The sequence below is a fragment of the Lissotriton helveticus genome, chromosome 5_1 (genome assembly GCF_964261635.1).
Source record: "Lissotriton helveticus chromosome 5_1, aLisHel1.1, whole genome shotgun sequence".
Classification (NCBI taxonomy): domain Eukaryota; kingdom Metazoa; phylum Chordata; class Amphibia; order Caudata; family Salamandridae; genus Lissotriton; species Lissotriton helveticus.
This window is the reverse complement of record NC_136065.1, coordinates 1,639,792,662-1,640,044,127: the sequence shown is the minus strand read 5'-3', so window position 1 is coordinate 1,640,044,127 and position 251,466 is coordinate 1,639,792,662. Positions and strand designations below refer to the sequence as shown.

The 251,466-nt window shown below is 46.6% G+C and overlaps 1 pseudogene across 1 annotated transcript; it reads right to left on the bottom strand.

The window, feature by feature from the left end:
- Positions 1-8,284: 8,284 nt before the first annotated feature.
- LOC144755677 (alanine--tRNA ligase, mitochondrial-like) lies at positions 8,285-199,981 on the bottom strand (annotated as a pseudogene). Its single transcript, XR_013594951.1, has 22 exons — positions 199,786-199,981; positions 193,191-193,379; positions 190,642-190,787; positions 158,280-158,471; positions 152,973-153,117; positions 152,651-152,796; positions 134,272-134,380; positions 133,574-133,612; positions 128,950-129,061; positions 124,131-124,258; positions 120,693-120,840; positions 119,030-119,199; positions 118,247-118,360; positions 115,520-115,660; positions 96,476-96,613; positions 91,060-91,169; positions 62,657-62,765; positions 52,112-52,234; positions 48,772-48,882; positions 43,018-43,101; positions 18,202-18,312; positions 8,285-9,071 (listed from the first exon to the last, which is right to left on the bottom strand). The product of XR_013594951.1 is annotated as an alanine--tRNA ligase, mitochondrial-like (transcript).
- Positions 199,982-251,466: the final 51,485 nt, after the last annotated feature.

Below are 251,466 nucleotides of genomic sequence, written 5' to 3'. Positions count from 1 at the left end.
GGGTGAGGGTGAGGGTTGAAGTGTGGTGAGGTGCGTGCGGGCTGAGTGAGGGTGAGTGAGGTGAGGGGTGAGGGTGAGTGAGGGGGTGAGTGAGGGGTGAGGGGGTGAGGGTGAGGGGAGGGGTTGAGGGTGAGTGAGGGTGAGGGTTGAGGGTGAGTGGGGTGAGGGGTTGAGGGTGAGTGAGGAGTGAGGGTGAGGTGTTGAGGGTGAGTGAGGGTGAGTGAGGGAGGTGAGGGGTTGAGGGTGAGTGAGGGTGAGGTGAGGGTGGAGAGTGAGTGAGGGTGAGGGGTGAGGGTGAGTGAGGGTGAGGGTGAGGGGTTGAGGGTGAGTGAGGGTGAGGGTGAGGGGTTGAGGGTGAGTGAGGTGAGGGGTTGAGGGTGAGTGAGGGTGAGGGGTTGAGGGTGAGTGAGGGTTGAGGGGTTGAGGGTGGGTGGGTGAGGGGGGAGGGTGAGTGAGGTGGGGGAGGGTGAGGTGAGTGAGGGTGAGGTGGGGTGAGGGGTGGGGGAGTGAGGGAGGGGTGAGTGAGGGTGAGGGTTGAGGGTGAGTGAGGGTGAGTGAGGGTGTGATGAGGGTGAGTGAGTGAGGGTGAGGGTGCTGGGTTGAGGGTGAGGGGTTGAGGGTGAGTGAGAGTGAGGGTGAGTCAGGGGTTGAGGGTGAGGGGTTGAGGGTGAGTGAGGGTGAGGGTGAGGGGTTGAGGGGTGAGTGAGGGTGAGGGGATGAGGGTGGGTGAGGGGAGTGAGGGTGAGGGGGATGAGGGTGAGTGAGGGTGAGGGTGAGGGTGAGTGAGGGTGAGTGAGGGTGAGGGGATGAGGGTGAGGGGTTGAGGGTGAGTGAGGGTGAGGGTGAGTGAGGGTGAGTGAGGGTGAGTGAGGGTGAGGGTGAGTGAGGGTGAGGGGTTGAGGGTGAGTGAGGGTGAGGGGTTGAGGGGAGTGAGGGTGAGGGTGAGTGAGGGTGAGGGGTTGAGGGTGAGTGAGGGTGAGGGTGAGAGCTGAGACGGTCTTTGAGGCGCCTCTGCTGTATTTGCATTTGGATAAACAGCCTTAATGATGTGTTGAGAGGCGCCCCCTGCCATTGTTGCAGGCCGCCGTGTGGGGGCCTGCTAAGTGTACGGGAGGGGGCAGCAAGCACAATTTATGGTGTCTAAAGCGACCCTTTCCTGAGAGACAGCCCTGGAGACAGAGGATGTTTATTTCAAGGAAGTCCAGCGGCCTTCGCGTCTGGGCAGCATTTAGTAAAAAAACAAAAAAAAAAGTACAAATATTTAGAAGCATTTACATATGCATTTAATCCATCGTGCAAGTCTCTCATTGCACGCGGGTGGAATGTTTGTCTACTTGCTGTTTATTTTTGGCATCAACAGATGCAGGGAGGGTGACGCTCTGTGAAGGAGTGCAGCGTGGGACCCGTGGTGTACGTGGCTGTTAAGTAATGTTTCGGCTGAGATAACATTGCAAAGGCTGACGCATGGATGGTTCAAAACAGGCGCAATCACAAAACGTGAATAGTGCGCATATAGTAGTTACTCCAACAAAACCTACAAAACCGCATAAAACCTAATTAAAAAAAAAGAAAAAGAGACATGCTGTTATAAACAATGGAATTTACACACGTGCTTGTTGGTGATGTATTCGCCTACGCCTACATCACTTATAAAACAAGACGGATTGAAGGCAGAGAAGGGGGGGAGGAGAAATGCGACATGGCGGGCAGGGGAGGGGGCGGAGTGGGGAGAGGGTGTTAAGCAGCAGGGGCCTTTGAAGTGAAGCTAAGCTTCACTTCAAAGGTGTGGGAGGAGTGCGGCTGAGGGAACAGACGGCGATTTGGTGATGTGCACGCGCATTTTAGGTCAATGCGCAAGCGCATTGACCTAAAAGCCACTGGCACAGCACCAAATCGCCGCAGTTAGGTAAACTTTGTTTAAAGCCCTATAGTCTCGCTCTGCTCAATGCGAATGCGCATTGACAGGCGAGACCTAAAAAACCTTTATGTGTCTGTGCAGTGCAGGAACAATGGCCTAATGCATTCTTTATAATGAAACTTTCACAACGCGGTACCATTAACACGCAGGTTTTACACGCAAGTCGTTACAACGACTTGCGCTGGAGGGCGCTGTAGGATAGGGAATAGTTTAATTTACTATCCAACCCCTTCCCTACTATCCACGGGGAATGGAGTTGGAATAGTAAATTAAACTATTCACTATCCAGCGCCCCCCAACGCAAGTCGTTGTAACGACTTGCGATGTAAAACCTGCGTGGTAACGGTACGTGTTGTGAAAGAACGCGTTGTACCGTCATACATCCGTTCAATGTCCTGTAATTCTCGGCAATCTACCCCTGCCTAAAAATGTATTGGTCCTTGTATAATGTAAAGCGCTCGAGTATCTTCGGGCCGAGTACGTACTATATAAAAATGAGTTTTAAGTTACTTAGACAATGATTACGTCTTGCGCATGCTGTTTCAAATTTATATTTATAGGTGGCAAAATAAACGCATTGCAACAATTCTATTTTTCATCTCGTGGTTACTAATTTTATTGATTTGGCTCCGTATATTGAAGGCAAATCTGCATAATAACCGCAAAACGAACCGTAAATAAATGGTGCATGGGTGTTACTTCACGTTTCAATCCACTTCTGGTTCCGCTACACTGCACTTCTCATCCAGGGGCAGTGGTCAGGAGGACTCAAGAGCTCCTTGCAGGGCTTGGCTTTAGCAATTGTGGCGCCCGGCGTGCAATCACTTTTGGCGCGCCCCACACCCCATGGCCGCCTTCCCGGATTCTCTCACTACCACTGGGAAAAAGTGCCCCTCATCTCTCCAATCATAAGTTATTACTAAACCCAGCGCCACCCTGAGGTCAGCGCACCCTCCACAAGTCAGCGCACAGTGCGCCCGCACCAGTTCCACCACGGGTGGCCTTAGGCATGTGCAAGCTGTGCACCTGCACAGGGCCACCAAACCCCAGGGGCCACCACGCCAATATAGATCCTTAATATAATAATACTCTGAGGATGGATACATATTTGAGGAGCGGCCCCTGGCAGGGATTTGGCGCCCTCCGGTTCTGTTCCACTTCCAAACACCCTGACCACCCCCCCTCTTCACTGGCCTTCGCGCTCCACCCTGCCCCCCCCTTCCGGGGCCCCCTACCTACGCTCCCTGCCCAGGGCCGCCAGGAGCCTGGTCGCACTGCCCTAAAGCCGACCCTGACACCATGCATTTGAAAACCTTCAAGAAAGACTATTCCATTACGGCCTTCTTCTATGTCTGTGCCCCCTAAGTCTCTTTCCCGTATCCTTCACAAGGGTGTGTGATTCTTTGTGGTTTTTCTTTGGTGTGTTTATGTGTTACTGCAGGTATTCGGGATGTGATGTTGTCCAGTGGCCAGACCTGCCAGCCTCAAAGCTGGGAACGAACGTGGTTCGAGTCCCGACAATGGCTCAGCATTGATTGATTCTAGGCGAATTACCTAATTTCCGTCCTTCACCAAACATTGGCAAATTTAATAGTTTTCGCCTTTTTGACTTTCCCATAGACGACCTCCTGGATGTGCATTATATTTTGTGAATGCTGCAAAAAAAAAAATGTATTACCAATGCTGGGCATCTATAGTCGGTACTGAAAGTCCGTCCAAGAGAACACAGCATCTTCAGTAAACCTAAAGTAAACAATAAAAAATAATGATGGACGCCATTGGAGATTTGCTTTTCAGAACTTTAACCAATATATATAACCATAGACTTTTTGTAAATTACAGACGACGAGTCACATTAATGTCCATGTGTCATGTTAAATATAATCAAATACATGATATGGCTATTTATAAGGACGAGATGGTGCACATAATTCTTGTTTACGTCGTATTAAATATATATATATCCCAAAACAACAACCTTTTGTCTCTCGTGATAGTCCCATCCACCATAGCTACTGCCCAGAACATTTTAGAAGGCTCATAATCTTGTCATATAATTAATTAGGCTTGCGGTGATAACTGTACGCATGCACTGCACAGCGCTCCAAAGTCACTTCATTGTGCTACATGGGATATCATTGTAAGAAATCCTAATAGGCAGCCTATAACTTGACACAAGTCAAAAAATGTCCCACAATGAAGGCACAAAGTTACCCAAACTATAGACCAAAGCTAATCAATCAAGACCTTTTGGCAACTCAAAATATTATAAGGTAAAGTACGTCAGCAAAACACAATGAAAAACAGAAAAAACAATTATGTAAACAAGTTGTTACATATATTTATTAAAATCAAAAGTTTAAAAACAATTAGTACATAAAAACATTTCATAATGAAATTTTTAGAAAATGTTGACGCAGCGTTTCGGTGAGTTAGTAGATGTTCACCTTCTTCAGGACAGTTATCTCTAATCTGAGGAGGGCTATGATTCCTCCTTATAAGGATTCGAGCCAATGAAATGAAGGCACGGGATCTTAGTGGTGTCCCACAAGGTAAAACCGCTGAGTCAATGCTCAGAACAATAAGACATTCGTTGGAACCACCATCTTGTTTAGATACAAACATAAGCTCCAGAGACTGAGTCTCAGAAGGGAAGCCTGTCAAGGAGCCTGTGTAGGTCAACTTGGAAGTCGCGGCTGGATACCGACTTGGCTTGAAAAGACACCTTAGGGTTTTCTCCTCTAAAAATGATGTCTGAATCTATCACTGAGCAGGTATTGATAACATTTCTCTTGACAGGCCTTGGGGATAAAATACGGCCTCCCTGCGTCCAACAAACCAATGTGCACACTAACCGACCCGCATACATGTGCTTGAGTTGGGTGGAATGACAGAACGACTTCCCTTCGGTAACACTCTTTCTGGTGGATACTCATCCTACCTGCAGTTTCCTCACCTTTGAATATCCCAGGTGCTTGTCTGGATCTCGAAATGTCTGGCATAGCTCTGCTGTGCCGGCTCTGCCTCGATGCCAGACACGGAGTCGTGGTGACAGGTGCCTTTGACATAGGTCCAGAGCTTCTCTCTCTCAATACTTACATTTCAATAATTACCAAAATCTAGAAAAATCAATAGTTTATTTTTTTACGGTAAAGTGTAGTTTGGGCAGCACGAACGTCCACAAGCGCTGCCTTTTCCTGTGGACGATCGTGCTGCTCGATCTACACTTTACCTTACTAATTGGTTAAAATACGTTGGCAATAATCATATGACAGCGCAACAAATACATACTGTGAGCCCTGAAGAAGTCTGTTTGTGGACGAAACGCGTTGGCGGTTACAAAAAGCTTTAAAACAGAAAAATAAAGGATGAAGTTTAATACGACTACATAACATCGACTCTTCTTTGGAAAACATTTGCATTTTAAAACTGTTTATTGCTTATTACTTGACCTTTGAAGTGTGCTGGGCTAACTTCATTAACAATAAAGATGTTGAGATAACTCTGGTGAATAATGTTCCTGCTGCAGAGAGAATGGAGTTTTGTCTAGTGGCAGCTTTGACTCGTCATAAAGAAATTCAGAGGGTTAATGTGCTTGCTGCAAAGAACATGTATCATGGAGATCACAGAATTGCATTGTATGTGGATAGCTCAGTGGGTTACTGCTTTTGTCACAGAGATCCTTTTGTTACCTGTAGTTCACAAGTTGCAATCATTCTAATACAGCACAGTGACCTATGAACTGTCATCAAAGAGCTGCATGTAAACTGCAAGGTATAATTAGAACATTATGTTTTTTCCCTAAGTCTTTTATTATCCTAATGCTGCTAATAATGGTTCTTTGGGTAGAAATCCATTCTTATTAGTACAGTCAACCCCAACCACTGTGGTGTGTTTAAAATGCTGAGTCTGTGCTTCTCCAGACCAAACACTCTTAAAATATAATGCCTACTAGTATGGATGACATGTGACTCCTGCGCCTTGTAGTCCTCACTGACTTATGTACCCTTTCCAATCGACTGATGTGCACAGATTCATTGTCTCTGTATAGTGTGTGTGATGTAAAGTGCTCTGACACCTTAGACTGGTGTGAGTAGCGCTATGAAACAAACTAAATACATGTGAGAGAGAGGCTGTGGGGAGATGAGGGGCACTGGGAGAGGGTGGTAGTGAGGGAATCTGTCGACTATGAGATTGCACCACCAGGCGCTACCAGCGGATATCAGAGAGAAATACTCAATGCCTCACCAAGGTGCCACTACTCATGGTACCAGTGGAGTAGCAATATTTACAAAATACCAGTCCCTGCCAGTGGTGGCGTACAGCGACCTCCACACCGCTTCAAGGATAGCTGTAAAGATGGCGGCGGCGTGTGCGGGGTTCTCCACTGGACATGATAATGACACTTAATACTAGGATTAATGTATATTAATCTTCTATATGATAAGTGTACACTGTGTATTTTGATAGGGCACCTATTTTGACCTTCATGCTCTCACTGTTTCTAGAATACTCATACGACTCAGAAGAGGAGAGGAACGATGCGGACACCTAGTGGATTCAGGTGATCTCTGTATCGGTTTTATTGTTGGTTTTGAGCACTTTTCTTTGTTTCATTATCACTTTGTTGCAGTAGCCACTAGTATACTTGGTCCTGAAGAAAGCAATGACACAAAACGTCGACAATTGCTGAAACATGTTGACCACATAGTACATCCAGGCAGTCCCATCTATTTGACTGTTACTGACTACTTTTTAATGTTGGATAAGTGGGTAGCATCAGAATAAATTCATTATTAGTACCCCCTCATCCAATTTTATCACACTTGTTTATGTATATATATATTTTTTTTCACAATTTTTTCATGCACTGCACCATCAGTCCCCCTTTTTCTTGTGTTAATATCCTCATAATTGAGTAGCAAGATCATAGAAAGACCTGGCTGACCGGATGAGGTTTCCTTTACCATCTGGGCCCTCTTCCGTGAAAAGCATAGCGGCACTCCTACTGTTGGTCTTGAAGGAATCCTAAATGATGAAGGGCGGTTCCGTGTGGTGACTGATGGGCATCCTTACCTGACCACTGTATGGGTCTGCCTAAGGGATGACCTTGGATAGCTACATACATGGTAGGGACATTTGGTTATCCTTGATAGTTTACACTTAGTTTACACTTTTTTCTTCTCAGACCCTCTGATATTTTTTGTGTTGTTTAAGTATTGGGTTCTCCACTGGGCCAGTGTGAGTAGTCATGGCAGAGGCCAACATAATGTTTGAGGAGGAGGCTCAAAAACTCCTCGGATCCCAAATCATAGCTAGGCCTGGGCGGTAAATTCCGTTCCGTTCGCGGAATTTGGGTAATTTTGCGTTCCGCGGAGAACGCGAAATTTCCCAAAATTCTGCATTCCGCGACTTCGTGAAATGTTTTGCTTGTTCGCGTTCACAAAATGCGTGTTAGCAAGATATTTCCCCCGAGCACACAAACATCGATTGCGAACAGTAAAAAAGCTTCGCGAACAAGCAATTCCACGTGTTCGCGGAATTTCTGCGTGTTCGCAGATATTTTACTATTTTGCGGAGATTTGCGTAACGCGATTACGCAAATTCCACCCACCCCTAATCATAGCGCAGCACAGTAACATGGGGAAGGCAACCATGTCTGACCACCAGAGGCGCAACTCAGAAAGAACTATTCACAGCTACGGTCAACTTAGTTAAATAAAATGCAAACTTTGTAGATGGAAATTTCTAATCATAATTCACAGAATCAGGATTTGCTAGTTTTTTTGTAGACAAAGTGCATTATGAGAATTTCGTCTGATTTTTGAAACCTCCACATTCACACATGTGGTTGTAAGACGTGTGGATGTCCCCGCGTGGCCCCACCTCTAAAATGTAGTCAACACTCATAGTTCATAAGGTAGTGGGCCTTCGAAAAAAAAATGAGTTGATAGTTTCCAACCCTGGAAATACTTGCAAAATTACTCCTTTCCAGGGCAGGAGTAAGTGTGATTTCAAGCTGGGGCTTGGGGCAAATGTTTTCCCCACTCAGAAGAAACAAAATAAAGTTGCACGAGTTAGTAAACATTTGCAACAAATTTCAAAATAGTGTATTTTCCAACTAGTGGAAAAACAGCAATTACAAATGTTATGTATGAGGGTGCCCAGGAGAAGCTACACCTGACACAGTTTTTCACAAGGACTCCTCTTGAACCTTTACTCCAGTCCTAGGAATAAACCCACAGAAGCAAACTGCAACCCTTTTAACTTACCTATTATCTTTAGGAAATCAGGGCGTTACATTGCAGGTCCTCAAATCTTTTTTTGCTCTGGAGACATTGAAGAACAGACACTGAGCGTTCAAAATTAAAGGTGATGGGAAACATTTTATTGCATTAATTAATACAAGACTTGGGAACACTCCTCCACCTTGAGGAGACACAGGGCTTGACATACCTGCAGTGTCCTCATGGGTGTGACCCTTCGCGTACCTTTGATTTCAGGAGAACAAGATGTTATAATCAGGTTCAGACATTCAGTGTAACAAAGTGCAGTGCGACGATTGGAGAGCAGGGCTGAATCTACATTTCAGAAGTTGCTTCCAAAACATGCTACAGTGCTGTTCTTTATTTATTTGTTTTTCTTACTGTGAACAGACTTTCTTGCCCGGAGGCAGGGCCAACGATGACGTAGGCCAAAGAACGCAGAGCTCAAGAGTAAGTCCATCGATCCTTCCCTTTGCAGTTGAAACCTGTCAATGAACCGGTTTCCCAGTCGCGAAACCGGTTTCTCAGTCGCGGTCAGTGTTATGGCACAGCCTGGCAAAGGATGTGTGTCCCTTGATCTCCAAATGACAGGGGTTAGAAGCGGTGTCCTTTCTAGATACCAGAATGACCTCACAGTGTGCGTGAGTGCTGCTTCTTCAGGAGGACGTTTCGACTTCCATTTGTTTTTTTCCAGGCTTCTTCAGGGCTCATGAGCCTGATTCCTGGAGCTTGGCCTTTGCGCACGCCAGTGCAGCACACAGAATAGCGTCCACGTTGCTGGCGCTACCTGTCCCCTTGGCCACAACGTCAGAGCCACCAGCGCTTCCTTCCATCTGCCCGCAGACCTCCAGGGCCCAATCAGCTGCTGATAACCTGTGCACTGAGGCCTAGAACAGATATGAAGAGAAGAGATACTGCTTTGAAAATTGTGGATACCATGTGAACACACCTACTACTGCTATCCTAAAGTGTGCCTCTGATGCACTTTGCACTTGAGCACCCTGGGATCCCTGCATGGTTACATCAGCAGCACTAGCCTCGTGTATACTGCTTGTTTATTACCTGTAAATAGGAGGTTAATCAGTGGGTTATTGGTCCTATGCAGAGGTGTGAGTTTGTTACCTGTTTTTATTTGTCAATCATGGTCCAAGATAAAATAGTAAGTTAGTGCACCTATTTTTTTCAGAGAGTTACTTGACGTACAGCACAGGGGTGTGTTGAATACATTACAGTTGTCAGGTTTCCTCAGTGTGAGATAAGGCAGTGGGTTAGTGCACCTGCTGCAGAGAAGTTAGTATAACTGGAGGCAATTATTTAGGTATCTGCTGGAAAACATCAAACTAGGGACGAAAAGATGCACAAAAAAACAAGCAAGGCAACAAGCCTTCTCCATATCTGCACCCATAATTAAGGATGACCACCCCAAAGCTGCTCCACATAAGTAAAGAGTGGAAGACACCTCTTTGAATTACACTACATCACAGTGCGGTAGTAGTAGATAGACCATTGCTTTCAGAGACCATCTACTCCTCCAATCATACATTGAATGTATCATTTACCTTTGACCTTGTGCAGTGCTCAGCTGCCTTTACGCTAGGTTCACGCAAACACCACATACATCTATGATAAAATAACTGCTACCATGCCCATCTGACCCTACAGGTCATATTTTGTTTGTGTGATGAACAAGAGCTCAGGGTGTAAAGTGCCTGCCACACAATTACAGAAGATCTTCAGGTTACACACAGACCAAGTGCATCATTCCATCGCCTGCAGAGATATCTTTGTAAGTTGCAGCCACTCATCATGGGTGTAGTAGGTAAGATATTCTGGAGAGGTAAGGCGCCAACGGCCAGATGTACAAAGGTTTTTTTGTTCACAAATGGCCAGATTTGCAAAATCGGTTCGTTTGCGAATGAAAAAAGGCCTTTTCCAATGTACAGAGGCCCAATGTGCGATTTATTAACCTATTACTGAGTCGCAAAGTGGGTTTGCGATTTTTTTATCAGGAAAGGGTGTGTTTAGGGCATCTCTTCCAAATACCGAATCGCAGTGGTATGTGTGAATGTTTTGCAAACGAAATGCGGTCACAAAACATTCGCATTTTTTATATTTTATTTATAATTTTCAAATAACAAACATAATGCAGTAGTAGTTGTCAATTGTCATACAAGATATGATAATGTGGTCCATATCATAAACTTACATCAACCACGCAGTTTACAATAAAGTTGATCCTGGAAGCTACTTCAAGTAGGTGGTAACCCATTCGTAAACAGGAAGGGGTCCACAGGGGACCAGTTCTCATTTGTGAACGGTAGCGAATTTTTTTTTTAAAAGAGCTTCAAGAACACGCCGGGCCATGCAAAACAATTGTTTACACATGCTATTGTTGATAAATGCCTACACACGCTAATGTTTTTTTAATTGAAATGCTGCTGGAAACATGAAGCGGGTGTCCCTGAAGAGACCTTGGGAGCGAGAGAGGAAGGCGATAGGGCAGAGCAGCAAATGGCTGCAAAAGGAGAAATGAGGAAGTGTCGCCGCCTGTTTAAGGGAAAGGCCGTGTTTGTGTGCTCATAATGCGTAGCGGGATGGGAGAAGCAAAAACAGCTTTAACCCGTTCCGTGCTTCTGTCGGCCATTGGCCGACGGCAGCACTACCTCCCCAGTGCTGCCGTCGGCCAATGGCCGACGCGGCCCCGCCCGTTTTGCGGAAGTGCCGCACTTCCGCAAAATCGCAGCCGCAGTTAATGCGTTAAGGAATACTTGAGTAGACCAAAAGAGAGGCGGCTCCGCTTCAAAAAAGTTGGTTTACACATGCGACTGTTCAAAAATAGAAATGCCTACACCCGCTACTGTTTTTAAAATACAAATGCTGTTGGAAACATGAAGAGCGGCAATGCCGTGTGGGGCAATGAAGGAGGGGGAAGTGCACGGAACAGGCACCCTCGTGAGCATCTGTTCAGTCAAGGTTGGGAGGAAGTGTGTAACTGTGCTTGCAGCGTAACAAACAGTACTGCTGACTTTGGCCCTGGGGAACTAGGTTCTAGTCTTGCCGTGGACTGTAGAAAACATGTCTGTGATAAAAAATGTAATTAAACTTATAATAATTATTGTTAAACAATATTAAACAATACCACCAAAAGAAAACAAGTGGGAAGTGCACCGTGCCCTGTGATGCAAAAGTGTGTGTGCTAATGCAGGAGGGGGAAGTGCACGGAACAGGCACCCTCAGAAGCATCTGATGAGTTAGAGTTGGGAGAAGTGCGTAGCTGTGCCTGCAACGCCAGCTACCACGAAAAAGGGATTAACAAAAGAGTGCTTCGAAACAGTAAGTACAATGTACAGAGTAATGTTACATGTGAAAGGGGCTGTCCGATTGGGAGGTAACAACAGAAGCGAGGGAGGTATTAAACAGGAAGAATGAGGGACTACCAAAAAAATAAACCAACAAACTTACAAGAATTCTGAAAGACACGCAAGGAGACAATAAAATGTATGGACGGAACATGGACGGAGCTTAATACAGCAGGTCTCGAAGAGATAGCGCAAGTGCTGCCTAGGCGAGACCAAAAAATTAAAAGAACATTTTTCGATTTTCTTTTTTAAATGCATCTCGTTCTCCTTTAAGGAAAACAGGCTGCATTACAAAAAGTGCTTTATTGAAAAGCAATCACAGTCTGCTGACCCCAGTAGGACACAATCCCTGTGATTTTTGCGATTTCCAATGTGTCGCAAACCGAGACCTACCTCATGAATATTAATAGGATAGGTCTATTTCCGACCTACTGGGAATTGCAAAATGTGTTAAAAACACAATGGTACATGGGTGTTTGCGATTACCAAATAGCGAATCGCAAACATTCACAATCTGATAATCGCAAACCATACACTACATCAGTAGTTAATTTGTAAAACACAAATGAGAGCTGGGGCTCTCGACAGGAGGCAGCTTGCACCAGCCCATTTCTCTTGGTAACACAGCCTAAAACAGAACCATGAAAGGGGAGACAAGATGTGGCGTAATGGCCAGAGCTGCCAACTTCAGAGCAGGAGAATCAAGTTCGAGTAAATATCTACAAAGCTCACCCACCGACCCATTGCCGACTTGCTGCGGACCGAGAATTTTTATTGATCGTGGATGTCTCACCTCCCTATTGATTCTCTTCTCTGACATTTAGACTCTTAATCAGGTCACGCGATTTGAGATATCTTCTGTTGAGAAGGCTTTCGGCCTCTCTTCATATTTTGAGCTCTCCATTGAGATCGAGCAGTATCCTGAAAACTCTCTCTTATTCCCTTCAACAACTTGTGAGGACCTGTATTTCAGCTATGCAAAATTGTTTTTGATCATTCTGGACTCGGTCCCAATATGAGATGCTACGGCTTTACTGCAAATAGCTATGGCTTGAATACATGTACCTTCATTGAAGTGGTTAGATGTAACTAGATCAGTTCCTCAATTTACTTGCGAGCTTCATAGAGATTTAATTTGTTGTCTATCTTCTCAAATCAGATGGCTGATGCCGTTGTATTCTGAATACAGATAGTGCCCTGGAGAAGGTTGTGTTCTCCTATACTTTCGGAGTGACTTTACCGAAACACGCGTCAGCACATTTTCTGGCTCTGTTATTTTCATTGAACAAATACCTGTGTACATTAAATTACATAATTATATAATCAATTGCAACTGTAACCCCTGTCAAACACTCAGTGAAGTGTCAATTTATGTTAAATGTGATATATGTTGTAATGTACTGTATAATCACAATAAAAACAATTAAAAAAAGAAAAAAAGAAAAATGTTAATATGTAAAAAAAAAGTGAAAAAATATTTTGTTCATACAATTGTGTGTTTTAACTTCCAATCTGGATATGTACTCTTGGTGTCAAGTATGTTTGGGTATGAGTGTGTTATATTTCCATTTTGTGTAGTTTTTCATGTGCTTCATGTTTATTTACTTCACGGTGGAGCTCGCGTATATATGAAAACTGTTGTATAATAATGGAAATATAAATATTATTAGATGATCATGTACACTATTAGAAATACTTTTGTTACTGATGATGAATAAAATGCAAAATGATTTGATCTGACTTATGATTTATTAGTGTTGGAGATGTACTGTCCTCTTTTTAAGGAGAAGTTGTGTGTTTCAGTTCTGTTACTCAAATCACTAAATCTACCTGTGCCTACCAGGTGTCCTTAAATGGTGCTCATGAAAAGCAACGGAGTTGATGATTAAGTCCCAGTGCTGAGCACCGGAAACCACAGGCTCAAATTAAACACTGCACAACGTACATCTTGCCCCTAGTGTGTAGATTTAGAGAGCATCATAGGTTAAAGTTTAGCTCTCTGTGCATCCATAGGAGCAGGTAAATAGGTTCATTCTGAAAAACTGCAACAGGAAGGGGAGTGTGCTTCCTGCAGCCTTTATCTGATGCCAATCATTACAGCTAAGGTGTACGATAACCTGTGAGTTCCGTGTACCACAGGAGGATAGAAATAACCTTTCTACTGCATAATAAGAGTCAACAGGTTAATGCACCTGCTGTGCGTGGGACACAGAAAGAGACCTGGTGTCTCGTGGTGAACCTATGTTTTGGCATTAATGGCGGTCGCACATAGCCTCATTAACCCTACACCTTGGCACACACCATTCCTTTTTTGCACTCCTTTTTACTCACAATGGCATTACTGAGGGGGATTGTGCACTTGGTGTGTCCCACAGGCGGGTTGAGGTCAACTCTCATGCAGCTTCACTTCTGCCCAAGCCCAAGGGAAGGCAGTCTTGCTTGACAAAGGTACGCGGCCATGGTGTCGGAAGGGCAGATTCACTGAATTTGGGGCTCCCAGGTGTAGCATTAAGTAGCACACGAGGCCAAATCTCTTGTGGCTCAAACAGATGTAGGGTATTAACCCCCCATCCCCACCAGAAGGGTCTCACTGCTTACAAATGACCAGATCAGCATTTTAAATATTATTTAACTAAGAAAGGTCAGATGTCATCCCCAAGTCCACTAATACCTAAACAATTACTATATATGTATGGGGGTCTGCAAACTGAAAGATTCTAGAAGTTCAGTAAGAAGAATCAGCCAGGACCATCCAAGACCACACCCCGTCAACCACCACCAGACCCACCCACATCACTGTGGTGGCACCAGACCCACCCACTTGACTGTGGAGGCACCAGACCCACCCACATTACTGTGGTGGCATCAGACCCACCCACAATACGGTGGTAGCACCAGACCCACCCACATTACTGTGGAGGCATCAGACACACCCACATTACTGTGATAACACCAGACACATCCACATTACCATGGTGGCACCAGACCCACCCACATTACTGTGGTGGCACCAGACCCACCCACATTACTGTGATAACACCAGACACACCCACATTACCATGGTGGCACCAGACCCACCCACATTACTGTGGAGGCACCAGACCCACTCACATTACTGTGGAGGCACCAGACACACCCACATTACTGTGGTGGCACCAGAACCACCCACATTACTGTGGAGGCACCAGATCCACCCACATTACTGTGGTAGCACCAGACCCTTACTACATCCCCGTGAACATCAGACGCGCCCCGACCCTGAAAACGTTCAGGAAGGACCTCAAGACCTGGAACGAGCTCCCTGTAAACATCAGACGCTCCCCGGCCCTGCAAACGTTCAGGAAGGACCTCACGACCTAGAACGAGCTCCCTGTGAACATCAGACGCTCCCCGACCCTGCACACGTTCAGGATGGACCCCAAGACCTGGAACGAGCTCCCTGTGAACATTAGACGCTCCCCGACCCTCAACACGTTCAGGAAGGACCTCAAGACCTGGAACGAGCTCCCTGTGAACATCAGACGCTCCCCGACCCTGCACACGTTCAGGAAGGACCTCAAGACCTGGAGCGAGCTCCCCGTGAACATTAGACGCTCCCCGACCCTGTACACGTTCAGGAAGGACCTCAAGACCTGGAACGAGCTCCCTGTGAACATCAGACACTCCCTGACCCTGCACACCTTCAGGAAGGACCTCAAGACCTGGAACGAGCTCCCTGTGAACATCAGACGCTCCCCGACCCTGCACACGTTCAGGAAGGACCTCAAGACCTGGAACAAGCTGCCCGTGAACATCAGACGCTCCCCGACCCTGTACACGTTCAGGAAGGACCTCAAGACCTGGAACAAGCTCCCTGTAAACATCAGACGCTCCCAGACCCTGCAGATGTTCAGGAAGGACCTCAAGACCTGGAACGAGCTCCCTGTGAACATCAGACGCTCCCCGACCCTGTACACATTCAGGAAGGACCTCAAGACCTGGAACGAGCTCCCTGTGAACATCAGACGCTCCCCAACCCTGCACACGTTCAGGAAGGACCTCAAGACCTGGAACGAGCTCCCCGTGAACACCAGACCCTCCCCGACCCTGCACACCTTCAGGAAGGACCCCAAGACCTGGAACGAGCTCCCTGTGAACATTAGACGCTCCCCGACCCTCAACACGTTCAGGAAGGACCTCAAGACCTGGAACGAGCTCCCTGTGAACATCAGACGCTCCCCGACCCTGCACACGTTCGTTCAGGAAGGACCTCAAGACCTGGAGCGAGCTCCCCGTGAACATCAGACGCTCCCCGACCCTGTACACGTTCAGGAAGGACCTCAAGACCTGGAACGAGCTCCCTGTGAACATCAGACACTCCCTGACCCTGCACACGTTCAGGAAGGACCTCAAGACCTGGAACGAGCTCCCTGTGAACATCAGACGCTCCCCGACCCTGCACACGTTCAGGAAGGACCTCAAGACCTGGAACAAGCTCCCCGTGAACATCAGACGCTCCCCGACCCTGTACACGTTCAGGAAGGACCTCAAGACCTGGAACAAGCTCCCTGTAAACATCAGACGCTCCCAGACCCTGCAGATGTTCAGGAAGGACCTCAAGACCTGGAACGAGCTCCCTGTGAACATCAGACGCTCCCCGACCCTGTACACATTCAGGAAGGACCTCAAGACCTGGAACGAGCTCCCTGTGAACATCAGACGCTCCCCAACCCTGCACACGTTCAGGAAGGACCTCAAGACCTGGAACGAGCTCCCCGTGAACACCAGACCCTCCCCGACCCTGCACACCTTCAGGAAGGACCTCAAGACCTGGAACGAGCTCCCCGTGAACATCAGATGCTCCCCGACCCTGCACACGTTCAGGAAGAACCTCAAGACCTGGAACGAGCTCCCTGTGAACATCAGATGCTCCCCGACCCTGCACACGTTCAGGAAGGACCTCAAGACCTGGAACGAGCTCCCCGTGAACATCAGACGCTCGCCGAGCCTGAACAGGGTCAGGAAGGACCTCAAGACCTGGAACGAGGTCCCCGTGAACCTCAGGCGCTCCCCGACCCTCCACACGTTCAGGAAGGACCTCAAGACCTGGAACGAGCTCCCGTGAACATCAGACGCTCCCCGACCCTGCACACGTTCAGGAAGGACCTCAAGACCTGGAACGAGCTCCCTGTGAACATCAGACGCTCCCCGACCCGGCACACGTTCAGGAAGAACCCCAAGACCTGGAACGAGCTCCCGTGAACATCAGATGCTCACCGACCCTGCACAGGGTCAGGAAGGACCTCAAGACCTGGAACGAGCTCCCGTGAACATCAGACGCTCCCCAACCCTGCACACGTACAGGAAGGACCTCAAGACCTGGAACGAGCTCCCTGTGAACATCAGACGCTCCCCGACCCTGCACACGTTCAGGAAGAACCCCAAGACCTGGAATGAGCTCCCGTGAACATCAGACGCTCCCCGACCCTGCACAGGGTCAGGAAGGACCTCAAGACCTGGAACGAGCTCCCTGTGAACATCAGACGCACCCCGACCCTGCACACGTTCAGGAAGAACACCAAGACTTGGAACAAGCTCCCTGTGAACATCAGACGCGCCCCGACCCTGCACACGTTCAGGAAGGATCTCAAGACCTGGAACGAGCTCCCTGTGAACATCAGACGCTCCCCGACCCTGCACACGTTCAGGAAGGACATCAAGACCTGGAACGAGCTCCCTGTGAACATCAGACGCTCCCCGACCCTGCACACGTTCAGGAAGGACCTCAAGACCTGGAACGAGCTCCCCGTGAACATCAGACGCTCCCCGACCCTGTACACGTTCAGGAAGGACCTCAAGACCTGGCTCTTCGACTGATGCGGAGCGATTGATTGATTGATTGATGACTCACGAGAATCAGGTTTACATTTAAATGAGTTTTAATGAATGTAGTTTTATATGTTAAATTGTATGATTTTATCTTTTGTACAAGCATGGGCACAGCTGGCAGAAATATTACTTTTTACCTTAATGGCAGTGTCGCCTGTAATAAGAATGTGGTACCCAGTCAACCCCCAACCCCACTCCGTGCTCCCCCGCCCACACACACACCACGTCATATCTGTGGATCCAATGTATAGGTTGGTCATCTGTGGGCCAGGTGCAGAAACTCAGCTAGAAACGTAGTAATATTAGAGGCACTGATTGGCTCTCTCTGGTGGGCCTGATCCATAACACCACAGTAGGGGGGAAATCCAGACGCGAGCCATTGTGGGGACAGTTTCTGGGAGCACTGTCTCTTTAAAGCTCTCTTGGACAGAGCCCAAGCCCTGCACATGTTCACTCCTTCTTCAACATTAATCTATAGATTTTAAAATGAGTCTGTGCTACCTGTTTTTGTTCTTATCCTGCTTCAAATGTCTAAAAAATGCCACCCATTTGTTGATCTCATCCAGTGGAACTGCGAATGTCAATAGTTGATAAAACCCTATAAAAAGTGTTGAATCATTAATAAGTGTTATTTAACTTAACACGTCCTTAGCATCTGATGGTGCCAGAGCTCGGTGCTGCCGTGCTGGTCCGACAGGCTTGTGTGATTGGCTCCTCGACACTACGTCATGCATGGGCTTACAAAGCATGAAGAGGGCTGTAGGGTTCCACTGCATGAACAACGCCTTACCTTGGATACCTGGCATGCACAAAAGACCTTCCCAGAATCCTGCTGGCTGAGGAGCAGGACTGAGGCTGCTGGGAGCTGCTCACACACCTGGTTCACCACCTTCATCAGCGCCTAGAAGTGGAGAAAGAGGTGGACAGGCGCTTGGTTACTAGAACTTGGAAACAACATTCATAAAACTCTATTTATTTATTTTATTTATTTGGTGTTTTATATAGCATGAACATGACCCTATGAAAAGGTAGTAGTGCGCTTTACATTTACATATCTTTAAACTTAGAACTACACTTGCGACATGTGAATTTAGTAAAAATAATCAGTGTACAGCGAGTTGCTAGAAACAGTTATAGATAATGGTTAGGGGACAATGTGAGTAAGCATATGTGTGAGCAAAAAGAGTCCTCTGATCAGAAAAAGTCTGCTGAAATTATGGAAGGAATTTGCTCATAAGAAAGGATTTGGCTTTATTTTTGAAAGCAGAAATGGATTATATATTTTGAATGTTCCGGAGAAGTGTGTTCCGAATTCTTGGTGCTGCACCAGAGAAGGCTCGGTCGTAAGTTCTTTTCTTTCGGAAAAAAAGGCCGGTTTCAGTAATAACTCTCCTTGACTCCGGGATACTCGGCATCCTCCCGATAGTGTGATTTTCTGGGCTAGGTACACTGGTGTTTTGTAGTGTATCGCTTTGTGGGTGATACAGGCCATCTTTATTCATATTCTTGCTTCGTAAGGCAGCCAGTTGAACGCTTTCAGATGAGGGGTGATGTGGTTGAATTTTCTGGAGCCCGTTATGAGTCTTGTTGCCACATTAAGACAGGCTTTTAGTGGGGCTGTTGAGATCTTGTGAAGCCCGGCTAGAGTTGTGCAACCATACTCGATCCTTGATATGACTAATGCCTGGACAGCTATATTAAGGTCTGAGTTATTTATGAAAGGTTTCAGTTTTCTGAGGTAGCTTAAATGGACACAGGCGTTTTTTGCCGTGTTAATGTGTGTTAGCATGTTCAGGTTTTGTCTAGCATAATTCCAAGGGACCTGGTTGAGTCTACAAGCCTCGGAGTATAGTTTAGCGCCGTGATCAGCATGGTCCACTCAAGATATTTGTAGCGCTTTTCTGGGGGGAGATCAGAAGGAATTCCGTTTTATGCGGGTTAAGCTTGAGGTGATTACTAGTTAGCCAATGGACGGTTCTCCTAAGTTCCTGGTTCATGGTTCATGATAACGATCTCTTCTAGCGACGTGATCTTGATATAAAGCTGTGTATCGTCTGCATACATGTAGAAGGAGATGTTTGCCTGTTGTAAGATTTATGTTAGTGGTTCTACGTAAAGATTGAATAGAGCAGGGGATAGTGTTGAGCCCTGTGGTATTCCAATAAGATTTTTAGATGAAGCAGATAATGATTGGTTCACTATGAATTTTTGCGATCTGTTCTCTAGGAACGAACAAACCACTTTAGGACTGTACCCTTAAGCCCCATCCTTTTTTTCAGGTGTTCCAGTATTTTGACATGGTTTACAGTGTTGAATGCCGATGAGAGTTCGAGCAGGATTAGGGGACGGGTTTCGTTGCGGTCAAGGGCAAGAAGAGCATTGTCCACGATGTGCAGAATTGCTGTTTCGGTGCTGTGGTTTAGTCTAAATTCAGCAGTTTGAATTCAGAGATATGTTGGCTCAGCTGTTGATGTGCACATTTTTCCAAGACCTTGGCTAGCATGGGAATGTTTGTTACTGGTCTACAGTTGTTGAGGTCTTGTTGAGGGATTATCTGTTGTCTCTTTTTAGGATTGAAGTAACTTTCCCTGTGTTTAGGCAGTCCGGTAATGAGCCTTGCGATAGCAAAGCATTGATAATCTTTGTCCATGAAGGGATGAGCAGATGGTTTATTGTAGACCAACAATTTGCAGGTAGAGGAAATGATTGTTTGGTTTTATTGTTGATATAATCTTTGCAATGTCTGTGTTAACGTAAGGCTTGAATTCTGACCATAAAGCATTATTTTTTAGGCATGTCCGGAGCTGGTTGATATTGTGGTTTAGTTGGGGTGCTCTTTTTGATCAAGGGGCACTCCGCTACCTTTTTGAGCTCCACCTCCATGGATTTGGCTTTGGCTGTAAAGAGGCCTTTCTGGCTTGTCTTAATTGGATTAAATGGGCTGAAGCAGGGTGTTGTTGCCATTTCTGCTCTGTTAATCTGAGTGATCGTCTTTCTTCATTGAGGGATCCATTAAACCAGGGTTTTTTATCTTTGTCAGGGATCCTTTTGAGTTTTAAAGGGGCTACAACCTCTATTATGCTCTTCATAGTATTATTGTAGTGTTCCGTTAGGTCAGTGACGTCTACCAGGTGATTAGGAGGTTGCAGATCTTTCTTTCATATAGTGCTGACAAGATCCAGACAATCAGAAACAAACTTTAGAAAGAACTAAAATGGATACATAAGAATGCAACAAGCTGAAAACTGTTCTGAAACCAACAATAAAAAGAGCACAAATCATGCCTGTTTATCAAGTATGTTTTTCAACACTTTGGTAATTAACTAAATGGAGATTCAACAACGTGAAACAGTCAGACTTGTGGTCTGTTTTGTTTCCATTTTCATCAAAATTTGACACATACTGTTAGATGGTCCTCTAATTGGCACATGTGCACTCGAAGAGCACCTGTCACCCAGCAGGGACCTCACCACAAGTTTACCTCTGTGACCTTAGGATGCCACTGTTTACCTCTGAGACGTCACTTGGGTACTCCGGTGATCTTACGGCACCCCTGTCACCCAGCAGGGGCCTCACTACAAGTGTACTCCTGTGATCTTATGACACCCCTGTCGCCCGGCAGGTAGGCCGCTGATCAAAGCATCTGTGCCCCCTACACAACTGGGTGCTTGTTCAATGTTCAGACCCAGTCAAGGATGCTCGACCCTAAGCGTCGCTTTCTGGTCTAGATGCTTGAGTGTCTAAAGATAGGAGGGGCTTTCAAAACTGTGCCCTCAATTTATTACACGAGCCCACCTGGAATCAGGGAAATTAAAACACACAAAGAACAAAGGTTCTGAGTAAAGAGACCAACTGGGCGTGAAAAAATGATCAATCTCTGGGAAAAAGTAATGTTAACTATGAGATTATCAATAATCACAGTAGATTTCCTTATAAACGTAAATAAACAAACACTTTCACTGCCTCATAATAGTGCTCAGGTGATCACACAGTGGATGAAGGTCCGAGGAGTGCACAGTGTGTGTGGTACAAGTAGTAATGGGACAGCAATAGTTTTACTAAAAGTCCAAAATTTAGGCCATAAGGGCTCACAACTCATATCAGTTCATTAACTGTTTTTTCCAACCGCATTAGTATTAGGTCTGAGCGGAACTCGCGGAGTTTCTAAAAAACTCTGCGTGATTCCGCGCACTGGCAGAAATGGATACGTTGTGCTGCTCGCGCTGTAATGTAGCTCCGGGAGTTTGATCCGTGCTGAAAATTCAGCGTGAACTGCACCACGCGGCATCCCGAAGGGAACAGCTTCTCGAGTTGATTATGCTGCCGCTCTACTCGAATGGCACCGTGCGGCGTACCCAAGGGAACAGCTTCTCGAGTTGATTTTGCTGCCGCTCTACTCGAGCTGCCGTTTTCTGACCGCGAATGGTTGCGACCTCCCACGACTGCATGTGTTGGAGGAATCTCGCCGGATGCCCTCAGAGGGCCGAAAGATCACACTAGGGGACGCCAAATCGCACTCGCCAACTTATCGTTGGCAAGCTGCACGCGAGAAAAAACTCCGTCACATGAAGGTTGGCGGAATTTGACTGGAACTCTGCCGGCCGTGCGTAATATATCGCCCACCCCTACATAGTATTTCCATTTTCAAAGGTGCTCATGGCCATGAAAGGGTGTCTGGAAGAAGAACCAAGACATACAATGAATATAGTAACGCATCACACGAATGAAAAAGCCTGGTGGAGCTGGTGGAGCTGCATAAAACAAAATAAAACAAAAAAAACACAGAAAGATCACCCGTCTAATTACTATGTAAAACAGAACTGATGGAAAAACTCTAGTATGGACAAACAGAACTACCTAATCTGTATGGTAAGTTTTGATATAACGCATGAACTCTGAAAGGATTCATTTTCCCATAAAGTGTAATTGTGCAAAAATAGATCAAGTTTGCAATCAAAGGGCCTTTTAAGGGGTGGTTTACTCAATCTAAGTTACAATCAATCAAGCGTTTTATTTAAGATATTAACATCCATAAAAAATCAACAAAAAGACCATAAAAATACATAAAATGCCATGAAAGATTAAAAATACATGGTAAAGTAAAGTATTAATTATAAGAACATATTACTTTGGCGGACTGCAGCGGATAAAAAATGGCTTACAGAATTATAAACAAATATTGAACCCAATAACTAAGTACAACAAAGCTGATTTACGTTTTGGAACAAGCATCACTATTAAAAACACACACAAAAAGAGGAGCAGTAGATTACGAGTGGGTAAGAGCCACCTGTCCCACCTGGAGGAGACTCTTGTTAGAAAGGACTCCATGCCTAGAGAAGCTTCAGCAGGATTAGATTTCTGACCTAGGCTTTCTTAACTTACTCTTTGTTCCTGTTCACACTAATGGATGGCAATGTTGTGAGTGTCCCGAGTGGGAACGAGACACCCGCAATTTTGTTTTTATGATTTACCAGCTCCCGAGTGCTGCACCAGATGTGGGTGAGCGGGGTGCTGGTTAGGGCACCCAGGAGTGGATCGCCTGCGCTGCCCCTGCCCCAGGCAGTTCGGCTGGACTGTTCCCATGAGGCACAGGGTCAGACTGATTTGCATATGGCCATGTCTGAACTGGGGTGGCAGAGTGGGCTAAAGAACGGTGATGGATTAAACCTAGATCTGTTGACTGGATGTGAGTGATTGATTGGTTCAGATGCTCCGTCCATCACCACCCCCTTTTGTACCGCCCTGTCTTACACGGCACCTGGGTGTCCAGTGTGTATGGCACCCAGGATTTAATAATAAATAAAAAAACATGCAGTGCTAAGCCGCAGAGAGAGAACAGAGGGCTTCTCCCGCTGCTCCAATATTCACTGCTCTGGGCCAGGGAGTACCCCATAATGCCTTGCAAGAGCATATTTGGATATTCTGTAGCTTCCGTGGTGCCCCAATGTGCAGAATTGCTGTTTCCACCACCAATGAAGCAAAAGAGTATTGCGGAGGGCATGCGGGAGTTGCAGCTTCCCCCAGAGGTGTTTTCAAATACTTCCTGTTGGAAAGTAGATAATTAGTAGTGGTAAATGTGCATATATGTGCCGTAAATTGTATAAAAGAAAGACTCTTACAAATGTATTGTTGTTTGACTTTAAAAAGCTTTATTGATAACTTTGTTGATTAATAGTGCAATTAATATATTTTAATGAGTGCTTTTAAATGTAATTATGAGTGATGTAATATATGAGGTCATAAGCAATAGGAATGGCGGGAATGCAAGTTATAGATAACCAGGTAACTGTAACTGGTTAATTTCAGTGTTTTTGTGTGTTTAAATGGTATTTCTAACTAACATTTCCAGCTAACTATAACATCACTTTAACTTTTGTTCTTTTCAGTGAATTTCTGAGGTAAACTAAGATATTAATACCATACTTATTTTGACTTCTCCGATCCCGTAACCTTAGTCTGCGCTTTTTGGCATATGTTCAGTTACGGGTGGCTGGGTTTAGGTCTGTTCCCTTTCCTATATGCCGTGGTACAAGGCAGGGTTGCCCCCTGTCTCCAATGTTATTCATGCTTGCCATAGAGCCCCTAGCCACGAGTGCAGCGGAACTTATTGATCCGGGGGTTTGAATGGTTGCAGGCGCGATCAGACAGAATTGCGTTATACGCGGACGATGTTTTGTTCTTCTTGACAGATCCTTGGTTTTCTGGGCCCCAAGTACTACAGATACTCCGGGTGCTCGGTTAGACCTCGGGCCTCGGATCCAACCCGTCAGAAACTGTGTTATTTCCCATGTGCAGTGATCAGCGGCGGGGCAGGGAACTGGGCCGAACAATTATCTCACGCTACGGGCGGCTTCAAATATTTGGGTGTCTTTACCTCGCCGTGTCCCACGACGTGGTCACATAATATCAATTTGCTGCTTTCATGTATCCGTGAGGAAACTAAGTTATGGTCCTACCTACTGCTGTCCCTGTGTGGACGGTCTGCAATTTTTAAGATGGCCTCCCTGCCTCGGCTGCTCTATCGGTTGCAAAACTTCCCGTACAATATTCCTCGCACATGGTTCGCCCAAGTAAATGCAATCCTGAACAAGTTCATGTTGGGTGGAAGGGCCATTCGCGTTGCATTGCGTACCTGCACGCAGTCAACATGTCGTGGTGGGATTGCAGGGGCTGATGTATACGTTTATTATGCAGCATCACACCTGCTGACCATCAATGAGTGATGGTACAACTGCACTGATCGAAGTTTTATAAATATTTGAAGTTGAGACTTGCGAGGACTCCTTTGTTCCGCTCACTGAGTGACTGTTATATAACTCCTACACCGCCTCGGCTGTCCCGGCTGAGTATACACCGTACAGGGCATTGGAAATACCTATTGATCATTGGCAGCATCGAGTTTGGTTTGATGGCGCCCTCCCCCACTCTTTGTCCGCTGCGAGGTTAGGTCCACTCTCAATTCCAGGTACAAATTGGCCTGCGTTGGGTGGCTTTACCCCGCACCCGAATCACGGCGCTTGTACCCTGCAGGAAATTCGTAGGCTGCATGTTGTTTCCATTTCCGTGATTCGTGCATTAGTGCAATACATCGGTCGCCACTTGCCTGGTGGTCCCCAGGGGGGTGCGGCCGTTCCCGTGGATCGAGGCGGAATGCGTCTCAATCCAGTGATGGTTAATTCGGTTTTTGGTGCTCGTCCGGTTGACAACGATGACTTCCCATTCTGGCTAGCTGAGAAGTTTGATCAACTGGAGGCAGTGTTTCCGAATTCTACTCCTGCTGATAAACATAGAATGTTAACGATTACTCTACCGAAGGATTTAACTCCTGAACTTGTTGACTGTGAAAGCTGGGGAAAAACATTTGCGGCAGTTTATACAAGGTGCTTCGGCACCCCGTCTATGACTGCCCTGCCTGACATCATTAGACGTGTTTAGAATGATCACGGTCCAGAGGCAGCGGTTGAATTGGGTATGCGCCTGTGTGGTTCTTTTGAGATTGTATGTGATCTCATTCTCTCCAATGTTAAAGGAGATGCGGTTAACTTTCAGGTGTCGAATGCTTTGGCTGCTCTGCCCGATGCCGACAAACCCCGCCAGTTAGCAAAGATTGTGGTGGCCGCTTATAAGACAATTGGCCGCACAAGTAGAGGTCTGAAATATTTCCCAGTAAAGGAGAAAAAACAACCTCAGGGACAATCTGCAGTGACAGATGTCCAGCCCAAGTCCAAGAAACAAAATTGGCCTAAGAAACAGACACAGGGGAAGCAGAATACACAGACTCAGGATTCTTTTCCTGCAGTACAAGCACCTGCGCCAACAGAAAAAGTTTATGATTTGCGCGATCGCGCGATGATTAAATCACCTGATCGATTTCAGGGTTCTGATCAACGCTCTCCTCGTTCCTTTCAGGAAACATCGGTCCCGAAGACCACTGGAGGAGGGGGTGGACGTGGACGTGGTGGCCAACAAGGACGTGGTCAGTCCCGCCAGACGGACGGCGCAGTGAAGCAGGAAGATTCTACGCCTAAGCGTCCGCAGTTTGTGAAAAAGAAAGTCGCAGCCTTAACAGCGCATAGATATGCCACAGATAGTGAGAACGCGGCTTCGGAATCTGACGTGGGCTCTGACCTTGCTGGACAGCGCGGCGGAGATTACCATAGTCAGAGAGGCGCTCCGTCCACTACTGAAGGTGACAGCGACTGATGTGTTTGTTGTCATAGAAACAGCCGATACGAGATTAGCTCCCCCTGAAAGACTTTTTGAAATTGTCCTGTTAATTGAAGGTGACATACAGCGTACGGTCAGAGGGGTATTTTGGGAGAACCTGTCGTCTACGTACGACATTTTGCTTTCTGAGGCTGACTGGCCCCCACCTTTTGTGCTCGCAGCGCCGCGAGGGGAGGAGGTAATCCTTCCCAGTTTCGCGCACACTGTCTCCACTGAGCATGCGCAGCATTTTGCAGAAGAGTGGGCTCGGGCTCTTGCACCGGCTCTCTACCGCAACCAATGTGGTTGGGACAAATTGTCCCCTTGCCACGAAATTCCTTTGCGGTCTGAGCCGCAGCCTCAGCCTCAATATCCCATACGACGTGAAGCTAAAGCAGCCGTTGCGGAAATCCTTGAACAATTGGAATATCAGGGAGTTATTGATACGTGTGTGTCACCAATGAATAATCCCCTTTTTACTGTGACCAAACCTGACGGATCATATCGTTTGGTATTGGATTACCGGCATTTGAACTCGCATTGCCGTAACTGTGCAGTACAGAATACTCACGGCTCTGCGTTAGTGGATAGTCTAGTGCGTAAGCGTTTCAAGACAACGCTTGACATTTCCAATGGTTTTTATGCCCACAGACTGGAAGGCTTTAGCTCCCAATGGACAAGTTTTACGTCCGCTGGTGTGCAAAAATGCTTCCGGCGACTCCCTATGGGCTACAAAAATAGTCCTGGAGTGTTCACCTCCAGAATAGTAACTCTATTGGAGGGTATCGATCCCGATGCATGTTCTTATGTGGATGACATTTATCTCACAGACGACGAAATTTGGATGCATCTGTGTCGAGTGAATTCCATCATTTGTACCTTTGCAGATATGGGTTACAAATTTAATTTTGCAAAATCGCACATTGCAGAACACACGGTGTTGTTCCTCGGCTATGAGCTGAACAATGAAGGTAGAGGTTTGGCTCCTCACTTCTTGGAGAAATGCGCACAATTGCGCGCTCCTACAACACTGAAAAAATTACAGTCTTTGCTGGGCTTTTTGAATTTCGGCAGAACTTACATTCCGGAATATGCCCAGCGTATCAAGCCTTTATATGCTTTGATACAACCAACTTTCTCAAAATCATGCTGGCTGCCTGAGCATTCAGCCATTTTGCAATCCTTGCAGGCTGATCTGCTCGCTTCTAAATATTTACTGACTCGTGATAACCACACCAACCTGGTAATAAGAATAATTCCTGGGATGGTGGGTTTCACATACCTCACTTTTAATGAAGGTGACACAGTACCTATTGCTTACAAGTCACACTTGTACACTTCGGCTGAGTTGCGGTTTCCCACAGTGGAAAAGGTTTTAACTGCTGTACAGATGGCAATTCTTAAGGAACGAGCACTGTCTCAGGGGAAACGCATGCTAGTGGTAACACCCTGTCCTCACTTGGAGGCAGTCACGAAAGCCAGTGTACCAAATTCAAAAGCTTTGCACCCTCGGTGGATTCAGTGGGCTGCGTCATTGTCATCCACGGATGTCATGTTTATTTTTGACGCCTCCTTACGGTCGCAAGAGTACTTGCAGTATGAATTCGTTCATCCTGCTCCTCTGGCTATGCGACCTTTGGAGGACTTCCATTGCATCATTTACACTGATGGGTCGGCGCAGGTTGCGCATGGCTCTAAACATGCCTACGTTTCCGCATGCACCATTGTGGTCGGTGCTATGTTGAATGATGAGTTCATTTCCAGGGAAGTGCACACGATGCCCCTGGGCGATTGCACCGCGCAATTGGCAGAGCTTCGTGCTCTATTACTAGCGTTAGAGTACGCAGATCCAAGTGTTACTACTCTAATTGTAAGTGATTCTTACTACTGTGTCCAGTCTTACAATGAAAACTTGTTCTTTTGGATTCAAAATGATTTTCATGATTCGAAGGGTAGCACAATAAAACATAAAATGATCTGGGTTCGAGTGGCAGAGCTTAAGGCTAAGTTGCCACTCGTTTTTGTTATTCATACTCTCGGTCATCAGCGCGTAGGAGTTCACGCTGTTGGCAACTCGCTTGCTGATGAAGCAGCGAAATCTGCAGTATCTACATACTTAGTTGCAGCGGTTACTAGGTCTAAAACCAAGATTGATAGCGACATCGTAGCAGCGATTGCTGCCTCTGAGAAGGGAAGTAAACATCCTGTGGGATTCCCTTCGAAGTATAAATACCACTTAAGTCCCGAAAAGGTTCCTTTTGTGACAATTCCTGATGTTGGGAAACGGCTGATTCCCAACTCGGATCGCAGAGCAGACTTGATTACAGCGGCTCATGAAGGTGTGGCGTCTGCGCATGCGGGCGTCTCAGCCACTGTAACGCAACTACAACAACGTTTCTGGTGGCGGGGACTGTACAAACAGACGCGTGATTATGTCCTTCTTTGTGACATATGCCAGCAGATTAAACCTTCAACTGCTACGCGTCCGCCACAGACTCAGTTGTACATTTCTAATAAACCACTAGGCTGTGTTTATTTAGATCACTGCGGTCCTTTTTCATCTGATACTGCGTATAAGTACATCTTAGTAGCAGTTGACTCATGCACACGCTTTGTGTGGGTATGGCCACATCGCAGCGCTGATTCACGGACTGTCATTAGAGATTTGCGTATCTTTATAGGGATTTTTGCCTGTGGTACCTTCCATTCGGATCAGGGTCCGGCTTTCGCCTCTAAGGCGTATAAGGATGCCATGACTTCAATGGGGGTCCAAGTCAAGTTTTCGTCACCCTACAGACCTGAGGGTAATAGTGTAGTAGAACGAATGAACCGTGATTTAAAGCAATCTTTGACAGCCCGAGTTATAGGCACTGGCAGAAACTGGCTGGCTCATCTCTATGGCGTGCAGCGTGCTCTTAATAATCTCCCTAGAAGGTCTCTGGGAGGGCGGACCCCATACGAAATGCTCTTTGGCATCAAAATGTACGTCCCTGACCTTGACGGTCTAGACTCAGTGGTTCGCGCCACTTCCTTTGACGCAGATGAACATTGCAATGTTTTACAGAATCTACAAAAGACCAGAGACAGTCTTGCAAAGGAACATTTGCCCTCCACATCGGATGATGCGTTGCAGATCCCGGTAGTTGGCTGGCTACCCCAGGTTGGAGAACTGGTTCGAGAGAAGATCGACAACAAGAAAGAGTTTGGTCCCTCCTATCGAGCTCCAGTCCCAGTGCTTGGAGTGAAGGGCACAAGAACAGTCATATTACCACCACTTCCAGGTCGTAAAGAAAACAGGTTTATTTCTATTGACAATGTCAAGATACACAGAGTGGCCGATTCTTCTTAGCATGACGCCAGCTGTTTCCTGTCCTTCCATTGTGAGAAATTCAATTATGCCCACTGCTTCTAATATTGAACCTGAAGTGGCCATCGAATTACCTGCTGTTTCCAGTCCTTTATTAAATAATTTACCGGGAACTAACATTGATGACACAGACTATGCCTATCCGGCTGATTTGTCCATACCTGACCTGCAAACACGTTTAGCCACAGATTCCAGATTTTCTTTTGACTCTGTTTCTCTTACCTCAAAGGAACCCTCTCGAGTTGCAGTTTATGCAAGCCTGTTTAAAAAACATTTTTTAATACCACCTTGGACTTACATTTGGCTAGTCCTTGCTTCGATTTACATTTTTATGTCAGTTGGTTTTGTGTTTTATTTTTTTCGAATCATCAATGGACATTATGTCGAGGAAAGAACATGCATTACTCATTTGAATGGAACTTTGGCCCCACTTTCCTCTTCACATTCTACACACAGATTAAAAAGAGACTTGACTTTGGTTAACATCACAGCATGGCCTGTTCTGGATGGAATCGCGTGGGATGCAGTTCGGTTTCAAATTCATGGCCCAACGGAAGTCGTTAATGTTCCTAATGTACTTAGAGTGAATATGGGGGATGTGGTGAAACAAAATATTCGTTCTGATGATTGGGATGTTAATGCTGTGGAAAGTTTGTTTTCTGATTTGAAATACTATGCTGCTTTTGATGCTGAGGATTTATATTTAGAATCTGCTAATTTTGGTGAATTGTTCTGTTACCAACATTATGGCAATCACTTCTTACACAAGACATCTTCCCGAAGGGATGCTGTTAATTTTACTCAGTGGGAACATTGCCCAGCACCTACACAAGGGAGTTCAGAAACATTTCTTAAAAAGTATACTTATTTCACTGACTTTAATCAGTCCAATCACGAGTCCTTTTATTTTAAATTTCACAAACAACCACTGTCCAAGGTTAGACTTACAAATACAAAATTGTTGTATTCGAAGGCCTTCCTAGATCAATTAGTTACTGGGGGGTAAGAGTTATGGAAGGATACCATAGACCTTAAATCGGTTTGGGGTTCAAGGGCCTGGCAGGTACGAGGCACTGAGGCTTTGCACCGTGCATGTCTCATCCCGAATCATATGTTGTTTTTAAATGAAACCATTTCCCAGACGACATGCTTTGGATTGGCTACATCTAAAAGGTTAAACACCCCGTCTTTCCCAGAGTTGGAGGAATATGAGGATTGGAGTAATTTTACTCAATTGTCCATTAAAGATATACAGGCTCTGCTTCTTAATTCCTCCTTTAATATTTCCAGTATGAATCCTAAGGGTTGGCTGCTTTGGCACCGTAGTGCTGATTCTTGCCAAAAAAGATTTTTGAATATAACTGACGGTTTTAAGACTGTTGGATCTGATCCCCGGTTTGATTTGAGTCATACTGTCACCTCTTACTCTGTGGGCAAGTTGTGTCAAGCTTGGCTGAAACATTCAACTTTACCTGCGGTTAAGTATCACCTTTCCAAACTGAATGCAGACGTGGATTTGAATGATTTCATTAGAGGCCCAGCTAGTGGCAGGTCGAAAAGGTGGTTATATGGGGTTTACAATGAAATTTGGAAATTGTCACAGATTGAGGCTGCTACACGCCTTAGGGCTATTGATCAGGCAAATCTTGAGAAAGTGCTTGCAGTTGTTGACAATAGCATTAACGTGCTTTCCTCTAGAATTTACACATTGGATAATATTGTGTCGTCTGTTGTTGATATTGTGCATGATGAAGTGTCAGTATTATACCATGGTCAAAATCAATTACGGTCAATCATGCAGTTTGCATGGACACTTCAGACTCTGAAAATGGGTAAAGTTCCCTGGGGATACATGAACGTTTCCTCTTTATTTGCACCATTTAATTTGACTGACAAACAACGCTTGCTTTCAATGCGTGATGCTTCCTTTTCTATGTTACATATTGAAAGGTTGGAATCTTTACCTTTTTCTGTGGCAGAAGCCACTGCTGCTACGAGGCTTATCCACGGTTTAATAACACTGCCTTTTGCTTTATATAGGTTTTCAAATTGTATGAAATATGTGCCAATAGGTCGTTTTGAACCCTTAGGTAGCGGTTTTCTTCATGAGGTCTGGTCGCTCCCATACACATACAGATGTTTCAAGGATGAACAGGAGGTTTATCTAACAGGGGAGGAGTGTACTGAGACGCCAGACCATTCTTTAATGTGCAGACACATACAGTTACACGGTTCATGTAACAAGGACCGACCGAATATGGCTTGCGTTTTACAGGGCACGCCAGTTCCGGCTATCATCCCCACGTTTAAATTGTTAGAAAATGGTAGTTATTTGATGCTCAATAATGAAAACTGTTGTGGGTTAATTAAAGGTATAGCTTTCATCAGTGATGTCATCAGTGATGTCACTGACCATGTCATGAATGATGTAATATGTGACATGATCAGCAGTGGATTGCGGGTGCGCGATATATAGTTAGTGCAGCTAACTACATATGCGAATTTCAATGGTTTTGTGTGAGTAAAATAAGGTTTTGTAAATGCTAATTCCTAACTATATATGGTCTATAACCTATGGTTTTTTCAGTGAATTTTCAAGGTTTTGTAAATGCTAATTCCTAACTATATATGGTCTATAACCTATGGTTTTTTCAGTGAATTTCAATGGTTTTTTAATAGCAAATATCAAAAGCTGTAAAATGTATTCTTCTTTTAAAGGAACAATATATTTTATATGTATTTAATATAATTTTTTTATGTATATAAATTTTTTGAGGGAACAAATTTATCAACTATCATGCTGAAGAAGAGTGTGGGGAAAAAAAAACAAAGAGGAGGACTAAGAGGAAAGAACAATCAGTTCAAAAATACAATTGCTTTAAAGCATGAAGTGCTTTTCCACACATTTACATTTAAATAACCCATATTAGAACATACAAAATATCTACAGAGGAGACGGTGTACATTGAATTTTAGACTCTTTATTGGTACCTACATGTTGGTACTTACATCACCCACACAACACAACAGCTCTATTCAGAGCTACCCTACCTCAAAGCACTCTAAAAAATTATTTTAATATTTCCCTTGGTTTTCCCCTTGTTACGCTTTCCGGAACGCTACCCGTGTTTTTTTTTAAATATATGGGCCTCCTCAGCTACCCTCAGAAAACCTAGGGGGTCAGGATATGTCTCCCGTGCCCCCTTATACCCATTCCCAACATTGTTTATCCTCCATATTGTGACTAAATTCGTCCGAAACACAAGATGGCGGACTCCCGTTACGCTACCGGTGAGCTACCCGGTTCGCGTACCGGGTAGCGCTTCCACCGCAAAAAATCGAAAAAAAAATTCCTTTATTATTTTGACCCGCGGGGCCCTTTAATAGCCCCCACATCAATCCTAGGGGGTCAGGAGGGGTCTACCTTGCCCCCTTTCATTCATTTCCCCCTTCGTTTATTTCCACCTCTTGTCTCTCGATCCTACCGAGAGACAAGATGGCGGCCGCTCCGGACTGTTTAGAATGTTGACAGTCACCGGAGAGCCAATCCGCTTCTCCTCGCGAAGTTCCGTTACGCGTCTGGTACGCGAACCGGGGCGCTAACCGGGACGCTGTCACAGATATATATATTTTTTTGAACGTTAATTTCTCAAAATCCACTGGAGCACATATCTTGAGACCTAGCAAAGGCACATCGGGCAAACAGTCTCTACAATTTTGCCAAGTTTCATAGAAATCCATTCAGCCGTTCACGCTAAAAGTGAGTCCAACCGCCCTATGGAAAACTCAATGTTAAAAACACGTTTTGGGACCCCCCTTTTTTCTCGGCCCCCGCTTGACGAAACCCCCCCAAACTTTTAGGGGACGCTCAGAAACAAAATGTGCCATTTTCCTGAAAATTTCAGCCAATTCCGTCCATCAACACCAACGTTATTCAACATAGAATTTTCAGAAATCCCTATTCAAAAAAATCCTAACTATATATACCTACTGGCGACTGCCAGTAGGTAATATTGAATATGCTACTTACCAGTATGCATCTGTTCTTGGCATGTAGGGCTGCTAACATTCATATCTTAGCATTAGATCGCCGCCTAGTGTTGGGTCCGGATGATCGCACATTGTTGTCCTGGAAGAGTCTTCGAAGTATCCTGAGATAGGTGGCTCCTCCCCTGGACTACAGTGCGCATGGGCATCGGCTCCATCCTCAGATTGTTTTTCGCCATTGTGGCAGAAGATGGAGTGAAAAGTGTAAAGGATGTCCATGCTAATGATTGAATACAATAGTATATCTGCAGCTGCGACAGGCACCGGGGAGGAGGGTGGGCGATATGAATGTTAGCAGCCCTACATGCCAAGAACAGATGCATACTGGTAAGTAGCATATTCAGTTCGAGGCATGTGGGCTGCTAAATTCATATCTTAGCATAGAATACATAGCAGTCCCTCCATCAGCGGCGGTTGCCCGTGCCAGCTGCAGAAACTTGAAAAAGTGTCTTGAGAACAGCCTGTCCTACAGCAGCTTGCTGCTTGGAATGTACATCAACACAGTAGTGTTTTGTAAAGGTATGTGGTGTAATCCACGTGGCTGCTCTGCAAATATCCTCTAAAGGAATGTTTCCTAGGAAAGCCATGGATGCCCCCAATTTGCGTGTGGAGTGCGCCCTTGGGGGTATTGTTAAAGTGCGCTTGGCCTTTTGATAACATATTTGGATGCACTTAACAATCCACCTGGCTATTCCTGCTTTGGAAATAGGGTTGCCTTTGTGTTGTGGTGAGAAGGCAACAAAAAGTTGTTTTGTTTTCCTAAAGTGTTGTGTTCTGTCAATGTAGTACATCAACGCCCTCCGTACGTCTAACGTATGGAGCATTCTTTCCGCCACCGTTTGTGGGTTTTGGAAGAATGCCGGTAAGTCAATAGTTTGGTTGAGATGAAACTGTGACACCACCTTCGGAAGGAATTTGGGGTTAGTACGTAGTACTACCCTATTTGGATGTATCTGAATGAATGGCTCTTGGATTGTGAGCGCTTGCAGCTCACTAACACGCCTCAGTGACGTAATAGCAATTAGGAAAGCCACTTTCCACGTTAGGAACTGGAGTTCACACGAGTGCAGTGGTTCAAATGGTGGTCCCATCAGTCTGGTGAGGACCACATTGAGGTTCCACACCGGAGCTGGCGGTGTTCTTGGGGGAATGACTCGTTTCAGACCTTCAAGGAAAGCTTTGATGGCCGACACTTTGAAGACAGAGAGGTGCTGCCTATTCTGAAGATATGCTGCGATGGCGGATAGATGTATCCGAATGGAAGTGTACGCTAGATTGCACTTGTACAGATGTAGCAGATAACAAATGATGTTAGGGATAGATGCATCTAGCGGGGTGATGTCATTAGCCGTACAGTAAATGACAAAACGCTTCCATTTTGCAGCATAGCATGCTCTGGTAGTCGGCTTCCTTGCCTCCTTGATGATGTTCATGCATTCTGGAGGTAAGTTAAGGTATCCGAACTCTAGGACTTCAGGAGCCAGATCGCCAGGTTGAGCTGTTGCGGATCTGGATGCTGAATTTCTCCATGGTTCTGCGTCAAAAGTCTGGGCGTGAGGCGCAGTCTTTGATGCGGCACCACTGAGAGTTCGAGGAAGGTGGTGTACCATGCTTGGCGCGCCCACGTTGGAGCAACTAGGATGAGAGTCATCGCGTGCTGCCTTAGCTTTCTTGCCACCAGCGGTATCAGAGGGGCTGGCGGAAAAGCGTACGCAAATTTGCCTGACCAGTTCATCCATATCGCATTCCCCTGCGACTGTGGGTGAGGGAACCTGGCGGCAAAGTGTTGGCATTTTGCTTTTTCTTTTGTTGCAAACAGGTCTATCTCCGGATGACCCCACTGCTGGAAGTACGGGTGGAGTACAGATGGGTGTAACTCCCACTCGTGCATTTGATGGCTGTGTCTGCTGAGCAGATCCGCCATTAGATTGTCCTTGCCCGGGAGGTGTTCTGCCATGAGGAAGATGTTCCTCTGAATGGCCCACTTCCACATGCCCTGAGCCAGATGAGACAGCTGTGGCGAGTGGGTGCCCCCCTGCTTTTGAATGTAGTACATCGCGGTCATGTTGTCCGTCCGGACCAACACTACCTTGTTGCACAGATGTACAATGAAGGACTTGAGTGCCATGAAGATTGCCATCAGTTCCAGATAGTTGATGTGCATCTTCTGTTGCTGCGTCGTCCATAGTCCCTGCACAGTGTAATTGAGCAGATGAGCTCCCCATCCCTGGAGAGATGCGTCCGTTGTCAGGGTAATCTGTGGCACTGGCTCCTGGAACAGTCGGCCCTTGCAAAGGTTGTGTGGAGTCCACCAATGCAGAGAGTCGTATGCCCGACTGGTAACCAACACTAGGTCTGTTAATTGTCCCTGAGCCTGTGTCCACTGATTTGCTAAGCACTCCTGGAGCGGGCGCATATGTAGCCGTGCGTGAGGGACTATGAAGATGCAGGAGGCCATCATGCCTATCAACTGCATGAACACTCTCGCTGGAAGTGAGTGTTGTGATCTGAACTTCTGGATCAGAGACTGCATGCTGTCTATCCTGACTTGGTTTGGTTGAGCCACGGCTGTCAGGGTATTGATCGTCGCGCCTAGAAACTGCCGGACATGCGCCGGTTGAAGGTGCGACTTTGGGTAGTTCAACGAGAAACCTAGATCGTGAAGGAGGTGAATGGTAGTCGACATGTCCGCGGCACACTGTTGTTCTGACTTGGCTTGAACGTGCCAGTCGTCCAGGTAGGGGTAGACATGGATGCCCTGCCTCCTGAGGTGCGCCGCTACTGTCGCCAGACACTTTGTAAACACCCTTGGGGCTGTGGTGACTCCGAAGGGTAGGACTTTGAACTGATAATGTTTGCCTTGGATAGTGAACCTGAGGTATTTTCTGTGGGACGGGTGTAGTGGTATGTGGAAATAAGCATCCTTGAGGTCTAAGGTTGCTAAGAAGTCCCCCTGGTTTAATAAGGGAAGAATCTGTTGCAGTGTGAGCATATGGAAATGTTCTGACAGTATATACAGGTTTAGGGGACGTAGATCCAGAATGGGTCTGAGAGATCCGTCCTTCTTTGGGATAAGGAAGTACAGGGAATACACCCCTGTGCCTTCCTCCTCCACTGGCACGAGCTCGATTGCGCCTTTTTGCAGCATCACCACTACCTCCTGCTGCAATAAGTGCAAGTGCTCTGCGGACATAGGCCTTTGCCTTGGCGGGATGTTGGGTGGAGTGGATTTCAACTCTAGGCAATAACCATACTGGACTAGTTGACGCACCCACCTGTCTGTGGTGATGTTTCTCCAGACGGGCAGGAACTGCTGCAGTCTCCCCCCGACAGGTGTTAAGTGGTCGGGGGGCAGTGACAGAGAGTCACTGTTTGCTTGGGGTAGAGGAGCGGGAGCTGTTGTTTCCTCTGCCGCGACCTCTGTTGCTGTTATTTCTGTAACCTCCCTTGTTCTGTTTTGTGAACGAAGATTGTGCTCCACCTTTTGAGAACTGAGATTGTTGACCCATTTGTCCTCTGGTGACTCCACGTGCACCTGAGCGACGAAAATTGTTGCCACGAAACTGTTGTGACTGTAGGGCCCCCATGGACTTAGCAGTTTCTGTGTCCTTTTTAGGTCTCGCCTGTCGATGCGCAGGCGCATCGAGCAAGCGAGACTATGGGGGCTTATCCACTCTTTGTCCAACTTGCAAGGAATCGTGGCGATTCCTTGCAGTGCCCGTGACTTTTAAGCTCAATGCGCATGCGCATTGAGCTTAAAAGCGCGTGCACATGCCCCCAGCCGCCTGCCTTGCCTACTCTCCCAGCTGGTGCCGCTCCACCCCCTGCGGCATCAAAGGCTTTCACGGCCGGCCGGCCATGCTTTCAGTTTCACGACCGGCCGGCCGTGTGAAGTGCATTTCAAAGCCCGCTCTCCCTGCTCCGCCCCCTGCTCCGGCCGAGACGCATTTCTCCTCCCTCCTCCCCCCTCCTGGGTCAGGTTACCCTGCTTTCTCTTTCGCTTTTTTTTCACTAGTGATTAACTTTTCCTTCGCCTTGACGCCGGTGGATGCAGCGTTTCCTCGCTCCTAGGTAGGTGTCTGGCTTTTGTGCAGTTGGAAGAGCTTCTCTGCAGCAGTTTTCTTTCGTTTCCTGTGTTTCTGTTGGCTCCTTTGAAGTTGGAATGTCATTGGAGTTGGGTGTTTGTGACTTTCTTCTCGGCTGGGCGGTGTTTTAATGCGGGAAAGGAATTGCGTGTTGTTTATTTTTATTTGTATAGCCCCATACTCTTTTCATGTTCGGTATGGTTACTTCTTGTTGGTCTCAAACTTAAACTTTCGCACAGAAGTGTCTGTAAAGTGAAGTAGTTGTTCTAATGTAGCTGTTTGGATGGCATCGCGGTGCTAGGCGCAGGTGAATTCAAATCAAACCAAGTAATTAACCCAGTCGAAAAACATTTAGGGTACTTTGTATTTAAATGATTTATCAATGCGTTTTCTTTCAGATAACTGAAAGGTGCAACACAGCATTTTAATGATGTTTACATAATCAGAACTGCATGTATTACGAACAGTAAATGCTGTGTGTTGAAATTCAAGTTCCGCTAACAAAGGTGTGCTATATGCTTTAACAAGTACCGCGCTACATGAAAAGCTAACACAGCATGTGAAAATAACTTTACTTTTCAGGAGCACGTGAACAATAACAACGTGCTGATATCGAATTAGACATGCCTGTTGTTTGTCAAGAGAGTGGAAGTGAGAACTTGTTGTGAACACTGTTTTTAAGTTGTGGTGTTGTGTCTCACTGAGCAGCGCCACACATCACGCATTTGGCATGTGCCCGTTTCACAAAATATCAGCACATTTAGGGAATGTTCCTCAGAGCTCAGCGCGCGTGGTCGGTGCGATAAAAACTTCACTTGTTCATGCACACTAATTGCCTGCCAGCGCCGAGTTATTTGCAGACAGACTGTACACCGCACCGCAGCCGGGTGCTTCATGCCAAAGTGTGCTCTGCAGAGTTTAACATGCTCATTCTCGCGTGGTAGCATGTAGAGAAGGTGCTTCTTGTGTATGTTGTCATGTATTAACATTAATAATAAATCTTATTTCGGAGACTCCAGCATACCTGGTACACAGGTGATTTGCAAGACACGTTTTATTTCTCTCCCAAACACAAACGCATGCAGACAGACATGCTGTTGCTGCAGAGGTCGATGAAATCTCCATAAAATTATCGAAATTAAATATAATTCACTGTTCCTTTGGTTTATCAACTCCTTTACACTTTTGAGTTGCGAATGTGTACCATTAAAGAAAAGAAAATACATTTAAAAAAAGTTCAGAGTGCCTACTTTCTGAGAGGTGTGAGGGCTCCAACAAATAACTTGAAGTAGAAGCTGGTTTTCTGTGTGATCTTGTTTTTTCAAGTCGTTTTTAGGTCTCCCCCTCACTCACCCTCACCCTCACTCACCCTTAACCCCTCACACTCACTCACCCTCACCCACCCTCAACCCCTCACCCTCACTTACCCTCACTCTCACTCACACTCACCCTCACTCACCCTCAACCACTCACCCTCACTCACCCTCACTCTCACTCATCCTCACTCACCCTCAACCCCTCACCCTCACACTCACTCACCCTCAACACCTCACCCTAACTCACCCTCACCCTCACTCACCCTCACTCACCCTCAACTCCTCACCCTCACTCACCCTCAACACCTCACCCTCACTCACCCTCGCCCTCACCACCCTCAACCCCTCACCCTCACCCTCACCCTCACTCACCCTCACCCTCACTCACCCTCACTCACCCTCACTCACCCTCACTCAACCTCAACACCTCACTCACCCTCACCCTCACTCACCCTCAACCCCTCACCCTCACTCACCCTCAACCCCTCACCCTCACTCACCCTCACCCACCCTCACCCTCACTCACCCTCAACCCCTCACCCTCACACAGTGCAATAGGTCTCAGACCATTTCAGTTAGAGCTTTTAGAAAGGTTTATGGCTTTTTTTATTTGTAATTCTTTAGCATAGGCTACAGGAAACAAAAATGCTAAACATTTACAAAAAAACCCCATAAACAATTCTAAAAGCACTAACTCTAATGGTGCGAGACCTATTGCATTTCCAATGCTTGTTTATCTTTTCGAGGGTGGTGTCAACATCTGGACCAAACAGTCGATCAGGATTGACTGGCTGATTAAGGATGGTTGTCTGAATATCAGGTTTAAACCCAGATATGCGGAGCCAAGCCTGTCGTCTTAGCATGACGCTAGTGTTGATCGCCCTAGCTGCTGTGTCTGCGGCGTCAAGTGCACACTTGATGGCTGCGTTGGAGATCAATTTTCCTTCTTCTATAAGCAGTTTTGTGCCCTCTTGAAACTTTGGAGGCAGGTGTTGTACAATCTGTTCTAGGGTGTCATAATGCGCCCTATCGTAACGTGCTAAGAGTGCTTGTGTATTAGAAATACGCCAAAAGTTGGCAGCCTGTGCAGCTACTCTTTTGCCCCCTGCCTCTAGCACTTTGGACTCCTTATCCGGGGGAGGAGCTTCACCCGTTGTTTGGGAGTTGGCCCGTTTGCGGGCATTGGCGACCACCAGGGAGTCTAGCGGCAACTGTCCCCGAATGTATGCAGGGTCTGCAGGTGCTGGTCTGTACTTTTTTTCAATACGTGGATTGACCACTCTTGCCCTAGTGGGTTCCTTAAAGATGTCCGCAGCATGTTTGAGGACTCCCTTGAGCATAGGCAGTGTCTTTACAGTCCTCTCAGAGACTGAAAACGTGTCAAAGAGAAAGTCTTCTTCAACCGGGTCAGCATGCATGTCCACATCATGATTAGCAGCTGCCCTCTCAATTAGTGCATGAAAACCTGCAGAATCCTCTGTTGGGGATGCACGTGCACTGAATGGTTGTGGATCTTGCCCCACACTCTGGGTGCCTTGGTCACCAATGTCATCATATGCATCTGGATGTGCATCTGGTTCATTGATGGGGAAGGTGTATTGGTCCTGTTCATCATATCCCTCACCCTCAGATTGGTCTGGTGAGGGAGTAGGGCTACTTCTAGGAGGAGGCTGGATAGGCTCTATCAGGTTAGAAGCGTCCAGAGGCACCCTTTTCTTCTTTAGTGGGATGACATAGGAGTCCAGAGGCTCCGAAGTGATCCTCCTCTTGTATAGGGTTAATTTGCCTGTGTTGGCGTCGATGAAGTGCTCCGAATCGTCCTCTGATTCGAGTTCTCGACCTGAAGGTGCACCTGCCGTAGAAGAATCCGACTTCTTTGGCGTCGATTTCGTGGAAAAAGCCTTCGGAGCCTCTTTCGGCGGCAGAAGGAAGAGAAGCTTACTCTTAGGCTTTGCCGGAGCGTCCGTCGGCGTCTGAGGCGACGGCAACGGAGCCGACATAGCAGCGGCCTTGTCCCTGATTCTCTGTAGCGAAGCGGCGATGGGGGACGCTTCACTCACAGTGTCTTTTGGCGCTGACGAGGGTGTCTTGACCTTCCCCTCGGATCCGACGTCATGGTGGCCTTTCTTAGGTTTGGACGCTGATGCAGTTGTCGCCGACCCAGAGTCCTTGGATCGATGCGCAGATGTGCCAGCTGTCGATCCGTGCGCCTTCGTTGGTTCCGCGTCCACTACGCGACCGACCAACGGAGTCCCAGGCGTAACCGGAGCCGTGCCGCTGGCCTTGGCGTGCTTAGACGGTGTCGCCGCGGTCGATCCGTGCCGACCACCTTTTGTAGAGGATCCCTCCTCTTGCGCAGATTTTGACCCTTTGGAATCGACCGGCTTCTTCGACTTCTGCGGACCGGAGGTCGACGGAGCCGATGCGGCGGCGGGTACAGTAGTTTTCTGTGTGCCGGCCGCCATTTTAGGGACGCTCGAGTCCATAAGTTTCGGTTTCGGGTCGGCCATTTTAGGTGTAGTCGACACTGTAGGTTTCGGTTTCGGTTTCGATGTGGCCTGCTCAGCAAGTATGTCCGTGGCCGGGCCTGATGGCGGGGCCGTGGCTTGCGGCACGGGGTCTTGGGTAAGGCCGACTGGCGATCCCGTGACCCGATCGTGATCTTCGAAACCTTCGGGGCATAGCTCGTCCCCTGAGCTATCTTCCGCGGCCCCATAAATTTCTTCGACGTCCCCTACCTCGTCGACGTATTCAAGGCCTTGACCCGCGACTCCGTCGTCGTCCGCCGGATCCGCCTCGACCTCCGTTTCGGGTGGGGATATCTGGAGATGATGACCCTGTTCATCTTCTTCTTGGTCGCCGAAGATGTTTTCTGGATCCGGGGCCGCTTGTCTGGCCTCCAGGCGCACCGCGCGCCGGAGCTTAAGAGTTTTCTTCGACTGGAACTGAGCGCAAGCCTTGCACTTGCCGTCGTCATGGTCCGGTGAAAGGCATTTGTTACAGACCGGGTGCAGGTCTATATGTGGGTACTTAGACCCACAGAGCGGACAGTACTTAAACGGACTCCGCTCCATGCTTGAAAGTAGCGGTCGTGTCGCGATGAGAAGGCCTCGACGTCCGAAGAGTGAAAAACTCCGCTGAATCCGACTCCAAGAGTTGGAAGAACTCGAGACCGTGCGTAAACAATACCGACGCTATAAAATATAAGACCTTTTGGTCTTAAAAAGTAAGTTTTACTCGGTTCCGACAGAGAGAAGTCGAGACCGCATCCGAACCCAATGGCGGAAAAAAACAATCTGAGGATGGAGCCGATGCCCATGCGCACTGTAGTCCAGGGGAGGAGCCACCTATCTCAGGATACTTCGAAGACTCTTCCAGGACAACAATGTGCGATCATCCGGACCCAACACTAGGCGGCGATCTAATGCTAAGATATGAATTTAGCAGCCCACATGCCTCGAACATATATATATATATATCTCGCTCTCTCTCTCTCTCTCTATATATATATATATATATATATATATATATATATATATATATATAGAGAGAGAGAGAGAGAGAGAGAGAGAGAGAGAGAGAGAGAGAGAGAGAGAGAGAGAGAGAGAGAGAGAGAGAGAGAGAGAGAGGGAGAGAGAGGGAGAGTGATAGATAGATAGATAGATAGATAGATAGATAGATAGATAGATAGATAGATAGATAGATAGATAGTTAGATAGATAGAGAGTGAGTCAGAAAGAGCGCACATTTCATGGCTGAGTAAACAAGTAAACAAACTGGTGTTTCCCACATGAGGAACAGGCCCTGGGGATGGATCCCTCTCCAAGCAGCAGGCCCTGGCAGCTCACTTTCAAAATGAAAATATTTTAAATATGTTTTTCTGTAATTGTCAATGCTACCTTAAACCCAGAAATCACTGACGGCAATACTGAGAATGTGAACTTATATAATTACAGGACAGCTTCAAAGTTTCCCTCTGTGATCTTAGGTTTTACCAGAAGCCTGTCACCAGATGTGGCCCAGGCAGCCAGCCAGCTCTGTCCAGATGTTAGTGTGAGTGAATAACTACAGGAAGGACTTACAAACACTGAGTCAGCGGGAACCGTGTCGACGATCACGAGCTGGTCAGGATGGTTCTCCAGAAGAACGCGGGCCTTCTCAGCAGCCTGGAGATAAAATACAAAGCACAGCGAGCATCAGCATAGAGCAGAGCTCCAGGAAAAGCAAGGAAAAACCACATTTAATAAGACTAATGCAACTAAATATGGACAGTGTGAACATCCCTCTGTATGGCGGCATCAACACCCCTGAAGCCATTTGCAAAACAGGAACAAACATTTGATTTGTTACAACAGGATACCAGGGAAGGAGGTTGAACCCACCCAACCCCAGAGTTAACATAACAGCAGTGTGTTGAGTCTCAGTGCGTTGAGTCTCAGTGTGTTGAGTCTCAGTGTGCTGAGTCTCAGTGTGTTGAGCCTCAGTGTGTTGAGCCTCAGTGTGTTGAGTCTCAGTGTGTTGATCCTCAGTGTGTTGAGTCTCAGTGTGTTGAGTCTCAGTGTGTTGAGTCTCAGTGTGTTGAGTCTCAGAGTGTTGAGTCTCAGAGTGTTGAGTCTCAGTGTGTTGAGTCTCAGTGTGTTGAGTCTCAGTGTGTTGATTCTCAGTGTGTTGAGTCTCAGTGTGTTGAGTCTCAGTGTGTTGAGTCTCAGTGCGTTGAGTCTCAGTGCGTTGAGTCTCAGTGTGTTGAGCCTCAGTGTGTTGAGCCTCAGTGTGTTGAGTCTCAGTGTGTTGAGTCTCAGAGTGTTGAGTCTCAGAGTGTTGAGTCTAAGTGTGTTGAGTCTCAGTGTGTTGAGTCTCAGTGTGTTGAGTCTCAGTGTGTTGAGTCTCAGAGTGTTGAGTCTCAGAGTGTTGAGTCTCAGAGTGTTGAGTCTTAGTGTGTTGAGTCTCAGCGTGTTGAGTCTCAGCGTGTTGAGTCTCAGCGTGTTGAGTCTCAGCGTGTTGAGTCTCAGCGTGTTGAGTCTCAGCGTGTTGAGTCTCAGTGTGTTGAGTCTCAGTGTGTTGAGTCTCAGTGTGTTGAGTCTCAGTGTTTTGAGTCTCAGTGTGTTGAGTCTCAGCGTGTTGAGTCTCAGTGTGTTGAGTCTCAGTGTGTTGAGTCTCAGTGTGTTGAGTCTCAGTGTGTTGATTCTCAGTGTGTTGAGTCTCAGTGTGTTGAGTCTCAGTGTGTTGAGTCTCAGTGTGTTGAGTCTCAGTGTGTTGAGTCTCAGTGCGTTGAGTCTCAGTGCGTTGAGTCTCAGTGTGTTGAGTCTCAGTGTGTTGAGCCTCAGTGTGTTGAGTCTCAGTGTGTTGAGTCTCAGAGTGTTGAGTCTCAGAGTGTTGAGTCTTAGTGTGTTGAGTCTCAGTGTGTTGAGTCTCAGTGTGTTGAGTCTCAGTGTGTTGAGTCTCAGAGTGTTGAGTCTCAGAGTGTTGAGTCTTAGTGTGTTGAGTCTCAGCGTGTTGAGTCTCAGCGTGTTGAGTCTCAGCGTGTTGAGTCTCAGCGTGTTGAGTCTCAGTGCTTTGAGTCTCAGTGTGTTGAGTCTCAGTGTGTTGAGTCTCAGTGTGTTGAGTCTCAGTGTTTTGAGTCTCAGTGTGTTGAGTCTCAGCGTGTTGAGTCTCAGAGTGTTGAGTCTCACAGTGTTGAGTCTCAGTGCGTTGAGTCTCAGTGTGTCTCAGTGTGTTGAGTCTCAGTGTGTTGAGTCTCAGTGCGTTGAGTCTCAGTGTGTTGAGTCTCAGTGTGTTGAGTCTCAGTGTGTTATGTCTCAGTGTGTTGAGTCTCAGTGTGTTGAGTCTCAGTGTGTTGAGTCTCAGTGTGTTGAGTCTCAGTGTGTTGAGTCTCAGTGTGTTGAGTCTCAGTGCGTTGAGTCTTCAAGGAGCGATACCAGAGAGTATGTGAAAGTCATTGGCCAAAGGTTCACAAAGCAGATCAAGCAGGGGATCAGGTATTTTAGCCTCAGCCCTTGATTATGCCGAGGCAGGAGGGTGAATTCTGATTTTGTTCCCAATAAATCTTGCAAACTTGTGTGCTGAGAGAGAATTGTTTCTGTGTCATTTTATTATCCTTTATTATTTCAGCTTCGACAGCAGCATCACGGAGGACATCAGGGATTGGTCAGAATCCTTGGTGACGTCCACTGTACCAAGTGGTTGGGGCAGGATTTGGCATATGTTAGCCGAGTGACGTGCTGTATAATTTAGAACATTGAGGGGTTGAACTTTTTAACCGCATGCGCACTAGCGGGTTTTCCCGCTGTGCGCTGAAATTTAAAAATCGCGCGGTTTGTGACAAAGCCAGCTCGTCATCCGCGTAGCGCAGGTAACGCCCATGACGAGCTGGCTTTGTCATCAGCGCGGAAGGGGTTAACGAATGGACGATTGAAAAGTTGGAGAGGAGATCTGAAAATGTATCAATGAAGTCTTCTTCTGCCCAGAAGGCCTCTGGTGGAGATGGAAGGTGGTGGTGAGGGTTGTGGGGTGTGCCGTGTTAGTAGCTCCAGGGAGTTCAGCGTCACTTGCTTTTTTGGGGGACAGGGCCAAGAGGACGCATTTATGACAGCGAGGTCTCCTCCCTGCGTGTGTGCGTGGTCCATACGATGGATGATGTAGCCTACGAAAAGATGGACATCTGGGCGGTGTGAGGATGTGGAGTGAGTCATGCTTCTGGGATGAAGAGGCCCTCAAGCTTTGGGTAGGTGATGAGGTCTGCAAAAACTAGTGCGAATCGCAATTAAGGAATGAGTGTCCCATTCATTCCTATGGGTCAAGAGGCCCATAGGAATGAATGGGGATACATTCTCAAATTGTGATTTTCTGTGAGAAAATCGCAATTTGAGAATCGCAATTCCAAGGGTGCCAGGGTGTCCAAAGGACACCTGTTGCACCCCTGGAATGTGCCTGTAAGTACATGTGGCGCACAGACATGCCCTTGGCACTTTGAATTTTTAAACAAAAATGCATTTCGACAGGAAATCGCAAAATACCATCTACTTGAAGTAGGTGGTATTTTGCGATTCCAAAATCGCAATTTTAAAGGCACCCCTACATAGCATTTAAGGAATCGCAAAATTGCGAATCCTTAAATGCTTGAGCAAAATAAGGAGTCGCAATTTTTTTTGCAATTCCTTATTTTGCTAAGTGGCACCTACATACCAAAACGCCGTTTGTGATTCGCAAATGCCGGAATTCTGCGAATTCCGGTGTTTGCGAATCGCAAACGCCTTCCTACATATGCCCCTATATGTCTTATTGTTCCCCTCCTGGTAAGTATCATCGCCATTAACTGACCTGTTTTTACTGTTCATCTTGTAGGCATTGGGATATGGTTCTGATTTCAAATAAATATTGAACATATTTTTCTGGATTCCTAGTGTGCTTGAGTGGCCTTTACATGATAAAAGAAGGTACGGGTTCCACTAACTAACCCTGTGATCTCCCACAGGATTCATTGTTACCTAAAACTCATCTCACTCAAGTGATGCTCAGTAGGTTGCCCGATGGCTGCAGTCCACCTGGCTTTCTGTCTCAGGTTCTTACATTTACAAAGTCCTTACTGGCTGAGTTTTGAAAAGAAATCCTGAAAAAATATCACGAGTGGAATGCGTGTTCTGTAGTTTAAGGGTGTGTGATACTGAGTAGGAAATGTGTCGGATCGGGTCTATGTGTTATGAGGATACTATGTGTCCGTTTGTGTCGTATTGACCCTGGTATGATTGGGAGGATTAGCAGTACGGGGTGCTAGGCGATATAAATCTTACTGTGTTGGTTTCAGTGGAGCAGGTTCTGGCCCAAAGCCCTTCCTGGCCCTAACTGGGGAATGCACTAGTCCGCGGTCTGCCACGGGAGACGCCCAGACAGTGTGACACCCCAAGGAGGTGACTGAATTAAGGGGAAGGCAGGAAGAAATGACACTTTCTGTACAGATGGAAGATGGAAAATGCAGTGATATCACTTCCTGTGAAGATGGGCGATGGGGAATAAAGTAGTCTTGCCTGGCTTCTTCTTTTGAAGATGTTTTGGTGGTAAACCAAAGCAAATGGTTGATCTGAAACTAAGAATACTACTGTGTTTACTTGCAGCTATGCAGACCGAGCCTCCATCCATGGTCTTCTCACAGTTCTCTCTAGAAAAGGCTCACGCTCTAACCACTCTTTTGGGGCCCTTCGATGGCTCTGAAATGTGCTTCAGAAGAACATAGAGTTTCAGGGCCTGAGCTGTCCGTCACCCGACTCCATCACATATACTCTCTCATATATGTAGTCAGTCTGCACTAGCAACCTCTCTGCTGCAGCTAGCAAAGACCTAAGTCATCCTGACCGCTCTTACCCTCAACGCACGCAACGGGGACTACTCCAGTGACTAAATGCTTCTCAATATCAGGTCCTTGCCTGTTCCCCTATTTCTGAACAGATCTATCTGAACTACTTTTAACGGAGATTGAAAGACTTCGCACAGGAAGCCCCAGAAACAATCATCGTAAGAGCCCATCAGTATAAGACGCCACCCATCTCAAGGGTGGATCAGTCGATCCCCGCTCAAATCGCAGATACCTGCGGCATTGCTGGATTCCGCGTTCCCGATGGAGCCTCTATTAATGTACAGCAGATCGTAGGGAGCAGAAGACAAATATTTTACTTTTCTGGTCATCATGCAATACTTTGTGTGAATAGTTGAAGCTAGTTTTTCATTGCTTGAAATCTGTCTGTTGACAAAGATTGGAACCAGATCACATGGGATATCCCAAACCATCCCAACCGTTAGCTTCGCTCCCTGACCCTGAGCAGGCGGCTCACGCCTCTGTGATATTTATGCATAAATGTCGGTGAACGGGTCCAGGAGTAAAAAGTGTTTAAGCCCTGAACATTTCCAAAGACCTTGATATACTTGACCATCATGGATTTAGACTTGATGTCAACTGTTGACATAATGGGAGTCTTCCTGCACATCAGAGGTTTCCTTGCAAACTGATGCAAGAGAGTGGTCCTCCCTGGAGGACAACTCAGCTCAAAGTTCAGTATCCCTCAAAGGGAGACACGAGCCAGGGCTCAAGGGAGAGGAGTGAACCCCATCAGAGCACCCTTGAAAACAGCTCAAGGAGGACGATGCATGTTCCTGGCACTCCCTGGGGCAGAATAACTTGAAGCAGTCATGGGAAATGAAATGAAATTAATTTGTACTTGTAAGGCGCACTTATACCCCAACCGGGGTTTCCTGGCGCTGTACGCATACCGCTGTGGAACCCTTCCTGGCTTTTCCCTGTGAAATGTCCACTCCTGGGCACCCCCAAGGTGAAGCCAGGCATCCAAGCACTGCTGGGGCCGGTGTAGAGGTTAAGCAAGCTATTGCCCAGAGTCACAGAGTGGGACCCATGATTAGAGTAGGCACCAAGGCGAGAATTATCAGGTCCGGGGAGATTGAATCCAAGAGCCGCCGAGGCGGGAATTGAACCCTGGTCCCGGGCCAGACCTCTGCATCAGGGTCTGCCACTCTAACCATTGAGCCACGCTTCTCCACTCTTACTTTGATAAAACTTTAGCTGAACATCTCCAAAAGGCAGTCATCTCAAACAGAGGAAAGAGTCAGGCAGGAGAACAGAGAGAAGGAACAAAGCGAGGGGAACCATGGAAAAGCAGGCAGCAGGAGCTGAAGAGGTGAAGTGCGGAGAGCAAGAAAAGCAGGCAGGAGACAGCCGGATACTGCTGATGAGTGATATAGTGTCTGAGCTTCTCACAGAGGGCGATCACAGAGAACACAGATGCTTTGAAGAGGGCATCGGGCATGTACGCTCACATCCTACCTCGCCTTACCTGGCGGGTCTCCAGCTTCCGGATGGCTGTGTTGGCGGCCTTCTGAAGAGACTTCAGTTCCATCTGCAGCTCCTTCCTCTGCCACTGCGGCATTGCGGCACTATCCACACTCTGATATCAGACCCATGCAATGGGAGAAGCACAAACACGTCAAATGTGGCAAACAATGGATGCGATCAAAACTCCTGCCTTCCTGAAATACAACTCTTACATCCTTTCATTGTAGCTAGCTATTTCTCATACCACAGCTCTATAACACAACCATCTCTTTATCATGGCCTCCATTGTAACTTATTCTCCAGTTGGCTTGGAGACATTTTTTTTTTACGGAGTTTTATATAGAGCGAACTTGACCCGGTATCGGGTATCAGAGCGCTTTACATGAGCACCAGTTGAGTTACATGAGGACACATTCATTTTTTTTGGGCACGGGGAGATTAAGTGATTTGCCCAGAATCACATGATGTTCAGCGTCATTGCCGACACTCGAACGCGGTTCCCCAGATTCAAGGTCGACCGCCCTAGCCGTAAGGCCAACTCCTCTCCCCCATTGATCTGGTCACGGAGACAAAGTTTCATGCATCCTCTCACCTAGTTAACACCTTGGCTGCGGCCGGAATTCTGCGCCGGTGCTGGTCATTCCGATCGCGGGCGTGGTCATGACGGTTCCCGGCCATCATCAGCACACGCCCACCGTGACGCATGACGACCGGGAGCCGTCATCAGCACCGAAGGGGTTAATCAAGTAAACCCAAGACATAGGTGACTGACGGGACATTGTGGTCTGGATTTCAGGTAAAAGCATGAAGGAGAGCAGATCTTAAAGCCATCTCGTTAGAGTGATGCCTCAAGAAAGTTCAAGTGTTGCAAGGCTGATATCACTTTATAAGTTTCAAATGTGATAATGCACTGGTGGTTAGTTATGTTGCGTCTCACTCACGTTTAGCCTCCCACAGTCAAGAACTCCAAAGGTCAGAGTACTGGTAGCTGAGACAGGCACATGGGATCAAGCCCCCCCCCACATTGTTAATGGCGGCCACTGTTAACTGTGCCCGGACCATGGTTCATCACGCATGTAAACTGACTGCATGTGGGGAAAGCTGCTTTAAACCCACCAGCCTCCTTCACATGTACAGTGTGTATAAAGGAGCAGGGGAGACAGCAGAGACAGCACCTTTAGCTGAATCAAGGCTGCTACTTGTGCACACCCTCAGCACAGGTAAAACCTTTCCCAGGGCTCCACCCCCTCAGTGGATCGCTGAAGTCTAACAGACAGCAACATTCATCTAACAAATAGAAGGGCGGGCTCAACCCCTTCCCCTGATTGGATACCGGCTACAATTTGTAAGGCATCTGCCGTCCAATAAAGGGAGGTGGAGACGGAGACCTGAGAGTGGTGGCGCAGAACCTGACGACGCCTGTTTTTGCGCTATGACTTCCCTGCACCCAGAGCTCCACCACCAGCCTCTTGTACCTTCCTCGTGCATGTTGGTCCATCACCACTCCCTTTTGTACTGCTTTTGGCCGCCATACGTTTGGCAGGGTATGCTCAGACGTGAGTCCCTTGCTCACTTTGCCACTGGATTCAAGCAAGCCCGGCTGAAGACGGCTGAAATGCCAGAAACCGGTCCTCGGAAGCTTGTTTCCGGTCCAGGGAAGGCATGACTTGGCAGTTCGGGCTGGACTGTTCCCATGAGGCACAGGGTCAGACTGATTTGCATATGGCCATGTCTGAACTGGGGTGGCAGAGTGGGCTAAAGAACGGGGATGGATTAAACCCAGATCTGTTGACTGGGTGTGAGTGTTTGATTGGTTCAGATGCTCCGTCCATCACCACCCCCTTTTGTACCGGGCTGCCATGAAGGGCTAGAGACTAGTGTGTGCCTGTAAGAAGGACCCTGAACAATAACAGGGAGACTCTAAGGCAAACAGGCATTGCGCAATGTATCTCAGATACCAACGAAGGACACACAGTTCAACGATGATGAACTGCACGTGATGAGAGACGACCAGCATACCTTGAAGGAAGACAGGCAGATCACGTAAAGCAGGCAGGTCTTAATAGATTTTATTAGACAGAAACAGGAAGGGGGGAGGGTACGGAACTCACCTACACTGAACCCTCTGTCAAATACTTATACACACCAAAAGGAGTAGGGAGTGAAGATCGCGGTGTAGTGATCCAGTGGTGGCACGTGATGTATGTCCTAATACTGCCCTCACTCACACAGCTGAAACCCTAATCCTCACATAAAGGAACTTCCTCTAGAAAATTTGCGGATTTACGAGTTTACCCCTAAGACGTGTTAGAAAATGGGGGTCGGCGAGGCGAGACCCCCTGTTGTCACACTTACTCCAAGGGTGATGCTCCTCCTAATCGGTGCTCGCCTGCTCCCGCCGTGTAGGTATGCCTACAAGTTCCTTTATGTGAGGATTAGGGTTTCTGACGCCAACGAAAATCAAACGGAGGTCAGAGAACAACATAATACCCTGGGACCGGTAGAGTCCTGAAGAAGGCAGGCGTGACCCTGAGTACTGGGAACATACACACGGCCGAAACATGTCGACCACCTGCCAGTAAGGAGGGGTGTAAGGAGCACATTATATCTCTCTATCACCACCATCCTTCACGTTTTTAATCCTGGCCTGAGGGTCTAGGAATAAAGTATAGGTATAGAGATATCACCGAGCTAGTTTTAAACTCACACCACACTGCACTTTCACTTCCGGCGTTCCCAGTCTCTATTGAAAGCACTGTTTTCTCTCTTTTATGTTGTGTTTGTCTTCCCCCACCCTATTGCTCCACCCCAGGCGCTGGCTGCGCTGGGGTGTATTGTAAGCAGCCCTATGAGGAAGCATGTCACACACATGTGTGAGTGATGGTAGTATTAGGACACACAGCACGTGCCACCACTGGATCACTACACCGCGATCTTCACTCCCTACACCTTTTGGTGCGTATAGGACCTTATATGATGTCAGACAGAATCTCTTATGCACAATGGATGACAGGGACTGATAGAGGAGATGATATAGATCATTGTGTTTGCGAGAAAAGGCTGGTACCACTTTCAAACCAAAACTGCTAACCTCTGAACCATGCCTTGTGTGCATTGCACACTCACAATCTTAGCTTGGCTGTGGCTGAGTTTGCCACTAAATTATGAAATTAAAAAAAATATATCCACTAGATGATGACCTAAATAGTGTTTAACAAAACTGATGACAAACAAGCTATGCTGATCACCTTCTTCTATTATGAGCAGAAAAATATGGCAGTGAGCAGACAGCCAGTGATTGCCCTGTATCCCCCGTATCCTGTCCCCCCAGTCTTACTCACATCTGTCAGCACGCCCACTTCCTTCGAGAGCCGGTGTGCCTCCAGCAGGGAGGGGCTTCTGGTCTTCAGTCGCTGTGAGAGGGACTCCACTTCCGCGGCCAACATTTGGCCATCTTCTCGAGCCTAGAGAAGGTGAAAGAAACACTCAACAAGAAATCATGCCTTATGCACAACAAGAAATGCAATATTTACATTATTTAGGAATTTTCCAATTGAAATTTATCATCTGTAAAACTGCATGACATCGGACATGGGTTGTTGTGGTGACTATTCTTCTTGGAGGCACAGCGGGAACATACTGGAATTAAGTGCAGGAAAAGAGACGATAGACAACTGAGACAGTGACGGTATCTTACTGTGAAGATGAGACATAGGTCAAGTTGGTGGAGCCGAAGGGGAATTAATTTCATTGTGCATCATTTTAGAGAAAGTTTTGAGATACATTTTTGATAGAGAGGGGACATAGGAGGTGAATACTGTCTGGGGGCGAGGATATCCCAAAATTGGAGAAAGGAGAGTGGATTGTAGAAGGTGAGACTTACCAAAAAAGAATGCTTAGGTATAGGGGAAATTACAACAAGGACACCCTAAGGACACCCCAAGAGCTGATTCAGGCGCCAGCAGACCATGATTGAAGGTGAAAACCAAAGTGCTGGAAAATGGCAGAGAGGCAGGTAACAACATGACTAAAAAAGGCTACAGAGCTAGAGGGGTAACATAAGTAGGCCTGGGCAAAGCACTACTCTACGCTTGTGTAGTTTGCGAAGTTTGTGCAACTTCGCACTACGCGAACTGCACGTGGCACAGAGCGAACACGCGTAGTGTAGTGCAGGGGTAATTTTTTGCTTGCTCGCGGTCCTCAACGTCATGTTGGCGACCGCGAGCAAGCAAAATGACATCCCGGCGAGAATTTTTCCTCGTTCGCGATCAGCAACATCAAGTTGCCGATCGCGAGCGTGGAAAACAAACCTCCCTGCGAGATTCTCAATGCGGGGAGGTCTGGTTTCTGATTGCGAGTGGTTGCATATGCTCGCGAACGCTCGCGATGAGAAACTACCAGTCCGCTTTGAGAAAGCTGCCGCTCGAGGAAAAATCTCCTTGAGCGGCAGAAAACTACAGCTCGCACTGTGCAAGATGCCGTTTTCAATGATTGCACAGTGCCGGATGCTTGTCTGCACTGTGCAATCATTGAAAACGGCATCTTGCACAGTGCGAACATGCTACTACGCAGCTCGTGTAGCTCACGTAGTGCGAAGTGCACTTTGCGTAGCTTCGCGAAGCACTACTACGCAAACTACGCCCAGACCTAAACATAAGTCAGACAAGTATCTGGAGTAGCCGATGAGGTTGGTTTCTGATGTCTTATTGAGGCAAGTTCAACACATACATGCTACACAGCTACAGTAAGCAGGATTCCCATGTGTAGCTTGTGAAATATAGATCTGGACAGAGTGGGTCTAGTGGAAATTTGTGATATGAGGAAAGATACACTTGAGAGGTGGAGGGTAATGGTTCTACATGGATCGAAGTGGAATTTATGGCGTCGATTACTGAAGCTGGGGTAGGATTTTTCAAGAAATGGTTTTGCAGAGTGGGAGCGTGAAATTAACTGGCACCGGTAATGGAGTTTAACTAATGTCTTCCACGATACACATGGGAACGAAGGTAAAAAAATTATTAGTGGGGTCCCAGATCACATGACCTAACTCTGAATATATACTGGGAAGAACGTCAGGTAAGAGCAGAGTACAGCAGGCTTTTTCCCTTCTGATATGTAAAGAATGTATCTATTTAAGGATTGGCCAAAGCTTTTAATTTCTTGGCCAAATCTCAGCTGATGCCCTCTCTGCACAAACATCTTCCCCCTGCTCAGACGCTGCCCTCTGTGCTCCCTGACACTACTTCTCACCAGTGGCGGCTGGTGGTCTGGGAAAGTGGTGAGCAAGAACAATTGCGCCTATTACCAGAGAGTGAAATGAGCCAGCCATGACATCATCTAGAAAAGTTCAGGGGGTTGAAATCTGCCTCCTTATCCCCGACATTTTTTAAAAAGATGGAGTTAAAAGTGCATTTTAAAGGCAACATGTTCACATAAGTTGGCCAAAGTCATGCTCAGAAAGGGCAGTCATGAAATATTCCAGTTCTTTCCTAGTGTGTCAAGGAAGTCTGACCCTCCCAGGCTGTTTCCCCATTTTTCAAAATCTGACATGGATCCCTCCATATGTTAGAAATAACCTGCAGGATTCCAGGATCAGATGTTTTCCAGGGGTGCCGACACATCTCAAGAATTACCTCCTGCATAGCAGGGTCAGCGTTCTGGCATTTATATCCCTCGATGTGTCGTGAGTGACGCGAACAGTCCAGCGCCAAGAAGCCTCACTGCTGACGCCTCGGTTCCCAAGCAGAGCCCAGGCTGTGGTATGCCTCGCTGAAATATTGATGGCTTGTGATGTTAAGAGTTTTATGGGATGTCAAAGGGAATGTTTTAGCAGAAAGAGCCAACAGAGCAATAGGAACTCAATTGGCGGCTGAAAAGGTTTTTTTCCCAGACGATGTAGACTATAACGGAGAACACTGCTGATGAGCGGAGTCCTTTGTGGTCATGAAGCGAAGGACTGCAGGACGCGAGCCTATTCGTAGCTGAAAGGAGAAGGGATGGAAGGCAGAAGCGGACGAGAAAGTTTATTTATAGGAAGCGAGTTCAATGTCATGGAGTAGGATACACAATGAAGAATTTGGAATTGATGAATAGAGTGAAGGAAGGTGGGTCGTTGCCTGTTTATCAAACAAAATTCCAAGGAATGGAACAATGCACCAAATGGGCACAAGGCACATCATTCTCACAGACGTCAAAAAGTGGAAGGAGTGAAGTTTGAAGAATATTTAATTGGAAGGAGAGTACTGGTGTGTCTGTGAGAGAGAGAGATACAAAGAGTGTGTTGTGTTGGTGTGTGTGATACTGTGTATGTGTGTGTTAGAAATGGGGTTACCAATTCTACGGGGTTAGCATGGAGCAGAGCGGGCAGGCCAAACTTCAGAGGACACGTGTGAAGCATCCACGCAGTACCCACAGACGACACACCAGGCGCACCACAAAAGAGACACAACACCGCTTCTGGTTGGAAAAAGAATACATTTTGTATTGTCTCCAAACTGCAAAGGTAAAACACCACAATAGCAGTAATCACAGGGGGCGCCAACTTGTGCCAGACCAAAGTATACCAGGGGGATTATTTATAAGGAAAAATGGTAGAAGTAAGAAAAAGGGTTAAGGAAGTCCATTAGTGTCCAGCTGAAATAAAAATGTTATCATTGGCATGAAACCTTAGCACAATACGTGAGGGAAAGAAATACTAATGTTGAAACCCAAGGTCAATATCGCAGGGCAAACTCAGGCCTTAATCCTTGGCCTCACGTAGAAGTAAGCTGTAAGCGTAAACTCAAGCATTAACATAAAGTACACATTAGGTAGGACGGCATAGCATAACTTGCATCAGCCTAACATTGAACATTGGAGGCAACAGCCCAATATGCCTGGCCTTAGCATGAATCCTCATTAGAATTAGCAACAGGAGGTAAATCTGAAATATCAGGCCTAAAACACCTTTAACAAGGGACCTCCGTAACTCTTGGGAGCACACATCCACATTGGGCTCAACTAATCATGAGCCGGGGCGCAGTAACATAAGCAAACCCACGACAGGGAGCCTCACTATGAGCTCCACATCACCCTGTTAGCGTGGAACCCTCAACAGCAGTTACTGAGGGCCTCAGCAGGGTTCTGGCCCAGTTCAGGGGTCTCTCAGCCTCCACCTTACGCTATCTGTGGCCCAACGTCGCAGGTGCCCGCTGCCAGACGGGGCCCCTGTAAATGCAGCAGTGTCACCGGGGGGGAATGGGCACCGACCCTGTGCCACGACACCCCCCCTCTCCCGCACAATTTAACGAAGCCCACACTCACCGGGCTCCAGGGCATGGCTGCACTTCCGGTACTTTCAGGCGGAGGAGGGTAGGCTCCTGGTGTCCTGTCGGGCAGGGAGGGCACCGGCAATGTGCCCCGGCTGTCCCTGCCCGCTCCTCTCCTCACACGGGGGCTCGGCAGGGCGCACAACAACGTCCTCCCTCTTCACCTGGGCCCCTCCTCCCTCTCACGGAGACCCATGCTTCGTCGGTTTGCTTGTGTGAGGCACAGACCGGCGGGGTGGGCTCCCGCTCCGGTCGCTTCCCACGGGGCTCCCTCGGAACTACGGGGGCCCCGCAACGTCGCCGCACACTCCCGGCTTCACCCGGGCTCCCTCCTGGGACCCGGGGCTTTCCTCGGCTTTTACCAGCTGCCCAGGCGGCAGCCAATCACTGCCCGGCGGCTGGGGGCGCGGCTGGTGACGTCACCCGTGCCCCATCCACTTGACAGTGGCACTTTCGGCTTCGAGGCCTGGCGTGGCCCACTCCTCACTCCGGCGGCCCTCTCCTGGTACCGGGGGCCGCCGCAACGGCGATGGCCACAGTAGGGGGCTCCTCCCTGTAGCCCCGGGCCGCGGCGGTGATTTTTGGTCCCAGGCGCAATCAACAGGCAGCGCCACAGGCTTCACGGCACCCGGGCCGCGACAGTGATGACAGCAGAAATGAGGGGTAGGCTCCCTCTCAGGAATTATCCCAAACACAGCACAAGCGCACCAAAACGAGGGGTAGGCTCCCACAGCGCTTCCACTGCGCTCAGCTCCTTTCTCGGGCCACACAGCTTCTAGGGCCCTGGGGCTCAAATGGGCACAGTGCTTTCAGTACACCCAGTGCTTGAAGGGCCAGCAGCGCTTCGGGGGCCAGGCAACCAGTTCTCTTGTGGGTCACACGTCGCTCAGCACCCACAGCAGCAGTTCCCAGGGCAATACAGCACTTAACAGGTATAGCGCTCCCAGAGTATAGCGCTTAGCAGGCAATCAGTTCCTTCAGGCCAGGCAGCACTTCTACAGCACAGTGCAGGGGGGCGGTCAGTCCCAGCAGCAAGCCCAGGGGTCCCAGGGTAACTCTTCTCACCTCCTGGGGGGGCCAGTCCACGACACTCCTTCCCTTTTAGGCGCTTCTTTGCGCAGCGCTTGCGTGGTGCAAGGTCCCAGCAGCTGCAGGGACCTAGGGGGGGCCCTCCTTCTTCAGGGGCCCCGGGGACAGAGCAGTAGGCACTTCTGGGTCAGGTCAGCAGTTAGTGGGGGCATCATCAAAACAGGGTGGTAGGCTTTCACCATCCCCACTGCAGAGTGGCCCTCCTCCTACACGGCAGCCTGAACTCCTGAAGTGGGGCTCCACTAGCCCTGGGGACAGTAGGGGGGCTCTGGATGGGTGCAGGGTCCAGCTCACAGGCCCAAGTGGCGATATCCCCTGGCAGCAGGTCCCCTCACATTCCTGTCCCAGCTCTGTCTCTGCACATGGTGGCACATCCCCCTTACTTATACCCTCCTCCCAGACAGTGCCAGAGCCTTCTAGAATTCTGTGGCAAACTGGTCTAAACTGGCTCAGGGGGAGGAGTAGAGCACCCTGGGTGCCAGGCTTCCCTCCAAAAGCAGGAGGTGGCTGGGTACCTAACAACTAGACTGCTAACCTCCTGCAGTCAGGTGGCACAACGTACAGTCATGGCATCCATTTTAAAAATAGCAGTTCAACAGGGTACAATTACACACTGGGGGGAATTGACAAGTGCTCACACCATTGCATGACATTACACATTAACATGGCGTCTCACACCACACATGGCCTATACAGTAACCTTTACCATGGGGAAGACATCTCAAATTAGGGGGGCGAAAAGCGAAAAATTTGGGGGGAAAAGGGCCAAGTCCAACAGTGTGTGTGTATGTTCCGTCAATATGTTCCACGTGAGATGTGTTGCAATGTTATGTGTGTGTTGTCATCACTACTGCAAATGTTGAACCCTCTGACAGTATTCAATGTTGTAGAATATTTAAATTTAAAGTAGGAGACACTGTGATTTTGTCGTGGTTTCAGGATGCCAGATAAGTAAGGGAGCTACCATAGACAAAACACACACAACACCTTCCTCTGTTTTGAATGTTACCTCCATTACACGCAGGCCAGCCTATGGAACAACAATTCCCAGGAGGCCTTGGGGCACCGTGACAGGAAGAAGGAACCAGGTGACTCCCAAGGGTCTGTTCCGATATAAGCCCCGCCTCTTTTTGTAAACAGTGCTTGACAATTTTTCCTTGTAGCCGAGATTCGGAGGGAGCTTCCCCGCTAAGGATTTCCCGGTACAGCGCCTCTGGGACGCTGTCTCTCTTCACCAAAGGCTGTGTTTCCCTTCCGAGCACTCGGGTGCTCGTTTTCCCGGACTTCGGAAGCCGACGCCTCAGAGCTGCTTCCTTGCCGATAACGCAGGTATTTCTTCTGGAGAAGTGTGGCTCAATGGTTAGAGCGGCAGACCCTGATGCAGAGGTCTGGCCCGGGACCAGGGTTCAATTCCCCGCCTCGGTGGGTCTTGGGCTCAAAATTCCACGGACCTGATAATTCTCGCCTCGGTGCCTATTCCAATCATGGAGTCCCACTCTGCAACTCTGGGCAATAGCTTGCTTAATCTCCACAACGGCCCCCACAACGCTAGGATGCCTGGCTTCACCTTGGGGGTGCCCAGGAGTGGGCGCCTCACAGGGAAAGCCAGGATGGGTTTCACAGCGGTATTCGTACAAGCGCCTTGAGACCCTTGCGGGTGAGTAGTGCGCTATACAAGTATCAATTTACATTTCCGCATTCTCGAGAGTCGGAGACTGCGCAGAAAGGCGCTCTCCTCTCGAGATTATTATTTGATTACCGCAACATTACTCTGCAGCGTCGCGGAGTTGCCTGTGTTCTGAGGGCTCTCCGCATACTTTTGCCATCATCAGATTCTACCTCTGCAGTTTCCAAGTGGTGAATACAGCAGGCTGTTCGAGATCTAGGCTGCTCACGAATATTCTGACTTACGTCCCGGCTGGGACGCGTTTCTCTTATCGTGTTCTGCAAACCTCATGGGGGATAATTATTCTAGAAGTTTCTTTTTGGCAGAACATGTTTGAAGAGTGCTGGAAGACTATTCAGCCATATATTTTGGAAGTATCCTTTTGTACAAAACTATTCAGTGACAATTGGGGATCTTGCCCTTCATGTATTGAAGTTCTGATGACTATAGGAGTTCTCTGGGTTCCTTTTGGTTGATACTATGATGTCTCAGGCGCAGAAACTTCTGAGAGTGTAACATATCTCTGAGTATAGTGGTATTACGTATGTATGCATGTTGTGTCTCTTACTTTCTTCTTGCTTTCTATTACATACAGTGTTACCAGAGGAAGGCAAGCGACCTAGACCAGACCTGTGAAGAAACAGGAATTCTTTATTATTTTATCCCCTTCCCTTTTCCCCTGGGTACTCCTTTTCCCGCAGTGTTGTCCTTGCATTGTGGTGGGGGTAGTGTTCAGGGTAAGAGGGAGGCTACTCTTCACGGCATCGTCCCTGCTGGCTGTTACAGAAAGTTTAGTGGCGTGGATACTACCTGGTGCTGCTGACAACCCTGACAGATCTTTGCTTCCAGCAGGTTTCATCAAGCGTTAGCTCCTGTGTTTCCTTCCTTATTTTTAAACCTCTCAATCTTTAAATGGGCTCTTTTTTATATGTATCTGTTAAAATGCGTGCAGTGTAGCCCATGAGGTTGCCTTGCAAATCTCTATCCTCGAGGCAGCGTGATTTTGAAAGGGACGGCTGCTGCCTGTTTCTTACTCTGTGTACAAGAACACCCTACTTGAAGGCTGACATCTGTTTAACAATCAACGAACCGGGGACCACACAACAGGCATTCAAAGTGTTGGAGGCTCATCTGTCAAAGAAAAAACACTTATATGAAAGGCTGGACCTGTTCATATGTGTTTATTCTTCTTCTTTATGTTGTGAATGTGTTATTTCTGGTATTTCATCCACCCAACAAATGCTGGCTCCTCTCCACATCAAATGGAGGATTCATAAAAAAGACAGTAAGAAACGTCTCCTGGTTAATGTGAGGCTGTGAAAGGCCTTTAGAAAACTTAGCGGAGTGTTTGAGACAACAAAAATAGGTAAGATTCCACACCAGAAGCTAAACTATAATATATATCTGAAAAAGCCAGAAGTAATGACATAAAGAAACAAATCCAGGGAGGGCCCAACTTCAGAATGTTGCATGATAGTCGCAACGGACATCTATCAAGTCTTTGCAAAGTATTGTCAATCATGATATAATGTGGTTCTAGGCTAGAAAGAGCCATTGGCTGGTAGTAACTGAGTCAAAGCCCTTACATTCAAGCTGGCTGATGGCAAGGAGAACGGACCATCAATGGCCGGACCAACCCATGAGACAACCACAGCACTGTGCAGTTGCGTCAGGTCAGATCTACCCGAAGAATGAATGTCCCTTGAACACCAGGGTTTACAAAAATATACAAAAACAACCTGCAAACATCTTTCCCACCAGTAACCTAGGGCCACATGCACAAACCTTTTTGGTGGTCGCAAATAGGTCGATTAGCAGAGTCAGCCTGTTTGTGTACGCAAAAAGGCTTTTGGGGATGTAGAAAGGCCCATTTACGATTCGGTAACCCATTACCCAATTGCAAATTGGGTTGCTGATTCTGTATTAGGAAGAGGCGTGTTTATGGCGTCTCTTCCGAATACCGAATTGCAGTAGTATGTGTGAATATTTTGCAGCCAAAATGAGGTCGCAAAACATTAGCAATATACCGCCAATTTCAAACTGGTGGTCACCCACTCACAGATGACTTGCGATTCACTAAGAATTGCAATTAGGAAATTGAAATTAGGAAGTTTTGCACATGTGGCCTGTAGAATCTAGAATAGTTTTACAAGCAGACCTTACCAGTGTGAAAGAAGACAGCTTACTGAGGCTGATCTCAATGAAAATCACTGGCATCAAGGCAAAGGCAGACGCCCTGGACACAAGTAATACTCTAACACGCTTTCCAATCACTGCAAACAGGCTATTTGGATCAACATTCTACGGGCGATCAAGGAATTCATTATAATGGATGCCAAGAAAGGCAAGCGAAGAAGCAGGGACCCGAAGTGGCGTACAAGGTAGCAGCGAGACCAAAAGGGAAGGTGTGTCCCAGATCGCACCGGCTTCATCCCATGCACAGAGTGGCCAAAATTACGGGGAAAACTTACATCAGAACAATGCACGTGTATCACAGAAGAAAGTTCAATATCCCAAAATGTGTACATAAATATCAAACTCATTCAGAAAGAAAACCAAGCAGGCAAAGTGATGCCCTGTGGTGATTTTAGTACACAGATGGGTGACTGGGCAGGAGCAGAGCTAGAGTGACAGCAGGTCTGGAATGCAGTCACTGAGCTCCGCTCCTTAGTCCTCACCAGGCACACTACGTGTTCTTATCGTACCGTCACCCACATGCTAATAATCTGGCATGTATCATGATCGGATACTCACAACCAGGTGGACTCAACCTCGCACTGGGAGGGAGCACTTTGATATTCTCTATATTCTTAGTAAGATCTTAGGACAGGAAAGGTTAAAAATATCTCCAGGGAACCCTAACCCAATTCTTTAATTAAAGAGGCCCTGTGATATGGTTAATAACATGACACAAAGAGGCATTTACTGAGCCAGTGTGTCTATTCTAGGTCGTAAAAAAATAAAATCAGTGTAATCAAACAAATGATTATCCCTTTTGGAATTTCCTCTTAATTCCCCAGGAGAGAATTTGACAAATTGAACACCCTGACGAAGGGCGATAGGCCAGAAATGCATTGGGGATGGGCATGTTATTGATTTGTAAATAATTGTGGAAACATCAAAACCAAAAAAAGGAATAGAAATTGGCATGAAGTTCTAATTCAAATGTGCACAGATTGGATTTATTTGATTAACAGCAATGAACATATGAAGATCTTGGAGTAACAGCGAGCACATCAATAAAAGTATTCAATTAAAAAGTAGAGGTATCATTACACAAATCAGAGGAGTGTGACAAGGGATGGACACTACCCTGATCTGGGGATATGCAGTTTGTTTTGAGTCAAGGGAATTTTGTACGTTCCAACTCAGCGGTAGGGAGTTCTTAGGAGATCATCGATGCTGAAAAGATCAAAGCTCCGAAAGACTGCAGGGGGCAGGAGAACAAATCAATGGTGGGACGATCAATGCTCTGAAGGTCATTAAGGGGCAGGAGGAAAAGATTATTATGGGAGTTAACGAAGCAGTTTTATTGAACCTGCTTCGGATATCTGTGTAATCTATAGGTAACTGTAATGTGTTTACGACGTAAGTGGGTCGATGTGCTTGCCCCGGAGACACATGTGTATGCTGAGGTTTTATTCAATTGTCTGACAAAGATCTGTGGGTGAATAAACCTTCTTCACAGACATGTGTATATTCTGGACGCCACAGGTTACCGTGTTGCTTTCCGGCCACACTTCCCCTAAATCTGTCTTCTCAGTGCTTAGCTCTGTCTAAAATCAAATGGGACGTAGGGTGCCGTGTGTGCCCCCTCAACTCACCTGCGTGGCCTGCTCTCCTGTAACAGCGATGAGGCGGCTCACTCCCTTCACCAACTGGCGCTCGGAAACGATGACCACGTCCCCCACGGTGCCCATCCGCAGCAGGTGCCTGTTAGAGAGACGAAGTATAAAATGCAGGGAGTCAGGCGCAAAAAAACTGTGTATAGCAACAGCGCAAGAGGTCGTATTCAAGCGCCCCGCCTTGAACACATTGGCTGGGTTTGTTAGTGGGGTCAGGTGAGGGTATGTGCGGTACCTCCTTGCACGACTTAAGTCATCAAGGACATCCTCTGTATGATAGCTCCCTCGTGTGATGGAGAACGTGAGGCAATATTTATGCACATGACAAGGTTCAAATGTAAAAAGACTTCAGGATAAAGATGTTTAAGCATATATATATATATATTCACTGAAAAAACCTTAGGTTATAGACCATATATAGTTAGGAATTAGCATTTACAAAACCTTATTTTACTCACACAAAACCATTGAAATTCGCATATATAGTTAGTTGCACTAACTATATATCGCGCACCCGCAATCCACTGCTGATCATGTCACATATTACATCATTCATGACATGGTCAGTGACATCTCAAATGACATCACTGATTACATCACTGATGACATCACTGATGACATCTCAAATGACATCACTGATGACATCACTGATGACATCTCAAATGACATCACTGAAGACATCACTGATGACATCTCATTTGACATTACTGATCACATCACTGATGACATCATTCATGTGATAATATGATGAACCTCTTCAGACTCTAATATAACCTTAGATACACTCAGTGTAAACAGACACTCACAGACTGTCACTCATCCATGGAGTTACTCACACACCTAGTCAGTCATGCAAAGAATCAATCACACCTCCATTTCCTCAACTATACAGTTATACACACCTTACTTATTCAAACATATACTAACACATATTTACTCTCTTATACAATCCCTGATACAAGTTCACAATGATCCATACAGCCACTCACACATTCACTGGCTCTTATGCACAGTTATTTATATATGTCAACTCTCACATGTACTGTGTTTTACATATGTACTTACTTTGACATGTAGCACTGAGATATCCATTCACTCACCAATACACTCATGCACACAGTCAACCGCCCACACAGCTGTTTCCACATGCACTTTTGAACCCATACATCTAGTGAATCAACTGCTCACACATCTATGCACAGAGTCATACACCTCCCAGCCACCCACACACACACTCAGTCTCCCATACAAATACTTGGGCAACCAATCAATAACCCATATAGTTACTCATATAGCTACTGATCAACACATGCAGCAGTTTACAGAACAACAGACATAATGATGCACAAATTAAGACAGTTTAGTCACTAACCCATGCACTCAGTGAGACACATTTAATCACTCACTCATACAGTCAGTCATGCACCTACTAAATCCTTCATCCAGACACTTATACATCCACTCATTCTTCAATATGTAAGACATATTTTAACTTTACAGAAACATACAGTCACTGGATGTTGTCATCAGTTATGTCATTTGAGATGTCATCAGTGATGTCATCAGTGATGTCACTGACCATGTCATGAATGATGTAATATGTGACATGATCAGCAGTGGATTGCGGGTGCGCGATATATAGTTAGTGCAACTAACTATATATGCGAATTTCAATGGTTTTGTGTGAGTAAAATAAGGTTTTGTAAATGCTAATTCCTAACTATATATGGTCTATAACCTATGGTTTTTTCAGTGAATTTTCAAGGTTTTGTAAATGCTAATTCCTAACTATATATGGTCTATAACCTATGTTTTTTTCAGTGAATTTCAATGGTTTTTTAATAGCAAATATCAAAAGCTGTAAAATGTATTCTTCTTTTAAAGGAAAAATATATTTTATATGTATTTAATATAATTTTTTTATGTATATAAATTTTTTGAGGGAACGAATTTATCAACTATCATGCTGAAGAAGAGTGTGGGGAAAAAAAACAAAGAGGAGGACTAAGAGGAAAGAACAATCAGTTCAAAAATACAATTGCTTTAAAGCATGAAGTGCTTTTCCACACATTTACATTTAAATAACCCATATTAGAACATACAAAATATCTACAGAGGAGACGGTGTACATTGAATTTCAGACTCTTCATTGGTACCTACATGTTGGTACTTACATCACCCACACAACACAACAGCTCTATTCAGAGCTACCCTACCTCAAAGCACTCTAAAAAATTATTTTAATATTTCCCTTGGTTTTCCCCTTGTTACGCTTTCCGGAACGCTACCCGTGTTTTTTTTTACATATATGGGCCTCCTCAGCCACCCTCAGAAAACCTAGGGGGTCAGGATATGTCTCCCGTGCCCCCTTATACCCATTCCCAACATTGTTTATCCTCCATATTGTGACTAAATTCGTCCGAAACACAAGATGGCGGACTCCCGTTACGCTACCGGTGAGCTACTTGGTTCGCGTACCGGGTAGCGCTTCCACCGCGAAAAATCGAAAAAAAATTATTTTATTTTTTTGCCCCGTGGGGCCCTTTAATAGCCCCCACATCAATCCTAGGGGGTCAGGAGGGGTCTACCTTGCCCCCTTTCATTCATTTCCCCCTTCGTTTATTTCCGCCTCTTGTCTCTCGATCCTACCGAGAGACAAGATGGCGGCCGCTCCGGACTGTTTAGAATGTTGACAGTCACCGGAGAGCCAATCCGCTTCTCCTCGCGAAGTTCCGTTACGCGTACCGGGGCGCTAACCGGGACGCTGTCACAGATATATATATTTTTTTGAACGTTAATTTCTCAAAATACACTGGAGCACATATCTTGAGACCTAGCAAAGGCACATCGGGCAAACAGTCTCTACAATTTTGCCAAGTTTCATAGAAATCCATTCAGCCGTTCGAGCTAAAAGTGAGTCCAACCGACCTATGGAAAACTCAATGTTAAAAACACGTTTTGGGACCCCCTTTTTTCTCGGCCCCCACTTGACGAAACCCCCCCAAACTTTCAGGGGACGCTCAGAAACAAAATGTGCCATTTTCCTGAAAGTTTTAGCCAATTCCGTCCATCAACGCCAAAGTTATTCAACATAGAATTTTCAGAAATCCCTATTCAAAAAAATCCTAACTATATATACCTACTGGCGACCTCCAGTAGGTAATATATATATATATATATATATATATAACATTTCTATGGCAATATGAAACCCCTCATTTTGTTCCTTTTCAAATTAAATGTATTAAGTGTTACCACTTTATTCCAATCAAGATGACTTTAGGTGTGCCATACTTTTGTCATAAGTAAGACTGTTAGCGTTCTAGTTGTTCTTTAGAACACTCTGGGACATTCTGTCATAGGGCTATAGTTGGGCTACATCTGGCTGATATTTGGGCTACATTTGGGCTCTTTTGTCTCTGGTGGCCATCTTGGGAGACTGCATATCAGAATTTTTTTTAATGAAATATAAGAGGATTTGAGAAGTCACTCAAAATGTGCCCTAATTTTTCTTTCTTCAGCACTAATCATAATTTCTATGGCAAAATGAACACCCTCATTTTGTTCCTTTGCAAATTAAATGTTTTAAGTGTTAACACTTTATTCCAATCAAGATGACTTCAGGTGCGCCATACTTTTGTCATAAGTAAGACTGTTAGCGCTCTAGTTGTTCTTTAGAACACTCTGGGACATTCTGTCACTGGGCTATAGTTGGGCTACATCTGGCTGATATGTGGGCTACATTTGTTTTTTTTTGTCTCTGGTGGCCATCTTTGGGCTACATTGGGCTACATTGGGCTACATTTGGGCTCTAACATATATATAGCCCAATGTAGCCCAATATATATTTTTCAAAGTTAATTTTCGTAAAAACCACTGGAGCATATATCTTGAGACATAGCAAAGGCACATCGGGCTACCAGTCCCTACAATTTTGCCAAGTTTTGTGGAAATCCATTCAGCCGTTCGAGCTAAAAGTGAGTCCAACGGCCCTATGGAAAACTCAATGTTAAAAACACGTTTTGGGACCCCCCTTTTTTCTCGGCCCCTGCTTGACGAAACCCCCCAAACTTTCAGGGGACGCTCAGAAACAAAATGTGCCATTTTCCTGAAAATTTCAGCCAATTCCGTCCATCAACGCCAAAGTTATTCAACATAGAATTTTCAGAAATCCCTATTCAAAAAAATCCTAACTATATATACCTACTGGCAAATGCCAGTAGATAATATATATATATATATATATTACCTACTGGCGGTCGCCAGTAGGTATATATAGTTAGGATTTTTTCTCTATGGGATTTTTGAAAATTCTATGTCTAATAACTTTGGCGTTTGTGGACGGAATTGGCTGAAATTTTCAGGAAAATGGCACATTTTGTTTCTGAGCAGCCCTTGAAAATTTGGGGGGGGTTCGTCAAGGGGGGGCCGAGAAAAAAGGGGGGTCCCAAAACGTGTTTTTAACATTGAGTTTTCCATAGGGCGGTTGGCCTCACTTTTAGCCCGAATGGCTGAATGGATTTGCACGAAACTTGGCAAAATTGTAGGGACTGGTAGCCCGATGTGCCTTTTGTAGGTCTCAATATATGTGCTCCAGTGGATTTTGAGAAATTAACGTTTAAAAAAAGATATATATCTGTAACAGCGGACCTGGCAGCGTCCCAGGACGCGTACTTTACGCGCAACGGAGCTTTGTGAAGCGAAGCTGATTGGTTCTCCGGCGTCTGTCAACATTCCAAACAGTCCGTAGCGGCCGCCATCTTGTCTCTCGGTAGGATCGAGAGACAAGAGGAGGCCAAAGCGAAGGGGCAAATGACCATAAGGGGGCATAGTACATTGTCGCTCACCCCCTAGGTTTGATGTGGAGGTTTTAAAAGGGCCCCGCAGGGCAAAAAAAAATAAAAATAATAATAATCGAACAGCTGAATGGATTTGCACGAAACTTGGCAAAATTGTAGGGACTGGTAGCCCGATGTGCCTTTGCTAGATCTCAATATATGTGCTCCAGTGGATTTTGAGAAATTAACGTTCAAAAAAAGATATATATCTGTAACAGCGCACCGCTTCGCGTACTTTTCGCGTTACGGAGCTTTGCGAAGCAAAGCTGATTGGCTCTCCGGTGTCTGTAAACATTCCAAACAGTCCGTAGCGGCCGCCATCTTGTCTCTCGGTAGGATCGAACAGCTGAATGGATTTGCACGAAACTTGGCAAAATTGTAGGGACTGGTAGCCCGATGTGCCTTTGCTAGGTCTCAATATATGTGCTTCAGTGCATTTTGAGAAATTAACGTTCAGAAACAAGATATATATCTGTAACAGCGCTCCGCTTCGCGGAGATAAAATTATATGTGTATTACCTAGCTGTTGCTAACACCAGTTAGCGACGGCTAGTAGAATATAGCGACCATCTTGGGCCCCACTTTGCATGTGAGTGATATTTATCACTAATGACATGCAAAGTGGGCATGCCAAGATGTTAGCGACTGGAAACAGTCGCTAACATCGCTATCTCCTATTATCAACTTTTGGAAATATTCGAGATAAGCGCGAATATCTCCAAAAGCTACCACCTGCCCTGAGCAGTTCTTAGCCATGTTATCCAATGGGAGGTGGATAACATGGCTAAGAGCATTAGCTCGGTAATGCATGAATATCGCTGAGTTTTCAGCGATATTAATGCATTGCGGTCGTTTTTTATCGTATTTCCGATAAACCTTGATAATAGCAAGGTTTATCTGCGATAATTTCTGACGGTAAAAAAATCGTTGCTAAGCATCGTTAGGGATAAATATCGCTTAACTTTGGTAATATGCCCCAACGTCTGTTAACGTTCGATTCGAAGGAAATCAGGAAGTGTTGAAAAACATTGTCTGCGCCATCTTGTCTTTTTTCAAATGCCACACTTTTGTCGTGCACGGCAGCCATTTTAGATGCCTTGACCAGACCCACTCTGTGCACGCTGTCGATTCTTAGCATGGCTCCCCACCCTCGCAAGCATCTCCCCCAGGCAGTGGTCACCCCCGCTCTCTGTCTTATGCATGGGTAATAAACCTCCCCCCATGTGCGCTGCTCTTCCCTGAGAATCACACCCTGTGCCCGCCCGACACCTCCCTTTCGCCCTATTCACTACCGCACCCTCTGACACTCCTTTTCCTCTGTGTCCGATTGTCCAGGCTGGTCCTAGGGTATCAGCTAGCCCTGCAGATGTAGTTTATGGCCACAGCTGTAAAGAATCACCCCTCTTCAAAGGAGTTATAGTAGATCAAGGCCCACACTCGATGAGATCCGTCACAGCAGAAGCGTTGCTATTATCTGAAAACCATCCTGTATTGTGATTGGGGAGGGGACCGAGCCTGAAGCGGAAGATTCCAGGGATGACTCTTTGTACATCAAAGTTTTTACAAATATGTGTCACATTAAAAATATATAGCACTCCGACAAAGTAGTAAGATTATAAAACTTTAATAATTTATAAATATATACAAGAAAACAAAAATAGTAATAACATATAAACATTTTTAGGGAAAAACAACGAAGTAGCGGTCGGCTGTGCGAATAGTCCCAACGCAGCACAACGTCCAGATTTCCGGCGTGGGGCGTCGCGGGGGGTGGGTCATCAGTAGCAAACTGTTGTGCGAATAGTTCCAAGGCAGCAGAACGCGCCGAAATCTAGATGACACGAAAGTGATGTCTAGTAAGTTGCCACCCAGCAAATAACGGCGTGGGGCGTCGCGGGGGGTGGGTCATCAGTAGCAAACTGTTGTGCGAATAGTTCCAAGGCAGCAGAACGATGGCACCAAGGTGATGTCCAGTAAGTTGCCGCACTGGTTTTGGTATCCTACAATGCTGCTCCGAATAACGGCGTGGGGCGCCCCGGGGGAGGCGGCGTGAACGGGCCTCTCCAGGTGGAGTGTCATCTGTTGTAGTGGGGCGCCCCTTTACGTTTCAGTTGCCATTCCGTCCGTTTTTGGTCCACTGTGTCAAAAGCCGCAATTCAGCTGAGTTGCGCCCACTCTTGCGGTGCAGCGATAGGCGGCTGTCACAGGACTCTCAAAATGGCGGCAGGCTGTTTCCTTTTTGGGCCTGGTCCACTGAAATGGCCCTGGGACACCTTGGAAATCGGACGCTTGTCTGCTAGGTCTTGGACCCCATTCTCGAAAGCGTCCCCTCCGCCTTGAGAATTCATCAAAAGTTTTGGGGGCTCCGACTCCTGCAGGCTTCTGGTGGGGAGCGGCTGCCATGATTGCTCGCGGAATGACCACGACTGAGCTACGAGATGGTGGTGCTCTCATGCTGACGCCAGCTTCAGTCTGAAACATCCAGAAACAAGGTGGGGCTTTCATCGTTTGGGGAAAAAAAAAAGTTTTCATCCAATGAAAAGTGTTGTTTTTAGGTCACATGATCAAGCCTTCCATCATTAGGAAACCAAAAGTAAAATGAACCAATGAAAAGTTTTATAAACAAGTCACATGACCTGTTATGCGGCATAGGGTGTAAAATGCGGAGAAAATACGTTGGCACGTGAGGCGGCGTCAGTAGCGGACCGATGTGCGAATAGGCCGAAGGCAACACAACGCGCCAAGATCCGGATGGCACCGAGGTGGTGTCCAGCAAGTTGCAGCACTGGTGTGGCCATCCTACAATGCTGAAAGTCGGCGTGGGGCGCCCCGTTGGCCTGTGAGTTTGCGTCAGTAGCGGACCGATGTGCGAATAGGCCGAAGGCAGCACAACGCGCCAAGATCCGGATGGCACCGAGGTGGTGTCTAGTAAGTTGCCGCACTGGTGTGGCCATCCAACAATGCTGAAAGTCGGCGTGGGGCGCCCCGTTGGCCTGTGAGTTTGCGTCAGTAGCGGACCGATGTGCGAATAGGCCGAAGGCAGCACAACGCGCCAAGATCCGGATGGCACCGAGGTGGTGTCTAGTAAGTTGCCGCACTGGTGTGGCCATCCTACAATGCTGAAAGTCGGCGTGGGGCGCCCCGTTGGACTGTGAGATGGCGTCAGTAGCGGACCGATGTGTGAATGGGGCCGAAGGCAGCGCAACAATATTTTCGGAATAGAAGACACCACTAGGCGCTGAGATTCCAAGATCCGGATGGCACCGAGGTGGTGTGTAGCAAGTTGCCGCACTGGTGTGGCCATCCTACAATGCTGAAAGTCGGCGTGGGGCGCCCCGTTGGCCTGTGAGTTTGCGTCAGTAGCGGACCGATGTGCGAATAGGCCGAAGGCAGCACAACGCGCCAAGATCCGGATGGCACCGAGGTGGTGTCTAGTAAGTTGTCGCACTTCTGTGGCCATCCTACAATGTTGAAAGTCGGCGTGGGGCGCCCCGTTGGCCTGTGAGATGGCGTCAGTAGCGGACCGATGTGCGAATGGGGCCAAAGGCAGCGCAACAATATTTTCTGATTTGAAGACACCAAAAGGCGCTGAGATGCCAAGATCTGGATGGCACCGAGGTGGTGTCTAGCAAGTTGTGGCACTGGTGTGGCCATCGTACAATGGTAAAAGTCGGCGTGGGGCGCCCTGTTGGCCTGTGAGATGGTGTCAGTAGCGGACTGATGTGTGAATGGGGCCAAAGGCAGCGCAACAATATTTTCTACAATATTTTCGGAGTAGAAGACACCACAAGGCGCTGAGATGCCAAGATCCGGATGGCACCGAGGTGATGTCTAAGTTGCGGACCGATGTGCGAATGGGGCCAAAGGCAGCTCAACAATATTTTCTGAAGAGAATACACCACAAGGCGCTGAGATGCCAAGATCCGGATGGCACCGAGGTGATGTCTAAGTTGCGGACCGATGTGCGAATGGGGCCAAAGGTAGCGTAACAAGATTTTCTGTATGGAAGATACCACTAGGCGTTGAGATGCCAAGATTCGGATGGCACCGAGGTGATGTCTAGCAAGTTGTGCCACTGGTGTGGCCATCGTACAATGGTAAAAGTCGGCGTGGGGCGCCCTATTGGCCTGTGAGATGGTGTCAGTAGCGGACTGATGTGCGAATGGGGCCAAAGGCAGCGCAACAATATTTTCTGACTGACACCACAAGGCGCTGAGATGCCAAGATCCGGATGGCACCGAGGTGATGTCTAAGTTGCGGACTGATGTGCGAATGGGGCCAAAGGCAGCGTAACAATATTTTCTGTATGGAAGATACCACTAGGCGTTGAGATGCCAAGATTCGGATGGCACCGAGGTGATGTCTAGCAAGTTGGTGTGGTCATCCTACAATGCTGAAACTCGGCGTGGGTCACCCCATTAGCCTGTGAGATGGCGTCAGTAGCGGACCGATGTGCGAATAGGCCGAAGGCAGCACAACGCGCCAAGATCCGGATGTCACCGTGGTGGTTTCATAGTTGAGAGGCACTTCATCTGCAGTGGGGCGCCGAGATCCGGATGGCACCGAGGTGATGTCTAGCAAGTTGCTGTACTGGTGTGGTCATCCTACAATGCTGAAATGTAGTGGGGCGCCCATTTACCGTTTCAGTTGCCATTCAGCTGAGTTTCGGCTGCTCTTGATGCTACAGCGACAGGCGGCTGCAAGAGGACTCTCAAAATGGCGGCCTGTTCTTTGGATTTGGGCCTGGTCCACTAAAATGGCCCTGGGACACCTTAGAACTTGGACGCTCGATTTTTTTTTCCTTTCCTGTACATGCAAAAAAAGGTAAATGCCCGGTACGTTACACGCTTCATCTGCCACGATGAACTCTCCAGAGGAACCGAAAAAAAATATAGTTGTGGTAACTATACCATGCATCGTCATATGGAGAGGTGGCACCAATTAATTATAGTGCTGCATAAAAGAGAGATTTGGAGGAGAACCCCTGACCTGCTAGTACATTCATCAAAGAAGTGGCACTGAGAGCTTCAGAGGCAAGGGAAACGGTCCCAAATATTTAGAAGAACTTTGGAAAGATTAAAATGACATGTTTAGATTGTGGTAAATTAATTTCATGTGGACAGATGAGTGTTACTCTAATAAATACAGCATATGAACATCATCATAGTCGATGGTTGGTAGAGACATTTTGACTATATCCTGGACCTGCCCGTCCTCGCCCAAAATGGCGCCGGAATAAATGGGACTCGTAACTCCTTGTTGTGTACTGGTTGCAGAACCTTGAAATCACGAGATACGTATGCAGTTTTGAAGCACATGGCGGGCGGGGACGAGAATTGATTGAATATTTCGACATCCCTATTGATATTAAGTTCTGATGTGTTATTGATTACTGTACTGTTGAAAGTTCGAATTAACGTCACCCATGGTACTTGCCCGCAAATGTATATCTAGATAATTTTATTGTAACTGGCCCTGTCGTATTTTAATTATAAAATGTACGTCCACCGATTCCGTAACTGTTAGACACCTTAGTTCTTGCAACCTAATGGCCCGCCCGTTACGTTCCTCTACAGTGTAAATGTCTATTCATCATATACGATTACAGTTTGCTCCGTGGCAGGCCCACGTGGTTATAGGCTCGTATTTGTATAATGAAATTTTCACAATAAAGGTTTTTAAAAGAAAACATGGTAGTAGTATAAACATTGGTAAAGTTTTTAATAATAGTCACTGTTTTAGAATCATTAAAAGGCAAGTGAAATAAAGCAGACCAATTACATGAAGGGTAAAAGGTATAATACGAAGGAACGCAGTAAAGATAAATGGTCAAGGGCTGTTGTGTTTTCTATTCCTGCAACATAAAGTGATCGATAAGAATCTCATATTCAGGCGTATCGGCGACTAAGACAGCAGGTCGACCCTCTTTTGCTCAACGGCTCCGTCATGGGACGAAGAAACGCTCTTTTTCTCGAAAAAAGAATATATTTTACTTGCAGGACAGTTGTAAAATTTCCGGGAAAGTACATTAGCCTGGAATATTATAACATATATTTAAGAAAAAATAATGTTCGGAAGTAATTAAAAGCGTAATTTTTAGGTGATATGACCAAGGCTTTCATCATTAGAATAAGAAAAGTAAAATGAACCAATGAAAAGTTTTATTAACAAGTCACATGACTTGTTATGCTTACGTTACGCGCTGCGCGCCCCGGATGACTTCCGGATGCGCTAACGCGGCGCGTCATATGACGCATTACGCGACAACGCAGGTCCAGAATATAGTCAAAATGTCTCCACCAACCAGCGGTCGAAACACAACCCCTTTCAGCAGGCTAAATAGTTCTGTTAAATGACAACAGAAGGGACAGGCAACAAGAACCATCAGTCAAAGAGGGGAGGGCTAGTTCTTCTCTACCGGGTTACATTGGGGCGCTACCGGAACTGATCGAATTGGTAGTCTACAGTGTTTCTGGATGTTTCAGACTGAAGCTGGGGTTAGCATGAGAGCACCACCATTTCGTAGCTCCGTTGTGGCCATTCCGCAACCAATCATGGCAGCCGCTCTTTATCGTTATTTTGGGCGGGGTGGGTGGCGGAGCCGAGCTGTTTTGCAGCCATCATTGTGTGGAGTTCAGTTCATCTCACTAGTTTTGTATTTGTCATGAGGGGTTGTTCCTAATGTTTCTATTTTAGCGAGGTCAAAAAGAGATCCCATTAGTGGCCTACTGATTTTGCTCGATTCCTTTTCTTTTTTTTTACACGATTTTTCGTTATCTGCAAAGACTAAACAGAGTATTGCGACTCTGTGTTTGTTTGTAAATAGAGAATGAACCAAAGAGAACTAATTCTAAAACAGTAAATACTTGGATAACAATCAATCAAATGGAGAGAGAAGCAGGCACGACGGATTACAACGGGGGCAAAGGCCTGCGTTAACTACCTTTCACTATCTGCAAAGAGAGAGTACTCCTAATAGAAATGAGGGGGGGGGCACCATTCAAAGCAGATCAGTGTGCATAAACACGAAAATGTTTTCACTTACCACGTACTTGACATTCGACAGCTTATGATATTTGCTATTAAAAAAACATTGAAATTCACTGAAAAAACCATAGGTTATAGACCATATATAGTTAGGAATTAGCATTTACAAAACCTTGAAAATTCACTGAAAAAACCATAGGTTATAGACCATATATAGTTAGGAATTAGCATTTAACCACTTGGCTGCTAAGGGTGTTGGTTGAGCTCCATTGACTTTCCATTGAAATCAATGGAAAGTCCATGACGAGTTACCCTTGTCATTAGCGCTGAAGGGGTTAAAAAACCTTATTTTACTCACACAAAACCATTGAAATTCCATATATAGTTAGTTGCACTAACTATATATCGCGCACCCGCAATCCACTGCTGATCATGTCACATATTACATCATTCATGACATGGTCAGTGACATCACTGATGACATCACTGATGACATCTCAAATGACATCACTGATGACATCACTGATGACATCTCATTTGACATCATTCTTGTGCTAATACGATAAACCTCTTCAGACTCTAATATAACCTTAGATACACTCAGTGTATACAGACACTCACACACTGCCACTCATCCATGGAGTTACTCACACACCCAGTCAGTCATGCAAAGAAACAATCTCACCTCCATTTCTTCAACTATACAGTTAAACACACCTTACTTATTGAAACATATACTAACACATATTTACTCTCTTATACAATCCCTGATACAAGTTCACAATGATCGATACAACCACTCACTCATTCAGTGGCTCTCATGCACAGTTATTTATATATGCCAACTCTCACATGTACTGTGTTTTACATATGTACTTACTATGACATGTAGCATTGAGATATCCATTCACTCATCAATACACTCATGCACACAGTCAACTGCCCATGTAGCTGTTTCCACATGCACTCTTGAACTCATACACCTAGTGAATAAACTGCTCACACATCTATGCATAGAGTCACACACCTTCCAGCCACCCCCACACAAACTCAATCTGCCATAGAAATACTTGGGCAACCAATTAATAACACATATAGCCTCTCGTATAGCTAATGATCAACACATGCAGCAGTTTACAGAACAACAGACATAATGATGCACAAATTAAGACAGTTTAGTCACTAACCCATGCACTCAGTGAGACACATTTAATCACTCACTCATACATTCAGTCATGCACCTACTAAATCCTTCGTCCAGACACTTATACATCTACTCATTCTTCAATATGTAAAACATATTTAAACTTTACAGAAACACACAGTCACTGGATGACGTCATCAGTGATCTCATCAGTGATGTCATTTGAGATGTCATCAGTGATGTCATCAGTGATGTCACTGACCATGTCATGAATGATGTAATATGTGACATGATCAGCAGTGGATTGCGGGTGCGCGATATATAGTTAGTGCAACTAACTATATATGGAATTTCAATGGTTTTGTGTGAGTAAAATAAGGTTTTTTAAATGCTAATTCCTAACTATATATGGTCTATAACCTATGGTTTTTTCAGTGAATATATATATATATATATATATGAATATATATATATCTATATAAATATATATATCTATATAAATATATATATCTATATAAATATATATATAAATATATATATATATATATATATATATATATATATATATATATATATATATATATATATATATATATATATATATATATATTCACTGAAAAAAACCATAGGTTTATGTAGGAAGGTGGCTACCTGACTATGGTTACCCCGGATTTTTTGCCTGTGTTTAGCTGGTTTTTTGACTTAGTTGACCTTCGATGAGGGAAGGCGTTTTGAACATTCATATCGGCTTGGTTCTGCCGAAGAGTAAACGCACCGCCACAAGAGCACCAACGCTCTCCCAACGGAACCAAAGTGTTGAACCGACAAAACGGACCGGGAGAGAGGTGCCGCCGAGGACTGGACCTCGGTATTGGTCCCCAGTCAGCTTGAAAAGTGGGCTGACACGGGGCAACTTCAAGCCAGCAAAATTGGTTATTTGGACAGCAAGATCAATTCACCGCCCACTGGAGGGTTTTAAAACATTAAACAGCCGTCGGAACCACAGGCTCCATAATGCAACATCAAAGGGGAATGTTTTCCGTATTGAAATTCCATCGAAGGAAATGTAGCAAAAACATCAATTGAACTGTGGAACCCACGGACTGGAGCTTAGGTGCAGGACACAACTTTGAAAAAGTTTCCAGGTGAAACGAAACGCGTCAGTAAAGTCCCGAATCATGCTGTTCCTTTAATTAAAATGGTTATATAATGAAGTCACGTGTGCGACTCAGCTTCTTTCGATGAGGGAAGGCGTTTTGAACATTCATTGACTTAGTTGACCTGGTTCCCTGCTAATCAGGGCCCCAGCCCATCTGCTCTCTCTGTAGAATGGATTCCATGTACCCTAGGTACCTACCACAATTGGAAATGGACTCCTTGTCAGCCCCTGTATAATGCACTATAGGTGCCCAGGGCATAGGGGCCACCAAGGCCTACCAGGGGCTGCAGCATATCTTTTGCCACCCCTGGCTGGTTCTTAAATTGACACAACTGGCTGATCACTCAGCTGGGGTAAGGTGGTGTAAGCACCCCTTGCTTAGATATAGTATACCTATATCTAAACCTATATCTGGACACATGTAAACCTGTGAGCCACTCCTATGGAAGGTCTCATCAATCCTGGAGGCAGAGTGCGTGGTTTTATGTGAGATGGAGCTCTAGCATGAGCTGAGCCTGTCTGCAGCTGTCGGGAACAACTCCCTAAGCTGTTTCAGGATAATGCCATACCATATACTCTTAAGTGCCTTATAATCCTCGCGGTTAAATAGCAACTTTGGTTTGGCTTTATCAAAACATGTCGTGTAAGGTGTCATACAATTTGGAATACTATCCCCTCGCCAGTTCTGGCGACGGGGATAGCATTCCACCCCTCTAGAGGGGTAAGACATGTTCCTTTACTGTAATGCGGTTAATTTCTCCAAAGACCTTAGATCCACAAAATGGATGCCTCTGCCACAGACAAATGTCTGGACCCCTGCAGCTGACCGAAACTCGGCCAAATGGGTCCTGGACAAAGGGTTTCCTGTCACAGGAGGGTGTCACCGCCCTCCAGACAGGAGATAGTGGATTGTAGCAGGGAGGTCTGAAAGAAACCAGACACTGCCTGGGGCGCACAAGGCTGCCCCTTGCATAATCCGGCCAAACCGGTTCTGGGGCACTCCAGCCCTCGTGCCAGGGCGGCCTGGATCAAAGGAAAGGGGTGTATCCACCCCCTTCCTGGGTCCCACCCATAGGGGGGACCTAGCAGGTAATCACGCCCCCCAGATTGGAATAAGAGTGGGAGCAGTGCCAATGCACATCAGATTTCCTGGAAGAAACATTAGAAACGAAACTCTGGACCCTTGGACCTCCATCTCAACGTGGAAGCCCGAAGAATCTCCCTTGTGGTCAAGGAGTGACCACCCTGCAGCAGCAGGCACCATCCAGCCCTCGACGTCTACTTAGTTGCAGTTCCCGCCGGAACTCGAGCGACTGAGATCGACGAGATCAAGCTTGCCTGCCTTCCAACAGCCCGATCCACAGTCCCTGCAGAGCTGAGACCCGTGGAGGCGACCGGAAGCGTGGGGCACGCCATCTTGAATTGACCACGAGACGCTGACCGTGCAGCCCACGAGTGACCCTCGAAGCTGTGCACCGGGGTTTGAGAAGCCCCCACCCTGAGCTACTCCTGAGCCGAAGTTCAGCCCTCCACACTCGACGAGTGCTGCGTGGGGCCCTTCTGCTCCATTTGGCTCAACGCGTTGGCCCGGTCACTTGCCAGCCGGCTAGTGGTCCCTGTGCCGACGAAACTACAAAGAAGACTCGTGAATCTGGTTGCTCCAGATCCACACCAGCTCCCCTGAAAAGGAGCCCTGACTCTGACCTTCCTGGTCCGAGTGAGAAGCAATCTTCCGATCCCGCGTGGATTGTTCTTGCCAAGTGTTGTTTGCTCCAAACTTGAAGCCGACTGCACCGACGGTGAGAGCCTGCGTGGGACAGATCGTGACCTGCTCCTGGACGTCGCAGATGCCCCAGAGCCCACGTGACAGCGGAGAGAAGCTCCTCGACGACCACCTGATTGCGCCCGACATTGCCTGGTTCCGTCCTGGTTTCACCCTGGTCACTGCTGAGTGACCCAGACTCTGTCCCCTCTGCTTTCAGGTACCCTTCGACTTGAGTCCACCCTTGGACTCCACCGGACACTTCATCTTCAACCCGCCTGCAGCCCTTTCAGCTTCAAGCACCAAGAGCCTGCGTGTCAAAACCCGACGCCACTTCGACCCTGTGCACCCACTTCCTGTGGGTGAGGTAACTTTGCTCCGCCGGTGTTCCCACACTGGTGCACATCTCTAGGGTCTGTGTGTTAAGTTTTGTTCCTCTAGGTCCAGTGGAAGTGTCCTTAAACTTTAACTTTATGACTTTTACGCACCATTGGTTAACATTGGTGCATGCGTGCGCTTTCCGCACATCTCCCGAATCCCGAGGGCCATTCCCGACTTCAGCATTGCTTGTCCTGACTGCTCCCAGCGATTCCCTAGGCCCTAGGCCTAACCACTGCTCGAGTGGCGTCTCTTATACCACTTGTTTAGTATATGGTTTGAGTGGCCACCCGCCCTCATCCATAATTGTGCAACTTGTATGTTTAAACAGTGCTTTTGATTTAACGCTTGTGCCCCTTTATTCATAAAGAATACTGGGGATTGTTTTTAGTAATAAACACATATATTTTTATAATATATACTTGTGTGGTGTCCTTTCATTTGATATTACAGGATTGTATGTGGTAAAACAGCTCGCTTAACACGACCTCTTAAGTTAAGCCTTTAGGCTGCTTAGTCCATGCTACCCCTAGGATAGCTTGTCTAATAAGGTTGACTTACAACCAGACACCATACGGGATTGTTTGGTCTGATAATAGGTGGTTCCAGAATTGGAAACATCACCTATCAGGCCAACTTCTCACAGTTTCACACCAGTTATAGTTAGGAATTAGCATTTAAAAAACCTATTAAATTCACTGAAAAAACCATAGGTTTTACACCAGTTATAGTTAGCTGGATATTTTACTCGCATAAAACCATTGAAATTCCCACGTTATAGTTAGTTGGACTCACTATAACTTGCGCGTGCAATGCACTGCTGATGACGTCACATATTACATCACTCATGACATAGTCAGTGACATCACTCATGACATCACTGATGACACCATCCAGTGAATGTGTGTCTTTTTAAAAAATAAATATGTGTTATATATGTATATGTAAAAGTTGATGGAAGACTAAATGTTTAAATAAGGGTTTAAAAAAATTGATTGGTTCACTGGCTTATTAAGTGTATTTTAGTGTATACATATATTAGTGAGTAATGTTTAAATATTTAAATATAAGGATTAGTGTTTCACTTTGTGTATAAGTGGCTGCATGGGTTGGTGAGTAGCTACATGTGTATGTATATGGGTTATTAGATGTTTTTTTAATATCAATATGAGTGTCTATATGTTTGGTGGGGGTATCACTTAGAACATAGATGCATGAGTGACTGACTCTCTGTTGGTATGTGTTTTGAAAACAGCATATATGCAGGACTGTATGGGTGGATGACTGTGTATATGTGTGTGTTACTGACTGAATGACTGTCTCACTAGTGTCTTTATCAGTAACTACATATGTTTTAATGTAGTATATGTGAGTATTGATGTATATAAGTGAGTATATGTGAGAGTAAGGGATTGTAAGAGTTCCTGTTTAAATAAATATGTGTTTCTATAAGTGATTGTTTAAGAGAGTAAGTATGTGTATGTTTTCTTAAAAGTAAGGTGGTAGTGTGTGTATAGCTGTATATGCAAATAAATGGATGTTCAATAGTTTATTTGCATTTGTGAGTATGTGTGAGAGTATCTTTTGGATGACTGTCAGTGTGTAACAGGATATATAGGTGTATCACTACATATGATGCGTCAGTATATGTATGAGTGACTATATTGAACTGTTGGTGAATGAGTGCATGTGTATATAGATGGTGGAATTATTGAATTGGTTGTTGTAAGTGATATGGCTATCCCCATTTTTTTGTAAATTTTAGTTTCTATTTTTGAATATTTGTTTCAAGGGTTACATTACAGTGAAAGGAGGTCTGTCACTCTGTCACAAGGATGGTGTCCTCAGTGATGTCATGAGTGATGTCACTGACCATGTCATGAGTGATGTAATATGTGACGTCATCAGCAGTGCATTGCACGCGCAAGTTATAGTGAGTCCAACTAACTATAACGTGGGAATTTCAAGGGTTTTATGCGAGTAAAATTTCCAGCTAACTATAACTGATGTAAAACCTATGGTTTTTTCAGTGAATTTAATAGGTTTTTTAAATGCTAATTCCTAACTATAACTGGTGTGAAACCTATGGTTTTTTCAGTGAATTTCAATGGTTTTTTAATAGCTAATCTGTATAGGTATGAAAAGTAATATTTTTTATAACGAATTTTATGTTGTATAAATATGTAAAAAAAAAAAAATATTATTATTTTTTTTAAATATTTTTTGCCTGAGCGCTCCCTGGGCGCGTACCGGTGAACGCACGGGTAAGCGCAATGTTACGGCGCGCCCCGGGGCGCGTACCGGGGAGCGTCCCGTTAGCGCTATTCTCGCGAACGAAAACAACATCGTGACGTTTCGCGTAAACGCGTGATGCGTCATATGACGCACTGCGTAAGTGCACCCGGAAGCACACGAGCGCATACGATCGCGCAACGTCCTGACGCGCTTACGCGACGCGACCTCGGGCGCGCCCCGTGGCGCGTAGCGTAAGCGCGTCGGGTCATGTGACCTCAAAATAACACTTTTGATTGGTTCACAAGAGTTTTGTTTTCCAAATAATGAAAGACCCTTCCTTTTTCCTTATTCTCACTTTGTTGTTTGAGTGAAGAAGACCTGCATTAATTCTGTGAGAAATGGCTTCATTAATAGCAGCTGCAGGTGCATCTGCACCACCACCACCTCCACCACCACCACAAGGATCACCACAAGACTACATTGTTGGTCAAGAAGAAGAGGAGGACGAAGAGGAGGAGGAGGAGAGGCACTTTCTGCGTGAGGACAATCCCCCATACAGACCCAAGGAACATTTTATTTGGCAGTTTTACAAGATGCCAAGGGGTGCAAAAAAAGTGAATGCAGCTAAGGTGACTTGCCTCATCTGTGGCGCAGAACTGTCAAGAGGGAACCCAAAGAAGAAGTACTCTTTTGGGAACCACATATGATCCGACATATGCAGAGGAAGCACCCGATCAATTATTCGGCAGCAGAGGTCAGGGAACTGACCAGGAACCCTCCCCATCCTTCTTCTTCTAGCGCCTCCAATCAACCTACTCCATCGGGTGAAGAGGCTAGGGAGATGGTCCCTAATGTACAAATCAAGTTTGCAAAATTTTAATTTGTTTGCATATATTGCAACAAAACAATTTCATATGGTGAGCAAAGCATCACTTTACTCAATCGAGCTGCAGACAACCATCACTGCAGCAAGCAACTTTAATTTTTTTTTTTTTTTTTTGCTCCAGTTGAGCTGTTTGCAATTCCCTGTGTTTTGTTTGACCCCAGAAAAACTACAAAAAAAATATAAAATTGTTCAGAAAAGCCAAAAAAATAAAAAATGTTCAAAAAAACAATAAAAAAATATAAAACAACAAAAATAAAAAAACAGTTCTTTTTAGAATATATATATTACCTACTGGCGGTCGCCAGTAGGTATATATAGTTAGGATTTTTTCTCTATGGGTTTTTTGAAAATTCTATGTCTAATAACTTTGGCGTTTGGGGACGGAATTGGCTGAAATTTTCAGGAAAATGGCACATTTTGTTTCTGAGCAGCCCCTGAAAATTTTGGGGGGGTTCGTCAAGGGGGGGCCGAGAAAAAAGGGGGGTCCCAAAACGCGTTTTTCCCATGTTAATTTCCATAGGGCGGTTGGCCTCACTTTTAGCCCGAACGGCTGAATGGATTTGCACGAAACTTGGCAAAATTGTAGGGACTGGTAGCCCGATGTGCCTTTTGTAGGTCTCAATATATGTGCTCCAGTGGATTTTGAGAAATTAACGTTTAAAAAAAGATATATATCTGTAACAGCGGACCGGGCAGCGCTCTGGTTCGCGGACTTTTCGCGCAACGGAGCTTTGTGAAGCGAAGCTGATTGGTTCTCCGGCGTCTGTCAACATTCCAAACAGTCCGTAGCGGCCGCCATCTTGTCTCTCGGTAGGATCGAGAGACAAGAGGAGGTCAAAACAAAGGGGGAAATAACTATAAGGGGGCATAGTAGATCCTCGCTGACCCCCTAGGTTTGATGTGGAGGTTTTAAAAGGGCCCCGCGGGGCAAAAAAAAAAAATAATAATAATAATCGAACGGCTGAATGGATTTGCACGAAACTTGGCAAAATATTAGGGACTGGTAGCCCGATGTGCCTTTGCTAGGTCTCAATATATGTGCTCCAGTGGATTTTGAGAAATTAACGTTCAAAAAAAGATATATATCTGTAACAGCGCTCCGCTTCGCGTAACGGAGGTTTGCGAAGCTGATTGGTCATTCTGTCACTGGGCTATAGTTGGGCTACATCTGGCTGATATTTGGGCTACATTTGTTTTTTTGTGTGTCTGGCGGCCATCTTTGGGCTACATTGGGCTACATTGGGCTTCATTGGGCTACATTCGGCTAATTAGCAAATAGCTCATCGCAAACTAGGAATGGTAAAGAATCGCTATTTATTCCTTAAAGTTCGCTATTTAGGAAATGCAAAAAACTTTGATGATACATATGGCGGTTCATCTCTAACAAGATAAGAAGCATAGGGATACATTTATGATGACTGGCGCATCACCAGGGATGTGTTAGTCATTCTGTGCCGCTGTTCCGTCACCTATGGTGTGCTGCATTTACAATGCGGCGCATCATGGGGCAAAAACAGCACAGATGCGTGATGTATCTGTGCCGTAAAGGTGGCGCATTGCTGGAGTTGTATCGCAAGTGTGATGAAGCTCCAGCAAGGGTCGGGGTGCCCCTGTCGCAGGGTTTCTGTTCTCACACAGAACTGTGGACAGAGGATTGGAACCTCGGCGAATGCATTGCTGGAGTTGTATCGCAAGTGTGATGAAGCTCCAGCAAGGGTCGGGGGTGCCCCTGTCGCAGGGTTTCTGTTCTCACACAGAACTGTGGACAGAGGATTGGAACCTCGGCGAATTAGGGTGTCCCAAAACTCACGTTAGTAATCAAAAACTCCTTAGCAAGCTAGGTACAGTGTCACATTGGATATAACAAACTCTCAAGGTTTAGACAATCCAGAATATGAACTTATAGTACCTCAGGATACGTGGAACTCATGAACAGTCGGTCGTTATAGATTTCTTAGAAACCAGAACATGGAGTTAAGAAGAACAGATGTGTATTTGAAATGTTTATTTACTAATGCCGTCTTCTCAGGCGTAGTACCTTAGATAATAAAAGTACACATATTATCAGTAGCAAAATTACCAGCATAGTTACTAGTACATAAAAAGTGAATGGTGATAGTATGTTAACATGCTGTAAATGAATAAGAGTTAGCAACACTTATAAGCAGCCGCGGGCCGTGGAGGGAGTTACGGTGAGGCAGGGAGGCGGGGAGGGGGAGAAGCAGGGTGGAGAATACAAGTACACATATTATCAGTAGCAAAATTACCAGCATAGTTACTAGTACATAAAAAGCGAATGGTGACAGTATGTTAACATGCTGTAAATGAATAAGAGTTAGCAACACTTATAAGCAGCCGCGGGCCGTGGAGGGAGTTACGGTGGGGCAGGGAGGCGGGGAGGGGGAGGGGCAAGGTAGAGAGGGCTCCACCCTGCTTCTCCCCCTCCCCGCCTCCCTGCCCCATCGTAACTCCCTCCACGGCCCGCGGCTGCTTATATCTCACCCTCCCTAATACACATATTATATTATTTGCTAAGAAGGTCTCTTTGTGTTGGTTTAGGGCGTGCCCATACTTTAGTGTCTTAGATTTGAAGGAATCACATCAGCATACACCAGCTCTCTCTTCATGTGAACCGCATCAACTGTTGTGTATGTGTGTTCGGCAAAGCAATATAAAACCCGCCTCATGCCCAGAATTGGCAGAAGTTGCACTTATGTTATGAGTATGAAGTCGTGGAGATCAGACCTCATAACAATTCTGTATCGTGTTGTTCTTGAAACTTTAGCACTCGCTGTACAGATATAGTTTAACAAGTAAAGCAGATAGTAGACCAATAACATATTATTCTCATGTAAACCACGATGAACTACTAGGTGGAAAGCTAAAGCAACAACTAAGTGTCGTGTGCAGAAGTTGCAAAAAAGGAAAAATGGCGTTTAAACCGGTAATGAGCCCATGCTAACTTAACACGGTGTAAAGATATCCAGGACCTAGATGACACCTCCTCATGATCCGGAAACGAACTGAATAAGATAATAGAAGTGCCATCTCATGAGAGCAGATTGCAAGTTTATATGTGGACGGTCCGCAAGGTAAAGCATTAAAAACTAGGAAAATGTAATGCTAAAGAAAAATAAAACAGCCAAGTACTTTATCGAGTCTTAAGCCAATAGGCAAGGTAAATAATAAAAACTTGACAAATAAGTCAATGAATTGTCAATGAAATGCTAGTACTCAGCATATCAAACATGAAAAAGGTCTATGACATAACTGTGTATGCAAAATAAGCTGCAACAGCCTCCAATAGGAAGTCACCGTCTTCATCCGAAAACAGTTCAGCCATCCAATTTAAAAGCGGAAAAGAACATACGTGCTCTCCCAGCACCGGATCCTCTATCACCATCAGAGGACAGCTCGGTGGGTTTTCAAGAAAGCTCTGTTCCAAGAAAGACTGTGCTGCCGCCAGTAAATTCCAGGGACCAAGTAGTCCATGCATCAATGCCACAGCCATAATCCTTTCGCCAGGACAAACCAACTCGTGAGTAATGATAGGAGTCATCAGCTGATTAAAGTCGACGTCAGGAGAAACCGGTCCGCAGAGACACAAATCAATGGCCCAATCGAAATCACAGGTCAGGCAGTGAAATACAGGCTGGACACAGGTGAAGTAGGAGAATCGAAAAGATAATCCATATGCCGTGCTTAATATCGCCAACGGCATTGTGCCATAATATTCTAGCATGCGATTGCGGAACAGTGTCAGCAGCTGCAGGGTGGGAGGTTGCATAGGAGGGACATCCATATTTAAAAATGTAAAAAAGCACAAGAGCGTCCGCTGGTAATGCAAGTAAAAATGCCAATCCACGAACCAGAGTGCAGAAAATAGAATGAAAGGAAGCAGGGATGACTCCAAAGATTTTCTCAAATGAAGTCACGAGACCACTGGTAACAACTTTAAAAAAGTGCGCCAGGGACTTTGTGGAGGATGCGTTAAAGATAGTCGGAAACATGTTGCTGAAATTGAAAGGCAAATCTTAATTGAAAAGGGTGTGCACCTCTGTACGGGTGTTCGCTATGTGAAGTACGAAAGTTTCACGGGCCGAACTCAAGGCCACCTCTCTCTGAGACAAAAGAGCTCTTATTCTTGTCATGCCGTTGAAACGTGTCCCAAGGTTGGTATTTGTGGCCAGATTGAAAACTCCCTATGTTCATGTGTGGGAGGAAATAGAACATTTCTGCAGCAAATAACCCGTTCACTTACTGTTACGATAAAAGGAATACTTTTAATTAACTCAGAACAATCTTCATTATTGAGCATCAAATAACTACCATTTTCCAACAACTTGAACGTGGGGATGATAGCAGGAACTGGCGTGCCTTGCAACACGCAAGCCATATTTGGTCGGTGTTTGTTGCATGAACCGTGTAACTGTATGTGCCTACACATTAGTGAATGATCTGGCGTCTCAGTGCATTCCTCTCCATTCAGATAAACTTCTTGATCATCTTTGCAACATCTGTATGTGTATGGAAGCGACCAGACCTCATGAAGAAAAGCACTACCTAAAGGTTAATAACGACCTATTGGTATATATTTCATACAATTTGAAAACTTATATAAAGCAAAAGGCAGCGTTATTAAACCGTGGATAAGGCATGTTGCCAAAAAACCCGCAATCCTCTGCTGATGATGTCACTGAGCATGTCATGAATGATGTAATATGTGACATCATCAGCAGTGGATTACGGGTAATAGTATCTCTAGTTTACTCCCCTATAGCTGTCTTTCTTTTAACATAAGTGTCTGTTTCCTTCCCTTATACTTACTGTTTTTGGTTCGCTTCCGGTTCGCGTACCGGCGAGCGAACTGGGAAGCGAACTAAGAGAAATAGAGGTTGGCACAGTTCCAAATATTGTACCAATTTTTTAATAACGGGGAGGTAGTTCTGAAAAGAACTTTTTTTTTTATTTTTCTGAACGTTTTTTTACTGTTTTTGAATTTTTCGGTACAGTTTTATATTTTTTTGGGTTTTTCTTGGAGGGGGCAATGAAAACGATTCATTGTAAAGGGCTCAACAGGAGCAACAAAACAAAAAAAAGAAGTATTTATTATTTTGGGCGTTTCGGACAAACTTGCATATGATAGTCAATAGCTCTGTTGATCAGAGTGATGCTTTTTTCTCCGTAGGAAATGAATCCATCGCAAAATGCGCAGATGTGTTTTACATCACCAAATCTCATTTGTATATTTGGCACCATCTCCCTGCCCTCTGGTCCCGTTACTTCCGGTACAACAGATCTTCTGGCCATAATAGGGAGATTATCTAGGTCGTTCCGAAACTGTGCAGCACTGTAGTTGTTAGGATGCCACCTAGTCATATGGCGATGCATTGTGTAGTTTCCGAAACTGTATTTTTTGTCGGTCCCTCTGGACAGTCTATCTTGACATATAAGGCAAGTTACGTATCTTGCATTTACTTTTTTCTGACCTTTGGGAATTTTAAAAAATTGCCAAATGAAGTTTTCTTTCCGGTGAGACGTCCTGGGCTGCTCAGGCAAAAACTGCCTCTCTTCGTGCTCGTCCTCCTGTTCCTCTTCTTCTTCTTCTTGTTGAATTATAACTTGAGCAGGTGGTCCACTCTTCCTTGGATGTGGTGGAGGTGGTGGGGAAGCACCAGCTGAAGCTACTAAAGAAGCCATTGCTCAGTGATCACAAAGGGTCTTTCTCTCACAATGATGAAAGTCAGAGTGAGGAAAGAAGGAGGGATTTTCATCATTTGGGAAAAACAAGAGTTCTCAACCAATCAAAAGTGTTCATTTTAGATTATATGACCTAGTCTTACATCATTAGGAAACCAAAAGTGAAATGAACCAATGAAAAGTGTTATTACCAAGTCACATGACTTGCTGTGTTTACGTTAAGCGCTTTGCAGGGCCTCCCGGTTTGCTTCCAGAAACCTGCGCTTTGCGACTCGCTTCGCGTACCAGTTCGCTAACGTAGTACGTCATATGACGTATCACGCGACAACGTGAAACGTCATGCGGACGGGAGGTGTCACGATGTTGTTTTGTAACGTGGCACTTGCGGTAAAGAAACGTTTACCGGCTCGCGGTCTATTTCGCGGCATCAAGGTCAGCTAACGGGAAGCTTCCCGATTTGCGAAGCGGGAACGAAGAAAAAAAAATATTTAAAAAAAAAATTATTCATAAACATATAAAATATATTTTTGGATTTAAAGAAGAATACATTTTACAGCTACAGATATTAGCTGTTAAAAAACCAATGAAATTCACAGAAAAAACCATAGGTTATGGACCATATATAGTTAGGAATTAGCATTTACAAAACCTTGAAAATTCACTGAAAAAACCATAGGTTATAGACCATATATAGTTAGGAATTAGCATTTACAAAACCTTGAAAATTCACTGAAAAAACCATAGGTTATAGACCATATATAGTTAGGAATTAGCATTTAAAAAACCTTATTTTACTCACACAAAACCATTGAAATTCCATATATAGTTAGTTGCACTAACTATATATCGCGCACCCGCAATCCACTGCTGATCATGTCACATATTACATCATTCATGACATGGTCAGTGACATCACTGATGACATCACTGATGACATCTCAAATGACATCACTGATGACATCACTGATGACATCTCATTTGACATCATTCTTGTGCTAATACGATAAACCTCTTCAGACTCTAATATAACCTTAGATACACTCAGTGTATACAGACACTCACACACTGCCACTCATCCATGGAGTTACTCACACACCCAGTCAGTCATGCAAAGAAACAATCTCACCTCCATTTCTTCAACTATACAGTTAAACACACCTTACTTATTGAAACATATACTAACACATATTTACTCTCTTATACAATCCCTGATACAAGTTCACAATGATCGATACAACCACTCACTCATTCAGTGGCTCTCATGCACAGTTATTTATATATGCCAACTCTCACATGTACTGTGTTTTACATATGTACTTACTATGACATGTAGCATTGAGATATCCATTCACTCATCAATACACTCATGCACACAGTCAACTGCCCATGTAGCTGTTTCCACATGCACTCTTGAACTCATACACCTAGTGAATAAACTGCTCACACATCTATGCATAGAGTCACACACCTTCCAGCCACCCCCACACAAACTCAATCTCCCATAGAAATACTTGGGCAACCAATTAATAACACATATAGCCTCTCGTATAGCTAATGATCAACACATGCAGCAGTTTACAGAACAACAGACATAATGATGCACAAATTAAGACAGTTTAGTCACTAACCCATGCATTCAGTGAGACACATTTAATCACTCACTCATACAGTCAGTCATGCACCTACTAAATCCTTCATCCAGACACTTATACATCCACTCAAGACATATTTTAACTTTACAGAAAAATACAGTCACTGGATGTTGTCATCAGTGATGTCATCAGTGATGTCATTTGAGATGTCATCAGTGATGTCATCAGTGATGTCACTGACCATGTCATGAATGATGTAATATGTGACATGATCAGCAGTGGATTGCGGGTGCGCGATATATAGTTAGTGCAACTAACTATATATGGAATTTCAATGGTTTTGTGTGAGTAAAATAAGGTTTTTTAAATGCTAATTCCTAACTATATATGGTCTATAACCTATGGTTTTTTCAGTGAATATATATATACATATATATATATATATGGATATATATATATATATATATATATATAGATATATATATTTAGATGGAAATTTAGTTTGGGGATAACGTGCTAAAAACCAGGGTAGACGCTGTTCGAGCCTATTCCGAGAGGAGCATAATGAGTGCTTACTCATCCCAGCTTGTCATAGTTGGCGGTAACTGCTTGCACAACACAGGAGACTAGCAATAATGCCTGGCACACAGTGAGAACAAAACCAGCGCCCCAATTGTAATAACTGATGCAAAATAAAACCAGTGATTGCATACATTAATCCCCATACATGTGAGCGAATATAAAACTAGGTGCAAAGTCAAAGTCTGGCCATACATATTACTGAAATTGGGTGTTTTTGCTTTCAGTTGTTTATTTATTTGAAAAGTTTTATAAAGCGCGAACAAGACCCAGACGGGTATCAGAGCGCTGTACAAAGTGGAAGACTAACGCTGACGTGAAGAAACAGTATAAGTACAGTATAATAAGGCAAAATAAGAGGAACCTGACACATAAAAGTAAATGTGGGTGCTAGGAGAAGACAAGGTAGCATGTGAACAAACAGGTAAAAGCCCTACTAGACGGGGCGTACCATTTAAGCATCACACTACGTCCAAAGAATGACAAAATATATTTCAAACCCCCAGTAAAAATGATTGTCATGCTCAAATTCCAAAACACAAAGTGAAAATGACTGTCAAGCACGAGAGAGGAGTGTCCAGCAAATGACATAGAGGCTATTGCTGATGAGGTTCATCCAAGAGTAGCCATTTGACCTGTTTTTCGCATGAGGCAGTCGAGGGGTTGGCTCTGATCTCCGTCAGAAGGACATTGCAAATTCTTGGGGCCAGCCCTGAGAAGGTGCGATTGTAAGTTCTTTTTTTGTTGAATTTAGGTGGTTTCAGTAGTAGGGTATTGGAGCTTCTTAAGTTTCGTCTGTAACCGTAGAGCTCAAGTTTTTTTGCCAGGTAAACGGGGATATTGAAGTGTACACCTTTATGTGTCAGACAGGCTATCTTGAAGCAGATCCTTGCTTCAATGGGAAGCCGGTTACGTTGAATTAAGTCAGGTGTAATATGATCATGCTTTCTGTTAAGTTGAGTGTGAGTATTTGTGCTAAAAGCACCAGAGAACATGCAAGAGCAGAAAGACAAAACAACAGGCTTTGTTTAGAGCTTCGCAAACAAACCAGCAAACCTCGCACACTTCATATCATGCAGCAGAATTTATTTGCAAAGGAGTGGGGGACTGAACGGAACTTACGTGCCACAGCAGAGCTCCACAGATGTCCATGTCCCAGCCTGGGAATTTTCCTCTAGTAGTCGGTCCACGGAGAGACCAACTGACACCACCCTGACGGGATCGGGGTACACCTGAGCAGGTGAAGGGGAGCAGAAATAGAGACAGAAAGTTGCTAATGCACAGATTTTATTAAAAATCAACAAGCAGTATTCATGTGTACTACCCAAAAACCCTGATAACGACACAACCAGCTAAACCGTTATGAGACACAAACTGCAGAGAGCGTGAAGGGTCGTGGAATAAACTAGGGTTCTACTCTTGAGGGAGCCAGTGACTTGAACATTTTTTGCAAGGCAATCACATTACATTTTATCGCCAAAGGGTAGAGTCAATTACTTCATCAGGCTTGTTGCACCCTTGGTGCCACCCTGGAGCTTACAATCCCTCCTGACACTTGAACGTCATCTAGCAAGTCAGGAAGGTGACTTAGGTAGCTCGAAGGAGGCGAAAACAGTCTTTTTGTGTAATTGACATCCGTTTGACCTAGAAAACATGGCTCATTTTGATGGCTACAAACTAGGAATGGGCAGAATTTGCATAACTGCGTTACGCAAATCTCCGCGAAACGGTAAAAAATCTCCGCGAACACGCAGAAATTCTGCAAGCATGCAGGATTGCTTGTTCGCAATGCTTTTTTCCTGTTCGCAATTGCTGTTTGCGTGCTCGGGGGGAAATATCTCGCGAACTTGCATTTTGAGACCGCTAACAAGCAAAAAAATTCCCGAAGTTGTGGAACACAGAATTTTGGGCAATTTCGTGTTCTCCGCGGAACGCGAAATTACCCTAATTCCGCAAGCGAAACGGAATTTACCGCCCAGGCCTACTACAAACCAAACTTTTTCAGAATGTATACTGTTATTCCCAACTTTGGCTAACATGAGTGAAGAGGGTAAACTTAGAGGGCAGGATTGAAGGGGCAAAAAAGTGACTTAAGATTCAAAATTTAATAAAACTGGAATGTCGTCTTCTGAAAGACAGATAGGACCGTGGCCACATTTGGCCTCTCTTCAGAGCTTTCTATACTGTGGCACCCTCAATAGTATTTGTGATAAACAACTTCATTGGCTACTCCCTGGCCCTAAACACCCAGCCCAATCAAATGCACACTTGCCACATCTTGTCACTTTTCCATGGGTTACATAAAATAGGGCAACCCAGTAATCCCCTCAGGACTGGTTATAATCAATAACGAAATACTAATGTCCCTGGAGGAATCATTTATCTTATAATTTCAAGTTTCAAAAAACGTCACAGATGTGAACGAAATTTTTAAAAAGATCAGGGAATTTCTCATAAACCAATTTTTTATAAACATTTGTTTTAATCCAATTTTTTTAGAAAACCATTCAATTTATCATGTACGGCAACTAATATACTACTGATTTCATTCGTATAGTTCACAGTAGTAGCAGTACACCTTTTGCTTTTTATACATATGAGTACAAATCAACCATATATCAAAATCAATCAGATATTTTTACATTACTTTCATTATGCACCGAAGAACATAAATGAAAACAAAAAGGTGTAATAGCGTCGACGTTTCGGTCTTTCTAACAGTCTAAAATATCCATGAGACCATCTTCAGGACGATGTTGCATCATGAATCTTAAACTCAATCGTCTCCAAATGAGTAAGCCGCACGTATGAATCAACAATTTAGGCTTCGTCCAGAACCGGCGTCGCTCAGTTCTCCACCCGCAATAAAAGAGCGAGTCGGTCTTGATTCATACGTATGGCTTACTCATTTGGAGACTTTTGAGTTTAAGTTTAGTGCAACTTTTCCATGGGTGGACATGACTGCAGGGGCCGAGTGTTTATTGATCATGTGGATGCTGTGGTTCTGCGCCCGAAGGTCAGAGCTCCTCACGGTCTGGACACACAAGGGGAGGAAAGCATGCACTTGCTGGTGTAACACAATTTTTACTTTGCAACTAGACACCAGATCATAGCTTTTAATCCTAATGTTGAATCTCTCAAGACTTGCTTTTCTGTCCCAGGAGTCCTACTTCAGAGATCCTTATCCAGTTGGTACAAGCTGAGGAAACACTCGACAGAACACGCCTCGAAATGGAAAAACGACAAATTAATGTAGTTTAATAAGGCACCAGCAGCGGTGTTGTTTAACCCCTTGCGTGCTGCTGTCGGCTGTTGGACGTCGCGAGCACTACCTCGCTGGTGCTGCGAACATCCAACGGCCGACGCCCCCCCCCCCCCGTTTTTCAGAAGCGCCGCACTGCCGTGAAATCGTGGCCGCGGCAAAGGGGTTAAAGAGTAGGGTGTTATGTTTATAAATAAGGAGACCCTAGCAAGCATGACACAGAGTTTACTGTGAGCTTTAAAATCACAATTCATACAGGACAGCGTACACTCCTTAGGCCAAACCTAAAGAGTTTGTTAAAGATGATATTCACACACAACCCATGTAGGGATGTCGTCACACTAACTGGCCACCCACCACCCTCTGCTGCATCACACTCCCTAGGAAAGCGCCAACATCCCGCAGCACTGTGTCAACACCAGCAGATAAAGGGTCACTTTCCTAACATTTACCATCTTCATGTGGTTTCTGCTCTCTAGGGGCAAAACAGGACAGTCGCATTGACTACAGAGTTAAATCCGCTCCCATTGGGAATGCACTAGCTACCCTCCTTACTTGGCTCTTCATCAGTAGAGGCTCTATGCCCTAGGGACTTTGGACTGCAAATTCCCAGTTTAGCGCTTGTTCCAGAGCTAGTCGGTTTTTAAACACTCCGATGTTTCAGGTACGAGTAATAGATGTAAAAAGAGAAACATCTTTCCAAGACGTCCTTCGTTTTGGTAGCGAAGGAAAGACAATTAAATGAAATGAAATTACATGAAAAGGGGATTTATAAAGCTCTTTTAACCTACAGGTATCAAGGAGCTACAAGACCGGTTTTCTTATAGTTGCATATTCTGCGTTCAATCACAGCTCCTGCCCTTAAAACAGCGCCTGGTTAGAAACCTCTGGCGCTACACATGGAAAACAGACACACTTGGTTGTAGGTGAATCTGCTACTTACTAGTACTAGGCTCCGGTTGGTTGGAAAGCAGCCTGGCCATGTCTAGAGTTTGGCCTGTTTAGAGTTTGGCGGAGTGGAATGTCGATGGAATAGAACTCCCCCCTCTATCTCAACTTCATCGACTATGAGAAAGCATTCGACAATGTGGACAGAGAGACCCTTTGGAAACTCCTCTGTAACTATTGTTGTGCCAGATAAACTTGCAAGAGTCATCAGGAACTCTTACGAGGGAATGACCTGCAAGATAGTCCATGGAGGAACACTCATGGAAGCCTTCCTAGTGAAGACCGGAGTCCGCCAGGGTTGTTTGCTCTCACCTTTCCTCTTCCTGCTGGCCATCGACTGGATCATGGAGACATCCACAGCAAAGAGAGGACATGGGATCCAGTGGACACCTTGGGCTCGGCTCAAGGACCTGGACTTTGCAGACAACCTGGCCCTACTCTCCCATATCCACCTGCAGATGCAAGAGAAAATCGACAACGTGGCAGCCATATCAGCACTCGAAGCCCCGACATCCACAGGGGAGAATCAAGATCCTGAAGGCTAGCACGGCCAGCACAACCGCTGTCACTCTTGCAGGCGATGCACTGGAAGAGGTTGTGGTCTACACCTACCTGGGCAGTGCACAGGTGGCACAGACGCCAACGTCAAGGCAAGAATCGGCAAAGCAAAGGCTGCCTTCATTCAGATGTGGAAGATCTGGAGCTCCGAGGACCTAACGCTGCAAACCAAGATCAGGCTTTTTAACACCAACGTAAAAGCGGTCCTTCGATATGGAGCAGAAACATGGAGGAGAAAAGTGACCAGTCCAGACCTTCGACACCTTTCTAAGGAAAATCCTCTAAATCTGCTGTCAAAACACCATCAGCAGCAGCAACTCCCTACGGCAGCAGACTGTCCAACTCCCTGCTCAAGAAGAAATCCTAAAAAGACACTGGGGCTTGATAGGTCGCACCCTCCATAAGCCCGTATTAAACACCACAAGGCAAGCCCTGACCTGGAACACTCAAAGGAAGAGGGAAAGAGGAAGGCCGAGGAACACCAGGCACTCAGGTCTCGAGGCGAACCGCAAGGAGTAGGGTGACACTGGGAGATAGATTGAAAACAAAACCAAGACAGAGATGGCTGGAGAGTTCTGGTGGATGACCAATGCCCCAGAGGGGGGTAGAAGGCATAAGTAAGGAGTGGAATGTCTGCCAAGAATTGCGTAGATATACACTCTAAATAGAGCAGATGGGACATAGGTCAATTGTATGTCAAGAATTTGTAACTTTGGTCTACAGAAGCCGAACCCATGCCACAGTTTCCTAATACTGAGCAGGGAAACATTTACATATGATGAGTTTGAAGTGGAATCATTTACACAGTCATTGGTTATCCTGAACATTAATCCAGTATTTGTAAAGCGCACAATTACCCAAGGGTGTCAAGGCGCTGGGGGCCGTCGGGAAGATTAAGCGAGCTATTTCCCAGAGTCACATGGTGCTGGACTAACCTGCAGCCGGTCCCGGGGATCAAACCGTGAACCCCGTGGTCCGGAGTCAGAAGCCCTGGCCGCTGCGCCACACCTCTTCCACATCTTTCATGTATGTCAACAGGAGCAGACCAATATTGGCCCTCTCTTGACTACCCCTACTCTATTGATCCCAGGTTTCCGCTTTACTGGAATGTACACCGGCTAGAGGGCACGTCATCCAGTGCCCCATGAAACCTTTCTGCACCCCAAAAAAGAGAGAGTGACGTCTTGTGCAGTGTAGAGGAGACTCTTAAAGATTCAAATGGCGTGACTCAGCGTTCCATGTGTGTCGGACACATTTATAACCACACCTCCAAAGGCACGCAATACAGTCCCACCAGAAAACCTTCCCGCTGACTCTAAAAGGGGACAGGACTTTAACAGGTGCAGATATGAACAATCATGCTGCAATCTGTGTCTCGAAGCACAGTATCTTAAAGAAAACATTTATGAACACAAGTCACTTCACTCCAGTGCATGTCTTTAGATTGCATATTATGAATAGAAGAGACTGGTATGTTTCCAGCCTGGCCTACACTTCAAATCCTACACTTAGTTATCTGTCAGGCCCCAAGAAGGCCCTAGAAATACATCTGTTCCAGTTAAATAAGCAGTATCTCTCTGGTGGCATTAGCTTCTCCTCAGCACTTAGGACTTACTCCACAACTCAAATGAATTCCTGTTACCACCCAATTGTTGATAAGCCTCACGTGGTTTCGATTGGTTCTCTTACTAATGCACAGTGAGCATCTCTGTGCACTGTAGAATAAACTAAACATCAATAAATGTGTGGGTGCCAGGCCACTTTCCTTACCTCATCCACCTTCCGGAGTCCCGCAATGCTGTCCACCACCTTCACCGGCACCTCTGCGGTGTGGACGACCTCGTTCCTCTGAATCACTTCCTGAATTGCACGTTCTACTTCCTGAAGCTGCTGAGGGGTAACTGGTACCTACAGGAGAGATAAGGGTTTTACAGATCAAGCCTTTGGAACACATGCACTCCCTTGGCATTCAGGAGGTTCGACTGATGCACAGGAGCACGCAAACACAGAAATGATGGCAGCCAATAAAGCAACAACACGACTAAAAGAAAGTGATCGGTCTGCAGAGAAGACCAGCTCTCCTACGTTGCACGGGCAGTGCACTTCAACCCGGCGTTGGCAGTCTCAGCCTCTGGCACTGTAGGCAGAGTGCAGCAAACACATGAGAGTAATAAAATAAATAAAATAAATAAATAATGATGGTCTATAACCTAAGACAAAGTCTAGTCGAAGTGGCAGGTCAGGAAATAAATGTACTTTGAAGATTCTGCGATCAATATCCAAGCACAAATGTCGCCAACGGAGGGAGCCTCTCTTGGAGATGTGTACTACGACTATCTTAGAGGTGAAGGCCTTCTTTCTAGTGTTTCCTGCTCTAAAGTAGGCCTGGGCGGTGAACTTCGCTCCGTTTGCGGAGTTTGCAGAGTTTTCTGCACTTCACAGAACTTGTGGCGTGCAGAAAACTACGCTTTGCGATGTGCAGCTGAGTTTTTCCCCCGCTCGCAATCGTAAATGGTAAGTTCGCGATCGGGAACGTTATGTTCGTGAGCGTGAGCTGACGCTTGGGTAGAATTTCGACCCGAGCGGCAGGAATGCCAGCACAAACTACAGTTCCCACTGCACTCCGCCTCTTGTGGAACTTCGCAGAGTTTATTTTTTTAACTTTGCGGAGTTCTGTGCAGCAAAACTCTGCGAACTACGCCTGCTCTAATGCCTGTCATATACATCAACATGCACATGAGCTGATGCAGAATACTACTAACTACTGCCCTCAAAATACAGCGCATTCTGCAGAGCCTGACCAGGGTCGACCAGCACTCTAACCGGACACGAGAAGAAACAACTACAATAAAAACAATCATAATAATAATAATATTTATGCCATCACCAATATTCACACCATTAACAATACTGAAACATATTAGCAGTATTAATAGTTACAAATTAAATACTAGACATTGTCAAAATAACTGAAATAATAATAGTAACAGTAGTAAGTGCAGTGATAATAATAAAAATAATCGCAATAATACAGGCATTAATAATAGTTTCTTGTTTATAACCAATGTGCTTTACATAAGACAGGCTAATAGACACACATTATGTGACCGAAATTGGTTCGCATGCAAGTACTTTAAAAAAAAAATGTTTTTAAATGATAAATCGAACGAAATATAGACCCACTGACTGATTCAGGGGATAATTCTGGACACTGTACTCATGGACTTTGTCGAATTTACGGCGTTCGGACCCCATTGAGACACTATGTGGAGAGAGGCAAAGATCATAATGAAGCGCTGAGAAAAACATACAGAGGCCCACATAGAAATAATTATTACCCAATACTGTCGCATGACCGTCATTATTAAGAGGAGTGAGTGCAAAACTGAACATTGCTATAAAAGCTACGGAAAATATATGCTGCCCAAAACTGATGCGCCACATGTACAATTAAGAGGAGTAAGCGCATAATCCAATTTTGTTTTTAAAAAAAAGAACAGCAGGTCCTAATACTGGAGCATTTTTCATTAGAAGTTGTCACGCATTGCCCTAAATGTGGTTGAGAAGGCAGAAACTTAAAAAAAAAAAAAAAAAACACTTGACATAGCGAAGTCTACCAACTAAGTGTCAGTGGAGAAGAATCAGTAGTTTTTCGCCCTGGGTTGAGCGGCCTTTTTTGATCTGATATCTGGCAGGTCCTGAGGAAGGTGGCGTCCCATTCCATTACAAGCCACCGAAACGCGTTGACCAATGCTTTTCAGATCCTGCTACATGCAGTTATTGTATTTGGTCACTAAGACTACTATACAATCTTTTGTCGTTTACTTCCCAGATGTATGAAAGGACGAGTGTTGTGATTCTCCATTGATATGTGATTATATAATTTTTGGGATAATAATAATGTGTAGAGTTGCTTATGTATAGTATTTAAAAAAGAAAAAAATTATTAAAACAATTTTGATAAAAGAAATAAATGAAAAAATAAATATATATTTTGTAAATTGTTGTACCATGTTGTTGTTAATTGATAGTTAGCCCATGTTAGAACTGGCTATTTCTGGTAGGCTAAGGCTGATGCCAAAGCCAGGCAGAAACCACCATTCTAGTCAGGGCAAGGAGTCACACGCCAATATAACCCCTGCTCACCCCCTTGGTAGCTTGGCACGAGCAGCAAGGCTAAACTCGGAGGCAATGTGTAAAGCATTTGCGTCAGCACACAACAGCAACAACATCCTAGGCACACCACAAAAGGAAATCCACACAAGGTTATATTAAAATAACTTTTGTATTGTCAAAACATATCAGATAGAATCACACATATACATTGTGCCAACTGGCACAGGCAATATTCACATGGGATTATGTGGTAAATAAATAAATAATACCCTATTTTTGACTAGACATATATCATAACAGATAGCTCAATAAATAAGAGTCAAGATTCGAGGTAGTAGGAGTTTTGCAGGTTTAATACAGCATAAGGACAGGAACAGGACAACCTGCATAGGAATAGGATGACAGGGCCCAGCAGCTGCTGGGGCTGGGTCTGGGATGAGCGCGCTAACTTTTAATAACAATACACGAGCATATATACATAGCGCGAACACATAACATTACATTGCAGTAGGCGTAGCAGTGGGTGGAGCAGAAGGCGTGACGCGTAGCAGTCGAGAAAGATAAGAGTAAAAATAGGTGTAACTGGGCGTATACATAGACATGTGGTGCAGACGTAACAGGATATGTCATGAATGGGGCGGTAACATAGGAGGGGGCTACCTAAGGAGCCGGGACCTCTAACCTGGTGGTGCGCGAAAACTGGCAATGACGTGTTACTAGGAGAAGCTGGGGGCTATGAACTCTGTGCTAGGAGCAGAGACTAAAGTCTGGAGGGTCGGAGCGACATGTACCTAAACCCTATCTGGTATCTAATGTTTAGGGAACATGTTGATATAAACTAGAAGTCATGAGGGGAAAAGCTAATTGACTCTAAGACCAGAGCATGCATTTATTCTACATGTAGTGCGTGATGAGGAATATTAAATGACCATTAAATACAGTATTTCTCTTAACATAGAGACGTGAAGGCTAGACAATGACGGAAACTATTGATGCAGTTCAGTAGCTTAGGAATGCAGAGAAGGAGGACTAAACTGATAGCTGGAATCATAACATAGTCTTGGCAGACTCAGAGGCAGAGCCAAGTTGCACCGGGCACTGCGAGGCAGGAAGTAAGTGAAGGGTCGAGGATACAGGTGGGGGCTGGATCGCTCCTCAGCGAGGCTTCAGGAGACAGGAGCTGAATCTGATGTCCGGGCCCTGTTGAGGCCTAGAAACGGGGACTTTATAATGAAATAACGTGCACACTGAGAAACGTGGCAACGTAACTTTACATAAGCCTGATATTCGTAGTATTCACGAGGACTGGAAACTAGCATACTAGAGGTGGACACAACTATAATTGCGTCTTGAATCGGACATGGGGAATAACATATGCATATTGGTCATGCACACATAACATATGATGGATGACACGTAGGGACACAGAACATGACAAAATTTACTTTTCCACATTCCCTCCTTGTCACTACGTTCCCATCAGGAAACATCAATATTCATGATACCATCTATCATTTAATACAGTACCATTTGTTCATCTCGAATTGTCTTGGAACGGGATTTAGAACGGGGCTTGGGACTAGGAATACAAGAGGTAGCACACATGCTGCAAATCGCAGGGCCACATTGTATACAGAGGCAGCAGCTGAATATGATTGCTACTGCGATACCTAGAAGGGACAGGACTTTCCATCCCCAGGCGGAAATTATATTCCAGAACCAACCGGACCATGTCCAGGTGCCTGGATCTTGGTGTAACAGATGGGCAATTTTATGGAGTCTGGTTATAGCTGAATAAACAGACGGCGCGTTATTTGGAATGAAAATGCAACAACTGGATCCGATGACTCTACAGGCCCCGCCCCTATCGGCCAGTATGACGTCAAGGACGAGACGATTCTGGAGCACAACAATTCTCATAAAGGATTGCTCTTCGGTTAAGTTACCTAGAGCGGAGGCAGTCTCATCTACTACTGCTTCAAGGGTTCTTGTTAACCTACGAATTAGCTTACTGTTTACAACTGTACCTAAATAAGGGAACACACCTTTATCAATATCAATGAATTGTTCTGCAGCAGTTTCAGTATAATCGACAATCGGGAGGTTTCTTTTGTGTCTGGTATGTACTAGGAAGGAATTCCTATGGTAGTCAGGTGGGGCTAGAAAAACAGGTGGCAGTAGGAAAGCAATGTAACAGGTTCCCTCCCAATCGAGGGGCAGACGAACATATGCAGTTTGACCACAAACAAAATAAGAATGACGTGAAGCTTTGAAAATAGATTTCCCACTGTCACTATACTTGATAATAGTGGTACAATCACTATGTCCTACATGTACAGAACCATAATTACGGACACATAATTCGCCTTTGACTGGTAATACTGAAATAGCAGGTGAGTCTGGAGTAGTATCAGACTGAACATTCAGGACCATGAAATTCGACGAATAGTTACCTAAATTATACACTTCATTTTCTAGATCTAAACCTGTTCTGTGGGGAAGACCTTTCTTGTCTGGGAAACATGTGCTGTTAAGAAAAGACATATCTGTCGAGGATGACGTTAACGTGGACCATGCTCCACACGAACCATTATGGGAAAAAGGATAAGGAAAGAGTGGCAGAACTCCCTTCGACGTCTGGAAAGGGGGGAGTCGACCACACACCCAACAATTAGTGGCATTGCTGGTCTGGTGTGAGTAATGTAACATGCGGATAAATGAGTTATTACGCATAGCAAGGCGGTATGAATATTCGTGAGGAGGCAGATCACTAAACGTGTGCTCTACTGTAACATTAGAATGCTTATTTACATGAGGAACTGGGAAACACAGGGAAAATGCGTAACTAGTACAGGAAATCAAAAGGCTGAGAAATGATATGAAACTTAGAAAAACGATACATCGGTTTGAGTTTGAAATAACTCTCTCACTATGGGAATCTATTTTATACATGTCAGAAACAGTCTAACCGTTTCACCTAGGGGAGGACTTATACAATCAAACTGACTGACTTATTTTACTAGACCGGAGTTTTTGCTTATACTCCTGCTGCGGAGTTTTCTCTAACAGGGGAGGGGTTGTGTCAATGTCATTTGCGGGACAGTCCTTAGGAACAATGTTTTGACAAGTCTTGATATCCTGGAAAATGTTTTTAGAGACCGGTTTCAATCCGTAGAATTTTTTGACGTGCGAAAGGTGTACCCAGCCGCGGCGTCCTTCCAACTTCACGGCTGTACGGGTGGTGAGGAGGACCTGACGGGGCTCCTTCCATCGAGGCTCCAGCGGACTTGATCTGTCAAAGTTACGGACCATCACCATGGAACCTGGAACGATTTCATGCGGTGCCACCTCGGTATTGTCTGGAAATGCGGCGGCAACCTGTGAACGACATGAGTTGAGGGCAGACATCAAGGAAGCTAGGTAATCTGTCAGCATATTACATGAAACATCAGTAATACTTCGGGGTCTAGGAGTACCCCACATGTTAGGGGGGCGGCCGAATACGACCTCATACGGGGACAGACCTGATCTGGAATGTGCGACCATGCGCATATAAAACAAAGCGACTGGCAGAGCTACTAGCCAGTCCACACCCTTATCTTTACATATTTTTGCAATTCGAATTTTCAGAGTCTGATTATGTCTCTCGACTAGACCGGCTGCTTCGGGATGGCGTACACAATGGAACTTCCACTGGTACCCTAACAACAGGGAAACGTGCTTCATCAATTCAGATGAGAATGGCTGACCGTTATCAGAATATACGACTCTAGGGAGTCCATATCGAGGGAAGAATTCACGAACCAACTGCTTGGCAGTGGTCGCGGCTGTGTAATCTGGGACTGGATATGCTTCTGTCCATCTGGACAAAGCGCATACAACTACAAGGACATACTTGAAACCTCGACATCGCTCCATCTGAATATAATCCATCTGGAGGACCTCAAAAGGGTGGTCAGGAGGCTGGAAACCACCTTGTTCCACCGGGACACTTTTACCTGGATTAAACTGACAACATATCATACAGGTACGGACTTTCTGCTTGGCTGCAGCTCGTAAATGCTTGTTAAACCAAATGTTCTGGATACTGTCTAACATTGCTTTTTCTCCTAAATGTGCTGGACTATGTGCGGTATTAATAATGACTTGAACCATAGAGTCGGGGAGAAACCATGCGGCTCTACCCTTCGTTAACCATCCTTGATCTGTCTGGACCCCTCCTTGTTCGGACCATTTCTTGATTTCATCGGGAGTAGCATGTAACTGGATATCTATGACATCTTGAGTAGGGTCCTTAACTGTCATACATGTAGTCGGATCTGGAGTGTGTGTCATGTTAACTGGACTGTCTAGAGCCTGTGCTGTAAGCTTGGCTGTGCGATCTGCTAGATCATTACCTTGGGAAATAATGTCAGTGACTTTCGTATGTGCTTTGCATTTCATGATAGCAATGGATGTCGGTAAATGTATGGCATCTAACAGAGCTTGAATAAGGAGACCATGCTGAATCTTGGTTCCATGAGAAGTCATGAAACCTCTCTCCTGCCAGAGCACTCCAAAGTCGTGTACAACTCCAAATGCGTAACGTGAATCTGTGTAAACATTAATTTTCAAGTTTTTGGCGTGTATACAGGCTTGTGTCAGAGCAACTAGCTCTGCTGCTTGAGCGGACAGAGTATCAATACGGTGTGTTTCAATAACTTCGGTGTCAGTAGTCACTGCATACGCGGCTACTAGTTCTCCTGTACTAGTTCTCATACATGAACCATCCACATAAAGTGTCAGGTCAGGATCTGGTAACGGAATGTCTGTCAGGTCTTGTCTTGGCTTTGTCGTAATGTTAACTACTTCCACACAATCATGTGTGGCAGGATTTGAACTAACTGATGGTAACAGTGTAGCAGGGTTCAGGATGTTGCAGCGTCTAATATCTATGTGTGGCTGAAACAGTGTCAATTCATAACCTGTTAAACGTGCAATTGTCAAGTGCTGTGTTTGTGTTCGGTTTAAAAGAACTTCCACGGAGTGTGGGACTTGTACTGTCAAGGAGTGTCCTAAAACTATGGAATCACTTTGTCTGATAGCTAGTGCTGTGGCTGCAACTGACTTGAGGCACGCAGGCAACGCCTGGGCGACTGGATCTAGTGTGCTAGAAAAATAAGCACAGGGCTTGTATTGTCCTGCTTGATCTTGTGTAAGAACAGATAATGCTGTACCTTCACGTTCTGTGACGAAAAGTGTAAAAGGCTTACTGTAGTTCGGTGTAGCTAGAACTGGAGCTTGACATAGGGCTTTCTTTAACTCGTTGAAACTAAGTGTATGTTCAGATGTCCAAGGGAGAACAGTCGATACGGCTGCCTCCTGTGTCGTTAACTGTATCAGTGGCTTGGCTAGAAATGCATACTGAGGAATCCATTGTCTGCAATAAGAAGTAAGGCCGATAAAGGCACGTACCTCCTTCTGGGTTCTGGGCTGAGGAAGACTCGCTATTAACTGGATACGGTCTGGTGTCAACTGCCTACCCCTCTTGGACAGTAAGTGTCCTAAGTAGACCACTTGCTGGACACAGAATTGAAGCTTCGAAGGGGACACCTTGTGTCCCATCTCGGCTAGGAAATACAGAACCGTCAGTGACGCTCGCTCGCAGTCACGTTCAGAACGGGCTGTGATCAGTAGATCATCGACATACTGGAGCAGGGCAGTGTCAGTTGGCATGTGAATATTGTCTAGTTGTCTCTTGAGTGCTTGACTGTAAATACTAGGACTTTCTGTGAAACCTTGAGGAGCGCGTGTAAACATATAGCTCCTTCCATTTAAACAGAATCCGAAAAGAAACTGGCTGTCTGGATGAATAGGAACACTAAAAAATGCGTTCTTAAGGTCTATTACTGTGAAGAACGTGGCTTCGGAATCAATGGCTGTCAATAGGGAAGAGATGTCTGGGACAACTGGGTACTGCGGAATAATACATTTGTTAAGTTCTCGTAGGTCAATCACTAATCGATATACTGGGGGTGCATTTGGATCAGTACGTTTCATGACTGGAATGATCGGAGAGTTGCATACATTGGAGTCAGTTTCTACAACTACTCCTTGAGCCATGAGCTCGTCAATAATTTTGGATAAGGCTGCTACAGCCTCAGGTGGCAATCTGTACTGTCTGATTCGTGGTAACACTACACCTGGTTTGAGAGTCACACGATGGGGTGTGATTTGCATGTAACCTACATCAGTTGGACCTTGCGCCCATAAATGCTGCGGAACATTAGACAGTCTGGTATCAAAATCTCGTAATACATAGTGACCCTTAAAGTCACGTAGGAACAGACGTATTCCCTCTGGGGAACAACATATAACGGCACCTAACTCTTTCAGTGTTTTAATGCCTAATAGATTTTCTGGACATGACTTAGTAAGTAACAGATCAGTAGTGCGGGACAATGGACCTACTTCTAGAGTGACTGGTTTGGAGATCTCATTAACGATAGGCTTTCCTGAAAATCCAAGGGAAACATTTCTTGAGCCTGAGAGCGGAGCCCCTGGAACTTCGGCATGACTAATGGTGGTCCTACTTGCCCCTGTATCAATCAAAAACTTTCTGTCTTTCCCTAATACTTGACTGTAAACATAGGGACCCTCTTGATCTACAGGTATCTCGATGAGAGGCAAGCCTACCTCCCTCTCTAGGCTGTTTCATGAATATGGCTGGTACTCTGGATACTCAGACTGTGCATACTGGTACATCTGCGATGTAACGTGCTGTGTTGCAGCGATAGGCTGCGGTGCTGTAACTGTCTGTGGTGCATTCTGTGGCTGAGGAATCTGTGAAACTTGTTCCTGTCTAGGCGGACGTGGTCTTTCTTTAGTCTTACCAGTAGCTATGTTATGTTTCAGAACTGCACACTCATTTATAAAATGACCTGGTTGTTTACAATAATTGCAGTTCCCTTTAACGGGAGCTGCAGGATGACTGGCTTGATTCGGACCCCTCTTCTGACTGTCTTGAGGAACAGATTGTGCAACTAGTACTTTCATTTTCGTGTCTTTCATACGTTTTCTCTCGTGTTCTTGCTCTTCCCTGATTCTATTCTGGTGGTACTGGAGCATCTGGAGCATCTGGGACGGAGTATTTGCTTGCCAGGTGCTTTCGACTTTCAAAACTCGGTTTTTAATTGGTGGACTTGAATTCTCGACTAATTTGGTAACGAAAAGGTGAGGGTATGACTCACTACTTGTCTTGAGGCCACTGTTGATACTAAAGCACTTTTCAAACCTAGAATAAAAATCACTAATATCTTCATCTTGTTTCTGTTTACAGGCTGAGATTGCATCCCAGTCTTCTTTTCTCGTTGTTAATAATCTGGGTAAAACTTGAATTAATAATTCTGGTAATTCTTTACATTTCTCTCCAAGACCAGTACCTGGTACTCGTATCTTATCTTCAGCTTCTAGGACTGCCCAATCTATCTTTTTCTCTCCCACCTCCCATTCTTTTTCCTTTAGCTTTTCATACACCCCTGCGGGTAACAGAACCTTTAACATTTTAATGATATCTGGGTAAGTGTATTCTCCCATACGGAGCATGTCTTTTAATTCTCTATGGAACCCTGCTGGATCTTTGTCATGACAGGGAATTAATTTCTTCATCTCGAGGAGTTCCATCTTTGTGATCGGAGTGTATACAAACACTCGTTGCATTTCGCCACCCGTTCCTCTGACTGGGTGGACTTCTCGTAACGGATTCTGTCTGTCTATGTAGAATGATTTACTTTCTGGGGGTGAGACATGGACAAAATGCGGGTTCAAGAATGTTCTATATTTATGGCGTTGTTCTAGAATGACACTAATTAAATCGGTACCTAGACCTCTCCATCTATACTGGAGTAACTCGTTCAGGATATCGTGTAACGGACCTGGATCAGAGTGCTGACCCTCATACAGAGTAATGAGGTGCTGGATCATATACATACCCACCAGTCGCTGCTCGGCTGGGGGCATTTTCAGAAACATTTGTGCCACTATTTCGTCTGGAAAAGTGGTAGAATCAGTAATCCATCGGACTGCTGATCGGGCTATTTCCTGTTCATGCATAGTACTTAACTCACTATAACCGATTCGTGATTTCAGAATGTGATCGGTAGCTTGAAATACTTGTTCTAGGGAACCTTGTTCTGGTGCTGGATGATGGAAAATAGACTTGTGTTCTAGACGTAAATGGCGATCTGGAAATCTAGATTTTCCTACATACGCTATTCTGGCAGTATTCTCATCGTCTTCCTCTTCAGGATCAGAGGTACTTTCTTTCTCGCTTACTTGTGCGGCTTTACGCTGTTCGTGTATCTTTATTATCTCTCTACGGATTTTCTTGTACATACTCTCCATGGCACCAATGGTATTGTGCTTTCCTTCGGCTATATTATCACTCCACTTTGTTAGAGTTTTCATTTCTTCCGGGTCTTTAGACGGGTAATCTTGTTCTCTTATTAGACAGTTAATTAAGAACTTTAATATCATGCGCTGAATCTCGGCTTTCCTTTGAGACATGGCATCACTAATACTTTGTGGGTCATCCCCTGTACGGATGAAACGATATATCCTGTCTAGATCTTCTTTCATATTCGGCAGGGTGACGAGATACTCGGTCACTCTCCTTACGCGTACGGAATATAAAACCATATTAAACTCGCCTGGAACTGGGTCATAGACACATTCGCCAAGGGTTTGCCTGATTTCTGCAACAGACTTATTACTCTTAGGAGTACGCTGTGATGCTTGAGCATGTAATTCGAGAGCTGATAAACGTTTGTATGGTGGCGGGGTTTGAGGAAGACCTCCTCCTGCGGCCCCTAAACTAGAATCATCAACTGATGCTTTTCGTCCTGGCAGGGTCGGTAATTGTAACGTGGGCTGGACTTGTATGGCGGGCTGACCCAGGGGGGCTGTTAAGGGCACCCCGGTGTCTGGAGGAGCAGGAATTACCTGATTTACAGGGACTGGCGGAGCGTGAACAGGATTTGCATATTCTGGGACTGTGTCGTCCAGATAGGACGAAATAAAAATATCAGCTGCGGTCGGTTTGTGACGTAGCTTGGTCGGAACTAATGGTGGCGGGAAATTACTGGATGCCTCCGGGGTCGCTTTTGGCAAGCCCTCAGCAAGAAGAGGATACATACCCTTAATAAGGGCATGCCTCTGTCTGTCTGACTGTTCGGCTTTGACTCGTTCACCTATCTCGATTAATTCTCTTTCTTGGGCTCGTTCTTGGGATTCTCTACTTAGTTCTGACTTTCTGATTTCTTTTTCGGTTCTTTTATGAGCTTCTTTGCGCCATAGCTCGATGGCGTCTTTCTGTGATTGTCTGGCTTTCTTTTTCCATAATGCCTCCTCTACTCGCATGATGCATTCGGCATCCCATGTACCCGATACGGGCCATCTATACTTTTCTTCTAACTGTTTGGTATACTCTACCCATAAATCTAGATACAATATGGCACTTATGCCATGCCTCTGATACATAAAATGACCTGGACTGTCCCTGGGCGGGACAGGAACTGCTTCTTCTAACAAACCCTTTCTAGTTTTTAACTGACGTAATCTCGAAAAGAGAGACATTGTAAACTTGAATCGGAACACAATACAATAAACAAGGAACAATAACAATTGGGAGAACAATTCAGGCATACCACGACATTGAAAATACATTGAACAACATCATAACATTACAGTTCGGACAGAATATTACCTGGAATACTGAGAACAGAAACACAAGAATTTCTCGAGAACGGAACAGACTAGAGTTACTGGATGCACTGCTGAAACAGTACGGAACATACCGGTCCCATAAAGGGACGCATCAAGACCCGTATCCACCTAGGTGAACACTTCGTTTGTGGGCTTGGGTACCACCAACCCACGGACCAGGAGTCAATTTAGACTGACCCTGTCTAGATACTACCCCAGTAATGGTACTCACCGGGCAGCAAGAACGGAAAGCTTCGGACTGGACTGGACTGCTTACGACGACGGACGACGAACTTCGGACTTTAGTTACGGGTGGGCCTCCGGATACCTCGGACCTTGGACTCTTGGCTTGGGCTCTGGTCGGGACTCGCCGCGTTCCTCCACCGTCTCGTTTGGATGCTGGACCGCCTCCTCCGTCTCCTCCGTGGGCCTGAGGGATACTTGAGCAGAAATATCTGCTACTGCGCAGAAGAGTTCCGTCACGACTGCAGAGGGTCAGGGGGTCGGCGTGGCTTCACCGACGCGTGGGGAAAGGGCAAGTCCCTGTTCGGGCGCCATTATGTGGTAAATAAATAAATAATACCCTATTTTTGACTAGACATATATCATAACAGATAGCTCAATAAATAAGAGTCAAGATTCGAGGTAGTAGGAGTTTTGCAGGTTTAATACAGCATAAGGACAGGAACAGGACAACCTGCATAGGAATAGGATGACAGGGCCCAGCAGCGGCTGGGTCTGGGATGAGCGCGCTAACTTTTAATAACAATACACGAGCATATATACATAGCGCGAACACATAACATTACATTGCAGTAGGCGTAGCAGTGGGTGGAGCAGAAGGCGTGACGCGTAGCAGTCGAGAAAGATAAGAGTAAAAATAGGTGTAACTGGGCGTATACATAGACATGTGGTGCAGACGTAACAGGATATGTCATGAATGGGGCGGTAACATAGGAGGGGGCTACCTAAGGAGCCGGGACCTCTAACCTGGTGGTGCGCGAAAACTGGCAATGACGTGTTACTAGGAGAAGCTGGGGGCTATGAACTCTGTGCTAGGAGCAGAGACTAAAGTCTGGAGGGTCGGAGCGACATGTACCTAAACCCTATCTGGTATCTAATGTTTAGGGAACATGTTGATATAAACTAGAAGTCATGAGGGGAAAAGCTAATTGACTCTAAGACCAGAGCATGCATTTATTCTACATGTAGTGCGTGATGAGGAATATTAAATGACCATTAAATACAGTATTTCTCTTAACATAGAGACGTGAAGGCTAGACAATGACGGAAACTATTGATGCAGTTCAGTAGCTTAGGAATGCAGAGAAGGAGGACTAAACTGATAGCTGGAATCATAACATAGTCTTGGCAGACTCAGAGGCAGAGCCAAGTTGCACCGGGCACTGCGAGGCAGGAAGTAAGTGAAGGGTCGAGGATACAGGTGGGGGCTGGATCGCTCCTCAGCGAGGCTTCAGGAGACAGGAGCTGAATCTGATGTCCGGGCCCTGTTGAGGCCTAGAAACGGGGACTTTATAATGAAATAACGTGCACACTGAGAAACGTGGCAACGTAACTTTACATAAGCCTGATATTCGTAGTATTCACGAGGACTGGAAACTAGCATACTAGAGGTGGACACAACTATAATTGCGTCTTGAATCGGACATGGGGAATAACATATGCATATTGGTCATGCACACATAACATATGATGGATGACACGTAGGGACACAGAACATGACAAAATTTACTTTTCCACATGGGCCACTGTCATAATCAGCACTTCTAGAAATAGAAATAGCCCTTATAGAACTTAGAATAAGTATAGCAAAAAATATAACAGTTGTAAATCACATCCAGTAACTACTGGGGACAGGTAAGTACCACCTACGCAACCCTAAACACCTTAGGAGAATGTCACGCAGGGGACCAGGACCTCACTAGGACCACCTGTACTAAAAAGAACAACCACCTAAGTATCACACAGCATTTAGGGGTCTAGGAAAGAACACATTACCCATGATGCATAAATATACATTCAGAGGAGTAGTAAAGGGAAACACATGATGTATAAACCTACACATTCAGCGGTGTTAAGAATAAAGCACATGATGCAATAAAAATACATTCAGAGGTACCAGAACAATGCAGTAGCGCAAAAGTCACATGATGTCTAAAAACATTCAGAGGTGCAGGAATAAAAACCATACAATTGCGCAAAACCTTACATAAGCCACTACCTGTGGCAGTCCTTAGGCCAACTGGCCTTGTTGGGGCTAGAATGCCCTGAGTCTCAATGTCAGGGCGCGCTGCCATGCAGTGCCAGTCCAAGCACAAGCCTAAACGTGGTAGGTGCCCACTACTTGCTGGGCACCTGGGAACATCCCAGACCTAAACGGTGCTGCTGCCCACTAATTGCTGGGCAGCTGGGGAACTTCAAAACTGCGACAGGGCCCTCACTGACCCTTAGGCGCAAACTGCGCCACTGTTGGAGCCACACAGGCTCGGAACTGCGCACTTGGAGCCACACAGGCTCTTAAACTAGATATGGCCGTTGGAGCCCTCAGGCTCTGCACACACTGGCCCCTCGAGCCTCGCTGGGCTCGTAAATACATCTGCCCTCAAGAGCCTCTCTGGCTCTTAAACAAATGGATCACCTGCCCCTCTGGGCTCTAATCATAAGATGCCCTCAAGAGCCTCACTGGGCTCCAAATAATGTGAAGGCGGCCACGAGCCTCTCTGGGCCCGTCGATGAAGCAATGCCCCAGAGCCTCCCTCAGGCTCTCAGCAAAGAAATGCCCCACTGGTTGGAGCAGCCCCCCTGGCAACCAGGCCGCTCTGTCGACAAAGCAGCAAAACTGTCCCGCACTCAACGGGACGACGGGGCACTCCTCTTGGGCTGCTCTGAAGGCGCGGGCACCGACAGTGAGTCCCGACGCCCCCTCCACCACCCGGAAAACAGCTGCCCCACTCACCGGCTTGTCTTCAAGCCTTGGGGCAGTCTCCAGTCCTGGTGTCATCCGCGGCGGGGGCCAGGCACCGACAATGTGCCTCGGGCCCCCTCCGCCGCCATCACCTCTCCTCGCGGGGCTCTCCCAGCTCACATGGGAGCCCCGCTGCCTGCGATGGTCCTCACTCTCTCCGGGGCTCCCTCCTCTGCACGGGAGCCCCGCAAACACTGGTGCGGCGTTGCTGGCGGCCCCTGGGCTCTCCCTCACTCCTGGGAGCCCCGGGCCGCGGGAGGCCACGACTTGGCCGGCTCCTCACTGCGGGTAGCATCTCCGGTCTCCCTCGCGGCACGGGAGACCGGCAAGGCGGCAATGGCTTCCCCCCGGCAGGGGGAAGCGGAAAACACGTCCTTCCGGCCCCGGCCCCAACCAGGCGGCGGGCCGGACATCTTCTTCCGTTGTTTTCCCCCGGGCTGCGGTGGTGATTCAACGAGGCCATAACGAGGGGTGGGCACCCTCGAAATCAAAAATAAACATAGAAGCGAGGTGGGCACTCGCTAAATAATTAAATAAACAGCTTGGCACCCGTAAAATAAAAACATAGCGATGTCGGGCATGAAGCAGGGTGGCACCTGCAAAACCTCACGCAAAATGCGTGCTAGCGACACGCTCGCTACGGGTCCAAAATAAAGCGCTCCCATTGCGCTGGGGGCACTGACAGCACCCACAGGCCCCTAGAAATGACCCCCATAGCAAGAAGGGTCCACAGCAAAAGCAAGAGAAAGTTCCCAGAAGTCCAGGAATAAAAGAGGGAGCAGCATAGCCCCCAGCAGGAAAATCCTCCAGCATCCAGGGGCAGGGCAGTGCCCGCCCCTGGTAGATTCAAGTCGGAAACAAGAACATTTTGGAAGGGGACACAGCCCCTTCTTATACACAGAAACGTCTTTGAAGTCTTTGAAGTCTCAGTGTGAGAACCAGCTAGACTGGTTTAGAGGGAAGTCCCTTCAGTATCAGGGACAGAGGTGACAGTCGCCCAGCGGGGGGGTGGAGCCAGCATTGTGGCAGGCAGGCACAGCCCTTCACTATCAGGTGCTAATCTCCTCCCACTTCCCTGGCAGCAGATGCTGCCTTTCATCCACGAGCTGACTCAGACAACCATCTGGGGGCTCTGCAGCCCCTGTCACACTCAAACCAGACAGTCAATCCACAAGCAGGCCCAGGCACTCCTGGGCCAGGCTCACCAGCCAATCACGTGCCAGCAGTCTCACTGCACAAATATGCCCACTTCTAAAAGTGGCACTTCTAGACTAGACACAATCATGCCGCATACACCATTCTGCAGCATTCATTCTCCCGAGTTCGCACATATCAAACTCGACCCTGCACTCCCCACACATCAGGAACTACCATGGGCATACATATTCCCCATTCATTCCTATGGGAGGGCAGGTCACTCACCACACATACACAGAGAGCACACGCACTTTACACTGTACCACAGTGAAAAAGTGCGCAGAGGCCTAAAATCACCAACCCAGGTTCCAGAAACAGGCTAGGAAAAAGCAAAAAAGTCTAGGGGTGAACCTGCCAAAAGGGCCAGGTCCAACAGCCCACTTTTTTGAATTTGTGCTAAATCAGTCAAAAGCAATATAGGTCAAGAGGGAGACTTTTTTCTTGTTGCACTGTACTCATGAAACCATGAAATACACCATACATTTTCTCCACTCCGGCATTCATTTGACTGATCTGTGGCGCGTCCAAGTCCAGCTGAGGATCTTTCCTTAAGGTTACATGTGAGAGCCCACACCAGAGCAGAATGATTCTTCCAAACACAGGACCCACTTCAGAGCTCAGGAGGAAGCCCCTGCACCTCTGCCCTCTGCACCTTTCCCAGACTCCAGCACCAATGCACCCTTCCAACCCCACACCGCTGCACCCTTCTCTATTCCACACCGCTGCACCGTTCTCTCTTCCGCACCGCTGCACCCTTCTCTATTCCACACAGCTGCACCCTTCTCTACTCCACACCGCTGCACCCTTCTCTATTCCACACCGCTGCACCCTTCTCTATTCCACACCGCTGTACCCTTCTCTACTCCACACCGCTGCACCCTTCTCTATTCCACACCGCTGCACCGTTCTCTCTTCCGCACCGCTGCACCCTTCTCTATTCCACACCGCTGCACCGTTCTCTATTCCGCACCGCTGCACCCTTCTCTATTCCACACCGCTGCACCCTTCTCTATTCCACACCGCTGCACCCTTCTCTATTCCACACCGCTGCACCGTTCTCTCTTCCGCACCGCTGCACCCTACTCTATTCCACACCGCTGCACCGTTCTCTACTCCACACCGCTGCACCCTTCTCTATCCCACACCGCTGCACCCTTCCAACCCCACACCGCTGCACCCTTCTCTACTCCACACCGCTGCACCCTTCTCTATTCCACACCGCTGCACCCTTCTCTACTCCACACCGCTGCACCCTTCTCTATTCCACACCGCTGCACCGTTCTCTCTTCCGCACCGCTGCACCCTTCTCTATTCCACACCGCTGCACCGTTCTCTATTCCGCACCACTGCACCCTTCTCTACTCCACACCGCTGCACCCTTCTCTATTCCGCACCGCTGCACCGTTCTCTCTTCCGCACCGCTGCACCCTTCTCTATTCCACACCGCTGCACCGTTCTCTATTCCGCACCGCTGCACCCTTCTCTATTCCACACCGCTGCACCCTTCTCTATTCCACACCGCTGCACCATTTTCTCTTCCTCACCGCTGCACCCTTCTCTATTCCACACCGCTGCACCCTTCTCTCTTCCGCACCGCTGCACCCTTCTCTATTCCACACCGCTGCACCCTTCTCTATTCCACACCGCTGCACCCTTCTCTATTCCACACCGCTGCACCGTTCTCTCTTCCGCACCGCTGCACCCTTCTCTATTCCACACCGCTGCACCCTTCTCTATTCCACACCGCTGCACCGTTCTCTATTCCGCACCGCTGCACCCTTCTCTATTCCACACCGCTGCACCCTTCTCTATTCCACACCGCTGCACCGTTCTCTCTTCCGCACCGCTGCACCCTTCTCTATTCCACACCGCTGCACCGTTCTCTATTCCGCACCGCTGCACCCTTCTCTATTCCACACCGCTGCACCGTTCTCTATTCCGCACCGCTGCACCGTTCTCTATTCCACACCGCTGCACCCTTCTCTATTCCACACCTCTGTACCCTTCCCAGGCCATACACCACTGCACCTTTCCCAGCCTCCACACCTCTGCAGCTTTCCCAAACCCCATGCCACTGCACCCTTCACAGCCACCACACCTCTGCACCCTTCTCTGCAACCTTCGCAGCCCGCACCTCTGCACCCTTCTCTGCAACCTTCGCAGCCCAGCACCTCTGCACCCTTCCCAGCCCACACAGCTGTGTACCCGTTTAAGCCCCTAGGCCTCCACACCTCGGCACCCTTTCCACCGTCCTTTCTAAAAGCTGGAATGTGTTCATGATTATCAATCATTAATTAATTATATAATCATATAAGAGAAGATTGACAACCTGGCCTAACCCCTCACCGCAGACTTATACCACGCCCCCCATATGCACCATGGGCTGTGCATGTGTCATTTTGTTCCACACATGTGAAGCACACGTGACTTCATGACCTACACTGTCTATGTGACAGAAGAGTTCCTTGTTACTCTGTGGTGTAAACCAACTCCATAAGAAAGTCTAACCAACTCATCATTTCCCAAATTCAGGCCACATTAAAGCGGTCAATGTGTAAGTATAAGAACATTAATAAATACTAGATCTCAACGGTTTTTAGCTGCTAAAACATGCTGCCTTCAGCACGCTGCTCGTACAGATTGTAGTGTGGGACACGTAATGAAATGTGCCTGTCTATATGTCCTTCAGACCGCTCGCCTAAGATCCACTTACCGTCCATTCTGCATGTGCCGTGCCATCAATACTGCTCTGCAAACCCACACACCCTTCTTACCTTGCTGCTGACATCAAACCGCAGCCGGTCAGCAGCGACATGTGACCCTCGCTGCTCGGTGCTCTCTCCCAGGACGCGGCGGAGGGCAAAGTTTAGGAGGTGGGTAGCGGTATGTTTCACCATACAGGACAAGCGCTGCATCTGAAAACAAAGGAGTGTCGGTCAACTCACAGGGAAAGATCACAGGAGCAGGCACTAGAACAGAGAGGAAAGGAGAGGAGCTAGACAGGAAGTGTTTAGTAACAGGCACAGGGGAGACTAACAAGGAAAGATCATAGGAGCAGGCACTGGAACAGAGAGGAAAGGAGAGGAGCTAGACATGAAGTGTTTAGTAACAGGCACAGGGGGGGACTAACAAGGAAAGATCAAAGGAACAGGCACTGGAACAGAGAGGAAAGGAGAGGAGCTTGACAGAAAGTGTTTAGTAACAGGCACAGGGGGGACTCACAAGGAAAGATCATAGGAGCAGGCACTGGAACAGAGAGGAAAGGAGAGGAGCTAGGCAGGAAGTGTTTAGTAACAGGCACAGGGGGGACTAACAAGGAAAGATCACAGGAACAGGCACTGGAACAGAGAGGAAAGGAGAGGAGCTTGACAGGAAGTGTTTAGTAACAGGCACAGGGGGGACTCACAAGGAAAGATCATAGGAGCAGGCACTGGAACCGAGAGGAAAGGAGCGGCGCTAGACAGGAAGTGTTTAGTAACAGGCTCAGGGGAGACTCACAGGGAAAGATCATAGGAGGAGGCACTGGAACAGAGAGGAAAGGAGAGGAGCTAGACAGGAAGTGTTTAGTAACAGGCTCGGGGGAGACTCACAGGGAAAGATCATAGGAGGAGGCACTGGAACAGAGAGGAAAGGAGAGGAGCTAGACAGGAAGTGTTTAGTAACAGGCGCAGGGGGGACTCACAAGGAAAGATCATAGGAGCAGGCACTGGAACAGAGAGGAAAGGAGAGGAGCTTGACAGGAAGTGTTTAGTAACAGGCACAGGGGAGACTCACAAGAAAAGATCATAGGAACAGGCACTGGAACAGAGAGGAAAGGAGAGGAGCTTGACAGGAAGTGTTTAGTAACAGGCACAGGGGAGACTCACAAGGAAAGATCAAAGGAACAGGCACTGGAACAGAGAGGAAAGGAGAGGAGCTTGACAGGAAGTGTTTAGTAACAGGCACAGGGGAGACTCACAAGGAAAGATCATAGGAGCAGGCACTGGAACAGAGAGGAAAGGAGAGCAGCTTGACAGGAAGTGTTTAGTAACAGGTACAGGGGAGACTCAGAGGCAGGGGAGAAAGAGAAAGTAGGAACAACAGCCAGAGTGTTAGGAAAAAGAAGTGACACCTAGAGAGACATGGAGAGTGCATGAGTAATATAAGGAACGAGGAATCATGACTGGCACAGAGTCAGTGCATACATTGAGTGGTGCAACAAGGAGTGAATAAAAGCAATAGTGAGAATATTGAAGGAGGACAGGCACAGAGGTGAATGGAAGATAGGAAACGGAGCAGGTGAGTCCAATACTGGAGAGCAGGGAAACACTGCCACGGTGAGACTAAGAAAAAAAGACAAGGAGAGGGTTGGAGCTACAGAGTGTAGAATGATGACTGAAACAGGTGGAGAGCCAGAGAAGGGAATGACGGCCGGGATGAGCGACATAAACTGTGCAGAATAAGAACAGGACAGGTGGGACACGGGGAGAGTCCCAAAGCACTGGACAAGATCTAAAGACCGCAGAGAGTTGAATCAGGAACCTAGAATCCAACTTCACTCCTCCTGAGACAATGGAGACCTAAAAACCCCAGTCCTGTGGACTGAATATCGGGTGTACATTTAAAAAAAGAATGTCTAAACATTTTTAAGCATTGCAGTTAAGCTCAGTTACTCCTTTTTAGGTCGAGCCTGGGCAGCGCAAGTGCTGCGAGGCATGCTGTATTGGAGTATGTACTTGAAGCCCCGCCCACTCTCCGCCCATATTTGTCACTGGCTTGTGTAATTGTCCTTCACAAATGCTTGCTTCTGATTCGTTATTAGGCTTGTTAGTTCCTCCTTGTCTTCATTTGTCACCTCCCATGAAGACTGGCCCTTTTACTTCGGTTGTTACACGGTACGTCTTCTTTAGTCTGTAAGCACTATTTTCTTTAATGAGTTTCTCTTACTGCAGGAGAGCAGGAGGGTCTCTCGTGCGTAGTTGTGACCACCGGCTTGTTTATTTAACTCGTAGCAAAACGGGAGCTCCTCAGGGCCATGGGAGACAGAAGGGGCAACTCAGCGATGCCTTCAAGCATTTGGAATGCAATAGGCCTCGCATTTGCAGGAGTTTAAGCTATTGGCATTGTTAATGACAATGCCTTTTATTTATGTTTTAAAAACCAAAACATAAATAAAAGACATTATCATTTTCAATGCCAATAGCTCAAACTCTTGTAAATGCGAGACTTACTGCATTGCAGGTGCTTGTGACACATACTCCCAGTCAAGATATAATGACAAAAGTTGTAAGTGATGGCCCATTACAAGGTGACTTACTGCCGGTCATGTTTTTAACACTTAAAACAAAGCACAATGCTTCTCTTGGTCAGAAACTGAAGCCCCCACCCTGAGATCACTTAAACCCCCTCCCCCCAGGCGAGCCTGCCCCCCTGTTTGAAGACCTCTGCTCTACAGTGACCAGGACAGAGATTATATGCCTCAATGGCACTACCATCCAATTGAATGTTGGTGACTTACCTACCTCGTCAATAAAGAGCATCACTCGGTCCCCAACTCGCAGGTTGTCTGACGCGGTCACTTCATGGACGACGTACCCTCCCGCCACATGAACGGCCTCCACCGGGTACAGAACATCCTAAAAAGAAGATTGAGGAGAAATGTAATCACAACAATATCCTGCAGGACTCATGTTCACCACATATTACATTTATAAATCAAAGCCTTGGGACTGGCTGAGCTAATCCTGACATTCAACAAACAGCTGCAACTATCAACGATACCTAAGGTTAATAATGTGAAATTAATGCTTCGCTCCTCCCAGACTGGATCTCAGGACCGCATAATGTTCAAGAAATGTAAGCTGGGATGAAAAGCTGGTACCAAAGATGGTACCAAACTTACGTCATGTTCTATATATAACTTATGTATAACTTTTAATGGATATTATCTTTATATTGATGTTTACATACTACCTCATACCATTGGGAACATTTACTATAACAATGCTTGTCAATAACTGCCTCATTTAATGTGAAGCGCTCTGATACCTAAGGGTCTTGTTCGCGCTATAGAAAACTCTTAAAATAAAATTAAATTAAATTAAAATAAAGCTCTTGGAATCTTTGTATGATCTGAAACTAGAACAGACATTCTGTATTCACTTGATAACTATAACTAAATAACTATTGAAAAATGATGCAGTCAGACCAGAAAATATAAGAAGAACAGTGGTATTTAGAGGGCTCTCCAAGAAGTAAGAGTGACCCGGCCATCCCCCCTTCCCGATGAAGAGAAGGAGTCTTACCTGCTGCTCCACTCGCATGAAGTATCCCGAGTCGTGCGCCTGCCCGCCCTGCTCCGCGTAGAAATTGGTTTGATCCAGGATTACTCCACAGCGCTCGCCTTCCTTCACCTGGGAGTGCAGCGCTTGGTCTTTGTAGAGGATGAGAACGGTGGCTTGGCAGGGGCTGAAGACTAGAGCGAGGAGAAAAAAACACGTATTTGTACAGAATTTAGAGAAGAGTTCTGAAGTTGGCTTCAATAAGAAAGAGATTTTATTTAAATCAACCAAGTGATGGAGCAAGGATTCGCATGTAACGCGACTTGCTTGTATTCAACCCTCTCGACATAGCGTTAATAAAATTAATCAACATGTTCGTATTACTAATATTGCATTACACTACATTTTGGGTATCTCGATGAAGCTTGCATATGTGCTTTTACTAATCGTAATCCGCTTGCAACTAAAATGGCTGCTTTTACGCGGGTGCTCTGCAAGGAGGAAACTTGAGAAGCTTAACTTAGTGTACGAACAAAGCTATCAATTTTTATACATGTCGCTTGCCCGTGGCCACAGCTGAATGTCGGCATCAAGAATTGCCATTCAGAAGTACCAATTGATCTTGGCAAGACACCTGGCCTGGGGTAAAGACGTCAGCATCAGTCACCGGTGAAAAACTTGAGATGAGGACTTTGGTATTGGTGGTACCGTATCAGGACCACTGGAGGGAGACACCACGGCTCACCACGGCTGTTGGTGAGAATATATCCCCGGGTCCCAGGATCGTAATTTGTCCCATTGCGGGTGCGGAGTTTGTCCAGTCCAGAGATCTCAGGTAGACCCATTCTATGTGTCAACGGTCATCCAGTGCTTAGAGGCCCAATTGTCCCTTGCCCGGTGGAAGTAGATCACCTGCCCAGATATCTTAAACTGTCCCAGGTCAGATATCAAAAGGTAACCCATCCATGCTTTCCTCTCTGCGTTCGGATACTTATACTTTTACTATTATGAATTCCAAATTGGATATTAGTAAAAAGCATTAGCACTTTTTTGGTAAATTGCACTTTACAAAATCTGCTTGTTATTTTGCATATTTGTTGTTTAGGCACCGGCACTTTTTTGCACTTTATACAAATTTCCTAGCTCTTTTGCACAATAGTACCGTTTTTTATTGATGACATTGGCTGTTATTGGTCTACAGCAATTGCACTTTATGATGTTTTGCACTTTATTATGTTTCGGCTATTTTCATGTATTACCTGGTTTTTATCAATTATGACTTTTTAATGACAAAATGTATTTCATGTATCTCTTGTTCTGCTCAATAAAAAATAAATTTTAAAAAATGAATTCCCAAATGCAATAACCAGGATACAAAGTGCTGCAAGGTAAAAGAAGGGCCTTGAAGCGACAGACTTCTCACATGAGACACTTGTGGCCTCTTCCATTCCTTGCAGCTCTTGGGGACACACACAGCAGCTTCAGGGCCGCCAGCCCTATAACAGCTTCAAAATATGAGACCAAGTTCTTGTGGGACCCGGTGTCTTCAGCACTTTAGAAATGATCTCCTTCTGTAGCTGCCTTATGGATAAAAGCCACGTCCAATGGGGCTAAAGAAAACAGATCAGTACTCTACAAAACTTGTTTCACTGCTGGTACCTTACAAATTACAAAAAAAGATACTCACCATATCGCCCGTCAGCATCCAGGACATAAGAATACTTTGGGGAGTCGTCCGTGGCGGGCACCCCTCTCCGCTGCAGTTCAGCCAAAGAGTGGACATTCAGCCGCATGCCACCGCCTTCCTCCTCCGCTTGCTGGGCCTGAGATTTACGCTACACACACACAAACATGTTAGACTGAGCTTAAGGCACAAGGTAGAAACAGAATCATCTTTTTTCAGTTGTGAATTGCGGTAGAATCAGAGCAATGGGATCTGCATTATTAATCCACAGTGGGATTCTCACACAGACACAAGCAAATATGTACCCCTATCAGACCGGGGAACATCCTTTACAACGCAACTTTTACTCCGCACTACCATTACGACGCAGCTATTACAACGACTTGCGCTGGAGGGCGCTGTAGGATAGGGAATAGTTTAATTTTCTATCCAACACCTTCCCTACTGTCAACGTGGACTGGAGTTGGAATAGTAAATTAAACTATTCACTATCCAGTGCCCTCCAACGTAAGTCATTGTAACAACTTGCGCTGGGGGGCACTGTAGGATAGGGAATAGTTTAATTTTCTATCCAACACCTTCCTTACTATCCACGGGGACTGGAGTTGGAATAGTAAATTAAACTATTCACTATCAAGCGCCCCCCAACGCAAGTCGTTGTAACGACTTGCGTTGTAAAAACTGCGTTGTAATGGCATGCGGAGTAAAAGCATGCGTTGTGATGTCATACATCCCTTCAGACCGGTGACTCTTTACTGATCCATCCTTGTCTGGCAGGACAGATGGACAACCCCGGGTGCCGAGGACCACAGGTTCCAATTGCTGCCTTTCCCTTTCCTGGCATTCAGTGAAATGACTGCAGCTCCCCGGGATTGAGACCACTAGACGGAGATGAACACCTCAGTGCAAACTACACCCTTACCACTGGCTTCTGACCTCAACAAGAAGGGAAGGGGAAGGACTCTTCCATAATTGTCACTCTGCAAGGCTGAAGGCATCTGCAATCTGTGGAAAGTATCTCTTTATTGTGGGAGGCCTGAAAATACCTCAAAGATGTTCAAATCACATGATCTCTATGCAGGAAGGCATACGTTTGTACATCCTTCCGCTGTAGTCCACCTCTCCTCTGCATGCCCGCCCCCTCCAGATGATGTCGATGAGATGACAGAGTAGAGTGATAGGGATCCTGGGTGGAAGCGAGTGATGGAGACAGGAGAAAGAATATGGATAGAGGCAAAGAATACTGAATCATCATAAAATAACATCTTAATTTTCATCTCCGCTACTACTAATGCTTGGTAATAGATTACTAACCCCAGGAGGTGGCCGTCAGTACCGGAGAGCCAAAGAAGAGTAACCTAGGTGTCAGTTCTATACGTGGTCATCACTTTCAGTCTGGTGACAAGTATGCATGTCCAGACGGTGCAGATGCAGGACACAGCTACTCCAAGATCTTAAAAAGGTCTTAGGTGGCACCGGTCTCCCAGGTGGAAGTCAGTCATTTGAATATTTGACCAGTCACTGGTTGGTGTCGGTGCTCCACGCAGAAGGTAGAACCTGGTAGAGAACACAACGACTTCAATTTTTGGTGGCGATGAGAGGGCTTGAGACATCAGGTGCAAAGATGTCTGAAGATCAGGTCTTGCTGAGTTCCAGCAGGTGTGGGCAGCTGCTGAGGATAAGGTTGTTGATGTTTGGTCTGATTTTTGTTTGCTTTATTATCGATGGCTCACCATGCGCTGACTGAGAGGCTCTCCTCCTTTTCCACCCGCTGCTTGGAATGCATGAGTTGTAATTTTGGGGTCGAGGACTAGCCTCTAATGTTACTCGAGCCAACAGGCATTGGACTGGAGAGGATTGTCGGTGGAGGGCAGGTACCACGTCACTGGTAAGTCAGTTGGTACCCTGGTGTCTGGGTGCTCAGCGGTGCTCTGCCAGGTGTGATGGATCCGCTCAGGGCGCAGGTTGCAATCTATGGAGGGGGTTAGGAGCAGAACATTCACCACAGAGTTTGCTATGTACTGGAGTTGTCAGCAACAGGAGCTGGCAGCCCTCAATGGTGCATCCTATCTTCAGCGGAGAGGTGATGCTCTTACACTTGTTGAATTAACTCAGTGAAAACAACAACACAGTGGGAGCATGAGTACTGACTGCAATATGTACTCAGATGTGACATAATTGTATGGTGACGCTATATGTTTTTCCTTGTTTTCAGCCCTGAAGATGTCCCGGATGGGGACGAAACGCGTTGGCTGTTAATTGGTTAATTATTGTATAGAAAATGATGATGGTTCTTCTGGAAGCTGACTGCCATCCATAAATGCTTCAGAATAAAGAAAACGAACTTCAACACTTTTGCTAGAAAGATTACTTTTTTGGAATTTTTGTGGACTGTTTGTTTAAGGATACAAAGAAATAGAAATTATAAAAATTCTTGTTGTCATTTTTCATGCTCCCTCTATGTTGTTGTTTTCACTGAGTTTACTACCGGTTTTTGACGGTTTACCCTTTAGAGGTTGGGCATGTCCATAGCTTTGAATTCATAAGCGTGTTATTTTGAGGGAATAGCCTTTCGGTGCACACAAACAGACCCTACGTCGTCTTGAGTGAGAATAATCGTTGAATTAACTGCTGACAGTTCGTAGCACCTTTCGTGGAAGGTGGTGTTGAATTCTATTGTTTAATGGTCCCTTGTCTAGTGTCTCTCGTGACTGTGCGTGAACTGGCATTAGGCAGCGTGAACCCACAAGTGACCGTCCGTGTTACAGAACAAGGAACTTTGTTTGTTTTGTTGCCTTGATAGGTGTCGTCCACGCTTGACTTGGTGTTAGAATGCAGATGTTTGGTTTTTGGTAGCGACAGTGGTTTGCTGATATTCATAGCTGGCTGCACTTGCTTTCGATAACTGGGTGGCTGTTGCAATATGTAGACTGGGGGTTAAGTAGCATGGAAAAGCCTGTGAATGATGAATGTTCAGGATGGCACGCGCAGCCTTAGGAATGGCTTGAAGACACTGACCCCGTCAGTCAAGCCGGTGCTAGGGAAGGGTGTGAGCAGGTAACCTAGGATGTTTGTCGGTCCCCAACTTTAACCCAAACCTACCGGTGAAAAGCCCTCTGAACCTGGGCTGTAAGCCCATTTTCTTCCTCCTCCCTGGTTGGGAAGCCATTCATGTGCCTGGATGGTTCCATAGCCAGCGGCCAGGACACGGGGCCCGCGGCTATTGTGTGCATTAATGTTACGATGGAAGTAGGAAAGGGGAGCCACGGTTCCCCCAGGCTGTGCGCTTCTACTTTCTTTGAAGAGTGATCTTCAGTGTTCACTCAGCCACCCAAAACTAAGGAAATCACCATTTCTTGCATTCTGCATCACTATTCGCAGCACCATACAAGGTGAAATGAAGCTGCAGTGAAACCCATTCTGGGGGTCCCCATCGCTTACCTGGGCCTCTGCCTGGGCGAGCTGCTCCAAAGCTGCTGAATCCAGGGTCACGCCCTTCTCCTCAAGCATCAGACCGATGAGATCCAACGGGAAGCCCAGGTCCCTGTAGAGCGACCAAGCCACAGCGCCTGCAAGACAAGAGGCCATGAGAGAAATACACCCACTGTGCTCAGAGAGTGAAGAAGGTCAACTGCATAACACCTCTGTGTGTGGATACGCCACATCACTCTATCACAAGAACAACGCCGAAACCTTTACAAGCGAAGGCATCTTCAATGACAACCCAACCATACTCAGCGTATTCATTTATAGTACGTGGGAGAGTAATCTCCCTATGAACTCTTGTCTTTTATTTTCATATTACAGAACCTTTAAGGTCGCAGCTGCAAAGCTCTGGAACACCCTACCTCTTGAGCTGAGACAAAGCAGTGATCTCCTTCCATTTAGAAGGAGTTTAAAAATATGGCTGTTTCCCAAGATGTAGGGGTTTGGCTACACTAGGGTCCAACGCATGTATGGTATGCCGAGTTACTAGCGCCAGGATGCCTGTCAGGTGATTGTGCGCTTTAGAAATTCAATAAATAAATAAAATAAATACATGTCTGGCAGGTGCGTTCTTGGCAGCCCCAGCACTTTCTGTGTGTTCCAACTGTAGTGTGTAAAGCGCTCTCTCTACTTTGCAGACACAGTGATGGTGTCCAATGGGCCGGTGCTTGAGGACTAGCTGTGGACCGCTCTTTCTACGCACCTGGCCCGGTGCTGTCTTATTTGTTTCATTAACAGTGGATTGGTAGGCTTCTTATGTCGAAGTCCACCACCACCTCCCCCAGCGCACACACTCAGTGGCCCACTGTCACCTTGTACAGATCAGCAATGGTGTCTGGGCTCACAGCCTGTGGTGCGCCTCCTACATCCCTAAGTTTAATGGGGGGCGGGGTCAGTAGGTGTAGGGATGAGGCAGAGATGTGGCTAAAATTAACAAAAAGCCTTGCAACTATTTTTTTAGCCTTCACCTACAAGTTACTCCCTATGAAATAACACACAATCCTTAAATGAAAAATAAATGCAACTTAAACTAATCTGTGGGAACTGCTCTTGGTTTGTGGTAGGAAAGCTCAGCTGATGACTGGAACCACTGTACATGTCTGGAGGGTCACAGATAAGAATCCTGGTCAGTGCACTGGAGAATATTTACAAACTTTCATAGTGCTTCGAGGTCCAGCCTGTGACAGAAAGCCCTGAGAATATGTAATTATTTTAAAACTGCATTACACACAGCATAATAAAGGCTGCTGCAATAATGCGCAAAGATGATAAGTTAAAACAAGTGCTTTGAAAATATATATTTATAGTAAGACTCATTTAGATTGTACCTAATGTAAAACATTTTACAAGTTTTTATTGAAAGACACACTCCAGAACTCAGGAGCTGAAACACTTCCACTGATCTTTAAAGAGAATACATCTTGGTCGCCATGAAGCTCAAATGATTCTAGCAATGAAAGCCTACACTGGCTCCCAAGCAGCCTTTAGATTTATAAATTAACCAACTGCACACACATACAGTTCTTTCAGGCAGCAGGTACCAGGGAGAGGAGAAGGCTCGCTGCTTCTTTAGCTCAAACCTGGAACAACCTTCCCCATCACCTCCGGTCATCACCCTCTCTGGTGGAGACTCAAGACCTGGCTTTCTGACTGATCCCAGCAACATAGCGCCTGGACACTCCTGCAGGTGAATAGGCTCTATAAATTCATGTTGATTCATTCCTCTCACTCCACAGTACAGCAGACCAGCTCCCTGACCTGAGGCACCCGGCACCCCAAGGTCAGCATTAACCTTTCAGGGACAGTTGTTTTTTTAACAAAACTCATATGTACTATTTTTGTTGACATAAAAAAAAATGCTGCTCTCAAGAGATCCCTCCTACTGCAAGCTGAGAATTGCATCTGTTTGTAGCTTGGAGCCTGGTGGTGTCCAGAGACGGCGCAGGGGACATCAGCGCTCCAGCTGTGTCGGTGGATGGATCCAACACCATCATCTCCAGGGAGACCTTTCCTGAGCAGGTCTCAGCCTTCTCGCTGGCAGGGGCTGGGGGTCGCTCCGCTTAGGGAGGCTCGACCTGTTGCAATGAGCCTACGCCTTGTAAACATCTGGATTTCACATCAGGGCGATTTGTTTTTCTTTTAGACTAGGTATTCCGGATCCTCGATGTACTTTGTGTGGCACTTTCTGCCCCACTCCTGGTTGGCTCACTCTTCTAGCAAGAGATGGTTTTGACATGGAGGGTTGAAACTTGGTATTGGTTCAGAAAGTGGGTGAGGAGCACACAGTGCGCTCTACTCCAGGCTACAGATAAGGGCTGCAAGAGGTTACACTGCCTGTTTAAACACAGAAGGGTATGCAGTTCCTAGCGAACACTGTAGTTCGACGTATAGTGGGTGCGCAGTGGGTCACACACTTGAAGGCAGAAGGAGGTTCCTCCTTTCGGAAAAGAGACCCTCACGCACCCCCCAGCAGTGGGGTGTCTTGCTTCATCATCTGTCAGTGCCCTTGACGGGGCCTTTTGGCGGAGAACTTTATTTCCTTTGCTGTACAGTGCTGTGCGTGTGAGGGCCCTAGTGAGTGTAGATGTGGAGAGTGTAGACATGAGGTTAAAACAGAAAATAGTGGTCTACCCAGAACTATTTTAATGATTCTGGCCACTAGCCTGATTAAAAACGTGAAAAGTAACACAGCCCTCTCATAAGGTCACAGGATTGTGCGCATTAGGGTCAACATGTTTCTTGCCACTCCTTCAATTAGAAGGCAATTCTTCAGGACCTAACAGAGATCTATCCACACTTTTTGGTGGTGGTACACAATTAAATAATATAGTGACCACCCTTACAGCACCCTAAAAAGTGGTACCTGTAGATCAATGGAGTCAACCCAATCTGGGTCAAGGAGATGATACATCGGTGACCGGGGGCTCTACCACTGAGCAGTTCAGTGTCTTAGATATCCTGCGCTCATGCCCACAGACCTTCCCCTGCTCCACCGGCCCTGCTGGTACACTGCCTGTGTCCCATTGTATTAGGAGTACAAGTACTGCTAACCTAGAGGAGACCCTAATAATATGACTGTGTTTAAAGCAAGGTAACAGCCAGCCCTGCAAGACGTGTGCAGGATGGAAAACTATAATGTCAAGTTTAATTTGACAATTACTGGGACAGAATGAAAGAGGGAGGTGGGGAAACAGCAGCTGGATGACAGAGTCACAGGCAGTGTCAGAGAGTTGAACTTCCATCTTGTCTCTCTTCCTTACTTTAATCACATGTTTATTCCACTTCCCTCTTTAATCCCAGTGAGTACTAGACCCCTCTCAATTCACCAGGTTACACTTCCTTTAGGTTTGAAAACACAGGGAAACACACACACACACATAGCCTATGGTGCACATTTAATGGATAATTTAGAGAAGAATTTAAGTGCAATATGGAAAAGGATCACTCAGAACACAGCTACATGAATCCTCCTTTCTAGAGAGCAGAGGTGAAAGCAGCAGAAACGTCACCACTTCTTTGCTGCTGTTGCTGTGCCTGTGGTTGCTGCTCTACTACGATTGACACGACTAGACACTTTTTATATAAAACACATTATGAACTGAACGTCCCTTGGTTTTAAAATATCGGGTCTTTTCACCATCCAGTACATTAGTATCACATAGCTGTCTTGAAAGGATGACAGGCTGAGTTGACCCTGCCACACTCCAGCCCTCTGACCTGTATTTTGCACATAGGCATTGGCGTGCCTCAGGGATTTTGAGAAACAACGCACATAGGCTTGACCCAAATACGCGCAGACACCGGCAGCCACTGAAGCGTGGCAAGATGTTTCTGAATGTGAGTGAATTTAGAAGATTGGGATGATTCTGGCTGTTGTGTATTGAATACAGAGGAGTCCTCTTAGGCCAGGCGTGGTCCTAGGACGGCCTGAGCTGGGCTATCATCAGGGGGCATCCATGAGGGTGTTCTAGATGCTGTCATGCCAGCTCCAAAGCTTAGCAGCATGAGGTTACCAAGAGGTGCTCCAAATATGGCCCTGCTAGCGCCTAAGATTGGCTGAATTGAGTTATCATGAGGGGCTCCGGATCTAGTGTGCGAGGTTGCAGGATTACATGACTGGGTTACAAAGGGGGTTCTTCCTAGCTAACTACTAGGCCTGGCTGGATTATATTATCCAGTAAATTGAAATGTAAATTGATACTTGTATAGCGCACTACTCACCCGCAAGGGTCTCAAGGCGCTTGTACGAATACCGCTGTGGAACCCATCCTGGCTTTCCCTGTGAGGTGTCCACTCCTGGGCACCCCCAAGGTGGAGGCCAGGCATCCTTAGTGTTGTGGGGGCCGTTGTGGAGATTAAGCAAGCTATTGCCCAGAGTTGCAGAGTGGGACCCATGATTAGAATAGGCACCGAGGCGAGAATTATCAGGTCCGAGGAATTTTGAGCCCAAGACCCGGCGAGGCGGAGAATTGAACCCTGGTCCCGAGCTAGACCTCTGCATCAGGGTCTGCCGCTCTAACCATTGAGCCACACTTCTCCACTAAGGGGTATTCTAGATCTCCTAGGGGTCGTTGCATTGGGTTACCAAGACGCGGGTTCTACGTCCTGCCCTGATAAGCTTCAAGCACTTACCGAGGACCACTGCACCCCTTCCTCTGAGACCGTAATGTACTGAGCAGGAAACGTTCCATGTCCACTCCTAGTATGGACTGGGCGGGATTACAGGCGGACTCTGAAAGTGCGATGGAGGCACAGGGCACTGTAATATCCTCACCTGGAAAGACCTTTGAGTCAGTCGTCTGCTGGAGTGTCCGATCGATGATCCTCTGTCCACGCTGTAGAGAGGACAAGAAGGCCGCCTCGTTGTCGCCAATGATATTCATGATCTAGGGGGAAAATGGGAGACTCTGTCATGAGCTGGACCTCACCCCATCATCGACAGACATCACATCCCCCCTCAATGCCAGACCCAGGGTCGGGTCTAGGAGGTGTGCCGCTGTATCACACCTGTGTCCCGCTGTTACACACGTCTACCCAGGGTTTGCATCTTGTATCTTGTACTCAATATCAAAACACGGCATTGAGGGAAGGCGGGAATGCCTTACCTATGGTCATCATACATGTTTATATATTCATGAGAGTATACATCTCTTTAATATCTGAGAACTACTGAGAGAAGGGAGGGAGAAGAATGGGAAGAAATCTGGGAGGGGGGACTACTTCAAAGTGGGAAGGGACAATTAAGTTTGAGGATCGCTGGGGAGGAGGGTGCTCCAACAGAGAGATGTGAATAGGTCAAAACCTAAATGTACATAAAGGGCAGCGTAAAGTCGAGACGCAAAGCTGGATGATCGATATGTAGTGAGACACTCGAGGATCGATTGTGAAATGAGGCATTATACACTGCCTTAATGACAAGAACTGGACATCCCCCTGTGTCTGGCTGATGTGAGGCACCTGGAGGTGGATGTGTTTCAAGAGTTTGAAAGGTGTTCAAGTCGCAGAAGTTGGGATCTCTGTCCTACCATTCAGGCTCCATCCCAGCGTTCAAGGCTTGTCGCAAAGAGTCCGAAGCCGCAACCCTTCCAGTTAACGTCACATGGCAGTGTACAGCTTGTTGCAACATGTCCCGCTGTGCTGAAGAAACCTGAGAATTCCTTGAACCAAAACAGGTGAGGCGGTCACAGTCCAGTGCGAAATACTGTGCTGAGAGCAGCCTCTCTGTTCACTGGACCCCTGAGCTGTATCCTAGATTGTGTGATAAGCTGTGTCCTAGCTGTGTGCTACGGTGTATCCTGTTATGTTATGGGTGAACTTATAAAGCGCTCAGCTACTAGGGCAGAGTATCCTCATGTGTGCACTCAGTTGTTTTCCGATTGGAGTCCAAGCAGTGTGCTAAGCTGTTTGCTAAGTCTGTGTGCTAAATTGCGTCCTAAAGTTGTGGCATAAGCGGTGTTCCAAGTTGTGCGCTACGATGTGCCTTAAGGAATGATCTACGGTGTGTCATAGGTTGTATCTAAGTCTATGTGTTATGCAGTACCCTAAAGTGTGTGCTACTCTGCGGGCTAAACATTGTACAAATCTGTGTGCTAAACTATGTGCTAAGCTGTGTGATACACTATGTACTATGCTTAGTGCTACACTGTATCCTACACTGTGGGTTACGTCATGTACTAGATTGTATTTTACACTGTGTGTCACACTGTATCCTGCACTATGGGCTAAGCTATGTGCTACACTGTATCCTACACTGCGTGGTAAGCTGTGTGATACACTGTATCCTACACCATGTGCTATGCTGTGTGATAAACTATATCCTAAACTGAACTACGCCATATACTACGCTGTGTGCTACACAGTATCTTACACTGTGTGTTAAGCTGTGTGCTACACCGTATCTTACACTGTGTGCTACACTGTATCCAACACCATGTGCTATGCTGCGTGATATACTGTACCCTACACTGCGTGCTAGGCTGTGTGATACACTGTATCCTACACCATGTGCTATGCTGCGTGATATACTGTACCCTACACTGCGTGCTAGGCTGTGTGATACACTGTATCCTACACCATGTGCTATGCTGTGTGATATACTGTATCCTAAACTGAACTACGCTGCGTACTACAGTAAGTACTACACTATTTGCTACACTGTATCTTACACTGTGTGCTACATTGTATCCTACCATATGAGCTATGCTTAGTATTACACTGTTTCCTACATTGCGTGCTAAGCTGTGTGATACACTGTATCCTCCACTACGTATTAAGTTGTGTGCTACTTACTGTGTGATAAGCCTTCTCTGTCCAGAGGGCTGTAGGTCAAATGGCAGTATCAGGTGACCTGCAACTACCCAAGGCTGACAACAGTCTCACAGTAGGCAGATGTTGAGTGAAGAATGAAGTTATTCTTTTACATACTAGGGCTCGAGCTCTGACCGAAGGCGGGCTGGGTAGGTGCTACAATGGCGGCGTGGATTGTAAGTCCATATGTTTTTACTACTAAACTCATTATCATCAACTCATTATAGCATCAAACGTCTGTTATCCGTGCAAGTGTCGGAGAGTCCGGCTTTTCTACAGAGTCTGGTGACATTAGGAGGCCCCGGGACACAGCCAATGTTGGGGAGCCCCTTAGAATAACATTCATAATGCTCAACTGGGGATGTGCTCTTAGGGTGTAGAAGTCTTCCAGTACTATTACTGGCGCTACTAACACAGCTAATACTAGCTAGGCTGGCTCCCTACTAGTATTAACAGAACTACCACGCGTGCCGCAACAACCGCTAACAAAGTGCGCTTGAGAAAGAGGCAAACAAGACGGATAGAGATAGTAAACCAAGCTATACAGGCAGAGGAAATACGATTTCAAGCCAGACTAGGAGACTAAATTTGTTTTAATCTTTCACAGAGGATATTGTGGTCTTCGACAGACTGACGATGACCAGGAGCTGGTTACAACCTTTAGCTGTAACACCGTGGTGAAGGATTTCCCTCCAATGTGCGTCCGTCTGACATGCAGGGCACTGCGAGAGCTTTACAAGAGGACTGCAGGAAGCATGGGGGCTCATATTTCCTGGTGTGAGATCGCCTGGTGTAGCCCCCACTCCAGAAAGAGGCTTGTGAACGAGGCAACGTGCCTTGAAGTGAATACGTAAGGCGACATGAGACAGTCAAACATTTTGTGTTATTGCATCCCAGACATATCACAGAGTAAGAAACCTGCACCTAAAGCAAGCCAAACCTATTGGCATTGCCAATGCTTGTTAGCAGTTTCAGAGATAAAAGTGTAGGTTTCTTTATGAAAATAACTTGATGTAAACAACAGAAGGGAAGTTGAACCATCACCTCTACGCTAGGATGAGCTTCAGATGAGGCCAATTACACAGTCTGAGCAGTTTCTAAAAGCAAAGCTCGCTTGAGGGTAACAGACTCCTCTTAGGATCTCTGAAATGCCCCAAATCGCTGACCAATGCATTTGGGGCCATATGTGTCAAGCAAATTCGCATTCGCAAAGGCCGAAATTCGTGTATGAAGCAAAATCTGGTGCGAAATAAGGAATCGCAAAATTTGTGATTCCTTATTTTGCAATTGCATTTAAGGAATCGCAAATTTTGCGATTCCTTAAATACAATGTATGAAGCAAATAAAAATAGCAAAATGCCCTTAAGGAATCTCAAAGTTGTGAATTCCTTGAAAAATGCACATTTTTGCATTTTTCAAAGTGCCATGTGACGCACATACATGCCCTTAGGGCATGTATGTGCGCCACGTGTGCACCCACGCATATTTCAGGGGTGGAACAGGGTGTCCTGTGGACACCCCTGCACCCTTGAAATTTTCTCAATTTGCGATTAGCAAATTGCGAATCGCAAATTGAGAATACCTTCCCATTCATTCCTATGGGCCTCCTTGCCCATAGAAATCAATGGGAAAGTATTCCTTAATTGCGATTCGCGAATTGTGAATTTTCAGAAATCGCAAAATAAATGCGATTTTGTACATACATACCCATTTGCGATTCTCAAATAGCGATTTCTTAAAAATCGCTATTTGGGAATCGCAAATGGGTATCTTGATACATATGGCCCATGATGGCAAAATGATGCTGCTTCTGTGTCGCGGACTCCAGCAGCAGCTGTTTTCTCCTTCTTAGCTGGTCCGGCAACGCTTGTCTTAAGGCGCTTGGAGGCAGGCTCTGCCCCAGGAAGCTCAAAGTGTCATCACAGGGCAGGAGAGAAGGAATGAAAACACCCTTCTCCTGCTCACCCTCCTTTTATTGACCAGAGCAGGATCAATAAAAGTATAGCAAAATAGGCTTCAAAGTGTATTTTTAGTCATTCTCCGGGGGCCTTTTCAAAAACACAAGTCCCAATTTTGCAATAATTAGTACAAATCGCAAAATCTTGGAGGGTCTGTCCGACATAGCGGGTGCAGAGGAAAGTGACGTGACGGGAAGAACTGGAGTGACAGACATTTCAAAGACTGCTGCCCTGTTCAAGGACCTTAGCAATGTTCCATTCACAGCCTCATATTTTCAGAATTGAAACATTTTCAAATCCCATTATTCATAACTAATTCATTGCTGTTATTTACTTATCTGAAACTGCTAACAAGCATTGGCAAATCCAATAGGTTTGGCTTGCTTTAAGTGCAGGTTTGTTACTCTGTGATATGTCTGGATGCAATAACACAAAATGTCACAGAGAGGCAACAAAATGCTGGTTGGCTGCTGCACTTTAGAAAGCACAGGATTTTAGTTTACATGTTTTAAGCCACACCCTTAATTATATAGGCCACACCTCTTGGAAATAATTTCTAGTTGGGCTTCTAAGGTCACGCCCCTTTTTAGAGATCCCCCAGTTTTTTTGTCCCACTTTAAACGATGTCCATACCTGGCTCGTGTCTCGCCTCAGCTCCGGGTAGGCATCACCCTGATAAGCAAGCGGAAAAACATTGTTAGGAACTGAATTGTTAGAAGAGACATACATATTACATTCCTGAGGCAGTAAAACATCTTCCTGCCAGCGCCTCTCTCAAAGCCCTCTTTCACTGCTGATCCTGGGAGCTGGAATTGCTATCCCATCCAATCGTCTAAGGTTTAAAATTTTCCGTCAACGACAGGTTGCTCTGACTCAACTCATGGTCCTATCAGAGAATACTTGGATTCCCGAGGTCTACACTAAGATTTTTTGTTATGAGCATCTCATCTTATAGGAACAGCTTCATAAGTCGTGCAGTGATACCTGGCTTGCCCCGTGTACACACATGACAACAGGCGATGGTGACAGCATTGAGGTTCACATCTCACATGAGCTAACACATGAAGGGATCATACATTTGGGGTGCAGAGAGCAAAGAAAGATGCTTGGAGATTTTTGGGGAGCCATGCCAAATTGGAATCAACTTAAAGGTGCTGAGAAAGGTTTGCTAATATATGTAACTTTCTCCTAAGTATTCACCACAGGACTTGCAGAACAGTATACAAGTCCTGTGCTGCTCTTCACAGAGCAGTGAAAGTGCACAGTTTCTGTAACTGTTTTGGGAAGTCCTTAAGTTCTCACATCGACATGTACTGGCTGCAGATACTTACCAAAATATCAACCACCGTGGGGACTAAGGTGGGCAAGAAACCAGGAGGAGCCTGAAGTATCTCAGAGGAAAAGCGGACAGCCCTTCGGAGGATCCGGCGCAGAACCAGCCTGAAACCAAGCCAAGAAACCAATCAGAAGACGCGTAGACCCAGGTCAGATACCTCCGGACTTCCCTCAGACTCAGGCTGAGGTTCTGTGAATTCTGAACCCGTGGGTTCCATTTTGTGTATGGCAGCCATTTTGTGGTTGCCCTCACATAGGCCATGATTGTGGCTGAAATATGTCTTTTAAGGACATGTAGACCTTAGCTTGAGTTTGTGCTGACTCCTGTTTGACCTGAGTGAACTGACCCTGTTGCCTGAAGCTAACCTTGTTAAACCAGTTCCTGCCCTTTAGCTGACCAAAATTGAGGATCAAAGCACAGGACATTTTAGAGTTTGGTATGCACACACACACACCCCTTATCTGTTTTCTGTTCCTTCTTTTATGGTCTGTTTATGATATGGGTTGTGGTCCTTTTATTATGGGTTTGTCCGGCTTATGTAAGAAGGAATGTTAGGTATTTTGCATGCTTGCAAAAGCTAGGACTGCCCCTTACTTGTATGCTGAAGTTTGTAACCCTGAGAGCATATAAAAGGACTCTGTTCTCTGTATTCCTCAGACTACCTCATTCAGTTGCTACGTCTTCTGTGTGACGTGTCCTCACTTATTAAATTTAATAAAGATGTCTTTTCATATTTTCAGCTTCTGTGCCAAGTTCTTTTTATTAGTAAGTATTCCCTGAGAATGAAGATTACAGTTCTTCAAATGGCGCCCAACATGGGGCTTCATCAGATAAGTGACTTTCTGTGGGAGTGATCTTGTCAGGAGACTGAAATCTACTGAGGAGGACAGAACAGGATTCTACTAAGGAGGTACTCTGTGCACAGGGATTCTGGAGATTCTTTGTTTCTGCAGCCCAGTATATTTCTGATCTTCCTGATTTTGATCCTCCACATGATGTCACTCCTGACTGAGAACCTTTTTGGCGTGAGTATTCTAAAAAAGACCGTTAGGTCATGTAGAACTTGACAGTTAGAATTTGGATAAATAAGATGTACAAGTGGGTCGCTCCCACGACTTTGTTTGGTTTCTTAGTTTTGATTTGGTTATTGCAATTACCAAAGCCGAGGGGTTTGGTTTCTTGGTATTTGATTTGGTTATTGCAAATTACCAAAGCCGAGGGGCTCGTATATTTGCGAGTGTATTGGTAGAGATAACCCCTTGAAGTTTGAAGCCAGATTAGTGAGCTATAAGATGCCTAATCTTAGCAAATTTGGGACTGTAGCTTTGGAACTTTGGAATTTGTGTTGGCCAACTTTGAATTTGTATAGGTTTGGATATGCGAATTGCAATTTGTGTAGGCAGGTAATGAGGAGATATTTCTCCATTTGGTTTAGTTGAACGGTGCACATACGAAAAGTACCTTAAGCACCACTTTGATTATAATACTTGCGTATTCCGCAGTATTTTTGGCATGCCTGTTTGTAAGCTCACATGGAAAAATGTGTTGCTTTTTTGGAAGGTACCATAGTGTGATGTGAAGTAAATTAGCCGGCCCCCCTAAAGAGAATATCTAAATAGGTGGTTTAGATTTACAAACATATTTCTTCCTTGGTGATTTTGTATCCCCAGGGAATTAAAATATGACATAATACAAAACAAGGATCCTTTGTTCTGCGCAGTTTTATGAATGAAGATATGCAGATCGATTTTGTTTGGTGTTCTGCTAGCCAAAGCTAGTGAATTGAGTGTATTTTCGCTTCCTGGACATACATCAGTCTGTTGGGCTGTTTTTGCAGTCTTTTGAAACACAATTGAGAAGCGTTTCTTGTAAATATGACTTACAACTAGTATTTACAAATGGTTTGGTTTAAGTACAGTCTGTGGGCTGTCCTTGGTTTCTGTCCTGAGTATTGATTTGTGGGTTAAATGTGTGTTTAAATGTCTATGTGGGTTTCCCATTAGTGCAACTTCTGTAAGTACATAGCGATGGCGCTATTCACGAGATGCATGGCTAAAGCGCGCTGTATTGTGTGTCCTGAGTGTTTTGACCCCTTTCTGTTAATGTCTGAAATGAGCTCAATGTCTGTTCGTGGTTTTTCCTGATGTTTTCAGTCTATTAAGCAACATTTTGTAAGCATATTCTTGGGTCTGTTGCTAAATAAAATTGTCCTTTTTAGAAAGAAAAAAATGGTGCAAACATTTTGTCATGTTTCAAGTTAGGCGTCTGTGCTTGGGCTTATAAATAAATGCGTCTAAAAATGATAGGCAAGGGATGCAGCTTGCTCTTATATGTGGAATTATCAAAAATAATTGGGTTTATTAATTTTTTTATTAATTATGAAACATAATTATTAAAAATAAGTGGTACAAAATTCGTTTTTTACTATTCATGAAGCTTAATGCTCATACTATGACATCCTAGCATTAAAATTTAATTTAAGTTGTGCTATACCGCATAATGAGAACATTAGCATATGGAATTTCACTTAGCGCAGGCGTACAAAACTCATTTTTCTAAAGATTTACATGGGATATGTCTGATTAAAAATCTCTGTAATTTGTAAAGAACATTCTTAGGATGATTAATATGTATCACAAGTATAGGATATTTATTTTTAAGTGCCCCAAACATCAAAGTCGAATTTGGGTAAAATAGACCATTTAAAACAGCATTCTTGCCATTTATGATAGCTTTAAAGTGCTTTAGGCTTCAGTAAATGCATACATTTAGGTGTAATACAAATTTGCAGACTGTCCCCATTTGGGGTTTGCTTTTAAATGGCCCAGTGAGATTCATTTAATGTTGCTGAAATGAGTACCATTGCATAGGGTAATAGCAAACATCTGTTCTAAAGATGGTATGTTATGTTATTATGTTTTGCGAATTAGTCACTGTTTTAATAATCTAAGTATAGAAATAAATTGTAGCCCCTAACAGGAGTAATATATATATCATGTGTTTTAAATAGGGTTGGTTATTGCAGGTTAGAAAGAGTTGGGAAGGTTTTTTGTCTTTTTTCAGCCTTAAGAGTGAGGAAGAGATAGAGGGCTGAGGAGACCGCAAGGCAGATTTTGACCTTAAGGTCAGTAAGGTGGGAGTTAGGAGTAAGTGTAAACAGTTGGAGAAATGATTGCTTGGAAAAGCAGGGCCTCAAAGGGTGTTGGCGCACGGGACACGCAGAGTGTCAGTGAAAGAATTTTACTTTTGGAGAGTTAAAAGGGCTCCATGTTGCAAGGTGACTGACAAGATGGTAACAGTTAAGTAATGGAAATTTATTTTTATGTCTGTTAATGTGTATTATGTTTTGTATTCAGATTAAAAGTTATAATTGATGCCTGTTTGTTATGAGAAATGTCTCTCTTTTGTGTGTTGTGTATGTTTTTGTTTTTTGTTTTTTCTGCCTACAGATCATTCATGGATTGTTCTGGGTGATTTGAGGCTGACAAGACACGTGAGTTTGGTTGGTTGAAAGGAGATGTGTTTTTTCATAAACTTCCTTGGAAAGAAATGTTCATGTATTTTTTATGTTTGTGTATTTGGTCCTATCATGAATTTTTCTTGCTGGTCCTGTATGTTGGAAGAGAGACAGTATAATTATATTTGACAGCAGATATCCACTAAATGGTGATCTACTGTCAAAAGGAGGGTAGAGATTTTAAACCTGACAAATTAAGCAGGCCCGAATATTGTTAGTACATGACCTGGTGTTGTGCGTCCCCGCTCATTTATATATGCTATTGTTTTGTCTATGTTTTTTGTGCTTGATATACAGTGAGTATATCTGATGGCTTGACATGTCCGTATTGTGCGTTTTTTTTGTGTGCATGTTTTTGTTTTATGTTGCTGATTATAATACTATTACAAGTTTACCTGTGTTGTGAAGGGATATACATGACGATGTGTATCCTGCAAACAGTTGGGTAGATTTGCTTTGACACTAAATTTCACAGAAAACAGACAACACTTCATCAGTGTATGTCAAATTTGGCTTTAATGGTATTTGAAGGAAAATAAAAAAGAGATATACAGAACCAAAGTGTGTCACATGCTGTTAGTCACGTACTGCCCCTCCCCTTAAGGAACAGGCAGCCCTAAAATTATGTATCCTGAATTGGACGTAAGGATATTATTATTATTATTATTATTAAAATTTTGTATAGCGCGCAGTTACCCTGGGGCATCCCGGCGCTTTGAACAGAGCTTCGACAGTTGAAACAGTCAGTTGGTCAAGACAAATCACGCAGGAAACAGATATGTTTTCAGACCTTTGCGAAAGCGCAAAGTACCGGTCTCAGCGCGAAGTTTTAAGGGTAAAGAGTTCCAGAGCGTGGCTGTGTTCACAGAGAATCTTCTCCCGCCCGTACGCGATCTCTTTACTCTGGGGACAAGGAGAAGATGTTTCTGGTCGGACCTCAGCGTTCTATTCGCTTTGTAAGGCACAGGGACCTTGCCCTCGACCCTGCCTCCCGCGCAGCCGAGCTTGACGCTGCCACGGCCTCCCAAACCACCCGCCTGCCGCCCTCAGCGGACGCTCCCCCGGCCACGCCCACTTTTTTGGCCACGCCCCCAAGTTGCACCTTAAATCATGTGCCTCCACCGTTCGCGCAGCGGACGGGCGCAGCGGGCGCGCCGTTTGCGCGCCGAAGGCGCGCCTAAGGCAAGCCCGTCTGCGCCCGTCCGCGACGGGCCGGGACCAGGGGCCTTAGACTCTGCCCTTTCTTTGGTATACTCCTCTGCCCAACTATCCTCCCTCTCTGCTTCTGTCCCCCTCTCCCCCTCCGTAGTCCAACACTTATCCTCGCATGGTATTTATGTCCCCCCCCGCTCTTGTCCTGTCTCTCCCTCTCCCCTTCCCTTAATCTCTCCCACGCCCTCTGTTACTCGCCCTACTCCTGGTTCCCCTGCTGCCTCTGCTATCCTTCTCAACACTCGCTCTGCCGTAAAAATCAAATTGCCCTTTTTAACCTCTTGGACACTGATTCCCCTGACTTTCTTTTCCTCACTGAAACTTGGCTTTCCTCTGACTCACTTCCGGACCTTCTTGCTATTCTCCCTGATACCCACTATGCCCTCCGCGCTGACCGCCCCCGATGGAAAAACTGGAGGTGGTGTGGCCATGATAGTTCGCCGCTCTTTGAAATTCCAGCTCCTCCCGCACCCTCTCATTCCCAGTGTTGATTTTCTGGTGGCCCGCTCTCTTAATCTCCCGGTACCCCTTACGGTGATACTCATGTACCGCCCCCCTCAAAGCATGCCATCATTTGTGTCTACCGTGCAGGACCTCTTGGCCACCTTGGCTGTAAATAATTCCTCGCTACTCCTGCTCGGCGACTTCAATTTTTGGCCGGGAGATCCGAGGGAGGACTCCTCTTCTAAAGACTTTTCTGCCACCCTTCGCTGCCTCAATTTCTTACCCCACGTTTTGGTCCCTACCCACACCCACGGTCATATCCTGGACCAGATCTGGTCCTTACGCGGTAATCTCTCGCCACTTCTATCCTCCCCTGTGTTTGGTCGGATCATTCTTTGATCTCCTTCTCCATTCACCTAGGTCAAACCGAGAAAGTCTCCCTGCCTAAAAACATCTTGGCTCGGAGTTGGAACAAGGCCGATCTCAATGATCTTTCTTCCTCTCTGTCTTCATTGGCTCCTACCCTGACCGACCTGTCTTTGGAAAGTCAGGCGGATGCCATTAACATCTGGCTCTCTTCGGCCTGTAACCGGGTCGCCCCACTCAAAAAGATCAGGTCAGCTCGCCTTCATGACGCCCACAAGTGGTTTTCCAACGACCTCAAATCCCTGAAATTAGAGCTTAGGCGTTCTGAGCGTCGTTGGCGCCGTAACTACTGCCCTACCCTCCGCCTCAATTATAAAGCCCTCCTTAATAACTATAAAAAGGCCATCTTAGCGGCCAAATCCAAATATTTTACTGAGCGCGTAGCCCTCTCGGCTAACAAATCCCGTGAGATCTTCTCACTGGTCCACAGTCTTGCCACCTCTGACCGCGCATGCCTTGCCCCTGCCCCCTCCCAATCTCTCTGCCACTCTTTGAATGATTTCTTTATCAATAAAATCATTACCATTAAGGCCAACATTCCGATCGTGCCTCAACCTGATTTGCCGGATCATCCTTACCCTTCTCCCTCTGCTTTGGATCACTTCGAACCTATCTCACCTGAGATCTTCCTTGACCTCCTTGTCAAGGTCAAGTCCGGCTCCCCCGCGGACTGTGCACCTGCACGGATCCTCAGAACTCTCTACACCAGTTGTCCCATCCCTCCCCTCACTTTTCTTAATTCTTCTCTGGCTTTGGGTTGTGTCCCCTCTTCCTTTAAATCTGCCATTGTTCTTCCTATCTTGAAGAAAGCCGGCCTGGACCCCTCCCTTCCATCGAATTTCAGGCCGATCTCCCTTCTCCCCTATCTAGGGAAGATTCTTGAGAGCTATGTGACATCCTGCCTTTCCATCTACATTGAGGAGAACAATATCCTGGCCTCTCACCAGGCTGGCTTTCGACCCGGCCACTCTACTGAGGGAGTGCTCCTTGCGGTCCTGGATGAACTTAAGGGGAAGGCCGACAGCAACCTCCCCCAGGCCTTAGTCCTCTTGGATCTGTCCGCTGCGTTTGATACGGTCGATCATGCCATTCTTCTCGACCGGGTCAGCGCAGCGGGCATCCAAGGCACTGCCTTCTCCTGGATCGCGTCCTTTCTTCAGGGCAGATCACAGGCAGTCCACCTTTCTGACTTTTCCGCTCCCCCCCTCCCGGTCACTTGTGGGGTACCCCAAGGCTCTTCCCTCTCCCCTCTTCTCTTCAATCTTTATATCCGCCCCCTTATCTCTTCCCTTCTCGAGCTGGGGGTCTCGGTGTACAACTACGCAGACGACCTCCAGCTCGTCTTCGATCTCTCTTCCCCAACTGTCTCTCTCCCCAAGTTTTGCTCTACTCTTGTCTTCATCTCCCAGTGGATGAGCTTCAATCATTTGAAGCTCAATCCCGACAAGACAGAGCTCGTTCTCACCGGTGGCCCTTCTAATCCTTGGTCTCCAGCTCACTGGCCCCTTTCCTTTGGCCCTCCCCCCTCCCCAGTTCCCTCTGTCCGGACTTTGGGCATCAAGATCAGTAATGATCTATCCATGCATGCCCAAATTAGCTCCGTTATCTCCTCCTGCTTCCTTTCCCTCCGCCTCATTCGCAAAATCTCCCGGTTTTTTTCTGTTGATGCTCTTAAAGTCATTATCACTGCCCTTATTATCCCGCCTGGATTATGGAAACGGCTTGTACGTAGGCATTCCCGCCTACGAAACTCGCCGTCTCCAGGCCATCCAAAACCAGGCGGCCCGTCTCATCCTCCGCCTTCCCAAATTCTCCCACATCACTCCGGCTTTAAAAACCCTTCACTGGCTCCCCGTTCATTTCAGGTCCCAGTTTAAACTTGCCTGTTTGGCCTTTCGGGCGCATGCCCGTTCTGCTCCGCTTTTCATTAACTCTTTAATTTCTTCTCATGCCCCCAGTCGCTCTCTCCGCTCTTCCTCTCTCTCTCTTCTTCACGTCCCCCGCTTCCGTAAATCCCGCACCGGGGGCACCCGCTTCTCGGTGCGGGCCCCCCAGATCTGGAACAATCTCCCCCTCTCCATTCGTTCTATCCCTATTTTTTCTCACTTTCGTAAAGCCCTCAAAACTTTTCTTTTTCTTCAGGCTTTCCCTGGCTAATCCCCCTGGGCCCCTTGGCAGATTCTGTTGTGTTCCTTAGCGCCAGGAAGCCGCTAGGCCGCAGTGCGCTCTAGAAATTTCTTTTTCATTTCATTTCATTTAAGGCACTGCAAGGTTTCTTAGGATAGGTGGTCCAGTACCCTGAAGAATTTTGTGGGCTATGCAAAGTGCCTTGAATTTTACTCTTTCCCGCACTGGTAACCAGTGCAGAGCCTTGAGGGCAGGTCTAGCTGATTCAGTTCTGGGAATGCCCATGAGCAGTCTGGCCGCCGCATTTTGGACCTGCTGTAATTTGTTGAAGGTGGATTCAGGGGCACCCAGAAAAAGGCCATTACTGTAGTCGAGGCGAGATGTTATAAGCCCCTGAATCAGCAGCTTCCTCGATGGAAAGGGGAGAAGCGGAAACATTTTACGAGCTGCACGTAGCAGGGCGAAACACACTCCTGCCGTTTTTTTGGCTTGAGTTCTGAAGGAAAGATCTTGTTCCAGCCAGACCCCCAAGCTCTTAATCTCCTCTTTCATGATGGGGAGATCACCCATACAGCTCGGCCAGCATGTCAATGGCAATGAGGGAGCTTTGTTCCCTAACAGCATAATCTCTGTCTTAGAGCCGTTCAGCTTAAGAGCTGAGTCGTCCATCCGGGTGTGGACTTCCACCAGGCATGAGTGCAGTAAGTCGGGGTTATCTACCAGTTGAGGAAGGGCAACCACTAACTGAGTATCATCAGCATAGCTGATGATCTTGATGTTGTAGGGGGCCACCACATCCTCCTGGGGGGCCATATAAACATTAAACAATGTCGGGCTCAGGGAGGAGCCCTGTGGCACACCCCACTGGAGGGGGATAGATGTAGTCCGATTGCTGCCTTCCCAGACCTGGTATGACCGACCATCAAGAAATTAACTAAGCCACTTCAGGGCGGTCCCTGCCACCCCCACCTCTGACAGTCGTTGAATCAGCACCCGGTGGTTCACGGTGTCAAACGCTGCACTCAGGTCCAGGAGGATCACTGCCACTGACCCTCCCGAATCCATGATGCGCCTGCATTCTTCCACGACTGCCAGGAGGGCCGTGTCAGTACTCTGGCCTGGACGGAAGCCGGTCTGCGAATCTCGGAGCAGACCATTCGACTCTAAGAAGTTTGACAGTTGGTAATTTGCTAGCTTCTCAGCAATCTTGCTGAGGGCTGGCAACAGGGATATAGGCCTATAGTTAGCCAGCTCCGCCATGTCCAGATTAGGCTTTTTTAACAGTGCCTTCACCACTGCTGTTTTCCAGCTTGGTGGCACCAAGCCCTGGGAGAAGGATGCATTCATCAAGTCCGTAATGGGCGTCACAATGGAAGTTTCTACTTGCTTTAGAAATTTGAAGGGGACCGGGTCCATAGGAGAGCCACTTTTCATAGAGACAAGAACTTTCAGTATTTCAACTTCTGAGACTGGGCCAAAGGTATCCAGAAAGATAGATCGCTCTCTCAACTGAGTTGAGGAATACTCTTCCTGGATTACTTGAGGTCGTGTAATCTGAGGTAGGGAATTAAGTATCCTCTCTATTTTAGTGTGAAAGAAGTCAGCCAACTCCTTGCACTTCTGAGTGTCGTGTGTGGCTGCCGGTTCGGGAACTTTAAGGAGTTCTTGCACCACTTTAAAAGTTTCCCTGGATGAGTTTGATGCTAGTCGTATACGTTCCTCAAAAAATTGGGCTTTAGCTAATCGAAGGGCAGCTTTATAGCACCTCATCGCTACCCAATATTCCTTTCGCTTAGTTACGTCAAATTTCTTCCTCCAAGCCCTCTCTCGTTTTTTGCATCCTTTTTTAAGCAGGCGAAGCTCAGCGTATACCATGGAGCGGAACCAATTCTTTTCTCCCTCTTTTGTACTGTTTTCATAGGAATGAGGGCATCAAGCGAGGCACTCAGCCATTGGTTAAAGTTGGCATCTCCTTTAATCGGGTCTGACTCGGACGGAGGTCGCGAGTTTGCCAGTTTAAGGGACCAGTCACTGATCGATAATCTGGACCAGGCTCTGTCCAACAGAAACGCTTGACGCGTCGGTGTTGAAGATAATTTAACTTGCCATTCCACCGAAACTAAAGAATGATCCGACCACGGGAGAGGATAGGCTGGTCTGGCCGTGAGCCGGGGGATATTAGAGAAAATTGAGTCTAATAGATGACCCTTCTCATGCGTAGCTCCTGTGTTGATTAAAGGGAGCTCACATGCAGTCAAGTCCCCTTTGAGATCTTTGGCATTCAAATCTGTGGTATCATCGAAGTGGAGATTAAAATCACCCAACACGATGAAATTAGATGTGGATGAAGCCAGCAACGTTACCGTTTCCATCACGGAGCTTACAAAATTGCCCACACCGCCCGGAGGCCGATAAATCAGTACACCTGACAGTGTCACAGTGGGAGATATCTGTAATGAGAAATGACAACTCTCACAATCAGCAACAAATCCCTTCTGGGCCCTACATACGTAATTTTCTCTGTGTAGGATAGCAAGACCACCCCCACGCCCCTCAGGTCTGTCCAGATGAAACAGGAGAAAGCCTGGCGGGAGGGCTTGCACAATGTCAGCGGCGGAACTGGGAGTAATCCAAGCTTCCGAAAGAAACAGGATATCTAAGTCCTGGTCTTGAATGAGGAGGTTGAGTTCGACTGAATGCCGCGGAAGAGACCTGCAATTGAGCAGACCCAACAGCAGAGAGTTCTTACCTGACTGCGGAGGAGCTGACGTGCCCACCACACGTAAAGGTGATGGGAACAATCCATTGTCAACCGAAGAACGGTCTTCGGAAAGAGGATTGCGCAGTGCGAAGAGCTCCTCCCGGGAGTATGTACGTCGCAGTGTCAAATTATTTGGCATAATGCCAGGCCCCAGGATAAATTATAGATCTGTGACTTTTGTGCATGGTGACCTAATTTTTATATTACATTAGTCAGTTTTGTTCTGCTTCCTAAGTAGTGTATGGCTTTGTACCATAAAGGAAACCAGGTTTCATTTTTCCCTGAAAAAGGAACTGGAACATTAGCTGAGATTACCATATATGGTGTAGCGGCCAGTGGTAGAGTTTAAATTTGTGTATTATTTTGACCTTTTGTGTATCACCCATACTCTTGGTATTGTGTCACATGCCTGACTATCACCCAAGCGCATCGTGCCTAGTTATTGGGATTTTAGCTGTGTCCTAGTCCCATTTTCCCTTTTCCATATTCCTTTCACCAGTTAGCCTTCTTTTTGTTATTATTGTATTAGGTTCACACTTCCAGATTGCAGTAATGTACTAGGAACCCCTATATTATGTATAATTCCCTTTTGTATGACTAGACTGTTTTTTTAAGAATTTTCTTTAGGCCTAACTCGATGTTTTCCAGTCTATCCGTCATGGTAGTGATGGACTGGTTAACTGACTCAATGCTATTATAAGACACGTTTCCACATTTTGATTATTAGTCTGTGTATTGCGTAGTGCACTTGGTGCACAGTTATTAAAAGGGAGGTATCTACATGTCCCTGATAATCTATATTATGCAATTTTTCTTTTGAGATGTTCTAGATAAGGAATTTATGAATACCTAGACTTAATCATGTCGCTATCTACCCTTAGATGGTGGAGAATATGCTCTCACACGGAAACCCAATTGAAGAGCCTAGAGGCACTGTTTTGCCTACTGCCTTTGTTTTTGTATTGCCTTTAGGAATGACAGTGTATTTCAACGCAGAATTGTCCCATGGCGTATGGCCACTCCTTTGAAGATTGCAGGCCACCTGTTTTCAGTCCCCTTGTTATACAATGAACTGTTTAAAGCATCGCACTTGCTCCATCAGACGGCATTGGACATCACAGAACCAGAATTTCAGTGCAAAAGAGCGCCTGTCATGTACTGGTAACCTCTGACAGTGTGCAGTCCCTTGAGTCCCTTGGCCTAAGTTTTGGCCACACACCCCCCCCCCCTTTTTCCTTTGCTCCAACGGAAGTGCAGTGCACCGGAGGATCCAAGATTGGCAAAAGGCACTCCATTCTGGTGGCCATGAAAGAGCAGCCTGAGCGTCCTCTGACACTGAATGATGAGTGTTGGAGTCTGATAATGGTCCCGGGTCTGCACGAGATGATTTGTGCTCATGATCAATGAAGATCATGCTATCTGTAGTGTCTGCCGCAGAGGAGAGATACTGGTGCACTGCCTTGAGACATTGAGACTTTCGAATGAGCTATGAGTGTTTGCCAGGAGGGCACTCCAACGGATACTGAGAAGCACCATTTACATGAAAGGTCTGAATGAAGAAGCCCATGCGGAAGAAAACAACGAAAGAAGATTTGATGGACAATAGAAGCCTGCCAAAGAGGCTTTTGAACGGACTCTGGGCATAGTTGGTTTCACAAGTGGTTTCGGTGCGATTGCATATAATGGATGTTACGAGACTGATTCTTATTATTTTGCTGGCATTGTTTTAAAGTAGTATTCTGTTTAGTAAAAGCAGAATAAAGTCCATTCTCTGTGGAAGAGTATTCCCTTTTCACCTCTCGCCACTGTTTCACCTGAACATATAATAAGTTACTGGAATGCATAGGAGCCATAGAGCCATAAAAATGTTACTAGATAATTTTAGGATTTGCTTTCTGCTTAGGGTTGTGAAAAACGATACATTTTGTTTGTAATAGTGGTCATTACTTTCTCCTGTTGTCTATATGTTCTTAAAACGTGTTTTCTAGTGTTTTTAATCATGATGTTGTCTCTGATGGGTGGGATTGTTTTCACTACCCAATTGACTTCTGCACCCACCTCCCAACCTATGTCTTTTCCTACTACTACTTCTTTGCATTCTTTTCATATCTTACCTGAACACGAGCAGATTAGAAGGTCGGAATTTGTGAATAATTCCTTTGTACAGCTTCTGCATCAACACCAGTTAGTAATTAACACCACAAATTGTTGGGTGTGTGGTTTTATGCCACATACTACAGATAGAGGTATTCCCTATTTGGTTCTGTCATTTAGTTACAATGGGTCTGTATGGGCATATCAGACGATGTTTATTTATGCCAACGAAGTCTATCCCTTGCGTTCCATGAAAGATAACTCGAGTAATAGTGCCTTAGTGAAGGGAATAACGGATAATATTGATATCAAATCAGATACAGACTGAGTGATTGCCTATGTAAGGGCAAAAGGAGGGGCTGAGGTTCTGTGAATTCTGAACCCGTGGGTTCCATTTTGTGTATGGCAGCCATTTTGTGGTTGCCCTCACATAGGCCATGATTGTGGCTGAAACAAGTCTTTTAAGGACATGTAGACCTTAGCTTGAGTTTTTGCTGACTCCTGTTTGACCTGAGTGAACTGACCCAGTTGCCTGAAGCTGACCTTGTTAAACCAGTTCCTGCCCTTTAGCTGATCAAGATTGAGGATCAAAGCACAGGACATTGTAGAGTTTGGTATGCACACACACACCCCTTATCTGTTTTCTGTTCCTTCTTTTATGGTCTGTTTATGATATGGGTTGTGGTCCTTTTATTATGGGTTTGTCCGGCTTGTGTAAGAAGGAATGTTAGGTATTTTGCATGCTTGCAAAAGCTAGGACTGCCCCTTACATGTATGCTGAAGTTTGTAACCCTGAGAGCATATAAAAGGCCTCTGTTCTCTGTATTACTCAGACTGCCTAATTCAGTTGCTACGGCTTCTGTGTGACGTGGCCTCACTTATTAAATTTAATAAAGATGTCTTTTCATATTTTCAGCTTCTGTGCCAAGTTCTTTTTATTAGTAAGTATTCCCTGAGAATGAAGATTACAGTTCTTCAAGGCCAACATCTCACATAGGAAGACATTCTACAGAAGCTCGTGTCATACATGGGCAGATGCCTCACACATGGTGAACTCACAAGAGAAGACATCTTAACATCTGGCAATCTAGCATGCAGTCTCACACCTGGAAACCACACACAAACTAATGTGACACCTTGAGATCACACAGAGAACAAGGTTACACCAGGATCTCTCACGGAGAACGGGGTTACACCGGGATCTCACACAGAGAACGAGGTTACACCAGGATCTCACACAGAGAACGAGGTTACACCGGGGTCTCACACAGAGAACGAAGTTACACCGGGATCTCACACAGAGAACGAGGTTACACCAGGATCTCACACAGAGAACGAGGTTACACCGGGATCTTACACAGAGAATGAGGTTACACCGGGATCTCACACAGAGAACGAGGTTACACCGGGATCTCATACAGAGAACGAGGTTACACCAGGATCCTTCACAGAGAACGAGGTTACACCGGGACCTCACACAGAGAACGGGGTTACACCGTGATCTAACACGGAGAACGAGGTCACACCGGGATCTCACACAGAGAACGAGGTTACACCGGGATCTCATACAGAGAACGAGGTTACACTGGGATCTCATACAGAGAACGAGGTTACACTGGGATCTCTCACGGAGAACGAGGTTACACTGGGATCTCACACGGAGAACGAGGTTACACCGGGATCTCACACAGAGAACGAGGTTACACCAGGATCTCACACAGAGAACGAGGTTACACCAGGATCTCATACAGAGAACGAGTTTACACTGGGATCTCACACAGAGAACGGGGTTACACCAGGATCTCATACAGAGAACGGGGTTACACCGGGATCTCACACAGAGAACGAGGTTACACCGGGATCTCACACAGAGAACGAGGTTACAGCGGGATCTCACACAGAGAACGAGGTTACACCGGGATCTCACACAGAGAACGAGGTTACACCGGGATCTCACAGAGAACGAGGCTACACCGGGATCTCACACAGAGAACGAGGTTACACCGGGATCTCACACAGAGAATGAGGTTACACCGGGGGGATCTCACACAGAGAACGAGGTTACACCGGGATCTCACACAGAGAACGAGGTTATGCCGGGATCTCACACAGAGAACGAGGTTATACCGGGATCTCACACAGAGAACGCGGTTACACCGGGATCTCAAACAGAGAACGAGGTTACACCAGGATCTCACACGGAGAACGAGGTTACACCGGGATCTCACACAGAGAACGAGGTTACACCGGGATCTCACACAGAGAACGAGGTTACACCGGGATCTCACACAGAGAACGAGGTTACGCCGGGATCTCACACAGAGAACGAGGTTACACCGGGATCTCACACAGAGAACGAGGTTACGCCGGGATCTCACACAGAGAACGAGGTTATGCCGGGATCTCACACAGAGAACGAGGTTACACCGGGATCTCACACAGAGAACGAGGTTACACCGGGATCTCAAACAGAGAACGAGGTTACACCGGGATCTCACACAGAGAACGAGGTTACACTGGGATCTCACACAGAGAGCGAGGTTACACTGGGATCTCACACAGAGAACAAGGTTACACCGGAATCTCACACAGAGAACGAGGTTACACCACCGGGATCTCACACAGAGAACGAGGTTACACTGGGATCTCACACAAAGAACAAGGTTACATCGGGATCTCACACAGAGAACGAGGTTACACCGGGATCTCTCACGGAGAACGAGGTTACACCGGGATCTCTCACGGATAACGAGGTTATACACCAGGATTGCACACAGAGAACGAGGTTACACCGGGATCTCACACAGAGAACGAGGTTACACCGGGATCTCATACAAGGGAACGAGGTTGCACCGGGATCTCACACAGAGAACGAGGTTACGCCGGGATCTCACACAGAGAACGAGGTTACACCGGGATCTCACACAGAGAACAAGGTTACACCGGGATCTCACACAGAGAATGAGGTTACACCGGGATCTCTCACGGAGAACGAGGTTACACCGGGATCTCTCACGGAGAACGAGGTTACACCGGGATCTCACACAGAGAACGAGGTTACACCGGGATCTCACACAGAGAACGAGGTTACACCGGGATCTCATACAAGGGAACGAGGTTGCACCGGGATCTCACACAGAGAACGAGGTTACGCCGGGATCTCACACAGAGAACGAGGTTACACCGGGATCTCACACAGAGAACAAGGTTACACCGGGATCTCACACAGAGAACGAGGTTACACCGGGATCTCTCACGGAGAACGAGGTTACACCGGGATCTCTCACGGAGAACGAGGTTACACCGGGATCGAACACAGAAAATGTCACAGCGCAGTCCACAAGTCCAGTGACAATTCCTTTTATCCGTGTGGGATTTCATGCGTTAGATGACCCCGGCCTTATTCCTAAACCCCCGTTCCCCTAAACTTGAGGTCACTGGTATTCTCTTCCTAAGCCCTCCCCCGAATGCTGATTCGTATTCTGTAGGCTGAGAGCATTTGTTCCCATATTCACCATTTTTTCCCCAACCCTCAAGCTGAGACCTGTCGTGCCCCCCAGGTACTCTACTCTTTTTACACCCTCCCACATTCTCACCCCTGGCCCCTAAGAGGGTTAATCCCTTTACTCCTTCTCCTCCCACACCTTGGTACTTCATATCCTTACACCTCCCAAATCCCCACCTTTGAACATTACACTGACCTTCCTGCCCACTCCCCTGGCCCTCATCCCCCTCACCCTACGCCACCTCCCCTCGCTTCAAGCTCTCCCATCCTGACCCTACAGTGGCCCCCCTTAGTCCTAGGACAGATGTGCACCGACAAGAAGAAAAGAAATCCCAACGACCTCCATCTACTAATGCAGAGTAACCAACGCCCAGCAGTTAACAACGCGGGTTGTGGCAGCGACACATCGGGCCACCAGTTCCAACTACTAGTAGGGTTTAATGCTTGTACATGGAAACCCAGGCTCCAGAGGAAGGCGACTGCCAGTCGAAAACCTGCGACCGAGACAACAGGGGGTCATCTGCTTGGAAAAACAATTTCAAGGAAAGAAAAGAAAAGAAAAGAAAAGAAAAGAAAAGAAAAAGAAAAGTAAAGAATGGAAAAGAAAAGAAAAGCAAAGAAAAGAAAAGAAAAGGCTTTTTTTTCCTGAAAGGGTGTTGGTGGTTATTAGCAACGAGTTTGTTCTGTGATTATCAAACTCCAGCCTAGATACTGGCCACAGAGACAGGAAAAGATGCAAGAACTTAGTTTAATATATGAGATCCCTTTCCAGGGCGCATAAACAGAATTTCACACAATTCCGCTACAAGATCCTTACAAGGTTTTATCTGAGGTAAACATTTTGGCAAATAGTGAAAGGTAGTAAGGTAACATGCATATGGGCAACTAGGCGGTGTGCAGTTTGTGTATGAGCAAACACAACCCATCCTGGAATATTATTTCATGTACAAATGGGAGTTTGCACCAGAAATGGAATATATTCTGCACTTGTAATCTAGGCCAAGGTTTTTGCATCAGAATCCTAGCAGGCATGCCTGACCCCCTGAAAGAACAGGATTGTTTATTAGGCGAGATCTCTGGACAGCCCGCAGGACAGCTTTCAAGCAAAGGGGCTGGCCTGTCATATCTAGATTTTAAATTGTCTCATTACTGAAGGGACACGTTTCATGGACTGCCCGTCAATTCAATTCAAACCCTTTATTTTGTTTCATAAAACCGTAAAAGTTCATACATAATCACCAGATTAAAATCCAAACAGTCATATATAAAACATTAAGGGACAGATGTATGAAGCCGTTTGCGATTCGCAAACGCCTGAATTCGCAGAATTCCGGAGTTTGCGAATCGCAAACTGTGTTTTGGTATGTATGTGCAAAATCGCAAAATAAGGGATCGCAAAAATTGCGATTCCTTATTTTGCTCAAGCATTTAAGGAATCGCAATTTGGCGATTCCTTAAATGCTATGAATCAAGCATTTTTTTTTTGCGAATCCACATTAAGAAATCGCAAATTACCACCAACTTCTAGTTGGTGGTAATTTGAGATTTCTTTTACAAATGCACTTTTTGGAATTTGTTAAGGTGCCATGTGGCGCTCATACATGCCCTTAGGGCATGTATGTGCGCCATATGCGCACACATGTAAGTTTCAGGTGTACCGCAAGGTGTCCTTCGGACACCCCTGCACCCTTGAAATTATTCTCAATTTGCGATTAGCAAATTGCGAATCGCAAATTGAGAATAACTTCACCTTCCTTCCTATGGGCCTCCTGGCCCATAGAAATGAATGGGAAATTATTCCTTAATTGCGATTTCGCAATTTGCTAATCACAATTAAGGAATTTTAAGAAATCGCTAAAAAATAGCGAATTTCTACATACATCCCAATTTGCAAATCCCAAATAGCGATTTCTTAAAAATTGCTATTTGGGAATCGCAAATGATGGGGATGATACATCTGCCCCTAAAATGCATGATGAAGATAAAAAACTAGAACAGCTAATTACTCAGCCATTTTGTAATATAAAACTATACAGCATACATAAATATAAAAATATATGGACTGTCCTTTCCTCCAAGTAGTAGCGTAAATAAATTTCCACTGCAGAGTTTCTATTTTAGAGTGTTATAAGGACCATTGCCTTCCAAACACCAGAAGCCAACAGAAACCAGAAACCAGCAGAGTTTTACAAGTTGTTACCAAGTTTGTGGCTAAGGGACCCTCCCCCTCTTCTCTTAAATGAGTGTACCTTCTTACAGGGTATCAGCAGTAGCAATGCGTTACTCACTCAGCACCAGACATCCCAGGGTACACCCCGTCCGCGATGCACACTGAAAGGGTACGAATGTGGTCTGCCACCACGCGATACGCCATGTCCACGTTGCCAGCATCGGCACTGCCCAGACGCCCCTGGTAAGCAGGACACCGAGAGCCCTGGAAAGACAAGAGCACGCAGAACGCGGTCAGTTCTGAGACCCCTCAGAGACACACTGGTTCAGAAGGGCGCTTGCTTTCCTGCTAAGAGTCCACCTATAAAAGTGGGCCAGAGCCTATCCAATGGTGGATGGCAACACAACAACCGCACTCGTCTGCCATGGGTCCAGCCTCACCTGGTGGATCGCGTCCATCAGTGGCGTGAAGAGGTCCGTGTCGTAGTTTGAGCGCTTGTGCTGCAGGACGGTCACCAGCCTTTCGAGGCCCATTCCAGTGTCCACGTTGTGCTGGGGCAGGAGGCGCAAGCTTCCATCAGCCTCCCTATCAACAAACATACGGTAAGAGGGTTAGCAGCGATCAGGCTCTTCTAATCGCGACTAGAGACTTGAGAGTGTGCATACCTCCCATCTCTTGTACAACTGTAACCAAGGGTGTTACATTCTCTTTTATTATATGTGTGTGTTCCTCTTTAAGTATCAAACCTGTCGCATGCACTTGCAAGAGCTCCTGCGTGAGCCATGGCATGAGACATGTTATCTCTTAAACAGGTTCCACATTCCAGGGAGTTACTGAGGCTATGTACAGTACTAATTGATTCAGTTTAACTGTGGCCTCTGCACTGCTTGTTCTTGTATTTCGTGCTGCAATAAAATCCTGCTTAAACTTCTTCAGCATTTATTGAATATATCCAACAAATTGGCGACGATTTATACCACTCAGCAGCACGAAGAAAGAGTGGTACTTGGAAAAGAATATTCACCTTTTTAAACATTACTTAGGCAAGGGGAGAAGTATGAGTGGTTAGATGTGCAACAACGTGCTTTTGAGGAGATCAAACATGACATTGTAAATTCTCCCACACTTAAGCCATTTCGCATGAACAAAGAGTGTATATTAACAGTTGATGCTAGCCTCTACGGTTTAGGAAGTGTTCTTTCTCAAAGAGAAGGGGATGATGAGTGGAATGTTGCGTTTGCTTAAAGAACTCTCAGTGAATGTGAACGGAAATACGCTGTCATCGAAAGAGAGCTGCTTGCTTGTGTTTGGGCAATAGAGCATTTTAGGTTGTATTTGTGGGGTTCCCAGTTTACGCTTAGAACTGACCATAAACCTCTGGTAAACATTTTGTCAGTAGGGGGAGGATGGAATTCTACAGCTAGAATTGCAAGGTTAACATCTAAGCTACAAGAGTACAATTTTGTTACAACGTACGTGCCTGGGAAGAAAAATGTCACAACGGATTGTTTATCGAGGTTACCTTGTAAACAAGATGAGGTCGGTGCAGTGTGTGATTTGGATTTTGTTTTAACTATTAGAGATGTTGTTAGTGAAAAATTTCAAGAGATTTCTGAATCATTTTGGGAAGAATGTGCACAGAAAGATGATTGTTGGAAAATGGTGAGAGAATTAGTTGAAAAAGGTTGGCCCAGGAAGGATAGAATAAGTCTGAAATACTACCATTTTACAATATTCAAGAAGAATTAGAGGTGGACAGTGGTTTTATCTTTAAGTCTGGTAAATGTATCCCTCCTGAGGGCATGTATAAGGCTATCTTGAACATTGCACATAGAACTCATCCTGGTATTTCTTCAATGAAAAGATTGATTAGAGACAATTTTTGGTGGCCAGGTGTCGATAGGTTCATTGATAAAACTGTTAGAGAATGTACAGAGTGCTGTTCAAGTGAGAGAATGCTCAAAGTTTACACTCCACCTTTGAAAGTAGTGAAATGGCCATCTCAACCTTGGGAGAAGATAGCGTTTGACATTTCAGGTCCCTTTCACATGTTGCCTGAGGCATCACGCTATGCTTTGGTTATTATCGATTACCACTCCAAATGGCCTGAGGTCAAGTTTGTTTCTAAAGCTACCACTGAAGCTGTTATAAACTTTTTCAAGGACATATTTTCAAGAGAAGGTTGCCCATTATGTTTAGTAACTGATAATGGAGTACAGTTGACCTCGCTAGAGATGAAGGATTTTCTTAAAGAATGCAATATTGTTCACTGGCTTACTTCTGTGTATGAACCTCACGAAAATGGACAGGTGGAGAGATTCAATCGAGTGCTGAAAAACTTCATTGTGGACTCAATTAAATACGGTAGGAGTTGGGTAAGTGCGTTGAGAGAACGGTTATGGAACTATCGTATTACGCCACATTCAACTACCCAAGTAAGTCCTTTCAAGTTGTTTAAAGGCAGAAATCCTGTGTCTAAAGTTTTACCATGGTGGTTAAAAATGAAGCCTTCTCACTTTACAGGTGATAAAGTGTGTATGGATGATGTGGCCAAATGTGTTGAAAATAAACAACTCAAAACCAAGAGATGGTATGACAATAAATGGAATGTCAAGTCTCAAATTTTCAATATAGGAGATTGGGTTAGAGTTCTAAAACCTGGGCTGATGAAAAAAAGGCTTTGATAAGTACAGTGAACCTATACAATTAAAGAAAGTGTTTGATAACAGTGCCATGACACAAGATGGTAGAATATGGAATTTTTGTAGATTGGCAAAATGCCATCAATCTCATGTTTTAGACAGAGAGGTAGAAGGAAGATGTGTACAAAAATTCCCAAATGATTCCATTGCGCATAGAGTCAAGGTTGCAAAAAGGGTTATTAAAGTTCCCACAAGGTTTACAAATGATGTGTAACCAACTAATGTTTAAATGTATGCTTTACATTTGTATCTACATTATTTGTACATGTTGTTTATCCAATTTTCTTTTATCCCGTTCATTCCTTTTTATTAAAAAAGGGAGATGTGTTACATTCTCTTTTATTATATGTGTGTGTTCCTCTTTAAGTATCAAACCTGTCGCATGCACTTGCATGAGCTCCTGCGTGAGCCATGGCATGAGACATGGTATCTCTTAAACAGGTTCCACATTCCAGGGAGTTACTGAGGCTATGTACAGTACTAATTGATTCAGTTTAACTGTGGCCTCTGCACTGCTTGTTCTTGTATTTCGTGCTGCAATAAAATCCTGCTTAAACTTCTTCAGCATTTATTGAATATATCCAACAGAGGGGGTTATATAATGCTCATGTAAAGGTACAACAGTGAGGCACCCACATCATCTTCATTCAAAAGTGCTTCATAAAATAAAGTAATTCCAGCCAAAGTTCAACCACAATGGACAGAGGATGAGCAGAGGAACAAGCTTAGATCACAGACAACTACATAAAAAGAGAAGGAGAGCCTCAGAAAAACAGCTGGGACTTACCGCGTATCCACTGCAGTGCACACAGTCAGTCTGTCAGTAACCCAGACTCCCCACTTCCCATATCTAACTGGTGAGCACCACAGCAGCCCGTTGACTGGGAGGGTTCCTCACTGCATGAAATCATGTCTTTAACAGCAGGCTTTCAAGATAAGACTAAGTCTGGTATTCCCTCGAGATATGTTTTGGGAGCCAGCCAACCACAGCACCAGTAGCGTTCCTCCGTGAATACTGACACCACTGGTCTCCACTGCACTCTTCGTGGTGAACTGGACGCCAATCCCAAAAATCCACTCGCCATGGTAGAGTGCCCACTAAGACTTCTGAAAAAGTCTATTTGTACATTAAATCCATTTTTTTACGTGGTGGGATCCTCAGTCCAGTTGGGACAGTGGCCCTTTGGGCAGTCTGAACTTTGGAGCATTTTGGCAGAATCTTAGCCCCCTGTGTTCGACCCTACTGGGTTGTCTCTCCTTGTAGCATCCTGCCTCGCACCGTTGTTCCACTGACTTGTAAACACTACCATAGTAAAGCATCTGAGTGTCACAGATTTCTAAACCTAGCTGAAGCTGCACAAACATGTCTCTTTTGGCCAAGAGTGGCCGTGTGTCCCCAGGACATTCCTATTAGTGCACTTTTCCACAGAAGGCCTCATACCGCATGAGTGCTACCTGTCAGTTTGAGGCGTAGCTTGGTCCAGGAAGTTACTAGGACTGTTTGTGTCTGGGCTCTCGAGTGTAACTGTTTACTATTCCATAACTAAACAACAGCGCCAAACCTGGACAAAGCCCAGTCACAGGTGGACGGCCCAAGATCCAGGGAAAGCTACATGCACCGTACAAGGGGAGCTCCACAGAGAGTCTACTGTGCAGAACCAGGATAAGGGACATTTTGGTGAATGTGGAGGTTTTGGAAACAACTTTATCAGTAGATTATGTGAGATGAGAGAAGGAGTGAAGAGCACCTACGTGCTAGTGATTAGTTGTGCCTCAAATAGTGGGACAGATGCCCCCCAGGAGCAGAGGCAATGGGTGAAGCAGCTCACAAGAGGGGTTGATGGAGAAGACGGGTAGGTGTGAGATTGGTGGCCCCCTCAACCCCACAGGGGGATTTAACAACTACAGTCACCCATTGCCCAATATCCTTTAATGATATTTTATGTGGACCAACCCTACAGACACACTGATGAAGGTGCAGTGATTCTGTGCAGGGAATCCATCACAAGTCAACAGAGATGCCATGTAGAGAAGAAACAGGAAGTGACTAGTGTACCCTCTGCCCTGTCTCTGTGGACAAGTCTGGCTCAATGGTTAGAGCGGCAGACCATGATGCAGAGGTCTGGCCCGGGACCAGGGGTCAATTCCCGCCTCGGCGGGTTTTGGGCTCAATTTTCCCGGACCTGATAATTCTCGCCTCAGTGCCTATTCTAATCATGGGTCCCACTCTGCAGCTCTGGGCAATAGCTTGCTTAATCTCCACAACGGCCCTAGCAGCGCTGTGATGCCTGGGTTTACCTTGGGGGTGCCCAGGAGTGGGCACTTCACAGGGAAAAACCAGGAAGGGTTCCACAGCGGTATGAATACAGTGCCAGGACACCCCTTTGCTGGGGCAGCAGTGCGCTTTACAAGCACAAATTCATTTCATTTCTGTATGAAGCACTCACACAACAGGAGACAACATGGGCAGACGGATGCAGAAACAGGCCGGGTTGTCTCTTAAATCCTGTTGCGGCTGTGTACCACTAGCTACGCCAACGCGTATGTCTTGGGAACCAGAGGAGGTTCTTGATCAACACTCACTAGCTGGGGAATGCATGGGAGAGGAGGCAGGAACAGGCTTTAGGCCCCTGAGTACAGGGCACACTTAGACCCATCCCCTATCTGACAGCATTGTGTGAATCAACACGAGCATCTCCCCAGCACGGGCGGAGACACGCCTGTGAGGCTGCACGCGCTGCATGGGTCACCCCTACTTGATCTCTCGGCAGGGCTCAGTGCCTATTGTTTCTTAGGGCTTGCATTTTTCCAATCTGAGCTCAAGAAGGAGGGAGAAAGAAGGAAAGAGTTCAAATGAGAAACAGCAAATGGCCTAACAGGACAAGACAAAGAAAGGAAACAGAGAAGAGAAGGTGGGAGCATAATAATAGAGGGAGAAACCTATTAAAAGAGCACACATCAGGGGGCAGAAACAAATAAAATGGCTGCCCCACACTATCACCAAGCACACTCTGAATCTCTGCACACACAGGTGACCACTCTTACCTGTTGAGCTGCATGAAGACCAGGTTCCAGATCTCCACCACCTCGGGGCTGTCGCGGTTCACCAGGGCTGCGGCATCACGTCCGCCCACGTGGTCGTAGTGAATCTCGGTACAGGGACCACAAGGGCCCGTCTCGCCCATCTCCCAGAAGTTCTCTCTCAACCCAAAGGGTAAGACGCGGTCGGGGGGTACTCTGAAAAGGAACAGTGAATCCATGAGGGTAGTCACAGTCACAGGTTTTCAAGTGCCGCAACTTTGCCAATGCTCCTTGGAACCCAAGTTTCTAAGAGAGGCAAACGTCTCCATGGCCTCTATGCTACAATATGCCTGGAGGCCCCTCTAAAGCTTCCTATGTGTCTGTGAGGTCGATGCAACCACAGGAGCAGCAGTCATCTCCATACAGAGGCAGAACATTGCTATGGTTGTCTGATCCACGCCCTCTAAAACCAGGAACTCTGAGCCGCAGTCCGAGATCCTCAATTGGACAATGATATCTGGAGCTCCTACCTTCCTTTGCCTCCTTCATGGCATATGACGAAATTGATAGAGTATCAGAGCAATATAAAACGTGACATATATAGAAATAGGGAACGGTGACACTAATACTTATATCAATCAATTGGGATTTGTAAAACGCGACTAATCGCTCGAGGGGGCATTCAGGCGTTGGCACCTCTATGCAGCACAGTGCCTTGACGCTCTCTTCTAGTCTCGTTGGTGCTAAAAAGTTGATCTAACGCACAGACTAAGCGCGGCACTCTGCAGAGTGAACTGCAGAAGCATCATCTATGAGATACTTTGACCTTCATTAGGTTTCTCTCTTTCCAAAGACAAGCAAAGCTAATCAGAGAGGAGAGGAGTTGGCCTAGCGGCTAGGGCGGTTGACCTCGAATCTGGGGAACTTGGTTCGAGTCTCGCCAATGACGCTGAACATCCTATGATTCTAGGCAAATCACTTAATCTCCCCGTGCCTATCAAAAATCATCAGTGTCCTCATGTAATGCAACTGGTGCTATGTAAAGCGCTCTGATACGCGATTCGGGTCAAGTTCGCGCTATATAGAACTCTGTAAATAACAAGCATTTGCAATGCAATAGGTTTCGCATTTATGAGAGTATGAGCTATTGGCATTTTAAATGCCAATGCCTTTTATTTATGTGTTGTTTTTAAAACAAATAAATACAAGCATTTGAAATGCATTCGGTCTCGCCTTTGGGACCTTTTAAGTATTTGGCCATGCAGCATATTATCGCATATTATTGCAACATACTTTAATTACAGAAATGTCAAATTCAAATTCAAATTCAAATTTGGCTTTATTCGATTTATCTGCGAAAATCATAAAAGCATACAAGTACATTTTATACAACAAATTTTAAAAGGTATTCCCCATCAAGAAATTTATAAAACAGTTATCCATATGTAAAAAGTCACAGATAAAGATATGGCCAAAAGCCTCATGTTAAAGCGTCTAATAAAATTTAAACATGTAGGGCTTACATCATAGAATTTCTATATTTCATTACTGACATTAAAAACCGAGAAACAACAAAGATGACATACACCTCATCTAGCAAAAGTATCTTCAAATAAGCATACAGAAATGTCTCTTTATGAAGCCATGTGTGCAAAGAGAATAAGGAGACTAGGTCCTTTAAGGGCTTAGAGTTGGCATAATCAACGTGGACGCCCCTGACACAAAAACATTCATTCACTTGCTAGCTGCAATCTAATGCTAAGCTTCTGTATCTATGATAAGGACAGTCCGAGGAAGCAGACAACACGGCCAGTTGAGAGTGGATGTGGTGTAAGAGGAGAGCTGTCTGATTGGACCTGGGGTCTAGGTCCGAGCCTCGTGTGAGCTCAGAATGCTGTGATTCTGGGTACATTTCTTAAGCTCCTGTACCTACCAAAAACAAGTGCGTCCTAGTGTAATGTAACTGGTGCACATGTAAAGCGCTCTAATTCTTTCAGTTCGAGCTTGGGCTATATTACAAAAAAAGTACTTGGTGTGAGTAGCAGTGCCAATTGACAGGCGGTGCCAGCATGTACAGACTTGCTTTCGTACATGCCACTCAATACTGATGGCGCCCAGCTGAGGGCAAAGAAGGGTGCACAAGAGAGCAAACTCTTTCAGGGGCATTTTAGAGCAGGTTGTGCTCCTACAGCTGCCCAGGCTATTTGCTCTGTACTTTTGCAGAGGGCTTTATTCACTGAGTTCTTGTTACACTCCCTTGAGTAATGCCTCGCTCACTGCCCTGGTCATGGACCCGATACAAATATACATCTGTGCGGCATACTGTGATGAGTAACATGCCTCTATGCCACCAGAAGCTGATGCCAGCGAACAGCACATGCTCAAGAGAAAATGCCGGGGTTGTGGAGGGTAACAGGCCAAGCTAAAAGAACCTTACACCCACTTCAGTGGGCACGGCAACAAGGTATGTGTTGCTATGCAGTTACATGGTGGCATGACATGACTACTAAGCCTAAGTGTATGGGGTGGGTTAGGGAGGGCTAACAGTTAGAAAAATTGCAATACATGGAGAGTTCTCGCACGGCGAGCGTAAGAAACACAAATTGAGCACGGAAGGGACGAGGCCACGAATGCATAAGGCTCCCCAGCACAAACAGTTGAATTATGGGAAGGATTTAAACTGAAATCTACATTAAATGTTAATGTTAATGTTAGTGAGATTTATAGAGCGCGCGAATACCCGGAGGTGTCTTGGCGCTAGACCAGAGTAGTACCTGAGATCACGGAGAACAGTGAAATTAGTTTGAGAAAAGCCAGGTTTCTAATTGTTTCCTAAAGGAGGATAGGGAGTTCAGTCCTCTCAACGATGCAGGGAGAGCATTCCAGAGTTTTGCTGGTAACTTCTTTAAAACAAAGAGTTCTTCATTGAATTTGCTCCTAACAGCACCTACACAGGTTGCTGCAACTTAGGTTACACTCTTCGCCGTTGCCATAGTTTCTCCTTCGGGGGAGAGGGTGTGGGGGAGGGATGGGGGGTAGTTTGATGCAATGTGTTCTCCTCCCAATTAGGACACCTCAGTAAAGAAGAGACCACACAATTAAACGCAGCTCCCCTGTAGCAAACAAAAGTCAGAGGTTTGTAAAGTCTGCAGGGTGGCAGTGTTATTACAACCCCAGTAGAAGAGATGTGTCTCGGGGAGCGCAGCACTGCAAGCAGAGGCGAGGAGGATCCGTTTCCAGTACATCATTAAAGTGTGAAACGCCCCCGGGGAAGCCGCGCGCACATGCTTTAGCCCGTCAGTAAATGCACAATGTCATTTTAAGTTGTTTAAAGTTAACATCACGTTGGCTTTTAAAAAGCACAAAAGGAAGCAGGAATGGAAACATGCACAGACGAGCGGCGGCGTAAACTAACAAAACATGCGTCCCCCGCCGGGGCTCCTATGGGGTCTGCAGCAACTCTCAGCTGGCTAAAGGCTGGCTGACCCTGCGCGTCCTTGCTTGTCTGTGCTCCGTGCACCCACCAGCTGTCATGTACAGAAAGTGATGCTCTGATAAATGAGGGCGGCGAGCTGTCGCTGTTGTGCATGTGTTATGGACAGGTCAGGAAAAATAAAGTGTGAATTCACCCAGCCAATTCTATGACAAAACAAGCATTTGCAAATGCAACAGGACTCGTATTTATACGAGACCTATTGCATTTTAAACGGAAGTGGGGACGTCAACGAAGGCATGAACGGGAGTTGAGGTTAGGGGTGGTGGTGGGACGAGAATTCACAGATTGCGGGAGGGAACGGGGGGAGGCAAGGGAACTAATTTGTTTTTAAAGTAATGGGGCTGAAAGCCATGGAAGGATAAAAATGATGACATGGCCGTCAGGAGGCGGGACTATCAAGCTGAAAACCAATTACAATACAGCATTTAGTATTTAAGCCAATGAAAAAACTGCCCGGGAAGTGGGCGGAGCGTCCCCGCAACACTGTATACTGCATACGTCGCAAAGTGAACAGCGAATGCGCGCTGCAACGCTAGGCGAGACCTAATAAAGCCATTTAATGCCATTGTGAATTCCTTGAACACACATCCTGTGAAGGCCGCCTTGAATCCATTCTTTAATACTAAAGCCACACAATGTATGCATTAGACGCTCAGTTTAGGTAGGTGTGCCTGACAAGATGCTGTGCTGCTGGAGTCTTCAAAACAGTTGACCTAGAAACAAAGACAGCAAATCACGATTTTCTAAGTCACGTCCAGGTAAGTCAGAAGTTGGTGCGGGCCTGGGTTATCAGACCTGTCGAGGGACCTGTTCCAAGCTTAAAAATGTCTTGCAAGAAAAGAGAAAAAAACCACACACCCAGCTTCGGCTGCCATCTAATCTTATAAACAGGACAGCTGTGCTTGATAAAAATCGATAAACAAATGGTGAAGCATGAGCACGGGCTCTCAACATGCACGGGCCTGTAGAATAATGACTCCCCTGCGCCCCCCACGCTTCTGAAGGGCTTAGTTACCTGATATACACACATATTACAGTCCCAGCCTACTTTTCCTAAAAACTGGCGCTATTTATGCTGCTTTTCACGATCTATTTTGGGATGGGGTCGAGCGATGGTCCATTTTCAAGTTCCTTCTGCCCGTTCTGCTTTTCTCCTGATTCCTTGGAGGGGACCGTAAACACAATGTATAAGGGTGACATACATCCCTCTCCAACCCCTCTAGACATGTGCACGGGTGGGGCAAAAGAATAATTTGTAAATGTCCGTACGCGTCATGTGGAAAATGAGCCACACGTCAAGGAGCCATGTCAGAAACAATATGCTGTCATGCAAATACTGATTTGTGCACCGTCGTTTGCACAGCTGTCGAAGTATTTCTGTCATTGTTATGCCTAATCATTACGTTGTGCACACACCTGTGTTTGTGATAAGTGCAGGTGCGAATATTACATTTTCAGCAGCTGTTGCACATTAAATTAAGTTGTGTCGAACTCGGAATCTGATGAAATATTATTTTGACATATTCTCCTCTACATCAATACATCAGGCTGGGGTTTGTTTTATTGCTCTGCACCTGGCCTGTCTGTTTTCTGGGATGTGAGCTTTTGAACATCTAAAGACCTGCTATGAAGACATTTCGAGCTAAATCGAGTTACTTGCATTTTGAAACTATTTGACGCTGCATGTGCCTTTCTGTTGATTTTTTTTGTTACCTTGTAAAATGTTCCTTATATTTTCCTACTGGGCATACATTAATTAATGTTCAAAAACCCCGTGCCGCAACTGCAACTAGCAAAACGCCTTTTCACATATGGCTGAGTGGAATTTAGACAAGTGAAATGAAAACAAAATATGTGAACTTATCTGGTGAGACATGGAATGTGTGTTGTGCTAGTAAACATGGTGGTGCACCACAAAGTACATTCCTCAAGCGCACATGCTCAAATAAAGATAAATAAGAAACAATAAACGTCGAGTGCAGACTGCCTGGTTGAGAAAGGCTTGATGCCCGCTTGTTTATATGTCCGATGCTGAAACTCGCGAGAATCGTACACTTCTTAAGAACATGTTGAGACGGATGGATTATTGGCTGGGTCAGTAGCGAAGCAAGGATGCTACAGGTCCTGGTGGAAGCAAGGACACTAGCCACTTTGATTGCTGCTGGGGTAGTAAAATACAGCATTGATCAGGGTTCAAGGGGCCCCTCAAAACTATGGACCCCTGCTGCACCAATGATAGCTACACCCTTGCGTGTGTTGTATCACAGCGAAGCATTTGGGCACCATCTGTGACGTCAACTGCCACTTATTTGGTCTTTACAGGATGTATCAATCCGGCACAGAGGATGTTTGCAAGCAGAACTTAATTTGAGGTGGTGGTTGCACGTGCTCAAGGGCCTGCTGGGAGCAAACTTCTATTTTGTACATTTGCAAGAAGAGGGTGGCAGTGCCAAAAAAAGGTTCTACGTAGTGGGCATCAGGAGGGAGCATGCTGTATCCCAGGAGAGCAGTGCCTGCTTCACCAATGTGTCTGCTTACCCCCAGCTGTCAGTCACAGACAGCGTCCACTATGAGAATGCTTACTGACTTTACAAGGGCAGCCAGGAGTCTACTGGATTAATCCTACAGCACTGATACATTTCCTTCAGATTTCAAGGGTAATGTAAACCCTCCTTTCCACCCCCCGTTTTCTTGCAATTCATACGTAATATGTTGACACTGTGACTCGCAAAGACATTTGCATCTTGTAGTGCCACTAAACTACATAGCAGTTTTGCACCGCATAAGTTTTGCAAGGATCATAAGCATTTAATGCAACCAAACATTATTTGTACTTTTGACACTCATGCAATATGGTGGCGTGCTTGGAAATGTGAACAATGCTGCTTTCTAAGACTATCCAGTAAACACGATAGATGGCGAAATATTTTAAAAAGTACCTTTGCCATCTCTGGATATGAACATAAAGATACAGATGCATTCAGAAAAATCTCAAATATGAATGAGATATCAAAATTAAAGTGACATACCTGCTGCATCAAACTATTATTATACTCAATGAGAAGATAATGCAATGGCCCTCATAACACACTATTCTAATAAGAAGGAATACCATCTACACCTCTGCTTAATTACCTCCACTAATTAATAAAACTAGCTGTGCTGTCACATGGTTGAACTGTGACACTTGTGGATAATAAGGATAAAAAATTCAGTCAGGAAGTCTCAGTGGGTTAAATACTCGCCACAGAGAAAGCGAGTGATCTGCAGGTCATGCGTTCAAACTTTAGCTAGGTCAACTCAGCCTTCCAGCCTGCTAAGGTCGGTAAAGTGAGTACGATTTAATTGAGTAACAGCCCCACCTGTCATTTACAACACTTAGAAACGAAGTATGAAGCCTATATAAAGTTATTTGTAATATTACCCAGAATATGGTTCTCACTTTCGTTTTGAAATGTAATTGTCAATCAATCTGCAACCCGTATCAGGCATATTTCTTAGTCATTTAAAACAACAAGGAGGACAAAGTTCCATTTGAGCAGTTGTGTAAATTCGACAAAAGCATGTGAAATTAGCTTGCTCTGGGTTCGCCCTTGTGCAGATCTACGCCTGGTGCAACACCCACCTGCTTTATTCCGAAATGTCCTGCAAAGTTTGTTGTGTTTGTGAGCTACAGAATACTGGAAGAAAATACAGGTTAATATTCAACACGATAGACTTAATCTGGGTGAAAACGAGGCAGCAGCTCTCAATAAAGTTAGAGTCATAGAACAAAGGTGTGCCATTGCTAAGGGCACTCAGTGTGTATTCAGTGCGCTGGGGAGGTCTGGCATCTGAGGGCTCGAAACGGGTCGGTTTTAGTCAGAGATGAAAACAACCTTCAACGGCTTTGCGGCCAGAGCTGTAATGTTCATCTCCGAGAAGCGAAGGAGGGTCCCAGCGCCCCGTCCCCAGCACAGGCAAGTTCTGCCCTCTACCAAAACTTTCATGAAATTAGGGCTAAAGCAATCAACTTTACATTTAAAAACACACACTAGGGTCTTCTGACATTGACCTGCATTGACAGGAGAAACTCTTTGAAGGGACGTAGTAGGAACTCACTTTTTTGTTTGCTACTGAAAATAGTAGTATCGTGGTATTTACAGCTCCTGGAAGGGCCGACGCGTGGTATGACGCGCTACAGAAAACGCATGGTTATTTATTATTGGTATTATCATGAAGTTCGGACGCTCCATATAAGTTATCTAAGAACTACGAACCCCTCACTTTAGAGCTGAGGGGCAAATCAGCAGAGGAGCCCGACTTCGGCGACAGCGGTCACTTTCACCAATCACAGAAAAATGCTCTTAACAATGCAGCGCGAGCCAGGGAAGGGGCGTGTGGTATCCCCATATACCAAAAATAAGAAAAGTCTCGCCGTAGTAGAAACGAGGAGCCCGAAGTTTTCCTGGTATTGCTCAAAGTTTCCAGGTAGTCTGCAGAGCCCCCGGGGAGGGCAGAGGTGGTCTGCCTCCAGCCTGCAGACGAAGGAGCAGCGTCTTACCTGATGCTACAGCCCGGAGAGCAGGCTCTGGCGCTCGAGCGCTGCTGCCGCTGCCCTGGAGGAGGATGCACTGAGCGCGACCATGAACTGCAGGGAAGACCAGGGAAACAAGAGTGCGCGCGCCCGGAGACACTGCGCCGTCGCCGTGCATGTGCACGTTGGCTGTCCTGCGCAAGCTGTGATAAGAAGACACGCCGAGCCAAGTTAGTTGATGTGTGTGTGTAAACGCGGGGGGTTCTGTATGTATGAGTCTGTGTGTACCTGCGTGTGTGTGTGTACCTGCGTGTGTGTATGCGCAGCGGGGGGGGGGGGTCTGTATGTGTGTGTGTGCGTGCATGTGAGTCTGCTTCCAAGGAGCCATGGGAGACAGGAAGCGCGCACGACCTGATCCCAGTTCGCAAGGTTGCGCGTGCATGTCACTTGTCTCCTGTCTCCCTTGACTCCTTGAAAGCAGAAACGATCACAATAGAGTTTCGCAGTGCGAAACCTAAAAAACTGCTGGTGTTCAATTTCATACAATCAACTTTACTGTTTCAAAGTTGCACATTAACGAACAAAAGTGTTCTGTAATGACGATTAATCATGGTTTGGTCTCTAAGCATAGAAGAAGGTGAGAACACGCACCACATAGGTATATATGTCTACCGAGGGGGCTGTCCTGCCCAGATGCACACAGCTCCTTCCCCCTCTCCGCCTGGGTCTCACATAAGCAGCGGGGAGGTCTCCTCTCGCCCATCACAGGCACTCCTCTATCAGAGGCACTCAACGCATTTTCCATCAGCAGTATTACTGCCATTTTGAAAGACTTTTTAATACAAATGTGGTTATTTCATGAAAGGTGATGGAGTAGAATTGGGCAAACTGTTTATCTACCTAAGCAGGGGGTGAAAAATGGGCCATCTGATGTCATACAACATGCAAAAGGCCAACAATTTTTTGATGTTTTTTTTATTTTAAACTCATAATAGGTGCAGCAGTTGCTAAACAGAATGTCTTTGCATCAACCATTTAGAACTTCCGTCAAAGTGCTTATATGTGGATTTCATTTGCATTTTAATCATTTCATTATATACATATCTATATATATGCATATATATATATGTGAGTCAATAGACATATAAACGCTAGCTTGACTCTTAATAGCTTGCTTTTCCTTCATTCAACACTTCTACGACTTGTAGGTGTTGTAAATAATAGCTGTTATATACACCCCTTAGCTGTATTATTTGGCTAGTAAGCACAAGGAGATGATGGACGGAGCGCTCAAACTTTTCAGACACTCACCCCCAGTCGCAGATCTCGGATGAACCCATCATCGTTCTTTAGTTCACTTCGCCAACCTAATTCAGGCTCAGCCATATGCAAATCAGTCTGGACCCTGTGCCTCATGGGAACAGTCAAGCCCGACGTGGGTCCCTTGCTCACTTTGCCACTGGATTCAAGATAGCCTGGCTGATGAGGGCTGCTACCCCGAAACCGGTCCTCGAAAGCTTGTTTCCGGTCCAGGGAAGACAAGGCTTGGCAGTTCGGGCGGGACTGTTCCCATGAGGCACAGGGTCAGACTGATTTGCATATAGCCATGTCTGAACTGGGGTGGCAGAGTGGGCTAAAGAATGATGATGGATTCAGCCCAGATCTGTTGACTGGGTGTGAGTGTCTAAAAAGTTTCAGCGCTCCTCTGGCATAGTTACACACAAACATACATGTGCATTCCATGTGAGCTCTGTAGAATTGTTGACTTTCATGATTAATCAGCCTTATCGTACATGCAGTAGTTCCTTCACTTGGTTGGGTTTGATTTATTTTGCTTTGTGCCTGGTGGGGTATCAAAACTAAAAGAAATCTAAAAAACATAGGTTTCTTAATGATTCGCATATTTCCAGTTCACTTTATTCAGGAAGTCTTTTTTAGGTCTCGGCCTAGAGACGCGCTGAAAGCGCGTTCTCGGCAGAGAATTATTGCAATCGTTTCAGTCTCCAAAGCCGACAAAAGGAGACAAGAGCTGGGCACGCGCCCAGCATTCTCAATGGGAGAGGTGCGACAAGTGCTGGCCACGCGCGGATTCAGTCGCGCGCACGCTCACGGCGCCAGCGTCCCCACCGCGCGCCGATCACTGCTCTCTTCCTGGCCGGCATCGCGAAGTTTCATAAGGCAGTGAAGGCACTGAGAGGTAGGTGCTTGTTCAGAATGTTATGTCCTCTAATTGCTTGGACTTGCGGGAGTGTTTGCAGTGTAAAGTACCGGAATGGCGGGAGCAAAGAATGATGTCAGATGTGCTTTGAAGGATTCTGCTAATGTACACAGAACATTCAGTACAGTCTGCTCTCTGAGCGTGCACGTTACTGATCACCTATTCTTTATTGGACACCAGGGTGCGCCATGTGTTTTTTTTTTATTCAACCCACCAAGATAAACGTGTCTATTCTCTTCTAGAAAAGAGTGTTAACCGTGACCAGTGTAAAATTAATCAGTAGCCTTGCCTGCTTTCAGAGTAGTGAGTGCAGAGTGGTGAGTAGTGAGTGGTGAGTAGTGAGTGGTGAGTGCAGAGTGGTCAGTGCAGAGTGGTGAGTGCAGAGTGGTGAGTGCAGAGTAGTGAGTGCAGAGTAGTGAGTGCAGAGTAGTGAGTACAGAGTAGTGAGTAGTGAGTGCAGAGTAGTGAGTGCAGAGTAGTGAGTGCAGAGTAGTGAGTGCAGAGTGGTGAGTGCAGAGTGGTGAGTGCAGAGTGGTGAGTGCAGAGTGGTGAGTACAGAGTAGTGAGTGGTGACTGCAGAGTGGTGAGTAGTGAGTGGTGAGTAGTGAGTGGTGAGTGCAGAGTGGTGAGTGCAGAGTATTGAGTGCAGAGTATTGAGTGCAGAGTGGTGAGTGCAGAGTGGTGAGTGCAGAGTAGTGAGTAGTGAGTGCAGAGTAGTGAGTGCAGAGTAGTGAGTGCAGAGTAGTGAGTGCAGAGTAGTGAGTAGTGAGTGCAGAGTAGTGAGTGCAGAGTAGTGAGTAGTGCGTGCAGAGTAGTGAGTAGTGAGTGCGTGCAGAGTAGTGAGTAGTGAGTGCGTGCAGAGTAGTGAGTAGTGAGTGCGTGCAGAGTAGTGAGTGCAGAGTAGTGAGTGCAGAGTAGTGAGTGCAGAGTAGAGAGTGCAGAGTAGAGAGTGCAGAGTAGAGAGTGCAGAGTAGAGAGTGCAGAGTAGAGAGTGCAGAGTAGAGAGTGCAGAGTAGTGAGTAGTGAGTGCAGAGTAGTGAGTAGTGAGTGCAGAGTAGTGAGTGCAGAGTAGTGAGTGCAGAGTAGTGAGTAGTGAGTGCAGAGTAGTGAGTAGTGAGTGCAGAGTAGTGAGTGCAGAGTGGTGAGTGCAGAGTGGTGAGTGCAGAGTGGTGAGTGCAGAGTGGTGAGTGCAGAGTGGTGAGTGCAGAGTAGTGAGTGCAGAGTAGTGAGTAGTGAGTGCAGAGTAGTGAGTAGTGAGTGCAGAGTAGTGAGTAGTGAGTGCAGAGTAGTGAGTGCAGAGTAGTGAGTGCAGAGTGGTGAGTGCAGAGTGGTGAGTGCAGAGTGGTGAGTGCAGAGTAGTGAGTGCAGAGTAGTGAGTGCAGAGTAGTGAGTGCAGAGTAGTGAGTAGTGAGTGCAGAGTAGTGAGTGCAGAGTAGTGAGTAGTGAGTGTAGAGTAGTGAGTGCAGAGTAGTGAGTGCAGAGTAGTGAGTGCAGAGTAGTGAGTGCAGAGTAGTGAGTAGTGAGTGCAGAGTAGTGAGTAGTGAGTGCAGAGTAGTGAGTGCAGAGTAGAGAGTAGTGAGTGCAGAGTAGTGAGTAGTGAGTGCAGAGTAGTGAGTAGTGAGTGCAGAGTAGTGAGTGCAGAGTAGTGAGTAGTGAGTGCAGAGTAGTGAGTGCAGAGTAGTGAGTGCAGAGTAGTGAGTGCAGAGTAGTGAGTGCAGAGTAGTGAGTGCAGAGTAGTGAGTAGTGAGTGCAGAGTAGTGAGTAGTGAGTGCAGAGTAGTGAGTGCAGAGTAGAGAGTAGTGAGTGCAGAGTAGTGAGTAGTGAGTGCAGAGTAGTGAGTGCAGAGTGGTGAGTGCAGAGTGGTGAGTGCAGAGTGGTGAGTGCAGAGTGGTGAGTGCAGAGTAGTGAATGCAGAGTGGTGAGTGCAGAGTGGTGAGTGCAGAGTGGTGAGTGCAGAGTAGTGAGTGCAGAGTAGTTTAGAGCAGAGTAGTGAGTGCAGAGTAGTGAGTGCAGAGTAGTGAGTGCAGAGTAGTGAGTGCAGAGTAGTTGTAGTGTGTTTATCTAGGTACCTATATTGATACTCCTATTTCTGACCCTTGTCCGGTTATTAATCACTAAATGGCCATACAACGGCACAGAAACCCATCTTCAGATTAGGTCATAGCGCATGCTGTCACATTAAGCAAGCCCTATCCTCCAGCCACCTAGAAAGCACAACGAGTTCTCAAAACAAATCAAACCTCAAGCAGACCTGGGAAATCCCCCGCAGCTATTGTTTTGATTACGATTAATGAGAACAATGGTCCTTAGATTTAAGGATTATTAACATTTCAATGGCATATAGACTCCAATCAGTACTATATCTGAGAGTTTTTCAGTACCCAGCCGGGCCTGACTTTTTATTCAAAAATAAATATAAATACAACGACCAAGCGAGAGGTCTGATTAAGGAGCTGATAGGGTACAAGCCTGTACCTATCCAGAGCACACTCGAACAAGGTTCGGGGGTGGGAAATTGAGAAGAGAGAAAGGGTAAAGAATTTCAGGCAAAAAGAACATGGGAGCCAGTTGTCCCTTGCAACATTAATACTCTTTCAAAGCAAGTTCAGACAAACAATAACTGTAACAAAATTGACACAATAGACAGGTTACAGAATTGAAAAAAGTGTCGACGGCGTTTCGATCCCCGGGCTCCTATTGAACTGGGATCATCATCAGGACTTTATAATGTTTTGCCTGTGAGTACTTTTGACATTAGCCTGTTCAAAGTGGGAAAAAATGGGAGGAAAAAGAAAGAGATTCTTTTTTATATAAAGCACTTGTATCAGGTACTCTACACACGCAGTCACATGTGATTCTTCCTTTTCATGCCTTAGTGCTCATGTGGCCGAACAACCCGTTCATGACGACATCCTCTTTATAGTTGGTGCCTGCCTCATGCATTCATGACGTGAGCCCGCAAATTCTAAATTTCAAAACACATCGGTCAAACTATCTAATAAAGTTATCACATATTAGCGTAAATGTGACCGGAGTGATGGTGTCAAATAATGGATCCCGGATTGTTGTGGCGTGTACATGCAGGTCGTGAAGCGCCAGCGGAGAGCTACCAGCGAGACTATCATGTGGCACGTGGGAGTTGCCTAAGTGCTTATTGTGATTCCAAGTTATGCGTAAGTAAGACAAACCTTTCGGAGCCTTGGTTACTCCGTTCCAATGAATCAAAATGGTGTATATTTCGGAGGGATTGGACGATGCCTGAAATTGAAAAACGGGTCAGTTCCCGTGTGTGCCATTTCTAGCGTGCCCGGCAAAGTGCGTTAAGTGCATATAATTACCTCTATTCCTACTCGGTAGACATAATATTGTCACCAATCTTGAAGGATTCTTCCATGCCGCAAAGTTGCGTGTCAGTTCAGGTCACACGGGGGTGGATTTCCAATTATTACCCACTCTGCGAAAAACGGGGTTCTAATTAATTAAATTATAAACCACCTCCTACGAACAAGGCACGGGGAGCATCATTTCCCCCTTACCTTTAGCGTGCAGACGATGCTGCCTTGCTCCAGAATCGAGCAGAATTCAATCGGTGTGCTCAATGGCAGTGAGCTGACTCGGCGATACTCCGGAAGTGAGATACTAGCCGGCTTGGTGCATTTAAGTGAAAGGGAAGAGGGAGTGAGGGTACGTCTTACTGTGGCGGCCATCTTGAAATGGTGTTTAGTATATACAGGTATAGGCGGTAAGAGTGTCTAAGTGCCCGCATTCATGCATCTATATTGACTTAAGATCCATTGTAGAGGAAAAATGCACTGCAATTAGGTCATGCTCTTTGACCAACATTATAAACATTTGGACACTTTGTGAATGTTTCTAATTCCAGCGTACAGTTGCAAACAGTACATGTGATGTACAGTATTCAGCATTACTTCAAAACAAACTGAAATTGATTTCTCATTGCATCCTACATAGATTCCATACGTGTACATTTATGAATAGTCTTTTGGTTTCTTTCTGTATCTGCAAACAGTCTTTTAAGTAAGCTATCCAAGAAGTTTAGAGCAGACCAGCCCAATCCTCAGTGCGATTCAGGCCATTCTGTATTGTATCCAAGAGTATGATGCATTTCAGTTCCTCTTTGTTGAGAAGTTGAGTCATGTTACCTCCTCTGGCCGGTAACTTTAATGACTTTAGTACAGTCCAGCGGAACTCGTCTTCCTTATGCTTGGCATTAACAAAATGTTCCACAAGCGGGGCATTGGGAGTTTGGCAACGAATGCGGCTCCTGTGCTGGCAGATCCTTGTTTTTACCTTTTGCGAAGTTTGGCCAACATACATTCTGTTACACGGACATTGAATCATATATATAACATTACAAGTGTTACAGTTTGAGAGGGAAGAGCTAGTGAAAGTAATATTGTTAAATACTCTTGTCTTTCCCTCAATGGTCATGTCACACACACTGCAATTACCACATTTCATATGTCCAACAATGGGGGACAGGCCCCATATAGCTTCAAGCGTGGAAGGTTGAGTGGGACTTGGCAATGCTGCTCGCACTAAATGGTCCTTCAAATTTTTGCTTTTTTTAAAGGCAAACAAGGGACGTTCAAGTTCGAGTACGCCCGCATTAACAATAGGCCAGTGGTGAAGTACCATTTTCCTCATTTTATTTGACACGGGAGAGAAAGTAGTGACACAAGCCAATCTTTCTTGTGGTGTCTTTGGAGTTGCTGTGAGTAAGGTTTCCCTAGGTCTGTACCATGCTCTCTTGAGCGCATTTTTGACAATTCTCTTAGGATAGCCCCTGTTTTTAAGTTTGTCCGCTAAGATGGCACTTTCTTTGAAATAGTCCTGCCTACAAGAGCAGTTTCTCCTAATTCGCAAGAACTGGGAGAATGGGAGTGAATCGCGCAGAGCTCTGGGATGATTACTAGAGTAGTCTAACAACGTGTTGCGCTCTGTGGTTTTTCTGAACAGCCGAGTCAGAAGGACTCCCTCCTGGTGAAAGATGGTAAGATCCAGGAAGTCAATAGAGGATTTATCGGATGTCAAGGTAAAGTGAAGGCCACAACAGTTGTTATCCATCCAGTGTAGGAAGTGGCGTAGATCACTGACTTCACATCTCCAAATCATGAAGATATCGTCAATGTATCTACGCCACAACCCAATTCCTGAATAGAAGGGGTTTGAGGGTGATAATATCATCTCATTTTCAATCTCATTCATGAACAATACCGCCAGATTTGGAGCAAAAATTGCGCCCATGCTCGTACCCTTTATCTGCTGGTAGAAGAGACCATTGAATGTAAAAAAGTTCCTTGTCAAACAGATTTCGAGGAGTTGTAAAATAAACGCCGTAGGTATTGCATGTGGGCGTGGGCGTGTGTCTAAAGTCTTTTGGATCACCTTTAGGGCTGCCACCTGAGGAATATTTGTGTAAAGGGACTCCACGTCCATGGTACAGAGAGTGTCTGTTGCTGGGTCAAAGGGTAAATTTTCAACCAGTGAAATCATGGACATAGAGTCCCTTACGTAGCAAGTAGTGGAAGGGACGAAACCCTTTATGAAGAAATCAATGAAGGCTCCTAATGGCTCAAGGATTGATCCGCATGCCGAAACAATAGGACGACCAGGTGGTGAAGTTACACTCTTATGGATTTTTGGGAGAGTGTATATCACTGGTGTCCTAGGGCTTTTGATGTTTAAATAATTAAATTCTTTCTTGGACAAGAAACCCTCTGCTGCTGCGTCTGTGGTGATTTTCTTTATCAATTCCTGTATTTGTTTTGTTGGATTGGACGCTAGCCTTTGGTAATGTTCCTTATTGTCTAGCTGTCTCTGTATTTCCATAGTGTAGGAGTCAAGATTTTGGAGAACAATTCCACCGCCCTTATCGGCGCTTTTGATGATCAATTAGTTGTTCATTTTAAGTGTGGAAATGGCCTGTTTTTCATTCAGTGTAATATTGTACGGAGTGAAACTACGTTTACCTTGCAGGGTGGAGAGATCTTTTAATACCAGCTTCTCAAAGGTGATTACCTCAGGGGGAATCATACCTGATGAGGGCAAAAAAGTGGAAGGTGGTCGGAAAGGAGTTAGAGCTTTACTCTCTTGACTGGGATGAAGTTGGAAAAATGCCTTAAGCCGAACACGTCTAAAAAACCTCATTAGTTCAGTCTGCAGCTCCAAAAAGTTGGGCGGGATTGTGGGCACAAAAGAAAGACCTTTTTTGAGGAGAGAAAATTCGTCATCCCCAAGGGAGTAATTAGAAATGTTGAAAATTGGGATGGTTTCTGTGTAAGCGGAAGGAGAGTTTACCACTGATAATAATTGTTCCACACTTAAAATGAACAACTCATTGATCATCAAAAGCGCCGATAAGGGCGGTGGAATTGTTCTCCAAAATCTTGACTCCTACACTATGGAAATACAGAGACAGCTAGACAATAAGGAACATTACCAAAGGCTAGCGTCCAATCCAACAAAACAAATACAGGAATTGATAAAGAAAATCACCACAGACGCAGCAGCAGAGGGTTTCTTGTCCAAGAAAGAATTTAATTATTTAAACATCAAAAGCCCTAGGACACCAGTGATATACACTCTCCCAAAAATCCATAAGAGTGTAACTTCACCACCTGGTCGTCCTATTGTTTCGGCATGCGGATCAATCCTTGAGCCATTAGAAGCCTTCATTGATTTCTTCATAAAGGGTTTCGTCCCTTCCACTACTTGCTACGTAAGGGACTCTATGTCCATGATTTCACTGGTTGAAAATTTACCCTTTGACCCAGCAACAGACACTCTCTGTACCATGGACGTGGAGTCCCTTTACACAAATATTCCTCAGGTGGCAGCCCTAAAGGTGATCCAAAAGACTTTAGACACACGCCCACGCCCACATGCAATACCTACGGCGTTTATTTTACAACTCCTCGAAATCTGTTTGACAAGGAACTTTTTTACATTCAATGGTCTCTTCTACCAGCAGATAAAGGGTACGAGCATGGGCGCAATTTTTGCTCCAAATCTGGCGGTATTGTTCATGAATGAGATTGAAAATGAGGTGATATTATCACCCTCAAACCCCTTCTATTCAGGAATTGGGTTGTGGCGTAGATACATTGACGATATCTTCATGATTTGGAGATGTGAAGTCAGTGATCTACGCCACTTCCTACACTGGATGGATAACAACTGTTGTGGCCTTCACTTTACCTTGACATCCGATAAATCCTCTATTGACTTCCTGGATCTTACCATCTTTCACCAGGAGGGAGTCCTTCTGACTCGGCTGTTCAGAAAAACCACAGAGCGCAACACGTTGTTAGACTACTCTAGTAATCATCCCAGAGCTCTGCGCGATTCACTCCCATTCTCCCAGTTCTTGCGAATTAGGAGAAACTGCTCTTGTAGGCAGGACTATTTCAAAGAAAGTGCCATCTTAGCGGACAAACTTAAAAACAGGGGCTATCCTAAGAGAATTGTCAAAAATGCGCTCAAGAGAGCATGGTACAGACCTAGGGAAACCTTACTCACACCAACTCCAAAGACACCACAAGAAAGATTGGCTTGTGTCACTACTTTCTCTCCCGTGTCAAATAAAATGAGGAAAATGGTACTTCACCACTGGCCTATTGTTAATGCGGGCGTACTCGAACTTGAACGTCCCTTGTTTGCCTTTAAAAAAAGCAAAAATTTGAAGGACCATTTAGTGCGAGCAGCATTGCCAAGTCCCACTCAACCTTCCACGCTTGAAGCTATATGGGGCCTGTCCCCCATTGTCGGACATATGAAATGTGGTAACTGCAGTGTGTGTGACATGACCATTGAGGGAAAGACAAGAGTATTTAACAATATTACTTTCACTAGCTCTTCCCTCTCAAACTGTAACACTTGTAATGTTATATATAGGATTCAATGTCCGTGTAACAGAATGTATGTTGGCCAAACTTCGCAAAAGGTAAAAACAAGGATCTGCCAGCACAGGAGCCGCATTCGTTGCCAAACTCCCAATGCCCCGCTTGTGGAACATTTTGTTAATGCCAAGCATAAGGAAGACGAGTTCCGCTGGACTGTACTAAAGTCATTAAAGTTACCGGCCAGAGGAGGTAACATGACTCAACTTCTCAACAAAGAGGAACTGAAATGCATCATACTCTTGGATACAATACAGAATGGCCTGAATCGCACTGAGGATTGGGCTGGTCTGCTCTAAACTTCTTGGATAGCTTACTTAAAAGACTGTTTGCAGATACAGAAAGAAACCAAAAGACTATTCATAAATGTACACGTATGGAATCTATGTAGGATGCAATGAGAAATCAATTTCAGTTTGTTTTGAAGTAATGCTGAATACTGTACATCACATGTACTGTTTGCAACTGTACGCTGGAATTAGAAACATTCACAAAGTGTCCAAATGTTTATAATGTTGGTCAAAGAGCATGACCTAATTGCAGTGCATTTTTCCTCTACAATGGATCTTAAGTCAATCTAGATGCATGAATGCGGGCACTTAGACACTCTTACCGCCTATACCTGTATATACTAAACACCATTTCAAGATGGCCGCCACAGTAAGACGTACCCTCACTCCCTCTTCCCTTTCACTTAAATGCACCAAGCCGGCTAGTATCTCACTTCCGGAGTATCGCCGAGTCAGCTCACTGCCATTGAGCACACCGATTGAATTCTGCTCGATTCTGGAGCAAGGCAGCATCGTCTGCACGCTAAAGGTAAGGGGGAAATGATGCTCCCCGTGCCTTGTTCGTAGGAGGTGGTTTATAATTTAATTAATTAGAACCCCGTTTTTCGCAGAGTGGGTAATAATTGGAAATCCACCCCCGTGTGACCTGAACTGACACGCAACTTTGCGGCATGGAAGAATCCTTCAAGATTGGTGACAATATTATGTCTACCGAGTAGGAATAGAGGTAATTATATGCACTTAACGCACTTTGCCGGGCACGCTAGAAATGGCACACACGGGAACTGACCCGTTTTTCAATTTCAGGCATCGTCCAATCCCTCCGAAATATACACCATTTTGATTCATTGGAACGGAGTAACCAAGGCTCCGAAAGGTTTGTCTTACTTACGCATAACTTGGAATCACAATAAGCACTTAGGTAACTCCCACGTGCCACATGATAGTCTCGCTGGTAGCTCTCCGCTGGCGCTTCACGACCTGCATGTACACGCCACAACAATCCGGGATCCATTATATGACACCATCACTCCGGTCACATTTACGCTAATATGTGATAACTTTATTAGATAGTTTGATCGATGTGTTTTGAAATTTAGAATTTGCGGGCTCACGTCATGAATGCATGAGGCAGGCACCAACTATAAAGAGGATGTCGTCATGAACGGGTTGTTCGGCCACATGAGCACTAAGGCATGAAAAGGAAGAATCACATGTGACTGCGTGTGTAGAGTACCTGATACAAGTGCTTTATATAAAAAAGAATCTCTTTCTTTTTCCTCCCATTTTTTCCCACTTTGAACAGGCTAATGTCAAAAGTACTCACAGGCAAAACATTATAAAGTCCTGATGATGATCCCAGTTCAATAGGAGCCCGGGGATCGAAACGCCGTCGACACTTTTTTCAATTCTGTAACCTGTCTATTGTGTCAATTTTGTTACAGTTATTGTTTGTCTGAACTTGCTTTGAAAGAGTATTAATGTTGCAAGGGACAACTGGCTCCCATGTTCTTTTTGCCTGAAATTCTTTACCCTTTCTCTCTTCTCAATTTCCCACCCCCGAACCTTGTTCGAGTGTGCTCTGGATAGGTACAGGCTTGTACCCTATCAGCTCCTTAATCAGACCTCTCGCTTGGTCGTTGTATTTATATTTATTTTTGAATAAAAAGTCAGGCCCGGCTGGGTACTGAAAAACTCTCAGATATAGTACTGATTGGAGTCTATATGCCATTGAAATGTTAATAATCCTTAAATCTAAGGACCATTGTTCTCATTAATAGTAATTTGCCCAAGGTCCATGATACTTTTTGGGTTCCCTTGTTTTTCTGTAAAGAATTGTTTTGATTACGTTCAAGAACTCCTGAAAAGAATGTAAGAACGACCAGTTATTAATGACATCTTTTATTGACGTCTTATGTCCATCCTTACGTCAAACTCGGCACCTCTCAGGTATAAATAATACCGACATTGCCCTAAGCAGACACACGGTGGTGACGAGCTTGGAGCAGCGCTACTTGCCGGAGAGCCCAGCTGATGCAGGAAGCCCAAGGAAGCTGCCCCTCCCTTTTGACGCACTGAGATAGACGCTGCCTTTTCTCCTGCCGAGAAATCCAGCCTCCGGCGTTCCCAGCCGCCCTCGCGGGTAGCTGGGATACCGAGTCCTGAGACAGAGATACCAACCCTCCAGCCTTCTAAATCCCAGGTACTGAACTGACTAACCCCTTACAGAGAATTCTTGAGTCAGATTCTTGGCAAAGCAAACTTAACTTAAACTGCTACTTATTTACTCCCGCCCACGTATTAGGCTTAGGTCAGGTACACCGGGGTAGGCGTAGTTAGAAGCACCAGTTGAGTACGATTAGTCAATGTAAATATGTATATATAACTTTTAGCCATTTTAAGCATCGTATGGCTAAGAAACCATATCCATGCTTTTACAGTATTATTTTATAATCCTGTTTTTACTGTATGCACTTTACTTAACTATAAGTATTGCAATAATAGCGATTCATTTCTCTTGTATGAGAAAAGAGACTGATCAATAAATAACCCCTTTTTATTGAACATGCCCGTCTCTTCCTTTTCTCTACAATCTGGTGAAACTAAGAATGCACGTACTGACTGAGTAAAATGATTGTCTTTTGTTTTCACACAACTCTAGAGATATACTCTTGATTAGGGGGAGCAAAGTTGTCATGTTCTATGGTTGTCAGAAACTAAATCCCTTCTTGTCTATCCAGGGAGGTTAAACTCCTCCTTGCCTATTCGAGAAAGTTTCTAGTGAACTCTGAGCTAGCTGGCACACATAACTTTAAGTCTAATATCGTCAATAGAAGACCTAGTTTAACACAGTCCTACGTCTATACTATTTGAAGATATTATTCCAATGCGCAGAGCCTATTGGGAAAATAGGAACTACACTACATAGTGAGTGCAGAGTAGAGAGTGCAGAGTAGTGAGTGCAGAGTAGTGAGTGCAGAGTAGTGAGTAGTGAGTGCAGAGTAGTGAGTGCAGAGTATTGAGTAGTGAGTGCAGAGTATTGAGTAGTGAGTGCAGAGTAGTGAGTAGTGAGTGCAGAGTAGTGAGTAGTGAGTGCAGAGTAGTGAGTGCAGAGTAGTGAGTGCAGAGTAGTGAGTGCAGAGTAGTGAGTGCAGAGTAGTGAGTGCAGTGTAGTGAGTGCAGTGTAGTGAGTGCAGAGTAGTGAGTGCAGTATAGTGAGTGCAGAGTAGTGAGTGCAGTGTAGTGAGTGCAGTGTAGTGAGTGCAGTGTAGTGAGTGCAGAGTAGTGAGTGCAGTGTAGTGAGTGCAGACTAGTGAGTGCAGAGTAGTGAGTGCAGAGTAGTGAGTGCAGAGTAGTGAGTAGTGAGTGCAGAGTGGTGAGTGCAGAGTCGTGAGTGCAGAGTAGTGAGTAGTGAGTGCAGAGTAGTGAGTAGTGAGTGCAGAGTAGTGAGTGCAGAGTAGTGAGTGCAGAGTAGTGAGTGCAGAGTAGTGAGTAGTGAGTGCAGAGTAGTGAGTGCAGAGTAGTGAGTGCAGAGTAGTGAGTGCAGAGTAGTGAGTGCAGAGTAGTGAGTGCAGAGTAGTGAGTGCAGAGTAGTGAGTAGTGCGTGCAGAGTAGTGAGTAGTGAGTGAGTGCAGAGTAGTGAGTAGTGAGTGAGTGCAGAGTAGTGAGTGCAGAGTAGTGAGTAGTGAGTGAGTGCAGAGTAGTAAGTGCAGAGTAGTGAGTGCAGAGTAGTGAGTAGTGAGTGCAGAGTAGTGAGTGCAGAGTAGTGAGTGCAGAGTAGTGAGTGCAGAGTAGTGAGTGCAGAGTAGTGAGTAGTGAGTGCAGAGTAGTGAGTGCAGAGTAGTGAGTGCAGAGTAGTGAGTAGTGAGTGCAGAGTAGTGAGTGCAGAGTAGTGAGTACAGAGTAGTGAGTACAGAGTAGTGAGTACAGAGTAGTGAGTAGTGCGTGCAGAGTAGTGAGTGAGTGGTGAGTAGTGAGTGAGTGCAGAGTAGTGAGTGCAGAGTAGTGAGTGAGTGCAGAGTAGTGAGTGCAGAGTAGTGAGTGCAGAGTAGTGAGTGCAGAGTAGTGAGTGCAGAGTAGTGAGTGCAGAGTAGTGAGTGCAGAGTAGTGAGTAGTGAGTGCAGAGTAGTGAGTAGTGAGTGCAGAGTAGTGAGTAGTGAGTGCAGAGTAGTGAGTGCAGAGTAGTGAGTGCAGAGTAGTGAGTGCAGAGTAGTGAGTGCAGAGTAGTGAGTGCAGAGTAGTGAGTACAGAGTAGTGAGTAGTGCGTGCAGAGTAGTGAGTAGTGAGTGAGTGCAGAGTAGTGAGTGCAGAGTAGTGAGTGAGTGCAGAGTAGTGAGTGCAGAGTAGTGAGTGCAGAGTAGTGAGTAGTGAGTGCAGAGTAGTGAGTGCAGAGTAGTGAGTGCAGAGTAGTGAGTAGTGGGTGCAGAGTAGTGAGTAGTGAGTGCAGAGTAGTGAGTAGTGAGTGCAGAATAGTGAGTAGTGAGTGCAGAGTAGTGAGTGCAGAGTAGTGAGTGCAGAGTAGTGAGTGCAGAGTAGTGAGTACAGAGTAGTGAGTACAGAGTAGTGAGTAGTGCGTGCAGAGTAGTGAGTAGTGAGTGAGTGCAGAGTAGTGAGTAGTGAGTGAGTGCAGAGTAGTGAGTAGTGAGTGAGTGCAGAGTAGTGAGTGCAGAGTAGTGAGTAGTGAGTGCAGAGTAGTGAGTGCAGAGTAGTGAGTGCAGAGTAGTGAGTGCAGAGTAGTGAGTGCAGAGTAGTGAGTGCAGAGTAGTGAGTGCAGAGTAGTGAGTGCAGAGTAGTGAGTACAGATTAGTGAGTAGTGCGTGCAGAGTAGTGAGTAGTGACTGAGTGCAGAGTAGTGAGTGCAGAGTAGTGAGTAGTGAGTGAGTGCAGAGTAGTGAGTGCAGAGTAGTGAGTAGTGAGTGCAGAGTAGTGAGTAGTGAGTGCAGAGTAGTGAGTGCAGAGTAGTGAGTGCAGAGTAGTGAGTAGTGAGTGCAGAGTAGTGAGTAGTGAGTGCAGAGTAGTGAGTAGTGAGTGCAGAGTAGTGAGTAGTGAGTGCAGAGTAGTGAGTGCAGAGTAGTGAGTATTGAGTGCAGAGTAGTGAGTAGTGAGTGCAGAGTAGTGAGTGCAGAGTAGTGAGTAGTGAGTGCAGAGTACTGAGTGCAGAGTAGTGAGTGCTGCGTGCAGAGTAGTGAGTAGTGAGTGCAGAGTAGTGAGTGCAGAGTAGTGAGTAGTGAGTGCAGAGTAGTGAGTGCAGAGTAGTGAGTGCCGCGTGCAGAGTATTGAGTAGTGAGTGCAGAGTAGTCAGTGCAGAGTAGTGAGTAGTGAGTGCAGAGTAGTGAGTAGTGAGTGCAGAGTAGTGAGTGCAGAGTAGTGAGTGCAGAGTAGTGAGTGCAGAGTAGTGAGTAGTGAGTGCAGAGTAGTGAGTAGTGAGTGCAGAGTAGTGAGTGCAGAGTAGTGAGTGCAGAGTAGTGAGTGCAGAGTAGTGAGTAGTGCGTGCAGAGTAGTGAGTAGTGCGTGCAGAGTAGTGAGTAGTGAGTGAGTGAGTGCAGAGTAGTGAGTGCAGAGTAGTGAGTAGTGAGTGAGTGCAGAGTAGTGAGTGCAGAGTAGTGAGTGCAGAGTAGTGAGTAGTGAGTGCAGAGTAGTGAGTGCAGAGTAGTGAGTGCAGAGTAGTGAGTAGTGAGTGCAGAGTAGTGAGTGCAGAGTAGTGAGTGCAGAATAGTGAGTAGTGAGTGCAGAGTAGTGAGTGCAGAGTAGTGAGTGCAGAGTAGTGAGTACAGAGTAGTGAGTACAGAGTAGTGAGTAGTGCGTGCAGAGTAGTGAGTAGTGAGTGAGTGGTGAGTAGTGAGTGAGTGCAGAGTAGTGAGTGCAGAGTAGTGAGTGCAGAGTAGTGAGTGCAGAGTAGTGAGTAGTGAGTGCAGAGTAGTGAGTGCAGAGTAGTGAGTAGTGAGCGCAGAGTAGTGAGTGCAGAGTAGTGAGTGCAGAGTAGTGAGTAGTGAGTGCAGAGTAGTGAGTGCAGAGTAGTGAGTGCAGAGTAGTGAGTAGTGAGTGCAGAGTAGTGAGTAGTGAGTGCAGAGTAGTGAGTGCAGAGTAATGAGTGCAGAGTAGTGAGTAGTGAGTGCAGAGTAGTGAGTGCAGAGTAGTGAGTGCAGAGTAGTGAGTGCAGAGTAGTGAGTAGTGCGTGCAGAGTAGTGAGTAGTGAGTGAGTGCAGAGTAGTGAGTGCAGAGTAGTGAGTGCAGAGTAGTGAGTAGTGAGTGCAGAGTAGTGAGTGCAGAGTAGTGAGTAGTGAGTGCAGAGTAGTGAGTAGTGAGTGCAGAGTAGTGAGTGCAGAGTAGTGAGTGCAGAGTAGTGAGTGCAGAGTAGTGAGTACAGAGTAGTGAGTAGTGCGTGCAGAGTAGTGAGTGAGTGCAGAGTAGTGAGTAGTGAGTGAGTGCAGAGTAGTGAGTAGTGAGTGAGTGCAGAGTAGTGAGTGCAGAGTAGTGAGTAGTGAGTGCAGAGTAGTGAGTGCAGAGTAGTGAGTGCAGAGTAGTGAGTACAGAGTAGTGAGTACAGAGTAGTGAGTAGTGCGTGCAGAGTAGTGAGTAGTGAGTGAGTGCAGAGTAGTGAGTAGTGAGTGAGTGCAGAGTAGTGAGTGCAGAGTAGTGAGTAGTGAGTGCAGAGTAGTGAGTGCAGAGTAGTGAGTGCAGAGTAGTGAGTAGTGAGTGCAGAGTAGTGAGTGCAGAGTAGTGAGTGCAGAGTAGTGAGTAGTGAGTGAGTGCAGAGTAGTGAGTGCAGAGTAGTGAGTAGTGAGTGAGTGCAGAGTAGTGAGTGCAGAGTAGTGAGTAGTGAGTGCAGAGTAGTGAGTGCAGAGTAGTGAGTGCAGAGTAGTGAGTGCAGAGTAGTGAGTAGTGAGTGCAGAGTAGTGAGTGCAGAGTAGTGAGTGCAGAGTAGTGAGTAGTGAGTGCAGAGTAGTGAGTAGTGAGTGCAGAGTAGTGAGTAGTGAGTGCAGAGTAGTGAGTGCAGAGTAGTGAGTGCAGAGTAGTGAGTAGTGAGTGCAGAGTAGTGAGTAGTGAGTGCAGAGTAGTGAGTGCAGAGTAGTGAGTAGTGAGTGCAGAGTAGTGAGTAGTGAGTGCAGAGTACTGAGTGCAGAGTAGTGAGTGCTGCGTGCAGAGTAGTGAGTGCAGAGTAGTGAGTGCAGAGTAGTGAGTGCAGAGTAGTGAGTAGTGAGTGCAGAGTAGTGAGTAGTGAGTGCAGAGTAGTGAGTGCAGAGTAGTGAGTAGTGAGTGCAGAGTAGTGAGTGCTGCGTGCAGAGTATTGAGTAGTGAGTGCAGAGTAGTGAGTGCAGAGTAGTGAGTAGTGAGTGCAGAGTAGTGAGTGCAGAGTAGTGAGTGCAGAGTAGTGAGTGCACAGTAGTGAGTGCACAGTAGTGAGTGCAGAGTAGTGAGTGCAGAGTAGTGAGTGCAGAGTAGTGAGTGCAGAGTAGTGAGTGCAGAGTAGTGAGTGCAGAGTAGTGCGTGCAGAGTAGTGCGTGCAGAGTAGTGAGTGCAGAGTAGTGAGTAGTGAGTGCAGAGTAGTGAGTAGTGAGTGCAGAGTATTGAGTAGTGAGTGCAGAGTATTGAGTGGTGAGTGCAGAGTAGTGAGTGGTGAGTGCAGAGTAGTGATGAGTGCAGAGTAGTGAGTAGTGAGTGCAGAGTAGTGAGTGCAGAGTAGTGAGTGCAGAGTAATGAGCGCAGAGTAGTGAGTGCAGAGTAATGAGTGCAGAGTAGTGATTAGTGAGTGCAGAGTAGTGAGTGCAGAGTAGTGAGTGCAGAGTAGTGAGTGCAGAGTAGTGAGTGCAGAGTAGTGAGTAGTGAGTGCAGAGTAGTGAGTGCAGAGTAGTGAGTGCAGAGTAGTGAGTGCAGAGTAGTGAGTGCAGAGTAGTGAGTGCAGAGTAGTGAGTACAGAGTAGTGAGTACAGAGTAGTGAGTGCAGAGTAGTGAGTGCAGAGTAGTGAGTGCAGAGTAGTGAGTGCAGAGTAGTGAGTAGTGAGTGTAGAGTAGTGAGTAGTGAGTGCAGAGTAGTGAGTGCAGAGTAGTGAGTGCAGAGTAGTGAGTAGTGAGTGCAGAGTAGTGAGTGCAGAGTAGTGAGTAGTGAGTGCAGAGTAGTGAGTGCAGAGTAGTGAGTAGTGAGTGCAGAGTAGTGAGTGCAGAGTGGTGAGTGCAGAGTAGTGAGTGGTGAGTGCAGAGTAGTGAGTGCAGAGTAGTGAGTGCAGAGTAGTGAGTGCAGAGTAGTGAGTGCAGAGTAGTGAGTAGTGAGTGCAGAGTAGTGAGTAGTGAGTGCAGAGTAGTGAGTGGTGAGTGCAGAGTGGTGAGTGCAGAGTAGTGAGTGGTGAGTGCAGAGTGGGGAGTGGTGAGTGCAGAGTGGGGAGTGCAGAGTAGTGAGTGCAGAGTAGTGAGTGCAGAGTAGTGAGTGCAGAGTAGTGAGTGCAGAGTAGTGAGTGCAGAGTAGTGAGTAGTGAGTGCAGAGTAGTGAGTAGTGAGTGCAGAGTAGTGAGTGCAGAGTGGTGAGTGCAGAGTGGTGAGTGCAGAGTGGTGAGTGGTGAGTGCAGAGTAGTGAGTAGTGAGTGCAGAGTAGTGAGTGCAGAGTAGTGAGTAGTGAGTGCAGAGTAGTGAGTAGTGAGTGCAGAGTAGTGAGTGCAGAGTAGTGAGTAGTGAGTGCAGAGTGGTGAGTGCAGAGTGGTGAGTGGTGAGGGCAGAGTAGTGAGTGCAGAGTAGTGAGTGCAGAGTGGTGAGTGCAGAGTGGTGAGTAGTGAGTGCAGAGTAGTGAGTAGTGAGTGCAGAGTAGTGAGTGCAGAGTAGTGATTAGTGAGTGCAGAGTAGTGAGTAGTGAGTGCAGAGTAGTGAGTAGTGAGTGCAGAGTAGTGAGTAGTGAGTGCAGAGTAGTGAGTGCAGAGTGGTGAGTGCAGAGTGGTCAGTGGTGAGTGCAGAGTAGTGAGTGGTGCGTGCAGAGTAGTGAGTGGTGAGTGCAGAGTAGTGAGTGCAGAGTAGTGAGTAGTGAGTGCAGAGTAGTGAGAGCAGAGTAGTGAGTGCAGAGTAGTGATTATTGAGTGCAGAGTAGTGAGTGCAGAGTAGTGAGTAGTGAGTGCAGAGTAGTGAGTAGTGAGTGCAGAGTAGTGAGTAGTGAGTGCAGAGTGGTGAGTAGTGAGTGCAGAGTGGTGAGTAGTGAGTGCAGAGTGGTGAGTGCAGAGTGGTGAGTGCAGAGTGGTGAGTGGTGAGTGCAGAGTAGTGAGTGGTGAGTGCAGAGTAGTGAGTGGTGAGTGCAGAGTAGTGAGTAGTGAGTGCAGAGTAGTGAGTAGTGAGTGCAGAGTAGTGAGTAGTGAGTGCAGAATAGTGAGTAGTGAGTGTAGAGTGGTGAGTGCAGAGTGGTGAGTGCAGAGTGGTGAGTGCAGAGTGGTGAGTGCAGAGTGGTGAGTGCAGAGTAGTGAGTGCAGAGTAGTGAGTGGTGAGTGCAGAGTAGTGAGTGCAGAGTAGTGAGTAGTGAGTGCAGAGTAGTGAGTAGTGAGTGCAGAGTAGTGAGTAGTGAGTGGTGAGTAGTGAGTGGTGAGTAGTGAGTGCAGAGTAGTGAGTAGTGAGTGCAGAGTAGTGAGTGCAGAGTGGTGAGTGCAGAGTGGTGAGTGCAGAGTGGTGAGTGGTGAGTGCAGAGTAGTGAGTGCAGAGTGGTGAGTGCAGAGTAGTGAGTGCAGAGTGGTGAGTGCAGAGTAGTGAGTAGTGAGTGCAGAGTAGTGAGTAGTGAGTGCAGAGTAGTGAGTGCAGAGTAGTGAGTAGTGAGTGCAGAGTGGTGAGTGCAGAGTGGTGAGTGCAGAGTAGTGAGTGGTGAGTGCAGAGTAGTGAGTGGTGAGTGCAGAGTAGTGAGTAGTGAGTGCAGAGTAGTGAGTAGTGAGTGCAGAGTAGTGAGTGCAGAGTAGTGAGTAGTGAGTGCAGAGTAGTGAGTAGTGAGTGCAGAGTAGTGAGTAGTGAGTGCAGAGTTGTGAGTAGTGAGTGCAGAGTAGTGAGTGCAGAGTGGTGAGTGCAGAGTGGTGAGTGGTGAGTGCAGAGTAGTGAGTGCAGAGTAGTGAGTGGTGAGTGCAGAGTAGTGAGTGGTGAGTGCAGAGTAGTGAGTGGTGAGTGCAGTAGTGAGTGGTGAGTGCAGAGTAGTGAGTAGTGAGTGGTGAGTGCAGAGTGGTGAGTGTGTGAGAGTGCAGAGTGAACAATTCCAATCCAAACCACATAATTCCATTACACACCACATGCATACACTCCATAATACATGGCTAAAAGACATTGCCATTTACAATGCCATTAGCTCTAACTCAAATAAATCTGAGACCTATTGCATTTCCAATGCTTGTTCTTTTCAGAGTGCGGATTTTTCTTTTGTGTCTTTTAGCTGCGCCTTGGCAAGGCTTCAGTCCCCTTCTCTGTGATCTGTTGAAACTCAGGTGTATCATTCATTGCATCATGATAGAATAATTGTCAGTCAGTACGGTTTTCCCGTCTTGCTCAGTCTCAGTAGTGCACAGCGCACAGAATGATGACGAGGGAGGCTGTTGGGTCAGCAACAGTTCCACTTGGAGTGCAGTCCCATGAAACTATCCACCTGAAGCCCAGTAAGTACTGTATCTTCAGCTGAGTAACAGCCGCCTTGAAACAGAGGGAGGGTACATCCAAGGACATACTGTAAGGACCCGCCTTTGATAAACACTACTCCCTTCAATGCTGCTTCTGGCATCCCCCTTTAGAGCAACAGAACCGCTACCCTAACAGTTATCATTACCAGCACAAAGTATTCTGGGCTTTAATGAGAGAGAGTCTGGGCATTAACCAAAGTGAACTCTGGCCTTTAGCAAGCGCGGAGTGTAATAAACAACCATGCCAGTGAATCCTGCATTAAGGAAAGTAGGCCTGGGCGATGAACTTCGCTCCGTTCGTGGAGTTAGCGGAGTTTTCTGCACTCGCGGAGTGCAGAAAACTCTGCTTCGCGATGCGAGCTCGGGTAGAATTTCTACCCGAGCGGCAGGAATACCAGCACAAACTGCAGTTCGTACTGCACTCCACCACTCGCCGAACTTCGCAGAGTTTTTTTGTAACTTCACGGAGTTCCGCGTAGCAAAACTCTGCGAACTACGCCCAGGCTTAAAGGAAAGTTGCAGTCTGAGCGTCAATAAAAATAAATGTGGTTATTAATGAAGCAAGACTGGGCTTCATCGAGAGCCGAGTGAGTCCAGCCAGGCATCTGAACCGAGTCTGAAATCATCAAACAGAGTGATGGGGCAAGTAGCAAGAACACGGTGAAACCGAACAAGCACTTCACGCCTGCCCTGAACTAACAAAATCAGATCGAATCTAAACATTTCTAAAAGCAGGTTTGGGCTTCTCGGGCATTGAAGTGAGTCGGGAGTTATTTAGCTGAGTCTGGGGGTGACTGGAGCTGGACAAGAATTCCAGCTCTGTCCTAAACTAACAAAAGGGAGTGGTACCCAAGAATTAAAGAGCAATTTTGAGCTGCATCGAGAGAGGAGTGAATCCAGCCAATTATTCTGAATTAATCTAGGATTACGAACAACCAAAAGGGGAAAGAGGGAGGGATGTGACCGCAATAGTCAGCCCTATTATTCCCACTTGATATTTTGGTTTTAATATCCCTTTAGAATCTGTAATACATCTGTGTCACAGGTTTATTGAAAGGGATTTTAATCACTATCTCAGGATCGCTAACCCCGTGACTGAGTGGGTTTTTCCCACTTACAACAATGTATTAGGAGTCTATACACCCCTTCAAACAAATGTCGGGCAGATGAGACAACCCGGTGAGTAAGCATGCCCCCTAGGTGGGTGTGTGGGTGAGGGTTTGGCTTATTGTTTTATACAAAACTCCTTGACACACTAAGGGATTGGGTTCCCCCGTTTAGGTAATTCCTTGGAGACACCCTCCAGCCTGGATATCCTTGTGTTTTTTTCGATTCATCCAGAACTAGGCAATCATTAATTGGGGTTTTTCAAGATCTGTGCATTTAAGAAGTAAACAGGCCTGTGAATTATCAAGAAGTCAGAGAGCCTTGAGTCTGGCCATTATTAAGAGCTGTGTGACCGGCAGCTTTAAGAACAGTGAATGAGGCTGGAGGTGGGAGGGGTCAGGTGGGGCTGTACCAAGAGGGGTGTAGCGGGGGAGAGAGGGGTGTGCGGGGCTGTACTAAGAGGGGTGTCGCTGGGCTGTACAGACAGTGGGGTGTGCTGGGCTGTACCAAGAGGGGTGTAGCGGGGCTGTACCAAGAGGGGTGTAGCGGGGCTGTACCAAGAGGGGTGTAGCGGGGCTGTACCAAGAGGGGTGTAGCGGGGCTGTACCAAGAGGGGTGTAGCGGGCTGTACAGAGAGAGGGGTGTAGCTGGGCTGTACCAAGAGGAGTGTAGCGGGGCTGTACCAAGAGGGGTGTAGTGGGGCTGTACCAAGAGGGTTGTAGCGGGGCTGTACCAAGAGGGGTGTAGCGGGCTGTACAGAGAGAGGGGTGTAGCTGGGCTGTACCAAGAGGAGTGTAGCGGGGCTGTACCAAGAGGGGTGTAGCGGGGCTGTACCACGAGGGGTGTAGCGGGCTGTACCAAGAGGGGTGTAGCGGGCCTGTACCAAGAGGGGTGTAGTGGGGCTGTACCAAGAGGGCTGTAGCGGGGCTGTACCAAGAGGGCTGTAGCGGGGCTGTACCAAGAGGGGTGTAGCGGGGCTGTACCAAGAGGGGTGTAGCGGGCTGTACCAAGAGGGGTGTAGCGGGGCTGTACCAAGAGGGGTGTAGCGGGGCTGTACCAAGAGAGGTGTAGCGGGCTGTACAGAGAGAGGGGTGTGTCTGGGCTGTAACAAGAGGGGTGTAGCTGGGCTGTACCAAGAGGAGGGTAGCGGGGCTGTACCAAGAGGAATGTAGTGGGGCTGTACCAAGAGCAGGGTAGCGGGGCTGTACCAAGAGGAATGTAGCGGGGCTGTACCAAGAGGGGTGTAGCGGGGCTGTACCAAGAGGGGTGTAGCGGGGCTGTACCAAGAGGGGTGTAGCGGGCTGAATAGAGAGAGGTGTGTCTGGGCTGTACCAAGAGGGGTGTAGCTGGGCTGTACCAAGAGGAGTGTAGCGGGGCTGTACCAAGAGGAGGGTAGCGGGGCTGTACCAAGAGGAGGGTAGCGGGGCTGTACCAAGAGGGGTGTAGCGGGGCTGTACCAAGAGGGGTGTAGCAGGGCTGTACCAAGAGGAGTGTAGCGGGGCTGTACCAAGAGGAGGGTAGCGGGGCTGTAGCAAGAGGAGGGTAGCGGGGCTGTACCAAGAGGAGGGTAGCGGGGCTGTACCAAGAGGAGTGTAGCGGGCTGTACAGAGAGAGGGGTGTGTCTGGGCTGTACCAAGAGGGGTGTAGCTGGGCTGTACCAAGAGGAGGGTAGCGGGGCTGTACCAAGATAGGTGTAGCTGGGATTTACAAAGAGAGGGGTGAAGCTGGGCTGTAACAAGGGGTTGAAGCTAGACTTGCAAAGAGAGGGGGAGGGAGGGCATTATCTAAAACTAATTAGCTCAGCTAAACCAGCCTGAATCTCATCCATGTATTTCATTGGCTTGTGATGGACGTCGTCTCACGGCACTGCTGTCACAAAGAGAGGCTGCAAGGACTGCTCCCGTCTTCTTCCCACCTGAACCAGCAACAGGTTTCAGCAGATCTGGGATCTTGTGAGGGTTAATTAAAGGGGGATGTTTGTCAGAAGTTCCTCTGTAATACCCAGATTCTGTCCCTATGTCAGGGCGGGGGCCGTCCATGTAATTTAGTTGCAGGCTACAGAAGCCTCTCACAACTTATGGAATTATTTATTGCTCAAGAGTCTGTGTTTTATCCTTTCCTATGAGGTCTTCAGCATTTGGGATGGAGGGTGTGATCCTCTGTTAGGCACCTGGATCAACAAGCCACAGCCCACTGTCCCATTCATTCCATTGCTCACCCCAAGCTCAGCCAGATATCTCTACTCTCCTCGTCGGCTCCCAATCCCCAAGATGGGTCTCCGGCGAAGTAGGTCACGTAAAGTCGCTCTCTCGGGATCTCGTACACCTGCGTCAGCAGCTCCCAGGCCAAGCTGCAAGCTTCCTCCTGGGACAGTGAGACAGAAAAGGGAATCACAATGAAGAAACAACTAATGCAACTAAAGAAAGAAGAAAAGGAGAAAGGTATGTATAAGAAAAATGTGTTGAGGAAAGGAAACAGAGAAATGGATAGAAGTATAAAAAAGAAAAACAAGTTATGGAAGAAGCAAAAAGAAAAAATGATGAGCAAAATAAGTACAGAAACAGAGGAAAATAAATAAAATTGAGATCAAACATGGAGATCAAAGAGAAGAAACAAGCATTGGTAAAGCCAATAGGTCTGACACTGGCCGATAGCGTTTGTGTTTTTTTAATGTGTGTTTTGTTCTGTCATGGTTTTTGCAAACCTTTATTGTTTGGAAAGCTGCCAGGCCCCAGTCAATCTAAAATACATTCTGGTTAAACCCAAAACTTCTTGTCTTCAAAATGGGCACATTGCCACAGTAGTCATTGCCACGTACGCAGACTACTTTGTGTGTTTATGTGCTTCCTGTGAAAGGACAGAATGCTATCACTCACAGTGACGTTAGCCAATGGCAGAAGAGGGCTGGCCGGTACTCCATGCTGCATGGTATAGTGGGTGGAGCAGAAATGTGAATGCCACAATATCAGGCCAATGGATGAAGCGGCTGTATGAAAGCCCCTACAGTAAGTATTTTATAAACATTATACATATAATTTTCGTAAAATTAAAAGGTTTCAACTAACGCCAGGCCTATCATTGGGCTGAAGAAGGTTGGAAAGAAAAAAGGGTAAAATAGTTAAACAGCATCTAGGAAACATCAAAAAGCAGCCTTCTTTAATTGCAGCCAATGGTGTCATATTGATGGAACTTCTGTTAGACACCACTAACCCACGTCCATACTTTGGGGAATGCTCGTATAATTCACTCGCTCTCTTGCAACAACTCTATCTGTGGGTTTGAGGTTTTGGTCTGGAGGATCTCCAACCCCCTCCAGTGTGATGGGCTCCCAGATCCTTTCTACCACCATAAAATGCGTCTAACGGTACCTCCATGTAAATAGGACTTCATACATTTATACGTAGTTATACGTTTGCAATACTAAAGAATGGCTTCCCAAGAACACGTATAAACAGGTATATAAAATTACTTGTAGAACTATAGAAACAAAAATCCACTGAAAGTCAACCTTAAACACATATGCTGCAGCCCCCTTTTGTAATTACAACAATGTGTGTTCCTTTCTAATATCCAAGGAGTGTTTTGTCTAAAAGCTGGAGCACCTGATCGCAGAGACATCCCGCTGGGCGCTTGGATTGTTCTTGATGCAAGAAAAGCGCCAGTGAAGCTGTTTGTCCAATACCAAAACCAGAACAGGACGACTGTTACGCCAAAAGGTCGCTTTTTATTAATTTGGCCCTAGTTACTGCTTTCCATGTAACTTGAGCATGTGTGTCAGTCACGTCTTCTCAACATTCCCTCTTCAATTTGTTGGTGCAGGTACAACATAAGGTCGCTTGCCGCTAAGTTAGTGGGAGCAGCAACAAGCAGCCGAGTTAGCAGAGTTCGCTCTCAATTAAAACTGGAAAGTGGGAGATTTTGCAGTACATAAACACATTGGGGGAACGTATTTTCCAATTGACATATTACAGTGGAGGCAAATTACGCCGGACACTGCTAAAATGAAGCCTTTTTTTACTTTAAAAATCGTGGGTCACCAGTTTGAATGGGGTCTGTTGGCATGTATGCCCGCCCCTGATCTCTTGGAGAGGACATGTAGGTAGGTAATGAGTGAGTTCCAATAGAGGGAACTCAGTATTTTTGAATTAGTGTGCCGTAAAGTTGTACAGATAAGTCAGGAGGGAATGAGTAGATTTTCACTAATGGAGGGACGGTCGGTAGGCTTATCAGGATGTGAGAGATAGTTGGGTGCCATTCCATAGGCAGCAAAGTCTTACTTGAGTGTGAGAGATAGTTGGGTGCCATGCCATAGGCAGCAGACGCTTACTTGGGGGTGAGAGATAGTTGGGTGCCATGCCACAGCCAGCAGAGGCTTACCTGGGTGCGAGAGATAGTTGGGTGCCATGCTATAGGCAGCAGACGCTTACCTGGGTGCGAGAGATAGTTGGGTGCCATGCCACAGCCAGCAGACGCTTACCTAGGTGCGAGAGATAGTTGGGTGCCATGCCACAGCCAGCAGAGGCTTGCTGTGTGCGAGAGATAGTTGGGTGCCATACTATAGCCAGCAGAGGCATACCCAGGTGCAAGAGATAGTTGGGTGCCATGCCACAGGCAGCAAAGTCTTACTTGAGTGTGAGAGATAGTTGAGCAATAGGCAGCATGAAATAGCAGTGTCAGCAGTTTGTACAAAGCCTTGGTTTTGGCTCATAGCCAGCCACATTGACCACACTATGACAACGGAATCTGGCGCACCCTACTTGTTGGTACCTTAAAGTAGTCGCCAAAAGACCAATTGCCCAGCATTTCAAAGAAGGTGTGATGGTACACGTCGCGTCCCACGTCCTCCAGGTCATTGTGTTTGCCACCAGCGCGCACGCACTTCTGACTGTTCACCACACGCCGGTACTGGGCCATCTTGCTTCGCGGATCCACAGTGCCTAAAAAGATGGGTTTGAACTGCCAGGAAAGAGACAAAGCAGCAGTAAGAGGACCTGTGACAGCTGCGAATGGACATTTAATCAAGCAACAGCGGCATGGAGAACTACTGGGTGAAAATCAAATCAGTTATAGTATGAAATTCCACACTTGCCTTGTATTGTTTGTTGGGAAGCCTCATATTTATGCAATCTAAATTTCTCCTCATTTCTCCATTTTTGGATAACTATATTTAAAATGCATGTTTAGCGTTCACAACCTCTCGATTTTATGTCAAGACAGGAGGCTAGCATTAAACATAACCTTTTATTTACCACTTCTGAGCAGCACTTATAGCTTCAAATAGAATAACATGAAGTAATAGAACATCCACTGAGTACATAAATCCTCAACGCTTCAATCTCAGCCTCCTTTGTTTGCTGCTTCTGAGCAGAGGAGTATTTTTTTAACTTTTTGTATATGTATGTAGTTGAATAGGTTTTAATAGAAACTTACAAAAATAGTTAGTATGGTTTGAGATTGGTATGCTTGCGAGTATGTATGAAATACCCACATTTCGGGTAAATTAAATGGGCTACATTGCATGGTGTTAGGTATTGATTGTTATCCAGTTTCTGGCGTTCACTAAGAAAATAAACAACGTGTCAGCTTCTTGAATTCTGATTCGATTTATGACAGGACTTGAAACGAGGGGAGGCGCTTCACGATCATAGGATATGCCAAGGTATCCAACTGTAGTTGCACCTGTCAAGCGAACAAGAATTAAACTCATCCAAAATGCCATTAAGTTCTCAGGTATGGACGCTGCATTTGAAATAAATCAACGGCAGCGATTCTGCATAATTCTAACTTAGGGGGTGCCTGGACAGTTTCATCAATGATGATATTAACCACTACTTTCTGTTCACTGTCCTGTAATACTGCCTCAAATTCATGCATAAGTGGGAAGAGGAAGACATCTCCATGTTTAGATCTCCTCATTGAAGTGTCAACTCAACCATGGCCCGGCGTGAGCTTGCAACATTGTACAGCAGCCATGACAGTGACTGACGCCCCAGTGTCAGCGAGTATTTATTTTTCCCATCCTTTCATGGAATGTTGTATTTGGGGGGCGTTCAGGCTCGCTCTCACCCCTTCCCAACTAAAGAAATTATAAACATCTCTTTGTGGTCAACCTCATTGGAGCTCAATGACTGTTTCCTTTGCGCGTCTCCTGAATGCCTCGCACACACAACAGAGCTGTACTTGTACCCCTCATCTTGGCTTAATGACTTAAAATGCCACATGAGAAGCACTGGCAGCCTTTTGTTGATTCAAGCCACACAGGTGGTAGGTCACTATCACAGTACACCCAGTTTGTGATACTCACTTCTGAATCAGATCTATGGTGTGTGCAGTTGGCTGCAGATCAGTGTTTGTTATATGTTAGAGAAATCACCAATTTGGTGCGAATGATCGTCACATGGGACAGCATTTGTGTTCTTCCTGGTCCCAGTACGCTGCTATGGCTAAGAAGGTTTCCTCAGGACCTGTCCATACAATTTTGCAACTCTCTATCCCCATATAATCTGTGCACCAACTTTCTCGTCAAGGACTGACAATGCTTCCTTTAGTGCTGGTTTGCACAACTAGACTGGAAGATGCCAGCAAACTTGTGCTTAGCATCAGTGTGAGAGCTCCTTGTCCACTTTCACCTGTCGATCGAACTGTGCATTAAATGCACACATGCAAAACTGGAGTCGCTGTTGACAGTGACAAAGCAAACCGCATTAAGTTGTGGGGTGGGCCTTACCGAGGCCCACTAGTGCAGGGGTTCGCCCTTCTTTTCGCACTGGTCCTTTAGACTGACAAAATAGAAATTGGCACGGAAGCTGTAATATTAAACAAATAGTTTATTAAAACCTCATGAGTGGAACTACGTTGATACACAACCCTCAGGCTATGTATGAGGCAGCACATGTGATAGTTGCAGAGTAAGCATGGAAGCTTAAAAAGAGGCGGTACACGTGTGCACACAAAGAATCATTTACATATAAGGGTACATGAGAATCGCTTAGTCAACAGAGTGGGAGGAGTTATGCAACTGCTGTCATCAGTTAAAATAGCCTGACAGTTAAGTTTGTAACAGGTGCATTCCAACAGCTACAGGCCTTTCTGAGCATGTGCCGTGCTCTGGCTCAGTACTGAAGGAGTTAACTATACTGATGACTCAGATGAAAGACAAGGGCAGGCAACAGTGAGGACGGGAGGAGCACATGGCGAGCACATGGCTAACTAAAATGGCTATTAATAATTCAATGTTATCCCTCTGCACTCGAGTACCACACTTAGATTATAATATAGTACTTTCCAGTTTGCGCAACCTATGTCACACGGCGTCCTTCCGTGTCTTGAACAGAATTCAAAAAGTAGTACAAGGAGACAAAACTTCTTGTGAATAGGTGCGCTGTTTTAGTACATGAACCACACTGGGATTCTTCACTTATATACTCGCTTTTATTTGAATATTTATGTCCATCATCTACTTTTGGTCAGTAATGATTTTCATTGATAATTTCCATTCATAATCCAGTTAATTGATCAACATATTTCTTTTGACAATCGGCTTATCCACACCCAATGCATTTCGGGTCATAGCAAAACAAATTGACCCTTCGTCAGGGGTGTTTGGATCAGCGGGATTCCTAGCTAGTCTCTCTGGACTTAGCGGCTTCTCCAGAGAGACTAGCTAGGAATCCCGCTGATCCAAACACCCCTGACGAAGGGTCAATTTGTTTTGCTATGACCCGAAATGCATTGGGTGTGGATAAGCCGATTGTCAAAAGAAATATGTTGATCAATTAACTGGATTATGAATGGAAATTATCAATGAAAATCATTACTGACCAAAAGTAGATGATGTGTGGTTCATGTACTAAAACAGCGCACCTATTCACAAGAAGTTTTGTCTCCTTGTACTACTTTTTGAATAACTAAAATGGCTGCCACAAACAAAATGGCTTCAGCTCATGCTAGCATCGATCTCTGCTAGTTTCCACAAAGTGTTGAATTGTCTGTGAATGGCATGAAAACTACAAAGACACGAAATTGCAGAACAAATTTGCACGGGAAAACATTTTTATAAACTTCACAGTAGCTGCATGAGACAGCATGACAATCCACAGCCATTTGCATGACTGAACAATAGGCTCCCAGGGAGTTTCATGCGACCATCTGAAATGCGTTTCAGGATTTCTTCAGGGGTAGTAAGCTCTATATAAATGGTAATAACACATAGATCATACGTTTTTGGCTTTCTTATGTGTGACTTTTCCATGTCAGCAGGACTTATGTGTCATATTTTGATGGATAAGACAATTTATATGTAAAGCAGTTATGTTGATGTAATGAGCTATAAGAAATGACTACTTTAATGGACACTAATATTCTAGACATTGCCTTGAAACAGCTGCATTGCTCCTGAAATCCCCATGCAGGGTTGCTGCCTTATCCCTTTCTAACACTACACAGGCACCCTGGTCTTTTGTTAGTGGGAGGTTGTGGCCCAGGACAGATGGAGTTTGACGGCCATGAGCTGTCCAAAATAAACTGAACAGCATCAGTCACTGGCTATGAGCTACAGTGGATGCCAAGGTCTGTGGGTGTAGACCGCCCCCCCACAGACCTACACGGGCGTGTACTTTTGAAAGGGGGTCCTTGAGCTACACACACACACACACAGACACACAAACTTCAGAAGATATCCAGGTTCTTGGTTTTCCCCAGTAGAAGGGCAGGAAAAAGGAATAATTTACAATTGGGTGGTAACTGGAAATCCTCTTATTTTTAAGGAAGCGCTAAGACGAGAGAAGAATTCACTAGTGGTATTTTCTTCACAATGCCATCCCTACAATGAATGAAATTCCACCGGTGCAATCTCCTCTAGAGCCGGCCCTTCCATCAGGAATCAAATGATAATTCTTTATCATCCACCTCTAAATGAGGCCCCTAGATTGCTGGTCTGCAAGGGAGCTAAGCTCGTGTATGTGATATACTGTCCATCCTTCCATTGTTGTTATAGACCAGTGGTCCTTGGAGAACCCCCACCATCATTCCTCAAATCTTCACTTTGCTATTTGATCTTCTGTTCCTTCGTTGGTTCTCTGGTGTAGAACTTTACTTCCCAATCTGCTCTCTCTCACTTTACCATTCTCTTGTACTTTTCCTCCTCTCCACTTATTCTTTTTCATATCCATGTTCTCCCTCCTTTCTTTTCCCTGTCCTTCATCTATCTGCTTTTCTAACTTTCCTTTTATTCTGTGCTCATTCTTCTTTTCTAAATATTGTTTCTCTCTTCTTTCCTCTTCCATTCTCTTCCATTCTCATCACGCTGACATGTGGGCCAGTACAAGCGTGGAGTATTAGTTTATTTGCAGTGTGCTCCACATTGTATGTTCTCAGTTTCATCTGAGACAGTGCCCCTGGACTCTAAGCGACATTGTTAGTGTGCCCAAAGTGGCACATGTTGGTGTTGAGCAGCGCTGCGGGTGCCCGGTCAATCAGTGCTCTGCAGCTCATGCTGAATGTAATGTAGCGCCTAGTATACTTGGCAGCTGGGGATGTGCCGGGGGTAGGCACAGGGGCTGGAGGCCCATGGGTATAGTGTCTATGCTTACCTGGCAACTCACCCCCATTTAGCGAGTCACACCCTCTTTTAACTTCCATTCACCTGCTTGACCAAAAAAAGCCTCTATGAACTTTAATTCGGCCTTCCCTTTTAAAACCTATATCACCCTCCAAAAAAGTGTTAATTCTCCATCCACCTTAATGGGACCACCCACTTAAGCACCTGACTTCACCTGCATTTGTGAGTCAGGAGGTTGTCAGGTACACTATGTTTATAATGCTAGCTGTACAACATGCTGCTGCATCCAGGAATGTTGTTACTCCCTGTACGGCCATCCAGCTGCCTGCGAGCTCACTTGCCTCAGACCAGGGACACTCAGTACATGCCCTGCTCCCCCTCACCAGACTACTGGACAATTCCAGGTGAGTGTGCCACCTACAGAGGTATTTGTGCTTTCTGTGACTTTTTTTATGTTGTTTTCTTCTTTAGCTTTTTCTCAACAACCAAGAAACTCACCTAACATATGTAAATGTACCACCTCATGCAATACTTTTTGGGAAATCTAAAATATATTTTTGCATGTTTAAAGAACACGAAAGTTGTACGACGGCATAAAAGAACGTTACATGAGAACCAGACATTAAACGTATTTTTCGGCAGAGAAAAGTTAACCGATTTGCTCAGTATCACAGGGTGTTGAACCGAGGCCGGGACTCAGTGGTTGTCCTCCTGTAAGGTGACAATCCTAGCGGTTCGGTCACATCGTCTCTAAATATGTAAGCCAGAGCCTGGGAAGCCTTAAGCTTATCGCAAGTTTAGGGTAGATGAAACGTATGTTCCATTTGTTGATCTTTTATATTTACAACCAGTGCTTTAAATGGGCCGGTACTGTCCAGTACTGACTACCGACTCTTTTTTATTTTAATATATAATTGTCAACGCCCAATTACTGTTAAAATGTAATCCTGAGTGAATTTGCTATTTGTATATATATATATATATATATATATATATATATATATATATATATATATATATACCACTAGTGTAATCCTGAGTGAATATATATATATATATATATATATATATTTCTAACCACTAGTATTTGTATCTCTTACTAGAGTGCCTTTACAACTTGTACATTTGCAATTTTTCCCTCCTTTCACTCCACTTGTATATATAACTCTAACCATTAGTATATGTAGTAGATGTACTTACTACCACTCCTATGTGATTATAGAGTTTACCTGTTTTTATCTCGTCCTTGAGTGACTTTACAACTTGTACTCTTGCATTTTTCCCTCCTTTCACTCAACTTGTATATTTGCATTTTTTTCTTTTTTTTCTGTTTGTATCTCTTATGTAACTCATGTAATCCAAAGTCCTTATGTAACGCAACTGGTACTTTTGTAAAGCGCTCTGACACCTTCGGGTAATGTTCGCGCTATATAAATTGCATTAAATAAATAAAAATTAAAAAGAAGGAGCTGAGTTCCTGCACTTCTCAAAAGAAACATCACACTTTTAATTGGAAAGTACAGGCACTTCTCAGAAACAAGCAGGTACTCTGGGAAAGAATACCTGAACTTCTATTTTTACAGTTCAAGCCCTGTTTACCACTCAAAAAAGCAACGCACCTTGAGGCACAAGCAGCAGGCACTATACCCGGAAGTGCCATATCCGCCTGACCGCGTCATCCATCTTAAGGTCAGGCAAAATATGACGTCCCCTGCCAATCCAGTCTGAATGTCAAACTATACGTTTTCCCAGAAGTCCCGCCCACTCCCGCAGAAGCCACGCCCCCATCCCAACTGCACTCACCTGGTTCATGCCCGCGTTAACGAAGAGCAGGCTGGGGTCGCCGCGCGGACGCACGGGGGCGGAAGGCACGCGCTGGTGCCCGCCGCGCTCCCGGAAGAACGTCAGGAAGGTCTCACGCACCGCCGCGGCCGAGGAGCCGAGCGCGCGGCGCGGTGACCAGGCTGCCCCTGGCCCGCGAGTAGAAGCGGGCCGCCATCTTACGGAGGGCACCGAAGTGACTGCAGAGGGGGCAGGCTTCCCGCCGAGATAGAAAACGGACAAACAGCGTACTCGAAACAGAAAAGGGACGAGGGTGTGCTTCCCGCCGAGATAGAAAACGGACAAACAGCGTTCTCGAAACAGAAAAGGGACGAGGGGGTTAGGTGATGAAATTGAAAAGGGACTCGAACCTGAAAGAAAGAGGAACTGTAATGGGGCACCTCTGAATTCTGGGACTTGTAGTTTTTTTTTAAATTCCGTTTTAAAATAGGACTGCAAGTCCCAGAATTCAAAGGAAAAACCCTGCCATTGCGCAGCACAATAATAATAATCCACATTTGTAAAGCACGAACCATCACCCGTTAGGGTCTCTAGGCGATGGGAGCCGTCAGGAAGAGTAAGCAAGCTAACCTGCTGCCGGCCCCGGGGATCGAACCGTGATCCCCAGATTCCGGAGTCAGTCACCCAGGCCACGGCGCCAACACACTCATACATGGGTCTGGGGAACTTGGCTGCAGTGTACTGGAGTGGCAGACCATGCAGGCACCAGCATACACGCCAATAAACCCGATTCAGGCGGGAGACTACTGTTTTTTTAAAACCAAAAATGGCTTTATTTCAGCTGTCTCCCGCCTGAAATTGCATTTTCTACAACAGAAGTCAATGGGGAATTTTCATTCTGGTATCAATGCAGTGGCGTAACGAAAGTTTAACTCGTTTGGAGTTACGGTGGGCGTGTGCTGATGACGGCCGGAAGCCGTCATGACCACGCCCGCGATCAGAATGTGCAGCGCAGGCGCGGAATTCCGGCCGCAGCCATGGGGTTAAACGGCCCCCTTGCAATGTACACAGAGGGGGATGCGGAGGCCTGTGTTACGCCTCTGTTTCAATGTTAATACACTTGGAATGAGCTCGCAGTTCCCTCAAGTTACCCGGCCCTCTTCGTGAGTGCGCCATACGAGCCAGGCTTTTCATTGCATTCTGGGACTTGCAGTGCTGTGTAGCCCATTATAAAACAAACAAGCAAGAATGCAAATCAAAAACCTGGACCAGATGATTTATTCACTCCTGGGCCTGGTGCACTTCAGAGCAGTGAAACCCGTGTTTTCTTCTAGAAACCCCAGGATTAGAACATGGTGTCCTGATTCCAAGGAGTTTTCTGGCTGGCCAACTCGCCAATGTCCATTCAACCATACAGTATGCATGCCTTGACACGTTGCTTGCACATAAACACTGCATTTCCAGATACACTTTGCGTGCTCCTAGCCACATTAAAAATTATTATTGGGCATAGGGTTGCCACCTTTCTTACAAAAAAAATATATAGGCCATTTGTTTACAGTTTGCTATTCAGGAACATTCAAGAATTTGTTGGTGAAAAATGATTTGTATGAAATTGCCCCGCCTCCCCCGACAATGGTGGACTGACCTTGTATGCTGGCGTGTAACGGGTTTGGCGTTCTCGCTCCTGCAAACCCTGCTGCGTGATATCTTGCAGCTTGTAGACGTCCCATGGACTGAGTGGCCCTCTTTGCTCTCTCTGCTTTCTGTGGTGTCTTTCCAGTCGAGCGGCTTGTGGCGGGAGCGTCTATGCTCCTCCGGCGGGTTTGGATGTACCGTTGAGGGCGAGGAAAGGAGAAGCTGCGGCGGCGGCCGCTTTGACAGGCGCAATTCTCCCCAAATGCGAAAATAAGTTGGGAAAGCAAGGCGGTAGCTCGTGGTCACTGCGGAGCGGAAGCAGTACAGAGCTGAGGGAGAAAGTGTGAGAGACGGCGAGATCAAATGTCGGCGTGTCAGTAAACAGGTGAAGACTGCAGGAAAAGCGGCTGCGGCAGCTTTCATTGAAACACATTGACATTGATACTGACACTGCTTCATCTGGATTCTATAGCGGCTGCAGGATAGAAGCAGAGCAATCGCTAGATGAAGGTGTTTGGCTTACTTCTGAGGCTTGAGGTTGGAGGCTCGTCATAGTAAGCATTGACTGCTGCAAGCTGGGAGCAGTGGGCACTTCATGCTGCGGCAGCGGCTTTGATTCACAAGGCCAGAGTTGGAGAACGGAGGAGGGGAGAGAGCGAAAGGCGAGCTGGCCACAAGAGCAGGTACGGGGGCTCTGACTAATTGGGACATAATGGGAGCCTACTTTTAAGTATCTGAAAGTGAATTTAGAGACACTGCAGCATATATTCAGTATATGGAGGGGCGTCTGGAATAATTAACCTCTGCCGAGACTACGCTACACTACACCCCACTGTACTGCCTGTATGCAAGACCCCGAGGGTGCAGCATACAGTATTTAAGTACTTAAATGGCCAAAATACCTGAAACACAAGCTTCACTCCACATTGAGAATTGGAGTATCATCTCTCCGTGCCTCCTAGTCCCTCATAAGGCTGGGAAGAAATTGTTGATATCTTGCTGGAAGGAAAATTGCTCTTTTGTCAAGAATGTAAACGGACCTCTTGCTGGCCATACTTGGGTCTCCTGGATTGCTTTCACTGCCATCGCGAACCTGCGGGCATCTCCGTGGGGTTTGTAAGGTGGAGAGGGGCGCGTGACATCAACTGGCAGTCTCCTCCAGGTCTCCCCCGCCGCCGCTGCACACTTCGACTTCCGTGCGCGGCCGCCGAGGGGGGAGACCACAAGCCCCACCACTCCCCGCGGCTGACCTCACCTGACCCCGCCCACCCAAGGATTTTGCGCCAGGCGGCGCTTTAAAACGAGGATAGAGGTCCCGCGTCGCGAGACGCGCCGGGCTAAGCCCGGGCAAAGGGCGGGCCCTCTGTGGCCCTCAGAGGCCTGTAGAGGAGACTGGACTGGGCAACGGACTTTGGCCGTATAAGTAAAGTAGTAATTTCTCCTACATTTTGTGGTATATGTGTTAACGCTCCTATGATATAAGATCTCTGCAAGTTCTGTTTTGCAGTCCATTAGCAAGTGTTACCTGGTTGAGTTTTGGGAATTTATGGGATTATTTTATTTAGGCAGTCAGCTGCAAGTGTGCTTTGTTATTGCTAGGTTTTAAGTTGTTATTCCTTTAGCAACCATGTCAAATATGATCATTCCCACAGCACAGGGTGCCAACACTTTGGACAACTATCTTGTATAAAAGTTCTCCAAAATTAATAGTGATCGGAGATCCTCATTTGGGAAATCTAGCTCTTCAGGGGTTCCCTCCATTAACACCCCCCCGACTCAATTTTGCCCGCTCCTAATGTTAACACCAGTCTGGGAAGCAGGGAGTTGGTTATGGTTGAGGCTCAGGTTCACCTACCCCCAACAGTTTTGAATACTAATATAGTGGTTAGTGCTGATGATTCCATGGTAACTGAAAGCCCCAAAGCAAGAAGAGCAGTTAGGGCCCGCAGAAAACAACCCCCCAAACGTGGCGGTGGTAGGCCTAGAATGGTAATAGAGAATAAGCAAACACCACACAAACAAAGAGGCAAGTCAGGGGGACCGGAACAGATAGAACCTGTAGTAAGTTGTAGCTCAAGCATGGCTCACTTTGAGCTACTTTTGGTTGCGTTTGAGGCAAAGCTAGAGGCAAAAATTGCAGACATTGTTACACCACTGCTATTAAAAATAGACGCACTTGCTACTGAGGTCGTCAGGCTGAGTGATATTGTTAAAAATCAGCCTAGCTTAGGTGTTACTGGTAGGACTACTAGCAAACCTGTTGACAGGGGGCAGCACCATGAGGTAATCAGTCCTGTTTCAACCCAGCACCAAACACAAAGCCCTCCAGTAGCCGGGCCTATTTCAAATCAGATCAGCTCAAATGCCCAACGATCTCCTGGGCATAAAAAATCTGACCCCATTGTTAAGGTGACAAAAGGTGGCCAAAATCCCAGAATTGATCTTCCCCCTGAGGCTGCACCGTTTGTGTGTGTTCTCTCTGGGGTTCCTGAGCGCATGCAGGGGAAACAAGAAAGCTTTCATGAGCTAAAAAATAAGGTGGCTTATTGGCTTACTAAAAACAGGCCTCTTCCTCCCTCAATTGACGGCCGAATTTTAAACGTTCGTAGGGTGGGGTGGCTTGGCCATATGACTAAGGACATTGAAGGCGATCTGGTAATTGTCAACTTTAGGAGCACCTATGTGGTCCCTTTTCTTAGAGGTTGGCAACCCCAAGGGGGTGATGGTTCTATTGTGACGTGGGAGCTTTCAGGCTTCTACCCCAAATCACGGCCTACTATTACCGCGGCACCAAAGCTGATGGCACGGTCTAATACCATCAGTTTCCAGGGTTCCACCAATGGGTTTGGCATTGAGTCTTTGATCACCGCGGGTAGGTTTGCTCCCTTGTCACATCTTGACGAGAATGATTGACTCACTCTAGGGCAGGCTACAAATTCTAGTGGGGTAGAGAAGGGATATGTTACAACAGCTAAAAGTTTGGAGGTTACCTCCCCTAAACTGTACTTAGAAACCGGGCATGATGCTATCTCAATAGCGACTCATGTTGTCACTATGCCCACTGCTCCAGTTAGTGAGCCTGCTCGGTCAGGGGATATAATAAAACCGCGATGGACTCTGATTACACCAAGATTGCAGGTTGGAATATAGCGGGGCTTGAATCCAATGTGTGCAACCCGCAGTGGGTTGACTACATAGATCAGGGGGATGTTTGGGCTTTCCAAGAAACGTGGGCACTATCCCCCAGTGTTTCGTGTTGGGTTTTTAAACTTTAGCAAACAAGCTACAAAGGGACCTAGAGGGCGTCCCTAGGTGGGGTGACTATCTGGGTAAGACAGGGAGATGGTGTCTGGGCTGAGGAAGTAGCTATAGACAGCCCCGACATATTGATTATTAGGCTTAAATCAAAACAAGGCCTAAACATCCTTTTAGTTAATGTTTATATCAGGGGCCTGCAGGGGGCTAGGGTTTCCCCCACACTTCTGCTTTTGGACGACTTCCTCTCTAGTGTATCGGAGGATGGGTATAGGATATTGCTGGGGGATTTTAACACGTGCTTTGAGCCCCTGGGATTAGTAGATGGTTCTCTTACAGAGGAGGGAGACCTTTCATGGGGTATCCCACAGCTGGAGTTGCCACCAATTAGGAAATGGACCTGCTCTGCTACATTTATCAAAGGGCTTTGTCTCGATCTGGGGCTGCGAGCCGCAAATGGTAGGGTAAGATCTGACATGCAGGGTAGGCACACCTTCAATAACGGCAGACACAGTAGTCGTATCGACTATATTTCAGTCGACGTGAAACTGTGGGCTGCAGTTGTTGACATGGAGGTTAAGGAACGCCCAGAAAGTGACCATGACCCGCTAATGCTGGTCTTAAGGGACTATAGTTTTCGAGGGGCATCAAGTGGTATCGTTGAGGTTACCCATGTTGAGGCCACACTTAGTAATGATATGAGAAGGGTGCGGTGGCCTAAAATTGCCGTGGATGAAGAGGCACAAACAGTGATTAGAACCTTAGTGTCCAATTCCCTAGAAGCACTGAACAACTGTGGGTCCCAGGTAGAGAGTATAGAAAACATTACAGACATACATACAGAGCTGTTCCTGGGATTAAAAGAATTGTTTGTCAAGCCCAACATGATACAGGCTAAGAGGAAGCAGTCTAGGATAAATACCTGGTTTGATGACGAGTGTAGGCGAACACAAGGGGCTCTGTTCATGGCAATAAAGTCTAAAAATCATGTATGTATTAAGTCATGTAGGGAAGCATATAAGGTTGCAAAGCACAAGGCAAAAATTAATTGGGATGAGGATCGGTGGGTATCCCTTACTGAAGCTTGCAGTCATCGGAATATGCAGCAGTTCTGGCACCTCCTCAAATGGGGGAAATGTCAGGACAACCATCCAAGTCCTGCATCCGTTGGCCAACAGCAGTGGGTTTCCTTTTTTCAAGATCAATTTAGGAATAATAGTGTTGCCCCGGTTGTTCTTCCTTTGTCTTGAATATGAGGAACGGTTAATTTTTACCATCCCTGAGGTTACTCGTGTCTTACAAAGTATCCCAAGGGGTAAAGCACAGGGTCCCGACTGCATCCCTGCAGACTTATTTTTACATAACCAGGAACTTTGGGCTCCTTATATCACTAAGCTGGCCAATGCACTAGCATCTGGAGCAAAGGTCCCAGATTCTTGGTATGGGGCTGAAATGTTACCAATATATAAAAAGGGTGATCGTTCAGTTCCCTCCAATTATCGACCGATCAGCCTCATAGATGCGGTGCAAAAAATAGTAGCTCGACTGGTGTTAGGACGCATTCAGGAATGGATCAGTGATTTTGATATCCTTACTCCATTACAGGCAGGTTTTCGGCCTCATGTGAGTACATTAGATCAAGTACTCAGGTTTATGCTTTTATATTGGAAGACTGTTGTCCTTGGTAAAGGTAAGCTGTATGCAGCCTTTGTGGATTTAAGGTCCGCATTTGACCTTGTTCCCAGGGTCAAGTTGTGGGATTGCTTGTTGAAACTAGGCTTGCCAGCTGTTATAGTTCATCTATTAGTGAACTTACATGCCCACTGTTGGACTTGGCCCGCAGGGCTGGTTCACCCCTGAACTTTTTGCCTTATGTGTGACCCTGTGTCAGTGATTTTTGGGTCTCTGCGCACTTTCCCCTGGGTCCCAGAGTGAAAGTGCGTGCGTGTAGTATGGCTGGCCTGCCCTCCCATAGGAATGCATGGGGAATGTGTGTGCCCTGGTAGTTCCTGATGTGTGGGGAGTGCAGGCTCGAGTTTAGTATGTATGAACTCGTGAGAGTGAATGCTGCGCAATGGTATGTGCGGCTTGTATGTGTCTAGAAGGGAAGTGTTACTTCTGGACATTGAGATATGTGTGCATGTGCTGTGAGGGTGCTGGAGCGTGATTGGCTGGAGCTGGCTGGCATGCCAGGCTCCAGGAAGTCTGGATGGGTCTGCCCGGTGGTGAGTGGGAGATTAGCATGAGTGATGTGTGGGAGGAGTGTACCTGTGTCCTGGATGGGCTGGGTTTTCCCCACACAATGCTGGCTCCGCCCCCCTGTGGTGTGTCTAACGACCCTAGCCTCCCCAGTGAATGAAATGGGTGGTTGGGCCATTAAGAGTGCTCCAAAGCCAGCTGAAACTGGTTTTCCCCCCACCCTGCACATTGTAACAAAGGAAGTTACAGTATAAGAAGGGGCTGTGTCCCCTTGGAAAAAAGTTCTCTTCCAGGATCCTGAGGGGGCTGTTGCTGCTGCTGGGCCAGAGGACCGCCACTTGGGGTGTCTCCCTGCCTGGAGACCCAGTGTGCTGGCTCTGGGCCCAGCCTTGCCCCCCCCTGCCTTGCTGAAGGACCTTTGCTGGACTTTGTTGTCCTATAGCGCCTGGGGGCGCTGAATTGGATCGATAGCGCTGAGGAGCGCTTTTCTTTTCCCTCCTAGCGCTAAGAGCGCTTTATTTTGCAGTTAGCGCAGGAAGCGCTGCTTTATTGTCCCTAAAGCGCCTGGAAGCGCTGTGCCCGTATTTGGCGCTTGGAAGCGCTCTGTGTGCTTCAGCCGGTGCCCACCCGGCATTGCCCCGCACCTTGCCGTATTTTTTCTTTGCCAAAATCGCCGCCGCCGCCCGGCCGGAAGTCAGGCAGGCCGGGGGCGGGACGAGCGGGACACCAGGAAGCGGACGTAGTTCCCCGGGCCGCGCTCGGATTGGCTGCCGGCCCGGGACTTGCCTGGAAAGAGAAGGGAAGCCTGAAGCTGCCCGGGGACGAGGGAGAGCGGCGCCTGCCTTCCCGGGACCGAGGGAGAACACCTGAGGAGTGCTGCAGCAGAGCGAGGCTTCCCCGAGTCCCGCCGGTGGAGAGAGGAGCGGGAGCCCGCCAGCCAGCTGCAGCGAGACCGGGTGAGTGCGGGAGCAGTGGTGCCTTTTCCCCAGAGCGGCCCCGGTTGCTAGGGGGCCGCCCCGACGAGAGGGGCATTGCGTGTTGTGGAGCCCGAGGCTCCTGGGGGGCAGATTTGTTGAGCCTTGCGAGGCTCCCCGCCCAAGATTGTTGCCTGAGCCCACGAGAGGCTCGAGAGCGCCCCCATTGGTGTCTGAGCCCACGAGAGGCTCGAGGCGCCCTAGTTGGGATGCGAGGCCCACGGGGGCCCCGGGGGCACCTGTGTTGTTGAGCCCGGAGAGGCTCCAGAGACGGCCGAATTTGGTACTTGAGCCTGAAAGGCTCCTGGGGGCAATCTGCGTATCTCGAGCCCGAGAGGCTCTTGCCCCCACAGTCGTTTGAAGAGCCCAGAGAGGCTCAAGGGGGCATATTCGTTTTGAGAGCCCTGAGAGGCTCTGGGGCCCAGTCGTTCTGGAAAGAAGAGCCTGAGAGAGGCTCAGGGCGCCATTCCTTGTCCAGGAGCCCAGAGAGGCCCCGCAGTGCCACAGTGGTGGTTCTAGAGCCCAGAGGAGGCTCCAGGGGGCATTTCCTTTCGCCCCACCAGTGTTCTGAGAGCCCAGCGAGGTTCCCACATTGGCCCCCTTGTTATTCTTGAGCCCTGGAAGGCTCAAACCTCAATTGCACCAGTTGCCCAGCACTTTGTGGGCAACTGCCACGTTTAGGCACCCTGACTTTGGACACAGGGCGTCCTAGCCCCAACAAGGCCAGAGGGCCTAGGGACAGTCACAGGTGGTGACTTACGTGAGTTTGGCGCAATTGTACTTTCTATACACCTCTGAATGGGTAGTTTATTCATCATGTGTTCTCTTGTGCTGCACCTCTGAATGTGTTTTTATGCGTCATGTGCCTTTACACCTCTGAATGAATGTTATGCATTGCATCATGTGTTTTCCTCTTACACCCCTACAGGTATTGTAATACATAGGTGGTTGTTTTCTCCCTAGTACAGGTGGTGCTAGTGAGGTCCTGTTACCAGTGATTACTGGTTGTGTGCTCTATTTTCATATTGTGTGCTACAGTGATTTTTATTTCTACAAAGTTCTAAAAGTGCTGATACCCCTGACAGTGGTCCAAGTGGCCCTGTCCTGTGCAATATCCCTTGTAAATTCCGCCCGTGCCTGTTGGCACAGTGTAACAAGATGTGTGTTTTATCTGATGTATATTTATTATAATACCAAGGCTATTTTTACATAACCTTGTGTGGAGTTTCCTTTGTGGTGGGCCTTTGGTTGTTGTTGCTGGGGTGCGTGCGCAAATACTTAACCTACATCGCCTCCAAGTTTAGCCTTGCTGCTCGCGCCACGTTACCTAGAGGGTGAGTAGGGGTTATCTTGGCGTGTAACTCCCTTGCCCTGACTTGGGTGTGGTGGTCTCTGACTGACTTTGGCGAAAGCCCTGGCCAGCCGGGGATCCCATTTCCAACATTGGCGGCAAGCGGTGGGATAAGGATTTGTGTTTGCGTTGTACCTTAGTAGCGGCTGGCTGCACCACAAAACTCTGCATTTTAGATAACCACATTTTGGGGATTATTGTTGTTGGTAAAATTCCATTGTTTCTTCTCCTGAAGAGTGTCATTTTATAATTGTGTTCAGTACATTTGTCCCCCGCCCTGCTTCCAGAGTTTGGTACCTGTGTCACTTTTGGTCAGGTTGAGAAGTCAGGGGTGGTAGAAACTGCCTTACCGATCCGAGGGGAGGGTGTGTGTGGATGAATGGTGTGTTTTCCTGGACGCATGAGTGAGTTCTTTTTTAAGGAGAGTGTGGAAGTTTTGGAATTGTGTACTCCTACTTCAGATTGCAAGGTCCCTTGTGTTGCACGTGTCTGTGAGCATCCTGTCAAGATGGAATCGCCTTTTAACCTTTGTGGCCTGTTTAAGTACAGTGTGCATGAGTTGGTACGGTTATGTAAGGAGAGAGACATCCCAGTGAGTGAGTCAGACACCCAGTCCAAGCTTAGGGATAACATGATCCTGTGGCAGAAGAGTGACTGGGAGCGTGAGCACAGAGAGAGAGAGAGGGCCCGGGCCGCACACCAGGAGGGTGGTGGGCCTGAGGGGAGCCCTGAAGAGTCTGATGTGGAGAGTGAGTTTGACAGTGGGTGGGCGCCAGCAGAGAGCGAGTATCCCCTAGATAGGGAGTCCCTTGCTGGGTCCAGTGTCAGATGTAGCACCCCATCCCTTTCCCTGTCCCCAGAGGTGTGGTTGGATAGGAGAGAAGAGAGGGAGCACCAGCTGGCCATGGAAAAGCTCAGGTTAGAGCATGCCAGAGAGATGGCGCAGTTGGGTGTGAATGAGCGGATTGCAGAGGCTGAGAGGGCCTTTGCCAGAGAGAGAGTAGCTCGGGAGGGTAGATTATCCCCTGACCGCAGTCATAATGTTCTGGATCCCCCAGGGAGGGTTGAGTCCAGTGGTGGCAGCTATTTAGATTCCAGTATAGGAAATCCCAGTCCCAGCTCCCCCAGTCTGGTACCTGTTTCCCCAGAGGAGGAGTATAGGTTGAGATTCAGGGGCAGTATGAAACTGTCTCACCAGTCTTGGGGAGAGTTTGTGGATGAATGTCAAGATGCACTGTCTGATTGGTCATCGGTTCACACAGAAGGTGATTTTGTAAAACTGTGTGATCTGGTTCTCAGAGAGCAGGTGCTCAGTAGTTGTTTGCCAGGGTTGCGACAACACCTGTTGGACTATGGGTTGACTGATCCAGACACGCTTGCTGAGGAAGCAGAGCGCTGGGAAAGGGCCAGAGGTTCTGTAGAGTCATTGGTGAGTGACTCCGAAAGTAGTGGGTCAGGGATCTTCCAGCCCAGCGTGGTGGAAGAGGCTCAGTGTAGCCCAGCTAGGTCCCAGTATAGTGAGAAGGGTGTAGGGGCTGACTGCCTGGCTCAGTGGAGCAGGAGTCAGTGGGTGGCTGAGAGCCCCCAGAGGCCCGAAGCCCTGTCTCAGAGCCTGGGTGGTTTCTTGAGGGAACACCAGGTTGGGGACCTAGGCTGTCCTGTTAGCCCATTTGAGGAGGATCTCCTAGTGAGTAGAGGACCTGGAGCGTCTGTAACCAGAGCTCCTGTGGTTCTAGAGGCTGGCAGTACCGCTCCGGTAGGGAGGGTACAGGAGTCCAGCGTGAGGAGTGATTGGGGGATGAGTTTCCCAGTGGATGCACCAGTGGACCAGAGACTAGCCAGTTGGGCTAGATCTTCTTGGAGGGACCCGGGTGGCACCACTTCTGGTCTGGGGGATCGTCCCGCACTGTCAGGTGGACAGAGGGCGGGAGATCTGCGCCAGACAGACAGTCACACAACAGATGTGTCAGTTGTTAACCTCAGGGGGATTGTGTGTGAGTCCCCAGAAGTCCTGGAGTGCCAGGCAGTTGTTCCACCAAAGGTTTTAGACCGGAGGTTGGATGTCCAGGTTCAGGATCAGCCTGACCTGAAGGGTAGGACGACTGTAACCAGTGTCCTGACCGGTTCTTCTTCCAGAGGAACTTCTCCAGGTGGGAGAGGGCAGACCTCTGGAAGGGGGTGCAGAGGGTGGGAGAGCCCACCTCTGACCCCGGTGCAACCTGAGGGGTTAAACCCTAGGTTGGCATGGCGTTCTAGGTGTCCCCCTCGCACGGGGAGGAGGAACCCTAAAAGAAGAGGTAAGGGGAGGAGAGCCTTCCCTGAGACTCCTGGTCCACCTGAGGTTGTAGACCCTAGGCTGGAGAACCAGTGGCAGTCTGGCCCTGTCTGGCAGACAGGAAGAGTGGAGAGTGGCTACTATGGGCCTGGGGTTACTACCCCCCACTTCGTGAGTAGGCAGGAACCAGTGGCACCTGGGTGGCCTAGGGCCTGGTCCTGGCCGCGGACAGCTGAGGAGTACCAGTGGGGTAGCCCAGCTGGTCCTTACAGTAGCTTTAGAAGGAACCCTAGGGATTCACCGTGGCATAGAACAGGAGGGTGTCCCGGCAGTGGCGGGCCTGCGTCCGTGTTCTATCGCCCCAAGCAGGGAAGTCCATCACGGTGGTGATTGTTCTCCCCTGCGTTTTGGCTGGAAGGGGGTTATGTTGGACTTGGCCCGCAGGGCTGGTTCACCCCTGAACTTTTTGCCTTATGTGTGACCCTGTGTCAGTGATTTTTGGGTCTCTGCGCACTTTCCCCTGGGTCCCAGAGTGAAAGTGCGTGCGTGTAGTATGGCTGGCCTGCCCTCCCATAGGAATGCATGGGGAATGTGTGTGCCCTGGTAGTTCCTGATGTGTGGGGAGTGCAGGCTCGAGTTTAGTATGTATGAACTCGTGAGAGTGAATGCTGCGCAATGGTATGTGCGGCTTGTATGTGTCTAGAAGGGAAGTGTTACTTCTGGACATTGAGATATGTGTGCATGTGCTGTGAGGGTGCTGGAGCGTGATTGGCTGGAGCTGGCTGGCATGCCAGGCTCCAGGAAGTCTGGATGGGTCTGCCCGGTGGTGAGTGGGAGATTAGCATGAGTGATGTGTGGGAGGAGTGTACCTGTGTCCTGGATGGGCTGGGTTTTCCCCACACAATGCTGGCTCCGCCCCCCTGTGGTGTGTCTAACGACCCTAGCCTCCCCAGTGAATGAAATGGGTGGTTGGGCCATTAAGAGTGCTCCAAAGCCAGCTGAAACTGGTTTTCCCCCCACCCTGCACATTGTAACAAAGGAAGTTACAGTATAAGAAGGGGCTGTGTCCCCTTGGAAAAAAGTTCTCTTCCAGGATCCTGAGGGGGCTGTTGCTGCTGCTGGGCCAGAGGACCGCCACTTGGGGTGTCTCCCTGCCTGGAGACCCAGTGTGCTGGCTCTGGGCCCAGCCTTGCCCCCCCCTGCCTTGCTGAAGGACCTTTGCTGGACTTTGTTGTCCTATAGCGCCTGGGGGCGCTGAATTGGATCGATAGCGCTGAGGAGCGCTTTTCTTTTCCCTCCTAGCGCTAAGAGCGCTTTATTTTGCAGTTAGCGCAGGAAGCGCTGCTTTATTGTCCCTAAAGCGCCTGGAAGCGCTGTGCCCGTATTTGGCGCTTGGAAGCGCTCTGTGTGCTTCAGCCGGTGCCCACCCGGCATTGCCCCGCACCTTGCCGTATTTTTTCTTTGCCAAAATCGCCGCCGCCGCCCGGCCGGAAGTCAGGCAGGCCGGGGGCGGGACGAGCGGGACACCAGGAAGCGGACGTAGTTCCCCGGGCCGCGCTCGGATTGGCTGCCGGCCCGGGACTTGCCTGGAAAGAGAAGGGAAGCCTGAAGCTGCCCGGGGACGAGGGAGAGCGGCGCCTGCCTTCCCGGGACCGAGGGAGAACACCTGAGGAGTGCTGCAGCAGAGCGAGGCTTCCCCGAGTCCCGCCGGTGGAGAGAGGAGCGGGAGCCCGCCAGCCAGCTGCAGCGAGACCGGGTGAGTGCGGGAGCAGTGGTGCCTTTTCCCCAGAGCGGCCCCGGTTGCTAGGGGGCCGCCCCGACGAGAGGGGCATTGCGTGTTGTGGAGCCCGAGGCTCCTGGGGGGCAGATTTGTTGAGCCTTGCGAGGCTCCCCGCCCAAGATTGTTGCCTGAGCCCACGAGAGGCTCGAGAGCGCCCCCATTGGTGTCTGAGCCCACGAGAGGCTCGAGGCGCCCTAGTTGGGATGCGAGGCCCACGGGGGCCCCGGGGGCACCTGTGTTGTTGAGCCCGGAGAGGCTCCAGAGACGGCCGAATTTGGTACTTGAGCCTGAAAGGCTCCTGGGGGCAATCTGCGTATCTCGAGCCCGAGAGGCTCTTGCCCCCACAGTCGTTTGAAGAGCCCAGAGAGGCTCAAGGGGGCATATTCGTTTTGAGAGCCCTGAGAGGCTCTGGGGCCCAGTCGTTCTGGAAAGAAGAGCCTGAGAGAGGCTCAGGGCGCCATTCCTTGTCCAGGAGCCCAGAGAGGCCCCGCAGTGCCACAGTGGTGGTTCTAGAGCCCAGAGGAGGCTCCAGGGGGCATTTCCTTTCGCCCCACCAGTGTTCTGAGAGCCCAGCGAGGTTCCCACATTGGCCCCCTTGTTATTCTTGAGCCCTGGAAGGCTCAAACCTCAATTGCACCAGTTGCCCAGCACTTTGTGGGCAACTGCCACGTTTAGGCACCCTGACTTTGGACACAGGGCGTCCTAGCCCCAACAAGGCCAGAGGGCCTAGGGACAGTCACAGGTGGTGACTTACGTGAGTTTGGCGCAATTGTACTTTCTATACACCTCTGAATGGGTAGTTTATTCATCATGTGTTCTCTTGTGCTGCACCTCTGAATGTGTTTTTATGCGTCATGTGCTTTGCTTTTACACCGCTGAATGTAGGTTCTGCATCATGTGTTTCCTTCCCCTGCACCTCTGAATGTGTTTTTATGCGTCATGTGCCTTTACACCTCTGAATGAATGTTATGCATTGCATCATGTGTTTTCCTCTTACACCCCTACAGGTATTGTAATACATAGGTGGTTGTTTTCTCCCTAGTACAGGTGGTGCTAGTGAGGTCCTGTTACCAGTGATTACTGGTTGTGTGCTCTATTTTCATATTGTGTGCTACAGTGATTTTTATTTCTACAAAGTTCTAAAAGTGCTGATACCCCTGACAGTGGTCCAAGTGGCCCTGTCCTGTGCAATATCCCTTGTAAATTCCGCCCGTGCCTGTTGGCACAGTGTAACAAGATGTGTGTTTTATCTGATGTATATTTATTATAATACCAAGGCTATTTTTACATAACCTTGTGTGGAGTTTCCTTTGTGGTGGGCCTTTGGTTGTTGTTGCTGGGGTGCGTGCGCAAATACTTAACCTACATCGCCTCCAAGTTTAGCCTTGCTGCTCGCGCCACGTTACCTAGAGGGTGAGTAGGGGTTATCTTGGCGTGTAACTCCCTTGCCCTGACTTGGGTGTGGTGGTCTCTGACTGACTTTGGCGAAAGCCCTGGCCAGCCGGGGATCCCATTTCCAACACCCACACCTTTGCACAAGTTCGGTGGGGAAAGCCTGGGGAGGTCACTGATAGATTTTCTGTAGACAAAGGCGTAAGGCAAGGGTGTGTTTTGGCTCCCACATTGTTTTCCCCATTCATTAATGGGGTAACTAACTACTTTACATCTCATCCTACTGATGCTCCCACCCTGGCGGGGATGAAAATCCCTTTGCTCATGTTCGCGGATGACACTCTGTTAATTTCCAAGACGATGCAGGGACTCCAGCAGGCCCTGTCTCGTTTTGAGTTGTTTTGCCGCGAGCATGAGCTAGAGGTGAATGTGTCCAAAACCAAATTTATGGTATTAAGAGGATCGACGCCTGTTGCTGCCAAGGTCACTCTAGGTGGTACCGCCCTTGAGCAGGCTAAGGTATTTACCTACCTGGGAGTGACATTGAGTGAAAATCTCAGCTGGACACCGCAGGTTGAGTTACTGGCTCTTAAACATGCCCAACTAGGAGGAGCCCTCCTCAAGGAGCATAAAAGTTCCCACACTCGCCCCATATCACCTCTTATTAAAATCTATGGCACAAAAGTTCTGCCCTCAGTATTATATGGGGCTGAGCTTTGGGGCTATTCTAATCTTGATTCGCTCAAAGTGGCTCAAAATAAATTTCTTAGTGTAGCCACAGGTCTTCCACAATCATCACCGCGCATCCCACTTCTATAAGACCTAGGGTGCCAAACAGTGGAGGACCTAGCAAGATATCGCCCCCTTGCGTTCTGGAGGCGTCTATGGACAACGCCTGAGCTTTTGCTTTATGCTAAAGCTTGTTCTGAAGTTAGGAACCTTTTGGGCTCTGGTAAAATAGGATGGTTTAAAGAAATAAGATCTACCCTTAGTGCAATGGGGCTCGACGAACTATGGCTTAACCCAGTTTCAGCTGTCTTTCCTTCTAAAAAGGAGTTGAAGGTTCGATATTGGGATTGGGTCATAGGTAGAAGGCATTCTCAAATAGCGTCCAACTCGCTCACATCGGCATTCGTTCTGCTGAAGGATGTCTCGTCCCTAGAAATGTATTGGGACATTATTTCCAAACCACTGGATCGGAAATTATTCCACCAACTGAGAACTGGGACACTACCACTGAGGGCCTTCACTAAAACCTGGGGCAAGGGTGGACCAGATCAATGCCCATTGTGCACGGGGTCGGGCGAAAGTGTTAGTCACTTCCTCTTTGTATGCCCCCTATATGATGCTCCTAGATCTAAGTGGCTACGCCCAGTCTGTAGAAATCTGCACACCCTCTCAGCATCACAAGCTAGTAGAATTTTAAGATCAGATACGTCTACTGTGATTGTTGTTGGGGTTGCTAAATTTCTTGGTTGGGCGTGGACCTTACGGTCTCGACTAATTAATCTGTCATAAGGGCTTTGATGTTGTGTACTCTCAGGATGTTTTTGATCTATGACTCCCAAAAGAAAACACACTCGCATAGATGGGGTGTGTATATGGATTACTGTTTTAAACTTTTTTAACCCTTTTTATTTCTACAAATGAAGTCAAATATAAGTGATTTAATTCTGTGTTAGATTGTGTTTTTAACTTTTTAACTTTTCACTAAATTATTTTTTTAATATATTGCTAACTTTGTATAAATTGTGTTATATTATTGCATGTTAGCATGTCTTTTATGATGAATAATCGAATAAAGACTTCTTGAAATGGAAATGAAACTGTCATGATTCTTTTGTAGCATGCAAATTAATCCTCTGTTTGCTCCAACACTCATTCGGAGGCAGCTCTCAGATACTTTTCTACTGATTTCTTTGTGTGTTTCCTGGTTTAGGCTTATGCTTCAGACTGGAAAATATACTGGAGTTCAATGTTTTTCATAAAATGTTTACCGCTCTGGACTTAAAAAATACTGACCAGGATGGATCAGGGTAATTATGAGCCGCGAAGCACTTTTTTGTTGGTTTAATTCCATAACATCCTAGTTTAAATCAAGCCCTTTTTAGAAGAAATCAATTAGCTGAACATGGAGTTCATAAAGTTTGATTATTGTGCTATAAGCCCTTGTCCCAGGACCTGAAGAAAATCTACATCCGCCTTTTACCATTGTATAATTGTTGGCCCCTACAGGGCCCAGCACGGTAGGAAATTCACTGGGATGTGCAGACACCACAACTTGACATCTCGCTTTACCATTGCATTTATAGAGACTGTTTTGTGTACCAATGTACCAAGGCTTTTTCTTACATTTGTCCTATGTGGGCAAATTGAATGTGTATGCACCTGCCAGTAATAGTGAATTCTGCGTAACGAACCTGAGCACTGCCAGTTGGTCTCGAGGTGCCCATGCAGGCTTCCTGCTAGGTAGATGTACGCATTAGTGAGTTTATCTGTTGAAGCAAACCTGCCAAGTTTGCCTATGTATGACATTTACATGTTTGCTATTTATTTCTATGTGGCATCTCAATGCCCTTCATGTGACACTTTGAGCTACACTTCATCAAGAATGGAACAAGGCTGGTATGTTTTTTTCATTTCCTTTGCACTTCCTTTTCTGAAACACTGGCATAGAAGGAGATCTTAAAATATCTGCTGTATTCCTGTAGTACTGATACAAGCAATACAGTTTGTTCGGTGGAACACACTCTCTTTATAAACCACCCGGAAGAGTTAGATATGGGTGATGAGTACATTGACCTGTTAGAGCTACAAAGCACAACAGCGTGGATCCTGTGGGCTGCAGACAGGCAGAGCATCAATAAGATGAAACTGTGTGTGGTAATGTAGACTTATTGATTCATTACTGTAAGTTCCAAGGAGCATGGACTTCTAGAGCACATCATTCCATGTGTTTCCATTGGTTGTTCTAGTATTATGTTTCTGTTCAGTTAAAGATGTAGCCATAGTATGTGGGTGCTCCAGTAAACAGCTACTTGAAATCTGATTGTACTCAGAGATATCATTACTGCAACTGCAACATTTTGGCAACAAGGATGATATCTGCCACCGCTACTGCAGGAGCGGCCTACTCTGTATGCTTCATCACAATCTGTGCAGAGTAGAGCAGCGGTTCAGAGGAACAAGGCGCGTCGGCCTGGCTGGTGGCATGGTGAACAATCAGAGAATACCCTGCCAGTCTGTTGTAAGTGAAGCTGCTCCTGTGCACTTCCCTTAGGTGTATGAGACTTTTAAATACACTGTGGAAGCAAAGGGCTGTACTTGCGAAATCTATTGTATTCAATATAAATCTTAATAGGGGCTTACAGCCCGCCTCCTTGCTTTTCATTGGTTGGTTCCTGTGCTTGCCACTTACATTTCCTCTATTTCTGTTGGCTGTAGCATACTGTTTCCTGCGTTTACCAAAGCTTGTACCTGTGTGCTTCTCTCATCAGTTTCCCGTTGCCGAAGTACTGTTTCCATGCGCTTTTGGGTCAATTTAAAAAATATATATTTTGCCTACACAGCACTCGTACTGTGCTTGTTTACCTAATCTCTCCTGCACAGCACATTTACATAATTCTTCTTACCCTAGCTTCCCGTATCTCAAGCGTGCATGCTAGCTCTGTTTTTTCCATTTATTATTAAGGCTTGAAGCGCATCGCACTCCAAGCCTCACTTTCAGCCCGAGCCCCGCCCTCTATAAAGCCTCAAAGTTATTTGCTTTCCCTGCTTGTTCTGTTTCCTGTTTCTTTTCTTTGGAGCACCTATCAATTCCTCATTCTGAGTTCGTTCAGCACTATTATGTGTGTTATCAGCAACCTCTAAAAGCCTGTAAGTGAAGTCAGCTCATTAACTTCTCAGAGTGAAGTGCCAAAGTATACAGTATTCAGTGGGTTGGCTCAAAGTCCTATCAACAGACAGAACTCACACTGTCAGCGTGTTGAGTATTTTTTCAATTATTCTTAGGAACATGGCGCTGGCCCATCATCTCCACGTTGCTGCCCTAATGTAGATTGGACTTTAACTTGCCTGTTCTTAGTGAAAAGGTTTTGCACAGGTTAAGTGTTTGAATGAGGCTTGCTTTGATTATCTGCTTTAACCAAAAGTTTTTTAGCGAATGATAACTCTGTGGAATATTTGACGCACTTGTACCTGCAGAATGGCAAACGCGTTTTTCTCATTTTGTTTCCCATATTTTGTCCTGTATATTAGTTTTGTTTTTTTATTTCAGGGTTTCATCGCATTGTACTAGCAAGTGTTGCTACTTGTAAACTCCTAAAAAGGAACAGTGATGTACATCCATACAGTATCTTTGTGCGTGGTCATGACTCAGTAATGCATGAGTACATGATTGACTGTCATAGTTCAAGTGCGGTAATGACACATTATTTCATGTAATATAAAATGTAAATACACTGGTACATTGTTGTCTCCTGTAGCATGGTAGGTTGTGGTGTGTAAATAACAAGGACCCCCTGTAGAAAGTGAATTCAATTCCTAGGACAGGGAAAACATAATGTGTGTATCAAACCTAGGCATTTTAGGGCAACATAGAGGGAATCAGGATTGCAATAGAAGAGAACAATAAAGGCAAAAACTGTTAAAAAGTTATATTATCTTTAATTAAACATACATATAAAAAATTACGATTTATATTCAACAAAAACCAATAATGCACAGTTAATTACATAAAATCATATACAACTTATCAGAATAATCAAATTAAAATCAAACAGTGGCATTCATTAGTGTCTACGCGCGTTTTGGCGTTGGAAAAACGCCACGGATATTTCTGGAAAGAAACATAAAAATATAACTATTTTTCTTTTTACAGTAAACAATTTTATAAGTTTAAAACCATTCATACAACTCTTTTTCTAAATACGTGTTCTCATCTCATAACAAGGCAACCTTTTTCCCTCTTGATATGACAAACATGGCGTACATGGGTTACATTTTAAAAAAAGATTAATGAAAAATATATGAGCAGTTGCATTTAGTGGTACCTAAGGGACCCTTATCCTCTAGTTCCAAATATTGCCACTATAAACTATTCAGGTATATTAGCAATATTTCATTGTAATATTGGAAATTTGGAAGTGAGGCGGATGTAACCCTGCCCCACTGACAGCCAAGGTGGGTAAGGCATATGGATAAATGATGCTTAACTAAACGCTAAGACCCATTTTATGAGACATCTTTTTTTATTTTTTTATATAAAGATAACAATATTATGTCACAATATTCTGGCTTATTAAAGAGTATTTATGAACCCCATAAAAGACTTACTTTAAAAATAGTAGATGTTGTTTTCAATTACCAATATTCAATATTGTAATAACGATGGCCTGATTTTATAAATCGATACAAGGCAGCCTTGTTAAAGATATTCCAATCTGCACCTAATTGTAATTGATGAAAAGATAAAGGCAGTTATTATATTTCTTTATTTATAGAAAAGTAGGGGGTGGGGATAATTATAGAGTTAAAAAAGGTTCAAACGCCTTATACAGCGACTCGGTATTCACAGAAATGAGGCTATTACGTTGCACTCACCAATTAGGACTTGTCAGTCATTGTATCTTTAAAAATGCTTCACGGGAACGAAGCGATAGCGGTTTGCTGATGTATTTTCATCGAGATGCTGTCTTTGTCTCCTACTACTGTTATATCTAAAAGGCATACAAGTAAATATTGATATATTCCAAGTCATAAACTAATAATAATAACTAGCGGGCTAGATTCAAAGGCGATATATACCAAGTTTACCTTCTTACTCGTTACGGTTGTCCTCACAATGGTTTATTTCTTTTTATATATTCCTTTAATTAAAATCTTGTGCAATCGAAGGATTAGTCGGTAACACTTGTTTCATATGGCTCAAATGATTCTCCTTGATATGAGATATCTAAAAACAACGACACAGACGCCTAAATGTACTTAACTCCATGTGTCTAATATGAATAACGGCTACTTTATAGATACTTAATGATATCAGTGCAATTTTTTCTAACCATCAGGGGTTACGCGATAGTCCCCAGGGTGACCGTAGTAAATTTGGATTACTTCATATGGATCAAACAACGATGTATAACGGAGCGTGACTTCCTATTTTGTAGTTGGCCGCTGTTGCGCAGGCTCGAATTATGCGAGTCTATGTACCCAGAAATAAATAAAAATAGAACCGATTGTCAGTTCAGATTCCGACCGTTTCTGTATCTACATTTAGTAAGTTTAGTCAGTACCCCATACTACCAATCACTTACCAAAATACGACCATTACTAAGCCCGGACAGAAGATGGCTGACGGCATCCTCTCGGCGGATAGAATCGGCAACACCCACCTTGAGCCTGACCCGATTTTAAATATGCTCCTCTAGGCGGTCGTGTGCTATGCCTCACGATAAAATTTAAAGAGACAGCGTCAACTAGATGGAATATAGGGCAGGTTCCTAGGTGGCTATAGTCATGTGACTTACAACGCGGTGAAATTAAAAGTGACAGTGTCAGTTAGATAACGTATAGCGTTGGATCAGAGATACAGCTGTTCTATAATAGAAGGGTTGGGGAGCGAGCATAGCCCTTTTTGTTTAAACCATGTTCGATCACATAGGAATTCAATATTATTACGTTCTAGTTAGTACCAAACGTCAAAGTAATGATATAAATGTATATAATATACTCAGGATGCCAATTATTTCTTATTCGTATATCTTATTAACTATGTATTTGGTAAATACGATTAAATTACTATTCAGCTCAAAATGACTCATAGATACTCAACTTCGAAAGCATGAATTACAAATGGTCAGTCTCAGTTTGTCATATCAAGAGGGAAAAAGGTTGCCTTGTTATGAGATGAGAACACGTATTTAGAAAAAGAGTTGTATGAATGGTTTTAAACTTATAAAATTGTTTACTGTAAAAAGAAAAATAGTTATATTTTTATGTTTCTTTCCAGAAATATCCGTGGCTCCTGAAGAAGGCGTTTTTCCAACGCCGAAACGCGCGTAGACACTAATGAAGGCCACTGTTTGATTTTAATTTGATTATTCTGATAAGTTGTATATGATTTTATGTAATTAACTGTGCATTATTGGTTTTTGTTGAATATAAATCTTAATTTTTTACATGTATGTTTAATTAAAGATAATATAACTTTTTAACAGTTTTTGCCTTTATTGTTCTCTTCTATTGCAATCCTGATTCCCTCTATGTTGCCCTAAAATGCCTAGGTTTGATACACACATTGCATGGTAGGTTGTGCACTTGCATACCACTGCATTGTTTTGTTCACATTGGCCATGTACAGTTACACACATACACACTGCATCTCTACGAACCCTGTCTACGTGTGCAATCACATAGCTAAAATCCAGAACAATTAGGTAATGAGTTCTTTTGATTAGGTTTCGCCTGTAAAGCTCTTTCTGTTCTGTTACCCAGACCCATCCCGCTCTCCGTTAAGTCACCCATCACCCCGTACTCCACCCGTTCTACGTTATGTTACCCAGTGCCCCCACTCCCCTCCCGCTCTCTGTTATGTTTCGCACCCTCCTCCCTCATGTTGCTTGTTACACTTGTTAGCACTGTCTGGGCATAGGTCGCAGTTCATTACTTCCGGTTCAACACCCAAATATAGCAATGAGTGACTGAAAGGTAACTATTCAGCCTTTGCAAAGAGCATTATACGGCGAGGCACCCGACATCACTGCGCTTTCAGCAACCTTTTAACCATTTGGGCTAGAATTTTTTATTTAAACCATGATTAATCACATAGGCGAAACCTATGCATTTACCAATGCTAGTTTGTATCTTTTCACTTTTGTTCTCCATTCACAGACAGAGGTCAAACATCCGCTAATTTCTTACAATTTACATTTAAACACAACCTCCGAGATAAAATATGCAGCAAAGTTAGAGGATTTTGTAAAGTGAACTGCCTGACAGTGGTGCTGTACAAAGAGTGTGACATGAAAGGCTGCAAGGTGTACGTTTTTCCCTAATATACAACATTTAAATAGCTTGTAAGTGAACTGTACAAACATTTCAAAATGTATTTTAGAAGTTATGAAAGCACTTTTTTGTAATTCTGTTTGATGAAAAAAGTTTTTTAATTGGATGAGAACAATTCAGAACTCTACCTGGTGATGTGAAATGATAAACATTGTTGCTAAAATCTGACACAGATTTTTGTTCATACAATATATAGTTTTATCAGTAAAACTGCGTGTTAGTTGGAAGGTTTGTGGCAATTAATGGAGAATGTGCTGTTTGTAAATGGCAGTGCGCTACCAAATCAAATACGATTAAATTGAGTTTTGAAACATTAACTGAGAGACATTCCTACTGGTCAAGTACATCACAGTTAGGTTGAGTGAATAATTCAAGTCACTGGACCTGCAGGTCTAGTAACATTTTAATGAATGTTCAAGGCCTGTGTTACTTGTTAAACATATCACACTAGTTATATCTACTACCCCTGTATAGTCAAAGTGAATAGATGTGGCGTTGAGTATATTTACTCTTTACTATATGTATTCTTACGCCGACAACATAGTGGGAGTTAATGTTGTGGATGCAATATATTTGTAGGTCGATAATGATGACCTCAGTATGGTGCCATCTAACTATGCTTGGCACTAGTGTCTACATAACTAATATCAGAGTAGTTTCGAGCTGCCATTCTCTTTGATTTTATTGAGATGTGGACATAAGTGTACCTAAGAATCAAAGGAACAAGTCACTACATGAGGGTTGTACGGATTTTTACGGCAATACATAAAGTAATGTTATGGACACCTTGCATTGGTGTACTGTTGACAGACTTGCATCAATCAATCAAGGATTTGTTAGGTGTGGCAGATCACCCGTGGGGATGTCAAGGCGCTGGAGTTGCTACCTGCTTTGAGTCCTTTTCTGAATTGCTGGAGCGATGAGGTGGTCCTGAGGTGCAGGCGAAGGCACTAGCACTCTGCTTGATAATACCAAGGCATACATGTGGCTTTAATTAGCCCCAGAGTAATCCAATTACTGGTAACAACTAAACTCACTCAGCTCTGGATAAAGCCCGCTCTTAATGTTTCCAATATCTTCTCATCTCAATAACAGTCTACCAACTCTTCACAATGGGTAGATACTGTTGGAGCTCATATGTATGCCTTTAGTATCCCCTATTTTTAACTACACTGCGCTGGAGAGACACCAGACCCACTATCCTGTAGCAGAGTTCAGACCATCTTGGCTTTCCTGGAGGGCAGCAGCACAACTAGTCACATGTTATCCTGCATGCAATCCACTGCGTCCTGACCTCACCAGCTATTTAGTGGCATTGACCCGTTTGTGAACATGGGAGATCATGATGCTAGGGACAATCCAATTCTTTTTCACAGGCGAGGATCCAGTCCAGTTCTGTTCACTCCCATGTCCTTGATTGAGGATCCTAGGGGCAGTCCAAGCCTGTTCAGCCCCATGTCCAGGTTGCATTTGAAGTGTGAAAGAATTCCACAGTGTACAGCAGACACTTTCAATAAACAGATTTCCCTACCGGTGAAACTGACTTGGATCCAACTCACGGACTCGGCGCTTGGGACACAGGTAATTTCTTCAGAAGGACACAGAGTGTGTGTCGGTCCTCATTTCAGAAGACAAAACCTGAATAAAAATTATACAACATTTTTTTTTTGTTTTACCTGTTTTTATTATGGTCTTAATAATAATAATAATAATCCTGTATTTGTAAAGCGCACAACTACCCGTAGTAGTGGGGGCCGTCGGGAAGATTAAGCAAGCTATTGCCCAGAGTCACATGGTGCTGGGCAGACCCCTGCCGCCGGTGATTGAACCGTGATCCCCAGCATCTGGCGTCAGTCGCCCTGGCCGCTGCGCTACACCTCTTCCACTTACCTTCTCCTACATCCTAACGGCTGGCGAGGTGGGACATTTAACAAATAGTCAGAAAGCACGACCAGAGTATCAAGCATTTACCTGAAACTCCCCAGCAAGATGTTTTTTTAAAACACTGAGAAACACATCTAAATGTATAAACGTTTTTTCAAGATGTTTTTGCAATTTTAGTTGTTTAGTCAAATAATGGTGCTATATATCTATATATATATAAAAACCAAAGTATGTCCGTTTGTCCTTTATGTATTACTACACCATTCAGCCGATCGGCATGAAGCTTTGGGAAGTTGTTGAGTACACCCCCGCGAAGGTTTCTGGCTAAAAAAGGAGCGGATCCATTCGAGGGCCTTCTCTTGAATCCCAGCGTCGCGGGGTTTGCGTATTAGGGTGCAGTGAGAGACTGTGTCGAAGGCCGCTGAGAGGTCAAGGAGGATGATGGCTGCTGTTTCTCCTTTGTCCTGTACCGTGCAGATGTCGTCTGCTGCTGCGGTTTCCGCGCTGTGGCTTTTTCTGAAGCCTGATTGGGAGGAGTCAAGGATGTTGTGCTCTTTGATGAATGTGGCGAGTTGGCTGTTGATGGCTTTCTTGATGACGTTCACTGGGAAGGGGAGCAGGGAGATGGGTCTGTAGTTTTCGAGGTCGGTGGGGTCCGCCGAGGGTTTCTTGAGGAGGGGGTTTATCTCGACGTGTTTCCAGTCATTGGACGATGCGATTGCCAGGGAGCGGTTGATGGTGTGGTGGAGCATGGGTGCGATCGTGTTGGCGGCTCTGTTGAAAATGTGGAGGGGGCTGTTGTCCGTGGGGGGCCCAGAGTGGATGGAGTTTATCATCTTCAGTGTGTCTTCGGTGGTGAGGGCTGTCCAGTTGTTGATCGTTGACTTCATGGTGTCGGGTGGTTGGTCAGGGTTCAGTGTGTTGGTTGTCTTCAGCGAAGTTGTCATAGATGCTCTTGGTTTTGTGGTGGAAGAAGATGCTGAGTTTGTCGCAGAGGTCTTGTGAAGGTGGGATGTCGGTGAACTGGCTGGTAGGTTGGGCAAACTCCTTGATGATGTTGAAGAGTTCTTTGCTGTTGTGTGCGTCGATCGCTTTTTTTCTCGTTTTTCTGATGAGTTGGTGGTGGACTTTGGTAGCGGCTCTGGAGTTGTTGTGGGCTTCTGTGGATTTGGTGTTCCTCCAGTACTTTTCGAGGCAGCGGCAAGTGCGTCTGGACTCTCGAAGTTCGGTGGTAAATCATCTAGCTTTCTTGGCGTGGGTGTTGTTGTTTTTCTTGAGGGGGGCTAAGGTGTTGGCGCTGTCGGTGATCCATCTGTGCAGGGTTTGGGCTGCAGCGTTGGGGTCGTCGTTTTCCACAAAGGTCATGGTGGAGTTGCTTTGGTTAGCTGGTCGTCGGTGATTCTGGTCCAATTTCTTTGTGGGAGCAGGTGCTGGTGTCTGGATGGATTTAGGTTGCCCTAAAATTGGATTAGGGTTTGTTATCCTGAATTGGTGGTCTATCTGAACACAGCCTTCAAGGACGATGAAAGCAAAATGAAATGTCAGGGACAAACAGATTCTTCTCCATTATGTTCCCCTTGTATGGTGTTTGTTATGCTATCTGTGAGATGAGACAGAATGCTAAAATATGAAAATGGCCAATGACACATATGTTTCTTTGGGTTTGGTAAAGGATCAGCTAGATTCAAAAAGCACTGTGATCTTGTAGAATAGAATGGCCCTAGATCTTGTCCTTGCTGCCAACGGAGGTGTTTGTGCTTTTATCGGCTCCAAATGCTGCTGTTTTATCCCCAACACCTCTCTTAGCATTCATAAACAGATAGATCGCATTATGCCCAGCTTTAATGAGCTCCATGTTACCCAGGAAGAGTTAAGATTGAAAACTGGAGATTTGTAATCTCGATTTATTAGCTCCCTTTGGAAAGTTGGGAAGGAAGATCTTTAAAATATTTCTTGGGATAATACACATCATACTAACCCTTTACCTTTTGATACAAATAATAACATATATCATTTGATTTATTGATTCCAATAAAGGCACTGCCAATGCTAATCCACTAATCACTATAGATCATACAAATGTGAAATATGGGGATAAAAAGATGTAACAAAATTGCTATGGAGCCATAATTTAATGGATTGAATACCATTAATCTGCTCTAGATTCGAACCACAAGGTGTAAAGGGGGATGGGTTGTAAATGCAAACAATGTTTACTGTCTATTAGACAGCCACTTTTACATCAACCATCTTGTTTTTAAATCACATTTATGCATTTTATTCTTGGCACTCACAAGTAAGAAGGTTAGCAGGGACAGCTGGGTTGCATATCTTTTATTCTTTTTCAAGGACCTTTCAACTGTTTTCTCATGAGTACCAGTTGCACTAGTCTTAGCTCCTGTTCTTTGCAGTTTCACTCTGAAACATGTGAAGTTTCCTTGACTTTGTGAAGAAAATGTATAAAAGTAATGCCATTTTACACACATCAGCATTATATGGTCAATCATTTTGTGAAAGTGATCAATCAATCAATCGCCATTTATGAAGCGCACGGCTATCTCATCGTAGGTGTCCTGGTGCTAGACACAGACTAAAGCCAGATCAGCCAGAAGTAAGTAAGTAAGTAAGTAAATTCTTTATTGTTTAGTTAATTAAAACCATTACACTATATAAAATGCCACTGTGTTTAAGAAGCAAGACATTGACACTACAATATAAAAGATAAAATCTATAAAATCAGATGTCAAACTTGCTTAAAGATTAGCTTGTTGAGGGCTCTGGTTCAGCTACAATAAAAGGAGTTCTTGTATCAAGATCAGGTCTTTGCCAAAAGGCCTTGCTTTTTCTCAAAATTGTTGATAAATTTGACTGTTCTGCAGATCAATTGTGGATTCACTGAGCATAGGATTTGAACAATCGCAGACCGACAGGTGCGTACTCCGTATTAATTAAACTTGGCTTTTAGCCAGCACCGACGGGCTTGGTTCATGGCTGAACAAATGCAAATCAAATGGATGAAGTCTTGTTTACCTGCACCACAAAGTTCGCATTCTTTACTTTCTTGGGGCCTCCATTTTGGTTGATCTGCACTTGTTGGAAGGTTGCCCAACCTTAAATTGAGGTATTTTCGCTTAATGAATGACGAGAAGGCAAGATCTAAATAGGCTGCTGGTACAGGCTTTTTATATGATTTAATGGTCATCCAGGCGTGGGTTCGGTGACTAAAAGTTAACTTATCGTTAAGGAGCGAGTGCCTTTTGGCAGTCTTCTTAACCACCTGTTTGAATGATAGTACTGGAAGCTTAGATTCCCAGAGAGTTGCCAACTCAGTTGTTTCTAGCGATAGTCTTAAGTACTTTGCGTACTCGGAGTTCGGACTCTTTTGGATTGCTTCCGACATGGCGCGGTAGACTTCATTTTCCTGATTCCTCCAAACATCATACCAAAATTTGATGGTCTCATACTTTTTCAAGAGCCCTTGCGAAGTCTTACTTGTGCCGGTGATGTGTTGTTTGGTAAGACGAATACACGCTTGTAGACTTTGGTTTGTATTTTGTCAATGAGTGTTGCACTTTTGCCATGATGTAATACACTCCTGTATGCTATTGTAGGCAGTAACTTTGCTTTCATTGCGGTTAGCAAGGGGGAGACCACTGGGCCTTTAAGCTCGATCGCTAAGTTGGTGAAGGCTTGTAATAGAGTTGAACCCTTTTTTTCAATGTCTTTAAAGTGTGCAGAGAAGTTGAGGCGCTTGTCTAGTTGTATCCCCAGATACTTGTAGCTATCCACCACTTCCACCTTAACGTTGTCTATTAGGAAGGTTGGTGGGGCTTTGTGGCGTCGTGTTATAACCATGATCTTGGTTTTCTTGCAAATTCTGTTTGGTGTATCTGGTCAGATCTTGCAGTAGACGTTGTTTCTAGCAAATTCTGTTTGGTGTATCTGGTCAGATCTTGCAGTAGACGTTGTAAGCCTATTCTCGTCTGACTTAAAAGCACCACACCGTCGGCATAGGATAGATGTGTTACACGGAGATTACCTAGCCGAGGAGGGTGAGCATTAATCTGGTCTAGGCTTACTGTCAGGTCTGCCATAAACAGATTAAAGAGGTGAGGGGCCAACACACAGCCTTGTTTTAGGCCATCAACGGTGCTGATCTTCCAGGTTAACCGCTGCCCGTTGTCAATCTTTACCTGCATCCAAGTATTGGTATACAGGTCGATAATTGGTGTGAGGATTGAGTCCGGCAGGCCCTGGTGTTTCAGTTGAGCCCAAAGTGTTTGCCTGCTGACACGGTCAAATGACGCCTTAATGTCCACGAAACAAGTGTAGAGTTCCAGGTGGTTTTGTAGACTTTTTTCAGCAATCAGGGACAGGGCCATAGCATTTGCCATGATTCCCGTACCACGACGAAATCCCGTCTGGTTCAGCGGTGCTTTGTTGTTCGTTTCAGACCATTGAGCTAGATCAGCTAGTACAAGTGATGCATAGTATTTTGCTTCAGTATCAATGAGGGCTATCAGGCGATAATTATTTGGATCTTTGCGATCTCCACCTTTTGTAGATTGGATTTACAATAGCTCCCCTCCAGCTATCTGTGACTCGACCGGTGTTGTTTATTGATCAGAACAGGAGGTTGAATTTGCTGGCCCAGTACTGAGGGTCCTCTTTGAAGATGGCCTGCGGGATGCCGTTCGGACCTGGTGTGCTGTCTTGCCTGCTTTTTTTGATTGTTTGTAATATGAGAAACTCGTCATCTTGCCACGACTGATGATTCATACTTTCATGATGGTTGATCATGTTGCTTGGCTGGACAGAGGTGATATCTTCCTGCTCCAGTATTCCGGATGTTTCGCTTGCGGATATTGTAGTTGTTGTTAACTGTGTCGATGACTTGATTGAAAATGTATATGTTGGGCCCATGCAGTTTCAGTAATGCAGGTCATGCTTATTGGTTGCGCTGTTCGATTTAGGGAATTGACTTGTGACCAGAAGGCCCTGGAATCCGATTTTTTTACGTTGTACAACAGTTTAGTCCAGAAGTCATTTGCTTGGTTTTGTTTTTCTGTCCAAATTGATTTCTTGTATTGTTTCCTTATTATCCGGACTGCTTGCCAGATGCTGGGATTTAGGCTGTGGCCATATGCTCGTCGTGTTAGTTTTTGCAAGTGTCTCCTCAATGAGAGTGTAGTTTTATTGAATTTGGTATTGCTTTTGGAAGAGGTTTTCTTTTTGAAATTAATGCTGGTCCTGGGAAGCTTTCGCAAATAATCCAACCAAGTTTCTGAGCACAGGACATTCTCATGGGTGATCGTTTGGAATAGCTTCTTGGCGTCCTGCGCTATTTGAGGGAGTGATTCGCTCGTCCACTTTAATCGCTTTAGATTGATGGTTGAAGTATTACCTGCTATCGTAGGCGCTTGCGGGTACTTGGTTGTAGTTAGCATAATCTCAAAGTGTTGCATAGAGTGGTCACTATCTAAAGAGCAGATTATATGAAAGTTTTTTATTTGATTTAGCAAGGGTAGTGTTACTATTGTATAATCCGGGATGGAGCTTGCATTGTGGCCTGCATAGGTGATGGCAGGGGGGTTATCCTGGTTAGATCTGCCATTTATTACCCTTAGCCCAAGGTGTTCAAGGTCCCACATCAGTTGCCTGCCCTCTTTATCTTTCTTCTTGACCAGTGGAATCTCCTGGGGTACAACGTTCCACATTTCATTTGCTACATTGATATTATCCTCATCTTCTGGTTCGTGTAGGAGGTTGGAGTTAAAATCGCCAGTAAGAATAATCTCCCAATCAATGACTTTTGAAAAGTGCACAGCCATCTGTACTGTTCTTGCACAACCCTCTGCACTGTTCCTGCACAGACCTCTGTACTGTCCCTGCACAGCACTCTGTAATGTTCCTTCACAGCCCTCGGTAATGTTTCTACACAACCTTCTGTACTGTAACTGTACAGCCGTCAGTACTGTTCCTGCACAGTCCTCTGTACTGTCCCTGCACAGCCTTCTGTACTGTTCCTGCACAGCCCTCTACTCTTCCTGTACAACCCTCTGTACTGTCCCTACACAGCTCTCTATGCTGTTCCTTCACAGCGCTCTGTAATGTTTCTGCACAGCCCTCAGTACTCTTCCTACACAGCACTCTATACCACCACATCACTCTGTGCTGTCCCTGTCACATCAATCTGTATTTTACCTGCATAACACTCTGGGTTTTTCCCCTACAGCACTCAGTACTGTTCCTGCGCAGTCCTCTGTACTTCTTCTGCATGGCACTCTGTCCTGTTCTTGCACAGCACTCTGTACTGATACTATACAACACTCTCTACTGTACTTCCAAATAATGATGTACCTTTTCTGCAAAGCCCTCAGTCCTGTTCCTGCACATTACTCTGTACTGTTCCTGCACAGCCCGCTGAACTGTTCCTGTACAGCATTCTGTACTTTACCTGCACAGCACTCTGCTCTGTCCCTGCACAGACCTCTGTAATGTTTCTGCACAGCCCTTTGCACTGTTTCTGCACAGTCCTCTGTGCTGCTCCTGCAAAGTCCTCTGTAATGAATGTTCCTTCACAGCCCTCTATACTCTCCCTACACAACCCTCTGTACTGTCCCTACACAACTCTCTATGCTGTTCCTTCACAGCACTCTGTAATGTTTCTGCACAGCCCACTGTATTGTTCCTGCACAGCGATGTATCACTCCTTCACAGCACTCTTTAATGTTTGTGCACAAAAGTTAGTACTGTTCCTGCACAGTCCTCCACTGTTCCTGCACAGCTCTCTGTAGTGTTCCTACACTGCACTCTATACTGCCACGGCACTCTGTGCTGTCCCTGTCATATTACTCTGTTCTTCCTGTTTAGCACACTTGGTTGTTCCCCTACTGCACTCTGCAATGTTCCAGTATGGCCCTTATTACTTTTCCTGCACAACCCTCTGCACTGTCCCTGCACGGCACTCTTTACTGTTCCTAGACAGCCCTCTGTACTGTTCCTGAACGGCACTGTTTACTGTTCCTGAACGGCCCTCTGCACTGTCGCTGCACGGCACTCTTTACTGTTCCTAGACAACCCTCTGTACTGTTCCTGAACGGCACTCTGCACTGTCCCTGCACGGCCCTCTGTACTGTCCCTGCACGGCACTCTTTACTGTTCCTAGAGAGCCCTCTGTACTGTTCCTGAACGGCCCTCTGCACTGTCGCTGCACGGCACTCTTTACTGTTCCTAGACAGCCCTCTGTACTGTTCCTGAACGGCCCTCTGCACTGTTCCTGAACGACCCTCTGTACTGTCCCTGCACGGCCCTCTGTACTGTCCCTGCACGGCACTCTTTACTGTTCCTAGACAGCCCTCTGTACTGTCCCAGCACGGCACTCTTTACTGTTCCTAGACAGCCCTCTGTACTGTGCCTGAACGGCCCTCTGTACTGTTCCTGAACGACCCTCTGTACTGTTCCTGAACGGCCCCATGCACTGTTCCTGAATGGCCCTCTGCACTGTCCCTGTACGGCACACTTTACTGTTCCTAGACAGCCCTCTGTACTGTCCCTGCACGGCACTCTTTACTGTTCCTAGAGAGCCCTCTGTGCTGTTCCTGAACGGCCCTCTGTACTGTTCCTGAACGACCCTCTGTACTGTTCCTGAACGGCCCTCTGTACTGTTCCTGAACGGCCCTCTGCACTGTCCCTGCACAACATTCTTTACTGTTCCTAGACAGCCCTCTGTACTGTGCCTGAACGGCCCTCTGCACTGTCCCTGCACGGTACTCTGTACTGTTCCTGAACGACCCTCTGTACTGTTCCTGAACGGCCCTCTGCACTGTTCTTGACCGGCCCTCTGCACTGTCCCTGCACGGCACTCTTTAATGTTCATAGACAGCCCTCTGTACTGTTTCTGAACGGCCCTCTGCACAGTCCCTGCACGGCACTCTATACTGTTCCTAGACAGCCCTCTGTACTGTTCCTGAACGGCCCTCTGCACTGTCCCTGCACGGCACTCTTTACTGTTCCTAGACAGCCCTCTGTACTGTTCCTGAACGGCCCTCTGCTCTGTCCCTGCATGGCATTCTATACTGTTCCTAGACAGCCCTCTGTGCTGTTACTGAACGGCACTCTGCACTGTCCCTGCAAGGCACTCTTTACTGTTCCTAGACAGCCCCCTGCACTGTCCCTGCACGGCCCTCTGCACTGTCCCTGCACGGCACTCTTTATTGTTCCTAGACAGCCCTCTGTACTGTTCCTTCACGGCCCTCTGCACTGTCCCTGCACGGCACACTTTATTGTTCCTAGAGAGCCCTCTGCACTGTTCTGGAACGGCCCTCTGCACTGTACTGGAACGGCCCTTTGTACTGTTCCTGAATGGCACTCTTTACTGTTCCTAGAGAGCCCTCTGCACTGTCCCTGCACGGCACTCTTTACTGTTCCTAGAGAGCCCTCTGTACTGTTCCGGAACGGCCCTCTGCACTGTTCCGGAACGGCCCGCGGCACTGTACTGGAATGGCCCTTTGTACTGTTCCTGAACGGCACTCTTTACTGTTCCTAGAGAGCCCTCTGCACTGTCCCTGCACGGCACTCTTTACTGTTCGTAGACAGCCCTCTGCACTGTTCCGGAACGGCCCTCTGCACTATCCCTGCACGGCCCTCTGTACTTTTCCTAGACCGCCCTCTGCACTGTTCCTAAACGGCCCTCTGTACTGTTCCTGAACGGCACTCTTTACTGTTCCTGGACAGCTCCCTGCACTGTCCGTGCACGGCCCTCTGCACTGTCCCTGCATGGCCCTCTGCACTGTCCCTGCACGGCCCTCTGCACTGTCCCTGCATGGCCCTCTGCACTGTCCCTGCACGGCACTCTTTACTGTTCCTAGACAGCCCTCTGTACTGTTCCTGCACAGCCCACTGCACTGTCCCTGCACGGCCTTCTGCACTGTCCCTGCACGGCCCACTGCACTGTCCCTGCACGGCCCTCTGCACTGTCCCTGCATGGCCCTCTGCACTGTCCCTGCACGGCACTCTTTACTGTTCCTAGACAGCCCTCTGCACTGTTCCGGAACGGACCTCTGTACTGTCCCTGCACGGCCCACTGCACTGTCTCTGCACGGCACTCTTTACTGTTCCTAGACAGCCCTGTGCACTGTCCCTGCACAGCACTCTTTACTGTTCCTGGACAGCCCCCTGCACTGTCCCTGCACGGCCCTCTGCACTGTCCCTGCATGGCCCTCTACACTGTCCCTGCACGGCACTCTTTACTGTACCTAGAGAGCCACCTGCACTGTCCCTGCACGGCCCTCTGCACTGTCCCTGCACGGTACTCTTTATTGTTCCTAGACAGCCCTCTGTACTGTTCCTAAACGGCCCTCTGCACTGTCCCTGCACGGCACTCTTTACTGTTCCTAGACAGCCCTCTGTACTGTTCCTGAACGGCCCTCTGCACTGTCCCTGCACGGCACTCTTTACTGTTCCTAGAGAGCCCCCTGCACTGTCCCTGCACTGCCCTCTGCACTGTCTCTGCACGGCCCTCTGCACTGTCCCTGCACGGTACTCTGTACTGTTCCTAGACAGCCCTCTGTACTGTTCCTGAACTGCCCTTTGTACTGTTCCTGAACGGCCTTCTGTACTGTCCCTGCACGGCACTCTTTACTGTTCCTGCACGGCACTCTTTACTGTTCCTAGAGAGCCCTCTGCACTGTTCCTGAACGGCACTCTTTACTGTTCCTAGAGAGGCCTCTGTACTGTTCCTGAACGGCACTCTGCACTGTCCCTGCACGGCACTCTTTACTGTTCCTAGAGAGCCCTCTGCACTGTTCCTGAATGGCCCTCTGCACTGTTCCGTAACAGCCCTCTGCACTGTCCCTGCACGGTACTCTGTACTGTTCCTAGACAGTCCTCTGTACTGTTCCTGAACGGCCCTCTGTACTGTTCCCGAACGGCCCTCTGCACTGTCCCTGCACGGCCCTCTGCACTGTTCCTGAACGGCCCTCTGTATTGTTCCTAGACAGCCCTCTGTACTGTTCCTAGACAGCCCTCTGTACTGTTCCTAGACAGCCCTCTGTACTGTTCCTGAACGGCCCTCTGTACTGTCCATCACGGCCCTCTATGCTGTTCCTTCACAGCGCTCTGTAATGTTTCTGCACAGCCCTCAGTACTCTTCCTACACAGCACTCTATACCACCACATCACTCTGTGCTGTCCCTGTCACATCAATCTGTATTTTACCTGCATAACACTCTGGGTTTTTCCCCTACAGCACTCAGTACTGTTCCTGCGCAGTCCTCTGTACTTCTTCTGCATGTCACTCTGTCCTGTTCTTGCACAGCACTCTGTACTGATACTATACAACACTCTCTACTGTACTTCCAAATAATGATGTACCTTTTCTGCAAAGCCCTCAGTCCTGTTCCTGCACATTACTCTGTACTGTTCCTGCACAGCCCGCTGAACTGTTCCTGTACAGCATTCTGTACTTTACCTGCACAGCACTCTGCTCTGTCCCTGCACAGACCTCTGTAATGTTTCTGCACAGCCCTTTGAACTGTTTCTGCACAGTCCTCTGTGCTGCTCCTGCAAAGTCCTCTGTAATGAATGTTCCTTCACAGCCCTCTATACTCTCCCTACACAACCCTCTGTACTGTCCCTACACAACTCTCTATGCTGTTCCTTCACAGCACTCTGTAATGTTTCTGCACAGCCCTCTGTATTGTTCCTGCACAGCGATGTATCACTCCTTCACAGCACTCTTTAATGTTTGTGCACAAAAGTTAGTACTGTTCCTGCACAGTCCTCTGTTCTGTTCCTGCACAACCCTCCACTGTTCCTGCACAGCTCTCTGTAGTGTTCCTACACTGCACTCTATACTGCCACGGCACTCTGTGCTGTCCCTGTCATATTACTCTGTTCTTCCTGTTTAGCACACTTGGTTGTTCCCCTACTGCACTCTGCAATGTTCCAGTATGGCCCTTATTACTTTTCCTGCACAACCCTCTGCACTGTCCCTGCATGGCACTCTTTACTGTTCCTAGACAGCCCTCTGTACTGTTCCTGAACGGCACTGTTTACTGTTCCTGAACGGCCCTCTGCACTGTCGCTGCACGGCACTCTTTACTGTTCCTAGACAACCCTCTGTACTGTTCCTGAACGGCACTCTGCACTGTCCCTGCACGGCCCTCTGTACTGTCCCTGCACGGCACTCTTTACTGTTCCTAGAGAGCCCTCTGTACTGTTCCTGAACGGCCCTCTGCACTGTCGCTGCACGGCACTCTTTACTGTTCCTAGACAGCCCTCTGTACTGTTCCTGAACGGCCCTCTGCACTGTTCCTGAACGACCCTCTGTACTGTCCCTGCACGGCCCTCTGTACTGTCCCTGCACGGCACTCTTTACTGTTCCTAGACAGCCCTCTGTACTGTCCCAGCACGGCACTCTTTACTGTTCCTAAACAGCCCTCTGTACTGTGCCTGAACGGCCCTCTGTACTGTTCCTGAACGACCCTCTGTACTGTTCCTGAACGGCCCTATGCACTGTTCCTGAATGGCCCTCTGCACTGTCCCTGTACGGCACACTTTACTGTTCCTAGACAGCCCTCTGTACTGTCCCTGCACGGCACTCTTTACTGTTCCTAGAGAGCCCTCTGTGCTGTTCCTGAACGGCCCTCTGTACTGTTCCTGAACGACCCTCTGTACTGTTCCTGAACGGCCCTCTGTACTGTTCCTGAACGGCCCTCTGCACTGTCCCTGCACAACATTCTTTACTGTTCCTAGACAGCCCTCTGTACTGTGCCTGAACGGCCCTCTGCACTGTCCCTGCACGGTACTCTGTACTGTTCCTGAACGACCCTCTGTACTGTTCCTGAACGGCCCTCTGCACTGTTCTTGACCGGCCCTCTGCACTGTCCCTGCACGGCACTCTTTAATGTTCATAGACAGCCCTCTGTACTGTTTCTGAACGGCCCTCTGCACTGTCCCTGCACGGCACTCTATACTGTTCCTAGATAGCCCTCTGTACTGTTCCTGAACGGCCCTCTGCACTGTCCCTGCACGGCACTCTTTACTGTTCCTAGACAGCCCTCTGTACTGTTCCTGAACGGCCCTCTGCTCTGTCCCTGCACGGCATTCTATACTGTTCCTAGACAGCCCTCTGTACTGTTCCTGAACGGCACTCTGCACTGTCCCTGCAAGGCACTCTTTACTGTTCCTAGACAGCCCCCTGCACTGTCCCTGCACGGCCCTCTACACTGTCCCTGCACCGCACTCTTTATTGTTCCTAGACAGCCCTCTGTACTGTTCCTGCACGGCCCTCTGCACTGTCCCTGCACGGCACACTTTATTGTTCCTAGAGAGCCCTCTGCACTGTTCCGGAACGGCCCTCTGCACTGTACTGGAACGGCCCTTTGTACTGTTCCTGAATGGCACTCTTTACTGTTCCTAGAGAGCCCTCTGCACTGTCCCTGCACGGCACTCTTTACTGTACCTAGAGAGCCCTCTGCACTGTTCCGGAACGGCCCTCTGCACTGTTCCGGAACGGCCCGCGGCACTGTACTGGAATGGCCCTTTGTACTGTTCCTGAACGGCACTCTTTACTGTTCCTAGAGAGCCCTCTGCACTGTCCCTGCACGGCACTCTTTACTGTTCGTAGACAGCCCTCTGCACTGTTCCGGAACGGCCCTCTGCACTATCCCTGCACGGCCCTCTGTACTGTTCCTAGACCGCCCTCTGCACTGTTCCTAAACGGCCCTCTGTACTGTTCCTGAACGACACTCTTTACTGTTCCTGGACAGCCCCCTGCACTGTCCCTGCACGGCCCTCTGCACTGTCCCTGCATGGCCCTCTGCACTGTCCCTGCACGGCCCTCTGCACTGTCCCTGCATGGCCCTCTGCACTGTCCCTGCACGGCACTCTTTACTGTTCCTAGACAGCCCTCCGTACTGTTCCTGCACAGCCCACTGCACTGTCCCTGCACGGCCTTCTGCACTGTGCCTGCACGGCCCACTGCACTGTCCCTGCACAGCCCTCTGCACTGTCCCTGCATGGCCCTCTGCACTGTCCCTGCACGGCACTCTTTACTGTTCCTAGACAGCCCTCTGCACTGTTCCGGAACGGACCTCTGTACTGTCCCTGCACGGCCCACTGCACTGTCTCTGCATGGCACTCTTTACTGTTCCTAGACAGCCCTCTGCACTGTTCCTGAACGGCCCTCTGCACTGTCCCTGCACGGCACTCTTTACTGTTCGTAGACAGCCCTCTGCACTGTTCCTGAACGGCCCTCTTTACTGTTCCTAGACAGCCCTGTGCACTGTCCCTGCACAGCACTCTTTACTGTTCCTGGACAGCCCCCTGCACTGTCCCTGCACGGCCCTCTGCACTGTCCCTGCATGGCCCTCTACACTGTCCCTGCACGGCACTCTTTACTGTACCTAGAGAGCCACCTGCACTGTCCCTGCACGGCCCTCTGCACTGTCCCTGCACGGTACTCTTTATTGTTCCTAGACAGCCCTCTGTACTGTTCCTAAACGGCCCTCTGCACTGTCCCTGCACGGCACTCTTTACTGTTCCTAGACAGCCCTCTGTACTGTTCCTGAACGGCCCTCTGCACTGTCCCTGCACGGCACTCTTTACTGTTCCTAGAGAGCCCCCTGCACTGTCCCTGCACTGCCCTCTGCACTGTCTCTGCACGGCCCTCTGCACTGTCCCTGCACGGTACTCTGTACTGTTCCTAGACAGCCCTCTGTACTGTTCCTGAACTGCCCTCTGTACTGTTCCTGAACGGCCTTCTGTACTGTCCCTGCACGGCACTCTTTACTGTTCCTGCACGGCACTCTACTGTTCCTAGAGAGCCCTCTGCACTGTTCCTGAACGGCCCTCTGCACTGTTCCTGAACGGCACTCTTTACTGTTCCTAGAGAGCCCTCTGTACTGTTCCTGAACGGCACTCTGCACTGTCCCTGCACGGCACTCTTTACTGTTCCTAGAGAGCCCTCTGCACTGTTCCTGAACGGCCCTCTGCACTGTTCCGTAACGGCCCTCTGCACTGTCCCTGCACGGTACTCTGTACTGTTTCTAGACAGTCCTCTGTACTGTTCCTGAACGGCCCTCTGTACTGTTCCTGAACGGCCCTCTGTACTGTTCCTGAACGGCCCTCTGCACTGTCCCTGCACGGCCCTCTGCACTGTTCCTGAACGGCCCTCTGTATTGTTCCTAGACAGCCCTCTGTACTGTTCCTAGACAGGCCTTTGTACTGTTCCTGAACGGCCCTCTGTACTGTTCATCACGGCCCTCTGCACTGTCCCTGCACGGCTCTCTGCACTGTCCCTGCACGGTACTCTGTACTGTTCCTAGACAGTCCTCTGTACTGTTCCTGAACGGCCCTCTGTACTGTTCCTGAACGGCCCTCTGTACTGTTCCTGAACGCCCCTCTGCACTGTCCCTGCAGGGCCCTCTGCACTGTCCCTGCACGGTACTGTGTACTGTTCCTTGACAGCCCTCTGTACTGTTCCTTGACAGCCCTCTGTACTGTTCCTTGACAGCCCTCTGTACTGTTCCTTGACAGCCCCCTGCACTGTCCCTGCAAGGCTCTCTGCACTGTCCCTGCACGGTACTCTGTACTGTTCCTTGACAGCCCTCTGTACTGTTCCTTGACAGCCCCCTGCACTGTCCCTGCACGGCCCTCTGCACTGTCCCTGCACGGTACTCTGTACTGTTCCTAGACAGCCCTCTGTACTGTTCCTGAACGGCCCTCTGTACTGTTCCTGAACGGCCCTCTGTACTTTTCCTGAACGGCCCTCTTTACTGTTCCTAGACTCTTTACTGTTCCTAGACAGCCCCCTGCACTGTCACTGCACGGCCCTCTGCACTGTCCCTGCACGGCCCTCTGCACTGTCCCTGCATGGTACTCTGTAATGTTCCTAGACAGCCCTCTGTACTGTTCCGGAAAGGCCCTCTGTACTGTTCCTGAACGGCCCTCTGTACTGTTCCTGAACGGCCCTCTGTACTGTTCCTGCACGGCCCTCTGCACTGTCCCTGCACGGTACTCTGTACTGTTCCTAGACAGCCCTCGGCACTGTTCCTGAACGGCCCTCTGTACTGTTCCTGAACGGCCCTCTGCACTGTCCCTGCACGGCCCTCTGCACTGTCCCTGCACGGTACTCTGTACTGTTCCTAGACAACCCTCTGTACTGTTCCTGAACGGCCCTCTGTACTGTTCCTGAACGGCCCTCTTTACTGTTCCTATACAGCCCCCTGCACTGTCCCTGCACGGCCCTCTGCACTGTCCCTGCACGGCCCTCTGCACTGTCCCTGCACGGCCCTCTGTACTGTCCCTGAACGGCCCTCTGTACTGTCCCTGAATGGCCCTCTTTACTGTTCCTAGACAGCCCTTTGTACTGTTCCTGCACAGCCCACTGCACTGTCCCTGCACGGCCTTCTGCACTGTCCCTGCACGGCCCACTGCACTGTCCCTGCACGGCCCTCTGCACTGTCCCTGCATGGCCCTCTGCACTGTCCCTGCACGGCACTCTTTACTGTTCCTAGACAGCCCTCTGCACTGTTCCGGAACGGCCCTCTGTACTGTCCCTGCACGGCCCACTGCACTGTCTCTGCATGGCACTCTTTACTGTTCCTAGACAGCCCTCTGAACTGTTCCTGAACGGCCCTCTGCACTGTCCCTGCACGGCACTCTTTACTGTTCGTAGACAGCCCTCTGCACTGTTCCTGAACGGCCCTCTTTACTGTTCCTAGACAGCCCTGTGCACTGTCCCTGCACAGCACTCTTTACTGTTCCTGGACAGCCCCCTGCACTGTCCCTGCACGGCCCTCTGCACTGTCCCTGCATGGCCCTCTGAACTGTCCCTGCACGGCACTCTTTACTGTTCCTAGAGAGCCACCTGCACTGTCCCTGCACGGCCCTCTGCACTGTCCCTGCACGGTACTCTTTATTGTTCCTAGACAGCCCTCTGTACTGTTCCTGAACGGCCCTCTGCACTGTCCCTGCACGGCACTCTTTACTGTTCCTAGACAGCCTTCTGTACTGTTCCTGAACGGCCCTCTGCACTGTCCCTGCACGGCACTCTTTACTGTTCCTAGAGAGCCCCCTGCACTGTCCCTGCACTGCCCTCTGCACTGTCTCTGCACGGCCCTCTGCACTGTCCCTGCACGGTACTCTGTACTGTTCCTAGACAGCCCTCTGTACTGTTCCTGAACTGCCCTCTGTACTGTTCCTGAACGGCCTTCTGTACTGTCCCTGCACGGCACTCTTTACTGTTCCTGCACGGCACTCTTTACTGTTCCTAGAGAGCCCTCTGCACTGTTCCTGAACGGCCCTCTGCACTGTTCCGTAACGGCCCTCTGCACTGTTCCTGAACGGCACTCTTTACTGTTCCTAGAGAGCCCTCTGTACTGTTCCTGAACGGCACTCTGCACTGTCCCTGCACGGCACTCTTTACTGTTCCTAGAGAGCCCTCTGTACTGTTCCTGAACGGCAGTCTGCACTGTCCCTGCACAGCACTATTTACTGTTCCTAGAGAGCCCTCTGCACTGTTCCTGAACGGCCCTCTGCACTGTTCCGTAACGGCCCTCTGCACTGTCCCTGCACGGTACTCTGTACTGTTCCTAGACAGTCCTCTGTACTGTTCCTGAACGGCCCTCTGTACTGTTCCTGAACGGCCCTTTGTACTGTTCCTGAACGGCCCTCTGCACTGTCCCTGCACGGCCCTCTGCACTGTTCCTGAACGGCCCTCTGTATTGTTCCTAGACAGCCCTCTGTACTGTTCCTAGACAGCCCTCTGTACTGTTCCTAGACAGCCCTCTGTACTGTTCCTGAACGGCCCTCTGTACTGTTCCTGAACGGCCCTCTGTACTGTTCCTGAACGGCCCTCTGCACTGTCCCTGCACGGCCCTCTGCACTGTTCCTGCACGGTACTCTGTACTGTTCCTAGACAGTCCTCTGTACTGTTCCTGAACGGCCCTCTGTACTGTTCCTGAACGGCCCTCTGCACTGTCCCTGCACGGCCCTCTGCACTGTCCCTGCACGGTACTCTGTACTGTTCCTTGACAGCCCTCTGTACTGTTCCTTGACAGCCCTCTGTACTGTTCCTTGACAGCCCCCTGCACTGTCCCTGCAAGGCCCTCTGCACTGTCCCTGCACGGTACTCTGTACTGTTCCTTGACACCCCTCTGTACTGTTCCTTGACAGCCCCCTGCACTGTCCCTGCACGGCCCTCTGCACTGTCCCTGCACGGTACTCTGTACTGTTCCTAGACAGCCCTCTGTACTGTTCCTGAACGGCCCTCTGTACTGTTCCTGAACGGCCCTCTGTACTTTTCCTGAACGGCCCTCTTTACTGTTCCTAGACTCTTTACTGTTCCTAGACAGCCCCCTGCACTGTCCCAGCACGGCCCTCTGCACTGTCCCTGCACGGCCCTCTGCACTGTCCCTGCATGGTACTCTGTACTGTTCCTAGACAGCCCTCTGTACTGTTCCGGAACGGCCCTCTGTACTGTTCCTGAACGGCCCTCTGTACTGTTCCTGAACGGCCCTCTGTACTGTTCCTGCACGGCCCTCTGCACTGTCCCTGCACGGTACTCTGTACTGTTCCTAGACAGCCCTCTGCACTGTTCCTGAACGGCCCTCTGTACTGTTCCTGAACGGCCCTCTGCACTGTCCCTGCACGGCCCTCTGCACTGTCCCTGCACGGTACTCTGTACTGTTCCTAGACAGCCCTCTGTACTGTTCCTGAACGGCCCTCTGTACTGTTCCTGAACGGCCCTCTTTACTGTTCCTATACAGCCCACTGCACTGTCCCTGCACGGCCCTCTGCACTGTCCCTGCACGGCCCTCTGCACTGTCCCTGCACGGCCCTCTGTACTGTCCCTGAACGGCCCTCTGTACTGTCCCTGAACGGCCCTCTGTTCTGTCCCTGAACTGCCCTCTGTACTGTCCCTGAACGGCCCTCTGTACTGTCCCTGAACGGCCCTCTGTACTGTTCCTGAACTGCCCTCTGTACTGTCCCTGAACGGCCCTCTGTACTGTCCCTGAATGGCCCTCTGTACTGTTCCTGAACGGCCCTCTGTACTGTTCCTGAACGGCCCTCTGTACTGTTCCTGCACTGCCCTCTGTACTGTTCCTGAACGGCCCTCTGTACTGTTCCTGAACGGCCCTCTGTATTGTTCCTGAACGGCCCTCTGCACTGTCCCTGAACGGCCCTCTGTACTGTTCCTGAACGGCCCTCTGTACTGTCCCTGAACGGCCCTCTGTACTGTCCCTGAACGGCCCTCTGTACTGTTCCTAGACAGCCCTCTGTACTGTCCCTGCACGGCACTCTTTACTGTTCCTAGACAGCCCTCTGTACTGTCCCTGCACGGCACTCTTTACTGTTCCTAGACAGCCCTCTGTACTGTCCCTGCACGGCACTCTTTACTGTTCCTAGACAGCCCTCTGTACTGTCCCTGCACGGCACTTTTTACTGTTCCTAGACAGCCCTCTGTACTGTCCCTGCACGGCACTCTTTACTGTTCCTAGACAACCCTCTGTACTGTCCCTGCACGGCACTCTTTACTGTTCCTAGACAACTCCCGGCACTGTCCCTGCACGGCCCTCTGCACTGTCCCTGCACAGTACTCTGTACTGTTCCCAGAGAGCCCTCTGTGCTGTTCCTGCACAGCACTCTTTACTGTTCCTAGAGAGCCCTCTGTGCTGTTCCTGAACGGCCTTCCGTACTCTTCCTGAACGGCCCTCTGCACTGTCCCTGCACGGCACTCTTTACTGTTCCTGAATGGCACTCTTTACTGTTCCTGAACGGCCCTCTGTACTGTCCCTGCACGGCACTCTTTACTGTCCCTGCACGGCACTCTTTACTGTTCCTGAACGGCCCTCTGTACTGTCCCTGCACGGCACTCTTTACTGTCCCTGCACGGCACTCTTTACTGTTCCTGAACGGCCCCCTGTACTGTCCCTGCACGGCACTCTTTACTGTCCCTGCACGGCACTCTTTACTGTCCCTGCACGGCACTCTTTACTGTTCCTGAACGGCCCTCTGTACTGTCCCTGCACGGCACTCTTTACTGTTCCTGAATGGCCCTCTGTATTGTTCCTTCACAGCACTGTATCCTGTTCCTGCACAGCACTCCGTCTCTTGCAGCGAGGTCTGCAACATATAAGACCTCACACATACTAACGTGAGCACCAACCACTCTAGTCACATGACATGTGTCAGACTCAGGCTTTGGTAATCCTAGGAGAATGGCCGCTCATGGGCAGGCTCCATGACGCCCACTACTCTGAGAGCCACCATTGGTGATTCCATCAGTGCCCGTGACCATGAATGACGCTGACCTATCATCACATCCCTGGCACTCATGCACGTCACAGAGAGCGGTTCATTCACAAACGCGCAGCCTTCACGATGCATTCAATACCAGGGTGCACACTTGTTCAATTTTGTTTCTTGGGTAGCAGCCTCTGCAGGCAATAAGTAACCACTGGTCAAAGGTATTTATTTTTAACTGGATTCCCCTTTTAAAAATGTTATTAAATGACCATAAATACAGAGTCAAACTTCTATTAGCTTAAATTAATATTTATTACTTTTGTTTAATTTGCAGTGTCATGGAAATCAACACATTGTCATTTAAAGTTTTTGTGACAGAGAATGCCAGTTCACTACTGCGGCCAACTTAATAGGAACAGGCGAATCCTTGTCCGTGTGTTTGATTCTTCTCAACCACAAGAGTGGTGGATGATGCCTGATGGGGTCGATAGGGACCAGTAGAGTCTGGTAAGGTCTTACTCACAGAAGCTGCTTGGAGGTCACCGAGTCCATGGGCAGAATGACCATTCCTTTCAAATGAGAGTGGGAGGAAGATGACATCATGTCCTGTGGGATAGGAGGGGGAAGCAGGTGACGTCATGTCCTGTGGGATAGGAGAGGGAAGCAGATGACGTCATGTCCTGGGGGATTTGAGGAGGAAGCAGATTACATAATGTCCTGGGGGATGGGAGGAGGCAGCAGATGACGTCATGTCCTGTGGGCTGGGAGGAGGAGGCATATAACAACACGTCATTTGGGATGGGAGGTGCAAGCAGATGACAGCATGTTCTGTGGGATGGGAGGAGAATGCAGATGACGTCATGTCCTGTTGGATGGGAGGGGAGGGGGAAGCAGATGATGGCATGCCCTGTGGGATAGGAGGGGGAAGCAGGTGACGTCATGTCCTGTGGGATGGGAGGGTAGAGGGAAGCAGATGACGGCATGCCCTGTGGGATAGGAGGGGGAAACAGGTGACGTCATGTCCTGTGGGATAGGAGGAGGAAGCAGGTGACCTCATGTCCTGTGGGATAGAAGGGGGAAGCAGGTGACCTCATGTCCATTGGGATAGGAGGGGGAAGAAGGTGACGTTATGTCCTGTGGGAGGGGGAAGCAGGTGACGTCATGTCCTGTGGGATAGGAGGGGGAAGCAGATGATGTCATGTCCTGTTGGATGGGAAGGGAGGAGGAAGCAGATGACGGCATGCCCTGTGGGATAGGATGGGGAAGCAGGTGACGATAATGTCCTGTGGGATGGGAGGAGGAAGCAGGTGACGATAATGTCCTGTGGGATGGGAGAGGGAAGCAGGTGACGTCATGTCCTGTGGGATGGGAGAAGGAAGCAGATGACAATGTCCTGTGGGATGGGAGGAGGAAGCAGATGACGTCATGTCCTGTGGGATGGGAGGAGGAACTGATGACCATGTCCTAGGGGATTTGAGGAGGAAGCAGATTACATAATGTCCTGGGGGATGGGAGGAGGCAGCAGATGACGTCATGTCCTGTGGGATGGGAGGAGAAGGCATATAACAACATGTCATTTGGGACGGGAGGAGCAAGCAGATGACTTCATGTTCTGTAGGATGGGAGGAGAATGCAGATGACGTCATGTCCTGTTGGGTGGGAGGGGAGGGGGAAGCAGATGATGGCATGCCCTGTGGGATAGGAGGGGGAAGCAGGTGACGTCATGTCCTGTAGGATGGGAGGGGAGAGGGAAGCAGATGACGGCATGCCCTGTGGGATAGGAGGGGGAAACAGGTGACGTCATGTCCTGTGGGATAGGAGAAGGAAGCAGGTGACGTCATGTCCTGTGGGATAGGAGGGGGAAGCCGGTGACCTCATGTCCTGTGGGATAGGAGGTGGGAAGCAGGTGACCTCATGTCCTGTGGGATAGGAGGGGGAAGCAGGTGACATCATGTCCTGTGGGAGGGGGAAGCAGGTGACGTCATGTCCTGTGGGATAGGAGGGGGAAGCAGGTGATGTCATGTCCTGTGGGATAGGAGAGGGAAGCAGATGACGTCATGTCCTGTGGGATGGGAGAAGGAAGCAGATGACAATGTCCTGTGGGATGGGAGAAGGAAGCAGACGACGTCATGTCCTGTGGGAGGGGGAAGCAGATGACGTCATGTCCTGTGGGATGGGAGAAGGAAGCAGATGACAATGTCCTGTGGGATGGGAGGAGGAAGCAGATGTCATCATGTCCTGTGGATTGGCAGGAGGCAGCTCATGATGTCATGTCCTGCCAGTATTATATCAAGACAGCTTGCTTCTAAGGGTCTGATGCATCTTAAAGGCTTCTGGAACTGGCCTGGATCAGAAGGAGCTGCTCTGAGAGGTCACAGAGGAGGCAAGGGCAGGGATGTAGCTTAAGGGCATCTGTAGCAATAGAATCAGCTAATGTCTAAGCATGCAGTGGCATGTTACATGGCCATGCACATACAGATACATGTGTACTGGATATAATAAGGTACACTCGGCTGGCACATGGGCATGTTGATGGTGCGGAAGGTGTTCTCAAACTTTGATGGCAGGTGCACACTTAAGATCAGAATTCTGCAGCTGTAAACCTTGAAGTTGGAAACCGCCTTTTCTGCAAAAATTGTTGGTTATGCATCCAAACTCGCTGTACGCTACTGCAGCTACACCTGCAGAAGAACGTTTAAGACACAAAAGTGAAGAGGACTGTTAGATCCAAGTGTTTCATAGGATGAAGGAAGAATGAAAAGATGGAATGGAAGGAGGCGGGAGATCAATGGAGGAGACAAGGCAGATAGAGCATTGATGGGGCCACTGCAGAGCCTCTGAGATGAACTTGAAGGAGATGGGGCTAGCTTGAGACAAGAAGGAATGAAGAAAGAGATAAGTGAACACAGGATGAAGGAAGCATGGAGAGAGGCTGGGAATCAATGGAGAAGAGATAGCAGAAGAGGCTTGAATGTTTTGTTTCTGGGATGCTTTAGGTGCTTAAAGTGTGTACCGGTACTTCAGTGAGTATCCGGGGAGCTTAGGGTTTCCAGATGGAGTGCATAAGGGTATGAGAGCTAGCTTGTATCTGAAGAGTATAGGAACAAGACCTAAAATCACCAGACTCACCATATACAAGCTCTCATGACCTCAGGCTCTCTGTCTGGAAACCCTAAGCTCCTCAGACACTCTCTGAGCATCCTAGACTCAAGACATGAGATGGCTAGACTCACCAGATACAAACATCTCTTGTTAGCTTCTTTGTAGGTGTGGCCAGATGGCACAGAGTGTCACTCTGTAGAATTCCGTGGAGTTAAATAAAAATGGTGATATTGTGTGGAGTTCTGTGAGTGGCAGAGTTTTTGTACAATACGCTACCTATGCTTATTTTTTTGTGCCGGTAGCTTCTCCCGCATAGTAAAATCAGCGCAAATGACACCACACAGTGCGCCAGAGGGTTCTGCTTCTTTCTGACGCTCAAAAAGATCATCGACTTGAGTGACATTCTCACCTTGATCTGCAACTTTCTCAATACGAGTGGCAACAACCTGCTGCTATCGTCCATGTTAAGAAATATTGGCAGTAGGCGTTCTAGCATTTCATTTTCCTGCTTGCCCTCGTAAACTTACCAAAACTTACCACAGCACAAGTGGAGTCACCACAGTCATTTTGAGTCCAAAAGGATAATTTGTCATTGTATGATTGAACACAGTAGTAAGAGTCACTTACGATGAGAGTAGTCACACTAGGATCTGCGTACTCCAATGCAAGCATCAGAGCACGAAGCTCTGCCAATTGGGCGGTACAGTCCCCTAATGTCCGTGTATGCACGACATCGGACTTGAACTCACCATCAACCATAGTACCAACCACTATTGCGCAGGCCGATACATATGCGTGCTTTGAACCGGTAGCAGCCTTCGCACCACCGACAGTGTATATCATACAATGAAAATCCTCAAGTGAGCGCATGGTCAGAGAACAATAAGAACAAATTCACTGCAAAAACTCCTGAGTCTGCAGAGAGGAATCAAAAATGAATGAGGACATCTGGGGATGTTAAGGACGTGACCCATTGTATCCACTGTGGGTGCAAAGCCTTTGATTTTGGTACACTGGCTTTCGTCACTGCCTCCATGGCAGGATAAAGAGTAACAACTAAAATGCATTTTTCCTCCAACAGTGCACGTTCATTAAGAATCGCCATTTGCACAGCTGTCAAAACTTTTTCCACAGTAGAAAATCGCAACTCAGCCGAAGTGTACAAGTGTGACTGGTAAGCGATAGGGACTGTTTTACCCTCTTTAAAAGTGAGGTACATGAAACCCACCGCCCGGGTATGATTCTTATCACCAGGTTGGTGTGGTTCTCACAAGTCAACAAGAATTTAGATTCTAGAAGATCAGCCTGCAAACATTGCAAGATGGCTGAGTATTCAGGCAGCTAGCACGATTTGGAGAATGTTGGTTGTATCAAGACGTAAAAAGGCTTGATACGCTCGGCATAATCGGGAATATAACTACGCCCGAAATTCAAAAAGCCCAGCAAAGATTGAAGCTTTTTCAGTGTTGTAGGAGCGTGCCGCAGTGCGCATTTCTCCAAGAAGTGAGGAGCCAAACCTCGATCTTCATTGTTGAGCTCATAGACTAGGAACAAAACTGTGTTCTCTGCAATGTGAGATTTTGCAATGTTAAATTTATAGCCAAAATCCGCAAAACGGCAAATAATGTGATCTACATGATTTGTTGTCTGTGAGATAAATGTCATCCACATACAAACATGCATCTGAGTCGAGTCCCTCTAAACCAGAGACTATGCAGGCGGCAAAGATGCCTGGACTGTTTTGATAGCCCATAGCCAAACAAAGCAATTGGCGTTGTTTGCCACCACTAGTAAAAGCTGTCCATTGACTACTAATAGGACACAGATTGTGGGAAAAAAAGCCATTGTATATGTCAAGTGTGGTTTTGAACCGTTTGCGCACGTGACCATCCACAAGAGCAGAACTGTGAGTATTCTGTACCGCACACGTACGACAATGGGAGTTTAGGTGGCAGTAATCCAGTACCAAACAGTACGAGCCATCAGCCTTCGTCACAGTTAAAAGAGGGTTATTCTTCAGAGACACACATGTTTCAATTATACCTTGATATTCTAATTTTTCAAGGATCTGTGCAACAGGAGCTTTTTCTTCATGCTGCATGGCATATTAGGGTTAAGGCTGTGGCATAGACCGCAAGAGAATCTCATGTCTGGGGAAAAATTTGTCCCACCCACAGTGAGTGCGGTACAAAGCAGGTGCAAGTGCCTTAGCTCAATCTTGTGCAAAATGCAGGGCCTGCTCTTTCGGCACTGTGTGCGTGAAACTAGGGAGAATCACCTCCTCCCCTTGTGGAGCTGCTAAAACAAACGGGGGAGGCCAGTCGACTTCCAGCAACAAAATGTCATAAGTTGTGGTCAGATTATCCCAAAATACCCCTTAATAATAATAAGGACAATATCATAAAGTCTGTCAGGGGGAGCTACCCTAGTGTCAGCTATCTTAAGCAAATATGTCAGTCGCTGTCACCTTCAGTAGTGGATGCAGGGCCTGTCACACTATGGTAATCTCCGCTGCGCTGTACAACAGCGTCTGCGTCCATGTCAGATTCCGAAGCTGCCTTCTCACTATCTGTGGCATATCTTGCTGTTACAGCAGCAACTTTCTTCTTTTGAAACTAAGGTCTTTGACGTGGTGTGTTGTCCTGCTTGTCTTTTCCGTCAGCCTTGCGAGGCTGCTCATGACTCTGTTGGGCACATTTGCCCTCTGCCGCCACCTCCTCCACCGGTGGGTGAGACCGATGTTTCCTGCAAAGAGCGAGGAGAAAGTTTTTTTAGGAACCTGAAATCTAACAGGTGACTTAATCATCGTGCGTTCATGCAACTCATATGTACGCTCAGCAGGGGCAGTTATTGGCGAAGCAGGACGGGACTCCTGTTTCTATTTCTGCTTTCCCTGTTTTTTATTCTTATCTTTATCAGAATTCGCCGACTGAGTTTGATGCTGTGTTTGTTTTTTTGTAAAAGGATTAACACCCAAACTATTACGGCCAATGGTCTTATAAGACTCCGTAATAATTTTCGGTAACTGACGGGGTTACTCGGCTTTAGGAACATCACAAAAAGCATTAGACACCTGGAAACTTACCGCATCTCCTTTAACATTAGCAGGGACGAGACCGCAAACCATGTCAAATGCTCCCACGAGGCATATTCCCAATTCAACAGCCGCCTCTGGCCCTTGTTCATCTTGAATACGTTTAATGACGGAGGGCAGGACAGCCATTGTCGGGGTGCCAAAGCAACTAGTATAGACTGCCGCAAAAATCACACCCCATGTGGTACAGTCATTTACGTCCGGCACTAAGTCTTTCTGCAAACTGATAGTAAGGATCCTGTGCTTTTTACACAGGAGTGGTGTTAGGAAAAACTGCCTCCAGTTGGTCAAATTTCTCGGCAAGCAAGAAAGGCATCTCATCCTTATCTTGGAGATGCTTGCCCATAACCGCATTAACCATAACGGGACTACATTTCAGCCAATTCGGTCAACTGGATGCGCTAGGCCTCCAGGGGCCCCACCCGGAAGGTTGCGGGAAATATAATGAACCAGACCCATTATTACTGACACTGCAGTAGCATAAAGGGGTCTTAATTCAACAGCTGTACAACGTGCCGCAGCAGGGTGCGGGGTAAAACCAGCTAAAATAGGCCAAGAAGTGCCTGGAATTGACAACGGTCCCATTTTGGCTGATGTTAAAGTGTGTGGGAGGGCACCAGTAAACCAAACGCTGTGCTGCCAAGCAGAAATCGGAACTTCCTGCGTCCTATATGGAGCTTATACTGCAGCCATAACGACACAGAAAGAGCTAGATACAATGCAATTTAATATAGCACAACTGGGTAGTAATTCAATAGAAAACCGTTTTAAAATATCAAGCTTGAAAGGACTTTATCTGTCACCACTGTCAACCTGAAATAATAGTGAGGGGGTCGTGGACTGATAAGCACTGCTCGAAAGTCTCACAATAAGACCACTACGTTGGGTGAGCCATTTTGCAAGGATCCTGCTCTTACACAGAACTGTGCACAGAGACCCATGACATCAATGAATTGTGGTGTTCCAGAAACTCACCTCAGTTCCTAGAAAAACCCAACCAGCTAGATTCCGTATCAGATTAGCTTTTCGTCCTACAGCAAAGTAACCAATGATTGGACAACCTAGAACATGCGACTTAGGACAAACTCAGGAATAGTGGGAAGGGAGAACACTCTTTCATTATACTCGCATACCAGTCCACAACAGGAGTAAATAAGAGACACTGGTAAGGTAAAAATATTTATTTTAACGACGTACTCTCAGGTGCAGTATCTTTGCCAACATAAGCAGACATATGATTAGAACTAATATGATCATCATTGTTACAATTCCATAAAATACAAAGGGAGAAATCATATTACAATGATGGTGAAAACAGGTCGTATAGTGCCTAGTTATAACACAACAATACTAAGCGATGAGAGTCATCTACTTAATACTGTGAGGAATCAAAATTTGTATATAATGGTCTAGTCCTATCTGGGACCAATTGTTCAGACACTC